Source organism: Mytilus edulis, chromosome 4 (assembly GCF_963676685.1).
Source record: "Mytilus edulis chromosome 4, xbMytEdul2.2, whole genome shotgun sequence".
NCBI classification, from domain to species: Eukaryota; Metazoa; Mollusca; class Bivalvia; order Mytilida; family Mytilidae; genus Mytilus; species Mytilus edulis.
In genome coordinates, this window is record NC_092347.1 from 31,454,086 (window position 1) to 31,735,664 (window position 281,579).

General features: G+C 32.5%; 5 protein-coding genes and 1 long non-coding RNA gene across 13 annotated transcripts in view; all 6 read right to left on the minus strand.

Annotated features, from left to right (window-relative positions):
• The window catches only part of LOC139519433 (uncharacterized), a 3,041-nt gene extending 1,145 nt beyond the window's left edge, over window positions 1-1,896 (minus strand). The window contains exons 1-3 of the mRNA XM_071311530.1: window positions 1,732-1,896; window positions 854-885; window positions 240-337 (exon numbers count right to left, since the gene is read on the minus strand). Coding sequence (XP_071167631.1) covers window positions 240-337; window positions 854-862 — 107 coding nt within the window. The 5' untranslated portion in view covers window positions 863-885; window positions 1,732-1,896. The remainder of the gene's footprint in view (window positions 1-239; window positions 338-853; window positions 886-1,731) is intronic.
• Window positions 1,897-58,892: 56,996 nt separating this feature from the next.
• LOC139519441 (alpha-2-macroglobulin-like) lies at window positions 58,893-157,920 on the minus strand. 8 transcript variants are annotated; one of them, XM_071311541.1, is made up of 49 exons: window positions 157,470-157,920; window positions 157,226-157,377; window positions 136,215-136,372; window positions 133,890-134,096; window positions 131,739-131,791; window positions 130,823-130,895; window positions 129,942-130,055; window positions 129,149-129,233; window positions 128,625-128,754; window positions 127,867-127,981; window positions 126,328-126,443; window positions 125,126-125,299; window positions 124,584-124,802; window positions 124,081-124,246; window positions 122,189-122,242; window positions 121,337-121,362; window positions 119,811-119,841; window positions 116,367-116,457; window positions 115,454-115,557; window positions 110,158-110,248; window positions 104,527-104,630; window positions 103,511-103,595; window positions 102,422-102,543; window positions 101,396-101,656; window positions 100,607-100,776; window positions 99,798-99,947; window positions 98,887-98,992; window positions 98,129-98,196; window positions 96,292-96,373; window positions 91,422-91,566; window positions 85,228-85,456; window positions 84,063-84,212; window positions 83,032-83,130; window positions 81,044-81,095; window positions 80,327-80,413; window positions 79,560-79,736; window positions 78,785-79,104; window positions 77,549-77,708; window positions 76,634-76,851; window positions 75,283-75,510; window positions 72,412-72,536; window positions 71,982-72,072; window positions 70,808-70,894; window positions 69,565-69,667; window positions 68,252-68,401; window positions 65,848-65,885; window positions 65,354-65,429; window positions 61,244-61,390; window positions 58,893-59,879 (listed from the first exon to the last, which is right to left on the minus strand). In XM_071311541.1, exons 2-49 carry the CDS (start codon window positions 157,297-157,299, stop codon window positions 59,734-59,736), a joined length of 6,057 nt encoding a protein of 2,018 aa, XP_071167642.1. In that variant the 5' UTR covers window positions 157,300-157,377; window positions 157,470-157,920; the 3' UTR covers window positions 58,893-59,733. The 8 variants fall into 8 exon arrangements, with proteins under 8 accessions (XP_071167642.1, XP_071167640.1, XP_071167639.1 ...); XM_071311539.1 differs by lacking the exon at window positions 91,422-91,566 and adding an exon at window positions 91,594-91,759; XM_071311538.1 differs by lacking the exons at window positions 91,422-91,566; window positions 157,470-157,920 and adding an exon at window positions 91,207-91,393 and having other exon boundaries at window positions 157,226-157,387.
• Window positions 157,921-174,288: 16,368 nt separating this feature from the next.
• Window positions 174,289-190,635, minus strand: LOC139519443 (axoneme-associated protein mst101(2)-like). Its single transcript, XM_071311546.1, has 2 exons — window positions 190,476-190,635; window positions 174,289-181,387 (listed from the first exon to the last, which is right to left on the minus strand). Exons 1-2 carry the CDS (start codon window positions 190,565-190,567, stop codon window positions 174,373-174,375), a joined length of 7,107 nt encoding a protein of 2,368 aa, XP_071167647.1. The 5' UTR covers window positions 190,568-190,635; the 3' UTR covers window positions 174,289-174,372.
• Window positions 190,636-207,507: 16,872 nt separating this feature from the next.
• LOC139519444 (uncharacterized) lies at window positions 207,508-232,481 on the minus strand. The gene is made up of 9 exons (XM_071311548.1): window positions 232,184-232,481; window positions 225,418-225,562; window positions 224,189-224,353; window positions 223,396-223,631; window positions 221,883-223,068; window positions 210,894-211,062; window positions 209,947-210,224; window positions 208,604-208,774; window positions 207,508-207,862 (listed from the first exon to the last, which is right to left on the minus strand). Exons 2-9 carry the CDS (start codon window positions 225,550-225,552, stop codon window positions 207,812-207,814), a joined length of 2,391 nt encoding a protein of 796 aa, XP_071167649.1. The 5' UTR covers window positions 225,553-225,562; window positions 232,184-232,481; the 3' UTR covers window positions 207,508-207,811.
• Window positions 232,482-240,779: 8,298 nt separating this feature from the next.
• Window positions 240,780-253,282, minus strand: LOC139519445 (hillarin-like). Its single transcript, XM_071311549.1, has 7 exons — window positions 253,018-253,282; window positions 251,233-251,512; window positions 247,226-247,408; window positions 246,057-246,292; window positions 243,901-245,032; window positions 243,320-243,488; window positions 240,780-241,783 (listed from the first exon to the last, which is right to left on the minus strand). Exons 2-7 carry the CDS (start codon window positions 251,491-251,493, stop codon window positions 241,641-241,643), a joined length of 2,124 nt encoding a protein of 707 aa, XP_071167650.1. The 5' UTR covers window positions 251,494-251,512; window positions 253,018-253,282; the 3' UTR covers window positions 240,780-241,640.
• Window positions 253,283-266,449: 13,167 nt separating this feature from the next.
• On the minus strand, window positions 266,450-272,279 carry LOC139519446 (uncharacterized). The gene is made up of 3 exons (XR_011663590.1): window positions 271,829-272,279; window positions 268,040-268,127; window positions 266,450-267,165 (listed from the first exon to the last, which is right to left on the minus strand). It is a non-coding gene; the product is annotated as an uncharacterized lncRNA (long non-coding RNA).
• Between the last annotated feature and the right edge of the window lie 9,300 nt (window positions 272,280-281,579).

Below are 281,579 nucleotides of genomic sequence, written 5' to 3' on the forward strand. Positions count from 1 at the left end.
TATAAGAAACTGTTAAACAATGTTGATATTTCGATAATCTATACAGGTCCATCCATTTATAACGTACTGACCTCGTAAAAAGTCGATAATTGAGAAATATTATGCCATTGAATTTTTACTACAGACAGGCTATCTTAATGTTTTTAGTTTGATTGCCCCTTTTGGCATAATCCGCCTCTTCTAATGAAAAAAGGGGTTTTGTCTTTTAGTCATTGTTTATTATTTATTATTAAACGTACCCGGCACTGTCCGCTAGCGCTTGTCTTACATTGCACTGCACCTCAATGGTTAATTCTCCGCCTATATCTAGGCTTTTACCCCATGCTTTAAGCGTAACCTGTGTAAATAATCGAAAGAAATTTGATGTAGTAGGAAAAATAAAGAAAGTGCAGTGTTATTACATGTGGTCTTTTTTTATTACTAAAGAAGCCAAGATTACCAAAAACAGAGCTCTTTGACGGTGGTCATCGTCTACTGCTTTTCCATAATCTCATTTATCGACTTTCATTAATAATAGATGGCGAAAACGCAAGGGTTGAAATAAATATTAAGTGAAAATGCACAGGTAAATACGCGAAAGCGAAAACCATTTTGTATTTTCGCCTTTCCTCTTAGTTGCTTCGAAAGTAAAATAAAGATATATACCAAAGTCAATATTTGGGAGAAATCACAAGGGTTTCACCAGTAGAAAATTCCATACATAATTCAAATTTTGATTAGAAAACATGAACACAATTTTTAGAAGAGAACACTTAAATCTGAGTAATACGGACATCTCCTCGTGTTCACATAGTTTGTTATTTCAAAAGTCTTCTGGACTATTTGGTAATGACACGGAGACCGAAATACTTACGTAAGTCATGACTATTTTTTTCTTTCTGTCTTCTGAAAAAATAAGCATATTTTTAATGTGTTTCCCAAATTTTACTTCGACTGTTATCATAGACATTTTTGGACTAGAAAGCTTTCCTGTATCATAATTTCTAATGTGTCCCTCGTGTATCAACATTTAACGAAATGAAAAAAATCCAGAAATGCAAAAACTTGTATTTAATTTAAACTAATCATGTGCTATAGCAATCATATTAATTGGTTACAACAGTTATAAGATTCTTTGACAAAGTGTGCCAACAAAAGAAATATTTACTGTGATCAACAACCACTATTCTCGGTATTCCGACTGTTGAGGGAAAGGCACAGAGATGGGTGTGAGGTTACGTGACAACCAAATTGTGTCATATATTTGATAAATACGATTTTTCTCTATCCTTGTATTTAATTCAGATCTTTTATTCACTTTGATAAAAAAAAAACTGGTACTGTTATTGTTATTGGATAAATATATAGTGTTTGCAACACAATCAAATACAGACCTCTGATTTTGTTATCCTTATATGGTTTTTTTTTATTATATTTTGCTTCAAAGACTTAAGAGCCTACTAATATAACCTACTTCCTACGAGTTTACTCTAAAAGGGTAGGCTAAACCTTTCGGACACTGGTGTTTTTAACGCGTTGCTGTTAACCTAATTATAACATTATTTCATTTTATTCATAATCAAACTTAATCAAACCAGGCATCAATGAGTAGTGCGTATATTGAGGTTGTATGTAACCTGATACAATCACACATTCAAGTCATTTCATGTACAAAGTGGAAAAACTATTAAAAAAAAAGTAAAGAAGTGAAAAGCGTATACATAATAACTATTTGAACGGTTAAGTTCTTACCTCTTCTAAACAGCGATGTATTCTACTGATTATACTAAGAAGGGCTACTATTTGTTATATAACAATCGGAAGCAATATTTTTTACGATTGTTTATTTTCCCTGTTAAAACAACGCAAATTAAGATACATAGTACGTGACAAAAAACAACAATAACTATCTTCGTTAAGTATTTAGTTTTTACTAAATTAAACGTCATCTTTACAACTGTCCATTGGTGTTTGTTTTCACGTTTCATGGTCTTGTATGTTTCTTGTTTTGGATGATGTTTTGTTGTTGTTAAACTTGGATAAATTGTTTATTGATCATAGTCCGGTTGTTGCTATACATTGTTTGAAAGTACGCAACCACATGTAATTTTTGTTTCTATTATCTACTTGCATTTATGATTTGACAAAATAACATCTTTTAGTTTATGCCTCATACATTTATTATGTATTTTTCTTTTTTTCTTTTATTGTTTCTTCTTGCGATTTGCTATGTTCATTGTTTTTGTTTTTCGTTAGATTTTGCGTTTGCGTATAGTAATATATTTTAGTATGGTGTTTGCAGTATATGCTTGCGTATTGTGTTATCTGTTTTTGTTGGGTTATTTTTTATAACTGTAAATGAGTTTTAATCTTAAACAGTCATTTTGATCCTAACATTATCTAAAAAGTTAAAACAGAAAATTCATCAGTTATGCTTTGTCTTTTATTCAATTTTCAAAGCTATCCTTTGCAGTTGGTTCAGAACTATATAGACAACCTGCTTGCAGCCAATTAAGCAATTATTAGTAGCAATGGAGACCTATTGGTGACCTTCTGTTGTTGTCTGTTATATGGTCGGGTTGTTGTCTCTTTGACACATTCCCCATTCCCATTCTCAATTTTATTTCAGACAAGTTAGTTTAAGATTCGTGTATACAAGCAAATAACAACTTTTGAAAAGTAAATGTATTTTAGTTGACTACTACTGCAAATGAATTCTGTGAATACTATAGGGAATAAATCTAGAAAACGAGTTAAGACTAAAAATTACTTTTACTCTTAATCTTTTTTTCATTATTATTAAAACAACTGTCATAATCTTACTTATTCTGTATTCATTTCAACACAATTTTGCAAGTTTCAAGTGTATTTATATTTTATACTCGATTGTGAATTAAAAAACAAATTGGGGATTGAATTTGTTTTTACTAAACAATAATAGTGCAATCATTATATTTTTGTTTCCATTATTCAAATAGTAAAATATCATATTAAATGCTTAAGTTAACGACTATAGTGTACCTGTTATACATTAATAAGTTTTCTTACAATATCTTGTATTTTGTTTGTAGATACATTTTGAATTGTATTTATCAAATGCTACCATAGGTTAAAAACACCGACAGACTTTCAACAATTTAGATGTCGTTTATGCGTATGCACACCTGTATACTTTTGAATATTGTACTGTGCTTACAGTTTCTTTCTTTGTATTCTTCGCGATGTTAATAGTTCTTACATTGACGGTATCTTTATATATAGCAGAAACTTTACTTTTTAATTGTTAGAAAAGGGTGAATAAATGACAGTGTCCGAGCTTTTTAAAAATTAAGTGTGTCTAATTGTCCATATCATAGAACCATTATCTGTAATAGAAACAAGTGAGTGTCATTGAGACAACTCATCATACAAATCACAATGTGAAAAAAGTAAACAATAATCGGTCAAAGTACGGCCTTCAACACGATTTGTTTCGTATGATTAATTTGCAAATTTAGATATCAATAACGCACTCAGCTACACGATCTCAGCGGAGACTAAGTTCCCCTTCTCCTAAAACAACAGGATATAGAAATAGTACTTGTTTCCTCAACCTTCACCTTAAACAACATAATGTAAAAAAATAAACAAATATATTTCATTCTATGTTCATTCATGTGTTTATGTGAAGGATTTACAAACTTTATATTATACAATTAAAAGTTAGTGGAAATGATTGATATGAATTAGTCAAAAAGGGTTAACAGTTGTACTAATTGAAAGGTTTATTTCTGATTATACTTTTAACATCTTAGAGTTCTGCTTGTCCCATGTGAAAAGTTCTGATTGCCCACATTATTTTATGATGCTTCTTAAATAAACAAGACAATTGTTGTTTATTGTGTTAAAAAAAAGCATGCAAAAATAAATTAGTGCGTGTTCAAACTATGATTTGATATCTTTTTTATACCTGTATTAAGTATGTTTTCTTTTATCATATTCGGTGGTTGTCGTTGTTATGTCATTGGTTCATGTCTGTCATATTTGGATATATTTCATGAATCGATTTGTTATAAATTTTAGAATTGGTTTTCTTAATTGAAATGTTGCATCTTTTTCATGTCGGGGCCTTTTCAAGCCGGCTATACGGTATTTTTTTTCTTCTCATTGTTGAAGGTTATACGTTTGCAATTAATTGCTCACATCCATTCATTTGATCTTTGTGTGTTAGTTGTCTGATTGGCAATCCTCATCTCTTTATTTATATATGACTGGAAAAGAACATATTGCAAATCTTGTCAATTATCTTGAAAACAAATAAAGATACAGAAATTCTGACAGGGTAAACTTATTTAGAGTGTTCAGAGTGTTAAATACTGTTCATTTACTTCAAAACTGTCAGACGACTTCTTATATTAGTTCTGTTATGCATTTTGTCTGAGTTGACTATGACTTACACTATGTTTTCTTATGCCAAAATTGCAGGGTTTAAAATTTTCGTCAGTCTTATATAATTCACTACTTAAAATACACAAGCTTGGAAATTTTCGTAAACTTGTAGGAAAACTATTCGAATGTCTTATAGTGGAAGAAATGAAAATATTAAAGTAAGACCTAGTTCTAGCAAGAGGAGTGAGAAAAGTATTATTTTCAAGGTATAATGTGTTTGACTAGGAAAATATACTCGTTTAGGAATTAACGGACCGGATTGAATGTGTATTTAAATCATATAGGTTTTTTTCTAAATACACGTGGTTCGTCCTATGAAGAGAATCTATGAACTCAACTTACTCAAAATCGATGCATCTTGCTAACTGAGACCATTTCATATTTTATGAATCATAGTATATTTGTTGTCTTGCTTTAGCGAGAGTCATTTTATATTTTCTTTACTCCAATTACGGGTGGTTAGAGCATGTGTCTTTTTTCCTGGCATTTATAGATTATTTGTTATTTTATTTCTTCTGATTTACACTTCACCAATTTTATTTCTTCTGATATGCACTTTACCAATGTGTTCATGTTTTCATTTATCCAATTTATTTTTAACATAAGACTAGAGAAGAAGTACGTTCAAACAGCTGTAACTGTAAAATTTTATGATTGAAATAGAAGCATATTACACTAATTGAATAATTGATCTAAAAATTATGTAATGTTTATGGAATTTTATTTTGCGAAAATAAAATTATAAAATAAAAATAAATTTAAAAAAAGGGTTCAATGACATAACTATATATGTATTAGTAGAACAGTTGATTTTAAGGTTAAGGATTCATTTAGATCTTTTTTAACTGATTTTTGGTGTTGATCTGTTGTGATTCGTGCCGAAAAATCAATAATGACCATTCACGAATCCTTTACTATAATTTTAACTCTTTAATATCAAATGATAACATAAGTCAAATTCACTTTTCATTGTATGACACCTTGAAGGGTGCAATAAACAGTAAACTCAGTAACAGTGTTTGAAGAAAGGGGTTTACAGGTCATAAAACCAGTTGTATCGTCAATTTTAAAAATTTAGTACTGCTATTTATTGGCTAATGCTTAAAAACACATCATTGAAAAATCCACCTGCATCGAAAAAAGGTATATATTCATTTTGTCAATAAAAAGGCCTCCAAACTTACAAAGTAAGTGCTGAATTTAAAAAGACATTCAAAAATCTGCCTGCAACACTGAGTCCCCTAAATAAAGAAAGGTACGACTAAAGTCAACTACTGAAGAGGTTTCTAACTAGGATAAGCCAAAACAGTATTTATTGTCGCTACTGAAGTCTAGAGTCAATGGTCAAATTTATGGTAACTGTTTTAAACTAACATAACGACTCCATTGTTGAATTAAGACCATTGACTATCAAACCTTGAAAATGTCGTATTAAGACATGACGTCATGATTGCAGATGTTTCTGACAACGCAAATCATAAAAAGTTTTCTTCATTTCCGTATAATTTCATAGTCGTGGGCAGTTGTCATAAATATAAGAGACCATAATTGTATCATTGAAATTGTATTTGGCATTTATTTCAGCTTTTTTCAATTATTCGAATTCTCTTTTCTTTGGTTTTGACATCATCATTATTCTTTTTAATCACATTTTTACCGAACACAGTCACTGTATAAAATCTCGAGAAATGTTGTTAGTACGAATATACATCTTATTTTCTATTTTTTGTTGTTAGCAAACCCTTAGTATAAACAATATACACGATATATATGCAATGTTCAATAGTAATACGAAATGTTGTATGAATTCAATGACGTCATGTATCTTGATTGAGGGCTATTTGGTGTAAATTAAAAATGACGTGAAGTGTGTTGAAAATTTCGAGTTACGATTCAAAAACGCCATTGAAAAGTCATCATAATTTATGATGCAATATGGCTTTACAGCTTCAACTAACGTCGAGTCGTATCATTTGCTGAAATTTTGTGTAAATATTGAACTTTGATTTAAGAACTCTTTTTGTATATTCATTCAATTTTCAGACGTGATTAACTGTCTTGCATATCTAAATATAAATTGGAAAAATCATACAACGATCAGATATACGACAGAGAAATTCTCCCTATCTACACTATTAAACGAGAAGACCTCATTTTATGTGTCGCTTCTCTTCCTTCCACAATAAATGAATCATCATGCCTCTGTGTTCTTTAGGTAACATGCATAGTCGCATTTGTCATCCATTCTTATGATTATTAAGATTGAGTTACTTTGGGAGAAAAACGACAAAATATGTGTCCGGATATTTTTTCCGTTAGCATACTGGATTTTAGTCATAGATAAGACTTCCGGTTTTAAACATGCACAAGAATAACCAATCGTATGATAGATTTCAAAAATGAAAAAATAAATAAGCCAATCAGAGCGTTCTGAATATCATGGTTTTTAGATTGCAAGAACCACAACTATTATATCTCCTTAGAGACAATTATTTTTCGCGTTTAGACTAGAAAACATAATTCCCATAAATTGGGCATAAACATTTATTGTTGAAAGTGAAAGTAGTGGTTTGGCCAAAATGAAAGTAGGGTAGAGATTAGAGGGAGGCAGGACTTATTCGGGACCTCGGGATCGGGTGTTTTTAAGCTCGGGATTTCGGGATCGATCCTTACGGGATGTGGGAATATTTTTTTTTTTTATTTCGGGATGTCGGGATATGAATTTCGTTAAAATACGCACCTCAGGATTTCATGTTTTTAAGCCCTGGATTTCGGGATCAGGACCCCTCAGACCACCCCTCAAATGAGCCTAAGTCATTTATACGAGATTCAAATCCTACCATTGGCATGTTAATAGAGCTCTCAAAAGGAAAAGCACTGATGGTTGTCCTAGAGGCACATTTTATTAGAATAATAATGGTCTCTAAGCAGTTTAATTTATTCCATGTTTGAAGCGGTGCAAATTTTTAATTTAATTTGACTTTTACCAAAAAATGCATTGTAGCAAAGGGGAAGAATAATTGTGGTATAAGGCCAGAAACACGAAAATAATTGAATTGAATAGAAAGGAAACACATAACGCACTTTTGAAAAAAAGGAGAGGGCTTTTGATACATTATATGAAATTCTCCAGTCATAATATCTTTTACAAAAATCCATCCTAACACAGTTTACCAGCTGTATATGCCCGCGATTTCGCGGGTGTCTTCTAGTATAAATTAAGTAAGAAAATGAATAGTTAGATGTAGACTCTTAAATGACAGTTCATTATATGAGACTGGGCGAACTGGAGAATCATATTCACATTCACTCTAGATCTTTACCATACATATTCCTGACATAAACTTTACAATTGACATTTTAAATGGATAACCTAGTGAACGTCATGTGCACTTAGTCACCCCACAACAGAATGATATAGTAGAGTGAGAAAATATTAACAGCCCTCTTTCCCTGTTCTTTAAAACGTAAAATAATAAAAATATAGAACTACAAGGAAATTTCAAATCGAAAAGTCCATTATCAAATGGCAAAATTAGAATTTTAAAAACATCGAACGAATGAAAAAAGATGTGCTTTTTCTGACTTGATACATAAAACATGAGGTAAAAGCCTCGTGTTGCTGAAAGCCCCGTTGCGACATTGCCACAATGAGATGTAGGATCGTGTTAGAACGGCATTTTTTATGTAGAAAATGGTGAATTAAACCTCGTTTTATAGCTAGTTTAACCTCCCACTTTTATAACAGTTATATAGTAAGCTATTTCTTTTCGCACACAAACACATACACCCGTGTTCGATGTACGACATATTGTAATAATCTTTATATACGTTTATGTATGTTATTGTCAGTCAGTATATAACGTAAAATGTATTTGAAAAACGACTTATTGAATTCAATTAATATGCCATGAGGATGACGATTACAATGACCACGAAATAACTTTCCTGAAACTGACAATTAGATTTCCCTGGAGACATTATATATATCTAAGGAAAACCAACATGCACACAGTTCAATATGCATCATAGGTAGAAATCTGATGATTGTTTGGTAAATTATCTCAATGGCATTGTCTCTTACTCTTGTTACATAGTATTTATCTAAATGGTGCTGTGTCCAGGTGACAGATAGTCTGATTTCTTAGGAAATTATTTAATTAAACGAGTAAAATGTTTTGATTTATTTATCGTCTGCAGTAATTTAGAAAAAAATCGTATTACAATTTTTTTTTTTTATAGATTATTAATATATGGTTCTGTTTTACACAGTACTGCATTTGTCAAGGGTAAAGTATGGCGTCACTCCTTCTTGTCTCCAATTATCTTGTTGACCAGTATGACGTTAATAAATACAGACATTGATTAGATGTCAATTTCATTAAAGGTCCCAATTTTATTGCACCAGATGCGCATTTCGACAATTAATGTCTCCTCGGGGATACTTGAAACCAACGTTTTTAAAAGTCCAAAACTAATGCAAGCATTGAAACATAAAACCAAAAGGAGCCATAAATTTAGGCTAACACGGACAATAAATAAGAGATATACACAAAGGAAATAAATTTCTTTATGTAAAAGCTTAAAACGTTCAAATGCATTATTATTGTGTAATTAAGAACATCTAATTCGAATGATTGGGATTAGCAACATTTATTTCTAACTGGGATTAAAAATAATTGTACTGATTTAGAATGACAATTAATACATCATAATACTGTTTGACAATTTACCCATGAGGGATTTGTGAGAAATGGTTTTGCTACCCGTCGTCTAGAAGGTCAAAAAATTACCGCATAATTTAAAGAGCTATTGCTTTGTTTTTGTCATTTACGAAGTTTTTTCTGACGCATTGACAGTTAAGTCAGTTTTATTTCCTAATTGTATGGTGATCCTTCCTCTATTCAGATTTACGAGAAAATAGGGAAGATTTCCAGACGTTTCTGTTTTACTGCGAATGTAACTTGATTTATAAAGTTCTACAACAATTTGTCAAGAAAATTACTGGACATTGGTGTGATATTTCTCAAAGATAACTGTTATGAAAAATAACAGTCAATTATCAACCATAATTTGATTTGGTCATCATTTTCTCAGATGGGATTTAATATCTGATATCTGACCATTACATCTGGAGGTCACAGACGGTGTTCATGTTTACACATTACATTGTCGCTATAATATAATGTTCCTACACATTATTAACGAACAGTAACCTTGCAGACGTAGTCGTCAGAGATTTCTCTTTGTATTAGTACAAAATTTAGGAAAATGTATTGTAAGAATTTATATGTTTTAAAAGGTTTCCTTGAGAAAATATTCTAAGGTCATTATGCAATGACAATTTCAATAAAAGAACTGATTTGTTATTATACGAATAACTGAAAACAAACATGTCTGTACGGAGGTTTCTCAAAGTAGTATAAGAAATCCTCAATCTTATTCTCACCAATCAGTACAAATAAACTCATCGTAGATACCAGGATTGCAATTTTATATTTATTCTGCAACAAAATACTCTTACTGCAATAAATAAATTAGACGGTAATAAAAAAGGAAGACCGGGAAAATGTGAGATAATAAATATAGGACACCTCGGACCAAAGTCATTACATGTCAAATCGGGTCAAGACAATACTTACACTTTTAAAACAACACGGACCAGTTTGAAACTCATGTCAAGGACGACTCTGCTAACTGTTTGACGATATGATACAGATATTTTGGACCACTCTTAATGACGCCTTTTAGATTATTCCTGTAGAAGTTTATTTGTGAGATGGTGACGGATTCAAAGGACAGTGTAAACAGTTAAAAGGATTTTGCTTGTTAGAGAAAGTACTAACCTAACCTATAAATTAAGCATTTTGATTGCCACTGATGAATCTTTTGTAGACATATTGGCGTACAGACTTGTAGGTCTAGTAACGTTGATTAGTTTTTACAACATCATTTAGAAAACAGTCACAAGAGCAAATACATTTATAAAAACATCTGATATAGTCTGAAATATCTGAAGATGTAATGAAACAGGAAAAAAAGATACATTATACACACCCGCTCTCTGGATCCACCACTAATTGATTTTTAATCTAGGAGATAACTTCAGATTTTAATTAATTTAATTTCTAATTTTTAGATAAAACTAAAAGAATATATTTATATTTTATCTAGAGACAGTTGCACGTTAACTGTAAGAATCGCAATAAAGTTTCTATTTACCTTCATGGCGTTGCATGATAACATGAACTTGTCAATTTGGTCATACAATTTGGTGGCAGTTGTAGTTTACTGATATTCATATCTCGATAACATTTAGAAAATATTATTCAAGATTAAAAGAATTACGTGACGTCTAGAGATATGTGGTGTATATCTATGACCAAAAAAAAAAACCAGTCCAAGCACATAAAAAAAAATAGTAAATAAGGGGCCTCGTTGGTCATTGGGGATAAGCTTAATATAGGGAAAGTAAATCATCTATCACTAGACTGGCCATTCTAAGGTGGTGATTTCAAACCTAGTTCATTGTAAGGTGGGTTTCACACCAATCTTAATTGCCTTGGCCTGTCAGTAACCCTGCAAAAATGAGTGGTTCTTGGTCGGTATTCCAGAAAAAAAAGGGCCGCCATGATATAGTTCGGAATACTTTTTAAAATGTGTTGTGAACACATTCAACCATCATCACCCCAATCGGTTAAATCACAGATCAAACAATTATACTGGTATCTGAAGTATGATAAGTATCTAAACAGCACCTAGAATGCTTTCGATTTTCTTTATCTACCAAATATAAAAACTAATATATTTCTTGCAATCTAGATTTCATGTCACGGCACTTATTTCACAATCTGGGGTTCTTTGGGGGGACTCGGTTTTGTGATGTTAACAAGTGTTATGTTTGTGTTAATATTTTCAAAAATATAATCGTAGCAATTTTCGGTTGTTATTAAATAAAACAAAATAATGTCAGAAATAATTGTAAAAAATTATTTCAGAAACACCGTCCTTCCTCTGTTTCTGACATTGACTTAAAATTAACTTTTATCAATAAGAGTTATACGACTTCATGTCCTAGTTGAGCTTCTCTGTTTAATTGTAAGTTGATATTTATTAAGAATGATATACTGGCGTAACAACACAAAATATTTCAAAAAGTGCAATGGCCTTTATGGAGAATATTAACACATATTTGAGACATTTTCATTATTAACAACAGAAAACAATTATTAACTCCAACAGCTATTCTGTGCTCAACCTTGTAATTTCCGAAACGATGACATTGAGCTGTTGGAGTCTGCATCTGCATTTAACACAACAGTACAATTGCTTAACTCTATTATACATATCTACACACTTTTGGCAGCTGGTTCTCACTTGTTGTTACGTAAGCCAATCAATTTTGTTCCGAGTTGTACACATATTTTTTTTATATGACAGAACTATGTACAGCTGTCATTTAAGTGGGAGAGGAAGCTAGATGTAAAATCAGATTCAAACCACCATTTTCGTCTGAAAATTCCTGTAACAACTAAAAAATATGACAGTTATTCTCCATTTGTTTTGTTTTTTGAGGAATAAAAGTCTATAATCTGATTTTGTCAGTTATTGTAGACTTCATCTTTTCAAATTTAAATTGGAGTTTTTCTATTTTTCTAAACAACAACTAAATTCATATAAGATTTCTTAAAGGGAAATACATGTAGATGAATAACAATCAGGTATAGTTCCGGAAATTATATCAAAAGGTTAACCATTATATATTCCTATCTTGAATTTACTAAAATATAATCTAGCTATCAATCCTCACTACATATTGATTTATTATTTGATTGTTGTTGTTTAACGCCACTTTCAGAAACAAGAGCTATATTGATACGGTCAGTTTTTTTGTGGAGGGAGCCTAAGTGTCCGGAGAAAACTGCGAACCTCCGATATAAAGACTGACATTAATAGTAAACTATATTTAGATTAAAGCCGAATGTTTTTCCGTCATGTGGAGTTATATCTCACAACTACAGCGTTAAAAGGATAGCTATGCAGAAATAGAACTATTAAGACAACTCGGTAACCGATTCATTCTTATAACTGTAAGATACGCTGATTTTTTATTTGAATACGAGAGATGTGTGAAATTCAAGTTCTGATAACACTTAACAATCTTAACCAATAGTCACCTAAACAGCATATAATGCATTCAATAAAGATAACTGCTAGTAGAAGAAAAAAGGTCACAAAAAATATTATCACACGATAGGGAGGAGAAAGCAATTGGTATTAAAGGGCCTGTATATCGGGAACTCTTATTCGATATTCTAAATCAAAAGACAAGAAAGGTACATAATATATCCAGTCGTCGAATTTTATATTTTGAGATGAAATCTCGTTCGTGGCAAATTACGGTTGACTGTTATCTTGCCATCTTTCCTATAGAAGTTTGTGGGTTTTATTTTTGGATACTCAGGCTTCCACAACAAATAAAAATGGCCATCATGATAAACAGTGCTGAAATTTCTAAAAAGAGCAACAGTCATCATCATCAAAATTGGTAAAGTTACAGATCAGACGACTGGTATCTGAAAAGTAAATTAATATTTTTTTTGTACAATCAGAGTTGTACGCTTTTTTTTCTATGTCAATCTGCTCTGTTCATTTGTTATTTGATATCTATCAAAACGGATCTATTTTGTAAGACATTAATCATGGCATTTATCAAATTATTATGAAGTATGTGATGTATTGTTTTGTATACCATCGTAGGTTGTGTTCATACAATATTCTTTTAAAGTACAATGTCTTTTGACACATCTTATTTAAAGCATTTTCATTATTAACCACGGAAAAACAATTATGAATTACAACAGCGATTCTGTAATCAAACTTTGTTATATCCCAAACGATGAACTGTTGCAGTTATATATCTGAGTCTGCATTTAACTCAAAAGTGCTTTTGATTATATCTATACCTGTTGGATCCCAACTATAGACACGTCATCTAATTATGTTCTTTTTTTAGTTGTTCACATAATTTTGTCAATATGACGGAATAAATAAACAGCTGTCAAGCAAGTAGTAGCTATAAAATCATCTTTAATCCACTTTCGTCGGAAAATGTCTGTACTAGCTAAGGAATAAGACAGTTGTTCTATTGGTTGATAAAATTTGGCATTCGGTTTGGTCAGTGTTTGAGATCTTCAACTTTTTCCTTGGAGTTCTGTATTATTGTTGTTTCTTTTTTTTAACTACAATTTGTTTTAAAAGAGAAACATAGACTGATTACAATTATGTGTAGTTCCAAAAATACTTGTAAAAATGACAACCATTACATATTCCTATCCTGAGATACTTAACTATAATTCCTTACCACTGATTGATTGATTAGTTTGGTTTTTGTGGTGATCAATGCCATGCACTTTCAGTGCTATTGGCTGTATCGTGGAGGTCAGTTTTTATTAGAGAATATGAGTACCCGGAGAGAACAACCGACGTTCAGCAAAAAACTGGCAATAATAGTCATTTAGATTATAAACTAACCAACAGTAAATGCGTACAATAACGATTACTGAATGTGGTAAAAAAAATATACAGTGTAACCTGTGTAATCCGACACACTGGGAGACCAGAAAAAAATATCGGATTAAGCAGTTTGTCGGAATACTAAGGTTTTTTATGATATGATAGGCATATGTCGGTTAAAGCAGAATGTTGGCATACTCAGGTGTCACATTAGGTTACACTGAAGTAACAAAAACACTATATAGCCAGTATAGCCCAAATAAATACAGGTCTAAGTACAAGAAGTTGAGGGCTAAACTAGTTTACCAAAGTACCTTCTCAGTCCAATAAATACCAAGACCATATATACATCATTAACGTTCAACACATGAAAACTACAAACTGCAGTATCTAACAAGAGACACATATATAATTACAAAATTATGTCATAATGTAAAATTGAGAATGGAAATGGAGAATGTGTCAAAGAGACAACAACCCGACCAAATAAAAAACAACAGCAGAGGGTCACCAACAGGTTTTCAATGTAGCGAGAAATTCCCGCACCCGGAGGCGTCCTTCAGCTGGCCCCTAAACAAATATATACTAGTCCAGTGATAATGAACGCCATACTAATTTCCAAATTGTACACAAGAAACTAAAATTAAAATAATACAAGATTAACAAAGGCCAGAGGCTCCTGACTTGGGACAGGCGCAAAACTGCGGCGGGGTTAAACATGTTTGTGAGATCTCAACCCTCCCCTATACCTCTAACCAATGTAGAAAAGTAAACGCATAACAATACGCACATTAAAATTCAGTTCAAGAGAAGTGCTTGCAACAAAGCATAATGAGAACAGTAGATAAGAAAAGATCTAGGTTTAACAATCTCGCGATGATTTAAATTCGCTTTCTTTTCTACTCGCGAAAGTCAAGAAAAAAAAAATCGCTCGTGAAAATTAGTTGGTTTACAGTATTCAAACGTTTGATTGACACACGTACCTTTGACCCTGTGAATGTAGCGGATTGTTTTTATTGAAACATTACTTGCATTACTATTAGAAATATTAGAACACACGCCAAAAAACCGAGAAGCAGTGAGACTGGGATATTGCTTTCAAAAGAAGGAAAGTAATTGAACAACTGAAATCATCTTCTTTGTAACGAGTTACATCAGAATTGAGAATTGCATTGTATTTTTAGAACAAAAAAACAGAAGAACAAATCCCAAATAGATAAGATAAGTTAACAAATAAGCCTTAACATTTAATTATAATATGGATGTTATTCAAAACTTATTAAATGAAAACAGGAACAGAATTTGTAGTATAGATTTGAAAACAAAAATATCAGATAAGTATGTAAACAAAATTAAATGTCGTTTTTTCAATGTTTGTTTATTAAATCATAAAAACGTATTTAAAGAACATTACATTTTCTGCTAAATCATGATTCTAATAATCATGTTAAGGGTATCAAGTTTACTGCACCTAAAACAAAAGTTTGAAGATCTGATAAAACTAAATGGACCATCTATTTCGAAGAAGGTATTCAAAAATATTGATATTTTCAATCTAAGTTACCAGCAGTTTGCATCAATATCAAAGTTTCGACTTCTACAACTTAATACTTGCATTTCTCTTTGTTATCCCTACGTCGTAAATTTAAATTGATTCTTTAATAAGGAAAAGAAACGCGGATATTATTTTCTTGTCTTGGTCGTTGAACAAAGATATACTGATTCTAATAAACCGATACAGGGAAGTAGAAATACTGTAAATTATGAACTTATTTATTGGTTCTGATGGTTTGACACTCCAATAGTCGATATTTCAATAACAAATCAAAAGATATGTCTTTGTACCCGACTTGTTACTTTACTAATGTGAACTGGGAAACCATATTAATCCAAAACCTACGTCAAAATAGGAGGACAACAGCTTGCGAAACTGGAGAACTTCACTGTTAGATATTTGAGTATATGTTTGTGTTCAATAATCTTTTTTGTGCATACTATCCACTAACAAGTTTTTTATTACATATATTGTGACATATTTAATTATCATAGTCCATCATTCATCTGCGATTGTAGCCGGGTTTGGTACGTACCTAGCCATTGCATTATATAAAAGATATCACTTCGGAGAAGTATGTTTACAGTAGCCTAGAGAAGTATACTCTGGCAGCTGCATCAAGGCTTAAGTTCATAAAACTTTATACAGTAATTGGGAATATGAATAAAGACAACAGTGGTATACTGGTTTTCAAAAGTGATTATTCGATTGAGAGAAAACAAACTTAGGTAACACACTAATAGCCGAGGGAAACATATCAACTATTAGAGGAAAACAAAGGAACAACAGGAACACCGAGTTGCAACCAAAAACAAACGCCAACACACATAGAAACGAATTATTTGATAAGTGTCAAATTCCTGATTTGGTATAGGACATGTTAAGAAAAAATGGTGGGGTAAACCGGTGTGCTTGAAACAAAATCCAGTATTTTCATTGGTTGATTTCTCAGTTTTAGTTTAGTAATCTTCTTTTAAATTGTCACGACTGAAATGGCTGATCTGACTTCTTCGATAGTTCAAACGACTCATTACTTTCATCAAAATATCCGTTTAATTATCACTCCCTATAATAGTGAAAAATAATTGATGTGCAAGTGAACTTATTTGTTTATAAATGGAAACAAAAAAAATATGATCAATCAAATTATTTTCATGAAGAATTTTTTTTTCCAATTTGCAGCGGCATTAAGTACAACCAAAGTAAGACCATATTGATACCTTCTGTAGAAAGCTTTATAACAGCTAAAAGAAAGGCATTCATTTCCGTTTTATTTTAGGAATTATGCCGCAGGTGTTATGTTGCATTAAGTAAGACTTCATATTCTATGTACTTATTTTTTTCCATTCATGATTTAATTACTGACAGGCTCGTACAAATGAACGTAAAAGAAATCCAGGTTAACGATGTTTAAGCACAATCAAAGTAAATAGAAATACTTTTCATTTAACACGAGTAATTAATAATTACGAGGATATTAGCTTAATATTTCGTTATTTATAGAGAAGCCTTACTATATCTGTACCTAAAATAGATCTTACGGTACCATACGGATTTCTCACATGAGGGCACCATGGTAAGGGAAAACAAATACGTGTATACGCATTTGCATAACTTTACAAGTAGATGCTTAACTTAAAGAATGTTTAAATGTATTCACTTGTCTATAGGTAATTACAATAATGATGTTGGATTATTTGGCTTTTATCAAATTAAAATATGTCTTGAAAAATTAAATAAACCATAATGGAATGTGGCAGTTGTTATATCTATTAGTTCGTTTCTATGTATATTGGTGTTTGTTTTTGTTGCCCTATAGTGTTCGTGTTGTTTTCCTCTTATAGTTGATGTATATCCCTCTATTTTAGTTTGTAACCGGATTTGTTTTCTCTCAATTGATTTACGACTTTTAAACAGCGGTATATTACTGTTGTATTTATCAATGGCCAAACTCAGTAATACCTGTCTAAATTTTCGGGCTTTCGCCCTCACCGTTCAACAATTTTCGACACCGTCTAAATAACCATGTTAGTTGGGTCAAAGCATGATAACTAATATTGTGCGGTTATGCAGTTGTAAACTTGAATCTACTGGCTGCCTTGCCATCTGCTAAATAACCATGTTCGCCGTACACAACCCAATCAAATTGTCCTAATAGAAGAAACCTTCTTACAAAACATGTGCATGTAGCCAATCAGAAATCTTGTTGTAATATGTTGACCTTTAACCTATAACTATTGACTTGAAATCATGTGTGCTATAAAAAGAACAGAGTAAGGTACACGCTGTCTTGTGATAACCGTTGTGTATTTATGTGAAATTTCCACTGGTTGACATCTATACATGCATGACGCAATCAATGGCTTTATCAATGTAAAGAAATTCAAATAACATATATTTATTATACATCTCTGTATTGTATTATACAAACTTAACAGTAATAACAGATTTAAAAGAAATGTTTTTCGTCCCGAAAACCGTTAAAAATATAAATAAGAAAAAAATATAAGATGGAATGAAACAAAGTGAAATGCTTCCGATCACATTAAACCAAACGGTAAATAAAAATATGTTCAAAAACTATCAGAACTGTTCTTCTTCTAAAAATGAAGTCATTCTTTTTTATAAACAATAGTTACGGAACAGTTGTTGAAAACTTGTGGACAAAGTGTAGTACGATTTATGTTTACGGCAGTTTCAGTAAAATCGTTAAACAGCTCATTTAGATTAACACCTTGCAATGATTCATTAAATGACTGTGTGCTGTTTCCTTGTTGGGTTGTACTTAAATATTTTGGCTTAAACGTATTGCATGGCAAAAGTCCACTAAATGACAACAGCGGCGCTTTGTGTTCCTTAGCAGATGTATACAGTCTTTTGTCCAACGTTATAGTTACTGGAACTACGTTCTGTGCTCATAAGTGTGGTGCTGGCTGTTGTAATATTCGGTAGAGGAAGAAATGTAGAAGGAGCAATTGCTAAAGTTTTAGGAGGCACTGTACAACTTGAGCTTGGTAAAGCACGAATATTTGATGATGTTTCACCAGCAGTTAAAGCTAATGCTTTAGAAGGTTCAGTGATGCTTTCTGTTAATGTCTGTTCCATACGTATCTTATCATCATTATCAACCCGCTGATAAAAGAAAGGGATGCTACTGACTTATGTCCAGTTGCGGCCATGATCTGTGCATTGCAATTTGAGTTTTTAGCTACAACAGTAGCCCCGGTAGCACGTATTGAATGGTTAGTGTAAATTTCAGACAAGTTGCACTTCTTGCTCAGGTATGACATGAAATTGCCAAGCGTTTTTTCGCCCACAGGAATGTTATAATACCATGAAGGGTCCTCTTCCCAAAACTGATCTTTTGGTCTCTGCCATAGTTTGTCACACTCTGGATTTAATTTATTTACATACTTTTCAAAGGAGGACACGCGGCAATACACAGAACCGGAATTTTCTGACATTGTCCCTGAAGTTTTTTCTTTGTCACTGCTGCGATGGTTATTTGTCAACTCATCTAAAGTTTTAACAACATATTAAAGCCCCGTTTTCGGATCTGTTTTTACAGAAAACGTGGATTTTGTCAGTTGTGGCATATTTTCCATTCACCTTCGACAAAAATACAGGCGAATATCAAACTGAACTTTATTTTGAAGTCCAAATGGAGTATTTGGTGATGAATATATTGAGGTATACATTTTTCTTCTGTCAGCTTCGTCAATACACGAATAATGCTCGACGTCTCCTAATCCCATGCGTTTAAGTTCTGCCATTGCCGCTTTAAAATTTTCTCTGGAAGCGCTAAAACTTTCATCATTCACAATGTCAATTTTTTTTATTGTACGGTGGAGCCTTTAAATATCTATTCAATGAGTATCTCAAGCATTGCCGTGAATTTGTCTTATAACGATTTCCATCAGCTTTACGGACATCCATATAGAAATGACCCAACACTTCATCTAGTTTTAAGGTGTCACACTGTTCAAATCCAGGATCCATTTTTTTTACTTTTAAATACTCCTTGAAAATAGTGGCTGCTGCTATATTCTGCTTTATTGTTTTGTTAGCACTCATTTTCAAACGTTTTTGTTCAATTTCTTCATCACTAGTATCAACAAATCGTCTTTTACCAGACTCCATCTTTAGTTGGCATAAAAACACATGAACTATGCGCTACATGGAAAATCAATAGATCATCAGGTTACACAATACACATTAAGAGTGAGGTCAGTGGGCGGAGTTAACATGTTTTTATTGCGTAGTGAAATCTAGGACACTTGTGTATCAAATGTTTCATTAATTATATACCTAATACGGTTAGCATAACCGCACAAAAATGTTATCATGCTTTGACCCAACTAGCATGATTATTTAGACGGAGTCGAAAATTGTTGAACGGTTCTGGCTTTCGCCCTCACCGTTCAACAATTTTCGACACCGTCTAAATAACCATATTAGTTGGGTCAAAGCATGATAACTAATAGTTAATGAAATAAATTACACGTATCAATGATGACATTTGTCGTTAAATAACCAACAATTGTCAGAAAAACCGCTGAACTTTTTCTCAAATGACCTTACTCCATATAACCAAATATTATTAAACTCAATATCATTAATTTCCTTTTTTACGGTGTTACTGCTTTGATTCCATTTTATTAAGAAAAAAGACAGCAAAATTACGTTAAATCTTTCCTCAATCTTTCATAGATACAAAGATACAAGATATGATTATCGAATTTTGGCTCTACCCGTATACAATTGTTACAACCGGCATGTCACGCCATAGCTTTGAAGGTGATTATGATTATAGAATACGTTTCGATTCTATCGTCTTATTGTCTTTTTATTTTCGTGTGAATTTGATTTGTCTAGGCTTTTTCTCTTTTGAGTTTAAATGGTCTGGATCCGTGTCTATATGCAATAGTAATCATTGTTAGTTGTTGAAATATGTCATGATATCATTGTGTTTCGTTATTGTGATAATTTGATGTCTTTGTATGTTTCTGCTAAATTTATTTACATCATTTATAGACTAGGGACGACTTAAAAAGAGGTCTCACATATTGTTCAGACAACGTCTAATGATAAAGACAATGCTATAATTTAAATGTCTGTAATCAAATTAAAAAAAATGAGTAATATAGCTATTTTCAGTATAAGTAGGTCCTTCTATGAATTGGCACGAATAAAAGCTAAACATCTTCGTCGCATTCACCCAATTCTGTCTTGATGCTGATTATTAATCAAATTAAATTAAAAACAGTCTGTAAAGATGTAATATGCTGGTGGTTTTTAATAAAAAATAACAATTAAGATCGTAGTAACTGACATTTGTACTGGGACGTAGAAAAGTTCCAAACATTTGCTGTCTTTCAGCTTTGTTTACAATAAGAATTTAAAATTATATTTAAATCATTCACCGAAATCCCCATGTCAAAAGCGAGAAGTCGATAAGACTACTATAGCTATACATTGTGCATAATTTAGTAAAGAATTGAAAGTTCTTTTGTAATTTTATTTGGTGTAAAAGTGTTGACCAAAGCACATTTTGACTGTTTAATAATTCTATAAATTTACAAAAATGGAACATTCAATTCTAATAATAACGTTTTCCCTTTTTGCTGCGTGTGAAATTACGGGTTATACAATTTTTGTACAATGCATTTTTTTGGGTTGTTTTCTAGAGAAGCACGTGCCGTCATGATTGTTATTTTATTGGAATTATCATATCGGTAGCCCAAAATTAGTAAAAAGTGGAAATGTATAATAGTTTTTTCGAGAAATAAAATTTTTCAAGCGACTTTTAGCTAATAACACACCGGAAAGAGAATAAATTACCAGACCACAAAAATCAGAACTAATATAAGCAGACACAAAATTACGGAAACAATTTTTTCAGATCAGAAACGTATAAAACCGAACAGGAAGTAAAATCAAGATTATCTCCGATTTCCTAAAATCAATTACCAACTAACACATAGACAAAACTATCTTGCGGTTGTAAGTACAGTGATACGCGTGAATCACATTTAAAGATTAATTTTTGCATGGAAACATTCTAGCAATTATCTTTTTTTGCTTTTTTGACGTAAAATGATTAGATATTAGAATTTTCTGTCGAATTTATCCTCAACATCATTGATATTTAAATGCATTTAAAAATTAAAAATAAAAAGTTTTTACTAAACGAATTATTATGTGTATGAGCTTTAGAAACAGTATGAAAAGCAATTGTCTCTGAGATTACCTGTACTATTGTGGCGAGTAAAAAATGATTTATATATTTTCCAACTATGTATATCTATTGTTTTTTTTTAATTCTGTAATCAAACCCTGCCACTTGAATGTTTCAGTTTCTTGTTCTTAGTTGCTGTCTAATTTTTATGGAACTCGTCATGGCTTTAATCCGCGACGAAGATACTTAAAGTAATATTAACATTACCGTTTGAGTAGGATGGAAACAGGATAACTGGAGACTTTATTTTTACAAATATAAATAAAACAAACAAAAAATTATATACTTGTTGTTAAAAGTAGAACAGCTGAAAAAATGTCTGTATTGCTTTAAATGAACAGAATGGGATGATTGATTCAAAACTATTATTAACAAATACAGACCAATTATGTGATTCCGAAGAGAAAGTGAAAATAATGAAAAGAACTCGTTACAAATGCTATGCGTCCAAATAAAGGCAACAGTAGTATACCGCTGTTAAAAACTCATAAATCCATGAACAAAAAAACAAAATCGGGTTAACAAACTAAAACTGAGGGAAACGCATTAAATATAAGAAGAGAACAACGACACAACATTAAAATGTAACACACACAGAAACGGACTAAGCATTAGACAAAATCCTATGAGAATAACAAATATAACATCAAAACCAAATACATGAATTAGTACCATGACACGTCTTATAGTAATGTGAATTCACACTCAAAAATAAGAGAAAAAACAAACGACACAACGGAAACACAACGTTAAAATGTAACACACACAGTAACGAACTATAATATAACAATGGCCATATTCCTGACTTGGTACAGGACATTTTCAAAGGACAAAATGGTGGATTGAACCTGGTTTTGTGGCACTTTAATGGCAATGTTAAATATAACATTAAAATGACAACATAATATTACAGGACTACAATACAATTAAATAGGAGAACGTATTATGCAAAGAAACACATAAATAATAGATAACAAAAGGCATCAGGTTTAAAATTCAATACGCCAAAAACGCGCCTCGTCCACACAAAACTTTAAACGCAATGTTAAATATAACATTAAAATGACAACATAATATTACAGGACTACAATGCAAATAAATAGGAGAACGTATTATGCAAAGAAACACATAAATAATAGTTAACAAAAGGCATCAGGTTTTAAATTCAATACGCCAAAAACGCGCCTCGTCCACACAAAACTTATCAGTGACGCCCAGATATAAAAGTTCGAAAGTCAAAAAAAGTACAATGTTGTACAGCACTGAGGATCAAAAGTTGAAAAAGGTTGTGCCAAATATCATAACACATGAATATAATAGAAAAGACGTCAACAAATTTGACAAAATCCGATGAGAATTACAAATATAACATTAAACATTTAAACTAAATACATGAATTTGGGATAAATAAGTACCGTAATACGTCTTATAGTAATGCGAATTCGCACTCAGCAAAACAGTCACAATCAGTAATAAGTCACGTTTGGTAATTAACAGATTAGACGACGTAATGACAAACCACAATCTACCATGTGGTAAAAATGTCCTTAGCTAGTTTGGTCAAAGACACATTATAAATCCACCAATTCGTGATGGTGTCCATAAAATTTACGGAGTGTCATTTTTAATCTGTCCTCCTCATAACTTTGTTGGAGCAGTTTCTGCGTAAGGAGCACACTCCTGTATATGAAGTCCGTATAGTGGGAACAAGCATGAGAATAACGTATCAATTGTGATATGTTAACACCATACGAAGGGGCAGAGGGTATGTTACTGCTGAGAAATGGGAAATTGATAATTGGGAAGGTGAAATCGTCCCGTTTATCATAGATTTTCCTGTGAAGTCGTCCATCTGCGTCAATATTGAGGAAAAGATCAAGGTATGAAGCAGTCCTTCAAGTATCAGTAGTATCCTTAATTTCAAGTTCACCGGGATATATGAGATGTAAGTATTGGCTGAAATATGGGTTATTCAATAATAGAACATCATCAATATATCGGAAAGTAAAATTAAAGAATTTCGCAAGGCGCTTTTTCTTTTTGTCTTTTAGAAGGTTCTGTATTCTGCTTCATACGAGTACAAAAACAAATCGGCCATCAGGGGTGCACAATTAGTACCCATTGGAATATCGACTGTCTGTTAAAATATAAATCCTCCAAACTCAACAAATATATTGTCGATCAAAAAGTCCAGCATTTTGATAATATCATCTTCAGTATATTTTCTGGAAGATTCAGTGTGATTCTTCACCAAATATGAATTATTGTAACCCAAAACAAGAAATTTGTATCTACGATACCCATTTTTATAGAAAAAGCTCTGTTTTATGAGATGGTGAAGTCGATCTTTCAACTGAGCATTGCGAATAGTAGTATATAGCGTAGAAAAGAGCTTTTCTGTACTTACCTTAACCAGGAACGCTCACAGCCGAATATTTGAAAGTCAAAAATGTATGAGAACCGAAACAGTTATAAAGCTATATGACTACATAGGACCTGAGGGAGTTTGAAACCTTAGGATCTTTTTATAATTCAAAAATCATAAACAGAGAATTTTAGAAAGGGACATTCTTTTGAGATGTGGGATATTGGGGGTATAAAAAGAAGGATGTGAGTCATTGAGGTTTTAAACTGTGGTGATATAGGATACAGGGGTTTAAATAGTGGCTTTTGAGCAAAAGAATGTTGGAAAAGTGTGAAGAAAAAATAATTCGCAAGCGCTAACAAAAACACTACTTTTTCAATTTTTACTTCATCATATTGTAAACATTGCTTTAGCTAACACAGACATTTAAAAGAGATAGGTCTGTTTGGCTTACATATGGTAGTAATTGACAGTTCCATGCGCGTTGATTGAGAACTTGACACTACGAAAAAGAGATTAATTCAATTTTGTTTCGTGAAATGTTGTATTGCAATGATAACACGTTTAGGTATATTAGACATGTAAATCTTCAAATTGCGTTACATATGATTATTTCATTGTTAGCGGGTTTGCTGTCAACAAATAACCAAGGATTTCTAAGGGAAAAGATTTATCTTTTTCAAAGTTTGGATAACGCCATCTTGTAATTTGCTTTCGTGTTATACGATATATGTTATGGGTGACAAAAGGTATGATTTATTTGCTACCATTTGATTTCTACGGGAGGGACCGGGGGCTAGATTGAAAAATGTTGTCCTGCATTTTGTTTAGGTGTAATCTCTGTGTCTGACTTTTTTATTACTTTATCCTGACTTTGTTTACATAAATTGTTATCCTGCCTTCTCTTTTTGTCAAGTTGCTGATCCTGCCGTTTAGCTCACCTGGACCCGAAGGCGTCAGTTTTCCGGCGTCCGTCTTCCGTTTTCCGTCTTCCGTCGTCGTCGTCGTCCGTCGTCGTTAACTTTTACAAAAATCTTCTCCTCTGAAACTACTGGGCCAAATCAAATCAATCAATTGCAACAATCATCATTGGGGTATTTAGTTTAAAAAATGAGTGGCGTGACCCGTCCAACCAACCAAGATGGCCGCCATGACCAAAAATAGAACATAGGGGTAAAATGTAGATTTGTCTTATAACTCTGAAACCAAATCATTTAGAGCAAATCTGACGTAAAATTGTTTATCAAGTCAAAATCTATCTGCCCTGAAATTTTCAGATGAATCGGACAACCGGTTGTTGGGTTGCTGCCCCTGAATTGGTAATTTTAAAGACATTTTGCTGTTTTTGGTTATTATCTTGAATATTATTATAGATAGAGATAAACTTTAAACAGCAATAATGTTCAGCAAAGTAAGATCTACAAATAGGTCAACATGACCAAAATGGTCAGTTGATGCCTTAAGGAGTTATTGCCCTTTATAGTCTTTTTTTATCAATTTTTAGTAGTTTTGTTATCTTTTACAAAAATTTTCTCCTCTGAAACTACTGGGCGAAATGTAACCAAACTTTGCCACAATCATTATTGGAGTATCTAGTTAACAAAATGTGTGGGGTGATCCGGTCAACCAACAAAGATGGCCGCCATGGCTAAAAATAGAACATAGGGGTAAAATGTAGATTTTGGCTTATAACTCTGAAACCAAAGCATTTAGAAGAAATCTGACTGGATTCAATTGTTAATCAAGTCATGATCTACCTGCTCTATTTTCAGACGAATCAGACAACTGCTTGTTGAATTGCTGCCCATTAATCGGTAATTTTAAGGGAAATGTTACCGTTTTTGGTTATTATCTTGAATATTTCTATAGATAGAGATAAACTGTAAACAGCAATAATGTTCAGCAAAGTAGGATCTACAAATAAGTCAACATGATCAAAATGATCAGTTGACCCCTTAAGGAGTTATTGCCTTGGATCATGTTTATAGTCAATTTTTAACAATTTTCATAAATTTTGTAAATTTTTGTAAATTTTTACAAAACATTTTCCTCTGTTACTAATGGGCCAAGTTCATTAAAGATAGAGATAATTGATAGTAGCAAGAACGTTCAGTAAAGTAACTTCAAACACATCACCATTACCAAAACACAATTTTGCCATGAATCCATCTGTGTCCTTGGTTTAATATGCATAACGACCAAGGTGAGCGACACAGGCTCTTTAGGGCCTCTAGTTTTTTTATTTAAAAAAAAACTTTTCTAATTTCATCCTAGCTGTGATGTTTGGTTTTTTTTAAATTCCATTATTGTATATATTGTGGACTGTACATTGTCTATTCGTATTGTTATTTTCTTTGAGTATGTACAATTGTATGTCTCCATATTGAATTTATGAGTAGACTAACTAAGACGCTGTGCTGGTCAATCCTATGTAGTGAGAGCCGTGGTGTAGTGGTTAGTGCATCGGACTACTAACACAAAGGTTCCTGGTTCGATTCCCGTCTGGGATGAAAATTTCAGGAACTGAATTTTCGGCTCTCCCTTGACACCATTTGCGAGTATGGTCTCGAGGAAACGATGATAGTCCGTCGGAAGGGGACGATAAATGGCTGACCCGTGTTAAGAGAGAGCCATATCTCTTGAACGTTAAAGACACCCTTGTAGATTTCGAAAAAGAGCAGGTTAATGCCGCTACAAGGCAGCACTCGCACCTGCAAAGTGGAAAGGGATTAATATAAGTTGCAAAACTTGTTTCCCAATCCACTATAAATAAATATGTTTAAACTAAATAATATGTAAATAATATGTTGTATGATTAGAATAGATTATTCCTGAATATTTGTTTCAACTTATTATTACATATTTATAGGTAAAACTATTTTAACGATGTGAAACCGGGGTGTGGCATTCAGTACGTAGGAGAAACTGGACGATATTTATCTAAACGCACTCAAGAACATCTGTATCGTTTTAAAAGACCCAATAAATTCAAAAGTATCATTTACCAACACCTTAAGAAGCACAACCATCCTTATAAATATTTAGCAGTTCAACCTTTAGAATTAGTAAATAAGCAGCCTGGTGAATCGCATTCAAAGTTTGTACGATCAAGGAAAATAATTGATTTAAATTGGATTAAAAAATTACAGACAGTTTACCCTCTCGTTCTAAATGATAATATCATGGGAATTGGTAATATATCTAGAACCAATTCCGTTAACATTTTGGATATAGTTTCTAAAACTGTTTGTAAAAAACGTTCTCACGGTCGTAGAACAAATCGCAATCAAAGAAAATTTCGGGCCAATCATACCAATATTTCGGACCTAATTTCTATATTTCAAAAAACAACGGCAGACATTATCTGTTAACAAAACTCTGTTCGTTACCGGTTAATAAGTTAAATAAAATTTTGGAGGATTGCAACACAATTTCATACAGCAGTCCTAAGTATGAAATTGTTCAAATTATTATGGCATATTGTTATTCTAAATTATTTCCCAAAATTGATCGCCCTGAAGATCATAAAAAACATTTTATTAAAATTAAGTATGTCAATAAAGGCTTTGATTTTGTAAATATTGCCGGTATATTTAACGACCACTCTGTTAAAGAACAAATTCCTGGATATTTTGACAATACTGAGCTACCTCTTATTTGTTATATTTACAAGAAATCTCCCCGGAAATTTGTGTTTAATTATAGTCAATTGTGTAATGATGTTAATATCAGTGAAAATACACCTACTTCATGTAATTGCAGCAATTCCGAATATATTTATGGACCCATTTCCCATGTTATAACAGGAGATCTTAACATCGTTCAAGACCGAGAGTTAAAATCATTCCTCAGTAAAGGACCTAAATATCGTCCCCCGTCAATTATTAATTGAAATGAGTGTCGTAATATCATCCACGACTCACTCCATACTTACTGTATGAAATGGATAAAACGGGAAAAAGCTGACAAAAAATCTTTGGACTCTTTTTTTAATTCAGTAATGAATATAGTTAATATACGAATTCAACATTTTAAAGAACATTTTACTATTAACAATAACCACAATAAACCTATTTCTCGTATCAAACATAAACTAAAAGAACTAGCCAAGGAATTTGTTTTTGTCCCGGCCGATAAAGCTGCTAATAATATTATTATTGTTTGACGTAAATTTTACACTGAGGTTCTGAAAAAGGAAATCACCAATTCACCAACATTCCAACTGACTCCATTTTCAGAAAACGAAATCTGTAACAAACATAAACTTTTAGCCACCGCTTTACAAGCAGAGCCAAATACAATGAAAGTCCCAACTATGTATTGGCTTCCGAAGCTATACAAGTGAGAGGTTTAGCTAGCTATAAAACCAGGTTCAATCCACCATTTTCTACATCAGAAAATGCCTGTACCAAGTCAGGAATATGACAGTTGTTATCCATTCGTTTGATGTGTTTGGACTTTTGATTTTGCCTTTTGATTTTTGATTTTCCTTTTTGAATTTTCCTCGGAGTTCAGTATTTTTGTGTTTTTACTTTCTACACAAAACCCCTTACAAATATAGATTTATTTCGTCTTCAAGCCATTGTTCAACTACTAAATTGTCTATTCTTCTTACCAGCACACTTGGTACAATTAAAAACCTGATAATAAATTGTTCAAATAAGGCCTTCGAAAATAGTGGAATAAATTGCTTTTGGAGTGTCAAGAACTCGTTGGAAGTACTTGATAAATTGCATGCTTATATTGTTGATTTTGAATCTGTTCAAAGTTTTGAATTTTCTACCCTGTATACCACATTGCCTCACATTCTCATTAAGAAAAAATTCACACACCTAATCAAATGGGCATTCAAAAAATCAGAATGTGAATATATATGTTCAAATTCTTTTAGGTAATTTTTTAGTAGCAATAAACAAAAAAACTATGTTAATTGGACATGCTTTGATACTATATATGCCCTTGAATTTTTAATAGATAACATTTTTGTTCGCTTTGGGGATTCCGTATATCGTCAGATTATCGGAATTCCAATGGGGACTAACTGTGCACCACTTATTGCAGACCTGTTTTTGTATTGTTATGAGTTACAATTTATGACAAAAATAAGCAAAGACCCATCGAAACAACATCTGCTAAACAAATTTAATAATACTTTTAGATATTTGGATGATATTTTGGCTCTCAATAATGACGACTTCAGTATGCATATTAATGAAATTTATCCTGTTGAACTTACTTTAAATAAAGCTAATACTAACAATGACCACTGCCCTTTTCTCGATCTTGATATCTATATCACTAATGGAAAACTGAATACTAAAATTTATGATAAAAGGGATGATTTTTCATTTCCTATCGTTAATTATCCGTTTTTAGATGGTGACGTTCCCTTGTCACCATCTTACGGTGTTTATATATCTCAACTTGTACGATTCGCTCGTGTATGTAACAATGTTTTAGATTTTAACGAGAGAAATTTATGTATTACTGAAAAATTATTACACCAGGGTTTTCGATATCACAAACTAGTCAAAACATTTACTAAATTTTATCATCGGTATAAAGACATCATTCGTAAATATAGCTCAACATGCAGACTTCTAATACGTTCAGGTATTTCACATCCAATTGTTGATGGAAATATTCTTTATAAAGCACAAAGGTGTCAGTATTCACCTCAGAAACTTACAAAACCTTTGAATAGACTTATTAAGAAGGGATATAATTACGATACTGTTGTCAAGTCATTAAAGATTGCATATTTTGGCGTTAATATTGAGTCACTGATAAGGTCTTTGCATCGGAACTAAACACATTTATTCTAAAAACAGTTGTTGGCAAGACACGGGTTATGTTCTTCTCATATATGTTATGATGGTATGATACTAAACCCCTAACGGGAAGGATTGTGCCTGATGTTCATATGATGAAATCATAATCTTTCAGTCAGTTTAATTGAAGTCTGGAGCTGGCATGTCAGTTAACTGCTAGTAGTCTGTTGTTATTTATGTATAATTGTCATTTTGTTTATTTTCTTTGGTTACATCTTCTGACATCAGACTCGGACTTTTCTTGAACTGAATTTTAATGTGCGTATTGTTATGCGTTTACTTTTCTACATTGGTTAGATGTATAGGGGAGGGTTGAGATCTCACAAACATGTTTAACCCACCGCATTTTTGCGCCTGTCCCGAGTCAGGAGCCTCTGGCCTTTGTTAGTCTTGTATTATTTTAATTTTAGTTTCTTGTGTACAATTTGGAAATTAGTATGGCGTTCATTATCACTGGACTAGTATATATTTGTTCAGGGGCCAGCTGAAGGACGCCTCCGGTGCGGAAATTTCTCGCTACATTGAAGACCTGTTGGTGACCTTCTGCTGTTGTTTTTTTATTTGGTCGGGTTGTTGTCTCTTTGACACATTCCCCATTTCCATTCTCAATTTTATTTTTATGCATAAAATCCACAGGGAACAGGGGGGAGTAATCTACGATGGATTGGGCGATGCATAAATAGTTGGGGCTGCTTTCATTTCCAAACTCTAATAGGAGTTCATGCCATTCCGTTTCTATTCTATCCGTCTTTTTATCTGTTTTATTGTTTTCAAAATAATGAATTATTCAAAATACTAAGGATTTTCTTATCCCAGGCATATATAGATTACCTTAGACGTATTTTGCACAACGTTTTTGAACGTTGGGTCCTCGATGTTCTTCCACTTTATACATGTTTGACTTTTTAGCAATTTTGATCTGAACGTCATTGATAAGTCTTATGTAGACGAAACGCGCGTCTGGCGTTTTAAATTATAAGCCTGATACCTTTGATAATAATTTACACCATTGGGTCGATGCCGCTGCTGGTCGACGTTTCTTTCACTAGGGTATCACCAGCCCAGTAGTCAGCACTTCGGTGTTGACATGAATATCAATTCTATGGTTATTTTGTTTTTAATTTACTGTTTGCAAAAGTATGTATTATTCAAAATACTAATGATTTTCTTATCTCATACATAGATTACCTTATCCGTATTTGGCACAACATTTTGGAATTGTTGGTCTTCAATGCTTTTTAACTTTATACTTGTTTGGTTTTTTAACCATTTTGATATGAGTGTCACTAATGAGTCTAATTATGTAGACGAAACGCGCATCTGGTGTATTAAATAATAAGCCTGGTACCTTCGATTAACCTGGATTACTGGTAGTTATAGACGAAATGTAACTATCAGTTTTGATTTTCTCTTCAGGGTAACTGTCTAGATCAATGTGCGAGTTTTTCTTCAGTGTAATTACAGCTATGTGGTATATACCCCATATCCTTTGTTTTTTTTCTATTATATGTATCCGATCTTCCAAATTCCATTTCTGATAGTACCTGAATATGGATAACATAGAACTGCACATCATTTTTTTTTAAAACACGACACATTCCATGTATAGCGTCGTTCGCTACTGTCACTGGAATCAAGGACGTGTTCTATATCTGTTAACCATGATGTATGCGTTGTAATGATTTATATTTGAGGTGAGACGCAAATGTTCCAAATAGATCAACACTTGAATCAATCTATTTTCAGAACACTTTATGAACTTCAAAGTCAAAGTATAGACTAAATCAAACGATCAAACTAGAAATTTATTACATGTTATTAGTATAATTAATCACTTTTTTCTAATAAGAAAGGAACAGCCTTAAGAACGAATTCATATCTTAAGGTTACAACAGTCTCCGGGACGAGTTTGCAATTCCGCTGAGTGCAAAAGTTGTCACCTTAATTTTTGGAGTTTAGTCAAAATGAAGTTGATAACTTGGTTGGTATTGGTACCCAAGAAATTCAAAACTCAAAATCATTTCAAATATATTTCCTCTTCATGATCTAAAGAGAGTCGTTTTGGTCCGATAATTATAAATCACCAATAAGATATGTATGGTATTATTTAATGTCAAGGAATTTTTTTTTTTTCAATGGAACACTTATTAAGTTATAATAGATATAAATTTATTAATGACCTGACATTTTCAGTTTTATCATCAATATCAGACAGATGTCTAAAAGAGAAAGCATAATAGCTTCAGCACCATAAATCATTCTGATTTGTGTGTTATACTGTCTATCTCAACTAGTCTCAGTTGACTGTATCTTGAAATTCTCTATGGTTTAATGTTTTTTCAAGGCCTGATGTAATGCAGATATATTATATTTGTGTTTTATATCTAATTTTGTTAAAATAATACTGTTTTTGTTACAAACTGTCGTTTGAAGATGACTTCATTAGCATGTGTGAGCGTTTTGATTGATAACATAATTGACATAGATTTTGGAAGTTGTTCTTTTTTTAACTTTTTAACTAAATTATGTGATATATGTTGTTTATTTTTCTAAAGCATGTCTATGCTTTTGGAATAAAGATTCATTCATTCGTTCATTTTCATTCATTCATTCATTCATTCATTCAATAACCCGGTATGGTAAACAATCAGAACCCGTGCAAAGCTTACAGGAAAAGCTATGCAAGACTGATAATGAACTTTCTTCTCTTTTTATACCAGAATAATCCATTAGCATCTGCATATGAAGAAAATATCCCAATTATTCGATATTCCATAGTTTGAATTCTCTATCATAATTTCATTTGATAGGGTATCGCTGCCTATATGTAAACTACTAGTCAAAGGGTTCTTTATATGGGAAGAAACTAAGACAAATATGGCCTTGATGAAACAGATGACATTCGATATGACCCGCCTCCGGTCATGTCCATTCGTCATTGGTTACGACTGAAAAGAAATAACATCTCATGAACCAATCTTTTGATAACTTTCCATTGGAAACACAATATGTTTATCTCATTCAACAAGATTTTTAAAAATTAATGAACGGTGTCGTAAAGGTGTCAATGGCCAGCCGAGTTTCATCCTTTAACAATTTTTTATTGCAGATAATTGAAAAAAGTAAGATTTTTCAAATCATATAGAATCTGACTTTAATTAGGAAACAAACCACCATTTCCAAGGAAATAAAAAACTGAAAAGCTGCATTATAAGTCGGGTAATCACATAAGTCTTATATCGGTTAAAACAACGTGTGATTTAATGCAATACTTTGTTAAATTTGATTGAAATTTGACACTGTAATTTTTTATTTAATGCATAACATTTCAAAGTGTATTTTTAAATATAGTTCGTCCAAACTGTGTCATATTGTGGTCGCTTTTTTTTTACTTCAGTGCTATTAATATGGAATGGAAGGGATATCAAAAAAAGTATTTTGAACAGCTAGAAAACAAACTAAAAAAAATCGCTACCATGTTTACTGATTTTAGAACCCACTGTATTATTATCTAAAGTTTTCATACCAATTATTATACTTTACCTTTGATACTTGATGGAAAATTAACGTCTGCCTGGCAATCGATTATACACAATGTTTTATATTTTACATAACATGCTTTTTTTTCTGCAAAACAAACTTTCGATCAAACATTTTAAAGAACTAGGAGAGGAAAAGCGAATAGCATTTATCTACATGACATAAGAGAAGCCAATATACAAATACATTTTATCCATAACTAATTGATGGTGTTTGTCTTTAGTAATGTACTGAAAGACAAAGTTTAATCCTGTTAAATGATCATTTGCGATCTTGGTACAAAACCTAATCGTCTTTTACCTTAATAATGTGTTTTCGTATTGTGAGCACGATGCTAGGGAATTTCTTATTGAGAATATTACACCCTTGACAGCTGAGGGTGACAGTCATTAAAATTGGTTTGTTTTGCGGTTGTTTTGCTTTATTTAAAGTTTGTTTTTGTTTTATTGTTATCTGTGATATAACGTATCTCAAATGGCGAAGAACTCAACCAGAACTAAAATTTATCATTTTCGCATTTACTTTGAAAAAAACAATTTTACAGATACAGAATTGTTGACATTTAACCAAGCCTCCTGCACATTTTGATTTATTTCTGATAACTCAAGTTTAAAAATTGTCTAGGTTACCTCTGTGAACTGATATCCTTCCACTCTTTTCTGATTAAAACGTAAAAATATCTGTCATTTCTTTTGAAGTTGCGCCACCATATATAAATTGTCTGATTAGCTACCAAACAAAGGAATATCTGTGTTGTCGGCAGTGAAAAATGACATTATCAATCCATTCCGTTTGATCGTTCTATTTAGTGTTTATAGGATTTTATTAAAATTCTTTTATTTGCCTTGAAACTTAATAAAGTTAGCAGTGAAGTATCTAATGTGTTGTGCCATTCACTCATGAGAAATTGTTTTTAACATTTATCACTTTAAAGTACAAACAGCTTTATAGAGTACTTCTGTAGATGCTTCTATGGTATTACTAAAATATAATTTACTCCGTGTTATTTATTTGATACAGCGGTGAACGTGTCGATGTGAGGGAATACATAGTATCAATGAACATCGGAAATGCAAGATCGAGACCTTATCCTTTCTCCATGTAATTCATTTGATACAGCCGTGGTTAAAGTGTTGAGGTGGGGGAAATGTAGTAACAATGCACATCGGAAATGCAAGATCGAGACCTAATCCGAGAACACAGTTTCGATTTTCGTTGTCAATATATATAGTCCCACATTTGGACAGCTGATTGGATTTCATATCAATTTTACTCATATTACATCTTCTCCATTGATCTTTTTGATTGGTGCACACATTATTAACTCATATTACATCTTCTCCATTGATCTTTTTGATTGGTGCACATATTATTAAATAGTAAGGATGTGGAATTAAACTGTGAAGAAACGGCAATGACTTTTAAGATAAGATATGATATGGTTAAAAAGGTTAAACAAAGAAACTGTGTATCACAACTCTAATTTGATTATTTCCTACCATTGAATAAAATAAATTTTGTTTGAAACGATGATTGTATACGGTGTTTTTGCATGAATTATAACAGTTATGGTATTAACATCAAGTTGTTAGGTCAGTGCTTGTGCACTTTTATAATATGCTACATTGTTAAGATCATAAACTCGAAAGCATATTATTGTAGACCATTTTTTCTGTTCCTTTTCTATCCCTTTCCTTGTTTTATAATTTAGCTGGTTCTCCCAATCTTTTCCCCCTATACTCATGCTGTAATTTAATCATTCAAAAACTCTTCGAGAGCAAAAAGAACTGAATTATTGACTTACAAATTCAAAAAGACAAAATACTAGGATCTGTTTACCTTTACAGAACACCTGATGTACAGTTCAGTCTTTAGTTTTCTGTTAAGTGTTTTATGAATTTGTTTGAACTTCTCTGTCTTCTTCCGCGAGGCGTTGTCAATTTCTCTCGATTTCTTATATTTGAATGTCCCCTTCGTATATGCCTCCTCTTTTTTAAGAGCAATTATTTATCAAATTATATTAATTTGAATTTGTAACAAGTAATTAAAGTAAAATGATAAAACGGAGCTCATACAACACTGATACTTATATAGGCCACAGAACTCTCATCCTCAAAGTGACAAATTCATGAATGTATTGCAAGCATGAATAAAAACAAAATATTAGACAAGGACAATGCACTTTTAAAAGTATTTTTCCTTATAACTGTCCTAATATACAACTTCTATAGAAAATATGATTCTAATACTTGAGTTACGGTTGGGAATCTGAAGAACTGAAAAACTTATATATATAAACATGCGTTCTAACGTCAAATTTTCAAACGTATTTTTTGAAAGAATTGTAAAAACTCCTTCGTTGTCAATCTAATCTCTGATTACGTTATACTACATATATGAGGTCAATATTCTAATTAGATTCGTTGTACACTTGAGAACTTCATTAAAAAGAGCATCACACCTGCTTATTTCATTAATTAATGTTTTATTAACTATATAACCATTTGTCAACTTAAGAGATCCCTCATTAAACAATCTTGATATGTCGTGTAACGTCTGTTCATTGCGTGTAGGATCTAAAAGAAATTGGTTCATTACAAAAAATGTCATAGAGTCAGGTTCGTCTGATTATAAGGGGAGTCAAGTTTATCCTAAATAAATATTATCAGACATACTCGAAAACATACGAGTATAGTACATTTTAGAGTCGGTTTTTTTTTTAAATAACTAGTTATTACCTTGTACGAATTACTAATTTATTAGAACTAATGAAACTGCAATTCGTCAAATCTCCAGCCAAATTTGGTTTCGGTTTGTTTAAATGTAAAAAAGGTGTCTTCAATGCATTCATCAAGCATAAACTTTATCTACAAGAAACCCGAAAATTTGAAATTCGCATACGATAACCGTTTAGAAACTTGTGGTTGGTTCCATAAGGATCAGAACAACCCCACTTGTATTTTTGTCCATCTGATGAGTTAAGCCTTTTTCAACTGATTTTTATAGTTCGTTCTTATGTTGTACTGTTATACCACTGTCCCAGGTTAGGGGGAGGGTTGGGATCCCGCTAACATGTTTAACCCCGCCACATTATTTAAGTATGTGCCTGTCCCAAGTCAGGAGCCTGTAATTCAGTGGTTGTCGTTTGTTTATGTGTTACATATTTGCTTTTCGTTCATTTTTATAAATAAGGCCGTTAGTTTTCTCGTTTGAATTGTTTTACATTGTCTTATCGGGGCCTTTTATAGCTGACTATGCGGTATGGGCTTTGCTCATTGTTGAATGCCGTACGCCGGTGACCTATAGTTGTTAATGTCTGTGTCATTTTGGTCTCTTGTGGACAGTTGTCTCATTGGCAATCATACCACATCTTCTTTTTTATGTTGTAATTCAAATGTGATCGCACTGGACGAAATTCAAAGGAAAAAAACCAAAAAAATTGTACATATTTGTCATTAATTTAATCTAAATTTGTGTGATGGTCATCTTCCTGTCTGGCAAAATCAGCTATTTACAGTTCAAAAAATAACATGACAACATATTCATTTCTAAAACACTCCTGACCCTCCTTCCCCAGCCATTAAATTGCTGTCCTCTATCATGAATGCAGCTCGGAAGATATAGAATTTTGGAAGCTCAGATCCACGACAGTACATCTAATAACTTGATCTTGATTCACTGATTAACCATTTTTTTAAATAGTAATGACATAAAATCATAGTTTAGTATTGTTATATTTGCAATGAGGATTACTCATAAAACATGTAATAGATTGTTGGTTGTCAAACCAAACCTACTGGGAATATTTAAAAGCATTTTTATATTCTTTACAAATACATTGTTTTACATTTTTATGCTTGAGTCAAGTTTTTTCACCAACGATGCATATAAGCTGGTGAAAATGACACTTTCTGAGTCCGGATAAGTTTGATATATTTCAAAATGGTGAAAACAGGTTGACGGTTTGTCTGTAACGCGTTTAATTTCACATTTAAATTAATCTGTTTGCAGTATATGTGTTTTATATGCCGTAAATAGTATTAATAAATGATGTCGTTAGCCTTCTATCCATCATGCCATTCCCTTCAGAATACAAAGCAGCATAATCTTTATTTACACCATTGCTTCCAGGTATCAAATAAATATATCTGGTTTAATCGCCCAATTTAATAAATCTTGAACAGTTATCAACATTGTTTGCTCGGATTCACAAAGCTAAAGCACACAATCTCGAACAGGGATACAGTATATTGAATTATTCTTTTAAGTCTCGCGGGACTTCGTGATATTGGCAAGTCAAAGGATTATATCTCCGGGAATATACAATACAATTTACCAGAAGGTCTAAAATTTAATATTGTTTACACAAAGAGGTTTTTAATAATACTAAAAACAACCATTCGTAAAAAAAATGAAGGCCATTTTTTGTTATTGATCGTTTTTGTTTAAGATTATTCCAGATGTGTTCCGTTATCATGAATCTAGATAATGCACATTCGAAAGCGAAAAAGCAGCGTCAAAATACGCTATTTAATTTCAGAAGATTTGCAGGGACATGGTGTACTTGAAAAAGCCTTGATAACATATGCTGCAAGGTCAAATAACAAATACTAGACATCAATCTGTTGGGCCAAAAAAATGTGGTAACATATGGTATTATTTTCCTATTATATCGGAGAATAACTATTGTAGATTTTTTTTTGTCTGTACGTGGGTTTGACATATTGGAAACTGTCAAAATGATTTGTGCGGCTATCTAAATGACAATTCAGAACAAAAGAAAAGATATAAGGACTAATCTTCCTTGTTTTATAGTAATAATTTAAGGGAGACATAATTAAAAGTACATGTATACTTGTGAATTAATTGTTTTATTATCATCAACTGCACAGTAATATAAAATATAGTTACATGTTTATTTAATGCATGAACAGATGTAAATTGTAAATGAGTAAATGAATGGTTTGACCCTGTCTGCTTGTCTTTATTTTTCAAAAATAATTTTTGTAATAAATGAAAAAAATTATGGGTTTTTTTTTGGTATTTGACGACACTTGTAGCTACCTTGTCTTTTTCAGGGTGGTCATGCAGACTGAGTTCTTGTCTGTTACGGAGGTCGAGGAACTTAGCAAGATCTATGAATCTTCGGCAGAAGCACTGGCAAAATTAACAGTGGAGTCAAAAACACATTGTCACGATTTGGTTACAACCGGCGTTCGAACTACAACATCTAATTTGACAGGCTGGTGATCACTTAAGGTGAACTTAATACACTATTATGCCCCACAAACAATAATTAAAAATAATAAGGAAGAAAAAAAAGTAAATTCGATTCCCGTTTTGTTTTAACTAGTATTTCAAAAAGTTAAATTACTTCTTAAGTTTGGTACATCATACTTAAAGCACCCCCGCTTTGTAACCGATTTGTGTCTATATTGTTATAAATCTCATTTTTGTCTGTGGTTGTCTTTAATTCACTGCTTTCGTTCTTCAGTGAAGATAATGTTGTTGTCAGATTATTGATAGTCCCGAAGGAGCGCAATTTAGAGTGAAAACAAATAAAACATCTTGATAATGGATATAATACGCCATTTGAGTTAAATATGCCGCATGTTCTTGTCTAAGCTGAACCATTTAATAAGCAAAGAAATTCAGATAGACTTTTAAAATATTTGAACTTGCGGGTTCTACATTCCGTTTGAAAGAAAAACAAAATACGAATATCAAATATTTGATGCTTAACATTTTCGACTAGCAATCATTTGAAATTAAATATATATCTTAGCAATCATTTTGAATTATATATACTTCCTAAACATAATGATAGAAATTATCCTGTTGAATGCCGATAGAATTTCTACAAAGATTACTTCTTTGTTGAACAAATTGCCTATTTAGCCGAATAATGGACGGTTATTTATCCCACATGTAAAATAATGTCAGCAGACCACAGTCTCGACAGACAAATGTGCTGCAGAATTGTTGTGCAATATCAATGCCTTTTTACAATACATGTTGACTGTATAGAATGCAGAAGGTTGAAACTTATTAATTATTTCAAACTATACAAGAAAAGAAATATAAATAGAGATTTTATATGTGGTAATATCAAGTCTACTAGTCAACTCAAGATTTGAATGCATCATATGCATGCGCTCTATGTGTTTTTTCAAATTTTACATCCAATTTTAAGTACTTCTGCATCAACTCTTTTAGTTATATTAGCCAGTCTAGATTCAATCTAGGGAAAAAGAAAAAACTGAGAATCTATTATATTTTTGAAACTACAGATTTATTGTAAATGTTTCACATCAAATGTTACTCGTTTCATTTGGTTTTTATGAATTGAATCACAATTTTGAAAATAAGATATAGAGGTCAGGGGAGATGAATAGCAACATTGTGTACGAGTTGGATAAATGAAAATTATCCCGTCAAACCATAACCAACCTGTCAATCTCGTTTCATTATACATGTAATGTTGTGTACAAGAAGTTCTCAAAGCTGTTACACAATTCCACATGTCTGTAGGAAGAACTACAATTCAAACACTCAAACTTGCTGAGTATTTCCAGTTATTTGGTTAATACTAGTAAACATATTTTTTTATAAAAAAAAAGTCTTTAAACTGATGATATCATATAGAAAATTATTCTCATATCTGTAGTTGTTTTTGTTCTGTTGTTTTTTGTTTGTGTTTTTTGTTTGTATAATTTTATGCTCCTTCTGCACTATATAATTTAATTGCCTTCTGAATTCTTGGTATCGGGCATAACTTTTGTGATTACATTACCAAAACAAGTTTAGTACATAGCAACTTGTATGTCTAAACTAGTGGATGTGTAATTTCCATATGGTACAGTTCGATCTTAATTGAATTCATTGTTGTTTACCATCAAGTTACTTGCAAGTAATAAATGCAAATTGGCCAAATGAATGTAAATTGAGATAGACGATCAGATGGTTTGTGTTGTTCTTTAGAGTTTCAATAAGACTGTATAGTTTTTTAGTCAATGAATCCATTTCAATAATGACCTGTTTGCTTTAACAGCTTACATTAATGGCCGGAGATAACTCCAAGATTACTTTTGGCGCGTTAACTTTCATCTGATTCAATTACACTAATGCCTGATGCTATAAAGAAGCTGTTTATCTACAATAAAAGCTAGTATGGCTCAGTCCGATTCATTATCTTTATATTTAATGTTGTAACATATGACGGAATCTGATAGCTACAAACACAAATTGCTAAGGTCAGCTCAAGTATATGTTCATTTTTTGCAAACTTCATCAGTCTGCGTATTGTGTACAGATGTATAAAAATTTCTTGTTATCTGTTCTTTATGCAAGCACTTTTTTACTGTTTTCATTACAGTAGAGTTCATTGTTCCACGTGTCAGTTTGGCTTTTTTAACAGCAAAATGAACAATTCAGATAGTATTGTACTTGCCAGTGTCTTGTCTTCATAATGAGATATGGAAATAAACCCAAGCACTACTTAACTAGAAGTTGTTATTTCATTTTGCAAAATTTGATATAAAATATGTCCAATGTATATTTTGAATGTTTCCAAACATGTTTTAAATGTAATCCAAACATTATCTACCTGTTTTATATATTTGTAGTTAAATCTTTGCAATACTCTAGTAAGAAATAAAAAATCAAAGTGATCATGCTTATAGTTTTTATTTTTTTCAACAAATTTAAATTTCTCTGTTTGTCTTTTTCATTTTTAGCCATGGCGTTGTCAGTTTGTTTTAGATTTATGAGTTTGACTGTCCCTTTGGTATCTTTCGTCCCTCTTTTAAAGAAATTACAAATTAAAAAATCTATCTTACTCTTACACAAAGGGTAGATTCAATATATGCCTGTATATAGTTACGGTTTATAAAACCTAATTAAAATTATACAAGTAAGAGGTTTAGCTAGCTATAATACCAGGTTCAATCCACCATTTTTTACATAAGAAAATGTCTGTTCCAAGTCAGGATTATGACAGTTGTTATACATTCGTTTGATATGTTTGAGCTCTTGCCATTTGATTTCCTTTTTGAATTTTCCTCGGAATTCAGTATTTTAGTGACATTTAATTTTTTTCACAGAATCATTTACACAGGAGACATATAGTGGGAGCTATATTTCAGTGTATGCAGATATGGTTGCAAATGTGACCCAGTTTAGTATTTAAGGCCATGGTACCCTATAGTAAAGTATTGAACAAAAATACAGTTATCTTTCAAAACAAATTATCAAATATGAAACAAAAGCAAAATGCTTTATACCCTTAAGTTAACAAGCATTTCAATCAAATTATATCATCTTATATGCACAAAAGGATTGGTTGTTAAAACCCTAATTGACACTAACCTCTAAGTTAAGTTGCGTCAGAAATGATTGGTAATGACAGTAATTTTAGTTTGCCAGATTCAGCAATTCAAAGAACATGGTTATGGTAATGATGTATGTAATGTTTCGACTGTTTAAACACAATACATAAATAAGAAGTCATGTCACTGAAATATAATAGCATTGGCATTCCCTTTGAGTATCCATCGTCATTGCCCTATCTAATCAAATTTATCTCTTCATAGGCTTATCTCATCTAATATTGCACTTTCCGATTGACTTCATTTGTAGAAAGCTTTTGTGGAAAATGCACTTTTTCATTCTGAGAGTAATTTCATTGAACCTGCAAGTGTAGTGATTTGGTTGCATGTAAATGCACATTTAGATGTCATTGTGGCGAACCACATTACGTAACAGTGTATTCACAATTAGATGTGTTTTTCTCTTCAAATTAAGTACTCGGATATCGAAGTAATTGATATCGAATAATTGTTTGCTTTGTTTTACGCAGAAGGCGAAAATTAAATTAATTATACAGACAATGATTGACAAATATAATTGTAAAGTTAAGAATTGAATGCTGTTTTTTAATTTTATTGGGATGTAAAAGCGTTGATAGAAGTACATTTTGTATGAAGCGCTTCATGCTAAAAATGTGCGCACAGTCAATAATACTGTAACAACTTTATAAAGTTATTAAAAGAAGCATTCAATACTTATAATTACTTAATTTTTCAGGATCATAAAAACGAAAAACTTTTAGTTTTTCTTTATCTACCTGTGAACTTTGTTGTGGAAGCTTGTGTCATCATGTGTATTACATTTCATTTGGAAATAATTACATTACATGTATATTTTATTATAATACGTTATTTTGATTGGCTAATAGCAATCTCACGTCATTTTAAAATTAACATTCATTTCAAAATTAAATATAACATAATGTGAACAGGTAAATAAAAGAAGAAATTGATAGAAATCGTGTTTTCATGATCCTAGCAGAATGTAGTAAAAAATTAAAAGTTGCTTTTTTGTAACTTCATTGGGGTGTAAAAAGTTAAATCACAAAAAAACTTAACTCCGAGAAAATTTCAAAATGGAAAGTGCCTGATCAAATGGCAAAACCAAAGCTCAAACACATAAAAATTGTGATAACAACTGTTATATTCCTGACTTGGTACAGGCATTTTCTTATGTAGAATATGGTGGAGTAAACCTGGTTTTAAAGCTAACTAAACCTCTTACTTGTATGACAGTAGCATCAAATTCGCTTATATTAACAATGTGTGAACAAAACAAACAGACATAATAGGTAAAAATGTCAAAAATAGGGGTATATATAGTCAGCATTGTGTTATAATCTTAATCACCACAAAAACAAACAAATTTGTGACAAAGAAGCACAAAATGGCACACAGACCAAGTATACTATAAAAAATAAACCAATTATGACAAGAATACATAAATTTACCATAGTACAATAACACAATGACGGGATGTATAAACACAGAGCCACGTCATATATGTATCAAAGAAACATAAAAAGGCATAGACAAAGCACATAAGCAAAAAAATCATGAAAGACAAGAATACAAAAATGTTTTACAATAGCACAATAACGGGATGTATAAGTATAGAGCCACGCATATGTATCAAAGAAACATCAAAAGGCATAAAGACAAAGCACATTAGCAAAAATAAAAGACAAGAATACAAGAATTATCATATACAATATAAATCAATGTTAATTTCAGAATGATGTGCACGTGAGATTGCTGTTAGGCCAATCAAAATAACGAATTATAATGAAACATGCATGTAATGTAATTATTTTTAAGTATAATTGAATACTTTGATAGTTACAAAAATTAACTTCCAAAGATGGATTTGATGGCTCCATTTGGTTCTGCAAAATTGGCCAAACGAGTTGAAGTGCAGAAAATGTAGTCTGCTAATCAAAAAGAGGGTTTTGTGATGAATGTGCAAACTTTTATCTTCAAAAGGGCAACCTTAAACTTTGAAGAGTGTTGCACGAGACATTCAACGTACAGAAAGTATGACTCCGTGTAAAGTCTTGTAGTGAAAAACAATCGTTTGGAAGCCAAGTACGCATTAATCCTCGATTCGTAATGCAAACTCATGGACGAGTCAATTTATTCGAGCTGTGGTATACTACTGTTGCCTTTATTTATCTCAAAATGGTTTACATGTATTTTTTTCAACAAAATTTAATTTCTGCAAATTTGTTCGATAGTTTAAATAAATAATGAAATAAAATGCACTGGTTTTTTTTCTTTTTTGATAAGGAGGTGCGTATTCTACAAATTCTAAACAGTGGTTAAATAGTGGTATTGACACTTCATATCATCCCGATGTGACTGCGTATATTCATATATCAGACTCATGTACATGTACAACCAAACAAACGGGTTAACAGCCGGAATGAATAAATTTGTATCTGGAACTCAAATATATAATTTATTAACTGAAGTTCGTTAGTAAGTTTCGAAATGAAAGATCCAAAATGATTACTGTATATTGGAAGACATTGCTGACCAGACTGTTCAAGGACGTTGTTTATCGTGTGTTCATAAAATTAAATAAGGACTAAGAAAATTTGGAGATACTGAGCAAACTGTTCTAATATTATATGAAATCGAAAAAACAGAAGTGCTCAATATGATCCAATATGATGAATATAGCTAGCCTTTTGCAGTATGTATCGGTGAATATTACAATGACACACGTAGCCTTGTTGTAAGATGTGTTCTTTGAAGGTCGTTCTATAGTAAATTTTCAAAATTTTCAAAATCAATGAAGATGTTAATTTTTTTTGGTAGATAAATATGTCTAGCAGGCATATTTGATATGAATGATTCTTGTTATATTTATAAAAGTTTGCTACTTTCTGCACTATCTACGTAATAATGAACGCAATGATCGTTACAGTGTAAATTACAAAAACTCGTGCAGTGATGGAATTCATTGAAAGAAAAATCAAAGCATCTCTCTAATTATAATTGTATTGTAAGTGAATACGCATCGGATTACTACTCTGAAAATGATCGCTCTTACGTCTAAATTGAATTAAAATGCACTATTGTAATAGGTTAAGATCAATCAAGCACAGCTATCTATACATGTAAGATATAAAGCTAATGACGTTTTATAGCTGCTCTTCACGACAATCAATTTTGACGAGGTAATATAAATTCCATGCATTTTTTTTCAAATTATTAAATTACATTGAAGTAAAATGTAAGACAAAGTTCGTTGATATGAATATTCTTGATTAAATCCATAATATCATCTTGATTTGTGACATAATTAAACTAGACTGACTCCATTTGGTGAGAATCTCTCCATCTGATAGTATTTCTTAACAATGTTGATGTTATTTGTTTCAGTCGAAGCTTGCAAAACTAAAATAATAGAGAAACATCATTTAGAAAATAATGTCGTTCAGATACATATCATGAGTAATTATGTTGCTTTAAGCAATAAGTCTTTGTTCCCCAGCGGTATTTGTACTTGTTAATTGACAGGAAACATTCGTGTCTTATTTCTTCATTTGAAATAAATAAATAACAAATTTGAGTGCACAATTTGCGAGGGAGGTAGTCGAACTACTGTATCACTAGCTTGCCAAAACTGATGTTGTGATTTCGAATCCAGCAGTTTTCTCTCCGGACACTCAGGCTTCCTCCACATTCAAAACTGAGCACCACGAAATAACACAATTGACAATAGTGCCGAAAGTGGGGTTTAACACCAAATAATCAATCAATCAATGGTAAAAAAAAAGACTTTAAAATGATACACGAAATAACCAACAACTATACTAATCTTCTTTTTTTTTATTAAAGTTAAACCATGTTATTCAAGAATCTGCCATTCATTTTGAAAAATGCACACAATTTTGAAAATAAGTCGATTTGACTCAGAGTATGGTGTTATAATAGTTTTTAATTTAGTAAGTAGATTACTAAAAGAATACTTCTTATTTCAGTTCGTTTGTAATGAATTTTTATCACGAAGGTAATCAGTTACATATTTGATCGAAATCGCTTTCATTTTCAAGGTTCGAGCAATGCGTTCAGTAAATGAAAATCTCTTAAAGATAACGACATTGTGTAAAAAAAAACATTTTGCATCTGCATATGCCAATAAACCTGGAGTTGTAACATTTGGAAAAAGGACACAATTTAGAGTTGAAACTTTATTTAGATACTAGTATTACAAACAACTGAAAATGAAAATTGGTGAATATGGATTTATTTCATAATGTACATGTCAGTCTCGCAGGTTTTATTTGATCGTGACCTTATTTTCAAGGTTAATTGCTCATTTTTAAGTTTTTGTCTTTTTGGACTGTTTTTCTTAAACTATGGAAGGATTGTAAACTGTACATGTCTGTCTGGAATGATGAACTGACCTTGACCTTATTTTTATAGTTCATTGGTCAATGTTTATTTTTCTTTATTAAGTCTCTTTCTTAGAAACTATAAGCTATAGGTCAACTATATTTAGTGTATTGAATGATTGTAAGGTGTACATCTATTTTTTGTCTGGTATTGATGACCTTGACCAAATTTGTTTTTTATCATTTTAAGTGTATGTGATGTGATACTTGTAGTAAAGCTTTGTATTTAGGACGACTATCAACATAATATCAATGGTTAATAATTAAAGAAGGCGAGACATTTCAGCGTGTGCACTTTTGTTCTAATAATTTCTAAAAATGTCAAAGTAGATTTATAAAAAGTTTCTAATATAATTCATATCAGTTTTGAAGCAGTGGCTACTGAACTGATCATACCCACGGGGACAATGAGCATAGACTGGTATAGTCCAACAACAGTTACTGTGGGACGTCGTAAATTTGGGATCACTAACATAATCAAATTTTGCGTATAAGAAAATACTTCTTTTTGTAAAGCTTCCGAGCTTTCTTTCAAAATAAAATTGAGAATGGAAATGGGGAATGTGTCAAAGAGACAACAACCCGACCAAATAAAAAACAACAACTCTTGCCCAACGCTTTTTAATACAACCCTATCAAACTATTAAAAAATTATAAAACAGCCTTGGATAGTATCCTTTACTATAGAAAATGCGTTTCTGACTATGATAGGTTTTTTGATAATTTGTTTACAGTAGTTTGTTTACTATTTTTCTTATTATTTTTATGAGCAATCTTAACCTTTGCACCTATTTCATACATCTCAAAACGTACATCATAGCAGGTAAGCTCGTTTATAGTCGTAAATACTATAAAAGTCATGTTGCTTTTATGATGATCAGATGCAATTAAACTTCACAAACGAAATTGTACAATAATCCGAGAGGCGGTATATTAAAATCACCACTCATCAATATTGCTCCAAAAGGCAAAATTTAAAAAAAGGAGTGTTCTCAAACGATTGATCCTCTGAGAAATCGGTCAAATACTAATTTAACGGAAATATGAAAGCTAGCATGATCTACAAAATTGTTTACACTGAGATCAATGACCTGAGGATAGAAATACGTGATGTTCTTCGTCTAATCTACTTTTATAAATCCTTTTTTTTAAACAATTGTCTGGGAAAAAAAGAAAATTATTCTCTTGGTATGCTTAATTTATGATCATTATCAAATGACAAGTTATTATTTCCAAGGAACATATTTGCAGACACTTGACGAAATAAACATTGTATTCTGGCAAAACATAAAAGGGTCTGACCCTCACTTGGAATTAATTTCTGTGATTTGCAAATGACTTATTGTAATAATCAACGTCGAAATGGAACCATAGTCAATAATTTAATCAAATATCAGTAAGCGATTTCTTAAGGGATCAATTTTGTATTATTATTTCTGACTTTCATAGATGGCTTAGAATGTATAGAGTATTATGTTTCTGAAAATATTTATGGATTTGATTGAAATGTTTGTCAATAATACGATATCGTTAGATACTGTTTACATGTACGTCCAAGCAAGGATCTAAATAACATGCAGTCAGGTAAATACTAACCATGGATAATTTATCCTTGGTACAATATTAAAAAAACAGGTCAATAATTTGTTACTTACAGATATTTTATATTGATGCTTGTTTTTCTCTCTCGATATATTTAGAATATATTAAATAACCTACGTAATATATATCGATGAAACTGAAGACTGTGGTTCATGTTTGAAAAAGAGCTCGTCACTAGTTTTAGTAGTTAAAGTCATATGAAACGAGTGAGTGTTAAAAAATAATGTTTATCCAATTCTTGAACCAATGCATGTATATATCAGAGACTTAGTCCTCTGTGCACAATTTTCTCATTTTTTACGCAAATATATCGTATAATCGTCAATTTTTTTTCTCTCTGTCTGTTATGATTTAACAAATATGGCTGTTCATTAAATGCCGTGTTTTGAAGCCGAAGTTTACCGATTGCCACCTTATAGTAAACAACTAACAAAAAGCACGGGTTTGAGCACGTGTTTAACATGTACAATCAGATAATTGTTTATTTTAATGACAGATCCATGCGTATTGCGATCACCGGATTTTTACGAGGAGGGTTACGCTCAGGTCACTATGCATACGGAAAATATGTCGGTGAATTGCTTCCTGGAAGGGAAGCAATGAAAAATAAGTAAACTTCTTCTAAATGTGGACAAATTAAAGAATTTTCCTCAGAAAAAAGTGTATGTACATAAGTTGTATAATGAAAACTATCCATTTAGTTATAAAAAAACATATGCATAATTTGTTTTAATTTGAGGTTTCTTATGACTTTAAATTGAAAAATAATCAAAGTTCTAACAACAAAACATTTTTATATCATTAATTTATGTTCTAAACATTATATTTTTATCAGTTTTCATTTAAGAGATGTATTTATAACAAACGATAAGGAATGTTAATTCGAACTCGTTAAAGGGGCACTAGCTACGATATAAATAAAAAAATAAAGTATGATTTTTTTTAGATCAATCATTAATCAAATTGGAATAATGAAATAATAATTTGCTTTTAGCAATCAATTTCCTTTAATTTTGTTGAAATAAGCGATTAAACATAATTTTTGACTGATTCACTTGCAAGTGAAAACGTCATCATCATTCTAACCCTCGAGTTCTAACCGGTATTCATGTGAACTTCAAGTTAACCCCTAGCTAGAGATTGACAACGCATGCATTGTACGTGTACAGGTTATTTAAAGAAAAAGAATGTCAACAATGAAAGTGAAACTACGGTAAACCATTTGATTACTAATTCGATGCACATAAAATCATTCTTATATGGTTAAAAAGAATGAGAAACATCTATTTTTAATCTATAAAATAAAATCAAACAGACCTATAAAAATACAATTGCACGTGTTGGTTTAATCTATTCGTATCTTTGTTTTTGTTTACATCGCTTGTATGGTCATCTGAGGTCAAATCGATAGTTAATTAGATGGCGTCTGGACTAAAATACACACGAAACGAACCTATATATAATCTACCCCATGCTCTGTAAACTGTTTATTTTAGACTTTTGATAGTTTGGATAAATGTTTTACATTGTTATAAACCAAATATGAGAATTTGAGTCAAATCGGTTACAATGCATTTGATAGCTAGTGCCCCTTTAATATCCGCGTAGTTATCATGTTTAGAGATCGGTTAAAAACCCAAAACGAATATTATGTAATGGAAATCTAGGCGATAGCAATACATCGTAATGCCCTCACGGTCATCACGATGTAAAAAGTCAATAATTTGTCAATTACCAGTGGCGGATCCAGAACTTTTTCTAAGGGGGGCCCGCTGACTGACCTAAGGGGGGCTCCAGTCCTGCTTCAGTGATTTCCTATATATATATGCCCCCCCCCCCCCCCCTGGATCCGCCTATGATTACAGCAGGGACTTTCTTTACTAAAGACTTAGTATAAAAAGTCCCTGCTTACAGACATTTAATACTGATACTTGTAAGTTGTTTTTTTCTCTCGATATATTACGAGGATATTATATTAAATACCCGACTTATTATATATCCTTGAAACTGAAGACCGTGGTTCATGTTTAAAATGAAGCATTTCACTAGTTTGAGTAGTTCAATTGAAAAAGAAAAAGGCATACCTAAATAAATTATATCAATATTTATGTACGTTATAATCAAGTAATAATTCTTTTAGAGTTTATTGTTCTGAATATTTGTATAAAAAAAATAGAAAAGGTAGAACAAAGAGTAAACAAGAATGTGTCCCCAGTACACGGATGCCCCATCAGCACTACCATTTTCTATGTTCAATGGACCGTGAAAATGGGACAAAACCTCTAATTTGGCATTACAATTAGAAAGATCATATCATTATCATAGGAAACATGTTTACTAAGTTTCAAGTTGATTGGACTTCAACTTCAAAAAAAAAAATACCTCGACAAAAAACGTTAACCTGAAGCGGGACAGACGGACGGACGAACGAACGGACGAATGCACAGACCAGAAAACATAATGCCCATAAACGGGGTATAAAAAGAAGATTCACGGAAAAGAGTAAATGCAACCTTGGTTCCCATTCCCGAGTTATCTCCCGCTCTTTGAATAGGGTTATAACTGTAACAGTAAAACATCAGTTTCTGATTTTTGATTTTTTGATACATTATCAAAAAATGTTTAATTCTGTTATCCAACTCAGGAAAATAGCTAATATTAAATTATCATTTTTACAGCAAATTGCAATTTTAAACACTTAATCAACGATGACAATTGACATTTCGCTATCTATTTAGTCGTTTGTTACATTAAGAGACATAAATCAAACCTTTTAATTAGAAAGTTTTATTTCTTTTTGAGGATAAATAATTATTGTTTTGCTACTACTGACTTCCAGGATTCTTGGTCCAGCAGTTAGCCAATTAATTTATCAATTTGTCAAACTGGTTGAATTTTACCATTGCAAATTTGGAAGGGTTTTTTATTTGATTACAGTTTTAAAAGAGAAAAGTACTAATAATGTTAAAGATAAATTACTAGGATAGATGAATGACCTATATAGTTTGCATTGATTACATGTAATGTCAAATATTCCTGCGACTATGATATCTGCACAATAGCTAGTAAAAAATGATATGTAATGACACCGTAAACTTTCAATTCAAATGTTATTCAATTGCACTTAATCCAATATTACAAGTAAAGCATATCTTATTTGAGATTTGGGGTGTTCGTTACAAACCTTTAGCTGTGAAGTTAATCTTAACCGAGTTATATGTTCATTTCTGACTTCTAACACCTTAATGTTGTTCAATTTAGCTTATTGGAAGTTATTCCACTGAGAAACACTCGCCATGAAATTGATATGACATATTTATACACTTCAAGTCTTTCATACTTACCAAAAGTATAATTCAGTAACACGATATGATATCAGGCTAAGTATGTTTTACTGCCTCATATTTCCAAATGGATTGGTGTTAATAAGTTAGGAAATTACATTAACATAAGGTACATTTAACAAACAAGTTCATCGCGAGGTTAACTTTGCCAAGACCAAAACAACCAAATATAAAACGAATGACATTCTTTCAAACTGGTTAATTAATCGGTTATTTGTTGTTTTTCCTAAATAAATGCAATATTCTTTAACACTCTGTCTCAGTTCAATTGACTATAGTTCGATATATCGAATGATACGACTGTCGAATATATTTAGGATTAAAACATATACCCATATGCATCCTACACACACACACACACACACACACACACACACAAAAATAACAATGAACAGCACGTTATAAAACACAGAAAGAATACACAACAAACAACACAGAAAAGCACTTGCCTGGCTGCAAACAAAGATATTTCTCGCTATCTTCTCAGAAAACTAGAGTTTACAAAAAATCTAAGCTAGAGATTCTGAGAGCCTCAGTCGCACACCTGGATCTATTTTCAAAGAATTGGACCGACAGCAAACAGAGATCTGTCTCGCTGTCTTCTCAGAAACATATAGGTTCCAAGGAGCATAGATCAATTTAATCTAAAGAGCCTCAGTCGCACACCTAGATTTATTTTCATCTTTAGGAATACTAGTATTTGTTGATTTTGTATTCTAATTTATATATTTTTTTTAATTTCTCTCTAGAATAGATTTTGCATACCCTATAAAATTTGGTAAAAGAAACAGCCATTATTAGAGGACGATTTATCTTATAAGGATTCAACTGAAATTCCAGGTAGAGTTTACATAAAGCAAAGATTAATTTAAATCTAAACTAGAGATTCTAAGAGTCTCAGTCGCACACCTGGATCTATTTTTCAAAGAATTGAGTCAAGAATTGGACCGACAGCAAACAGAGATCTCACTGTCTCGCTGTCTTCTCAGAAAAATATAGGTTCCACGGAGCAGAGATCAATTTAAAAACTAAACTAGAGGACCTAAAGAGCCTCAGTCGCACACCTAGATTTATTTTCATCTTTAAGAATACTAGTATTTTGTTGATTTTGTATTTTATAATTTTTTTTTTAAATTTCTGTCTAGAATAGATTGTGCATACCCTATAAAAAAAAAACATTGTTAGAGGACGATATATCTTATAAGGATTCAACGGAAATTCCAGTTATGTTGATAAATTTTCAGGCCTTATACTAATAGTTTGTGTTGTTCAACTTCTTTTTTTTACTGTCCCCCGCGTACATGTACGCTTTTGCGGGAAACATAGAAATACCGGGCGTCCGTCCGTCCATGCGACCAATCTTGTTACCGCTACTCACATGTACATTTCTTGCCAGATTTTTATAAAACTTATACTATGTAAATATCAGCAAAATGGCGGACAAGTTTTGTTATGGTGGCCGTCCGAATTTTTTTTAAAGAGTAAAATATGATCCTTTGGAATATCAAATTTATGAAATGTGGCCTCGTTATCGCTCTCATGGGTACCGTTCTTGTCAAATTATTATAAAACTTGCACTATTATAGGTTAATATCAACAATATGTCAATAATGGTGGCCGATTGACATTTTAATAAGATTTATGCCCCTTTGAAATACAAACTTAAGGAATATGTGCAATGCGTGGACATTGGAACTCTGTTATCTTTTATCCTCTGTAGTTTTAACCAAATGTGTAAAGAAAAATTGGTAAAATATATATGTTTCTGGATAGACTATGTAGCGTTAAAAATCGTCATTTCACAGGTATATATATACTCCTATATATTGGTTAAAAATTATTGTTTGGGGATATAACTGCTATCCAGTCATATCTCTGAGTGTATTAATTTATGTACTCAGTTTCTTCTGTTTTCAAGAAAAAGTGCGAAAATGATCAAAAAGGTGAAAAAAGTAAAAACAAAAAACAAAAACAACCAGATGCTCCGCAGGGCGTAGCTTTATACGACCGCAGAGGTTGAACCCTGAACGGTTGGGGCAAGTATGGACACAACATTCAAGCTGGATTCAGCTCTAAATTTGGATTGTGATTAAATAGTTGACACAGCATAGGTTTCTGACACAGAATGAATGTGTTCTAATGAACTTAAAATTTTTGTTTTCTCTTAGAGCAATTCACTATGCTGTTGAATATTAATCCTCTCAAAACAAGAATGTGTCCTCAGTACACGAATGCCCCACTCGCACTATCATTTTCCATGTTCAGTGGACCGTGAAATTGGGGTAAAAACTCTAATTTGGCATTAAAATTAGAAAGATCATATCATAGGGGACATGTGTACTAAGTTTGAAGTCGATTGGACTTAAACTTCATCAAAAACTACCTTGACCAAAAACTTTAACCTGAAGCGAGACAGACGGACGGACGAACGGACGCACAGACCAGAAAACATAATGCCCCTCTACTATCGTAGGTGGGGTATAAAAATGTTTGAAGAAATTTTCTTTTTTATTTATGAAATTTCATATGAGAAAAATTGAACCCAATTTTTTTAATCACATCCCCCTTTCCCTTATTCCAAAACTAATCTCAATTAAAATTTCTAATGGAGTTTGCAACAATAACTACTCATTTAAATACATTATAAAATATTAAGATGTAAAAAAAACTGCTTGTTATCACTGAATGTTATTTATTATAATTTATCAGTTGGTAGTAAAAAGTGAATATACATTGTATAAACAAAGATTTAAGTTGATTCTGGACAAAGAAAGATAACTCCAATTAAAAAAAAATCTTGCTATTGCACAATATTTTGCAATTAGATATTTCTTGCTTACTATTCTGGACAAAGAAAGATAACTCTAATTAAAAAAAAATTTGCTATTTCACAATATTGTGCAATTAGATATTTCTTGCCATTGCGCAATACTGTGCAATTGAAAAGACTTGCTATTGCACAATACTTAATATAATAATTTTAGATCCTGATTTGGACCAACTTGAAAACTGGGCCCATAATAAAAAATCTAAGTACATTTTTGGATTCAGCATATCAAAGAACCCCAAGATTTCAATTTTTGTTGAAATCAGACTAAGTTTAATTTTGGACCCTTTGGACTTTAGTGTAGACCAATTTGAAAACAGGACCAAAAATAAAGAATCTACATACACAGTTAGATTTGGTATATCAAAGAACCCCATTTATTCAATTTTTGATGAAATCAAACAAAGTTTAATTTTGGACCCCGATTTGGACCAACTTGAAAACTGGGCCAATAATCAAGAATCTAAGTACATTTTTAGATTCAGCATATCAAAGAACCTAACTGATTCATTTTTTGTCAAAATCAAACTAAGTTTAATTTTGGACCCTTTGGACCTTAATGTAGACCAATTTGAAAACGGGACCAAAAGTTAAGAATCTACATACACAGTCATGACAGTTAGATTCGGCATATCAAAGAACCCCAATTATTCAATTTTGATGAAATCAAACAAAGTTTTATTTTGGACCCTTTGGGCCCCTTATTCTGTTGGGACCAAAACTCCCAAAATCAATACCAACCTTCCTTTTATGGTCATAAACCTTGTGTTTAAATTTCATAGATTTCTATTTACTTATACTAACGTTATGGTGCGAAAACCAAGAAAAATGCTTATTTGGGTCCCTTTTTGGCCCCTAATTCCTAAACTGTTGGGACCTAAACTCCCAAAATCAATACCAACCTTCCTTTTGTAGTCATTAACATTGTGTTTAAATTTCATTGATTTCTATTTACTTAAACTAAAGTTATTGTGCGAAAACCAAGAATAATGCTTATTTGGGCCCTTTTTTGGCCCCTAATTACTAAACTGTTGAAACCTAAACTCCCAAAATCAATCCCAACCGTTCTTTTGTGGTCATAAACCTTGTGTCAAAATTTCATAGATTTCTATTAACTTAAACTAAAGTTACAGTGCGAAAACCAAGAAAATGCTTATTTGGGCCCTTTTTGGCCCCTAATTCCTAAAATATTGGGACCAAAACTCCCAAAATCAATACCAACCTTCCTTTTGTGGTCATAAACCTTGTGTTAAAATTTCATAGATTTCCATTCACTTTTACTAAAGTTAGAGTGCGAAAACTAAAAGTATTCGGACGCCAGACGACGACGACGACGACGACGACGACGACGACGCAGACGCCAACGTGATAGCAATATACGACGAAAAATTTTTCAAATTTTGCGGTCGTATAAAAACAAATATCATTAATATGATAATGACCAAAAGGTACATTTTAAAAGCAATAACTCCTATGTGGAGAGTCAATTATTGTGTTCATGTATTTGTCAAATCATATATTGTGTAGATCATACTGCTTAATTTAAGGATAATAACTCCTGTAATAAATAAGGTTTCAGTAATTTTTGACACTATGAAGGACAAACAGAAAATCAGGATTCATCACTGAAACAAACCAAACTCTGAAAAGAATAATGGAGTTGTCTCTCTTTGTCTATATCGAGCTGTATGTTGCAATTGCAGGGGCGAATTTAGGAAGGGCAGGGGCTGTCCAACCTTTTTGTGGAGAAACACATGCTGATTATTCAAGTTAGGGACTGAATCATGACTAGAGCGGGTCCCTCTTATGACAGTCAATGGGCCCCCTTATGAAAGTTGCTGGATCTGCCACTGAATTGTAAGAACTAATAAGCTCTTAATAGTAGTCTCAGTCTGATTGACATTTATATAATCAAGGGGGTGACCATTTTATTTCAGGTGGGATTCAGGAGCAGGATTTTGAAAATATAACCTTTCCTGACATGAAGAAAATAAAATAAACCTGCACAAGCTACTAGGATGAACATGAGTATTCTGCAACATAAACACGATATCTGAACAAATTGACTTTCAATTTAATGTTCAGTATATTGAAGAAACAAAGGAATTAAATATGTATTGATTGATTGGTGTTTAGCACCACATTCAGCACTATTGGCAATCATTTTATTGGTGGAGAATACCAGAATGCTGGAGAGAACTACTCCAGTCATGCTTCATTGCAATTGAATACCTTTATAATCAACCAAATTTGTTTGACAAAAAGGCCCCTAAATCCGCCTCTGAGACATGTACACCTTTAAATCATTCCATACAACAAATACAGTTGACCTATTGCTTTTAGTATCCAAGAAATAAATGGGGAATGTGTTCATGGAATACAGATGATGCCACTGCTTGCCATGTCATATAACGCTACATATCTGAACAGGAACATATATATTAACTTTACTATTCCCAGATCTGAAGAATGATAAAAGTGACATTACCAAAATTTGAACTTGAACTGAGTTTTGTGGAAATTAGTATTGTGCATAAGTTTCATAAAATTTGGTTGAGGCAAACTTAGGTTAAAGAACGGAAACGAAAAATTCAGCACTTTTTCCATTTGGAAAGGGGCATAATTTAGAACTGTTCAAGTGACACCACCAACATTCAATCTTGATCTGTATTTTGTGGTGATATACATTTTGTATAAGTTTTATAGCATTTGGTTGAGGCAAACTAACGTTATAGTACAGAAGTGAAAAATTCAGCAATTTTTCCATTTGTAAAGGGGCATAACTCTAGAACCATTAAAGTGACACCATCAAAAATCATACATAATCTATGACTTGTGGATATAAGCATTGTGTGCAAGTTTCATAACATTTTGGTTGAGGCAAATTAAAGTTGGAGAACAGAAACCACATACGTACAGACAAAGGTAAAACTTGATGCACCCTTTGCTACGGCTTGGGTATAACCAATTTAACCAGGAAAACCAAATATTGACTAATGAACCATGAAAATGGAGAAGATTAGATGATACCTGCCAGAAAGACATATACACCTTACAATCATAACATACACAAAATATAATTAACCTATTGAAGAATAACAGACCAAAACACTAAAACAAAACATTGTGCATGAAACCATGACAATGAGGTCAAGGTCTATAAAAACTTGCCGACAAAACATGCACATCATAAAACATTTCCATTCACTAAATATTACCTACAGTATAAGAAAAACAGACCAAACACAAAAATTTAATATCGAGTTATAAACCGTGAAAATGATGTCAAGGTCAAATAAAACTTGCCAGACAAAAATCTACAATGTCAAATATTTCCACACGCAAAACAGTTGACCTATTGCGTTCTGTATTAAAAAAAAGACCAGTACACCAAAACAAACTTTGTTCATTGAACCATGAAAATGAGGTCAAGGTCAGTTGGACATGTACACCTACAAATTGCTACAATCATTACATACACCAAATATAGTAGACTATTGGTTATAGCTTCTGTGATATTGACTAGACCACAAAAACTTTACCTTGTTCAATGATTAATGAAATGAGGTAGAGGTCAGGAGAAAACTGTCTGACAGGCATGAGGGACCTGCAAAGTATGCAAATACCAAATATAGTTATCCTATTACTTATAATAAGTTTATTGAAGGACCTTTTGTCTGATTTTAAAAATATACTGTAAATTGTAAAAATATTTGAATAAGCTCTCGCCCCGATATTGCCTTTTTGTGCTCATGTGGTGTAAAGCAACACCAATCAATCAATCTAATAAGAGAGAAATTAAGAATAGTAAAAATCTTAACCTTTTTTTTAAGTAGTCACTGAACCATGAAAATGAGGTCAAGAACAATGGACTAATAACAGATAGAAACTTCATAACATAAGGCATCTATATACAAAGTATGGAGGATTCAGGTCTTCATCCTTCAGAAATAATAAGCTACTGAGAAGTTTGTTAAAAACAACGCAAACAGATCACCACAGAAAGCTGGACAATAACCATTTCCTAGTATAAGCTGGTGTTTACCTGTTTATCAGAATTTTGCAAAGAGAATTGAACAAAAACTTGTTGTTCTCTAGAGTTTATTCAATAAAAACTATAAATTTTATCCTTTTTTGTCTTGGATGTCTGTAGTTACAAAATGGCTACACATATCTTTTAGTTTTCAAGAGCACAGAGAATTATTTTCAATATACCATATAACCTAAAACATAATGGAATATGATATTTTAAATATTTTAACCTTATTCTCTACAACTGCATGAACTATTTGAACCAGGCATATTTTTTCCCCCTGGTAATACCAATTTGAAAAATCCTACCTTAAATCTTTTAAAATTATTGATTTAAGAATCAACAAAGATTCCAAATCACATGAATATTTTTTTTTAAAACCTTCCATGAAATTAATTCAGTCATTAGATCCTGACTGGGAGGGGGGTCTCTAAATAGTCATCAAACTGATATAATATTATATTATATAATAGTAATGCTACTGTATAGAGATATAATGGATCTTTCACAAGTAAAAAAACGTAACATTGTGAATTGCTAATTAATTTTAAAGTTCCTGGACTATGACATAGGCAGGGTGAAGAGAGGGGGGTCTCGAAATAGTCATCAAAATGATATTAAATGATTGTAATGCAACTGTATATAAATACATTGATATATCACAAATCACAGTATTTCCTATCAAACTGACATAATAAAAAACTTGACAGTTGTTGACGCTGCAATCACCACAGGAAAAGCAACACCTAAGGCTATGTTTCGCCATCCAATAGGCATTTTGTGAAAGAAAAAAAAAACGTATATTTATCAAATAGGTTTACTTTGGAATAGGCAATAGACACACAATATAAAAAGAAACACTGAAGAGATTCACTTATTTAATGAAAATATCATTTGGTTGTTCAATTGGGTAAAATGATATACATGAGAATTGTACATAAAGACAACATGAAGTTACAATCATACATATTTGATCTTAGTAGTCATATTTATCATATAAAGTATATTTTACCAAACCAAAATTATGTTCATGAATGTACCCATATTGTATATGGAAATGTCTGTCCATTTTATTTTGTGGCTCAACTATATTAAGTATCCACTGGTAATTAATGAAAAGAATTTGCCGTGGTACATAACTTCTCTTGTTAGATGCATAATATCAACAACAAAAAAATATCTGAAAACTTGAGTATTATTTGTGCAGAATGCTAAATCTGACTAGATATTAAAAGACTAGAAAAATGTACTTACAATATTTTTTCATAATAACACATATCAAGTCATTTCCAATATTTTGGTCATAAATCAATAAATTTTCCAATAGAAATATGTAACTGGACTCTTCTTGGATAATTTCTTTCTTAAGTCATATAAAATGGAAATAAAAATCATAAAATATAAATTGGGATTTAAAAAAAGACCTATACAAAATTTTTACAACCCTTTAAAAAATGTTAGATTTTAAAAATGCAGTAATTCAATAATTGATAAAAAAAAAATTAGACTTGTAACTGTTCATATAAGTACTTGTGACAAAAAAAAGACAGATGGAAATAGAACCCTTTTATTTGCTACATGACAAACTTTTTAAAATAGATTTCTAAATGTACAATGATTATAAAAATATACATAAAATACAAAAATATCATTTTCTTCTTAAAAAAGTTATAAAAATAGAGTTCTGACTGGCAGAATCTGATTGTTTATCTACATTTTTTCTTTCTAACAAGACGCCAAACTGCCTTCTCTAAAGCTTTGCTGACTTTGACGATTTTGCTAGAGCCATTTATCATTAATGTTCTTGCATCAATATCCAAGGGATCTCGTTCTGAAAATACCAAAACTTTACCTAAAAAGAGAAAAAAGAATGATTATTACCATATCAAGATCATATGGAAAGCAGTGGGGTAAAGTCTCAAATGGCTGCAGGGTTTCAATATTTGTGACTAATTAAAGAAGAATGTAGAAAACTCAAAAAGTAAAAAATTGAACCCTTCTTCATAAATTTTGATGAAAAAGTTCCAAAACCTGGACAAAATAGGGGAAAAAATCCTTAACAGGGATCTGGGCTGAAAATTGTAGGAGAAGATAACACAAATTAGAGGATACTACTTGTTTGATAGACTTGAAACTGGTTTTTTTTAATATCAAATAAACAGCTGTGCCATGAGTGCATAATACACCCACCATCTTGTGTGTAAAGTTTTATTACAAAAAAAATAAATCATTCGATCAATATAACTAAGACGTCTGTAAAGTTTTAAGCAATAATCATAAATCATTTTTGAGAGACTGAGCCACATGTTTTAGTTATATAAAGTCCCGTAACTCAAAAAGTTAAGTTTCATTTGGTTAAGTGGTTCTCAAGTTACAGTGTGACATGTGGACACTGGTATACCATAATACGTCCTGTCAAAATTTTGAAGGGCGTATAGAAATTTAAACAAAACTTTGTACAGACTTAATTTAGAGAATAATATGTCATACCACATCTTCTTTTTACTACTTAAGCCAGGTCTAATGTGTTAACATATTTTTCAAATAAGCACCCTTAAGTTAATGAAACATAGAAAATATAGTTAGGGTTAACTCAAAATGTCAGACAAAAACATCAGATCATAAGTCCTGTTTTATATAACATGAGACTTTCCTATCTTCTAAAAAAAATGCTTATGCAAACAGAAAACAAGGTTAAACCCTAATTAGCATTCCTATTTCTCTCATTTTTGGATATTCTAAAAAGAGACAATTTTGATTTGACAAATTTGAAGTTGTTTATCAAAATTTACCATGTATATGACTAATAAAGGTAAGGTTATAAATCCAAAATCAACTCCCATGTCTATTTTATGCAAATCAATATTGTAGTAATCTTTTTCTGGGGATTTTTCAACCACTCTTACAATTAATATGACAAAATATTGGCTAAACGGTACTTGGAGATAACATTAGTTAGTTAAGTTCTTATTTTTAATTAGTTAAGTTTTTTTTTAGGTTAGTTAAGTTGTTTTTTTTAGGTTAGTTAGTTAAGTTTGTTTTTTTAGGGTAGTTAAGTTCTTTTTAAATATCTTTCACAACAACTTTAAGCCCTCAATCTGATGGTGTGACATATAAACCTAAAAATGTTCAGGGTTTAATACAAACGGACATATTTGATCAATCCTTTGTCCGGACATTGTGGCCATAGGAAACTGACCGTCTACCAGTACTTACCCTTTTGACCATTCAGTAAGTCACAAGTACAATCTGAGTTATAAGACTTCTTTACAAACTTCTTAACTGCCTCCTTCTTCTTTGTTCTGACATTGGCAAAAACTTTCAATGAATATTTTCCTCTTCGACCTGTTTGCACTTTGTATACTAAAAAAAAGGTTTCGGATAGTTAGTACATTTGTGTAATTTAAATTCAACCCGAGAATACTTGTACTTGAAACTTATATAACAAAAGAAGGTTGCACAACCCGAGAATACTTGTACTTGAAACTTATATAACAAAAGAAGGTTGCACAACCCGAGAATACTTGTACTTGAAACTTATATAACAAAAGAAGGTTACACAACCCGAGAATACTTGTACTTGAAACTTATATAACAAAAGAAGGTTGCACAACCCGAGAATACTTGTACTTGAAACTTATATAACAAAAGAAGGTTACACAACCCGAGAATACTTGTACTTGAAACTTATATAACAAAAGAAGGTTACACAACCCGAGAATACTTGTACTTGAAACTTATATAACAAAAGAAGGTTACACAACCCGAGAATACTTGTACTTGAAACTTATATAACAAAAGAAGGTTCCACAACCCGAGAATACTTGTACTTGAAACTTATATAACAAAAGAAGGTTGCACAACCCGAGAATACTTGTACTTGAAACTTATATAACAAAAGAAGGTTACACAACCCGAGAATACTTGTACTTGAAACTTATATAACAAAAGAAGGTTGCACAACCCGAGAATACTTGTACTTGAAACTTATATAACAAAAGAAGGTTGCACAACCCGAGAATACTTGTACTTGAAACTTATATAACAAAAGAAGGTTGCACAACCCGAGAATACTTGTACTTGAAACTTATATAACAAAAGAAGGTTGCACAACCCGAGAATACTTGTACTTGAAACTTATATAACAAAAGAAGGTTGCACAACCCGAGAATACTTGTACTTGAAACTTATATAACAAAAGAAGGTTGCACAACCCGAGAATACTTGTACTTGAAACTTATATAACAAAAGAAGGTTACACAACCCGAGAATACTTGTACTTGAAACTTATATAACAAAAGAAGGTTGCACAACCCGAGAATACTTGTACTTGAAACTTATATAACAAAAGAAGGTTGCACAACCCGAGAATACTTGTACTTGAAACTTATATAACAAAAGAAGGTTGCACAACCCGAGAATACTTGTACTTGAAACTTATATAACAAAAGAAGGTTGCACAACCCGAGAATACTTGTACTTGAAACTTATATAACAAAAGAAGGTTACACAACCCGAGAATACTTGTACTTGAAACTTATATAACAAAAGAAGGTTACACAACCCGAGAATACTTGTACTTGAAACTTATATAACAAAAGAAGGTTGCACAACCCGAGAATACTTGTACTTGAAACTTATATAACAAAAGAAGGTTGCACAACCCGAGAATACTTGTACTTGAAACCATATAACAAAAGAAGGTTGCACAACCCGAGAATACTTGTACTTGAAACTTATATAACAAAAGAAGGTTGCACAACCCGAGAATACTTGTACTTGAAACTTATATAACAAAAGAAGGTTGCACAACCCGAGAATACTTGTACTTGAAACTTATATAACAAAAGAAGGTTGCACAACCCGAGAATACTTGTACTTGAAACTTATATAACAAAAGAAGGTTACACAACCCGAGAATACTTGTACTTGAAACTTATATAACAAAAGAAGGTTACACAACCCGAGAATACTTGTACTTGAAACTTATATAACAAAAGAAGGTTGCACAACCCGAGAATACTTGTACTTGAAACTTATATAACAAAAGAAGGTTGCACAACCCGAGAATACTTGTACTTGAAACTTATATAACAAAAGAAGGTTGCACAACCCGAGAATACTTGTACTTGAAACTTATATAACAAAAGAAGGTTACACAACCCGAGAATACTTGTACTTGAAACTTATATAACAAAAGAAGGTTGCACAACCCGAGAATACTTGTACTTGAAACTTATATAACAAAAGAAGGTTGCACAACCCGAGAATACTTGTACTTGAAACTTATATAACAAAAGAAGGTTACACAACCCGAGAATACTTGTACTTGAAACTTATATAACAAAAGAAGGTTACACAACCCGAGAATACTTGTACTTGAAACTTATATAACAAAAGAAGGTTACACAACCCGAGAATACTTGTACTTGAAACTTATATAACAAAAGAAGGTTACACAACCCGAGAATACTTGTACTTGAAACTTATATAACAAAAGAAGGTTACACAACCCGAGAATACTTGTACTTGAAACTTATATAACAAAAGAAGGTTGCACAACCCGAGAATACTTGTACTTGAAACTTATATAACAAAAGAAGGTTGCACAACCCGAGAATACTTGTACTTGAAACTTATATAACAAAAGAAGGTTGCACAACCCGAGAATACTTGTACTTGAAACTTATATAACAAAAGAAGGTTGCACAACCCGAGAATACTTGTACTTGAAACTTATATAACAAAAGAAGGTTGCACAACCCGAGAATACTTGTACTTGAAACTTATATAACAAAAGAAGGTTGCACAACCCGAGAATACTTGTACTTGAAACTTATATAACAAAAGAAGGTTGCACAACCCGAGAATACTTGTACTTGAAACTTATATAACAAAAGAAGGTTACACAACCCGAGAATACTTGTACTTGAAACTTATATAACAAAAGAAGGTTACACAACCCGAGAATACTTGTACTTGAAACTTATATAACAAAAGAAGGTTACACAACCCGAGAATACTTGTACTTGAAACTTATATAACAAAAGAAGGTTACACAACCCGAGAATACTTGTACTTGAAACTTATATAACAAAAGAAGGTTACACAACCCGAGAATACTTGTACTTGAAACTTATATAACAAAAGAAGGTTACACACATGTATTGTACTAATACCTGCTGGTGAAAAATCTAGAGACCAAAGAAAGAAAATGTAATCAATTGCTGGAAAAAAAAGATTATTAGAAAATTGTTAATAGATTTTCATTAAACTGTTATAACTGAAGATGAAAATTCAGTCATTTTGAGTTTGACTGCTACAGGGGTTTCAAGTTTTCCGGATTAAGAAAAGGTAATCAAAATAAATTGGTACTGTGTCATGATGCCCCCTCTCTCATATAACGTTATAAAGGGCCACAACTCAAGGACACCATCAAAATTCAAACAATCTGTGTTTTGTGGTCATTAGCATTGTATATGTTTCATAACATTTGGTCAAGGCAAACTAAATTTAGAGAATGAAAAACAATTTTGAGATGTACATACATGCAGACAGACCGACAGACCAACCAACAGATGAAAAACAGTAAAACTTAATGCCCCTCCCCTATGACAGAGGCAGAAAGTAGAAAATAAAGTTTACAAATGGTCTGACTCAAACTAAAAGAAACAGCTTACACTTGTGCTACTGGTGATCTATTAAATGAATCATATGTAAAATAAGCATATCTGCAATTTGTTCTAAACACTAAATCAGTATATAATAATCTCATTAAAACTCTAAATACTGTAAATTCAGAAATTATTGCGAGGTTTTCATTATTGCGAAAAATGCGACAGAGTTGTAAACACAATAATTTAAACTCGCATTTTGAAATAATTTAATTTTGAATGTAACGCATCTTCTGATTGGCTGACATTATTTTGTTATCAGCCCAAAGACATAATTTATTCATGTGACTGTGACGTCATCAATGTTTTTTCATGGTTTTCTACGGTTTAAAATGGAATTCAGTGTCCATATTTTTTATGTTATTTCTTCATAGACAGAAAAAATGTTACAGTCATTCCTTAAATATTTTACATGAATTAAACAGGATTTTTCTAAAAATTGTAAATATTAAAATCGCATTTAAGTTTAAAATGACAAAATCGCAATAATAAATGCACACGATAATTTCTGAATTTACAGTATAACTGAATCAGCATATTTTACTCAAATCAACAAAGTTATCCATACGTAACTTTCATTGTCAATCATGAACACAATTGAATCTACCAATTTACTCATTACTTCAAAAATATTGGTTCCTAAAAAACTTACTTTTCTGTGATCCACAAACCATGGACTTGAAGATTTTAGTTGTAGTGTCCATACTTTTGTAACATATAGGACAGGTCTGTAAAGATACACATATCATTTAACCATATGGTATTGCGAAATATTTTGCATCAATATAAGTTTTATGAATATGCATTCATTTTATAGAATTAACTATTAAAAAACTAAACGTATGTTTACATATATAATAATATCATTGGAATATAAATTTAATATTTACTGTATACTTAAATACATTCAATAGTCTATCTACCCTAAAAAAAAAAAACAGAGCTTATTTAGGATGATATATTGTGGATTCATTATAATTTTTTGGAAACCATTTTTTGTGATTTATATGGTTAAGGACTTTATATATTTCTCCCAAGTGCAAATTTTTCCATGGCCTTTTATCTAGACTTTGAAAAAATCCCCAAAACAAATTATTCATTGGTACATATTTTAATTGTGAATTTTTGTAGGCTGTAGTGACTTACTTGCTGCCGAGGAGCAGGTCTTACTATTCCACTTCCCTCTGAAACATAAAAATAACTTAAGTGTAACAAATGGAGAAGGGTTTTAAATCCTTCATTAGTCTACAGCAATTCAAATCATTTTCCTATAATCTGCCAAGAAGGTTATTGGTCATTAATGAAAGAACCAACGATTTTTAATTATTTTTTGAAGTACTCTGCAGAACACTTGCAGATGTATTTGGAAACTAACAGAAAACAAGAACATGTATGCCTAGGAAACTACTCAAAACCTTTAGCATTTTTTTAAAGTTCAAATCGTAAAATAAACAAGCGTAAAAAAAGTTACATACAAATGTGAATATGATTTCATGGTGAACTACATTAAACCAAAACTTTAATTTAAGAAAATATTGGTTTTAGACTACCACACTCCTCAACATTGACATCTTCGTTAAACCTTAATTTGTGATATAATTTGAAAAGTTCACATCATTAAAGCTAGTATTGGTATTAAGGGCATACCATACAGTTACAGTGGAGGAAACGATGCTGCTAACATAAAATGTTATTTTCACAGCTTCAAACTGTGACTTATTAGGAAAAGATGCATTTTTCGACTGATTTTTATCTTTCAAACTAATTTAACTTTGGCACGAGTTCATGGACCCCTCTTTTTTAAAATGACATTCGGTTAGATAACGTATGAAGATTATTTGTACCAATTTTCATTAAAATGACATTATGCAATTTTTCTAATTTGTTAAATAAACAACAAAAAAATACGCTTTTTTCTACATTGATGAATATTTGACATGTTTTAGTTATTTCTAAACAAAAAATTCATAAATTTATAGGATACTTATAAAAAAGAGAAATTATGAATAATTTAACATAAAATAGCTCGTGTTTATATTTTAAAACAAAAAAGTTATGCATTTCTGTCAGAAGGAAAAATACATCCACAAATCCGAATTTTTAGCAAATATCTGAAATTTCAATCTCAGTTTACTCAAATAGTAGCACATGAAGGTATATTTTTTATTACATGTTTGATTTGAGCAGGACAAAAATAGCCTATTTGCAAATTTTCTTCAAAATTTCATTATGGATTCAAAACTGTATCGTATGCCATTAACAACATACAGATACATAATGAATATGTGTACTGGAAACAAATTTACCTGAATACAGTGGGGAAAATAAATCATCAAAGAATCATTTAAGAGGCTGTCCAAGTAAATATCAGGCAAATCCTATGATATGGGTGGTACAACATAATTTTTTTCCCACTGAATTTTTGGTTCCAATGCAATGTTTATATCATAGAAAGGATATATATGTCAAAGATATTTTTGAATCAACAGTGGATGGCTCAGAAAATGATTTTAAAGTTCACTAACAATGCAACAAAATTTTGTATAAAATGAAGAGTTATCTCCCATTTTCAATGAATTTTCAGTGCTTTCTATGTATTTTTTTTCTCTTTATTTGTTGCAGTTAATAAAAAAAACAAAATGTAACTGTGAGAAAGAATGAATTTGTGATATGAAATAAATGAAAAAAATTTGAAAACAAAATATGTCATGTGCCATCCACTGCCTGGTTTTTCCATGGACACCCTCTTAAAATACTAAATAAACAAATGTAAACATAATTTAAACCCAACATCAGAGAAAATAAAAAATAACAAGAATGTGTCCTAAGTACACGGATGCCCCATCCGCACTATCATTTTCTATGTTCAGTGGACCGTGAAAATGGGATAAAATATCTAATTTGACATTAAAATATGAAAAATCATATCATAAGGAACATGTGGACTAAGTTTCAAGTTGATTGAACTTCAACTTCACCAAAAACTACCTCGACCAAAAACTTTAACCTACCTCAACCAAAACTTTAACCTGAAGTGGGACAGACATATGAACAGACAAATGAACAGACGGAGGCACAGACCAGAAAACATAATGCCCATAAATGGGGCATAAAAATGTTAAAATGCATGCAAGAAAACAAATTTGATAGAATGTACTAACCTTATGCTGTTTCAATAAAAACTTCTTTTTTTTTAAGACAGACTTTTAGTTTATTAACACATCTAGATAGCAATTTTGTTTCTACTGGTAAATCAACGGCCTCTAGTCAAGCTATTCAAATTACTGAATATTTTTGCATGAAATAAATAGGAAAAAGTTTTGAGCATAAGAAAGCTATGCAATTAACCAAATTATGCCATTAATTAGAGTCAACTGTATTGCTTTGGATAAATATTAACCTAGTTTTTCTATGAATTGAAATGTTTTTACATTTGATACATTTATTCATTTAACAGGGGTTTAGTTTTTTTAATAACAGAGGAAAAGAAAAACAAGTCTTGCCCATAAACCAAAGGGTAAACCATATAGAGCAACTTCGATCGACCTACCTTGTCTAAAAGGTACTCTGACTTGAACGATTTCATCCACAGGAAGATCGACAAGTACACCATTATAATACTCTTCAGCACTTATGTATGGCAGTTCTTCTTTGGTTCCACATGTGGTTTTTATGTTGTAACTGACTATGAGGGAAAAATCTAAAACAACAATATATATATTTTAGTAGAATCTTTGAAGTCAGAAAACAGGGCTTGTTTCATAAATCACATTTAAAAAAAAAAAAAAATATCAGGATATTTATTTTCATTTGTTTACCCCCATATATTGCTTAGGTGTGTTTTTCGATTTTTGCCAGAAATTTGATCTTTTGTTATAACAACATGGTATTCAAACAACCTTGTAGTAAAAAAATATTTTTTTTTAAGAAAAAAACTTGTGCAAGGAAAAAAATTGATGTCATGATTACTTCAACACAAGTTGTGATGAAATTAGTTGTAAGATTTATTTTGTGCATTTTGTAGATCATTATATTTGAATAAAATATCACATGTGTTTTTATTTTTAATACAGTACTAATACAGCTGATATTTAAAGACACTTATGATTGTCTGTTATAGGAAAATTGGTTTAATTCTGATGGTTCTAAAGAAATGATTGAATACAACAGAACGTATAAAAGTAATCCTTAGTTTGCATAAGGTCAAAAAATACTTCATTTGACTGCAATACACATTCTGAAGTCATGCAGGTTCATACAACACTCATCAACAGCAATACTCAAACGTAGTCCGGCAGTGGGCAGAGCTTTAAAAGGATGTCTATAAAAAAGATGTGGTATGATTGCCAATGAGACAACTCTCCACAAGAGACCAAAATGACACAGAAATTAACAACTATAGGTCACTGTACGGCCTTCAATAATAAACAAATCTGTATAGTATAGAGATTTAGCATAGCTATATCTGTAGGGCTGTATCTGTATAGTAAGACACCCAATTGTAGGATAAATGATAATCTGTCTTACTAACACTCTGTCAATCTCAAATCAAAACAATTTGAAAGGTGAATTATTAAATGGACAAAGGGTCATCACAAATAATATCTCCAGTAACAAATTGTCTCCCCTTTTTTTGGGTTGATGTTTACAGATGATATAACCTGTTTCATAGTAGTCAATCTAATTGTCGCCCCCCTTTTTTTGGGTTGATGTTTACAGATGATATAACCTGTTTCATAGTAGTCAATCTAATTGTCGCCCCCTTTTTTTGGGTTGATGTTTACAGATGATATAACCTGTTTCATAGTAGTCAATCTAATTGTCGCCCCCCTTTTTTGGGTTGATGTGTACAGATGGACTAACCTGTTTCATAGTAGTCATACACCTTAACTTGTGCTGGTTTAGGACTTGATAATCTTATATTCTGTTCAACATCTAACAAGAAACATTTTCTTGTGCCATCCAACTAAAAAATAAATACACATTGAATCAAATTAATTAAATCAATATAGAGATACAGTTAAAAATATGATCAAGACAGTTTTAATCTCAGTTTGCTTTTAAGTACCTTTGAAAGTATTGAGCAACAACAAAAAAACATTCAAAGTTATGGAAATTTTCTATCTTAAGAGAGCAATGAGAAAAAACATCACCAAATTATTTGTAAATTTTTATTCAACAACTATTTTCCTTCTTTCTACAGTAAAAGAAGAACCTTGGGCAAATTTAGTTATAACAGTTATATATCTTGGTACTCTAGAAACTAAGCTTTTCACCTATTCTCCTCTTTAAGGGAGTTAGCTTCTCAGTTTTAAAATAATATACTTTTCAAAACACTTGTTTATATTGATAGGGGATTAATTATAAAGGAATCAAAAGAGCAAAAAAAAATATATAGGTCAATGTGCTTTTTTTGGAAATATTAGCCATTGAAATTTTTGGGGGGAGGGAAATATTCTCTCTTGACTTTTCATAGCTTTAACATTAACAAGTTTAAGTTCTCAAAAACTATTAAAAAATAATTATAAAATTTTATAAGACTTTTATTTTACAGATGGCTTATTATTATACATGTAAAAGATTTATAAAAAAAAAAATGGGGGTAAATGGGCAAATTGTTTTAAGGCATTCAAATGGATAAAACATGAGGATTCCGAAAAATCTAACAAAAATCCCAGAACATGACAAGCGAACGCAATGCTTGTTTTAAATATGGTTCCTGTCCAAAAATCATATTAAACAAATTTCTGGTGATTATAATGTAAAGGAAAATATTGAACAAATTCTTGCACATATAATTTGGGTATAAACATAAAGTCCTCTTTTTCTTTTTTCTAATGGACTAATAATCTGTAACATATAACAGAAAGTATGTATCAACTTTTTAGGTTTTTTCAGCTGATGATTTTAGATGGTGACCTAGATAAATAATTGATACAGAATCATGGAGCAAGTGAAAAATAAGTGAGATGATAGATTTATGATCATTTGCTTTTCACAATTTACATGTCTATGAATTACAGGGAAAAAAATTTGAAGTGTCATATGACTTAAACAACATAACCCCTATCCTGTCAAAATCCGTTTTTATTTATATATGTATTACCTGATCAAAGTATATGTGAACATAACTTCCGTCTATTTCATATTTCTCTATTCCTATGTAAGTTGGATCACTTTTCTCCACAATAAGCTATACAGCAAAAAATACAAAGAACACTTTATTAATTGTGTCAGTATTTCATAAGATAATAGATAATATATAATGAACAAGAATGTGTCTTAAGTGGACCGTCTTAAGTACATGGATGCCCCATTTGCACTATCATGTTCAGTGGAACACGAAAATGGGGTAAAAACTCTAATTGGGATTATATTAGGAAGATCATATCATAAGAAACATGTAGACTAAGTTTCATGTTGATTGGACTTCATCTTCATCAAAAACTACCTCGAACCAAAAACTTTAACCAGAACTTTAATCTGAAAGTGGACAGACGGATAGGGACAAACGAACAGATGGACAATGGCACAGACCAGAAAACATAATGCCCATAAATGGGGCATAAAAATATATGACTTGTCTTCTATTTTTGGCATGAATAGATATCTCTGTATCACACAACATAGAATATCATACAAATAATTATTATGTGACTTTCTGTTTTCTAATTGGCTAAAAGCATAAGAATCCTACTTGATAAAACATTCTATAACTGAGAAAAATAAAACGAGTTAAATATAAGATTTTGAACAGTTGTACTGTACTGGTACTTAAATATAGAAAGAACAAATATTTATGAGCTTTTTATGGAATGTATTAAGTTCAATATTTTATTGTTGGAAGGCAAAATTAATATCAACCAATCAGAGCTCTTGTCATAAAAAGAGTTTGATCTTGCAGATGTGGCAACAAAGAATGACAGGAACAGCAGAAGCAGCTCCAGAAAGATGTTGCTTATCATGAAATGAAGTGAAAATTCAGAAGATTGTAGTACTCACTAACAGAATAGGACTTGTCAATCAACAGATTCTAGAATGAGGACATTTATATCTTACTTACAAGAGAATTATCTTATAACTGTAAATTCTGAAATTATTGCGTGCATTTATTATTGTGATTTTATCTTTTAAGACTTAAATTTACGATTTTGAGAGGAATTGGACAGTATTTTGATAATCAATATCTTTGTATTAGTGAAATAAATTTTTAAATATATAGATTAAAGGCAATTTTAATATAAACAACATTATGGCTATATCATTACCACAGAACCTACTTTTTTCACAGAATCTTTAACTGGGACCCAACCAGTAACCATTTTCACGTCAACTATAGCCATATTACTGACACCACCAGGGCCTGTAAATCTATAAATACAATGAAACAAGGTTACAAACATCATCATCTTATTACATATAAATACAGACATATCTCCCTGTGTCTGGAAATAGTATAAAAACAATAAAATATGTAAATACAGAAAAAATATGTGTACCAAACCACATTGGCCTGTAAATATGTTCTCCATAGCTTTTAATGCCAAAAATCACAACTGCCAGGCTGGTAGCAAGAGGCATGCAAGAAAAAATCTATTTCACTATGTTTGAATAAATTTTAAAAATGAAAAATCTATTTCACTATGTTTGAATACATTTTTGAAATGATTTTTCAAGTGCACAGTATTCTTTAAGGTTCCATCTACTTACTTGACACAGATACTAAGTGTTCTCCTACTACATTGGTTAGTGTGGTCCTTAGCTCTGTACGCCCTGACCTTCATGTCAAAGGTTGGACTTCTAGAATTCTCATATACATTGTACTTCACGTTAGCCTAAAATAGAGGTCAGTAAAATAAAATATTCAAATCATCTGTATTTAATTCTTTTTCAAAATAAAAGTAACATTTAAAGCAGACAATAAACACTAATGTAACACACCAGTAATTATGTCAGTTGCTGGACAGCTGTTTAAAATTAATGAACTAAAATTAGAAATTTTTAATGTTGCAGCCTTGAAGGGATAAGAAGAATTATATTAAAGCAACTATCACCTATAAAACAGAGGGACTATGCAAAATCAAATTAAACCAGAATAAGACATGCATACCAATAGTTATCTTGAAAATCAGGTTTTGATCCTTGTTTGGGTCTTAGAAGCAGATAAATTTGTTATATTCTTTGCTCATATTTCAAACCCTGGTACAATGCATCTCAAGGACAGTTGAATGTTTGTGTAGAGTAAAGGTTGTGGTAAAAATGTCTACTGCCAATGGCCAACATAGGGAACATTTCTCCATTAAATCTTTTCCATCACAGATGTCAAAATCAGAATTTCAACGAATTATTCCCAGTTGTATGTTACATCATCATATAAATACATTAGATGTATGTTTCATTATAATACGTTTTTCTGATTGGCTAACTGCACATCATGTGTTATTCCCCAAGCAATTGCATTCATACATGTCAAGTGACATGATATTCGCGTGTAATACACGCTTTTTCAATGGTTTACACGCAAGGATTTTGTCACATGGCGTGTACACGCTTTTCACCACTTTACACGCCATTACACGTTTTTCATTCTTTTCATTTTTTGGTCGTTAGTGATATCGCTATTCTCCGTTTTTTTCCTTATTCGGCGATAAATACCGAAAAATTTGAAGTAATTGTTTGGTTGCCATATTGTTTATTTTTCTATATGGACAAACAGTAAAAGGTAAGTAGTTTGTGATTAGTTTTAACGATTTTGTGACTTTCTTTCAAATTCACTTTAATGGGGAAATGTGCACAGAAGGAGGTCACTTTAAGGGCCTGTACCGTCGTCTAAAGTGCCGATTGTTAAGCCAAAACGATGTGTACGGCAAGATAATTTCAAGATTTATAAAATTTATATTTTGGAGTTTGAGATTAAATGATCGAGTGACAAGTAACGCATAATTTGTGCATTCTATGTTTCAATGATTAAAAAAACAATACATGTGAGAGGAGAAATACAATGTAGCTATTTGAATCAGCATTTAACATGTTTATCTAATGAAAATCAAAGGAGTAGGTCCGGTAAGGACCGATTTTGGCCTCAAATTTCAGGTTCATCTGACGAAAGATTTTGACCACTTTTTAAACACTTAAGTGTCTATTTCATTTGAATCAATTAGTTTATGTGAAAGATTTTAACTGATTTAGTCATTAAAAACGATCCGATTCAAGCTTAAATATGAAAAATCTACCAAATATGCAGAAAAATGTCACTTTTCAGATGGTTTTTGTCAAAAATGAAAGTGGCCGCATCCGTGTTCATCCTCAACCTTTATATATGTTATGTATTATCATAAAATACAACTTACATTTCAATATTAAGGATGAACACGAATGCGGCCACTTTCGTTTTACAAGAAAACCGTCTAAAATTTAACTAAAATGCTAGAATTGTGAAGATTTCAGTAATTTAGCATGACTTAATGGTGCTAGTACCCGATATATGTGCATTGTATTGTCAAAAACAGCCCTTATTTATGTAGCAGAAGCATTCTACTGTCCAATAAATAACTAAACATTTACATTTTAACAATTTTGTAAAACTGCTATATTTTGGGGCCAAAAAGGGGTCTTACCGGACCTACTCCTTTATAAAACATTTTTCTTTTTCAATTTCAGTTTCAAATCTAGCCAACACGGCAACAGATTTCTACAGGCCATGGGGATAAAAATATCATAGAACTGTTGGATCAGCTCTCATAGTACCAGCTTTCTTCTGATGAACTACCAAGTTTTAACCAGGCAATGGCAATGGGAGCAATGGCAGAGATAATAGATGACATTTTACATTGCCAAAAAACAACAACATTATGACATTCTTTCAAATCTTGATGAAGCTAATTCAGTTAAATATCAATTCCTCCTGTGGGAGAGCCTTTTGAATTATAAAGAAATTGACACTGAATTCGGATCAGGACTTGACTATGTTACATTCGTATTGTGTGCTGTGATCAAATAAATGTAACTAAACTTGAAACTGGCAGTTGTTTTGAATATGTGCCTAGTGGTGGTGTTTTAAAAGCAACATAACAGACCACTGTTTAATACAATAAAAGTTCACAGTAGAATATATATTGTTTTTTTATATTCACAAATTTGTATGAAATAATGAACATTACCACATTCATATTAACAAGACCGCATCTACGTCACGTGTTTTCACACGCTTTTTGACATATCATGTCATGACATGATTTCCCATTGTCAGAGGTTGACATGTATGATTGCATTACACAATAATACATGTACTTATCATTCATGATAACACGAGGTCCCACAATAAAGTGCACAGGTGAATAAAATAAAAAAATGATAAAATGTGCGCACATTTTTAGAATGAAGCACTTCTGAGCTTCATACAAAATTGACTTTGGTCAATGCTTTTACACCCCAATGAAGTTACAAAAAGAAGCATTCAATACTTATAATTACATTTTTTAGCTAGGATCATGAAAACACAAATTTTATCATTTCTTCAATGAAGAGCAGTATAAAAGTAGTAACATGACCTATCACTTGCACTTTGACCTTTTGACCTACCTGAACCATAGCACATCCAACTCCTGATACTTTTGCCTCTAGAGTACTAGGTAATAGTTTGATTTTTTCTGATTGTAAGACTAGCGTGTTGTCATCATCAATATTAAAGGTTGTCGTCCTGTCAGGATGGTTCTTGTTTTGCTCTGTCATTTCTATGGAAACATTTACACCACCTTGGTACACTAATGTGGCATATCTAGCCAATGCCTGTAATGCTACAATAGTATCCTGAAACATTCAAATTGGATATATTTTAATATCTAATAAATACATATCAATCAAAGAATCAAAGAAATGTGGGATATATATATATCGACAAGGCTGACTGATTGATTGTTGGTTGTTGATGAGACTGCAACCCAATAACAGTACAAAACCCTAAAAATCTTTGAAGGACAACATACAATATTCAACAAGAGACAGGTGTCTATATTTAATGTCAAGCACTAAAGATATTCATTACCTTTTTTTTAAAAAGCATTTTGAATGGCTAATTAGCAGGATTGCGTTCAATATTGTAGCGGCTACGTAGTGCCACATAGATTTATGACTATTTTTAAACAAGTAGCTTGCTGAGCTGCTATTAATATTTATATAGCAGCTAGGCTACCTACACGTTCAATAGTCATAAATCTACGTAGCCCTATGTAGTCGCTACGATCTTGAACTCAATCCAGTACTAACTTTATCTTTACTTTCATTTTTTTTTTTTATACATATCATTTAAAGATTGAAAGGATATATACAAAAACTGACAAATGAAGAAATCTAAGTTCCTGACGTTAATGTTTTGTAAATATGCAGTATTACAAAAAACAGTTATGTTAGTTCTTTAGCTTTAGAAGAAAAAAACAACAAATTTTGATAACCAACACGAGTTTCAAGAATAACCTTATTCAGGATATCATTATTATTATTCCTTGTAATAAACCACTGCTATTGCTTTTTTGTGCATTTTTCCTTTGATCTTTTTTTGTGATCATTTTTCATATCATGCTACTCGCTTAATTATCACTAGAAACTTTTCTAGGCACATGGCTTTGCTAATGAAATCGCCAATGTCGTCATAGGTAAAATAGCAATAAACAGATAACCATTGGTCATCTCAACTCAACTGCTTTTCTCGCTTTCGCTGTATCGGCTCAAGCGAGAAAATCAATCTCTGACATTGAGATGGTCAACGATAATCTATAATTATATACTGAATCATTTTTAAAGTAGAAAGCATACATGTGGATCTGCTGTGAACCATATGAATTCTGGCCTAAGTATCTTCTAGCATCTTTGTTGAGCGAAATCCACCTTGTTGAATAAAAACATAATAATTGATTTAACTTAGTTATTAATGTACCTGTGTTGAGGAAAACCCCCCTCTTGGGTTCCTCTGTTTTGTTAACCACATGACCATAGGTCTAGCATTAGTAGCAGCATCTTGTTGTTCTCCAGTCACATGGGCCAGTAAGGCATAGGCTGTCATTTCAACCTCAGCAGACACAGCTGTATAGTACCATTTCTGTTTCTTTTTAGAATCTTCCTTCTTATCTGTACGGCTCCAGTATTTCATACCATCTGTCAATATTGTCAAACATTAGTTTATCATCTTTAGGTAGGTTCCCCATTTACTAATTTTGTATTAGCTATAATTAGGTTTGCCACTTTTAATAGTGTTTTTTTTAACATTGGTGTAATCATGTTGCTTTTTAAATAATGATAGCACTATTTGCATGCAGTATTTTCTGAAATTGAACTAAATAATATCACATTTTTTGTTCAATGATTGCAATTAGAAATGAACCCAAAATTTAGAAATTACAGGATATCCAAAAGATGAATGATATAAATTATTGACACACACAATATAAATACATAAATATAAGCTTTGACCATGGAGAAAAAAATGATTCTTTTAAAATTGGGTAATAAATAATTTGTATAAATGTCTGTTAAAGATGATGGGTATATGTTCATGAGAAAGCAACTATTTGACAAACATAAAAATTTAAGCATCCAGAGAATTCAACAATAAAAAGCGTGAATACAACATCTGAAAAGTCTTTGAAAAGCCTAATTTAAAAGCTAGAATTGATCAGTTGTATTGTTTTCTGCATCAGCAGAATAATAATAGCTTGGATACAGACATACAGCAATCTCATATGTGCGGACGGACAGAACATTTAGGAACTAATAAAACTCCTATGCTATACAATAGACATATTTCTTATGATAGTCACAGGTTTTTAAAGATTAGAGATATAGTTATATATACCTTTCTCTGTTGCTCTCTCATCCAACATTTTAATGACCTCTTGTCTCCTAAGATGTCTCAAATCATACAATGTATAAGCATAAGCCATTATCGCCATTGTATAGGTGTCTGGGATATCCTGTACATCTAAACACCTTACTGCCTTCATTACAGAGGGATCCTGAAAAATACATGTTCCAAACAGACGACTTAATCAACCTGTGTTTGAATAAACAGCTATGCAAAAATAAGATTAATGAGACCCAGCAGTACAAAAATCTAAGCATTTGCAAGCACCAGAGAGGAATAATTTACTGAAAAAATGCAATAAAAAAAATATTTTCAAATAGAGTTATCTTTCTTAGTCTACAATTATAGAAACACTTCAACATTTTTTTTAGCCAACTTTACCTCCATAAATCATAAGACATTGATAGTTAAACTAACGTTCTTTTATTGTCTTTGCCTATTACCTATTTCTTGCATGAAGACATATTTCTTGAAACACACTTCATGGAGTGTAATACAAAAAGTGTTACAAAAACTGTGTTTATTTTTGATTGGCTTATCCAGCCTAATGAGACGATGTTATGACATTACTATTGGCTTTATGTTAAATAATTGATGATTTTTAAAGATCAATATAAGAAGATGTACATTTCTTTCATTTTGTCATAGTGTTCAAAAAGTTTAAAAATATAAATGTCTGATGTAACAGTTTGAAGCGGGTGTCACATGGAAAATTGAAACTCCAGAGTCTATTTGAACATATTACGTCATACAGGTATTTGCAAAAGACAAGGATTCACAGAATTTTTCATTTAACACATTGAGAGTGTTGATCATAAGAGAAAAATGTTCAATAAATTGTGAGAATTAGATATCTCTTGACATCAACTCTAGTTATTTAATCTAAATAGTAATAATAAACTCATAAGCCAACAAAAATTAATCATAAGTCAAATTAATGATCAACACAAAGCCCATCTTTTTGAAGGATCCAGTCATACACTACTGTGGATTCATTATTTTTTGTTGGACACTTTTTTCATGGGTTTTGTGAATACAGGTGAACCACGAATTCAAATGTCTAGAGAATTAAAAATGTTCTATAGGTTTTGTATGCAGTGAATGACAAAACCATGAAAATATAGAAGTGTTCCTCAATACACAAAAAATTGATAAACATGAAAATAAATTGATCCACTATCAGGAGACAAGATTATCATAAGGAGAGAGTGTTGTAAGACTACTTACTGATGAAGGGATTCCAGCTTCCAGCATAGCTATAAGTACAAAAGCAGTCAAAGATGCTTCATTACTCCTGTCAGAAAATCCTCCCTTCAAGTAATAACTATGTGTGTAACCAATCTTAGGGAAACAGCCATTTTCTAACTGCTGGCGTCTAAACCATGTGATACTCTTATTCAAATCATCGGCATCTATACTAATGTATGGTCGCGACTGTCCAAGACATTTAACAACAAAGGAAGTCAACCATATACTGCCTGATCCTGTTCCACCAAAAGCACTGTAAGAGCCATCAGCATGTCTATATTTCAACTGTCTTTGATATCCTATGTAAAAATGATCATTCTATATCATTAATGGAAATCATAAAACATTTTAATTTTCAAATTCAATATCTTTGCTATATCTAGAAAAATCTGACTAAAAAATCAAAATTGCACTCTCAAGACTAAGATATTCAAAAAGAAATTCGGCTGTCCTAATTTTTTTTTTCAAAGTTAATTTCTCAATTTTTCTGAAGATAAATCAAAACAAGTACTGTACAATTATAAGCAAACCCTCCAAAAACACAAGTCACAATGGTAGGTTTTAATAGTATCTTCTTTTTTTCATGAAACTACGAAAAAGGAATATTTTATTGCAACTGGTTCTCTCTTGCCTTTTTGCCATATCAGAAAATTAACTTATTTTTCTATTTCCAAGTGAATGTATCCCTTGGCATAACCTCTTCTAACTTAAGAAATAATTTAATATGTCAGTCTTCTAGAAAGATTTATATTACCTATTCTCATGTATCCTTTGGCTTCGTCTTCAATTTTTGGTAAAAGCTGGTTGGTATTACCCAGGTATTGTAAAGCAAAGATGTTAGGTGAGAAAGAAGCCATGTTTTGCTCTCCACATCCATACGGCATTTGTAGTAGATCCTTAAGGTTAGATAAAGCTGGTCCCATGATATCACCTGGAACATATGAATATTTATAAGGGCTTTTCCAGAATTAATTGTAATGGGTGGGGGGGGGGGGGGGGGGGTCGGAAGGCACTATTATTAAAATTTGATGGGTGATGGTAATATTGCTTAAATATTTAAAGGGAATGTCAAATTAGAAATTTATTCATGGTGGGGTCAAATAAAAAGTGCCTTTCAACCCCACACCCCTACATTTATTTTTGGAACAGCTCTAATTCCAATTATGAACCAAATGTATGTGCAAGGAATGATAATCTTATGCTACAAGTTTCCATTAAAGCTAAAAATAATTATTTTATCATTCTAAAATTTAGTAATCTGCATAATTTCCTAAACCAGAAATAAATAGCAACCCTGTATTATCTGAATGTTAAACCCTCCAGACAAAGTAGAGAGAAAGATGTTAAGTCCTTTTTATAATTAAGGGGGAACAAAACACCTAAGGGAGTTAACTTTTTAAAAATTAGCTGAAATTAAAAAAAAACACACTATAAGCATCGGTAACGTAAATCAAGCTTCTCAATGACCAAAATTAGTGTGTGTCAAGTGTTGAAGTTTAACACAGAATAAGATTATATTACCAATGATATTAATGTATCCTCTAGCTGAATCATCGACAAGGTCAGTAGATGGCAGTGGTAGTATCATTGACTCGGTCACTTCAGCTCCTGTACAAAATAACATAAGAAAATAAATTATCCACAAGTGTTTATTCTTGTCTTGCAATCAGTATTTTTGGTAAATCATTATATGTGAGTTCAAGAACCTAATCAAATCAAGTTAGATTATCTTCAGATCCAAAGCAGCAATTAACATTACTTAGTTTCATGATCTCCCAGTTTTCACATTTTTGTTCTTCTCCATAGTTTTTTTGGTGACTTTGTATATACTTGTTTTTTCCTTATGATGATAAGACTTTAAAATCACTAAAAACCTTATAATGATACTCACCATTTCAAATTACACCATTTATTTTTTTCCTTTTTATGCCATGAATATTCATATACAGTCAAATCTGTTTTAAGAGACCAAATAAGTGGTCTCTTGAGACAGGTGGTCTTTTAATACAGGTTCAATTAATATGAAATATACTACAGAGGGATAAAAAATTGGTGATCTTTTAACACAGGTTTTTGCTTAATTCAGGTGGTCTCTTAAGCAGGTTTGAATGTTAATCTATTTTCTAGAAGTGTATTTTGTACCTGTATTTTCCCCCGTTTGTATATAGCAACTCTTCTTTTTTTAAACAATACCTTGCCTATTTAATACATCTACCCAAATAAGAATGTTTGTCTTACCTTCAGGACAGATATATGATGTAGCAGTGTACTCTTTCTCTATTCCTTCAGCCTAAAAGTAAATATAAACTTTTTTTAATATGTGAGAGGTCAAAATGGGATCCAGTATCTTTAAAAGAACATTTCTAGTGTTATGTATGGGACTAACCCAAGACCAAATTTCTCGAGTTAAGATAACTTCCTATAAAGAAACATATTTCTGCTTCACGCCAAGTCAAACTCTCTTTCAGTGAAAGCAATCTCACCGTCCACCTTTCAAATAACCAAAATAAGAGTTTTTTGGGCTGCATCTTTAAGTTCTATAAAAATAAGGTATATATCCTAATGTTCACACCACATGTCAGCCAAAACATAATTCAGATGGACTGATTGATATCTTACAATAAAATTGAGAAAGGAAATGGTGAATATGTCAAAGCGACAACCACCCGACCATAGAGCAAACAACAGCCGAAGGCAACCAATGGGTCTTCAATGTAGCGAGAACTCCCGCACCCGTAGGTGTCCTTCAGCTGGCCCCTAAAATATGCATAATAGTACAGTGATAATGGACGTCATACTAAACTCCGAATTATACACAAGAAACTAAAATTTAAAATCATACAAGACTAACAAAGGCCAGAGGCTCCTGACTTGGGACAGGCGCAAAATTGCGGCGGGGTTAAACATGTTTATGAGATCTCAACCCTCCCCCTAGCCCTATACCTCTAGCCAATGTAGAAAAGTAAAAGAATAACAATACGCACATTAAAATTCAGTTCAAGAGAAGTCCGAGTCTGATGTCAAAAGATGTAACAAAAGAAAATAAATAAAATGACAATAATACATAAATAACAACAGACTACTAGCAGTTAACTGACATGCCAGCTCCAGACCTCAATTAAACTGATTGAAAGATTATGTCTTCATCATATGAATATCAGGTACAATCCCTCCCGTTAGGGGTTTAGTATCATACTATCATAAAATATATGAGAAGAACATAACCCGTGTCATGCCAACAACTGTTTTTTTAGAAATAAATGTGTTTAGTTCCGATGCAAAGACCCTATCAGTGAATCAATGTTAAAGCCAAAATATGCAATCTTTAATGACCTGACAACAGTATCGTAACTATATCCCCTTTTAATAAGTCTATTTAAAGGTTTTGTTAGTTTCTGAGGAGAATACTGACATTTTTGTGCTTTATAAAGAATATTTCCATAAAATTTTGGATGTGAAATACCTGAACGTATAAGATGTCTGCATGTTGAGTTATATTTACGAATTATTTCCTTATACCGGTGATAAAATTTAGTAAATGTTTTGACCAGTTTGTGATATCGAAAACCCTGGTGTAATAATTTTTCAGTAATACATAAATTTCTCTCGCTAAAATCTAATACATTGTTACATACACGAGCGAATCGTACAAGTTGAGATATATAAACACCATAAGATGGTGACAAGGGAACGTCACCATCTAAAAATGGATAATTAACAATAGGAAATGAAAAATCATCTCTTTTATCATAAATTTTTGTATTAAGCTTCCCGTTTATGATATAGATATCAAGATCGAGGAAAGGGCAGTGGTCATTGTTATCATTAGCTTTATTTAAAGTAAGTTCTACAGGATAAATTTCTTTAGTATACATACTGAAGTCGTCATTATTTAGAGCCAATATATCATCCAAATATCTAAAAGTATTGTTAAATTTTTGTATCAAATGTTGTTTTGATGGGTCTTTGCTAATTTTAGTCATAAATTGTAACTCATAACAATACAAAAACAGGTCCGCAATAAGTGGTGCACAGTTAGTCCCCATTGGAATTCCAATAACTTGACGATATACGGAATCTCCAAAGCGAACAAAAATGTTATCAAGTAAAAATTCAAGTGCATAAATAGTATCAAAGCATGGATATTCACAATGACTACCAAATAGAACAACTACAAATGTAGGTAAAGGGGGACAACTCTATTATTTTACTTGTTATACACATACATCTATCAATAGTTCTCTTTGTACAGCATCATTAGCTCCAGTACCATCTGCACTGACTGTCTTCTTTCCACATGTACCATCATCTGGGATAGACTCAGCCTAAATATATAATACAAAGCAGGTTCAATATTATAGTATTTTAACCTGCTCGTATCTGTAATGGCCTTGTATAGATATCAGGTTAGCTTTATTGGCCCTCAGACTCTTAAAAGTCCAGTGTCACTACAGATGCAATTGGAAATAACTCTCATTTAATGATTTGAACTTTGCAGGTTCACATAGAAAGTTATCGTTAAATAAATATAGGAAATCATATTGAACTATTTTTTTCTAAATCAAGATGCATTTTTTGGTCAATATTGAAGAAATTTTTTATTTCCCAAATTCAAGTTTAAGCTTAATCTATAATAATACAAATCATTGTTTATTTGGCATATACTGGTATGATGTATCTAGGAAGATATTTAAAAGATATTTAACCTTTCGGAGTCATAATATCAGTGGGTATCAACTGAAACAAACAGTAATGATCACTTGAAAATCTACTCAGATAGGCTGTAAATCTATATATAGCCTATCATTCAAATTAGTAAGTATTTAAACATTAATTCAAACTTTTTCATGGCGTTATTATGATAAATCAAAGAGCTTGTGAGCACTTTGCTGTAGGAACATTTTTTAGAACAGATACTAACTTTATTAAGCATGATTTTTGTAGCTATGTACTAGTAATTAACATACACATAATTTTGAGACTTGAACAGGTTGAATATCTGAGTCTGTATTTCAACAATTAATTCTTAAATGTCCATTGATAGGATGGATGATGTTATCAATGCAGTTATTTTTTCTTTCTTTAAAGTAGTAATAGAGTTTACCAAAAGAAAAAAAAATATAGTCAAAACAGTTAGGTCCAATATTGTCTTCATTTATAGAATATATGTAGAATATAAGTACTGCTAGGACCATATCATTATATCATATTTGATCGTTCTGATTTTGGTTTGTGTGGGGAAATATTCTTTACTTACAGTAGCCAGTATTTTAATCTTGCCGAGGGCGTATGGTGTTACATGGTATTTGATGGTACTGGTCTCTCCAGGACAGACACATTTAGTGTGGACTCTCTTGGCTCCTCCTTCTATTCCAAAGTCTTTTGATGTGGGCAACGCTACTTGCATCTACAATGGAAGCTATGCTATGAAATCTGCTTGGATTTGATAAACATTTACTAATCTTTTAATGGGAAAAGTTAACAATATCAGAATGTTTTGTTATTTGTATAAAGTAATAGCAATAACAGATTTTATTTTTTATATGCCAGATACAAAATTTCATTAAATAACACTTTCTTATTGTGTTTTAAATAATCAATGAAAAAAGGTAGTTTTCATTATGTTTCTTTACATTATAAATCACTTTTTATGTTGAAAAATAATCTCACGGGTATATTTAAATAATGAGACTGCCTTGTTAATTAAGGATGTATTCTTCTGACTTTTCAGTCTCGTTGAAATCTTGTTCTGGAATTATTTCTAAAACATGTGATACAAGTGGAAAATATCAATGAATTTTTAAAATGTTATAATCAAACTTAACTCTGTGAAAAAATTATGTATCTACAATGAGTAGTTTTTGAGTAATTAATTTTTCAAATTTTATTACCAATCAAGTAAGTCTTTTTAGCCAAAATTTTGAGAAAATGGATGAGGGATACAATAAATGATTTTACCAGAAACATGTACATTCCATATTATTGACATGAATTACATGTAATTCAGATTGGTTCACTTCATCTTTATTGAAAGTATGAAAAAAAGTTTAATTGTGGAACTGCGATTTTTTTCACAAAATATTATTTTGCCTAAAAATAGGTAAAAATTGATGAAAAATCATAAAATCATCAAAATTAGGTACTTTTAAAGGGCCGTAGCAAAAAAGGAAGTGCACCACCATATGATTTTTTCTTCACCAATTATTTTTTTACAGTCTTATAAACCCAAAAATTATGTTAAGAAAAAAAGTTTAATTCTAGAAATTTTTGGCTTATCAGAGGTGTACATCCTTAATATGCAAAGATAATTGAACTAATTGTTCTTGCATACTTTGCAAAATTGAACAAAGGACTTTCACACTTTATCTAATTATTCATTACATGAGTACTCACCACTAATTATTCATTACATGAGTACTCACCACTAAACATTCAGACATGTAGTTGAAGATGGAAACCAAAACTGGTACGATCTCTCCTCTAATGGCTGAATAAGGCAGAGTAAAGGACAAAAAGAAAGGTTGAAAAGCTGTTATACCAGTCACTGAAGACACACCCACTCCTACATCCAGGTTTGTACATAGGGAGTTACCAACCCACTCTGTGATTGTGTGGGGAATAGTTGACTTGACATTCACTTCACCTTCATCTCTGAAAAAACAAACATAGTTCATAAGTCATGGATCATTTTTTTAAATGTTTTACACAAATGATCGACTTTTATTAATAATGTCCAAAATTTAACAACCACTACAAGAATTGTAATAACACTTTCAAATCTTATATGGCTTCAACACCAGTTCTCTCTCAGCAAAACTAACAAAAATAAAAGATGGGCATTGCCAATACTTTTATGAAGATTAAAAATAATAGTTATGATCAAGGTTTATCTTATACTGTGGATTCATTCATTTTCGTTGGATACCAATTTTTGTGGAATTCATGGTTTCAGGTTAACCACAGATATAAATGTTAAAAGAATTGCATATTTGTCGTTGGTTTGTATGCAGACTTTGGCAAAACCTTGAAATTAAATATCCAAGAAAGTGAAGGTTTTCAGCATCCACTACAATTGGTACCCATAAGAATAAATGACTCTACAGTAGTTTAAAAGCATTTAAATAAATTTGATCAATCCAATGATTTCAAACTGTGTTTACCAAGTAAAAAAGGCATAATTGTGCCAATCTTGACTCAAGGCAACTTTCAGACATTGGACTAACTTTGAAGACCCTATCAATTTTCTAGACGTCGTTTTGATTTGTGTCGTCAGGTTGCTGTCTCATTTATGTATACCACAAACCTTCTATAATTTCTCATCAGCTGACATACCCAATCACATAAATGTTCCATAACCAAGTCTCAGGGAAGTTCTTTCTCAGTCCAATTTGATTTTGTTGTGATGGTGGTACATTTTCAACCCCTTGGCCCCCTTCTATTGGATTATAACCTTGTGGACCAGGGACTGGAGCATCTAGAACGAGAAATGCTTCCATGGTAACAGATTTGAAAAAATATTTATAACCCAAAGTGACCCAATTTGACCTTGCATTTGTGAAAACCAATGAATTTCTTGTACCTGGAAGTGAAACTGAAATCTTAAATTAATGTCCTCTGTTAGGGAAAAATAAATCATCCGCAAGTTGTTATTAATTCATCAAAAGCTGGATTAAATAAGGGAAGTTCAATTTGCATTTAGAACGGAGAACTGAGAGAGAACTGTGCTCTTATTTCACAATAAAATTTAACACACCAAATTTTAAAACAACTTATTTCCACAGACACCTTTTTTCACATTTAGCTGTTTTTAGTTGACTTCACAGCAGTTTATTTTCTGGAGTGTAGCAACTATGGTTAATGTATTCAAATGAGAAATATCCAATTTTCATTATTTTCAGTATTCAACATTTGCATTATTATGACTATTTTTCCTAAGTGTGAAAAAAAGAAATGTTTGCAGAAAAAGTTCGTTTTCTGTATTGATTTTAAGATACAAATTTGTGTGTTTCAATAAATAACTACATTGTATTATAAGTTTCTGTGTTATTCTAATAAAAATAAGTAAGCAAAGAATCTTTAATCAGAACAAAATTTCTATAAGCATTGTTACACAATATATTTATTACATAACTTTTAAGCTGAAAAATCGATGAAATACAAGCTTAGTTCAAGTGGCTGGCTGCAGTGACATATTTTAACAGTACCAACTCATTGTGTTAAAATCTCTTGGCCAAGCATTGTCCTCAATAAGACCAAACATCTGTTCATCCTCACGGTCATAAAACTTTCGAACATGATTTTTGTACTCAGACTCGAAAATCAACCAATCAAATTGCTGGATTTCATGTTTCGAGCACGATTTTTGTGCTCAGAGCACTGAGCAAAGTTTTATGCCTTCAAGGCCTGGTATGTATTTACAGGTCAACAATTTCCATGGGAAAAAAATGAAAAACCTCAATTTGGATCACAATGAGATGATGTGTCAGCTGGCTCCAGATGATCAGTTGATAAGTTAGCAGACAATCATGTTGGTTCATCATGAATTATCATTTCACATGAGGCAGAAGATACAAAGGACAATAAGTTGAAGAAAAACAGATAACAACAGGACAAAAAAAAAGAGAAAAACTACAAAACGAATAGAAAAGTCTGTAAACAATGATAAAACACTACATCGAGATGATGTATTGCCCTTGAATGAGGTATACAGTGAGAACTTCTGTGAAGGAGTAGAGCTACTAACCCCAACAAACTGCCTTGTAAAGGTTTTTTTTAACTTCTATTATCAGAGGTAATGGAAATTGTATATTTTGCTAATTTTATTTTTCATTAAATACATAAGGTGAACTGCATTTCTGTTTCATATTTATAACCAGATGCTCCGCAGGGCGCAGCTTTATACGACCGCAGAGGTTGAACCCTGAACGGTTGGGGCAAGTATGGACACAACATTCAAGCTGGATTCAGCTCTAAATTTGGATTGTGATTAAATAGTTGACACAGCATAGCTTTCTGACACAGAATGAATGTGGTCTAATGAACTTAAAAAAAAATTTTTTGCTTTTGAGCAATTCACTTCTTTTTATTTATGAAATCTGAAATGAAAAAAATTGACCCCCCAATTTTTTTTTCACATCCCCCTTTCCCTTATTTCAAAACTGATCTCAATTCAAATTTCTAATGAAGTTTGCAACAATAACTACTCATTTAAATACATCATAAAATATTAAAATGTAAAAAAGTGCTTGTTATCACTGAATGGTAAAGATTGTTTTAATCTATCAGTTGGTAGTAAAAGTGAATATACATTGTATATTGTATAAAACAATGATTTAAGTTGATTCAACTACTATTCTGGACAAAGAAAGATAACTCCAATTGAAATCCAATTGGAATTTCTTGCTATTGCACAATATTGTGCAATTAGATATTTCTTGCTATTGTGCAATACTGTGCAATTGAAAATATTTGCTATTGCACAATACTGTGCAATTGAAAATTTCTTGCTATTGCACAATACTGTGCAATTGAAGATTTCTTGCTATTGCTGAATACTGTGCAATTGAAAATTTCTTGCTATTGCACAATACTTAATATAATACTTTTGGATCCTGATTTGGACCAACTTGAAAACTGGGCCCATAATCAAAAATCTAAGTACATGTTTAGATTCAGCATATCAAAGAGGCCCAAGAATTCAATTTTTGTTAAAATCAAACTTAGTTTAATTTTGGACCCTTTGGACTTTAATGTAGACCAATTTTAAAATGTGACCAAAAATTAAGAATCTACATACACAGACAGATTTGGCATATCAAAGAACCTCAATTATTCAATTTTTGATGAAATCAAACAAAGTTTAATTTTGGACCCCGATTTGGACCAACTTGAAAACTGGGCCAATAATAAAAAATCTAAGTACATTTTTAGATTCAGCATATCAAAGAACCCCAAGGATTCAATTTTTGTTAAAATCAAACTAAGTTTAATTTTGGACCCTTTGGACCTTAATGTAGACCAATTTGAAAACGTGACCAAAAATTAAGAATCTACATACACAGTTAGATTCGGCATATCAAAGAACCCCAATTATTCAATTTTTGATGAAATCAAACAAAGTTTTATTTTGGACCCTTTGGGCTCTTTATTCCTAAACTGTTGGGACCAAAACTCCCAAAATCTATACCAACCTTCCTTTTATGGTCATAAACCTTATGTTGAAATTTCATAGATTTCTATTTACTTATACTAAAGTTATGGTGCGAAAACCAAGAAAAATGCTTATTTGGGTCCCTTTTTGGCCCCTAATTCCTAAACTGTTGGGACCTAAACTCCCCAAATCAATACCAACCTTCCTTTTGTGGTCATAAACATTGTGTTTAAATTTTATTGATTTCTATTTACCTAAACTAAAGTTATTGTGCGAAAACCAAGAATAATGCTTATTTGGGCCCTTTTTGGCCCCTAATTCCTAAAATGTTGGGACCAAAACTCCCAAAATCAATCCCAACCTTCCTTTTGTGGTCGTAAACCTTGTGTTAAAATTTCATAGATTTCTATTCACTTTTAATAAAGTTAGAGTGCGAAAACTAAAAGTATTCGGACGACAACGACGCAGATGACGACGCCAACGTGACAGCAATATACGACGAAAAATTTTTCAAATTTTGCGGTCGTATAAAAATATCATCCTGAAGTAGGAATTTATTTCATATGACTTTTTTTCTAAAAATTGATCAATCATTTCATGATTTTAAAAATGGGGCCACCCCTTGTACATTGAAATTCTGGTTGAAAAGTTAAGAATATTGTATATAAAGAATATTTTAGCGTATTTTATAGGGATGAGGGATAGCGCTAATGGGTGGTAAATAAGAATTCAAGTATGTGTAATTAAAATTCAAGTATTAAAATGTGGGTGGTATTTAAAATTCAAGAATATGTAGGTGGTAAATTAAAATTCAAGTAAATGTATGTTGTAAATTGGAACTAAATTCTAAGTAGTTAAAGTTGTAATTAGAATTCAAGAAAATATTTTTACCTGAAAATAACTTTGAATGAAACAATGCAAAAATTTCAAAGTGAAAAAAACTATGAAGACGGTCACTAGCTGGCCCATATAATCTCCTTTGTAATACGACTTGCAAAGGCTAATACAACTGCACACTGAAAATCATTGACCTAACAAGAGTAGTTCATCAGCTTAAACAGAAGTAATCACAAAACTTTAACTTGAAACTTGCACTATCATTTTCTATGTTCAGTGGACCGTGAAGTTAGGGTCAAAACTCTTATTTTGGCATTAAAATTAGAAAGATCATATCATAGAGCACATGTGTACTAAGTTTCAAGTTGATTGGACTTCAACTTCATCAAAAACTTTAACCTGAAGTGGGACAGCAGATGCACAGACAAACGAACAGACGGACGGACGGACAAACAGACGTACAGACCAGAAAACATAATGCCCCTCCACTATGGTAGGTGGGGCATAAAAAAAACTAACACATTTAAACTATGCAAATGTTTTTAAATAAATGAATAGAACATGACTGAGGAACAAATAATTGCCATGGGAATGAGATTTGCCAATAATAACACAACTGTATTGTTCTACCACTAGATATTCTCCATAAACTGATCTAATCACAAACTGATACATTGTTGACACAGTCTTCACAGACAAAGCATGCCTCAGTCCAGCTTTTTTTACTTTGTCAAAGCAAAACTGAACGTTTAAAATACAGATTTAGTAGGCTCAACTTTAAGTTAAATGGTTGTTCTCTTATCAGATGATTCACATTATCAAAATTAAAACCACAAAACTGTCAAATTATATGGACATATTTCAGGTTTATGAAAATTGGCCTCTACCATAAGAAGATTTTTTTTTGGCAATAAAACATAAATTAATAACAGTGCCAAACAGAAATGTTAAATTTTCTGGATTTATTCCAGGTTTCTGAAAATTCACCTCTTTATAACACTATAAGACAGTATTTATTTTAAATTAAACCTAAATTAAGAACAGTGTCAAAGAGAGCATCACTTTGAGTCTGACAAGCATTTCTAAACAATGTTTATCTTATTCAACAATCGAAGAAGGAGGACCAATAGGCAGCTTTAAAGTTTCTTAGAAAGAAGAATGTGTCCATAGTACACAGATGCTCCACTTATACTATCATTTTCTATGTTCAGTGGACCCTGAAATTGGGGTCAAAACTTTCAAGTTGATTGGACTTCATCAAAATCTTTTACCTAAAATGGGACAGAAAAACAAATAGATTGACCGACAAAAGAAAGAACAGACGCACAGACCGAAAAAACATAAGTACTCTTTGTATGTTTAAATCTTAGACCTGTCAGAGAGAGTTAAACAATAGAAGAGAGAACAAAATTACCCAACAAGATGTAGTTCCCAGAGCCAAGTCTCAGGAAACTGGCTTCGGACCTCTGTAGTCTTTGAAGAGTCATCTCTTCCAGATTCTAATGAAGACTCTGTAGTAGTTTTATACATTATTTCGGTGGTTGTCACCTTTTTTATTCCCTTTCTCATCATTGGCCTGCGATCTGTTTGAACTCGTTGATCTGAAGAGAAAAGTGCAGACAAAATTACCCTATCATGTAAATACTCCACAGCCATGTTTCAGGAAAGTGACTCCTTACAGCATCTGATGAATCTATCTGTTCTGTTGTTACACTTTCCTTTCTAGCAATATTAGGTTGTACCAGGACACTTTCCCCATCCTCATATATTTCAGCTGAAGAAAAAAGATATAAATTATTACCCAATCAAATGAAGATCCCAAAGCCAAGTCTCTGGAAAGAGAGTTCTAACTTCTGGGGAGTCTGGTCTTGGACTAGGGTTCACAGATGTTTTCATTTCAACATCAACACTCTCATCAATAGCTACAGAACCTCTAACACCAACTGGCTGTCTAGCACCACCAACAGCTGAAAAAAATACACACTAGTATTTTGATTCTAGAGTAAGTACATTGAAATTTAAATTATTTATTTAACAATTTAAAAATACAAACCTGAAGCAGATAACAAACAAGAATGTGTCCATAGTACACGGATGCCCCATCCGCACTATCATTTTCTATGTTCAGTGGACCGTGAAATTGAGGTATTTAACATCTCTAACTTGGCATTAAAATTAGAAAGATCATATCATAGGGATCATGTGTACTAAGTTTCAAGTTGATTTGACTTCAACTACATCAAAAACTACCTCAACCCAAAACTTTAACCTGAAGCGGGACATACGAACAGACAAACCAACGGACAAACAAACGAACCAACAAACGGACATACGAACAGACAAACCAACGGACAAACAAACGAACCAACAAACAGACCAGAAAACATAATGCCCATAAATTAGGCATAAAATTCATTTTCTAATACTGCATTAATGCAAAAAATGAAATATTTTTCTTCCAACAACAATCAGCATTATTTGTATCTTGCACACATAAACAAGAAAGTGTTCATAGATGACAGGTGTCCTACCTCCCATAATCATTTTCTATGTTAGTGGACCAAGAAATTGGTGTCAAAACTCTAATTTAGCATTAACATTAGAAATATCATATCATTGAAGACATTTGTACTAAATTACAAGTTGTTTGGAATTCAATTTATCAAACACTACCTTGATCGAAATCCAGACAGACAGATGAACAGACACACAAACCAAAATACAAAATGCCCCATGGTTGATACCTGTCAACTGACCTGTATTTCGAGGATTTCTTAAATACCTGCTGGGTGGTTGTATAACCTATGAATTCTGAACAAGGTGCTCCCCAGGGCGCAGCTTTATACGACCACAGAGGTCGATCTCTGAACAGTTGGGGAAGGTATGGACAAAACATTTAAGCGTGATACAGCTCTGAATTTGGATTGTGATCAAATTTTTGACATTATATGGGTTTTTTACACAAAACAAATGTCAAGATTTTACAAATCAATTAAAGATTTCTTCTTCAAACTTATTTAAATCTAAAATTAAATAGTTGACACAGCATAGGTTTCTGACACAGAATGAATGTGGTCTAATGAACTTAAAAATTTTGTTGCCTTTGAGCAATTCACTATGCTGTTGAATATCAATCCTGTCAAAAAAATGTTTGAAGAAATTTTCTTTTTATTTATGAAATCTGAAATGAGAACAAGTATGGACACAACTTTTAAGCTAAAAATATTTTAGATAAGATAAGGAAAAAAAAACTTCATCAGCAACATTTTATATTGGCAAATTTTCAATGAAGTTATTTACATAAAGTTATTGGCAAATAAAAATAGAAAATGACATCATAGTCATGTCTGGCAAATGTCCAACATACATTATCTAAAAACATTTTAGATAAGATAAGGAAAAAAAGCTTCATCAGCAACATTTTATATTGGCAAATTTCCAATGAAGTTATTTACATAAAGTTATTGGCAAATAAAAATAGAAAATAACATCATAGTCATGTCTGGCAAATTTCCAACATATATTATCAACTACTATTCTATACAAAGAAAGATAAATCCAATTGAAAATTAATTGCTATTGCACAATATTGTGCAATTAGATATTTCTTGCTATTGTGCAATACTGTGCAATTGAAAATTTCTTGCTATTGCACAAAACTTGATATGGAATCCTGATTTGGACCAACTTGAAAACTGGGCCCATAATCAAAAATCAAAGTACATGTTTAAATAAAGCATATCAAATAAGCCCAATAATTTAATTTTTGTTAAAATCAAACTTAGTTTAATTTTGGACCCTTTGGACCTTAATGTAGACCAATTTGAAAACTGGACCAAAAATTAAGAATCTACATACACAGCTAGATTTGGCATATAAAGAACCATTTATTCAATTGTTGATGAAATCAAACAAAGTTTAATTTTGGACCCCCATTTGGACCAACTTGAAAACTAGGCCAATAATTAAAAATCTAAGTACATTTTTAAATTCAGCATATCAAAGAACCCTAAGGATTCAATTTTTGTTAAAATCAAACAAAGTTTAATTTTGGACCCTTTGGACCTTAATGTAGACCAATTTGAAAACTGGACCAAAAATTAAGAATCTACATACACAGCTAGATTTGGCATATAAAGAACCATTTATTCAATTGTTGATGAAATCAAACAAAGTTTAATTTTGGACCCCCATTTGGACCAACTTGAAAACTAGGCCAATAATTAAAAATCTAAGTACATTTTTAAATTCAGCATATCAAAGAACCCTAAGGATTCAATTTTTGTTAAAATCAAACAAAGTTTAATTTTGGACCCTTTGGACCTTAATGTAGACCAATTTGAAAACGGGACCAAAAATTAAGAATCTACATACATAGTTAGATTTGGCATATCAAAGAACCCCAATTATTCAATTTTTGATGAAATCACACAAAGTTCAATTTTGGACCCTTTGGGCCCCTTATTCCTAAACTGTTGGGACCAAAACTCCCAAAATCAAACCCAACCTTCCTTTTTGATCATAAACCTTGTGTTTAAATTTCATAGATTTCTATTTACTTATACTAAAGTTATTGTGCGAAAACCAAAAATAATGCTTATTTGGGCCCCTTTTTGGCCCCTAATTCATAAAATGTTGTGACCTCAACTCCAAAAATCAATCCCAACCTTCGTTTTGTGGTCATAAACCTTGTGTTTAAATTTCATTGATTTCTATTTACTTATACTAAAGTTATTGTGCGAAAACCAAGAATAATGCTTATTTGGGCCCTTTTTTGGCCCTTAATTCCTAAACTGTTGGAACCAAAACTCCCAAAATCAATCCCAACCGTCCTTTTGTGGTTATAAACCTTGTGTCAAAATTTCATAGATTTCTATTCACTTAAACTAAAGTTATAGTGCGAAAACCAAGAAAAAGCTTATTTGGGCCCTTTTTGGCCCCTAATTCCTAAAATGTTGGGACCAAAACTCCCAAAATCAATCCCAACCTTCCTTTTGTGGTCATAAACCTTGTGTTAAAATTTCATTGATTTCTATTCACTTTTACTAAAGTTAGAGTGCGAAAACTAAAAGTATTCGGACGACGACGACGACTCAGGACGACGACGCCAACGTGATAGCAATATACGACCAAAAAATTAAAATTTTTGCGGTCGTATAAAAATGACATGTTTTCACATTAACTTTCGGATTCCTGAGACTTTAGACCAATTTCATAAGTGATTTTTCTACAATAAAGCTTACATTATTTATTCTTAAGTTTAAAAATGCCATGAGTAAATTGGGATATACCATTTTCATGCCTGTAATACACCTTATCGCTATTTGTCCGCCATTACTGGATATCACACAGTTTCCCGTAAAATGTTGACGTCATAAAACAAAATATCTGACGCCACAATGGAAAAGTGAGTCAAAAGTTCAAGCGGCCGGGTCAGCCGGGATTTGCGATAAGGTGTATGTAGGTCATTTAGACACACTAAAGTGTAAATAAACTGTGTGTTTATCAACTGATAAAATATTCAATAGTTTTTTGTTGGTTGAAATGTGATGGGATTATGCAGCACATATATCCCTTCACCAGTTAACTGGCTTCAGTTTTGATTATAGACTAGGATAGAGACTAAATGTGTACAAACCTGACAACTAACTATGTTGTAGAAAATGTGATCATCAATTCATCAAAAATATATACACAGAGAACAATATATTTCACATTACAGATGCATTAATCCAAATTTACATCCATTCATTACGGTCTCAATAGAAGAATTTCCCGCGGAAATGTCATGTGATATAAACATGGAATTGTCCACATCGATACAGGTGAAATACGTAGAATAATAATTGTGGACACAGCAATAAGATCAGATATAAGACCCTCATGAGCTCGGTGTTAAGTAAAAACAAGAATGTGTCCTCAGTACACGAATGCCCCACTCGCACATCATTTTCTATGTTCAGTGGACCGTGAAATTAGGGTAAAATCTCTAATTTGGCATTAAAATTAGAAAGATCATATCATAGGGAACATGTGTACCAAGTTTGAAGTCGATTGGACTTCAACTTCATCAAAAACTACCTTGACCAAAAACTTTAACCTGAAGCGGGACAGACGGACGAACGAACGAATGGACGCACAGACCAGAAAACATAATGCCCCTCTACTATCGTAGGTGGGGCATAAAAAAGAAAAAATCAATTATTTAATAAATTTGCTCGAATAACCTTGAAGTTAAAACTAATAAAAATTTGCGTGTATCGAGTGAACCCCCTACATAAAATAATACTGTGTTCTTGACGACTTCCCACCGCGATGAATGATGGAAATAATATTTTACTATATAGTATGTTAATAATGGTTTGAAATGCTTGGAATATTAACACTGACATGTAAAAATATTGGTTCAGAAGGATGTATTTTTTTATTTTTGACTTGAAGCTGTAAATATCAAACAGTTTAATCAGTCATATACTGTTTCAACATAAAAAATACTTACAATAATACACAGGTCTATGTTCCTGCAATTTACAGGGTCTTGTCTGTAATGTCAGGTCTGTAAATACTACTAAATTCATTTTCTGAAATAGATACCATTAAATTTAATGAAGTTGACATGCAAAAATATGTTTGTGTTGATTGAATGCTGTGCATTAGGTTAATAAACAGTTGCGCCATGAGCACATGATACGCCCGTCGTCTTGTGTGTGAATATTATGCAATAATCATAAATAGTTTCTGACATAAGGTGCGACATGTGAAAACCACCTTTTTTTTTTACGAAAAGCTCAATAACTCTAAAATAAAATTTTGAATCATCGTGAAAAATTTTATAGATCTTTAGATTAATATATAAACTAACAAGTGTGTAAAATTTTAAGCAATAATCATAAATCTTTTTTAAGATATGGCACAACATGTGAACCACCCCCCCTGTTTTAGTTACAAAGTCCTGTAACTCAAAAAGATTTAATCTTATTTTCACCAAAACGTATACAGATCGTTTGACCATCATAAGAAACAACTATGCTAAGTTTCATGAAACTTGGATAAGTCGTTCTCAAGTTGCAGGTGTGACATGTTTACGCCGGACAGACAGAGGAACGAACGGACAGAGGGACGCCGGACATTTATATACCATAATACATCCTGTCAAAATTTTGACAGGCGTATAAAAACAATGGTTTTATTGAACAGATCCTTTATACTGAGTGTCTTTAGAATGGGTCGGGACTTAAGATTCTTATGTTTAAACCAGTGATATTGTTAGCTATTTTCAAAACTACCTCTACCCTTTTTTATTGGGAAAATATGCGTAATTTTCATCAAATTGGGAAAATTAGAATAAGCCATGAATTTGACTGAAACTTCAATTTACAGACCCCTTTCAAGAGTCAAACCCTGCTTTGAAATAAGACCCCTTTTTGTCAGTAATGATACATAAATACACCCTCAAATCAGCAGATATAGTAATTTTAGACATGAAAAATGTTTAAATGAGTGTTTTTCAGTTTGTATTAATGAACAATTACTACTGAGACTGCACTGTTTGGGAATAATTTTAAGCCGTTTTTTTTCAAATTGGGATTCTTCCCCAGGGGAAAAAGCCTTTATTGTCCACTATTTTAAGGCAAACAATTTCACTGTAAACAAATAACTCTTTGTAACAATAACTCTTAACAATACTTAAATGACAGTGATTTAGACACTTCTCAGAGATGCTTTAATCTAACAAGAAATGTAGGCCTAAGATTCCCAAATGGGTATATTATCAAGGGGCATAACTCCCATAGACAAAAGTTGTTTTGATTTTGTAATTTTCTGAAACAATGCTGATAGACATTTGCTATAAATTTTTTAACATGATAAGGAATATAGGCCATAGAGCACCAATATGGAAGGATGCAGGCATGATAGACTCACAGACACCAAGTTTTTCTCTCTGTCCCCCAGATCCACATTTCAGTGGGGAAGGAAAAAAATACACGGGAAGATGTACTTGTTTATAACATGTAAGTTTACTACTAAAGTTACTTCAGTGGCGGATCCAGAAATTTTCATAAGTGGGAGCCCACTAACTGCCGAAGAGGGGCCCGCTCCGGCCATACTTCAGTGATTCCCTTTATAATCAACCAAAATTTTCCCAGAAAAGGGGACTAATCAGGGTAAAATTTTAACCAATTTGACGCTAACGTTAGCAAAAAATAACTGTTTGACCCTAGCAATAAAAGTCGTTCCTATCAAACCAAAGAGCCAAAAATTTCATGTACATTTACAACGAAACCTTTCTTGCCTGCCTGTGCATCTTTAGTTTGAATAAAACCAACACGACTTACCCTGAAGGCCTGTATAGCATCAACGCTGTCTGACTCGTAACTTCTGTAGTTGTAATTGAATATATCTCCTATAAAAGAAATTATGGTTTGATTTCTATGTGCATGATGCATGTTTGTGAAATACCTTTTATAAGATACATGTCAGAGGATATCTTTGCCAGAAGGAGTTGCACTGTAACCTGGGTTTAAATGCAAAGATGTAATTATGAAATGGAATAGAGTAGGTCCAGTAAGACCCCTTTTTGGCCCCAAAATATTACAGTTTTACAAAATTGTTCGAATTTCAGGGGTGTGGAAATATTTGTTGTGAGCACTTGTCCCCGGGCAAGTGAAACCTAAAATTTTACTTGTTTACATATCTACATCATAGACTGGTTTGATGAAAACAAGGATGTCCCTTGTCGCCCATTTTGTTCAACTTGTATATTATTGATTCAGTAACATTTCTTAAGTCCTTTGACTGCGCAATAGTAATATGTGATGAAGAACTGTGTACTGTTCATGTGTTATATGCTGATGATGTTGTTATAATAACAAACAATGAAATAGAGCTACATCTTTTGATAAATGCTTTATCTTCATGACAATCAATGCAAACAAGATTCACATTGTACATTTTAGACCACCATCTATACCTAGACTAGTGGTTTATAACACAGATGCACATTGCAATAAATAAATTAAAAAAATCTACAGTACATGCATAAACTAATAAGCATAGTTTACACCACTACAAATCATTAAATAAAAATATATACCAGCTACATATAAATTTTCATCATAATGTGTCTTCTCATCGCAGTAATTTTTATCATCCTGCCAGTAAGATGTGTACATGTAGGGTTCCTTAAATCTACCAAAAATCTGCAAAATCAAAAATTATCATATACTGTTATAAAGAATTGTACACGAAGGGATCTTAAATTTGATGCATATATATAGGTAGATGGCTGAACATTAAGGAACTGATAGCATATGATCAAGCATTAGAAATAGCTGATTGAAATGTATAATGGTTATAAAGTGTGATAATCTCCAAGGTGAGATAAACACCAAAGATCAATCTGTTATTGGTTGATATGTTTCATTAATGGATTTTTTTATGGAGTTATCTGACAGGCGTCACTAGTGCAGCAGTAACTATGTACCTTTCTTCAGCACTTTTCCATCTAGATTTTTGGAGTGGTTCACAGCAATTAATTTTCAGCATTTTGTGAGGTGATTTGTTGACTGAAAAATTTTGGATTAGTCTGTGGTATTATCTTCTTTTCAAATATGTTTTGTTTTTTGTTTTTTTTTGTGTTTTTTTGGGGGGGGGGATGGGGGTGCCTTCAATGTTTTTAACTATTTTTAATGAAATTACTTTTAACTAATTCTTCAACAAAAGATTAAATATACATAAAAATAATCAAATTAAAGGGAATTCATACAAAATACTGTAAATTCAGAAATTTTTGCACGACTTATTGTAAATTTTGAACAATGAATAAAATTCAAAATTACTATTGACATTTTCTCAAAGTTTTAAATCCCAGTTTCTGTTTTTCACAACTATCCAGTCGCAGTTCTCCCAATAATAAAAACATCGTAAACATTTATGAAATTACAGTACTTGAAAAGATCTGCAATTGCAGATTTATACTAATATTAGAAAAAAGTTAAAACAAACCTGATCTGGGGTAATTTGATGGTTTCCTGCTAGTAAATTTATACTTTTGTCCACTACACCAACAGAGCAAAGGGAACCAGGAGCAGCCTTTAAGTTAACATTCACTTCATTTCCAGGGTAAACTGTATCCTGGTCAAATTTCATTTCTACCTAATTGAGAAGATAAACAATGGATGTTATATATTTAACTATCATAGATTGCACATAAAGTGACAGGTCAAGAATATAATCACATCATGACATGCTAATAAAATTATTTGTTTGAATAAAAAAATTAATTGCTTCGCCAAGCGCAGCTGGATATGACTGCACAGGTCCAACCCTGAATGGTTGGGGCAAAAACAGGACACAATATTTGTGTTTAATACAGGTCTGAATTAAGACTGTAATTAAATATTTGACACATAATAGGTTTCTGACACAGATTAACTGTATTCTAAGATCTTAGAATTGGTAGTAGGATTTGAATTTATATTCAATTGTTTTTGCATTTGTGCAAATCAATAGACTATGCTGCAGCGAATTGCCACCCCCTCCTTTTATTTTCAAAATTAAAGGATTTTTCTTTTTAATTTCATAAATCTGAAATCAGAAAAAATTGACCTCTACCCACAATTTCTTTTTTTTGTGGATTAAGGAAAACTTGTATGTTCCTGGATATTTAGTTTTGTGGTTTTGCCAAAGTCTGCAGACAAGCCCATTGAAGATTTAATTTTGTGGTTCACCTGTACACACCAACAAATATTAATACACTCCAACAAATATCAATCTGCAGTATACCAAAACTTCTTATTTTCATATTAACCAACCTTGTTATCAAAACAGTTCTCCACACTGAATTCTAACGTAGCAGCTACTGTCTCATCATCTTCTCTGACATAGTATATCAATAACTCAGCTTTAGGACCCATGTTAGCAGTTATAGGAATACTGATCTTTACTTTAGCAACGTGAGTAGATTGTATAATATCTTTACTGTCTGAAAAATAAAATAACCACATTATATAACATAGTGGGAAGGAGTGAAGTGTAGTTTATTACAAATGAACTCATTTTCCTTTCACCCATCAATGTAGGAAACTTGAGGATTTATTTAAGTTTAGTAGCATACATGGTTTTAATTTTTCAGTTAACATGAAAGAAATAAAACTTCATGTTTATATATTACTAAACAATTCAGACAACTGAGCTATAAAGAAGCCATATTTTTCTTTGAACAGATGTCAATTTATACCAATATTGATGCTGTGTCTAAATTACAGTCTTCAGTCATGTATTGTCCACAGTCTTTTTCACTCCAAAATTTAAACTGTCAAGCAGGGATGTGGATAAAAGAGTACTTTAAGCAAGATATAGGAGTTGTTTTCACAAATTCTATAGGGCACCCTTATTTCATTTCAAAACTATTAATTTACCTAATCCAAATTTTTGTTAAAAATTCAATATTAACTGAAAACTATCAAAATCATATGCTTGTTTACATAATTTATCACTTCTTTTCATAGTGATGCTTAAATTTAACTCAAATCCACTTGTTATCAACAACAAATAAGAAGTGCTACAACTGAATTATAATAACAGTAAATTAACAATTTTACCATCTGGATAACACTGTCTCTCGTAGAAGTCTACTCCTTCTTTCTCAGCAGTGAGGTAATTCTGGTAAAATAGTTCACAGGTTCCACCATTATGATAATTAAATCCCAGACACTTATTTGCTTTATCACATGCCCTGGCACAGCTATCCATATCTCCTGTATTGGATGCAGTCATCATGTCACCAGGTAAAACACTTGCACTGGTATTAAAATTTGGTCTAAACTGTTTGGTACATATTTCATGTATTTCCTCTTCAGTTTCTAAACAAAAATTTCAAAAATAATATTTAGCTATTTAATAAGGCTTAATAGACATTTATAATGAGTTGTGAAGACATTTCTGTAAAACTTAAATGAAAAAGTTTTGGTTATAATGAATTATGAAAATTTATAACACAATACATTAAGTTTGAAGTGTCTATGTTTGTGAGTAAATGTCCAAGTACATGCAAAGTACAGTGTGTATGTCTGAAAAGTTGTAATGTACAGTGTTTATATGTGTGAGTTAATGAATTGTACAGTGAATATGAGAGTGAGTTAATGTATTGTACAGTGTCTATGAGAGTGAGTTAATGAATTGTACAGTGTCTATGAGAGTGAGTTAATGTATTGTACAGTAAATATATGTGTGATGTTTTAATGTACAGTGCATTTAATATATCGTGAGTACATGTAAAGTACAAGGTCTATGTGTGAAAAGTTGTAATGTACAGTGTTTATATGTGTGAGTTAATGAATTGTACAATGAATATACGTGTGAAGTTTTAATGTACAGTGCATTTAATATATCGTGAGTACATGTAAAGTACAGTGTCTATGTGTGAAAAGTTGTAATGTACAGTGTCTATGTGCTAGTACATGTAATGTACAGTGTCTATGTGCTAGTACATGTAATGTAACAATGTCTATGTGTTTGCATCTGTTATTTGTAATCAATACCCAAGTATGTGTAAGGATCTGAAAAAATAGGATACTTCCTTCAAATGTTAAGAATTTATTGAGTCATTTTCTAAAGAATGTACAGACCTTTGTTCTCAGGACATAGAGTGTCATAGGAGTCTAACATCATAGATACACTTTGTATTTCTGTAGATTCTTTACAGTCATTCCAATAGGGCTCAATACAGGTCTTCAGATCAGTAAATTTCCTTAAAAAAAAAAAAAAAAAAAGATTGTTAATATTTTTCTTTTTTAAGTCATATGAAACTTCAGATTAAAAAAAAAAAAAAAAGGAGGCCGAATGTTTTATATACTTGAATGGCTAAGTTTTACTATAAAACAAGTATACATGAATTTTCCTGTAAACAAAAATCCTTAATGTTATCAAAATCTTCATTAATGTATACTTCTATGGAATTAAAATTGCTTTCCATACACTAATCCCCAGATATTTTCCCATATGCATTGCCTTAACTACGTGACTTGTTAAAACTTCAGCCACTGTTTAATACAACAGACAATTATAAAACAACTGTTGAGAAAAATTTTATTTAACTAATGAGAAAGAAATGAAGATATACAAAAAAAATCAAGCTACATTAATTCATTTGTTTGCCACAAACTCTAGTGCTCTGTGTTGATTGTTTATCAATGTCTCAATCCCGTAAATTAAGCAACACACTTGAAAGTTTATTAGCTTACTATCAACAATCATTGAATGAAATATTATTATTCATGCATGCATTGGTTTAATAAATTTGAAAACATTGAAATTATAAGAAACTCATTTTATTATAACCCCAAATTTCCCAAATAAAATCTTGGTATTCTGCTTAATACATTGCTTTAACTGAGGACTCTTCACCAACAATGATAGTTTCATATATATTCTATTACCCTCTAATAGACAACTCATTTAAACAGTATGGGACTTTACTTCAGTGGTCATACACCCTACTCTCCCCCCCCCCCAAACTAAATATTTGCAATTCATGAAAATTTCAATTAATCTATAATTAATATGTATGGGAAGCTCTTATTTTTTTAAAACAGTTACTGGTCTAACATGTAAGTTTAAAAAGCAGCATAGTTCAGAACAAAATTTCAGAATTATCTAGCAAACAAAAAAAGAAAAGTTCATTGGAAAAACAAATGTCCAGTCATAAAGAAACTTACTTGCAAATCTGAAGCATAGAATTCCCTTCTAATTTAATCATTGGTTCCATACATTTTGACAATTCAACCATTTCACATTTACTTTCTGTCAATAAAAAAACATGATTGCTAAAGTAATGGTCAACTTAAAGATTAAAAATACTCAAGATGTGAACAGGAGATGCTGAATTGAATCATATATTTAGATTTAAAAAAAATCTTGCATCTTTTTGGGGATATCAATCCAGGAAAGTGGAAGGATATCATGTTTATTGGACTGGTGCGGCCTAGTAAGAACAGCAAACAGAAAGTAGAAAACAAATGTATAGGCTTCAAGGTTACGTAACTTTTTGTTCTTCGTGGCATGACCCACTTTTTTTTCTCGATTAAATCACAATTTCACATTAGTACATACATGATATAAACATGAAGTTTTTTTTTCTATGTAGCATTTTTTATTTTTTTTATTTTCCAGCATCAGCTGTTTTGCATGTAAGCCTATGGAGCAGTCCATTACAAGACTGCAACCTTAATACTTTTAAGATCATGGGCAGGACTTGATACTCCAAAATATAAGGTAATGATGTCATGTATAAGTGCAGCAACATCACCTGTTCAAGTCCATCTACATCCTTTTATCAATGAAATATATGCGACTTCATTGATACTACCAAAACAACTAACCCAACTTAAATGGCATTTTATTTTTTGGTACAGACTTTATCAGCTCGAATATCTAGGCCTGTCACTACAAATTTTGCACATGTTATACAATTCATTACATTGTTTGGTGGTTAAAAAACCCATTTGATATTTGCTTGAGGGGTTAATAGAAATTGATAATGCAAATAAAAAACTTTATCACACAATTACATAAAAAATGGTGGGTAAAAACCCCAATTTGTGAATTCTTATCTGGAGCCCTCGTGAATAATTTATATTTTACCGTGTGGTTTGTATGACAAAACTGAGTAATAAATATTAAATACATGGACGATATAATAACCTATACACAACCTAAAACAAAATCAACTTACTACACATAGAATTGTACATATCTTCTACGGATGCTAAACTAATGAGCTGTTCCTTACAGCTGGTACGATAAGGCTTGATACATTCGTCAAAGGTTTCATATGTCCTACACAAATAAAAAAGATACATTTTAATCATGTATAACCTACTGTGTGTCTCTTGATTCAGTATAAGCTGCTCCTGGATATTTCAAGCTCAGAAAATAAGGTTGACAGTTATTTGGTAGTTGACAGATTGAATGAAAACCTTCAGGTGGAAGACCTTTACAAGGGCATACCTGTCAACTGACCCGTATTCTTTGGGTGTGACCCGAGATTTTCACAATTCTGAGGGATCACCTGGGACACCCGTCGGGTCATTGAATAACCCGAGAATTCCGAAAATGACCCGTTTCACACATATTTCTTAGCCTTGAGATTGATTCCATAAGTAATATTCCTTTGAAATACCGGCAAATTCGTAATTGTTTAATGAAGAAGTTCATCTAGCTGTGTAAACTGTCAAATGAAGTGACCCATTAAGTGCATGGCTTCACTTAACAGCTTTGGTGTCAAACACACTGTTAATTAACACCAATTACCTTAGCTTTAGGTTGTTAATAAATTGCACTGTTGTTTTACAAACAGATTTCTACTAGAGTTACTTCCCCTTTTTTGTCACCATTCAAAATTATTCCTTACATTTCCATTTTTTTGGGGAAAAGATTAAATCTTAAAAAAAATAAAATTCAAATACATATTGAAATATAACTTTTCATTATTTTTATACCTTTATACAATTTTGAAGAAAAAAAGTTGAAAATTATTTTGTACATCTATACTTCCTTTAACTGTATTACTATATTTTATTATAGTATAATTTCACTGAACAAGTTGATTGATTGAATGATTTGGATGATGCGTTTGAATGCTGAATAGCTGGTCTGAAACAGTTTGAAAAACAATATCCTGATGTTTGAGGGTAAAATTAAGAACACAAGACTGTTACACAAATTTATAAAAAATCTATAAAAATGCAATGAAATAATATAATTAATAAGATTTAAAAATTAAATTTTTAGAATTAAAATTTAGTTTTGTAAATTAAATACTCACCTTCATAAATTTAGATATCAGTCCACTCGCTGCATTATTCAACCGGAAACCAGCCAGAAAAAGAAACCATGACCCCGTGACAACCTCTCCCACCTGACACCTGTGTGTCCTAAACCTTCATCATTTATTCCTTAAAATGCTAGGCACTAAAAGGGGGATGAAGGGGAGGAGGGAGGGACCTCTGATTTATGAAGGTGAGTATTTAATTTACAAAACTAAATTTTAATTCTAAAAATTTAATTTTTAAATCTTATTAATTATATTATTTCATTGCATTTTTGATGGGAACAGGTGCCTCCCACAACTGAGAAATTGGATGCCAAAACTCCATCAGATACCACTGGATTGGACGAATGTGTAGACGTCCTAGTGGAATGACGTCCATGATCGAAATCAAGAAACCCACCAGCTGAAGCAATTGACGAGCTGGGACAGATGAAAACTGAGTCAGAGCATTGACTAACTGACATACCTTGACTACCTTCTCTTCTGGAGGAAGCACTAGACCCAAATCTGTCCGAAAATGTTCTCCCAGGAAATTGAAACTCTGACTGGGAATTATCTCTGATTTTTCCCATGAAATCAAAAAACCCAGTCTCAGGAGTAAAAGGATAGACAAATTGGTGTGTTCCTCCAAAAGAGAACGGCAATGATTCTTGATGAGAGAATCGTCTAGGTAGGAATGAATGAGAACTGAGTATGAAGATACGACACCACCGTCTGAAAAATCCTGGTAAAAACTAGGGGTGCAATAGCCAGGCCAAAAGGCATAGCCTTGAAACTGTAAACCTTGTCTGCCCACACCAGTCTCAGGAAATGACGAAACTTGTGAGAAATAGGGATGTGAAAATAGGCGTCCATCAAATCTAGAGAGGTTGTCCAAGTTCCTAAATGAATTGTCGACCTGATAGACCTGTTGGTCTCCATTTTGAAATGTGGGACCACCAGATACTGATTGAGAACAGAAAGATCTAGAACCGGTCTCATTTTCCCGTTCTTCTTGGGTACCAAGAACAGCCGGGAATAAAACCCTAGATGAAAAGGAGGATTTACCTCCTCCAAAACACCCTTCTGAATCAGAATGTTCACTTCGTTTTGTAACAACTGATTCTTTTGAGAATCCTTTGTCACTGACAGATTGATTGGAACAGGAGAAAGAGGAGGCTGTTCCAGAAACTGAAGTTCCAATCCCCTCCGTAAAATCGAAAGTACCCACTTGTCTGAAGTTATCAGAGCCCATTGATCTAGAAAGTGGGACAGCCTGCCCCCCACTGGAAGATGAGGAAGAGGAGAAGTATAATTTTCCTCTTCCAGTGGGGAACGATTCAACGGAGGGGACAACACATCACTTACCCTGCTTCTTTCCCTTAACCACTTTAGCTTTCTTCCCACTTGAATAGTTGGGACGAGAAAAAGCTGGCCTCTTCGTAGACTGTGAAGAAGAAGAAGAGGTAGAAGCCTTGGGTTGATGAGAAGACGAAGAAGAAGAAGGATTATTCATCTGAGTAGTTTTGACAAATCTTTTCCCATCAGTGACCTTCACATCCACCTTGACTACAGGAGGGGCCTTATTCACCTCCTCCTGTAACTGCTCTAAGGAAACAGAGAACAACTTGTCCTTAGACAAAGGAGAACTGACAAGTCTCTGCTGAAGAGCTTCAGAGACAGTTGATTTTTCAAGAATCTCCTGTCTCTTAGCAAGAGTAAAGTTGGCCACAGTACCAAGAAGAAGGAATTGAGACATTCCAAGACTCTTGTCTACCTGAAGCAGCATAGACCTCAAATCTGAAAATTCCTCCCCTTTGTCCTTTAACAGAGACCCAGCTGCTGACAAAAAGTGCTCAGCTGTCTCAAGAACAAAAGTCAAACACCTCAGATTATTCTCTGACTTGACATAAGAAGCTTGAGAAAGTCTGAGGCCATCCAAAGGTTTCGAACCAAGCAAACTAGAAAAAGCCCGGTCACAAGCAGGAGCCGACATACCCAAGGAAGATCCATGGATCTCAAAGTCCTTAGATCTACATCTCCCTGGGTAAGAGGCAGGTCCGAAACCAGAGAACTTACTACCACCAGTTTTGCTAGTGTTAGCAAGATTCTCAGCCAGAGAAGAGTTTACAAAAGACAAAGCAGTTGTAAAGTGCCCAGACTCTGGAAAAGAATAATACCCCTTAGACTCTGGCTTGACTATACCTGAGCAAGCCATGAAATCTGAAGGAGTAGAAGAAACCCTAGGTGGAGACGACATGGGCATATCCGACATATTCCTACGAATAGAATAGACCAGACTCCTAAGGCATTCTGGGTTGCCTGAAGCAGGATCCTTAGGAACGAAAGCATCTCCCTCTGTGCTTACTACACTATCAACATCAGAAATACCATCTTGGTCCTCCAAAAAGTTACCTTCCTGACTTCTAGGGGCCAAAGAAACTGAGTCGTCTTCCAACAACTGTCTAGGAGGTCTGGGAGGATCCTGTGAAGGATCCTGAGACAGACCCCTAGACTCCATAAGATCAAGCCTGTTACCAAATTCCAAAAACTTAGCATTAACAGTAGCTTGTATCTTGTGAATGGAGGTGGTAAGAGTCCTCATCTCATCCTTAAAGGAGGATGACTCTGAAGAGGATCTACCACCAAACCCCTGACCAGACCAAACTGATTGAGCCGAATAAGGATCAAAAGGCTGGGGATAAGGCGGCAAGTTGGGCATTCCCATAGGCATGGGAGGGTATGCAAAATTCATGGGCCACCTAGTCCGAGAAAAGGGGTCACTCCTGATGCCAGCTGGTAGTGTCTCCTGCCTGCTTGTCGTGCAAGCCACAGGAGACGTTGGTATCTCTGCAGGCCTAGTTACGGTATGTGATACCCTGCTAGGCCTAGATAACCTCAACTGACTAGCACCAGGAGTGAAAGGCAAAGTCCTGACAGGAACAGGTTCCGAGTCCTGTTCCAGACCGACACCAGAAACACCTGGAATAAACTCCAAACTTCTATCCCAAAATTCATCTGAATGGGTGGCCGAACGCCAAGGGGACAACAAATTACCATTGGATGTGTGAATTTGACTGTCACTTACCTCTTGGGTACCTGAAGCTGGAATTTTATCCATAATATTCAGATAAAATTAATATAAAATTATCCAAATATACTATAATTATAAACAAAAATATCAATATAAATTACTAAATATATAAATTATCAACTTGTTAAACTGTTTGTGAAAAAATAAACTTTTTCCTCCTCCACAAAAAAACGTGCAGCATGCGTTGTAGAACCGGAAAAAATGATGAAGGTTTAGGACACACAGGTGTCAGGTGGGAGAGGTTGTCACGGGGTCATGGTTTCTTTTTCTGGCTGGTTTCCGGTTGAATAATGCAGCGAGTGGACTGATATCTAAATTTATGAAGGTGAGGTATTTAATGTAATAAAATTACTTAACCAAGTGAACATGCATTGATGTTTTGGTAACTTTGATTTAAATTATAAGAAAAAAGTACCATAAATACTGAAATTCAGCTCGAAAAAAGTTATGACCTGAGATTTGATTCTTCAATGCAGGTCATGACCTGCATTTTCATCGTCACAGGTTGACAGGTATACAAGGGACAGAACTCTTTAAAACATGTGTATGTTAGTGTCCGATGTATAATCTGAGTTTCTAATTAATAAAAGTTATTTAAATCTGGTATCACATCAAATGCCTTAAAATCATTGATACAAATGGATCACCAATAAATAAGAGTTATCTCACATAGCCCAGGTCTAACATGCAATTACACTTTTAAAAGTTCAATTTTTATTCTTAGTTTCTTAACAATCTACAATCTAGTCCTTTGAAAAGATATTTGGGTTTATAATAGAAGTACAAAAAGAAGGTACAAATCTTGTCCCTTGTGTAGATAGATAGTAAAATTCTTGAAATTTTGTTTTCACTACACCTAATCCAGAGTTATGTCTGATATTAAAGGTGCTTTTGTCTACATCAATTTTTCTAAGGTGGATAGTTTGTATCATTACAATCATACCACATTTTTTTGTTGTTGCTAATAACAATTAACCCCCCAAAATTGAAATCCCTAACCAAAATCTGGGTACAATTATAATCTTATTTCTGCATCTTGCTATGCAGACTGCAGTGCTCATTGCTAGAAGCGATATGGTAACCTAGAGTTGCTAACTAACTTCTCCTTCATTTGGACTCTAGTGGAGAGTTGTATCATTGACAATCAAACCTCTTATTTTTACTTTAAGGTGGTTTCAGACACCTTGACTAAAATCAATTTGGCTCGTTTAATTTTCATAAAATTTGGATTTAATATTTACTTTGACCCTTTGACAAAAATATAAAGATTTCAAAAAACTTGAACCATTCACTTTCTCAGAAAAAATCATTGGATATATAGCATTTCGACAAACACTAATTTTGATCATTGAGAAGCTTAATATTTCTTTAACAATACAATGTGATTAAAACGGATAGCAGATTGTACAGAGTTATCTCCCTGTTGTGTTAGGGACCATCTCAATATATATATCACTTACTGGCACATCTCTTTCACATTTCCTGGATTGATTTGGGAGACTGGCATCATACAAGTCTTTACAGCCATCATATCACATGGACTATCTTGCTCTAGAAAAAAGAGGGGAAAAAAACAGGTGAAATACTTGGAAAAAATTATGTTTAGTAGCCCGGTACATCTATGATTAGACACTGCTAAAAGGAATGAATTAACATTGTAAATTACAAAAGTTCATTTAAACTTTTAAAATTCCATTGGACAAACCAAATTTTTAAGTGGATAAAAGGGAGGAGGGGGTACACTTGATATCAATATCTAAAATTTAAACTTGTCATGTGCTATGTGCAGAGCACATTTCTTGCATGAGCAAATTTGGTTGTCCAGTGCAGATATAACAACAACTATATGTTATCTGAAATCTAAACAAGAATGTGTCCACAGTACACGGATGCCCCACTCGCACTATCATTTTCTATGTTTAGTGGTCCGTGAAATTGGAATAAATTCTCTAATTTGGCATTAAAATTAGAATGATCTTATCAAAGGGAACATGTATACTAAGTTTCAAGTTGATTGGACTTCTACTTTATCAAAAACTACCTTGACCAAAAACTTTAACCTGAAATTTGCTCTATCATTTTCTATGTTCAGTGAACCGTAAAATTGGGGTAAAAACTCTAATTTGGCATTCAAATTAGAAAGATCATATCATAGGGCACATGTATACTAAGTTTCAAGTTGATTGGACTTCAACTTTATCAAAAACTACCTTGACTAAAAATGAATGAACGGACGAACGAACGAACAGACGGACGGACGGACAGACCAGAAAATATAATGCCCCTCTACTATCGTAGGTGGGGCATAAAAATAACTATATTATATTTTAATCAAATTCACTTCAGGAATTTATCTTATTTTCTGTTCCCATGCAAACTAGCTATGCATCTTTCTACATTTAATACATACACAAGATTGCAAATTTTGGATGTAAAGGCTTAAAAGATAAATATTTAACTAACTTTATTGCTGATCTCAATAGGTCACTAAGTGGAGACCTATATTCTGTAAATTCAAGAGACAAGAGCATATGCTACATCATCACTGTGCATACACCATATTGAAATTGTTGACAAGTATCAAATAAAAATATTTCTAAGAAATCTCAACATATGTTCATCAATGCCAACAATCATGTCTAGTTTCCACTGTTTTCAATCAGAGCAAAGTTTTGGTACCATATGTAAAATGCTAAGGGCTATTCCAGAAAAAAATGTAGGGGGGGGGGGGGGGGTTGGAAGGCACATTGTATTAATAATACATGGGTGATGGGTATCAGAGCAACTTTTCACACTACAATGCACTATAATTCTCAATTACAAATGTCTAGGTGGCAGATGCTGACAAAAACTGCCTTCCAACCCCCCCCCCCCCCCCCCCATACATTTTTTTTTTGGAATAGCTCAAAGGCAAGTGCAGCCTGATACTACTGCAGAGGTGAAACCCTGAACAGTTGAGCCAAGTTAAGACACAATTTTCAAGCTTGATACTGTCTGAATTTCGATCAAATTTTTAACATAATGCAGCTTTTCGACACAAAATAAATGTGGTGAAAGATCTTGAAAATTTAAAATGGGTTGGAATATTTGTATCAATTTTCTTGCTATTGCACAATACTGTGATATTGTGCTACTGCCAACACTATGTTATTACCCAATACATGTGCTGTGTACAATGATATTTCTTTCTATTGTGCAACACTATGCAATTGAAGATCTCTCGATATTGTGCAGTATCGTGCTATTGCACAATTCTGTGTAATTGAATATTTCTTGCTATTGCATAATACTATACAATTGAAGATTTCTTGTTATTGCGCAAATTTGTGCAATTGATGTTTTCTTGCTTTTACACATTACTGTGCAATTGAAGAATTTTTGCTATTCTGCAATCCTGTGCAATTGAGAATTTCTTGTTATTGTGCAATTGAAGATTTCATGGTATTGCACAATACTGTGCAATTGAAGATTTCATGGTATTGCACAATACTGTGCAATTGAAGATTTCTTGGAATAGTGTAATACTGTGCAATTGAAGATTTCTTGGTATTGCGCAATACTGTGCAATTGAAGATTTCTTGATTTTGCGCAATACTGTGCTATAGGGCAATACTATGCAATTGAAGACTTCCTGCTATTGCACCCAATAATACATATAGTTTACACAATATGTTTGGTGTGTATCTCCTGCAATATCAGTATTTTTTGCATTATATCTAATTCAGAAATAATCAATGTAAAAACAGAAAATTTTAAGAAAATAAACTAGAGGCTCTAAAGAGCCTGTGTCGCTCACCTTGGTCTATGTGAATACTAAACAAAGGACACAGACGGATTCAAGACAAAATTGTGGTTTGGTGATGGTGATGTGTTTGTAGATATTACTTTACTGAACATTCTTGCTGCTTACAATTATCTCTATCTATAATGAACTTGACCCAGTAGTTACAGTGGAAAATGTTAGTAAAATTTTACAAATTTTGTGAAAATTGTTAAAAAAAAATGACTATATAAAGGGCAATAACTCCTTAGGGGTCAATTGACCATTTTGGTCATGTTGACTTCTTTTTAGGTCTTACTTTGCTGTACATTATTGCTTTTACAGTTTATCTCTATCTATAATAATATTCAAGATAATAACCAAAAACAGCAAAATTTCCTTAAAATTACCATTTCAGGGGCAGCAACCCGACAACGAAATGTCCGATTCATCTGAAAATTTCAGGGCAGATAGATCTTGACGTGATGAACAATATTACCCCTGTTAGATTTGCTCTAAATGCTTTGGTTTTTGAGTTATAAGCCAAAAACTGCATTTTACCCCTATGTTCTAATTTTAGGCGTTGCGGCCATCTTGGTTAGTTGGCCTGGTCACCGGACACATTTTTTAAACTAGAAACCCCAATGATGATTGTGGCCAAGTCTGGATTAATTTGGCCCAGTAGTTTCAGGGGAGAAGATTTTTGTAAAAGATTACTAAGATTTACGAAAAATGGTTAAAAATTGACTATAAAGAGCAATAACTCCTAAATTGGTCAACTGACCATTTTGGTCATGTTGACTTTTTTGTAAATCTTACTTTGCTGAACATTATTGCTGTTTACAGTTTATCTCTATCTATAATAATATTCAAGATAATAACCAAAAACAGTAAAATTTCCTTAAAATTACCAATTCAGGGGCAGCAACCCAACAACAGGTTGTCCGATTCATCTGAAAATTTCAGGGCAGATAGATTTTGACCGGATGAACAATTTTATTCCATGTCAGATTTGCTCTAAATGCTTTGGTTTTTGAGTTATAAGCGAAAAACTGCATTTTACCCCCATGTTCTATTTTTAGCCATGGCAGCCATTTTGGTTGGTTGACCGGGTCACCAGACACATTTTTAAAACTAGATACCCCAATGATGATTGTGGCCATGTTTGGTTTAATTTGGCCCAGTAGTTTCAGAGGAGAAGATTTTTCTAAAAGATGACTAAGATTTACGAAAAATGGTTAAAAATTGACTATAAAGGGCAATAACTCCTAAAGTGGTCAACTGACCATTTTGATCATGTTGACTTATTTGTAGATCTTACTTTGCTGAACATTATTGCTGTTTACAGTTTATCTCTATCTATAATAATATTCAAGATAATAACCAAAAACAGCAAAATTTCCTTAAAATTACCATTTCAGGGGCAGCAACCCAACAACAGGTTGTCCGATTCAACTGAAAATTTCAGGGCAGATAGATCTTGACCTGTTGAACAATATTACCCCATGTCAGATTTGCTCTAAATGCTTTGGTTTTTGAGTTATAAGCCAAAAACTGCATTTTACCCCTATGTTCTAATTTTAGGCGTGGCGGCCATCTTGGTTAGTTGGCCGGGTCACCGGACACATTTTTTAAACTAGAAACCCCAATGATGATTGTGGCCAAGTCTGGATTAATTTGGCCCAGTAGTTTCAGAGGAGAAGATTTTTGTAAAAGATTACTAAGATTTACGAAAAATGGTTAAAAATTGACTATAAAAAGCAATAACTCCTAAATTGGTCAACTGACCATTTTGGTCATGTTGACTTTTTTGTAAATCTTACTTTGCTGAACATTATTGCTGTTTACAGTTTATCTCTATCTATAATAATATTCAAGATAATAACCAAAAACAGTAAAATTTCCTTAAAATTACCAATTCAGGGGCAGCAACCCAACAACAGGTTGTCCGATTCATCTGAAAATTTCAGGGCAGATAGATTTTGACCGGATGAACAATTTTATTCCTGTCAGATTTGCTCTAAATGCTTTGGTTTTTGAGTTATAAGCGAAAAACTGCATTTTACCCCCATGTTCTATTTTTAGCCATGGCAGCCATTTTGGTTGGTTGACCGGGTCACCAGACACATTTTTAAAACTAGATACCCCAATGATGTTTGTGGCCATGTTTGGTTTAATTTGGCCCAGTAGTTTCAGAGGAGAAGATTTTTCTAAAAGATGACTAAGATTTACGAAAAATGGTTAAAAATTGACTATAAAGGGCAATAACTCCTAAAGTGGTCAACTGACCATTTTGATCATGTTGACTTATTTGTAGATCTTACTTTGCTGAACATTATTGCTGTTTACAGTTTATCTCTATCTATAATAATATTCAAGATAATAACCAAAAACAGCAAAATTTCCTTAAAATTACCATTTCAGGGGCAGCAACCCAACAACGAAATGTCCGATTCAACTGAAAATTTCAGGGCAGATAGATCTTGACCTGTTGAACAATATTACCCCATGTCAGATTTGCTCTAAATGCTTTGGTTTTTGAGTTATAAGCCAAAAACTGCATTTTACCCCTATGTTCTATTTTTAGCCATGGCCGCCATCTTGGTTGGTTGGCCGGGTCACCGGACACATTTTTTAAACTAGATACCCCAATGATGATTGTGGCCAAGTTTGGTTAAATTTGGCCCAGTAGTTTCAGAGGAGAAGATTTTTGTAAAAGTTAACGCAGGACGACGACGACGACGACGGACGATGCCGGACGCCAAGTGATGAGAAAAGCTCACTTGGCCCTTTGGGACAGGTGAGCTAAAAATTAAAATTATGAACACCCCAATTCTAGAGTACAGGTTTTATTACATTATTCTTCCAATAAATATAAGAACTTCATAAATAATTAATATTTTCCAGTGTATGCTAGTTTGACAAAACAGAGTAATAAATATTAAATACATGGATGATGCAAAAACATATACACAACCTAAAAAAACTCAACTTACTACACATAGAATTGTACATATCTTCTAAAGATGCCACAGCGATGAGTTGTTCCTTACAGCTGGTATGATAAGGCTTGATACATTCGTCCAAGGTTTCAATTATCCTAAACAAATAAACAGATACATTTAATCATTAATAAAATACTACTATCATCTACTGCTTGTCTCTAGATTATGTATAAGCTGCTCCTAGATATTTCAGCCTCAGCTAACAAAGTTGTAAAAGTTGACAGATTGAAAGGAAAGTTAGGAAACCCTCAAGGTGGTAGACCTTCAAAGGGACAGAACTCTTAAAAAACATTTGTATGTTAGCTCCATTTTTTTTTCTTAGTTTCTTAATAATATAAAATCAATAGAGAAAATAAAGTCCATGTAGGCACTTTTCTTTCTAGTCCTTTCTAGAAGATATTAGCTTTATAAAAGAAGCACAAAAAGGTTGAAAGGTTCATGGTATTGCACATGAATTTGTTTCTTCATCATCTCACTGCCACAAAAGACATCTTATTTGTTCACACATGTATTAGGTATGGTCCTTTGATTTCATTTTATACAAATCTAGTCCCTGGTGTGGATAGTAAAATTCTTGAAATTTTGTTTGCATATACCTTATCCAGAGGTACTTCTGACATTTAAGTTACTTTTGTCTACACCAATTGTTCTCTTGTGGATAGGTTGCAATCATATCACATTTTATTTTATGCTAATAATAATAACCTCCAAAATTGAAATCCCTAACCTAAATCTGGGTACAATTATAATCTGATTTCAGTATGTTGCTATGCTGTGTGGTTTTGGTTCATTGCTAGAAGTGTTATGGTATCCTAGAGTTGCTAACTTCTCCTTCTTTGGTCTCCGTGGAGAGTTGTATCATAATCAATCATACCTCATCTTTTTACTTTAATATTTCACTTACTGGCACATCTCTTTAACATTTCCTGGGTTGATTTGAGAGACTGGCATCATACAAGTCTGTAAAGCCATCATATCACATGGACTATCCAGCGCTTTAAAAAAGAGGGAAAAAAAGCAGGTGAAATACTTAGGAAAAAATTATGTTTATTAGCCTTGTACATCTATGACTGGACACTGCTAAAAAGAATGAATTAAACTTGTAAATTACACAAGTTCTTTTAAACATTAAAAGTTTCATTGGACAAAACAACTTTTTAAGTGGGGGGAGAAGAGGGAAAAAAGGGGAGGGGTCACACTTGATATCAACAATCTAAAATTCAAACTGATTGATCATGTTTTATGTCCATAATGAATCTCTGGAACAAATGTCAGTTTGATTATATGTTACATATTTTTAAAGATTATTTTCCTTCTTTTTATGTTTGCAGCAGAACACATTACTTGCATGAGAAAATTTGGTTGTCCAGTGCAGATATCACATACAATGTTATCTGAAAACTAAAAAGAACTACATTAAATTGCAATCAAATTCAAATCAGTATTTATCTAATTTTCTGTACCCATGCTAAATAGCTATGCATCTTTCTACATTCAATACATACACAAGATTCTATTTTTAAATTTTTGATAAAAAATCTAAATAGATAAACTATTACTAATATTAATTGTTCCATCACTTCATTGCTGATCTCAATAGGTCACTATTAAAGTGACAACCTATATTCTTTAAATTCATTAAAAAAAAGCTGCCCTAAGAACACATGATACACCCTCATTGTGCATATTGAAATTGTTGCAAGTATTAAAATGGGATATTTCAAAGGCATCTTCTCAAGTTTTTACCAATGCCAACAAACATGTCAAGTTTCCACTGAATCAATCAAAGCAAACTGAAGTTATGGTACAATATGTGAAAATTTACTTAAATCTGACAATTAAAGTCCCATAACTCTGGAGTAACAAACCAGATTTTTAATTTTACACCTCACCATACCAGTAACTAATGAGGCATAAACAAAAGTAGGGTGTTTTAGATGATAGTCACATACAACTAGAGGCTCTAAAGAGCCTGTGTTGCTCACCTTGGTCTATGTGAATGTTAAACAAAAGACACAGATGGATTCATGACAAAATTGTGTTTTTGTGATGGTGATGTGTTTGTAGATCTTACTTTACTAAACATTCTTGCTGCTTACAATTATCTCTATCTATAATGAACTTGTCCCAGTAGTTTCAGTGGAAAATGTTAGTGAAAATTTACAAATTTTAAGAAAATTGTTAAAAATTGACTATAAAGGGCAATAACTCCTTAGGGGGTCAATTGACCATTTTGGTCATGTTGACTTATTTTTAGGTCTTACTTTGCTTTACATTATTGCTGTTTACAGGTTATCTCTATCTATAATAATATTCAAGATAATAACAAACAAGAATGTGTCCCCAGTACAAGAATGCCCCACTTGCACTAACATTTTCTATGTTCAGTGGACCGTGAAATTGGGGTAAACCCTCTAATTTGGCATTAAAATTAAAAAGATCATATCATAGGGAACATGTATACTAAGTTTAAAGTCGATTGGACTTCAACTTCATCAAAAACTACCTTGACCAAAAACTTTAACCTGAAGCGGGACAGACGGACGAACGAACAGACGGACGAATGGACGCACAGACCAGAAAACATTATGCCCCTCTACTATCGTAGGTGGGGCATAAAAACGGCAAAATTTCCTTAAAATTACCATTTCAGGGGCAGCAACCTAACAACCGGTTATCCAATTAATCTGAAAATTCCAGGGCAGATAAATCCTGACCTGATAATGTCAGATTTGCTCTACATGCTTTGGTTATTGAGTTATAAGCCAAATACTGCATTTTACCCCTATGTTCTATTTTTAGCCATGGCAGCCATCTTTGTTGGTTGGCCGGGTCACCGCACACATTTTTTTAAACTAGATACCTCAATGATGATTATGACCAAGTATGGTTAAATTTGCACCATTATTGCTCTTTGCAGTTTATCTCTATCTATAAAAATATTCAAGAAAATAGCCAAAAAACGGTATAATTCCTTAAAATTGCCAATTTAGGGGCAGCAACCCAACAACTGGTTGTCAGATTCATCTGAAAATTTTAGAGCACATAGATCTTTACCTGATATACAATTTTACCTCGTGTCAGATTTGCTCTAAATGCTTTGGTTTTTGAGATATGAGCCAAAAACTGCATTTTACCCCTAATTCTATTTTTAGCCATGGTGGCCATTATTATTGCGATTTTTCAAGAATGGACAAAAATGTGAGTTTAATTACCGTGATTTCGAGAGAAAAAAATCAGCATACAGATATATATGTTTCAGTTATCAGAATGAGAGTTCTTATTATTGCGATACCCATCCAGTCGCATTATTCACAACATTAAAAACCTTGCAATAATTTCTGAATTTACAGTAATTGATAGTATTTACCTTCTTCTTATTCCATACTGTGTTCATCATTCTTCAATGATCCTTCATGCATTCATCATTCCTGTTATACTCAAGGGTACAGGTTAGTTCTAATGCACTGTGCATATTCTGATATTTACCATATACTTTTTTGCACATGAATCATCCATCAGTTTGAATTTTAGATAAGTGTGTATACAAATGAGTTGACATAATAGGGTATTCATACGTTCACATAATAATATTGTAATAGATAAGGATGCATGACGATAAAAGGGATATTTTCAATAAAACTGCTGACACTGCAAATTCAGAAATTATTGCAAGGTTTTATTAACCTAAATAATGCCACTGATTCAGTACTGCAATAATAAAACCTCACATCATGATATCTATTGCATATTCTGTATACATGCAGTTTTCCTTATTGCAAAAATATTGAATCATTGTTTATTTTTCAAAAAAAATGCATCAATAAATTCAAGGGAAAATTTCTGAATTTACAGTATTCAATTATAAACCATTTTTTATACCCTCATTTAAGGAGCACAACAATCTTGATAAAATCTTGAAACACATATTTAAAAGAATTTCAAGAACTGTAAGTTAGAAAGACCATGCCTATATTAACTGGAACTACCATAAACGACCCTTAAAACTTAAGGGCTATTATATAAAAAAAAAGTATGTTGGAAGGTATCAAGCTTATTTCATTTTTTGATTAAATATGTAATATGTATTACTATAATTTTTCAAAATTAATTGCAGAACAGTTTTTAATATTTATAGTATGTAACTAACATAATTGTAAATCTATACAGTAAGAATTGAAATGTGTTATTTTTGTTGGGGAGTTCCTGTCAATATAGTACTTTTATGGTAAGACAATACATGATTATCATATCAGTTACAAAGATAAATATACATATAGAAATGAGTTATTAAACATTAAATATACCCTAATTCATAACAATTGAATATGTACATAAAAAAACATACCCATAGTTTTGTCTTCTTTTGGTTCTGGCTCCTGTTAAGAATAACATATTTTTATTTCAAATATAATTTACTGTAATTTCAAGTATATATATATATATATATATGTATGTTCTTTAAAGCACTGGAAAGAACTATTCACTTGCATGGCATTCAATCTATGTAATGTGTTATGGAGTGAAAATTTTGTGGGTATTTACAAAACAGAACCTTTTGAAATCGAGCAAAAAGGAAGGGATTCTTTTTCACTAAAATTAGCGGATCTGACCTCATTTACAATCATCAAAGGGATTAGTTTAAAAAAAAGACCATTTTTGGTAAAGATTGATTTCATTGGAAGGGAAGGATATATATATTAGGGAAATAAAACTATATATATATTTTTAAAACCTGCTACTTTGAATTTGTGTTACCTAAATAGATAAAACAAAATACCTTTATTCTGATGTAAGTGTAAGAAATGCAATTGGGAACAGATGATGCCCCCGCTAGCATATAATGTTGTACAGGGACATAACTCAAGAACTGTAAAAGTGATGCTACCAAAATTTAAAATTAAACAGGAGTTTTGTGGTAAAAAGATTTATATATACATTTCATAAAATTTAGTTGAGACAAACTTAAATTAGAGAAAGGAAATGAAAAATTCAGCAATTTTTCCCATTTGTCGGTTACATTTCTGTAAATATTGACAATGCATTTTCCCATAGGAACTCCCTTTACGGCTAAAACTGTACCCCTTTTACTATGAAGTTTTGAAAAAAATCATATCCTAGAATGGAAAGTTCATATGCACTACTATTTTTTTAAAGGTCAAAATATAGGGCTGTGCGGCACATTTTCAACCTTTATATGCCCCAACTTTTAAGAGTTTAAACTTAAACTAAATTTCTTAACTATCCCTTCCTCGACTGTAGGGTTACCATAGATTTTAATATAAACAATTCTCACATGCATATTTTTCTGGTAACTTTCACAAATTATGTCTCTATGAGATGCAACTTACAGATCAGAACTGGGAACCAGTATGTAAACAAAATTAATCTTCTATGAATATTCTAAATCTCCCCAAAAGAGGCTTGGCTTGAGAAATAGCTGTATTTACAAAGTGCAACCTGTAAAGGGGCATAACTCTAGAATGGTAAGAGTGACATAACCAAAATTTTAATATGACATGTGTTTTGTGATAATAAGCATTGTGTATCAGATTCATAACATTTGGTTGAGGCAAACGTTAGAGAACGGAAATGAATTTGGGATGTACGTACGGACGGACAGACAGACATACTTACGTACAGAAGGACAAGGGTAAAACTTAGTTTAACTTACTGCCCCTTCCACTATAACATTAGCATAAAAATGTAAACTTATTTGAAATACATCTGAAAAGGTTATACACATTGTTGAAGGAAATTGACCTGTAGATGCTGACAACTACATTATTTGGTCACTGGTGGATAGTTGGTCAGATTGGCAATCATACCACATCTCCCCAGTTTATATCTTATTTTGAATGTTTCATTACTTACTGGTTTTACTGTTGTATCATCTCCATCTGAAATAAAATAAGATACTTAAGTTCACAGGTAAAAGCATGTCAAAATGTATACCATCCAATTCTGGGCCCCTGATACTGTTTAATTTCAAACTGATATTTTTTTCATTGAACTGTAAATAATAATTTCTGAATATTATGTTTAATTGATTATTTATTTGAATTTATCATAACATTTGTATTTCTATTTGTTCTGAAATGGACATTTGTTGATATTTGATTTCGTGGTTTTGTTAATCTCTGTATACAAAGCCTATTGAAAATATGTTATTCATTGAACATTTGAATTTGTGGTTCACATGTACCCACGAAACCTACAAAAAATTGGTATCCAACGAATAATAATAAATCCACAGTATCTCTTTTCAATTTATGAAGGTTATCAATGGCTGACAATTTGAATCATCCATAATTTAATATTTGTTATCTTCTTTTTCATTGTTGTTTTTTTGTTGTTGTTTAAGATGATATTTAAGATTGAATTCTTAAACAGTTCAGGAAGGTATGAGGTAAACAAGAATGTGTCCTAAGTACACGGATGCCCCACTCGCACTATCATTTTCATGTTCAATGAAATTGGGTAAAAAGTCTAATTTGGCTTTAAAATTATAAAGATCATATCATAAGCAACAAGTGTACTAATTTTCAAGTTGATTGGACTTCAACTTCATCAAAAACTACCTTGACCAAAACTTTAACCTGAAGACTGGCGAACGGAGGCACAGACTGATGAACGAACAAAGGAACGAAGGCACAGACCAGAAAACATAATGCCCCTCTACTATCGTAGGTGGGGCATAAAAAAACATTTTTATACACGACATACCTAAACTAATAGTGATGTTCTCTGCTTCTGGTTTAAAGCCAAGTTCAGGATCATCTATACAAATATACAAGTTATTTTGTTAGTACAATGTAATGAAATATTACTCTTACCATAAATGAATTCAAAAGGTGCTACTTTCCACAGCTATTTATTCCAGATATAAATCAATTTTTAAACAATGAAATCAGAAAAAGGAACCAGCATTTTTTGTAAGTTAATATTGATAATGATGAAGGGTTGATTAACATCCAGTCATATGCATAATCAGTTGATGAAAATGATAATATGATAGGATTAGAACTAGGGTTTGTACAAAATCAACATACAATGCAAGCAAGAATTTTAAGATGCTAGTACTCAAGCTTACTGTAAATACACTTATGTGCAGCATAGGTGACTTTATGGTACAATGAAAGACTAAATTTTAATTGTATTCTGTCTTGTGTTATCATGTTTTGTAAATTTTAGAAATATGTAGAAAATAGTAACGAATGGTACATATGTGATTATCTAACTTGAAACTCATTGGAATTTTGCAATTGATAAGGGGGCGCTACTTCAAGCACATGTTTTTATAATCCAGCCTCTTTTCCAAATAGCTGCCAAAGGAAGAACACACAGAAATTTGGTGACATTCAATTTTCATAAAATATTTTAATCCCCTCCCCCTCCCCCTTCTTCCACCTTGAAAAGAGGTTTGTTAATTGTTGAATTGAATGAGGGCAAAAAGAGCGGTATCTGCTCCCAAAAGTTGAAATGTTACACTATTATTAACAAATTTATAGTCAAGGGGAGATAACTCTTAAATTGATTGACTGTTCAAAAAATTTAATTTCAATAATTGATGACATTTGTCTTCTTATTTATTACATAATATGCTCATTGGTTCAGACTGTAACGATAGTATTGTATATTTAAATTCATAATTGATACTTATAATTGTAGTGTATGCAAATTTTATACATGTATCTTTTGATATGATTGATTTTGAAACATAAACTGTCACATCTGTGGCCTGCATCATCATAATATGTGTTAGTTGTTATTTTGACTTTAGCGGACCATAAAACAAATTATGATATATGACACCTCCTAATTGATGTGTGTTAACTTGAGAAGCAGCAAATACCAACTTTCAAGTCCATGGACTGGTGATGGACAAATGATATGACCTTTCCCCTTTTAAATTCCTCATCATAATACCACCAAATCATAGTAAGTCACATCAAGTTGCATACAAAAAAGAGTCCAAAAAATAATCCCTTGAATTTGAAAGTTGTAGGAAATTAATCCTATATTGCAGTAAAATAATTTCTGTGTCACCAATATTTATCTTTAGTGTTTCAAAGCACCATTCTTTTTTATTTGGTTTTTCTATATAACATTTTGGAAACTTTATGTTACATGGTTATTATAGCTTGTACACAGGGAAAAAAAGGGGTGAAAGATTAATTGGTTAACTTCCAATGATGTTTTTTTTCTTATATGAGTGAAAAGTTATGTTATGTTAAATTGTGTCTGTAGTACTGGACATGATAAAACTTATGCTAAGTAACTCTTTATTTGGAACAAAGATAAATTCTGCAAATTTTTTTAAAAAGTGCAAATTAACAAAGACTAAAAGTTGAAAATCAATGGTGGTATTACATCATAATGAATATTCATATATAGACAAATCGAGAATGGAATAGGGAATATAACAAAGAACAACAACCCGACCAAAGAGCAGACAACAATAGTATCATTTTGATGTGACAACAGCTTAAAGGTTAACTAAATTAACAAAAGAATTTAACCTGATACAACAGACTCATCGACAGACAGACACAAGCAGACCAGTAAATGGACTGCCTCCTAACTACCGTAACATGTCATTATAATATGCATCTTACCATAATACGGTATAGGCTCAATGGGATATAACCATGTAGGTCTAGGAGGTGGTGTGTATGGATCAAGTAACATGTCGTCTGGTAAACTGTCAAAGTTTACAGCATCATGGCTTTTGAAATGATGTGTAACATGTGTATGATGTACCATATGTGACTTGGATAAAACCTGAAATATAAAGTTATGTTATATATCAATATTGATGATAAATAGGCTATGTCCTCTCCTTAAAATATTCCATCATAATTATTTAAGAATTGTCCTCTTCATTTTAATATTCTGTCAAAATAAGTTAAATAAGACTGAATTATGGTATTAAGAAAGTCAAAACTAAAGGAAATTATTGTGTTCCTCCATTTATAAAGGGCATATAACTCTAGAATGGTGACTTACTGCAAAGTTTGAACTGTGTTTGCAATGAGCAGCAGGGCATACAAATCTGAACTGAAATGTAAAATACCTGTACAAAGAAGACTTTCTACTGAGTATAAGATAAGCAACTTACCTGTACAAAAAACTTGTACCGAGTGTCCAGTGGTGTGGAATATAGGACGTCTAAATCCAAAGTGGATCCACATTTAACTTTGCTTTCCACTGATGGTATGTGGATATAACTATTAGATGGAGAGAACCATTTCTTAGCATTGTGGTAAGAACTTGGCTCGTACATCTTAATAATATGATGATATCTGCCATATGGTTGAAAGTACTTGGGTGCCCTCGCCTACAATAATTACACATGTGAAAAAAGTAGTCATACAAAATTTTATTATTGTATAAAGCAGATTTATGTACCAAACACAACATTTTTCTTTCGCTGAAATATTTCAGAAAATAAAAGAGATAAATACACGATTTTTACAGTTCAAAGAGACAAAGTTGTATGCAAAATTTTACCACAATCTGTGACACATACAGCCCATTTACTGCAAATTGACCTTAAGGAGAGTGTTCCATTGCCTGATAGTCAGTACAGCCGCTGTTTTAAGTTTGATAATAATCTTTGCTAAGCTTTACTGCAGGTGTGAAAATTCGCAAAAAACTTACATTAAAACTTAGTCTATTAACATATTTTGGTAAAGTTTTTATAGCAAACTTCACAAGTCCGTCATCATCACTAGTAAAATTTCTCTTCAGATAAAACTCTGGATCATAATTATCAGCTTTTATCTCAATAAGTTCTCCGGGAGCAGGACTTCCATCAGGCTTAGTTACTTTTATCTAAATAAATAAAACACATAAAACTAAAAAAACTCATTGGTATAAAGATAATAAAGCTAGAAAAGAAAGAGGAATGAGATAGCATTTCATCTACATTAGAAACTAAACTGATAGTGTAAATTCAGAAATTATTGCTTGCATTTATTATTGCGATTTTGAGAAAAATCGTGTTTAATTCATATACAAATTTTAAAATGTGAGTTTAAATTATTGCGTTTACAACTCTGTTGCCTTTTTTAATAATAGAAACCTCACAATAATTTCTGAATTTAATGTAATCAAAGTGCTTGAAAGTACTGAAAAGTAAAATGTATTGGTTGTTAATGTTGATTTAACAGCTATTCTTGACAAAGGAAGATAACTCCAATTTTAAAAGATGAGGTAACAATGACATAATTTATATTTTTAGAACAGATATTTGATTCCTGCACCTAGCAAAAGTTATTTTATTTTCTTGACAAGTAAAACATCATTTTATGCCTTGAATATCTGAGCATATATTACCTCAATAAATTTCTGGAAATGTTCATTGATAGTATGCTTAGAATGTAATGATCAATGCACTATATTTGTGTAACAAAAAAGGTAGTGATCAGCCATGGAACATTTAAATATCAAGTCAGTCCCATAAGGTTTCGATTGCATTACATGAAATCTTTACCTAAAAACTGAGTATCTCACAGAATATTACCTCCCTTTATGGAGGATTTATATTTAGTAGGACCAAAAAATTAATGAGAAATGAGTTCATGGACATGAATGCCTGTCATACGAACCTCAGGAACATAAGAAAGAACACAAAAAAAGAAAACATTAAAGTTTTTTAAACGATGATTTCTGCAAAATGAAAACTAAGTAGAAACGTGCAATATCTATTAAAGGCCTATTATGTTAAAGGAATAGACTGTTCTCATATGTCCATTGGTCTTTGCTGATAAATTGTTTCAGACTCTGTTCAATAGTTATACAGAATTTAAGATGAGCATATACAATTGCTAATGCACCTACCAAATGTACAAATGACTTACTCTAGCATAATAAGGGAATGCATCCTTAAAATATCCATGTGTGTCATCTTCAAATTTCAGTTTGACAGCTTCAAATGTCATTTCTGGTCCCTTCACTGTCCCATTTAAAGATATGGCTATAAATAAAAATAAAGAATACTTTACAGTATCTCATTACAAGAAAGTTAGTTCTATTAATTCATGGTTGTGGATTGTTATCCATTTCCAGCAAGGAAAAGTATTTCTTTTATTCAAAAATTGAATGCTTCTTTTTGTAACTTCATTGGGGTGTAAAAGCATTGACCAAAGTACATTTTGTATGAAGCGTGGAAATGCTGCAGTCTAAAAATGTGCTCATGGTCAAAGCTTTTACAACCCTATGAAGTTACAAAAAGAAGCATTCAATACTTATAATTTAATTTTTTAGCTAGGTTCATGAAAACATGATTTTTATCAAGTTTTTATTTAATTGACTTGTGCACTTTATTGTGGAACCTCGTGTCATCATGAATGATTGTGTAATGAAGTTGATTAAGGAACAACGCGAGATTGCAGTCTAGCCAATCAGAATAAGGTATTATAATGAAACATACATCTAATGTTATTATTACACTACACAGATTGATATGAATAAGTTATATGAAGAATTCTCTAGCTTGCAGATCCAGGTGAAGTAAAATTAAGGGGAAATAGGCATTTTAAATTTCTGGGTTGAAATGATCTTCTCGAGTCTGCCATACACAGATGATAAGTTTCACTCGGATCTGAGCTTTTTTGTGAGTAATGTGTTCACTATATATATATTAAGACTACACTGACATACATCTACCAGAATGCCTTTCTTCTATCAAGTCAATAAGAAGGAAAATAAATGACCAACTTTGAGGCAGTCATATAATATCTGTCTACCTGAAGGTTGTCTGACAGTAACACATAAATAACCTACTATCCTTGTAATGCATACCTGTAGCCTGCTCTGTGACTATGGCATTGATCATACCTAGAGTCCCATCAGAGTTATACATATGTCATAGAGGCATTTTGAGTAATTTTACCTTCAGCATTTTGTATAGATTTGGACTAGTTCTTATTATTTGTGGTGTCATAAATTTAGAGAAATCATCACGTGACAAGTTCAAGTTGAGTTAATTATGTATTATGTAATTAATTGAACATTCTCATTTGCATCAGTATTATTAGTTGACATAATTGTAATTATGAATTTGTACTAATTAGAGTGAATTCGTTTACTCAAAACTTGTCATGATAAAATAGTATATATGTTGTTAATTCAATAAGTAAGAACAGAGTAGGATAGTAACATCAATAGAATTGTATTATTACAGTAGGAGTCATATTATGTAGACATTTACCATTGTATGTGATTTTGGTTTGGAATTAAATTAGAAAATCTTACTGTGAGTTTGGTATTAGTTCAGTGCCACAGCTAAGTTCACGTCTTCAGCATCTCTAGCTGACCTCAACGTTTTTCTAATGACTTTTACGTATAAAATTATGACCCCGTAACAAGGAAGCCAGCAGCCTCTTTGTTACACATACCTGTAGCCTGCTCTGTGACTGTAGCATTGATCATCAAGTTTCCATATCTACTGAAGTTGGAGGAATCTAACATAAGTTCTGAACCATCTACCATATATGTCTCACAGCCATCAATCTGTAAAACAGGACATAGGATAACTTTACAAATTTGCAATTAAGTATTATTTTTGTTTAGGTGTGGAAATTGTGGACAGAAAGAAGGAAGAAGCTCCCAGGTGTCAATATAGTCTATTATGCTCCTCACATTATACTTATTCAATTATTGAAATAATCATGAAAGTTTTTTCTAACAGAACTTTTTGAATCAGTGTTGTCAATAGCTGTTTTTCTTGTGTTTTACACAACTTTTTGTTATCTGTTTGGTCATACAATCAGGCATGGTTACCTTTTCAGGTATCTCATAGTATTTACATTTTTCAAGAAAACTTTCTAAATGGTCTGTAAAACCATTGTCAAAATAGAAAAAAACCTTTTTATTGTCTAAAGTTGTGAAGATACAAAGAAGATAGCATGTTTCTTTTTAATAATTTTTTTTCCACATGTCTCTCATGTTTCATAATAATTTACTAAAATCATGAAACTATAATTTTGTAAAAAATTGCCCTTAAATCAAAATCAGAAATTTTGCTTAAGTACAAATAATCTGCCCACTGGAATGTTTATTACTTCTAACTGGAAAATTTTTAAAGCATGTATGATAAGACATATACTGTATAACTTTGTCAATATTTTATTGTCTTGATTTTAAAGAAGCTCACATCCATTATTCTAGTGGCACATGGTCTTTCTGAATTATCTCTGCTGCGGTAGTAGTAAAAGTATGGACTGGTATCTTGGAAACACACAGATAATTCTACTTTCCCTTTGACTGGTTTGCCATATGTATACCTATTTATAAAGTAACATACAATTTCTTTTAACATGTTTTGGTGCATGGTAAGAAAATGCTTAACACTAAATTACAAACAATTACAAACATTTTTTTCAAGAAAAAACCTTATAAATAATTGTAATAAAAACCCTGAGGGCTGTTCCAAAAAATAAATGTATGAGGGGGACGGGGGGGGGGGGGGGGGGGTGCACTTTTTATTTGACCCCACCATGCATACATTTTAAATTTGTTTCATTTAATTGTTCAAGCAATCTTTCTTAAATATCCACCACCCATCAATTTTAATAAAAGTGCCTTCCTTCCCCCCCCCCCCCCCCCCCATACAATTAATTCTGGAAAACATTGTCATTAAAAAACCTTATAAGGTACCTTAAACAAGTCAATACTCACTTGGCACAAACTGTTCCTTGAATAGTTTCAGTTGTAGGTAATAAAAATGTTGGAGCTGTGATTGTGACTTCATATTTGGGCAACACTAAAATAAATATATACAAAATCAATTGTGATTTAAAAATTTATTCACAAGTTTCTAACTGCCCATTCCAAATTAAAGCATTACTTTAATGCCAATTTTATATCATAAGTATATATAGCAAAGCCACATATACCAAATCCACAACTTGTAACCATCAGAAGCAGATGCAGAAGTTTAACTACCAGTACTGTCACTGAAGCATAAAATGTAATTCCCTGAAATTTGAAAAAAATCTTAGAACAGCATATTATAATCTTCTGCATGTGACCAAATGATTTAAGATAATAAGTCAACTCCCTCAAGTGTGAAATTTGGCAATCTTACCCATTCTTTCATTTTTATATATCATGTCAATTATTTAGGCTTAAAAGTAGCCAAATAGTGTTGTACATGCAAGTGAACTCTAGTTGTGAAAAGTCTTTGATATATATTCTGTAAGTTATGGTAAAAATAGTCAAATGTAGCACTTATCAAAGTCCCCCAAGTGTATAATGTAGGTCATAATGACCCAATTATTGCTAACAACAAGTTTTGACATTTTCCATTCTATGTTTTAAAAGTCAGTCGACAATATTTTTATTTTTTTAATTCTTACCATATTCCTGAACTGAAAATCTTCCTAAAGCCATCAAGTCAGAACAATAAATAATTGAAATATCTCCTTTTTCTGGACACCAGCAATAATATTTTTATTTCTTTAATTCTTACCATATTCTTGAACTGTGAATGGTTGTACATGTTCTTTTCCTTCAACTAACATAGTAATCTTCCATTCTCCTAAAGGTGGGTCTTCTGATAGTGGCATCTCAAAACTTAATAATCCTTCAGAAAAATAAAACATAATGATTTAATACATATGAGACAACTATCTCCTGTGTGATATGTGTTACCAATCCCTATCGATATCTAATACATATATTTTAACAATTATTGTGTAATAAGTGTAACCAATTTCTACTGATGTTCACTGCATATGTGACAACTATCTCTTGTATAATATGTGTAACTAATCACTAATGAGATAGTGTGATATGTTGATTTTTTTGTTTGTTTCATACATGTATACATGTGCGACACATTTTATTTTGTTATAGTTAAAATATATATGTAATATCATTAAATGTGGTGCCATCTTTGCATTAGATGTTGGATATTAAGTTTAATACATGTATTTTCAAAGTTTACAGCATTGATAACTACCAACTCTTGTACATGTTGTAGTTGAAATTTTATTTCCTGATTTTATCAACCAGTGTATATGGGAACAATAAACATTAAAAGAGAATCTACATGTATCTCAAATATATGCTGAAATTAATATAACTAAAAGAAAATAATTATACTTAATCAAACTGTCTTTATTTTCCCTACAAGTGTAACTTCATATATACACTAGGCTGTATATCTTAATATACTGCTTAAAGAAAACAAGATATTTATATTCTATATCAGTTTTTCGTGTTTTCAAAATTAAAAGTATTTGTACATGTACCCTATATACAAGGTTTAAGCATGTGACTTATCACAAAATTGAATAATATTAACTTTTTTCTCCTCAAATAAATGCCTTCTTTCAAAATATTTCATACCTTTATTATTTTCTACATTCAACCACTGCATTACACGGACATCACCAGGATTCTTCACTGTAACTAGAGGCAGCTAAATCATATGTCAAAAGAAATAATTTGTACAATAGCTTTCAACGTGTAATCTTCTAAAAACATTAAAATAGACAAGGCAATCTAGATTTTCACTCCTGGATAGTGTAAAATTTGATATAAAAAAAAGAAGACATTTGAACTTTTAACGATCAATATCTAAATATATTTCTTTAAACTGCAATATAATTTGCCATAAAAAGTGTAGACAACCCCCCTATCTTTAAATTTATCACATGAAAAGAATGGAAAAAAAGATGGATGAACTGTATGAAAAATACCAAGAAGAATGCAATAACATTAATTTCATAAGAATATTGGAGTATTGCATTCATTTACTATGAAAAAAATATAAAACTACTGTTGTATGTTCTATTTTACCAACAAACAATTACTATAAAGCACCCCCACCACATTCTGTATGTAAGTGTCAGTGTCCAAAGTCAGGAGCCTGTTATTCAGTTGTTGTTGTTTGTTGCTATGTTACAAATTTATTTTTCATTTATTATTTTGTACATAAATTAGACCTTTAGTTTTCTCGTTTGAATTGTTTTACATAAATTTGTATTTTCAGGACATTTAAAAGATGACTATGCGGTATGGTCATTGCTCATTGATGAAGGCTTTAGGGTGACCTAAAGTTGTAAATTTCTGTATCATTAGGTCTCTTGTGAAGAGTTTATACCACATCTTCTTTTTTATATTTACATGTATGCTATATCCTCATCACCTAACTGTACCCGCTAAGCAAATACATAGCTTAGATTTTTCCAGCCGTCATCAGTGACCAAAGCACTAGATCCTTTTCAAATGTACTAGATCAATATGCAGTAAAACAACTTACCATGCCTGTCCATGGCTTCAAGTCTTTGTTTATTGTCATTCCTCGGAACTTTACTGTAAACAGAAAATAAGTTGCTCATGCTATTAAGGATAAGTACAAAGCTTTGTTGATACCTCTTCGGGAAACTTGAGGGATTTTGTCTGAAAAGAGGTTTTGATAAATCATAACCTCATTGTAATTTTTTTTTTGTTGAAGAAAATGTAGAAAAGCAGGCTTTCTTGGTGATCTTTGGGAGATAAGTTAGTTGAAGTAATGATCAGGAGGAGGGCTTTTGAACTAAGTAATTTGTCTTTATTGTAACCTTCTTTGTGTGATAAATTAATGAAAATAGTCGCTAGTCACTGGAAATACATTGGATTGCAGGAGGCTGGAGAATTTTTTCTTAAACAAGTGCCGATTTAGGTTTGTCCAACGTACATGTACATAAACCCTACACTCTCCCTCAAAAAAAGAAACAAATATATAATTATTTTTAATTTACAGCCAATGTTGCCAAACAAAATGTAAGGTACCCTTAAACCATTTCAGTACCCCCAAACTCCTCCCCCCTTTTCCATCAAATCCTGGATTCCCACCTGTTATAGTTATTTAAAGAAATTTATATTTAAACTGTTCCTCTGCATTTCGTACATGTGCAAAAAACATTTTTTTTTTAGAAGACATTACTAAGTTGTAAAACTTGTGTTTCATCTTTTGTTTAGTTTCTGAACCATAAAATATGGTTGAACTATATATCATAAACTCTTCAATTTATTGTTGATTTTGCAAATTTATCATGTACTTTGTAACAGTTTCCTTTTATTACATCTAGTACTTTGTTTTAAAAGCTTCAATACACTTGAAAGTTAACATGGTTAATTGCTCACTTAAGTCAAGTCTCCAATCTGGATAAATCTTGGTTTTACTACTATCACTTTGTTTTGTAAATTAACTAAATGACCTAGCTGTCATTGACAATTTGATATTTAATATTCACATGATAAAACTAGAAACAGTTTTTACCATATTTTTGTCTTATTTTGCCCTCCAATACACTTTGCTGTCAAATGTCAAATTAATTTGCTATCCTTTTCCAAGTTTACTGTTTTTTTTTAAAAGTGACCAATAGATTATCTAATCAAAATACTGTGTATTCATTATTATTAGGGGTTTCCTGAGAATAGGGGAAACTCAAACTTAAGGAATATTCCATACCTGCCAACTTTTCAAAATGCCCATGGGGTTTTTACGTGCAAGATGTTACAACCCTCTTACTTTCCTACAAAACCTCCAAGGGGGCTCCAAATACATTTTAATGTTGGTTTTTTTTGGCTTCTTCAGACTTTAACAAGACAATAGCCATTGTAAAATGAATTGTTTTATTTAAAATTATGGACAAAATTGCTCTTTCAAAATTTTAATTTGGGAGCCTCCATGGAGGAAATCCCCAGCAAATAGTGACAGTTGGCAGGTATTATTCAAGGAAGTACACATCTTTCTAAAGGTTTGTACACAGTAGACTTTGACAAAACCATGATTAGCCATGAAAATAGAATGTTTCATGAATCCATCAAAATTGAACAAGAAAATGAATGAATCCACAGTAATTTGTTTTATTGAGGTTCTAACTCGTTGATATTTATCCCAAATCTACTTTTATTTATAAGTTTTTACTATGGAAAGCTACAATCAAGTCCATGTTTGAAAAGATCTTCAAATTATGATATTTCTTGAGCCACATACATGTATGATTATGACTCAGAAGACAGATTTTTGCAAATTTATATAAAAACATAGCAAAACTTTCTGAACTTACAATTATTGTGATTTCAGGAAAATCTGCATACAGACATATATAATATGTCAAATATCAAAATGGGAGATCTTATTATTGCAATGTTCACCATGTTGCATAATTTGCATTCATAAAAACTTTGAAATAATTTATGAATTTGCAATAGTTCATTAAATGATTTAAAAAGTTCATTAGTTTGCATAGAGAGTTATATTGACAATTCTTGAGTAGTTAAATTAAGATGGAGTGGAGTACTAGTGTACATGTAGGTTGTACTTATAAAGTAAAAATCCTCCATTGGTCTGTAAATAGGATAAGAATTTCAATGATGTGACAGAAATGGAAGAATGTGTTGTGTATATGTTATGTTAACTTACCTGTCTCCCCTGGTTTATAAATAGGTTTATCAGTTTGTATAAAAGTCTCTAGAGCTGATTCGTGAATCTCCACTTCGGTAGTATCTACTCTGGTGACAGTAGTTGAGACACCTGTCTCTAGAACTCTGGTTGTTTCTGTCTGTAGAGTAAGCTTATGTTTCCCACTTAAGTCAGGAACTGTAAAATGGTGACATACTCTGCCATCCTCTATAAACAGAAAATTGTTCCTTGAAATTATAGTAAATAATACAGGACAAGAAAAAATGTTTGTTTTGCTGCATTTACACTATTTCATACAAGGAATTATTTGAATCTGGAATAATTAGAGTTTTAAAAAAATACTTCAAAATTTATTAAAAACAAGAATGTGTCCATAGTACACAGATGCCCCACTTGCACTATCATTTTCCATGTTCAGTGGACTGTGAAGTTGGGGTCAAAACTTTAATTTGGCATTTAAATTAGAAAGATCATATCATAGGGAACATGTGAACTAAGTATCAAGTTAATTGGACTTCAACTTCATCAAAAACTTCCTTGACCAAAAACTTTAACCTGAACTTTGCACTATCATTTTCTATGTTCCATGGACCGTGAAATTGGGGTCAAAACTTTAATTTGGCTTTAAAATGAAAAGATATCATAGGGACATGAGTACTAAGTTTAAAGTTGATTGGACTTCAACTTCATCAAAAATTACCTTGACCAAAAACTTTAACCTGAAGTGGGACGAACGGATAAACGATTGAACAGATAGATGGACAAACGAACAGATGTACAGACCAGAAATCATAATGCTCCTCTACTAACGTAGACATGGTAGATGGGGCATAGAAAACTAACCCAAATAAATAGGGTTACCAGTAGCAATGCCCACATGGTTATGGTTCATTTTACTTTCAATAATATTTCGGTATGAATAAACTAGCCCCCTTTAGTCAAGCATTTATGTCTAACCCTCCTCAACACTTTCTTTACTGGATTCACATGATTCATGAAGCATTTCTTATCAATTTTCTAGAATTGAAAGTCTTTACATGAATTTCAGATCAAATTGCTACCTTCAAATTTCAAGCTCAATATATATATATACACAGAATTTTTTTTTAGTTCCGATCTTATCATTGTGAATCTTTGACAACAGATGACTGTACTGCCTTCATTAATGAAGGATTACCATACCACAATAAGTAAGCTAGGAATAACTTTTGAGCAGAGACCAAAATTGGCAACAAAAGGTCATTGTACAGCCTTTAAAACAAACAGCTGCGCCATGAGCGCATGATATGCCCAACGTCTTGTGTGGAAGTTTTATGCAATAATCATAAATAGTATCTGAGAAAGTTTTAAGCAATAACCATATATTGTTTTTGAGACATGGAGGGACATGTGAAACCCCCAACCCTGTTTTTTTTTTACAAAAAACTAAATATCACTAAAATAAAATTTTTAATCAAAACCAAAAAGTATACAGATCTTTAGATTAATATAACAAAGAAGTGTGTAAAGTTTTAAGCAATAATCATAAATTATTTTTGAGATACGGCGCGACATGTAAAAAAATCCTCCCCTGTTTAACAAAATACTCAATAACTCCAAAATAGAGTTTTGAATCATCACCAAAAAGTATACAGATGTTTAGATTAATAAAACAAAGAAATGTGTAGTTTTAAGCAATAATCATAAATTGTTTTTGAGATACGGCACAACATGTTAAAAAAACCTCCCCCTTTTTTACAAAATACTCAATAACTCAAAAATGAAATTTTGAATCATCACCAAAAAGTATACAGATCTTTAGATTATTATAACAAAGACATGTGTAAAGTTTTAAGCAATAATCATAAATCGTTTTTGAGATATGGTGCGACATGTAAAAAAAAACCCTCCCCCTTTTTTACAAAATACTCAATAACTCAAAAATAAAATTTTGAATCATCACCAAAAAGTATACAGATATTAAGATTAATATAACGAAGAAGTGTTTAAAGTTTTAAGCCATAATCAAGAATTGTTTTTGAGATACGGTGCGACATGTGAAAAAAACACACCCCTGTTTTAGTTACAAAGTGCCGTAACTCAAAAAGTTTTAATCTTATTTTCACCATCATAAGAAACAACTATGTTAAGTTTCATGAAATTTGGACAAGTCGTTCTCAAGTTACGGTGCGACATGTTTACGCAGGACAGACAGACAGACGGACGGACGGACACAGGACATTTGTATACCATAATACGTCCCGTCAAAATTTTGACAGGCGTATAAAAAAAAGCAAATAAAATTTAGCAAAATGTTCAGTAATATCTTGTGTAATAATAAGTTACCATTAGTAGTTCCATTTCCCAAGAGAACATCACTTTCGTCAGCCAAAGACAGTGTTACTAAGTAATTAGCTTGTATGTCTTTATCATCATGGAAGGATATACAAAATTCTTCTCTTGATCCCTGCCATAAATTACGAGGTGCTGTGAACAAGTACTTACTGAAAAATAAAGATAATAAAATATATATAATAAATGTTAACATAGAAAGTTGTTATAAAGATTACCAAGCCAGATATTTTCATCTTTAAAATAATGATGGAATCTGAATGCATAACATTCAGTCTGGGGTACTACTTGTACAGATACAGATCTTTAGATTATTATAACAAAGACATGTGTAAAGTTTTAAGCAATAATCATAAATCGTTTTTGAGATATGGTGCGACATGTAAAAAAAAACCTCCCCCTTTTTTACAAAATACTCAATAACTCAAAAATAAAATTTTGAATCATCACCAAAAAGTATACAGATATTAAGATTAATATAACGAAGAAGTGTTTAAAGTTTTAAGCCATAATCAAGAATTGTTTTTGAGATACGGTGCGACATGTGAAAACCAGGTGCTCCGCAGGGCGCAGCTTTATACGACCGCAGAGGTCGAACCCTGAACAGTTGGGGCAAGTATGGACAAAACATTCAAGCGTGATACAGCTCTGAATTTGGATTGTGATCAAATTTTTGACATTACATGGTTTTTTTTACACAAAACAAATGTCAAGATTTTACAAATCAATTAAAGATTTCTTCTTATTTAAATCTAAAATTAAATAGTTGACACAGCATAGGTTTCTGACACAGAATGAATGTGGTCTAATGAACTTAAAAGTTTTTTTTTGCCTTTGAGCAATTCACTATGCTGTTGAATATTAATCCTCTCAAAAAAATGTTTGAAGAAATTTTCTTTTTATTTATGAAATCTGAAATGAGAAAAATTTAACCCCCCCCCCCCCCCTTTTTTTCACATCCCCGTTTCCCTTTTTCCAAAACTGAAATCAATTCAAATTTCTAATGGAGTTTGCAACAATAACTACTCTTTTAAATACATCATAAAATATTAAAATGTAAAATAAAGTGCTTGTTATCACTGAATGGTAAAGATTGGTTGGTAGTAAAAGTGAATATACATTGTTTATTGTATAAAACAATAAAAAAAACTTCATCAGCAACATTTTATATTGGCAAATTTCCAATGAAGTTATTTACATAAAGTTATTGGCAAATAAAAATAGAAAATGACATCATAGTCATGTCTGGCAAATTTCCAACATACATTATCTAAAACATTTTAGATAAGATAAGGAAAAAAAGCTTCATCAGCAACATTTTATATTGGCAAATTTCCAATGAAGTTATTTACATAAAGTTATTGGCAAATAAAAATAGAAAATGACATCATAGTCATGTCTGGCAAATTTCCAACATATATTATCAACTACTATTCTATACAAAGAAAGATAACTCCAATTGAAAATTAATTGCTATTGCACAATATTGTGCAATTAGATATTTCTTGCTATTGTGCAATACTGTGCAATTGAAAATTTCTTGCTATTGCACAATACTTGATATGGAATCCTGATTTGGACCAACTTGAAAACTGGGCCCATAATCAAAAATCAAAGTACATATTTAGATAAAGCATATCAAATAAGCCCAAGAATTTAATTTTTGTTAAAATCAAACTTAGTTTAATTTGGACCCTTTGGACCTTAATGTAGACCAATTTGAAAACTGGACCAAAAATTAAGAATCTACATACACAGTTAGATTTGGCATATCAAAGAACCCATTTATTCAATTTTTGAAGAAATCAAACAAAGTTAATTTTGGACCCCCATTTGGACCAACTTGAAAACTAGGCCAATAATTAAAAATCTAAGTACATTTTTAAATTCAGCATATCAAAGAACCCAAAGGATTCAATTTTTGTTAAAATCAAACTAAGTTTAATTTTGGACCCTTTGGACCTTAATGTAGACCAATTTGAAAACGGGACCAAAAATTAAGAATCTACATACATAGTTAGATTCGGCATATCAAAGAACCCCAATTATTCAATTTTTGATGAAATCACACAAAGTTCAATTTTGGACCCTTTGGGCCCCTTATTCCTAAACTGTTAGGACCAAAACTCCCAAAATCAAACCCAACCTTCCTTTTATGGTCATAAACCTTGTGTTTAAATTTCATAGATTTCTATTTACTTATACTAAAGTTATGGTGCAAAAACCAAAAATAATGCTTAATAGGGCCCCTTTTTGGCCCCTAATTCATAAACTGTTGTGACCTCAACTCCAAAAATCAATCCCAACCTTCCTTTTGTGGTCATAAACCTTGTGCTAAAATTTCATTGATTTCTATTTACTTATACTAAAGTTATTGTGCGAAAACCAAGAATAATGCTTATTTGGGCCCTTTTTTGGCCCTTAATTCCTAAACTGTTGGAACCAAAACCCCCAAAATCAATCCCAACCTTCCTTTTGTGGTCATAAACCTTGTGTCAAAATTTCATAGATTTCTATTCACTTAAACTAAAGTTATAGTGCGAAAACCAAGAAAATGCTTATTTGGGCCCTTTTTGGCCCCTAATTCCTAAAATGTTGGGACCAAAACTCCCAAAATCAATACCAACCTTCCTTTTGTGGTCATAAACCTTGTGTTAAAATTTCATAGATTTCCATTCACTTTTACTAAAGTTAGAGTGCGAAAACTAAAAGTATTCGGACGCCGGACGACGACGACGACGACGACGCCGACGCCAACGTGATAGCAATATACGACGAAAAATTTTTCAAATTTTGCGGTCGTATAAAAACAAAATGGTTTGATGGAGATTTGTGCCATCTCCAAAACAAATTAATAAGTTACGGTAAAATATATTCCAAATTTCCTTATGACCCAATAGTGAGAGGTCACTATTATAAGCTGAATAAGCAATATTCTAAACTAAGAAAATTTAAGGAGGCTCGCGGGTATAAGATTTTCAGAAAAAAATTAAACATTAATTTTTCATTGCAAATTTTATTGATTACCTTAAGTAGCTGTTACTTTATCATATGGTACAAAAATCATTCCAAAAAATCAATTCGTGTTGGCCCCAGCGGACTTTTAAACTGTAGATGCCATTGAAAAAGCTTCAAATTATCTCCCTTTGGTGCAAAAATGCCATTTTTTGGCATAAAAATTGAAATATCTTTTTTAACTCATCGGTGACTGAAAGATCTGAGCAAGACTTGATGGTTCAGATAGTAATTTAATAATGTCTGACAAATATACAATTGGTATCGCTGTAGCGACGTTACGTAACAAGTAATTGTCCCGAAGGTTTGTGCGTGACGTTCCCGGAATAATCACAGATATTACATTCCTCCTTAACTTTGAATTAGAAAATGACTTTATAAATGTAAATTAAAATGTGTAAAATAAAGTTTGTTTACATTAATTAAATTATCACAGTCACTGTATTGTTCACTAATGTTTTTGTAATAAATAAAATATAGATGTTCACTTTCTCAATTTGTATAAATTATAATAGTCTCTTTAATGTTCACTAAATTGTATCAGTCTCCTGGTTCTTCTGCTTTATGTTTCAGTCCTGGTTTCCTGACTTTTCCAAAGTTCTCTTTATCCGCCCCCTCCCGCGCCTGTCTTGCGGGGGGCCCATAATTTTGTATGTCCACTGCCCCCTCCCGCGCATGTCTTGCGGGGGGCCCATTTTCTCCATCTTCCTGTTTCTGTTTTCAGCATACCCTTTGATTTTCTCCTTGCATTGTCTGTCTCTTTCATTTATCTCCTCATATAATTTGAGTGATATCTTCTATTAATCTCCTGCTTAGCTGTTTTAGTGTTTTTCTTTTTTAACTTTGTTATTTGCTGTGTTTTGTTCATGGGTTTTCTAAATAAGTTCACTTCTGTATTTGCTATTTGGCGTCCTGGTGTGACTTGGTAGTGTTTAAATCCCTTATCAATAGCAAGTTTCTTAGAGTTGAAAGGTGGTCTATTGTCTGGTATTCTCAACTGGTTTTTCTTTACAAAAGAACCATCAGTTCTAATCTGTACCATCCCTAGCTCAATCAGAGTGGATTTGCTTAGTAAGGGTGGAGAATTGATTTTTCCTTTTACCACAATGAATTTTGTCTCTGTGTCACATGTTTTGTTTCTTATGATAGTTTTAAATTCTCCCTTGATTGGTAATGAATTTTGCAGTGTGCTCAACTTGATTTTACTCTTTTCTAATACTGGATTGCCGTATGTTTTGCTCTGAAATTTTACAAATTGATTTTCATCCATTGCGTTTACATCAGCGCCACTATCAGGTTCCACCTTCACATCTACGTCGTCTATTCTTATTGTCACTGTTTTGTCCATGTCTCTACTGCCTTGTATGGTCTTTACCTTTCGTATTTTCATTATATGTTTGGTCGTTCCTCCAAAATAATCTTCATCTTCATCATAATCTGATATATCTGTATTCGAATCTGTATCAATCGTGTCCTCCGTTGTTTTCTTTACACTTCTTCCTTCTCCTCTAAAATTGCCAGCTCTGTACTGTTGTTTTTTCTTTTCCGTTCTGCATACTGATGCAAAATGATTATATTTCTCACAGTTTCTACATTGTTTACCATATGCAGGACATTTGTTTCCCTCACAATGTTCAAATCCACAATAACCACAATTAGACTTGGTTATATAATCCTGTGACCTATTATAGCTTGACCTGTTGCTTTGTATTTTATTTATGGAACTTGTACCTATGTCTCTGTGATCTCCTTTCATATCCTTCATCTGTAAACATGTGTCTTCCATCTGTCCTGCTTCTTCTACAAATTTATCTAAATTCCATCCTTTGCTTATAGCCCTCTTTATCAAATCCTGATTGGTTATGGTTTGAATACAATGTTCCAATATTCTTTCGTCGCATGTAGCTTCAAACTCACACGCATGTGCCTTTTCTCTCAGTCTCATTACATATGTTACTGTGTATTCATCTCTAAATGGCTTCATTTTTAAAAACAAATACCTGGCATGATGTTTGTTCTTCTTTGGCAAGTAATATTTATTCAATTTGTTCTTTAAGACTTTATACTCATCTTCTCCTTCTTCATCTCTTAGGCTTCTTTCCAATCTTGATATATCTTTTCCTCCATAAATGATTAATGCATCCTTTTTATCTGCAGGTTCTGTTATCCTGAAATATCTAAATTCCCTCTCTATACTTTCCATCCATTCTTCCCAATGTTTTCCTGTAGATATCTGATCATCCGACTGTATAAACGGTTGTGATCGTAAATTTCTAGTTTCCGTAATTACCGTTATCTGCTGGGGCTCTCCTCGGTCCATAATCTCTATTTTATCAGTATCTTCTTTTAATTCCTTGTTTTAGCACTATCTTCTTTCAATTCTGTGTTCTGGTAAATTTTCTCTTTATTTACGCTGCTTTTTAATCCTCGTCGCCATTGAAAGATCTGAGCAAGACTTGATGGTTCAGATAGTAATTTAATAATGTCTGACAAATATACAATTGGTATCGCTGTAGCGACGTTACGTAACAAGTAATTGTCCCGAAGGTTTGTGCGTGACGTTCCTGGAATAATCACAGATATTACAGTGACCTATATTTTTTATTGTTGTTTTTGAATAAGCTGTACATAGACTAAATAATTGTAAAATATTAGCGATTTCTGTAATTTAGTTATTTTTTGATTTCGATATTGCCGCTATTTCTCCTATTAGTTCAACAGAAAAAAAGGACATTAACAAAAATGTATGCTCCTTTCGAAGGCAGATTGTGAGCGTAAATGAACGGTGACCCCATTTTTTTATTTCATTTTTCTATTAAGTATAAGATAAAGTTCATTTATAGAAAAATATAGAGAAATCCTATATTAAATAAAAAATTTCATTTAGACCCGCGAGCCCCCTTAAGTATAAAGAATATAAAAAATCACTTGTTGAGCAGTTACAGAATCTACATGATGACAATCCTAAATCTTATTGGAGGTTAATTAATGATTTAAAAAACAATGATAATAAGGATCATAGTTCTGCTGTGGCACCATCTGCGTGGGTTTCACATTTCAATGGATTATATCAATTACATGATTCATTCAAAGACAGAGTGGCTAAGTTGGAAAAAAAGCTAGATAATCTTGAAAAAAATGTTTGTTTTAATAATCTTGATAAAATTATAACAGAGAAAGAAATTTCTTTTGCCATTTCTAAACTACGTTGTAACAAATCACCAGGCTTGGATAACATTTCAAACAATATGATTAAACACAGTCAAAATGTTTTACTATCGTCTCTTTCGAAATTATTTAATTCTTGTCTGTCTCATGGTTTATACCCAAGAAATTGGACCGAAGGTTATATCACAGTATTACATAAGTCAGGTGAAGTCACTGACCCAAATAATTATAGAGGACTAACCATCACTAATGCAATTGGTAAGCTTTTTAACAGTATACTCAATATAAGGTTGGATAGTTTTTTAGAAGAAAATAATGTAATTAATGATTGTCAAATAGGTTTCACAAGAAAGGCAAGAACATCTGACCATATGTTTGTTTTAAAATGTATTTTTGATAAATACTGTAATACTAAGGATGGGAGAGTGTTTGCTTGCTTTGTTGATTTTCATAAAGCTTTTGATAAAGTAATACATACAGGAATTAGAATTAAGCTGTTAGAGATTGGGGTTAGTTCAAGGTTTTATAGCGTTATAAAGAATATGTATCTTGAAACTATATCTTGTATAAAAATACATGATAGAATAACTGAATTCTTTCAAACAAAGCTTGGTGTTAAACAAGGAGACAACTTGAGTCCTAACTTGTTTAAAATATTTATAAATAGCCTTCCAGATTATTTTACACAAACCAGAGATCCAATTATGCTGGATGGCAAACTCATTCATTGCCTTCTGTATGCTGATGACATTGTAATTTTATCTAACTCAACAGAAGGACTACAAGAGAAATTAAATAAACTTCATGATTTTTGCAACGATTGGTGCTTAAATATAAATACTAACAAAACTAAAGTGTTGATATTCAACAAGGCAGGCAGACATATCTCTCAAAAATTTATTTTCAACAAATATGAGCTGGAGTGTGTATCTAATTATAAATATTTGGGTATCCAATTTAATGCATCATGTTCTTTTTCATATGCTCAGAATGATTTATACCAAAGAGCCTTAAAAGCATACTTTAAACTATGTAATGATTTTTTAGTGCATAATCCAACTGTTAAAAATGCAATTCATGTTTTTGACCATACAATAAAGCCTATACTTTTATACGGGTGTGAAATTTGGGGATATTTCAATCCCTTTACTGCACGTTTAAAAAAAGAAAACATATCGGTGGATACAATTTACTCAAGGATACTTTGTGAAAAACTTCATATTAAATTCTGCAAATATATTTTAGGTGTTAATAGAAAAAGTACAAACTTTGCAGTTTTGTCTGAATTAGTTCCACTTCACTATGATATAGTCAAACATGTTTTAGGATATTGGCATCGTTTAGAAAATATTGGCTCATCATTTCCCTTGTTAAAAGCTGCATATAATTGTTCTAAAAAGCTATTTGAAACAAAAAAAACCTCTTGGTATGGATCAATTAATATTTTAAGGGAAAAAATGTCAGGCATAGAAAAGCATATTCCTGAAAAATATTCAACATTTAAACTACACTGTGGTCAGATTGTTAAGGGATACTATACTGCATTGTGGAAAAAACAGCTAGATATACATAAAGATGGTAAACTACGAACTTATGTAACATTCAAATGCAACTTCGGTTTTGAAAATTATTTGTCAATAATTCAACATTTTGAGCAAAGGAAATGTATTACTAGATTAAGAATATCTGCTCACAAATTGCAAATTGAATCTGGTAGATACCAGGGTACTCTTCGACAAAACCGAATTTGTCTCAGGTGCACCTCAGGCCAGGATTTTTTAATTTATTGGTTTACGGATCCGCCGACCCGATTTTGCTGATTTCCAGAATAAAAATAAAATTCACTTTTCACGCTTTTTTATTCCCGCCGACCTTAACAAATGCATTATCCCTGAAAAATAATTAAAATATTTTTTTTCCTGAAATGAAATGCATTAATCACTAACAAAATTGACAACACTTTCTGGTGTGAAAAAAAACCCTTCCAGTTTACGTTTCTAAATATAGACAAATCAATTATAACTGACCTTGAAATGTCGTTTGCGCAAATAATTTTGCGGAACGAAACTTGTGTTTAAAACCAATTACACAATAAGTTCGTTTACCTTATTTGTCATCAGTCCGTAAGATGCATCATCTCATAGAAATAGACTTGTCCAAATGTGGACAGGGTGAAGGCATCAAATTAAAGAACTGAATATTAACAAATCATTAGGAATTTTCTTGTTTTTATAGGTAATAAAAAAAATGTCGTTCATTTGGATAAAAAAACGGGAATGCAAGACAACAGATTAACCCGATATCGTTTTTCCAGTGGACGATTCTATTAGGTTTTTGACACGTGTGTTGAAACTTATTTTCGTACGACGTTTATGCATTTTTTCTTTATCAGTTTTCGTGCTTGAAGATCATTATTTACCAAGTTTTCTGGAATTGATTAAGAGCTACGCGAATCTATTTTTCTTGTTTCTGAAATGATGATTTACATACCTGTCAACCTCTGAAAATGAAAAGTCAGGTCATGACCTGCATTGAGAAAAAAAATCTCAGGTCATAACGCGTACGACATTTTGCGGGCTCAATTGAAGAACAAAAATATGTTTATATATAATTTATATAGTCAATATGTATATGAAACAGTTAGAACATGTATACAAGTTTATTTCAGACTATTGTTATATTCCATAGTAGCAGACTTGGCATTCTTTAAAAGAACTGCACTTGGTTTCAGTTCATAGCAATGCAAATGTGTATTCATTTTACAAGAAAGAAGAGCACACAGTGTATCCTTATTAAGATCAGCCCTAAACTCTGTAGCTATTTTCTTTACTAAAGAAAATGCCCTATCACTGTCTGTATTGCTGTTTGGCAAAACCAGTAATGTTTTAGCAAGTTTTGACAAAACAAAAAATCTTGGCTTGTTTTCAACTACCACTTTGTTATTTTCAACTGAAAGGGCCCTCTTTACTATTTGGGTGGTTTTAGTTTTTCCACAGGAATAACCTGAAGCTATTTCACTGTCAGAGAACATTAATTTACACGGTACGTAGCTCAGGTAAACAGTCCTACATTTTGACTTTTGGTTACATTGAAAAAGACCGATAAAACCGAAGGTCGTATTACTTCTAAATACCGGAAACAATTCCGGTCAGAAATCCGGGTGAAACGGGTAATGTTAGAAATTCCCGGGACCCGGCCACAGACCACAATTAATTCCTCTATCAGTTCTTTATAACCTTTTGCATCATTAAAAAAATTGCACCATGCACTTTTGTCCAATTTTTTGTGTGTGTAATGTATTGTCCTAGTCCAAATATATATCCAAAATTCAGAAAGATTGAAGCAATCACTTTTACAAATTTAGCCAATACACATCCATACCCCTATTGACAAGTCAAGAGATGTTCCGAAAACTGTAAATATCACCTTTTTGCACTTGACCTAATCACTCATTCCATATCAAAATCAGTTAAAATACAACCTCCAAAAATTTATTTGACCTCTCTTCTTTCATTTCCACCCAAAAAGATTTAAGGAATGAGTGAGGAAAGGAAAGAAAAAAAATTAAGGAAAAATACACTCTAATTAAAAGGAACTATATTCGTGGACAACGAAAAGCGGGGTCATTAATTGTGGTCTTGGGCCTATTAGGGGCCTAAAACTTGACCAATTCTAATAAAACTTGGCATGATTCAAGCTTAGTATATTATAAAACAGGTTACAAAGTTTCAAAGCCATATGATACCAAATAAAAAAAATGTGGCATTTTTTATATCTGAATTTTGGGTGCTGAATTGTGGCGTTGAATTAGAACAATTAAAACTATCAAATTTGAGCTTCTAAAAACCAAAAGATACCAAAACTAACACTTTTTAATGTCTCTATGTATAAGTTAACATCTATTTAAAGCAACAGAAAGCATATTTCATGTATCAGACTTATGCAAAATGGCCAGAAGTTAATTTTATATGAGCCTGTGCCAAAAAATAGAGGTTTTCAATTAGGGTGAGGCCTTATATCAAATGTAATATTTTTCACTTACCATAATTTTCTGAAGTTGTTAAGTTATCAAACAAACTTTAACAGGTTATAAATGTACTTTTGATGGAAATATAAGTTTCAAATAGCATAACGCATGTGGATAAAATGGTCTTTAGCAATGTTATGCTTAAAAAAACAGATTGCCAGTTTAGGCCGTTCCCCACATTTGCATATTTAAAAGCATATAAATGATATGGGAGATGGAGATATACTTCTTTTTGCTAAAATCTGTGCTCAGATATGATAAAACATGGAGCCTGGATGTAACAAGACTGTCACTTTCAACTATATATGCAGACAGTATGGTCTGATGCAAAGTTTATTAACTTTACTGTTTAAAAACTGAATGAAATGTCAGCCTCAAAAGGCCAATATTTAAACCACTAGCTATCCAACAGAAGAAAGTAAAGGTAGTCTGTGAAACAGAAATGGTTAAGCAACCAGTAATAAGTGTTTTTGATGTAGGTTCAGTGCAATCTGTTTTGGAATACAACTTTTAAGTGCATAGAACTTCACATTTCACCTGCTGTGTATACTGACCGTTAGACTTAGACTATTAAAACAGCACATTTTGCACTCTTTTTATGTTTTTATCTACTTTTTTTTGTGTTCAGAGTTCACAAATAAGTTAAACAACTGAAATAAATACCACAAACACAAATAGATATCAGAAAAATACTGTCAGAGAGAAATTAAGCATGCTGTTTTTGAAAAAATAGTGAAAAAAGTGAAAAAGCTACATTTTAGGCATTTAACCTGAAAAGTGACTTTTTCACAAAATTTCTATCAAATGAAAGTGAAAATCATTTCTTCTCATATAGTTTGACAAATCAATACCAATAGATCATTCAGAAAAGATGCCAAAGTAAAAATTCTAAATTTGCTGAAATGCACCTCTTAGGCCACAGACCACAATTAATTCCTCTATCAGTTCTTTATAACCTTTTGCATCATTAAAAAAATTGCACCATGCACTTTTGTCCAATTTTTTGTGTGTGTAATGTATTGTCCTAGTCCAAATATATATCCAAAATTCAGAAAGATTGAAGCAATCACTTTTACAAATTTAGCCAATACACATCCATACCCCTATTGACAAGTCAAGAGATGTTCCGAAAACTGTAAATATCACCTTTTTGCACTTGACCTAATCACTCATTCCATATCAAAATCAGTTAAAATACAACCTCCAAAAATTTATTTGACCTCTCTTCTTTCATTTCCACCCAAAAAGATTTAAGGAATGAGTGAGGAAAGGAAAGAAAAAAAATTAAGGAAAAATACACTCTAATTAAAAGGAACTATATTCGTGGACAACGAAAAGCGGGGTCATTAATTGTGGTCTTGGGCCACCCGCCGGGTAAAGAAAAACTCCCGGGTGAGAGGTGAAAATAACGGGTGTCACCCGCAAAAAACGGGTGAGTTGACAGGTATGGATTTAATTTCGTCTTTGTCCGTGCATCCCCTTTTTTTTACTGTAAATTACTAGACAATGTCATGCGTAGTTTATAACAGCTGAGCAATAATATTTCATCGAACTAAAATTTTAGAAATGATGATAAAATAGCATAACAAACATATTGCTAGAAAGGTGAAATATATATTGATTTTGCATATTTTTTTGTCTTCAAAGATGATTTTTTTTCTTTTTTTTTCCCGACCGACCGACCCGACTTTTTCATGGGGAAAATCCGTAAACCAACAAATTAAAAAACCGTGGCCTCAGGTGAGGTTGAGGATGAAGTTCATTTTTTATTTCAATGTGACACGCATTTATTAAAAAGAGAGGAATTGATGCAAAATATATTAAAATCATGTCCAAACTTTCAAAATTTAAATATTGTTAACAAATTAATTTGGATAATGAATAATGAGGATCCCAATGTACTATTTGCATTTTATAAATATATAAAAGATACTAAGAATTGAAGGACAACTTAATCTGCAATAACTAATTCATTATAACTCTTTAATATGAATTTGGATACCCTGTTAAGCCTGCACAGATCATAAGAAGAATTTCAAATTCTCTGGCACCGCCCCTTGATGATCCTTGCTGGCTGGACACAGAATCTATAATCTTAAAATATGTTTTTAAAATATATTTTAATAATTTAGGAGTTTGACTCATCTGCATTAAGTACAAGTAGGGACTTCCCTTTAAGCACCGACTCTTGGTGCTTTCTGCAGATAAGTCATATTAAATATCCTTTATTAAATATACTTGTTATTTGCAGTATACCACATAGTCAAATGTACAAGTGCTTAAGGGGGTTCGCGGGTCTAAATCATTTATATAGGATTTCTCTATATTTTTCTATGAATGAACTTTATCTTATAGTTGATAGAAAAATAAAATAAAAAAGTGGGGTCACCGTTCATTTGCGCTCACAATCTGCCTTCAAAAGAAGCATACATTTTTGTAAAGATGGTTTTTTTCTGTTGAAGTAATAGGAGAAATAAAGGTAATATCGAAATAAAAAAAAGAAATTTATTACAGAAATCGTTAAAATTTTACAATAATTTAGTTTAAGTACAGCTTATATGGAAATTATATTAAACAAGAGGCTCTCAAGAGCCTGAATCGCTCACCTTAATTTTTTTGGTTAAATCTCTCATCAATGATTATTTTGGCTTTTCAATTTATTTAAATGTTCTTTGAATCGTCCTATTTTCTTCAAAAGCAAAAAAAAATTCATTTTCTCCTATGTTCTATTTTAGCCATAGGAGCTTTGTTTCTGACATACAAGGAAATGAAATATAAAATTTATACTAGATACTCTGAAACTCATTTAGCCTAAGTTTGGCTGAAATTGATACAGCAGTTTCAAAGGAGAAGATTTTTTAAAGTAAGTCAACATGATGAACAAATTGTGAAAAAAAGTCTTTAAAGGGCAATAACTTCTTAAGGGGTCAATTGACAATTTTGGTCAAATTGACTTATTTGTTGATCTTACTTTGCTTAACATTTTTGCTATTAACAGTTTATCTGTATCTATAATAATATTCAAGATAATAACCAAAAACTGCAAAATTTCTTTAAAATCGTCAATTCAGGGGCATTATACCTGAAAAACCAGTTACCCAATTTGGCTGAAAATTTCAGGACAGGTAGACCTTGACCTATTAAATACTTTAACTTCTTGTCTTATTTGCTCTAAATGCTGGAGTTTTTGAGATATAAGCCAAAATCTGCATTTTACCCTGTGTTCTATTTTTAGCCATGACGGCCATGTTTTTTGACGAAATAAAAAATAAAGCACAAATTTTATTTTATACACCCTACTGATCATTCAGTTGAAGTTTGGTTGAATTTGGTTAATTAGTTTTAGAGGAGAAGATTTTTTAAAGTTAGCAAATATAATGAACAAATTGTGAAAAATTGTCATTAAAGGACAATAACCCCTTAAGGGGTCAATTGACAATTTTGGTCATATTAACTTATTTGTAGATCTTACTTTGCTGATCATTTTTGCTGTTTACAGTTTATCTTTATATATAATAATATTCAAGATAATGACCAAAAACTGCAAAATTTCCTTAAAATTACCAATTAAGTGGCAGCAACCCAACAATGGTTTGTTTGATTCATCTGAAAATTTCAGGGCTGATAGATCTTGACCTAATGAACATTTTTACACCATGTCAGATTTGCTCTAAATGCTTTCGATTTTGAGATATAAGCCAAAAAACTGCATTTGACCCCTATGTTCTATTTTAAGTAACGGCGGCCATATTTTTTGACGGATCAAAAATCGAAGCACACACTTTGTGCATGATAATCTAAGGAACAATCATGCTAAGTTTCATCCAAATCCATTCAGTAGTTTCAGAGGAGAAGATTTTTTAAAGTTAGCAAATATGATGAACAAATTGTGAAAAATTGTCATTAAAGGACAATAACCCCTTAAGGGGCCAATTGACAATTTTGGTCATATTAACTTATTTGTAGATCTTACTTTGCTGATCATTTTTGCTGTTACAGTTTATCTTTATTTATAATAATATTCAAGATAATGACCAAAAACTGCAAAATTTCCTTAAAATTACCAATTAAGTGGCAGCAACCTAACAATGGTTTGTTTGATTCATCTGAAAATTTCAGGGCTGATAGATCTTGACCTAATGAACATTTTTACCCCATGTCAGATTTGCTCTAAATGCTTTCGTTTTTGAGATATAAGCCAAAAACTGCATTTGACCCCTATGTTCTATTTTAAGTAACGGCGGCCATGTTTTTTGACGGATCAAAAATCGAAGCACACACTTTGTGCAGGATAATCTAAGGAACAATCAAGCTAAGTTTCATTCAAATCCATTCAGTAGTTTCAGAGGAGAAGATTTTTTAAAGTTAGCAAATGTGATGAACAAATTGTGAAAAATTGTCATTAAAGGACAATAACCCCTTAAGGAGTCAATTGACAATTTTGGTCATATTAACTTATTTGTAGATCTTACTTTGCTGATCATTTTTGCTGTTTACAGTTTATCTTTATCTATAATAATATTCAAGATAATGACCAAAAACTGCAAAATTTCCTTAAAATTACCAATTAAGTGGCAGCAACCCAACAATGGTTTGTTTGATTCATCTGAAAATTTCAGGGCTGATAGATCTTGATCTAATGAACATTTTTACCCCATGTCAGATTTGCTCTAAATGCTTTCGTTTTTGAGATATAAGCCAAAAACTGCATTTGACCCCTATGTTCTATTTTAAGTAATGGCGGCCATGTTTTTTGACGGATCAAAAATCGAAGCACACACTTAGTGCAGGATAATCTAAGGAACAATCATGCTAAGTTTCATTCAAATCCATTCAGTAGTTTCAGAGGAGAAGATGTTTGAAAAATTGTTAACGACGACGACGACGACGGACGCCAAGTGATGAGAAAAGCTCACATGGCCTTTTAGGCCAGGTGAGCTAAAAAGATAGGTCACCGATGAGTTGAAAAAGATATTTCAATTTTAGAGCCAAACAAGAGGCTCTCAAGAGCCTGAATCGCTCACCTGAATTTTTTTGGTTTAATCTCTCATCAATGATTATTTTGGCTTTTCAATTTATTTAAATGTTCTTTGAATCGTCCTATTTTCTTCAAAAGCAAAAAAAAATCATTTTCTCCTATGTTCTATTTTAGCCATAGGAGCTATGTTTCTTGACATACAAGGAAATGAAATATAAAATTTATACTAGATACTCTGAAACTCTGAAACTCATTTAGCCTAAGTTTGGCTGAAATTGATACAGCAGTTTCATAAGAGAAGATTTTTTAAAGTAAGTCAACATGATGAACAAATTGTGAAAAAAGTCTTTAAAGGGCAATAACTCCTAAAGAGGTCAATTGACAATTTTGGTCAAATTGACTTATTTGTAGATCTTACTTTGCTGATCATATTTGCTGTTTACAGTTTATCTTTATCTATAATAATATTCAAGATAATGACCAAAAACTGCAAAATTTCCTTAAAATTACCAATTAAGTGGCAGCAACCCAACAATTGGATGTTTGATTCATCTGAAAATTTCAGGGCTGATAGATATTGACCTAATGAACATTTTTACTCCATGTCAGATTTGCTCTTAATGCTTTCGTTTTTGAGATATAAGCCAAAAACTGCATTTGACCCCTATGTTCTATTTTAAGTAACGGCGGCCATGTTTTTTGACGGATCAAAAATCAAAGCACACACTTTGTGCAGGATAATCTAAGGAACAACCATGCTAAGTTTTAACCAAATCCATTCAGTAGTTTCAGAGGAGAAGATTTTTTAAAGTTAGCAAATATGATGAACAAATTGTGAAAAATTGTCATTAAAGGACAATAACCCCTTAAGGGGTCAATTGACAATTTTGGTCATATTAACTTATTTGTAGATCTTACTTTGCTGATCTTTTTTGCTGTTTACAGTTTATCTTTATCTATAATAGTATTCAAGATAATGACCAAAAACTGCAAAATTTCCTTAAAATTACCAATTAAGTGGCAGCAACCCAACAATTGGATGTTTGATTCATCTGAAAATTTCAGGGCTGATAGATATTGACCTAATGAACATTTTTACTCCTGTCAGATTTGCTCTTAATGCTTTCGTTTTTGAGATATAAGCCAAAAACTGCATTTGACCCCTATGTTCTATTTTAAGTAACGGCGGCCATGTTTTTTGACGGATCAAAAGTCAAAGCACACACTTTGTGCAGGATAATCTAAGGAACAACCATGCTAAGTTTTAACCAAATCCATTCAGTAGTTTCGGAGGAGAAGATTTTTTAAAGTTAGCAAATATGATGAACAAATTGTGAAAAATTGTCATTAAAGGACAATAACCCCTTAAGGGGTCAATTGACAATTTTGGTCATATTAACTTATTTGTAGATCTTACTTTGCTGATCTTTTTTGCTGTTTACAGTTTATCTTTATCTATAATAATATTCAAGATAATGACCAAAAACTGCAAAATTTCCTTAAAATTACCAATTAAGTGGCAGCAACCCAACAATGGTTTGTTTGATTCATCTGAAAATTTCAGGGCTGATAGATCTTGACCTAATGAACATTTTTACCCCATGTCAGATTTGCTCTAAATGCTTTCGTTTTTGAGATATAAGCAAAAAACTGCATTTGACCCCTATGTTCTATTTTAAGTAACGGCGGCCATGTTTTTTGACGGATCAAAAATCGAAGCGCACATTTTGTGCAGGATATACTAAGGAACAATCATGTTAAGTTTCATTCAAATCCATTCAGTAGTTTCAGAGGAGAAGATGTTTGAAAAATTGTTAACGACGACGACGACGACGACGACGACGACGGACGCCAAGTGATGAGAAAAGCTCACATGGCCTTTTAGGCCAGGTGAGCTAAAAATGGCATTTTTCCACCAAAGGGAGATAATTTGGAACTTTTTCAATGATGTATACATTTTGAAAGTCATCTGGGGGCAACACGAATTGATTGTTTTGAATGATTTTTGTACCATATGATAAAGTAACAACTACAAAAGGAAATAAATAAAACTTGTAATGAAAAACAAATGTTTGATTTTTTTCTGAAATTTTTATACCCTCGAGCCTCCTTAATTGTTGTTTTTTTGTTGTTGTTGTGTTTTTTTTATATTGAGATTTCTCCGCACAAACTACTAATGCCTCATGTTTGTCTTTTCAAAGTGAAAATACACTTACCGGGTGCACTTGAGTCAAGGTCAACATAGTATTCATTGAATAATAATACATTGCTACTATTTTGTTGAGTGTATTTTCTGTGGTATATTATATTATTTTATTTTATTATTTTTATAACACTTGTTACATATCTTTTATTGTTTGTGTATTGCATATGTTATTGTTTATAATAATATTGTCTGTATGCTATATGCCCTCCTGGGGCCCTAATTTGGTAAATAAAAATATTCTATTCTATTCTATTCTGTACAAGTAATGTTTGAATAATCTCCCCTTAATTTTCTATAAAACTTACTTGTACAAGTATTTTTATTTTACAATACTTCAAAAAGTTTTGAGATGTAAAATCATTGCTTTAACAATTTTTCTCAGGTAAGCTCATAAGTTTAAATAATAATAAAAAAAAGACAAATTTTCAGAGTTTTTAAGATTTTCATATCAGTTTTTAAGTGCAAATACATGTAATACTGATCTGGATACCCAAGGGACCGTGAAATACTAAAGAAAATCTGTTTATCAATACTGATAGTGGGTTAATTGTCTTCAAGATAAAATCCAAGTCAATTTCTGGCTCTCTCGATTACTCATTAACATTATTTTCTAATCCAAAGGAGATAAGAGACTAGCTTTGTCAAGCATGTCAAGAGGTCCTCAACATTTCTTATTAAATATTGTAATATTTTTATACATGTACTTCAACCTGTTGTCATTATTTTATCGTCAATATGTCAGAGAGGCAAACGATACAAAAGGGATATATGGTCCTCAACAATCCTATTCAAATATAGTAATATTTATATATATCAGAAATCATGGAAATATTCCTAAACAAGAGGCTGTCACAACGACAGGACACCGGATTTATTAACATTTATTTGTGTCCTGGCAATATCAGAAAAACCATAACTGATTAACGGTGAAAGTGAAAATCGTCAATATCAAATTTGACCTGCATATTGTCATCAGTATCAACATATTAAAATTTGAAAGAGCTTAGGTTGAATGGTTCATAAATAAATGCAACAACATGAATGGAAATGACATTTTTTTTATCTTTCAAGAACCATAACTCCTGAATGGTAAAAGTCAAACTCTTCATTCTTGAACTTGACCTTCATTTTGTTAGTAACAACATATTAAAATTTTAAAAGCTTTGGATGAACGGTTCATGAGTAATTGCACAGACAACATTTGTTTGCCGCCCTCCCGACCGCCCAACTGCACGCTGTACATCCGCAAATCAATAACCGACATTTTTGTCACAAATATCCGGTTAAAAAGAGAGTGAAAGATATCAAAGAAATATTCAAACTGGAAAGTTGAGAACAAACAATTGCCATACCAAATAACAATATACAAAACACTTTAATTTTCACATTACTTCTTAAATGTGTTAGATGCAAGTCTCTCTCATATAGGAAGGGTGTCCTTGAATGTTGGAAGTCTTGCATTATACATGTAGTCATGATAGTTGTATCAATTGGCAGATAGACCATGCCCTCAATTATAATGATACCACCTGAGAATCACCTGAGAATCAAACTCATTTGTGTGTTCTTTCAACTTCATTAATACATGTACAAAATAAATGTACATTAAATTGAAAATTTTCATTTTTCTCGAGACTAATATCAAAATGAAAAGAAACTTACATGTAACAAAACACAACAATTGGTAAAAACACATCATTTATGGTCATTAGGACTTTTTGTCACTATTTTTAAAATTACTTCTACACGCGTATGTAAATAATTTGAGGTCAAGTTTTATCTAAGAATTTTTGTCTGATATAGATGTATGTAAAAAAGATATATGTTCTTCATTTCTTGAATTTCTCTTGCACTACATTGTTGAAATATTAAAGGGCAACCCAACACTTTGACTAAAAACAGTTTGACTTGTTTCATTTTCATAAAATTCTGACAAAATATTTGCTTAGATCTATATAAATTTCATGAAATTTGGACACTAAAATTTACTGCAATAATTTCTTTAGTTATTAAGCATGTTGAGCAATTAAACAAACACTAGTTCGTTCTTATGTTGTACTGTTATACCACTGTCCCAGGTTAGGGGAGGTTTGGGATCCCGCTAACATGTTTAAACCCGCCACATTATTTATGTATGTGCCTGTCCCAAGTCAGGAGCCTGTAATTCAGTGGTTGTCGTTTGTTTATGTGTGGCGTATTTGTTTTTTCGTTCATTCTTTTATATAAATAAGGCCGTTAGTTTTCTCGTTTGAATTGTTTTACATTGTCATATTATATTTTATAGCTGACTATGCGGTATGGGCTTTGCTCATTGTTGAAGGCTGTGTGGTGACCTACATGTATAGTTGTTAATGTCTGTGTCATTTTGGTCTCTTGTGGACAGTTGTCTCATTGGCAATCATACCACATCTTCTTTTTATACTAATTTTATTCATTGATAAGCCTCTTTTAGTTTTGGTGTCAAACCACAGATTTCTGACTCCATTATTGCTTTCTATTTTTAAGTTTCTCATTTTCACCAAGTTTTTATAGACATATTTATGTTGTCTACTGCTCTTAAATTTTAATAAAGTGACATGCAGTTCCTGATTGTTAAAAAGTACCCTAGTGGCCTTTTTCATATTTTCTGAAAAATTCAACATACATGTACATGTTTCTTAATTTCAATAATGCATAAAAGAGTGAAAAGTTTGGTGAAAGTCAGGAACTACATTATAAGACAGGTACTTCCAGCTCTGAGACACATGCCCAAGATGATTCCATTTCACATATATATCAATTTCATACAAATTGTTATTCATTTTTTTTTAAAGTAACATTTACAAGAGATACCAAAAAATACTGTGTAAAATAAGAGCACCTTATCCATATTCCTGCGTGACCCAAGAATCTGTCCCACTTGAACTTTTGACTTTATACAACATATCAAAGAAGGTATACCCCACCCCACCCTAAAATTCATACATAAATAATATTAGGGAGCTAACTTCAAGGGGGTAATTGGTTTTTTTTAAAGTCAGAAATCAAATTATGGTCAAACAATTTATATCAATTTCTTCAAAGCTTTCAATATCAATCAAATCGTTTGACCATAATTTAACAGTATGAGGTATGGGGAAAATCTGGATTCAGAATATTTTTGTTCCACCTCTGCTTGAACAGAATATTTCTTTTTCATCAACATGATCAACATTTTGATTTTAGAATCAGGATAGAAGAAAAAATACACCCCACCCCCCTTTTTGAAGTTAAATATTCATTTCTTTAGTTTACTTTAGGCCACATATTTGAAAGTGAATTTAAATGTTTTTTAAGAGTGTTTTGGTTGTTTTAACATGCCTCTTTGAAGTTTAATACACAATATGATATAGTTTTTAACTTTTACCAGGGTCCAACGGCAATCCCAAGATAGCCCAAATTTCTTACGTCATGAAAAAGTTGTGTAATTCCAGAACTTATCCGGATTGGAAAATACGAGTATTAGATAAGGTGATGCTCCTCAGGGGTAGTCAAAGTAATCGCAAACCGCTGAGAAGGCTCTAAGGTGTATTTTATAGTTTATCATTTGCCTTCAATTGCACTATAATTAATTAAACTACTTTCTAACTTACGTAGGAGCACCTGTTACTCCACATGTCATCCACAACGTCAGAAAAGTTATCCACAGCATCAGCGCACCGTTCATCTTTGCCGCTGAAGTCAACAATCAATATTAATTCGCACTCCTTCGTATATATATATTTCACATTCAGCCTATTCACTACTTTGAAGAAAAAAAAGTTCACAAAAACAAAACAAATCTTTATACAAACACAAAATTTAAGCTGTGTGAAGTACTTATTGTTATAATCCAACTTATGAAAAATATTTTGAAATACTACTCTCAATATATCAACAACATGATATCATTAGTCACGTGTGTCGCGGATTTTAGATAAAGTCATTACTTGAAGAAAGATAAACAAATATGTTTACAACTTGAAGATGTTAATTGTTTTCAGCTGTTATCGAGTTATCAGAAAACTCCTAAATCTTTCCAGTCATGCCAGTTTCAAAAAGAAAATAAACACTTAACGTTTGCGTGATTTGAATTTGGATTACAAAGTAATAGCTAAGTTATGAAAAACACATAGTCTAACCCGTGAAAAAAATGATAAGAAATCTTTAACCATGGGAGGGTGGGATTGGGGGTTACGATATTTTTGTTAGGGGTGTGCTTCTTTTGCCAAAAAAACATACCTATTTTAGCATCACATTCATTGAAATTCAATACTTATAGTTATACAAGTATTTAAGAAAGAATGACACACTTATAGGATCTTATAGGAAACGTATATTGTAACGAACTTGAAGTACTATAATATTATATTATAGAGGGGGGCAAGGGGGGTCCCAATAACAGCAAAACAGCAAATTGATTTGGCCCATAACAGATAACAAGGAATTAAAATGGACAAAAACAGATAACAGTAAATGAAATATTAAAATAATTCGGTCTTTGACAAATCAGTATTTCTTATTACGGATATAATCCTTTGTAATGCATTCCATTTTTTATGACTATGTTTTTAGTATTAATTTATGTATCTAGAATGTGTTTAAATTACTACTCAATATATAATAATATTTTTTATACGCTCGTTTACGGAACATATTATGGTATACTGTTGTCCGTCTGTTGGACATTAACTCAAAAACTCTTTAACCATTTGCATTAAACTTTGGGAAATTGTTATATCTGTTGACGTGAGCTCCCATTTTTTAAATTTTTTTTTTTTATAAATTTTAGATTTTAAGTTTCTGGGTAATGGGTTTTTATTCAATAAAATTGGTGTTTTTTTTTCTTCATTTTTTCTGATAATATCTCAAAAATGCTTTCACAAAGCAAGGAATTTTGGTGAATTGTTTATATCTATTAACATGAGGTAACTTTCAATTTTTATAAATTTTAAATTTTACATTTCCGAGTTAACGGGTTTTATTAATTAAAAATTTGTAAGGGTTCCGCGGAACCCAGTGTCTCGCCTACTCTTTCTGTTTATCGCAAGCTCAACAAAAATGAGGAAACAAATCAATAAAATATACCTGTTGATACTATCTTTTGATTGTAAGAAGCTTCTGTCCAAGTTTGGTAAAAATCCAGGATAGTTTATGTAATAAATGTTTAAAACACTTAACTGCACCACACTGAATGTAATGTTAACTAGAAGAAAACAAAATTTCCTTCTAGATACTAGCTTTTGATCATAAATAAGCTTCTTTCCAAGTTTGGTACAAATCCAAAATAGTATAAGAAAGTTATTAAAATTTTAAAACGTTAAACCACAGAGTGAATGTGTTGTTTCGCAGCAAATCTAAGTCACTTTAAAAGTAAAATACAAAAAAATAGATTTATTTTTTACAAGATTTCCTTCTAGATACTAGCTTTTGATCATAAACAAGCTTCTGTCGAAGTTTGGTAGAAATCCAAAATTGTATAAGAAAGTTATTAAAATTTAAAAAGTTTAACAACAGAGTGAATGTATTGTTTCCTGGCAGAAAATCTAAGTCCATGTAAAAGTAAAATACAGAAAAATGGATTTTTTTTTACAAAATCTACTTCTGGATACTATCTTATGATCATAAACAATCTTCTGTCCAAGTTTGGTACCAACCCAGGATAGTTTAAGAAAGTTATTAAAATTTTAAAAACTTTAACCACAGAGTGAATGTAATATTTCCCAGCAGAAAAACTAAGTCCATTTATAAGTAAAATACGGAAAAAATGGAATTTAATTTTACAAAATTTACTTCTGGATACTATCTTTTGATCATAAACAAGCTTCTGTCCAAGTTTGGTAGAAATCCAGGATCGTTTGAGAAAGTTATTCAAATTTCAAAAACATTAACCACAGAGTGAATATTTGTGGACGCCGTCAACGACGACGACGGAATGTAGGATCGCTTAGTCTCGCTTTTTCGACTAAAGTCAAAGGCTCGACAAAAAGGGTCGATTTTCCAGTTTTCAGACATTAACACAAAAATGTTTTCAGCAGTTCTCATGAAACGTTGGTGTATTGTTTATATATATTGACTGAAGCTCCATTTGTTGCTAATCAAAAAAGTGACCTAAAAGAGTTTGAATATTCTGACTTTTTCTAAATGACCATTTAATGAGGTGTGTGAATTTTTTTTAATAAAACTATGAGGCAAAGGGTATATAGGGTAGAAAAATCAAAAGCACCAATTATAAGCATGCAATTTATCAGTACTTCGAACGAATTTTGACACTCTAAAAGCAATTTATTCCACTATTTTCAAAGGCCTTATTTGGACAATTTTTTATCAGCTGAGGTTTTTGATTGTACCAAGTGTACTAGTAAGTAGAATACATAGTTTAGTAGGGAAACAATGGCTTGAAACGAAATAAATCTTTCTTTGTAATGAGTTATGTGCAGCTTCGGACCCAAGTACATGGTTGGAACTTTCATTGTACAATGCATTTGGTTCTGCTTTGAAAAGGATTACAGAGCTGAGTCTATGAACCATATTATATAAAAGGTTAAGTGGTTGTTAGGACCTAGTCCTTAATTGAGATCGATGTAAGATATTCCTGGCCATATGTTTTCCTTTTTGTCATATTAAGAATTGTTTTAATTTAATATGTTCGTACGGAAAACAAGGAACATTATTCTCATACAAAAAATTAAGATAATTCTAAATACACATTCATAAAAAAAAATGGAATTTATTACAAAGGATAATCATAAGATATATCTGAATTGTCCTGGACCTCACTTCTGTGATGGGTATATGTTAATGGAATCCTTCTCTGAATACGGGACAAACATATTAGTAGTGGTAGACCCCAATGGCCAATGATCTTCAATTTATACCGAGTATTGACTGTCAAAAAAAAATGCTAACATTCCAATTTTCAATAACAGTTAACAGCAAATACATTATCACAATAACAGATAACAAAAAAACTAAAAGCCCAATAACAGCTAACAAAGAATAAGACAATAACAGCTAACAGCAAATATATTTTCAAAATAACAGATAACAAAGAATCAAATTGCCCCATAACAGCGTAACAGTTAAACCTCGTCAAAACTTTGGTGCATATATATATATTTAATCGTTATATTTACGGATGGATTGTTGTAAGATTCTTATAGTCCGGCCGATTGGTGCAGATATAGAGCAGAATTGCTCACTTGATGAGGAAAGCATGAAACTTTGCATAGTAGTTCTTGGTTATATATCCTTTGATTTCAGCTATGGACCCACTCTGATAAATCCAATATGGCTGCCATTTTCAAGATGGCGGAAAAACGGTATAAAATTCAAGATTGTCCTAAAAGTATTTTATATAATTTCGGAAATTAAAGTAATGATTCTTAAAAAATGGACTTCATGTTCTTGAATTTGTTATCAATTAATTCAAAAGTATAAAACAAATAATTTGGGTATTTCTATAACACATAAGTTGCAAATATAGCTGCATATACAAAAACAAATAGTGAAATTCAAAATGTTAATCAATATCATAATGTTACATGTTATTGTAATTGTTCTGTAAACGCTTTCAGTTTTAATGGTTGGAATGAAATAGGTTGAAACGAGTCGATTGACGTTAATATAGGTCGGATAAACTCATCTGAACTTTGAGGCAGTACCGAGGGCACCTTGTCTCGTGTCTCTTAAATGCCACGTCTTACGTCACTTATCGCGTTTGCATCTGCCGTACCCACTACATCGTCAAATTATTCTATGTAATCAATAGGTGTACCTTTCTTCAGGCGGATTAGACGATTGCCATCATTTGAAATGGTTAAGGGGCAACTATTTCCTTTTCCAACTACGTACGTAACCAATTTGCAACATTTCAGCGAGCATGGTCCTAAAATGCACTCCTGGTCAGCACTTTTATTAGTCTTAATGGTAACAGTCATGTTTTAATTTGGTGGAACTGTGATGGTTCGTTTTATGCAAACTAGCTGAGTTAAAATCTCGTTTCCACTGTTAACAAATGACGCATTTATCTCTTTATTGTTAATGGTAATTGTGGGACTACTCAGGTTTATCACTGCGATCAGTGTGTCCAAAATAACTAGCCTAAGTATAACATCGTCTGTTAATGGCTCTTTGCACACATCCCATTGTATGTTTACTCTATTAATGTCGAGAGTCGTTCCTTATAATCTTCTCAATAACAAGCTGTTAACCTCACCACATAGCGTTACGTTCTCCAAATCTCAATTTTCTACCGGAATTAATTTCTCATTTACTAATGTTATCATTGCAGCAGTGTCCACAATCATGCTCCCATTCTTGTCATGTGTAGTACCTCGTACTACTAAGCTATTTCAAATGGTTCGTCTGATGACAATATTGGACGAGGCACTGGGCCTCTGTTCGATTGTGTGATAAGATGATGTTTCATTGCCAATAGACTTTGGAATCTGAGTTGTCCTACTGACCCGACCCTTTGCTCCATTGTTGGGGTTAAACTTTGATTTGCTCCGTATCCTGGTGAAGGTGACCGTTGTCTGAAATATTCGGGATTTCTGGAGTTTGTCCGTGGAGATGCTAACCGTTGTCTTTAGGGACTATATGATCTCTAGCTTAGTGGGGGTGTTACTGATCGATAGGCATTAAGCTTGGATGTACTTCTATCTGCCGATTTACCGCGATTGTATTGCTCAATAGATCTTCCACGTTTATATTGATCAGGTGATCTTCCATTAAACTGGTGATCTTCCATGATTTTTTTATCAGAAGAACCGAGATTATATTGATCGGCCAATCCAGTGTGAGGTTATGCAACTCATAATCCAAAGGACTGCTCATATTTTCTTTAACGGTGGTCGATGGTCATAATTGGCACTTTTTTATCCATATATCGCCATCTGGTTTGCTTTTGAGGTTTTCACGTGTTTTAACGACTTGTTGAATGTTTCTAGGTTCCTCTCTATTACATGCCTTGAAGATTCTTTGTCTTTACATCCTCGACGGAATGTTTTGGTTGCAATCTGGTTTGATCGTCTTCCTTGCTGAAGCGCTGCTCCAAATGAATGCTTTTTAAGGCCTTGGAATCATCATCTGTGTTTAGCATGCGAGCGTACTCAAAGCCAACATCGGCCTGGCAATCTGGGGCCTACACACATTTTTCCTGATTTCCCATTGTCATCTACCAGCAGTTCGTTCAAATTGGTAAATGAGCGCCTCCCAAGAGATGGATCCTCTTCAATTGAGTTTTTAAATTTGTGGCAGCTGTGGGCTTCGGCTCCGGTCCCTTGCTCAAAGATGTTCTCGCCACATGGTATATTCTCTCTCCAGTGAAGAGTCTGAAGAAGAGGTGTTGTCACACTCTTTTTCTTTCCTCTGCCCTTTCCTGGATCGGTCAATGGAGCCAACTTGATGTTATGGGAAGCGAGGTTGTCATAATTGGAGTGATAAATGTGGGATTTGCCATTGACTCGACTGGGATGATACCGTAAGTAGGCACTGCATTCAACATTGGAGAAACTTGATAGAATTCATTTGCGGCTAATTGTTTCTGTAATGGTGTGCTGATCTAAACCAAATATTATTGACTCATAGTAGATGGTTAGTGTGCGTAAGAAGACACATAAGCCTTTTGCTGGTATCCTTAATTAGTACTAGAGGTTTATAGTATGTTCTTAAGTGGAGATTGTTGTTGAATAATTTGAACTGTCTCATGCAGGGCCAAGGGCACTGGCATAGGACTTTTCACTTAAGGCGAAGACACCTTCAACAGAGTTGGCACGGTTTATGGTTCATGCGAACTACAATTGTGGAAAGACCCACTGCATGGATTTTGTTGTGTACTTTTGGTAAACTTGCGTTGTACTGGCTAAGGTCAAATTTTGGCTTAGATGATGTGTCCATTGCAGTAAATATTAACTTCTTTATTTCGATTGTCCACTGATTCATTCACAACAGATGCCAGTTGTTGGAAGGTACCATGCTGTTCAAATGCACTTTGAAATAGAACTGGGTCTCCTTCCTCAGTTGTTGTCAGCTTGTCCATTCGTCTCACCACAACATTAAATATCTTATTGGTCTGACCATCAATTCCGCCAAGCAATTATTACTAGCCTTGTGGTCTATCCTGTCTTCAGACTGCTGAAGTTGCTGAGATATTGCTTTCACCTGTTTGTTATTGATATTCATTGCCACTTTCTGTTCAGCTTGAAACGTAATGAGACCAACACATATTTTATATATTCGCGCTTCGCTCTGTTTTATATTGCGGTAAATATCAACTGTTCTTTTAGCATTTGATTTTCTATCTGTTAAATATTCTTGGTACAATTGTTTAATAGTCATTTCTGAGCTGTCCTCTGTTAAAGCGTCTTCAGCTGTGGGTTTCTCAATATCACCAAGTGATTTAGTTTCTGCCATTTCAATGTTCTTGTCCTTGTTGTCCTCAATTCCTGCCATTTCACTGATATGTGTTTAACTGATTCTCAATTCAGTTTAATGTCTCAAATTGCAAAATATTGCGACCAAGAGATAAGATAGGCACTGAATAATATCTTAAGGCAGATAAATCCCAAATTACAGCTTTTATGTGTGACCCAAGACAACAAATAGTGCAGCTTTTAATGAAAGCTACTACTGCAGCTTTTTATGAAAGCTACTACTTTGTGTATGAAATGACAAGCAAGGCAAAATCAGAAAGGACAGAACTGGGACAGATATCAAATGACACTATATATACATCAATAAAATGCTTATATTCAGGTCAATTCTCAATAATGAATATTTGCTTATTTTTCAAGGCGGCCATTTTGAAAATAGCCGCCATTTTGTATTTCAAAAATAGAACAAAACAAAATCTTGCTTAGTACACCAAGTCATTCAAATATGTTGATTTTTGTGCACCCAGCACCAAATCCACTGTGGTTTGTGCAATACTGGAAAATATTTTAGAACGTACGGCAGCCATCTTGAAATAGGCCGCCATATTGAATTTTGAGGATGGGTCCATAGCTAATATTGCTCAGTACACAAAAATGTACCATCATGCAAAAATTGGTGCTTTCCTCATTATTTGAGCAATTTTTTCACCGATCGGCCGGACTATTAATACCATATTGATATATACGTATGATTTTTATTTTTTATTTTTTTTATTTTTGAAATAAAAATTAAAGATACAAATAAGTGTTGTTTTGGGTGCGGAGGGGTCGCAACAATATATAGAACATATATTCTGGACTTCGGTCCGTATATATATATATACCAAAATTGTGGGAAGACCTTATAACTCCTGGGATATTTGAGAAGATAGAAATATATTTTCTGTTTATATTTTATAATTATTGCACATAAAAAGTGTATAACCTACGTTTATGCTATCAAACATAAATGCATTTTAATGTATATATGATGTCATTTGATGAGTTTGGTAGATTGTATTATATGTCTCTGGTTTAACAGTATAATTTTGTCGATGTTAAAATGTCACAGTGTCTGTGATAGACTGGAAGCAGGTTTGAAAGACGGATTATTGGTCATTGTTAATATATCATGCATTTATATGTTGTTAACAATTACATATGTCTAATGTTAAAACATGATACTCTACTGAGTATAGATTATATCCAGAAAAGGATTAAATTATCTAATTTTTACAAAACTCTATGCAAGAATATTTAAAATAAACTATGAAAGTTATCTAACTTCTCAACTGAAATAAACCAAACAATTAACTCTTTTCTATAAAGATTTTTTAAAAGAAACATATTTAGAACTACAGGATTTAAAAAAGACAATTAAATTGTAAATTAAGTCTTTAAAAATTGAAACGAACAGATATTAAAAACACGTTTAGATCCAATAGTCTTTGTATGAGCTTCATTTTCTATTTGAATGTTTAACTGATATCAAAAGACAAGGATTTGTCAATACGTTTCTAACATTTGTTGAATTAATCTTTGAAATTTGTATGGCTCTTGACACAATAAAACGTATCTCTTGTGGAAAAAAAGGCTGTCATATAGTGACGAGAGTTCAGTTTGCATTAAGGAGATCAACATTGATGGTGATGTTGTATTTAGAACCCGTGAACTTAAGTTTTAACATTTAAATTCGCATTCTGCTATTTATTTACAGGTGCCATATGTACGTATGATCTATCTACCCTTCCGGAACACATGAAATCCCCCCGGTTGTTAATGGTATTCGTGTTGCTAAGTCATTGTTTGCACCTCGTGTCCTATTGACAGGACCATTCCCGATTTTTCAACAGTTTGATCAAGATCCTGTGAATCATGACTATAAATTGAAACTTTAGTAAATTTTAAATCACGACAACAATTAGATATTGTTCAGAAAACGTCCAAATTCAGACGTTTCCAGTCGAATTTGTCTCGATTATACAGTTCTCAATCCGATAATCCAATTTGTGTCTCACACGATAAAAAAGCGACCAAATCTGTCCCGGCAGCGTCCGATTGTATACCGACAGTAAACTGACGATGAGGTTAGATGTCTGTTAGAAAACTGCCGCCATATTTTGGATGATCAGGTGCTGTTAGAACGCAATCATATTACAGTCTGCTCTACTGCATTACAAACAACTTGGTCTGGACTCCGTTGTATTGTGTTCTGTAATTGTTAATAATATAGGGTTATTGCATGAATATTGGGGAATATTTTCCCGAGTAGAATTTTATATTGCACGAGCTTGCGAGTGCAATATAATTATGTTCATATTTTTATTTAATTATGTTCAACGAATGTGCCGCAAATCACTATAAGTATATATAATATAACAAGAAATCTCTGACCTTTTAATAAACTCGAATAGGCCTACATGTTTAAATATATTGATGTTTTGTTTATACGATAGGTTCAAATACGCAGCTACGTAGTGCTACGTAGATTTTGACTATTGAACGTGTAGCTATAGACTATAGTTGTTACATATTATATATATATATTGATAGCAGCAACGTAGCCGCTACGTAGTTGCTACGATATTGAACTCAACCCTGATGTTAATAACTTAACATTCAGTATAAGGTCATCTGGGAGCCATCTTGAATTGTTCATCAGAATTTCTCTCTGTATATGTTGTTAACGGGAAGAGGCTCTTTTTTTTAGTATATTCGAAGGGAATCGGTTTATCAAGCAAATGGAGACCACCATTGTTAAATATGTTGTCGTCCTAAATGTTGCTGTAATATTTGGCACCGGAAATTTAAAAAAACTGCAACCTACTTCTATAGCAGTTAAAAGAAAGATTGAAGTTTGTATGATTTATTCGTCAGTCATCTGACATGTTTGAATTTAAATTATTTCTATTAAAATTAATTGTTGTTAAGTTGTACACTTTTTTCATGGTTAACATGCAAGTATAAAAACAGACTTTAATAATTAGCAACACCAATGGATTTATATTTTAGAGCAAAATTTAATAGTATATATAACCCTTAATAAAAAAAAAATGATGTGGTAGGAATCGTTCAAGTATTTGTTGTTAAACAATACTGTATTATATTATGACCATACCCAGTGGCACACTAATGGTTTCTCAATATGGACACTTATTGTACCAGAATGTGGTCGAACACTAGCTAATATCTATAAATGACATCCATCTTCATAAAGTCTTGAATGTACTTAGGTTTTCCGATCAGTTGTTCATCCACTTAAAATAACAAGGTATGTGTTAAACTAGAACGGACGTTTTGTATTTATAATACGTAGTTACATTTTAATATTATGAAATTAGGAGATGCGGTACGATGGCTTATTCCCCAAAATTCAAATGACATTGGTTTCTATTGCTATGATGGGCAAACATTTTTGTGAGCTCGCAACCTCAACCTAACATAAAGCAGCCAATTGTAGGCACAACCTATAAAAATCTGACGCAAATAGCTTCAAACTCAATAAATCGATACGAATCACTTTAAAACGACCAACACGAATAAAATAGACAAAATGAATTTTACATGAGAACTAGCAGATACGGATAGCCGCAGTAGTTCAAAGCCCATTTAACTAATAAATAAATTATGTTTTACCAAACAAAAGTACCAATCAGTACCTGTAGAAACGCACGATCTCAGTGTGCAATACCAAAATATAAATAAAAAGTATCGACGAAACGGAGAGTCATATGTTCTCATGTTACAATGTATACGGTAACTGCATGTACACAGTTGTAGTATATATTTAATTACTTTCTAATTTTAGAATAGAAAATCAATTTTAGTATCTATAAAAACAACACTTTGTTGAATCAGTAAACTTTAAAAATAAGTTTATTCAAATAATTAATGAGTTTACTGTAGTGTATCTAAATTTACGGGCTCTATAAACAATATCATCGTAAAAATTAAGATGTGATATCACATTTATCTACAGGTACAGCCAAAATCTATGAAGGAACTGTGTAAAAGGTTTTAATTAGTCAATTTATGTGATACCTGACTAACTTATTTACCAGTTATATACATAAAGAACGTTTATTGAAATCTGAATCACGACTAAAGACGCGACAGAGTGTTTTAATTTTATATTCTTTTTGAGAGAGGGAGACAAGAGGATTTTGGAAAGACACACTTAGGCTTGGTACTAACTTGGGAAAATATGTTTGCCCACAACAGGATGTAAATAAATATTCGATCCAACGAAATGCAGGACAATACAGGAAATAGTTGCGTACAAGAACATATCCAACTAAGTTAGACATCACGTGACTTTTGTGACGTATAATAGCCGCCATTTTGTATTATATTTCCCCATATAAATAACCCGAATAATTCAGTCGTTATATTCCGCTGATCTACGAAGGCTACATTAACGCCTGAACGTCTTCCTCGGTCAAGACCGTCAACCGGAAAATTAACACCGCTTTGCAATATGGGAATTTTGATTTAAATTGGCAGCTAAAGAAGGAGGAGTTCTGGATGTTAATTGATGATAAATGATGTAAACTGATGTTCATTGATGTTAATTAATTATTATCGGATTTGTGTTAATTGAACACACGTGTTTGGTAAGACAATTTCAAGAGAGTTGCGCAGACTCATATCCTGATCGCCGCTGATTGGCTCTCTCTCACAGAGAGCAGGCGACGCGGCCAATGATCATAAAGAGTTCAAGCCCTCGTGGGAGAAAATCGGACACGGAAAGGGCTTGAATTATTCGAGTTACCATATAAAATGCATATATGCTTCAATAAAGTTTAATTTTCTCATAAACCTGATCCCTTTTCTTAATTTTGCAAATCAATCCTTGATATTCAAACATATTTCTATCAAACAATGTTGGTCCTAACAGTTTAATTTTTGATTAAATTCGGTCAAATCGGAATAGTAAAATATGCACTTTTTCTCGTCATTTCTCCGTTGACTCAATGCTAAATTACCGATACCCATGTCTACTTTTATAACAAATAAAGAAATTCTGTAAATAAAACACAAACTTTGCAAATCGATTAAGTATATTCAAACATATAGCTGGCGAAGAATACTACTTAAAACAGTTTAATTTCAGGGAAAATTCGGTCAAACATCGATTTAAAAAAGGGAATTTTCCGAGATTTTTCAAGATGGCGGCTGATGTATCATATAGAAATGTTGCATCAAATCAATGATTTCTATAGTTAGACTTAAACAGTTTCCTAGATTATATTTATTTTTTTATGAAGAATCTCTGATGTTTCTGTTATTTTCCTTTAGTGATATTTCGATATCATTGATTTCAAAATTTCTTAATAAAAAAAAAAATATTTTAAATGTGACACCAGAGACATATAATACTTAAAAATTCCTACAAATGGAGTACCTGATAAATAGGTCGCAAGGATACCTTAAACAATTACTGCTATTTAAAAAGGATAAAATCCTTATTTTTCTCCACATTCTACTGACTCCTCCCAGTATTTTTATATCATTTGGTCTCTTATTGCTAATTCCACACATCTTATTATTTCCATGTATTACTTGTTCATGGCAGATCTTTGACTCAATGTAGTGTAACTGCTTGACCAATAGTTTTAAAAGACGTCATCAGTCTATTTTTAGCTCTTCTCATCATTTTGCGTCCGTCGTTCGTCGTCGTCGTCCGGCGTCGTCTGTTAACTTTTACAACAATTTTCTCCTCTGAAACTACTGGGTCAAATTTAACCAAACTTGGCCACAATCATCATTGGGGTATCTAGACACAGGCACTTGTCTCAGAAAAAAATATTCCTATAGTTATGTTATGTTCTTGATCATGAGTTTAAAAAAACAGCAGCCACAGACTTAACTATGTAAATTCCATTTTTGCTTTATCATGCACATTGGTATTTTGATGTTGTCCCTAGAAACTTAAGTCTTATACTGAATTTATACATTTTGCTTTGAGACCAAAATATTGCCAAAAAATTATTAAAACAAAACTTGCATTTTCAGATTATTAAAGGGTCTTCGGAACACCCAGAAAGCATGATTTTGCATCATTTGTTCTATAGCTTCTTGGGCCTTCAGTGGCTCCAAAACCCTTCAAAAAAAATGTTTACCAATACTTTTAAAAGAGGCTAGTTACATGTACAACCAAACTTTAATACTATGTGTATATGCACTTGGGTATATTAAGAAATTCATTTCTGCAGAGGATGATGATTAATTCTGATTAAATGGTATACGTACATAATGACTTGACTATACATGTATTATTTATAATAAACAAATCATTTAAAAATTGTATGTTTTCGAATATCCTAAATACAGTTGTGAAAATGAAAAATCAGTCCCTTGCTTTAATGAAAATGAAAAATCTTGCTTCAATAGTGCAGAAAATGAATAATCTTTCCTCTTAGCTTTAAAAAATTAATAACCGATCAAAAACAAATCCTCATGCCCCCCCCCCCCCCCCCAGAATATTAAATGGTCGTCCCCTAACTCAAAAACCAAAGCATTTAGAGCAAATCTGACATGGGATAAAATTGTTTATCATATACTTAGACTAAATAACATATAAATTTTACCGTATGATAATAGCATTAAATTGACGTAAATTCCATATTTTTCGAATTGGTGCTTAGCGGGCTGATATGAAAAGTTTATCACATGCTTCGATTGTTATCACATGCCTTTCCGTAACGTTATCACATGGCATTCCGGTAATACTCGGCCAATTCCGGAAAATTCACCTCAATGCTACGTTTTTAGTGAAAAACATTACAAAATAGTGTACAAAACAATTATTTGAATACTGGAAAGTATATTGTTTAAAATAATAAAAAAAATAAAAATAAAAAAAAACCAAACAAATTATTTAATAAATGCATTTTTTAAGTTTTTCTTTAACATAATTTAGAAAGTTTCCTTAAACGGTTGACTTTTCCAAACAATGATCATTAGGTATATTGTTGAATTATTTTTTGCCGATTCGTCCATATTAAAAATGTTTGTTTTCTCTCTCTCTGTTGAGTCATATGATAGAAAGATTTCATATTGAATGTATCAAATTTTGGGCCCGACGGCCGTGAACTTTTTTACTCTTTAAACTTCGGGAACCACATACAAGAATCAATATGTGAATCTGTTATTTTTCTCTACCGTTGAAGCATATGATAAAAAGATCATAACATGTCATTATTCATATCGCATGTATTATCAGCCCTCGGTCAATATCAGCCCTCGAGCCGTGCGGCTCTTGGGCTGATATTGAACCTAGGGCTGATAATACATGCAATATGAAAAATGCCATGTAATAATCTGATATTATCGTCCTTCCCTACGCCTATATCACCCTGCTCTGTCGCTCAGTAATTCTCGTATCAAGACTTCAAAACGAGACCAGGCATTATCAGCGACGTCACAATGTGAGAGAAGTTATCAGCGACGTCACAATGCGAGAGGAGACGTTATCAAGCTTGCTTTCGTCAAGCGTAAAACTGCTTTAGGGAGAGGAAAAAGACCATTCATAGAACGATAAACAGATAATCGGGTTTTCTACGTATAGATATCGTAAAATATCAGCCGCTCGACACAATGTGAAACTTTTTAGCTCGTTCCTACGCTCACTCGCCAAAAAGGTTCACATTGTGGCTCGCGGCTGATATTTTACGATATCAATGTGTAGAAAACCTTATCAGGTCAAAATCTATCTGCCATGAAATTTTCAGATGAATCGGACAACCCGTTGTTGGGTTACTGCCCCTGAATTGGTAATTTTAAGGACATTTTTACTGTTTTTGGTTATTATCTTGAATATTATTATAGATAGAGATAAACTGTAATCAGCAATAATGTTCAGCAAAGTAAGATTTACAAATAAGTAAACATGACCGAAATCGTCAGTTGACCCCTTTAGGAGTTATTGCCCTTTATAGTCAATTTTTAACCATTTTTCGTAAATCTTTGTAATCTTTTATAGAAATCTTCTCCTCTGAAACTACTGGCCCAAATGAATCTAAACTTGGCCACAATCATCTTTGGGGTATGTAGTTTAAAAATATGTCCAGTGACCCGGCCATCCGACCAAGATGGCCGCCATGGCTAAAAATAAAACATAGGGGTAAAATGCAGTTTTTTGCTTATAACTCAAAAAACCAAAGCATTTAGAGCAAATCTGACGGGGTAAAATTGTTAATCAGGTCAAGATCTATCTGCCCTGAAATTTTCAGATGAATTTGACAACCCGTTGTTAGGTTGCTGCCCCTGAATTGGTAATTTTAAGGACATTTTTACTGTTTTTGGTTATTATCTTGAAAATTATTATAGATAGATAGATACAATAATGTACAATAAAGTAAGACCATAAAATACGTCAACATGACCAAAATGGTCAATTGACCCCCTAAGGAGTTATTGTCCTTTATAGTCAATTTTGAACTATTTTCATAAAATTTGTAAATATTTACTATCATTTTCCACTGAAACTACTGGGCCAAGTTCATTATAGATAGAGATAATTGTAAGCAGCAAGAATTTTCAGTAAAGTAAGATGTTCAAACACATCACCATCACCAAAACACAATTTTGTCATAAATCCATCTGTTCCTTTGTTTAACATTCACCTAGACCATTAGGTGAGCGACACAGGCTCTTTAGAGCCTCTAGTTATTTGATCTTATGAGTTTATTAGGCGTCATTCGTTTGCTGTCTCAAGATTTTTATTGTTTTTAATTCATTCATTTGCCGTCTCAAAGTGTCTTTTTTAATGTCTTTTGTAAGCTACATTGAGATGGATATTGGTTGGTCTTTTTGCGTCGTTTGTTTTCTGTCTCAAGATGTGCATTTTTTGGTTTTCATTTGGCATCATCCGTTTGTCGTCTCAAGATGTGTATTGTTTTGGTGCCGTTCGTTTGCTCTCAAGATGTTGATTGTGGTTTTTTTTTCGTTTATTTTCAGTCTCTCGATATGTGCGATGTTGTTTTTTTTTATTGCGTCTTTCGTATGTTGTCTCGTTACTTTTTTGTTTTGCGTCATTCAATTGCTGTCTCAAGATGTCTATTGTTGTTTTTTTTGTGTCGTTTGTTTGCTGTCTCAAGATTTCGATTATTCTATTTTTAGGCGTTGTTCATTTGCGGTCTCAAGGTGTTTTTTGTTTTGGGTTGGCCTTTTTTTTTTTGCGTCGCTCGTTGCTGTCTAAATATATCTTTTTTATTTTTATTTTTGCGTCATTCGTTCGCTTTCTCAAGATGCTTATTGTTTAGGGTTTTTTGTTGGTGTCATTCGTGTGTACCTCATATATTATTCATTTCTAAATAACCATCGATCAGGGTACTAAACAAACATGAATTGCCCAACCTGTTTTGCACATCTTTGTTTAAAGGAAGTTTGTGTAGCTAAATTAAGGGCCCACACACATGTATAATCTCGCCACATTCTGCGTGTCTCTGTCCAAATTCAGTTGTTGTCGTTTGTTTCTGTATATCATAGTTGTTTTTCGTTTATATTGTTTTACCTTTTTCAAGTAATTCGGGACAATTTATATCTTGCTTTGTGTTATAGGATTTGCTCATTGTTGAAGACCGTACGGTGACCTGTAAATGGTAACATCTACGTCATTTGGGCTGTGGTTGGCAACCATACCGCATCTTGTGTGTATATCATAGCGGGAACAATATACAATAAAAAAACTAAAATTAAAATCAGACAAAATAGTGAACACAGAAGTAAGAATTATCAAACTGTTTTTTTCGTTGACTAAAACTACCAGTAATGTATCGTCTCGTTGAAAAAAAGAATAATGTATCGCATTGTGGACTAAAAATAATGTATTGCCTTGTGGACTAAAACTAATGTATTGCCTTTTGGACTAAAACTAATATATCACCTTGTCAACTAAAACTAATGTTTTGCCTCGTGGACTAAAACTCGTGTATCGCCTTGTGGACTAAAACTAACATAGTGCCTAGTGAATTAAAACTCATGAAACGCCTTGTGGACTTAAACTAATGGATTGCCTTATGGAATAAAACTCATGAATCACCTTGTAGACTAAAATTTTTAGACACAAAAATACTATAAAAAAATGTTGCACTCCGTAAAAGGGAAGCCATAATTAAATCCAGTATACAATTTAAAGCTGATATATCTTAAAATTGAGAATGGAAATGGGGAATAGTTTCCCTCATAATATACATATCAAAAATAGTTATTTGCAGTTTGTTTACGCCAAATTCATTTTTAAAATAAAAGGAAAAGAGTAAATAAATAAATGTTTATCCTACTAAAACAAAAGTAAATGAAACCATATATATCTGACTTATATTACCAAAAAGATTAGTTTATTATCCAATAATGTTTTTGTGTTCCTCCTTTATCTTTTTATCAATTCCTTGCATCTTTTTCATCACTGTGCCAAGTTGTTTATTGAACACGTTCACATCGTTCGAAGTTGCACTTTTCAATTCTTTTTTCAATTCTTTTGTCTGAAACGTGTCGCCCATTTTCACTTGTGAATGCTCCATGTAATCTAAAAGTTTTAGGAGATCAACTTCCAGATGCATCAGATTTGAGTACATAGGAGAGTCAGCACCATATAGACCGTCCATCGATACACTGTTCTCCTTATTTTTTTCTGTTACTATTTCGTCTACCTGATTCTTTATTGTATCAGCCATTCTTTCTATTTTTAACGCTAATTTTGGTGAAGCACCTTTCTTCATCGTATTTGCGCGATATAGCATCTTTTCAATTTTAGATTTGATTAAATTGGCTTCTTTCTTGACTTGAATTCCTTTTTCCAGTATAGTTCCCGTCGCTTTGTTTATAATTGCATTTGCCGTTGTGTTTGCAGTATTGTTGGCTGTTATTTCGGCTGGTTTCTTTGAAAGAAGTTTTTTAAGAACACTAAGTGTGTCGTTTTTTTTCACGCTTTTTACTCCTGGTTTTGTCCCATTTGTCTTCAGTGCTTTTTGCTTAACCATTTTTTTCACATCCTTCATAATTACTTTATGTAAAGGTTTCTTCTTTTTAGAGTCAAACATTCCAGTAAGTTTATTTTTTTTAAGTGCTTTTCCTTTCACCATTTTTTTCACATCCTTCACAATTGCTTTATGTATAGGTGTCTTCTTTTTCAAGCCAAGTATTCCTGCAATTTTATTTTGTTTCAGTGCTTTTCCCTTCACAAATTTTTTCACATCCTTCAAAATTGCTTCCTTTAAAGGTGTTTTCTTTTTCGAGCCAAGTATTCCTGCAAGTTTATTTTGTTTCAGTGCTTTTCCCTTCACAAATTTTTTCACATCCTTCAAAATTGCTTCCTTTAAAGGTGTTTTCTTTTTTGAGCCAAGTATTCCTGCAAGTTTATTTTGTTTTAGGGCTGACCCCTTAACAAATTTTTTCACATCTTTCAAAATTGCTTTATTTAAAGTTGTCTTCTTTTTCGAACCAGGTATTCCTGCAAGTTTATTTTGTTTCAGTGCTTTTCCCTTCACAAATTTTTTCACATCCTTCAAAATTGCTTTATGCAAAGGTGTCTTCTTTTTCACAGGTATTCCTGCAACTTTATTTTGTTTCAGTGCGTTTCCTTTTACAATCTTTTTCACATCCTTCAAAATTGCTTTATGTAAAGGTGTCTTATTTTTTATAGACTTAAGTATTTCTGTAGTTGTTTTTTTCTTCAGTGCTTTCCCTTTAACAATCTTTTTTACATCCTTAATTATTGCTTTCATAAGTTGTTTTTTCTCACTAGGCTTTGTCTTTTTTCCAAACACCTTCTCCTTCTTGACTTCTGCTATTACGAGTTTCTTCAACAATTTTTCCGCTGCTTTCTGTTTAGGTTTTTTCTTGTCAGAATTTGATTTTACCCCAAACATATTTTGAAGTGTCGTCTTTTTCGAGACAGGTTTTCCTACAAGTATATTTTGTTTCAATGCGTTTCCTTTAACAATTTTTTTTACATCCTTCATAATTTTTTTATGTAAAGGTGTGTTCTTTTTTATCGACTTAAGTATTTCTGTAGTTGTTTTTTTCTTTATTGCTTTCCCTTTAACAATCTTTGTCACGTCCTTAAGTATTGCTTTCATAAGTTGTTTTTTCTCACTAGGCTTTGTCTTTTGAAACACCTTCTCCTTCTTGACTTCTGCTATGACGAGTTTCTTCACCAATTTTTCCGCTGCTTTCTGTTTAGGTTTTTTCTTGTCCGAACTTGATTTTCCCCCAAACAAATTTTGAAGTGTCGTCTTTTTCGAGACGGGTTTTCCTGCAAGTATATTTTGTTTCAGTGCGTTTCCTTTGACAATTTTTTTTACATCCTTCATAATTTTTTTATGTAAAGGTGTGTTCTTTTTTATAGACTTAAGTATTTCTGTAGTTGTTTTTTGCTTCAGTTCTTTCCCTTTTACAATCTTTGTCACGTCCTTAAGTATTGCTTTCATAAGTTGTTTTTTCTCACTAGGCTTTGTCTTTTGAAACACCTTCTCCTTCTTGACTTCTGCTATGACGAGTTTCTTCACCAATTTTTCCGCTGCTTTCTGTTTAGGTTTTTTCTTGTCCGAACTTGATTTTCCCCCAAACAAATTTTGAAGTGTCGTCTTTTTCGAGACAGGTTTTCCTGCAAGTATATTTTGTTTCAGTGCGTTTCCTTTGACAATTTTTTTTACATCCTTCATAATTTTTTTATGTAAAGGTGTGTTCTTTGTTATAGACTTAAGTATTTCTGTAGTTGTTTTTTGTTTCAGTTCTTTCCCTTTTACAATCTTTGTCACGTCCTTAAGTATTGCTTTCATAAGTTGTTTTTTCTCACTAGGCTTTGTCTTTTTAAACACTTTCTCCTTCTTGACTTCTGCTATTACGAGTTTCTTCACCAACTTTTCCGCTGCTTTCTGTTTAGGTTTTTTCCTGTCAGAATTTGATTCCTCTCCAAACAAATTTTTAAGTTTCTCCTTTTTCAAGACAGGTTTTCCTGCAGATTTATTTTGTTTCAGTGCGTTTCCTTTAACAATCTTTTTTACATCCTTCATAATTTCTTTTTGTAAAGGTGTCTTATTTTTTATAGAATTAAGTATTTCTGTAGTTGTTTTTTTCTTCAGTGCTTTCCCTTTAACAATCTTTTTCACGTCCTTAATTATTGCTTTCATAAGTTGTTTTTTCGCACTAGCCTTGGTCTTTTTTCCAAACACCTTCTCCTTCTTGACTTCTGCTATAACGAGTTTCTTCAACAATTTTTCCGCTGCTTTCTGTTTAGGTTTTTTCTTGTCAGAATTTGATTTCCCCCCAAACATATTTAGAAGTGTCTTCTTTTTCGAGACAGTTTTTCCTGCAATTTTGATTTGTTTCAGTTCGTTTCCTTTAACAATCTTTTTTACATTCTTCATAATTTCCTTTTGTAAAGGTGTCTTATTTTTTATAGACTTAAGTATTTCTGTTGTTGTTTTTTTCTCCAGTGCTTTCCCTTTTACAATCTTTTTTACGTCCTTAATTATTGCTTTCAAAAGTTGTTTTTTCGCACTAGGCTTTATCTTTTTTCCAAGCACATTCTCCTTCTTGACTTCTGCTATTACGAGTTTCTTCAACAATTTTTCCGCTGCTTTCTGTTTAGGTTTTTTCTTGTCAGAATTTGCTGTTCCTCCAAACATATTTTTAAGTATTGCCTTATTAACACCTTTAACTGTCTTTGTATTTGATTTTGATTCCAATATTTCTCCTATTATAGCATCTTTTCTCAATGCTTTACCTTTAACAATTTTCGTTACAATTTTAACCACTCCTTTCTTCGTAGGTTTCTTTTTTTCTTTGATGATTGTCTTCGTAATATTAGCTTGTTTTCCTTTAATGTCAGATATTACTTTTGAGCCATTTACTGGATTTGCGTCAATTTTCTTTTGCTCACTTTTCAATGTTTTAATCATTTTCATCATCTTATTTAATGCACTCTTTTCCTGAATGTCGGTCTTTTTCTTTATTTGTTCAGTAGCTTGTTTTCTCTTTAGTTCTGCTTTGAGTGTCTTTTCGTTAGCTTTTTTTATTTTCTTCGCCGCAGCTTTGAGTTTCTTTTCGGTAGCCTTCTCTAATTTCTTCACCGCAACTTTGAGTTTCTTCATTTTATCCTTTTCCAACTTCTTAAGCTTTGTTTTCAGTTTCTTTGTTTTTTTCTTTTCCATCTTCTCAATCTTAGCTTTGAGTTTCATTGTTTTTGCCTGTCCCAATTCCTTAATCTTATCTTTGAGTAACTTTGTTTCAGCCTGTTTCATCTTCTTAAGTTCAGTCTTGAGTTTTTTTGTTTTAACCTGTTTCATCTTCTCAAGTTTGGTCTCGATTTTTTTGCTTTTAACTTCTTGTATTCGATCTAGCTTAGCTTTGAGTTCCTTTGTTTTAACTTCTTGTTTCAATTTACTTAGCTCTTTTTTGAGAATTTCTGATTTTGGATGTTTAATTTTCCCAATTTCTGTTGACAGATTCATTGCTTTATTGAGTTTTGAGGTCGTTGGTTTAATGATGTCCGATGTCTTTCCTTTAATTATTGACTGGATGTCTGATTTTAGATCCTTTGCTTTCGAATTAAGTTGCACTGGTTTAATTGGTTGAGTCGTCAAGGACTTTATCTTTTCTCCTGTAATAGCTTTACTAATAACGATAGGGGATTTTTTCATTTCCTTCACCATTTTCTTGATTTTCTTTGTTTCAACCTTTTTTATTTTATCTAGATTAGCTTTGATTTTCTTTGTTTCAACTTTCTTGATCTCATTAACCTTTTCTTTCACTTTCTTTGTTTCAACTTTCTTTAATTCCTTTAGTTTAGCCTTGAGTTCAATTTTTTTGACTGCTTGCACTTTCTTTGGTTTTGAACTGATTTTTTTAATTCCAACCTGTTTTACCTTGTTAAGTTTTTCCTTGACTTTTTCCATTTTATCCTGTTTTATATTTTTAAGCTTAGCAGTAAGGTTCTTTGTTTCAACCTGCTTTTCTTTCTTGAGCTCAGTTTTGAGATTCTTTTTAGCCTGTTTTATTTTCTTAATGATATTGACTTTCTGAACTCCCTTAACGGTGGGGGTGCCAATAACAATTGGTTTACTTTCCATTTTCTTCAGTTTCTTCTCGATTTTCTTTGTTCCAACCTCTTTTATCTTCTCTAGCTTAGCTTTGATTTTCTTTGTTTCAGCTTTCTTGATCTTTACAATCTTATCTTTGACTTTCTTTGTTTCTGCTTTTTTCAATTTCTTAACTTTAGCCTTGAGTTCTTTTCTTTTAACTGCCTGTACTTTCTTGGGTTCTGATTTAATTTTTATTTTCGCAACCTGTACTACCTTCTTAAGTTTTTCCTTGACGTCTTTCATTTTTTCCTGTTTTATGTGTTTAATCTTAGCAGTTAGTTTCTTTGTTTCAACCTGTTTTGTTTTCTTGAGCTTAGTGTCGAGTTTCTTTGCAGCCTTCTTTATTTCCTTAAGTTCTACCTTGATTTCACTTTTTTTGGCCTGTTTTATTTTATTAAGTTTAGCAACAATTTTCTTTTTTTCCACCTTTTTTATTTGTTTAAGCTTAGTATTGAGTTTGTTTATTTTAGTTTGTTGTGTGTTTTTTGGCTTCGTCTTGATACTGCTTGTTTCCTTCTGTTTTATGTTATTTAGCTTTGCATTGAGAGCCTTTGTTTTGACTTGTTTAATTTGCTTCAGTTTGTTATCGAGTTTCTTTGTTTCTTCCTGTTTCATTTCCTGTAGCTTAGCTTTGATAATCTTTGCTTGAGTCTTCTCTATCTTCTTAGGTAAAGCTTCGATTTTCTCTATTTTAGCCTGTTTTATTTTCTCAACCTTTGCAACGATTTCATTTTTCTTCGCCTGCTTGATTTGTTTGACTTCTGCATTTATTTTCTTTTTCCCAACCTCTTTCATTTTTTCCAACTTAGTGTTAAGTTTATTTATTTTAGCCTGTTGCTTTTTCTTAGGTTTAGTTTTGATAACTGATATTTTAGCCTCTTTTATCTTCTCAAGTTTTGCCTTAAGATTATCTGTTTTAGCCTGTTTTATGCTTTCAAGCTTGGAATCGAGTTTCTTTATTTCAGCTTTTTTCACTTTCTTCAGCTCAGTTTTGATATTCTTTGCTTCAATCTTTTGGACCTTCTGACTATCAGCTTTGAGTTCCTTTGTTTTAAGTTGTTTTATTTTCTCGAGCTTAACATTCAGTTTCTTTGTTTCATCATGTTTTATTTTCTGAAGCTTGTCGGTTAGTTTTACTTTTTCCACTTTTTTCATTTTATCAAGCAGATTATTTAGTTTCTTAGTTTCAACCTTCTGTATCTTCTTCGGCTCATCTTTTATTTTTTTAGATTGAGTTTCTTTTATTTTCCCAAGCTTCGAATCAAGTTTACTGGTTTCAGCTACTTTCACTTTCTGAAGCTTTTTAAGAAGTTTTTTGGTTTCGATCTTTTTAACTTTTTTTAACTTAGCAATAACATTCTTTATTGCTGGTTGTTTTAATTTTATACTGATTGGTTTAACTTTGAGTTTCGTAGCTGCAGTTTTAAGGTTTATCTTTATATTCACTTTCTTTTTCTTTGGATCATTTTTAAGTTCTTTTTTTGTAACCTTAGTTTTATTCTTATTTTTGCCAGACTTATTACTAAGTACGTTTGTTATAGTCTTAGTTTTAATCTTCTCTTTCCCATTCTTATATTTAGTGTCTTCCTTTATCTTCTTTGTATTAGTTACTTTACCGTTCTTTTTTGACTTAGATTTAGTCACCTTCTTTTTGCCTGAATTCTTTTTACTTCCTTTCTTGGTCTTCTTTGACTTAGCTTTAGTCACTTTCTTTGTGCCTGACTTAGATTTTCCTTTGGTGGGTTTGGTTATAATTTTCTTCGAATTCTTCACTTCTTTCTTTTTTATCTTGGTTGAAGTTGCTTTTGACTTCGGATTCTTTGATTTTTCTACCTTAGTTAAGGTTTTCTTTTGAGAAACAGTGGTTGATTTGGGTTTCGGGGTTATTTTCTTTTGTAGCTTTTTAATCTCATTTTGGAGAGATGTCAGTGTTTTATTTTTCTTGCCTTTGACTGTCTGACCATTCTTAGTAATTATCACCTTACTCTTCTTCCCAGTAGAACGTGCTTTTGTTGGGTTTCCTTTCGTGGTTACAGGTGGTCCTTTTTTAAACTCTATAGGTTCGATCGCTTTTATCTCAGATTTTCCATCCGCCTTAGAGTTGAGAAGCTGTAAAACTTGCGATTTGATATTTTCAGGTGTACCAGTCGCTGGCTTCTTTGGACCTGCCGAAGATTTACCAGTCGTTGGCTTCTTTGGACCTGCCGAAGATATAACATTGGCTGTGCGTGCATGTCGTAGAAGATTTTCCTGTAGTCCGTATCCTGGCCATCTGAAAGAAAGAACATATAATTGATAAACTGGTATGATGAAGGCCCTAGATAAAAATTAGATGTTTTTAGGTTACTATGTCCAAAAAGATGTTATTCTATGCAAAATGAAAGAGTTCAAAAAAGGATTGATATGAGTCGGTTGAATTATAATTATGTATGGACTGAACTTGTGATTCAGATGAATTTAAACTTGATTCTAAAATAGCATCCTTATTTTTACAAAGCCGTGTTCAAATTAGCACACAATATGTTTGACACATGCGCACACGTTTGTTGTTTTTATTCAGTGTCGTCATTGCTATTCTAATAAAATATATACATTTTAGCAGCTAACATATAATATATTTTTATTATAAAAATGTTTGTCAAACAACATATATTTACCCTGCTTTTAGTTTTTAAACTTATCAAATAAGAAAATGTAAAACAGACTCCACTAAGAGGAAACGAGAATAGCCGAACATTTTTAGGTATTTTCGTATTTTTGAAATAATTCAAATTCCTCTTACAATGAATATCAGAAAATCAAGCTGGTTTTTTGAAAAGGATATGCAACAGCAGTGTTACATGCACTTGTATAATTAATTATAGATTTCATTTGGAAAACACACTTTTTGGTACGTTTATTGAGTTTAGAAACGCGTTTGACACTGTTCTACGAATTGATTACGGCAAAAACTACATTGGACAAAAGTGAGTTCCCACTCAAAAAATGATCTATCATTTCATCTAAAATCAATATTTTTCAAAAACATATTACAAAGTGACTTTTTGAGTAATTTTTATATTTTTTTTTGAAAATACCCCTCCATAATGATATATCTGTTAAATTATTCTTTAGTTTTCTATGTTGTGTCGTGTGTGCTATTGTTTTTCTGTTTGTCTTTTTCATTTTTAGCCATGGCGTTGTCAGTTTGTTTTAGATTTATGAGTTTGACTGTCCCTTTGGTAACTTTCGTCCCTCTTTTACACCAAATAGATTAGGATTGAAATTCTCTGTACAGGTACAGATAAAAAAATTACTTGTAAGCTGTAATTCATAAACATGTTTATGCATAATTTTGAGACTAAGTGGATATTATTATAGAACCGCGGGAATTATACATGTACTCATACGCGTTAGCTAGCTGATAGTCAGAAGTTTTATTGTTTATTTGGTCATAACTTTTGTGAGGGATGTTTTCATTATCTGATGGGTTAACCCTCTTGATGCCAGATTTTAAAAAATCAACGTTTCGACGTCGCAAATAGGCAATAACAATTTGACGTCGCCAGTGCCAAATTCTTTTGACGTCGTCTTTTTTGACGTTTTTTTTTTCATATTGAATTATATTTAGTTGTTTTCTACGCGATCGGCATTCATACAGCCGGTGTCCAGGAGAACATTTTGATATTGCTTTTTTGACTGATTAAAATCTTTCTATACAATGTTGCATCTTGATTTCAGCACTGCAAGGAGATTCATGAAACTTAAGTTAACTGATAAATTTTTGAAAATTCTGTGCAATTTGTAAAGTAAGTATGCAATACGTATTTTCCACCTACAATTTTTGGCTACACATTTTCATATCATAACAGTTTTTAAAAATATATTTTACGGTATTTATGGGTGGATTTTACCAAACCATGTGTTGAAAGACACGGAATTGTCGGAAGTATATTTGTTTATTTGGTCATAACTTTATATTTGATTGTGGGTTTTTTCTCTACAGATTTGAACACTTATAATGTATTGCAAACCAATTTGTGTAAAAAATATATATGGCAAATTTCAGAACAAAACACATTGTGTTTATATCACAATAAGTGTTTATAAGATAATTGTTCAAGGAGGAATTTAACCTGATAAACAGATAGATATGTGATAAAAAAACATCTATTTGACTGTCCCTCTGGTGTCTTTCGTCCCTCTTTTATGATTGTTTTTTCCCCATGTTCAAGAACTTTTATTTTTTATTTTTATTCTAAGTAATATTTTGATATAATTTAATTTAGAATGTAACGCGTCTTCTGATTGGCTGACGTTGTTTTGTTATCATCCCATAGACATAATTTAGTCATCAACGTTTTTTCATGGTTTTCTACGGTTTTAAATGGAATTTAGAATTAAATTATAAGAAATGACTGTAATATTTTTTCTGTCTATTCGAAATAACATAAAAAATGTGGTGCACACTGTTAAATAACCCGCTACGCGCGTTATTCAGTGTGCACCATTTTTTTTATGTTATTTCTTTATAGACAGAAAAAATATTGCAGTCATTCCTTAAATAACAATTACCGATACAAAAGGAGGCGAGTAATGATGGGATATTTAACCTCGCATCATTGTCCTGTGCTTTTTCATGAACCATGTTAGCAGTAGTCTTTTTTTTATATATAAATATTACATGTAAGAACATTTTATTCTTGTTTCTAATGTTTGGGGATAAACTCAGAAGACTGGCTTAATATTATATTAAGGATGTACTTAGGTGAGCTAAGGTAAATTTTAAGAAATTAAGAAATTAAAATTGATACTTATATGAAGTAATATAGATGTGATTGTAAATCGAATGCATATATGTTTGTAGACCTCTAATAGGATTTTTTTTTTTTAAATTTATTGTGTCTTTTAATGTAAGCCTATACCTCTTCTTTCTTAATTAACTTGGAGATGGGTCACGAGATTCCTTATGTATAAATTTCTGTAGAACAACCTCAATTTCAAAAACATAGCAAATACAAATAAAGGGCTGCGCTTTAGCGCATGATACGCCCGTTGCTCTTTTAACTTGTCTTTTATGCTTTAAATGAATTTATATGATCAACTAGAAATATATATACAAATCAAAAGGGATGTTACATTAATATATTCACCAAAGTTTCATAAAATCCCCCTTTTTTAAGTATAAAAATTCATTACTTAAGAAAACGTAAAATCTAAAATTTATAAAAATGGAAAGGGAGCTTATGTCAATAGATATAAACAATTTATCAAAGTTGCATAAAATTTTGTGAAAGTGTTAGTTATTGTCCCAAAATTGGAAAATCCCCTATTTTTTAAGCATAAAAATTCATAACACGGAAATGTAAAATCTGAATTTTATAAAAATTGAAAGGGAGCTTACATCAATAGATATAAACAATTCACCAAAGTTTCATGGACATTGGTGAAAGCCTTTTTGAGTTATTGTCCGAAGTGTTGAAAATCCCCCTTTTTTTTTATGAATAAAGCCCCATAAATCCAAAACTTAAAATCTAAAATTTATAAAAATTGAAAGGGAGCTTACATCAATAGATATAAACAATTCAACAAAGTTTCATGGACAGTGGTGAAAGCCTTTTTGAGTTATTGTCCGAAGTGTTAAAAATCCCCCTTTTTTTATGAATAAAGCCCCATAAATCCAAAACTTAAAATCTGAAATTAAAAAAAAAACGAAAGGGAGCTTACGTCAATAGATATAAACAATTCACTTTAGTTTCATGGACAGTGGTGAAAGCCTTTTTGAGTTATTGTCCGAAGTGTTGAAAATCCCCCTTTTTTTATGAATAAAGCCCCATAAATCCAAAACTTAAAATCTGAAATTTATAAAAAATTGAAAGGGAGCTTACATCAATAGATATAAACAATTCACCAAAGTTTCATGGACATTGGTGAAAGCCTTTTTGAGTTATTGTCCGAAGTGTTGAAAATCCCCCTTTTTTATGAATAAAGCCCCATAAATCCAAAACTTAAAATCTGAAATAAAAAAAAAAAAACGAAAGGGAGCTTACGTCAATAGCTATAAACAATTTACTTAAGTTTCAAGGACATTCATTGGTGAAAGCCTTTTTGAGTTATTGTCCGAAGTGTTGAAAATCCCCCCCCCCCCTTTTTATGAATAAAGCACCATAAATCCAAAACTTAAAATCTGAAATTAAAAAAAAAAACGAAAGGGAGCTTACGTCAATAGATATAAACAATTTACTTAAGGTGGTACCTAACACTACAGGGAGATAACTCTGTAAAATCAGCTAAACGTTTTAACTACGTTGCGTTGTTAAAAGAATATTAAGCTTCTCAATGATCAAAATAAGTGTTCGTCAAACTGCTATATAACCAGTGTAATTTTTCTGATAAAACGGTTGGTTCAAATTTTTTGAAATTTTTATATTTTTGTCAAAGGGTCAAAGTAAATACCTTGTCAAAATTTTATGAAAATTAAACGAGCCAAATTAATTCGAGTTAAAGTGTTGGGTACCACCTTAAGTTTCATGGAAATTGGTGAAAGTGTTTTTGAGTTATTTTCCGAAGTGTGGACGACGGACGGACAGACGGACGGACGGACGGACAACGGTATACCATAATACGTCCCGTCTAAAAGACGACGGGCGTATAAAAACAGTATGAAAGAAAGTATTTCCCGTATCTTGTAATGAAAATAACTTTAGTACCTGTACTCCTTGTATTCTTCACCTGCAAATTGTGTGTTCATTTTGTATTTTTTAATGTAAATCATCGCACAGAGAATTAGAAAATGCTATTATCGACAATATCATTTTAAGTTAAATTACAAAAATTAATGTCGAACACTCGGAGAACATATTGTTTCGTCTGTTTATTTTTTTTTAATTTGGTTATGGATATTTCATGACTTGATCTGTGGTATCCGTTTAAGGTAGATTAATGGTATACCGCCATCTTGGATTGTACAATTACAGTACAAAATCGGTCTAGTTATTTGCCAAAATCAACAAATTTGGAAACAGATTTGCAATTTAATGGTTAGACTAGACTGTTTATCTTACTTGTAAATTTATTGTCTTATTCAAAATATTTTAACAAATATCAAGCTTTTTGGTTTTTAAAATCATTTTTCCCCCCAAATGAGTCATTTAAAGGGAGATAACTCTTTTAGTACAAAATTTATACTGGACTAATAGGGAATTTTTTTATTTTTACTTATGGCAAGAAAACAAGTTCGGTGACACCATGTTTTCTTTTTATTTTCTTAAAATATATTATGAAACCTATCTTCTCGCAATTTATTTCAAAATTCTATCTCATAGAATTTTTTTTATGCACTCTTATGTGTGTTTTTCATGAACAAACTAACTAAATTTAGGCAGTTTTCAACGACTCATAGATCGAAAAATAGAACAGCGACCCATACTTTTTGTTATATTTTTGAAAAAAAGAGTAGGAAGATCTTCATTTTGACAAATTATAATGTCAAGACTTCAAACACAAAACGCTGATCACTTCAATCTCATTAAAATCCGATGTTCTGATACGCTACCCTCCACTAACAACTTGATTGATTTCCATATAGACCCTTTGCAAATTAATTTTTTTAACTTTCCGATTCATGACGTTAGTGGATGGTAGCGTATCAGAACATCTGATTTTAATGAGATTGTGATCCCTTTAAAATTTCAAGCTGGATACATATGGTGCATGCATGGATAAAAATACCAAATAATGTCATGAATTGGAAAGTTAAAAAAAAAATTGTAAAGGGTCTATATGGAAATCAATCAAGTTGATACTAAATATTGATAAAATAATCCGGGCCATTATCCCTGTTCATATTCAAGCAATCCCATCTCTTATTTGAACTTATTTGTTATATATGTACACGAGTATGAATAAGCAAAATATAGTATTATGAATTTTCTCAATTGAATTGTTTCACATTTTTCATTTGTGGCCTTCTATAAGCCACTAGTGGTATTGTTTTTTAACATTGTTGAAGACCGTGTGGTTGCCTACAATATTGATAACATCCACTTCATTTCAACTTTGATTGGCAGTTATACCAAATATTTGTCGCTGAGCTAAATGACATGCAATTGATTAATCGTAAATTCAGTTTTTAAAGTAGCTATAGTTAAACACTTTAATATTTCGTCTATCAAATACATGCAGCCGACTAAAAGTGTCCCTCAATAATGCACTATGTAATGTTTAATGACACGATTTCATCCTTTATCGGTCTTTTATGGGTGTGGGTAAATATACCCCGAACGATGCAATTCAAGGGGATATGGGTTGGAGACCTCCAAGCGTTAAGCAGTGGACTTGTGTTTTTTGACACTGGGCTAGATGTAACATAATGTGCGCAGATAGATTAAATTATAGAATATTTAAATGGTGTTATAGAAATGCTCTTAATAAGAGAAGAAATTGGTGTTTTAGGATTATGTCTAAGTTTAAAGAATGTGATTTAGATTTGTACACTGATTTAAATAATGTATTGTGTAAACAAAATATTACGCAGATAGAAGAATTTTTACTTGATAAGTATATAGGAAACTGGCAAAATAGAATATTGACACAAGATGTTGGTAAAAAATTGCGGACTTATAAATTGTTTAAAGACAGTTATGGAAGTGAATTATATTTATCTAAAAATTTATCTTATTGATATAGAAGTGCTTTTGCTAAATTTAGATGCGGAGTAGCTCCGTTGAAAATTGAAACAGGGCAGTATGAAAATAAAAATGTAGACGAAAGAGTGTGTTTTATGTGTAATGATAACATAGAAGACGAAAAACATGTAATATTATCATGCCTTTTATATGCAGATTTGTGCTTTTGTCTATATAGCGAAGCTATGAAATATAATGTATATTTTAATGATTTGTCTGATGATGATAAATTTGTTTATTTATTTAAAAACATTAATTGTTATGATATGGTTGCCAAAACCTTTTTATATTCTTAAAATGAAATTATTTAAATAATCGTATATATTTTAATTAGTTTAATATAGAAATTGTTTAACAGTCTCTCATAATTCTTAATAGAATGGTACTTGTATTTTATGTTTGTGAATTGTCTGTTTTATATTGTGTATATATATACTCTGTATGTACTGTATATTTATGCATTGCAAGTAATGAGACTCTAATAAAATATTGAATCTGAATCTGAATCTGAATCTGTTAGAGGACCAGTTCAGCTATTAAGGAGTATTTTTTAATTGCCAATTAGACAACTATCCACCGGAGTCCAAATAACGTGGATGTATAGGCTTTTAACAATCAATGAATTGAAACCACACCGTAAAGTGAGCTATTAACGAGCCCCGAAATAACAAAATGTAAACAATTTAAACAAGAAAGTCAATGGCTTTATCTATGACAGGGCAAAACAAGAATGTACCCTATGTACAGGGATGCCCCATCCACACTATCATTTTATATGTTCAGTGGACCATAAAGATGGGTTCAAATCTCTAATTAGGCATTAAAATTAGTATAGAAAGATCATATCATAAGGAACATCTGTACTAAATTTCAAGTTGATTGAACTTCAACTTCATCAAAAACTACCTCAACCAAAAACTTTAACATGAAGCGGGATGAACGGACGGACAAACGGACGCATATACCAGAAAACATAATCCCTATAAATGGGACAAAAAAACAAAAGAATACTATTATGATAGACATCAACCAACATAACGACTGAATTACTGGCTCTTATGACCTTACTTGTGACAGGCATTTAAAGAAACGGTGGGATTAAATATGGTTGTGATCGTTCAAGTTGACAACCTTCACCTAATTTAACTCTTCATCTTTTATATAAGCTTTGCATGATTTTAAATATTTTGGCCACGAGCATCACTGAAGAGACATGTAGAGTCAATCAATGGCCACAGCTACACTGTTTTGAATTTCATTCAATTGTCGAAATGCGCATCTAGTGCAAGAAAATTGGTACCGTTAATTTTATTAAAACAATGGTGTAACAGTATAACATTAGGACAAATTTAAAAATTTTAAAATTGCTTGACTCGTTTGATTACAGTAAACGTCCTTTAACAGCATTTCCTGAAGTAAGGTCCATACCTCAGCGTCCTGCCAACTGTGACTATTTGCGGGGGATTTCCCCCATGGAGGCTCCAAATTGAAATTTTGAAAGAGCAATTTTGTCCACAATTTTAAACAAAACAATTAATTTTACTATGACTTCAGGCTTATAAAAGTATGAAGAAGCCAAAAAACAACCTCGAAATTTATTTGAAGGCCCCATTGAAGGTTTTTTATGACTATGACAGCCATCTTGCACGCAAAACCCTCATGGGCATTTTGATAAGTTGGCAGGTATGAAGGTCCCTATACTTACTGTAAGAGATAGGATTTATTCATGGTTATGGTTAGGTAATAGAATGTTCTAGGTTAGGGTTAGGTTTCAGCCTTCAGGGTTTGAGCTAGTGTTAGATTTTGGTGTTGGTTAGGTTAAGTTTTTGGGTTTAAGGACAATTTAGTGTAGCTCCTATGGGTTGGGACCCCTAAACATGACGTTCTATGATTTTAAATACCATTTGTTGGAATATAGAAAGAGTCTCACTCTGAAAATAATAAAAAAAATGTTTCAAGATGTCAATTTAAGCCTGTTGTAAAATTTACCCTTTTTTGTTTGCAAATGATAATTAATCTGTAAACAGGTCTGGAGATAAAGTGCTGACCGCTTATGTAAAGGCCCTTAGGCTATTATTCATGTTTTTGAGCTAAAATAATGGTAAATATATTATATTATTTTTAATCATACTCTTCTCATAAACTTATACACCAGTTTTTTTTCAAATATTTTTTGTTCAAATGAACTGAAAGGTGACATATTTCCCTTTTTATATAATAAAGATCAATTTGAAAGTGTTTTTTTTTTATAAAAGTGTTGAACTTTGGTTTCATTGGCATTGTGTATGACCCAGTGTTTTTCCTGTCACACTAGTAAATAGTTAATATTACTAAAAAAAATAGCCAGTATGGCTACTGTTTTTTCGACATCGGTTTACCAAGGACAAGGTCAAGGAACCATAGGCTTCTGGTTCTTGTTCCGGAATTCTCTTTGTGCAATAATGAATACAACGTTCACTGATTATTTCGTTTACCAAATAAAGTAATTTGTGTAACCAAAAGTTACCGGACTAAAACATATAATGCGGGCGGTAGCCTTTAAGTTTGTTAATTCATGTATGGAGAATCGGAATACTTTTGTGTACTCATAGAGTCATAGTCTAACGCAGCAGAAGGTTTTTTTTTTCAAATGTAACAAACTATTACATTATCTCAAATATCTACATATACATCATTTTCTACATTTTATCTTACTCATTATATAAGTCTTCTCTTGAATTGCGCCTTGCAAAGATGTTAGGCAGTCCATAAACCAGGAAAATAACAAAGAAAATCAGTTTTGCCATACTGTTTCTTTTTCCGGTGTCATGACGTCATGACGTCACAATGTTCTTCCAGTGCTCAACCGTTGCAGGAATGAAAATATTCCGGAACACAGGTCCAGAAATAACGCAGTAATGCACGAGGGTCTTGGTGGAGTTTACAGAAAACTTTAGAGAAAATAAGAGCAACAAAATATATATATATTACCCGGTGACGATTGGGATATTACCACAGCGCTCAAATACGAAAAAATAAACAAGTTACATATAAAAATTTGTACACTATTATATTAAAACTCGTCTTAACATATCTCTATAGGACGAAATCGCTGCCGTCGTAGCCTACCTTCTTTTGTTTAGCTGAGCTTTACTGATTATATTTTTTCCTTCAGGGACAGAAATCAAACCAATAAAAACATTTCAACATATCATGGTTCTTTTTGTCGATTTTTTTGTGTTCGTGAAATGTTCTTTATTGTCATCAATACTATTCAATGTTTATAATTCAGTCAGATTGTTTGCTTTCCTTCGGTGTAACAATAAAAAAAATAAACAATACGTCATAAAATCGAAATAATTTAATTTACAAAATATGCATATATATGTTCCAGACCATGTATTTGGACCGTACGCGTACAGTCCGGACCGTATACGTATACTCGTCAGTATGATCCGACCATACGCGTACAGTCGGACCGTATAACTATACGCGTATGGTCCAGTATGAGATGATTATACATGTTATTGGATTATATGGGTTAAATTTATACAATCATTTATCACAATCTTTATTTTAAGTTTTACAAATTGTTATTATTACAATAAGATGCAGATAAAATGAACAAACGAAAAATTCAGTGAAATTAAATATTTGTTTAATTGTATATCTGAATCCTATTTTTGTACTCTCGCCTAAGGTGACACAAGTTACGTAATATATTTTACATATCATGTTTGCAGTTCATGCATGTTCCTTTGCATTTTCATTTTTTTGTGAAGTTGCTAAATATTCTAAAACATTTGTCTTCCCACATTATGTTTACGTTGATATCTTCAATTTCGGTGATCATAATTCAATTTTAATGTATTACAGATCGACATGCTAATACAAGATATTAACAGATTTTAAATTACAATTAGCGTTAATTTAAAAAGTTAAAGTATAAAGTTTTTATTTCAATTAAAGTTGAACTATTTTATATTTATTTGAGAGTTAAGTTATGTTGATCTGTTATATGCATTTGTTATAATAAACTTGACCAACTTCTCAATATAAGTCAGACCGTACGCGTACGGTCCGACCGTTACGTATGAGTATTTTGAAAAAGTACGCATACGGTCCAGGCCTCACGGTCATAAAACTTTCGAGCATGATTTTTATACTCAGACTCGAAAATCAACCAATCAAATTGCTGGATTTCATGTTTCTAGCATGATTTTTGTGCTCCGAGCACTAAGCAAAGTTTTATGCCTTTCAAGGCCAGACCGTACGCGTACGGTCCAAATACTCATACGATCTGGAACATATAAACACGCTTCCATCTATTTATTTTTAAGACAATCTTTCAATGTTTGTTAACATGGATCCAAATGAATTTTACATGATTTCATAGTCAATTTCTGAACTGATTTATAAGTACACCCCACCCGGCTCAACATGAAATTAAATAGATCTTCTTTTTGAAATAAGAAAAAAATTACATAATATAATAATCTTTTATTCGTAAGCAATACAACTTATAGAATATAAATATTATAAATTTTAAATTGGACCCTCTTCCGCCAGTGTACTACACAGTTCGATTCCAAAACATACCGGTATCGTCTTTTATAAAGGTGATCAGAGGCGGATTTAGGGGGGGGGGGGGGTTGCAGGCCCCCCTTTTTGCGAAAAAAATTGGTTGGAATCACTGAAGCGTGACGGGCCCCCTCTTAGGCAGCAAGTGGGCCCCCACTTGTGAAAATTTCTAGATCCGCCAGTGGTGATAAAACATTCACACCTTGCGGTTTCGTTCAAAAGCTTTTTGAATGTGAATTTATTTTTACTGATGACAAAATGGAAGTCAAGTTCAATACTGGCGATTTTCACGTTCTCTCTTTTTTTGACAGCTCTTGTTAATATTTCAACTAAAATTCCGGCCGAATAGTCTTTTTCTACTGAAGCAGCAAAGGATTGGTCTTAAATTGGTTTTTTTTTCACTTTTATATCCCATGTTTACTTCAACGAGAATCATATTCATTGTTTGTACAAATGTATTACATTCCTGCCTCACTCGGGAAAATTAAATCATTGTCTTGTCTCACAATTTAAAACTTACAGCTTTAGACTTTATATAATATATACACAAGAAACTGATATCCTCAAATTTTGAAAGTATACAAAAACGTTATCAATTTATTAATACTTGATAAATGTTCAGTGGCAAATATTTCATTCTGTGACAACTGATACAGAAATATCGGAAGCTGTTGGGGGATTGTTTCAGTGTATCTGAAGGATGAGTTTGATTAGATATGTTAATAAGTCAGACACATGGTATATATAATTTGTAATAAAGATATAATGATTGACAGCTTGAACTCCTATTAGATATTGATTACGTTACCTCTTTTATCCAATGAGTTGAAAGCTCGCGCAAGTCAGATTTGCGCCCCAAGTATGATCGTTATAATTATGCTTGAATGTTATTACAAAAAAAATGTGAACGTGCACTGTTAGTTTTAACAACTGGATTTTTTCCCCTGAAATATTTCTTTATTTACTTTAAACATATTTTATTTCAAAAAATCATGTACATGACATACACATATAAATACAGTGATACAATATTACAAAGGGATTCGGAAACAAGGTTTCCCTTATATTAATCCGTCTCCCTGTAGAAAAAAGATAAAGGGAAATAACTGCAAATAAAAAAGTTGATTTTTTTTTCGTCAGATCTTTCCTATATATATATGTACCGGCGGCGGAGTGTGTTTACAGGACTTTGTCAAGACTGTCTCACCCGATTACGATCCGAATCATTCACGAAGGAAGCTATAAGCCAAAACGCTTCGAATCTACCAAAAATTGTTGCACTTGTTTAAACACGAGTAGATTTTCCTCTTGATTGAGGTTATTGCAGCCAAATAGAAGTGTTTCTATATTGTATGGGAACGGAATTTTTCCTATCGTACGTTTTCGGACAAGGGAGTAATTATTACACTCGAGAAGAAAATGCTTACTGCTCTCGATTCTACCACAGGTACAGTTTTTACTTTCTACAAGATTTCTCTTAAATAAATGTTCGTTCAGATTACTACAATCCAACCGAAGTCTGGCATGAAGTATTTGTCCTTTCCTGTCTCCATAAAAATAATAATTTGGTATTTTACTTACATTTTGATTAAGGTAACGTTTAAGTGTAAACTTAGATGGACTTAGTCTGATATCGTCCGGAACAGCATTCCAGGATTGAATAACTGAGGGAAGAAAAGATTTCTGGTAAAATGCAGTTCTACACTTTATATGTTGCGTGTCATTCGTTCGTCTTGTGTCATAATTATGAATATAATTAAACAATTGTTGAGGGATAATATCGCTTAAATAATCAGGGGTTTTGTTATGAAACATTTCATCATTTCATGAAATTTTATAATTTTGTGTTTTTTACGTCTTTCTGATAGTAACTCCCATCCTGTTTCGTCGTATAATTTATTTATGGACGATAACTTAGTACCACCAGTTACTATCCTAGCCGCTTCAAGTTGCATGTTTTCTAGTTTATCACTTAAATAGTCTGGAATGTTGTCCCAAATGATATCTGTATATTCAAATAGAATCATATTCAAAACAGTGTAGCTGTGGCCATTGATTGACAACCTGAAATTATCCCATTGACTGGGGCAGATTATGTGAACGTTTGTCTGTAACAACCGCTGCTCACTATGTACTTGTTAAAGGCACTTAAACTGTGGGGTCACAAAAGGTTCCCAACACCTAAATAAAGAAATTAGAAAAACTTACCAGGAATAACACGATGTTTTGATTTATATCAATAGTATAAATCAAAACATAAAGTTATTCCTGATTAATTTTTCGAACTATTTTAATATTAAAGGCGTTAAGAACCTTTGGTGACCCCACAGTTTAAATTCTATAATAAGTAAGTAGTGAGCAGTTGTCGTTACAGACACACGTTCGCCTAATCTGCCCTAGTCAATGGGATCATTTAAGGTTGTCAATCAATGGCCACAGCTACACTGTTTTGAATATGATTCTAAAGGTCGGATAAAACTTAAATATATAGTTTGTAAATACTTTCTTTTCAATTTGAATTTCAAGGCACGAAATAAATTTAATCTAGGTGTTATCTTTTCAATTATTTTTATTGACATGAGAATGCCATGAACCATCCTCATGAAAAATTAAACCAAGGTGTTTATGGCTTTCTACTTCTGAAATCATATCATCATTCATATAAAGAGGTGGATGATGAGGTTTTACTGATTTCTTGGAAATTGTCATAGCTTCAGTCTTTTTTGCATTAAAATTTACTAGCCATTGGACTGACCAATTGTTGATAGTCTCTATATCAGAATTAGGTTTACTCGCTGCTGCATATTCATCTTCAACTACTATGAAAAGGGAAGTATCGTCAGCAAATAGTTTTATATTACAGTCTATGTCGTTTACAATGTCATTTATATATACTAAAAAAAGTAAGGGGCCTAATATTAATCCTTGAGGGACGCCAGCATTTGCACCAAAAGTATCCTAGGATTGACCTGAAATAACAACTTTTTGTTTTCGATTTGATAAATAGCTCATAAACCACTTTAATAGGTTTCCTCTTATACCAATATTTTTAAGTTTATAAATTAGACCTTCATGCCAGACTCGATCGAAAGCACGACTTATATCAAAAAAGACAACACGAATCTCCTTTCCTGCGTCAAGAGCTTTGCCAAATAAATCTGTTATGTGTAAGAGTTGGTTAATTGTAGAATCTCCAGGCATGGAACCTGACTGGGCACTTGTTATTATATTATGTTTTCTTAAAAAGTTAAAGAAATGTTTAAAAACACAACGTTCCATACTCTTACCAATGATCGACAAAAGTGATATCGGTCTATAGTTTGACACCAGTTCTCTATCACCACTTTTGAAAACTGGTATAACGCTTGCTAATTTCCAGGTTTCTGGATACACAGCTTCACGTATAGATTTATTGAAAAGCTGAGCCAGGGGCTTACTTAACTCTGGAGCAGCATACTTCAGAAGCCTACCGCTAATTTCATCAGGGCCCGTCGCTTTAGTGACATCTAACAAAGACAAGTGATCAAACACTTCCTCTTCGGTTATTATAATATTGTTTATAATTGGTATATCATCGGACATGGGGGTATTAGGAAAAGACGCTGTAAAATCATCCACGTTAGATTGCTTACAAAAAAAGAGATTAAATGCGTTTGATTTTTCATTATCGTCTTCTATATATTCATTATTTACTAACAAAGGGGGATAATTTGACGCTTTCGAAGGCTGTCCAGATAAATTTCTTAAAAGCTTCCACCAATTCTTAACATTGGTTTCTGGATTCTCTAATATATTTATTTGTTTGTTGAAAAAGTCAAGTTTAGCTGTTTTTATAAAATTTATGCATTGATTCCTAACATACCGAAATTGTCGCCAAGAATCAGCAGTATTTTTCTTTTTTGCCATTTTATGAAGTCTTTTTCGGCGCCGAATTAGTTTTTTATGACCAGTTAGCCATGGCGGGTCTTGAGATCTAAACTTGACAAATTTACAAGGTATATGTTTTGCAGCTATTTTTAATATAGTTTCTGTAATTTTTGTCGCGGCAACATTTACGTCATTATTATTAATAATATTATCCCAATTTACTTCACTTAGATCAAATTTATAATTAGTAAGGTCTGCGTGATCATATAGGTCCCAAATCTTCCTACTAAAAACTTTATTTGGTGTTTTTTGAATGTTTATTATGCCACTCACAGGACAGTGATATCGTACATTAGCTTCCAAAATATTATCACCGACTTCAGTATATAAAAGTATGTCAGGGTCGCTTACTAAAATTAAATCCAGTAAAGATGAACTGGTCTCGCAAAAAAATGTCGGCTGATCAATTGCTTGATTCAGGCCGTTTTGCAAAATAATATTTGTAAGTTTTGTGTTTCGATAATTCAACAAATTTTCGTTGAAATCGCCCGTTACTACTATTTTATCAATACCCGAATTGAAAGCATTTTCTATGGACAAATTCATATGATCCCAGTATTGCGCATTAGAATCAGGGGGTCTGTAAAATACTCCAAACAGACATTTACATTTTTGTGCGTTAATTTCTATCCAAAGACACTCAAGATTTTGTATTTCAAGATCATGACGTCGTTTACTTGGTATATTATCTTTTACATAAACTAAGACCCCACCACCGATTCTGTCTCCATTCCGATCCTTTCAATATGGAGTTTTAAAATTATCTAATTTTAATTGGCTATCAGCTATATCGGACTTAAGCCATGTTTCGGTAAGTAAGATTATGTCCCTGTCCCCCAGCTCAGCTTCAACTATTGATTTTTTAGGGAGCAGACTTTGTATATTTAGGCATGAAAAAGTCAAAAGATCTTTATAACGATAAAAATCTAACATATGGGCGTTTTTCAATAAAAGCGTATCTTTCAGACCTAAAAATAATGGAAAATCAACTAGACTAAGTCTAAAATTTTATTTCAAGAGTTATTTTGAATACCTCTATTATAGACCTGTTTGTAAACAAAAAGTGCAACCTTAAATATTCTTTAAAATGATATTATTTTCATAATTTGTGTACTGTTTCGTAGGAGACAAAAACGAAACTTCTTTTAAACACACATTTTTTTGCAATTTTTTAATGTTTCCTATAGACATTCCAGTTTGTTTACTTTAAATACTAGAAAAATCTCATTTTTTTCTGAATTGGAAAACCATTTTTATCGATTAAGATTAGACAGTACTTCACATATAAAGGTACAACTCATGTTATGTAGTGGACATTTTGATGCGTTTCGTAGTGGACAAAACCGTTTCGTAGTGGACAAAAAGTTTCGTAGTTGACATCAACCCTATTATATGTTAATAAAAACATAATAAAAATTACATGAAACTAACCCTTGTTATTTGTTTTGCACGAATATAATTGAAAAAAGATTTTAAAAAGACTGCATGGTAGTGGTAGTGTCCACTACGAAACGGTTTTCTCCCAAACTTGCTTCGTAGGGGACCGTTTCGTAGGGGACGTATTCGCATGTTTTATTTTTTTCCCCACAATCCCTTTATTGCAATAGTAACAAGACTGATTGTATTCATCAAAGCATTTATTAAGCTGTACACTGATATTTTTTTCATCATTTTAAAACCAGATACTGATGGAGATTTGACCCGTTTCGTAGTGGACATTAACAAAAATACGGTATCACTCTGGTCCATTTGATGTGCTTAATTTTTCTTACCAGCAATTTAATTGCCGTTATAAAAGCATCACTTCTTTTGTAAGACCCTAATGTTTATATCTCTTGCAAACAAAAATTACATTGATTTTATAAAACTGTTTATTGGCAAATTTTAATGACTTCGTTTCGAAGTGGACATTTGGTGAGGGACATACCTTCTGAAATTAAAAATGCTATATTGAAAGCTGTTTATTAAAATATGTTGGCTCTGAACATACTTTTGAATTATTAAAGAACTTATGTAAAGTAAAAATAACATTTATTTCTTCATTTTTTTACGATATTTTAGAGTATGAATGTTGAACAGACGGTCTAGGGACATGCCATTTTGGTTGTTTTGGACCATTCAGGAGTCAATATCTTATCAATCCCTCTAAAAATAAACTGTTTCTTTGCTTAAACATGTTAAATCTAATTCAATGTACTGACTGCACAAAAAATTACTTGCAAAGATCAAACATATTTTTTTTAAAGTGGCTGGGACAAGAAAATACGTTTTTATTGAAAAACGCCCATATCAGTTGAACTGTCATTATGCAGGCAGTTATCTGGTGAGTCGGACGTTGGCCCCGGATTTAGTTCGATATCCCCTGCCGTATAAATTATAAGAAAAATATATAAAAATAACTGACAAATCGATAAACAAATGTCAATTGTATTTTCATATCTACCCATCAAAGGAGTTGCTCTTTTTGTTTCTAAAACCCATCTTGTACTTTTTAAATACGAATTCAAACTTGATAGCAAACATGTAGAACAACTTTGAGTTTTTAAATTTGTTTTTAATTCGAAGTATAAATATATTGTGAGAGCCTTTGTGCCAATTTGAGCAAGCAGATTAACTCATTTAACGGTATGTAAATCGATCGAGTGAGACAGTCGAGTAGACCTGACATAGTGTAGCCCAACACGTGCCCTATATGTATTTAGGTCACTTCCCATTGTTTACATTCAGTGTAGACGAATATATTACAAAACAGAACACATGTTGGGAGCACTACAATAATAATAATATTAGTGGTAAGAAAATGATAGGTATAACACTGATTCACACATCCGACGCCGGGACAACAAAAAGGAAGCAAATAAACAGTAAGTAACAAAAATGTAATTATATAAACAAGTTTTAGCATTTTCTTTGGGAGTTTTACCCATGACAGGAAAATAAATTGTACACAAATCACAATGCACGATAGAGAAATATTAATGCACATTTTAATTTCAATTGGAAGTATCCAAAGGAAGAGTAACCCTTTGTTCATTTATATCTGAATTCATAAAGTGATTATCGTTTAGAAAAGACAGTCTCAATTAGTCACACACCTTCAAAAAAAGAAGAGGGGGGAGGGGGGTTTACAAAAGGAAAAAAAAATAATAATACCAGTTCACCTCTACATGCACGCTCAACTCGTTCTCAAAGAATCACTGCATCACTTAATATTATAAAGTGGGGAAATCATTGGTTTGATTTGAAATTTTTTTGTATGCATCTCCGTTCGCCAGTCTACATATTACTGCCAAAAATAAAATAAGCTCACCCACACATCGACACACATTGTATAAACACATTCATTTCCAATTCAATATGTAAAGGTAAATATAGAATGATTAATACAAAAATATGATGTAGCAAATAACATAATAAAAAAACCCAACAAAACAACAAAAATACAAAGTAAATTAAGACAAAGTCAATCTGAACATGGTTAATTTTATTAGCGTCCACCGTTTCCAACATCTCCGTTAAGGACAGACATTGCACCATCATCATGTGTTAATAATCGTTCTCTAGTAGCACCTGTGGTTTCATCTGGTTGTTCGGACCATTCGGTTGGGGGTTCAATTTCAAGCTCATTTAACATTGCAATGAAATCATCATTATTTCGTACTATGTGTTTGTCTTCTTTGTTGTCTACACTATATATTTTGCCGTCGACCACCCATGTTGATTTGAGCTTCTTGTTTCGTACCAGAAATCTTGCATAATATGCAAGTTTACTTCTTAGTCTTGTTAATTCTTGGTTGATTGAGATATTAGCAAGTTGAGGGTTTTTTTTTGTTAAATTTGCTCAAACGCAGTAGAGATTCCTTAACTGCATGACTGGCTAAACGTATAATGATTGGGCGAGGACGATCAGAATGTTGCTTCCCAGTGCGGTGACTTATTACTATGTCACTCTGCGACATTTGGACATGCATTTGGCTTGCGATTTTGAGTATTTTGTTGTCAGTGTTTTCACCATAAGAGAAAGGAACCCCTGTAAAACGGACCATATACTTCCTACTATGCTGCTCTAGGTCATCGCATTTATTTTTAAGATATTTTATTTCTGCCTTTAAATTGTTGCTGACTTCAGAACTTTCATGAACAGTAATAATATCCTGAAAACTTTCCATTTTTTTGTCAAGATCATCATATTTGATTTTTAACTCTTTTAACTCGCGTAGAACAGGCTTTTGTTTTCATCAATAAGGTTATGTAAGTCACCAATAAGAAATTCTTTCACGGTTTGTGCTATTCTTACAATGTCTTCCTGACTAATGCTTACTACAGGTGCCGCTGTGGAATTACTCATGCTAGTTTCAAATAAATGTTCATCAGATGAAGAGTGTGATATATCCACAGAGTCTGTATCAAACATTTTTTGCTTTTTATCTGTTTCTAGATTTTGGGGGGATGGTTGAGAAGATGGGCGACGTAGCTTTGCTTTTTAAATTCACTGTTTGTGGTATTAGATTTCTGCATCAAGGATTAAGGATCCGTTTTGCATAGTTAAATACACAGACGATCGAATAAGTTGCTGGCATTAATAAAATAATAGTTCTTGTAGAACAATGGTCACGTTGGCATTCGGTCCACTCGACTGAGTATCAGGTGTGCATTATGTTTTAACAAATTATATGTCTTTTGAAAGTCTCAAATTATATAGTTTATACAGTTTGTTTGTGCATGACTTACTAATTCTTTCCTGTCATTGGATAATTCAAAACAAAATTGCTTATTCACATTACTTTACTGAAGATTCGACCTGATATATAAACACGTCTTTCCCATCCAAGCATGCGCAGAAAAATGAAACTGAAAGAAGAAACTTTAAGTATTTTTTCCAAACTATTCCTATTTAAGGTAAACAAAAAAAAAGTTTTCTTGAGATGTGGTACAAATGATTTATTGCTTTTTTTCATAAAATGAAAACAAATAAATGTTCATGACCTTTTACGTTTTTCAATTTTATCAATATCTGACAAGCAAACATCTTTCAAAAAAATGGGGTGGAGCTTAATCAATGAAATAAAATGAAAATGAATATGTTGTACCATAGCTATAAACTTCGCCTCCTTGCAATGCCTTTTGATTCTAGTTGAGTTGCATATCTTATTATCAATGTATCATTGTACAACACCAAATTGCAGACAATAAATTTACAATGGTTTTCCAAATAATTTCATTAATACATCAAAAGAAAAATGCAATTTATAAGGCACAAAACAAATATTCCGCCTGAATTTATGACAAATGTCAATTTCAAAGTATTGTCACTTGCTAAACTAAATTGATTTTCCAGTGAACTCTTGAAAGTTGTCCATTTTAATCATTTCGTTTTTCAATGATCCGCATGATCTTAATCGATTAAATGGAAATTAAGTGTTTATGCGACACAATAATTGACAAACGTGGATTGACCAATAGCCACGTTTTAATGTTAGAAAGTACTATAAAAATGATGAAGCAAAACTCCTACCTATTTAACTAAAAGACAAACAATTTTCAGTACTTCTTGAAGTTTCTTTCCTTTTTGATTTTACTCAATGTATTTAAATAGATCTTTTTGAAAGTTAATCTTATAGCCAGATGACCAGAATATGCTAGTCAGCGACGTTTTCGGTGGAAAGCTATCCAATGTGCACTGTTTTGTGACGACGTTTTCGGTGGAAAGCTATCCCATGTGCACTGTTTTGTGACGACGTTTTCGGTGGAAAGCTATCCCATGTGCACTGTTTTGGTCACAAAACACTACATAGAAAACTGAAGAATTTCAAGCATCACGAATACCACAAAATAAGGAAGTATTTCTTACGGATCTCATGTCAGTATTGGTTGTTCCAATGAAATCTGGCAACCAAAAATGAAATTAATATCCATACGATTGAGACAGAGGGCAGACAATATTGAACAATAAGTATATTTAAACAAAACGCCTTTGACTAACAGGTCGAACAACTGATGATCTTTAACCCTGCTGACTGCCATTGGCGATTGCCAAATAAAATTGATCACATTCAAGATGTAACAAGCTTAATACTAAACAGAAAACAATTAACTTATGGCCACGATGTTATGCCACAAACATAAGGTGTTAATACTTTTTTGTACACCAGATCCGGATTTCGACAATAAATGTCTCTTCAGTGATGTTAGGGATCGAAATGGTATTTGGAAGGCCATACAAAAATGTACCCTCATTTTTAGATAGACTCTGGAGGGAAAATATGATACAAGCCCAAACGAAAAAATATAAACGAGTCTAAATTGAAAACTACGTTCAAATCTATGATTGCGTTGGATAAAAACCGCAATTTTTATACGTGTGCATGTAAAACAAATTCCGTTGTAGAAGGGTCTAAATACAGCACAAACAACATTTTCCAAAAGACCAAAAAGTGAAGAAGTATATTTAAACAAAACGCATTTGACTAACAGGTCGAACAACTGATGTTCTTTAACCCTGTTGACTGCCATTGGCGATTGCCAATTAAAATTGATCACAAGATGTAACAAAATGGATCTTAATATAAATTTAATACTAAACAGAAAACAATTAACTTATGGCCACGATGTTATGCCACAAACATAAGGTGTTAAATTTTTTTGTACACCAGATCCGGATTTCGACAATAAATGTCTCTTCAGTGATGTTAGGGATCGCAACGGTATTTGGAAGGCCATGTAAAATGTACCCTCATTTTTAGATAGACTCTTGAATTTTAAGAGTCAATATAGGATGAACGGATCATATAAACCCGTTGATATTTCAAGTCAATGCACTATTATTGTCTTTATACTGCAATCTAAAAAAAAAACATTTTCAATTGTTGTTTAAGGTGTAAATTTCACCATTGATTTAAATATTGGGAAACTTCCCCATTTTATAAAAAGGCCTCATATCATGCAGGCGGAGAAATATACAACACGATGAAATGTACAATTTTACCTGGTGAAATTCGCAATCGATGTGAACGAATTTGTTTAAGAATGAACTAAAATATCAACAATAAGCATAAATATAATGATTTATAGTATGCAGACCAAACATATTAAAAGGTGAAATATGTTTTTTTATTATAAAAATTGCAAAAGAAATAAGTTTGAGTCGTTGTATTATACATTGAAAACAAGAACAGGTTGAATAGGTCGTATGAATAATTAATTATAATCTCGGCAATTTCTATTTAAATATTCATGAGGAAAAGGGATATCATGTCAGTGACTCTATATGACATAGACAATGTTTAGTGTCTTTAAATATCAGCTGTATTTGTACGAGGCTAGGAAACAAGGTGTATGCGAGCTTTTAGCGAACTATTACACCTGTTTCGAGCCGAGTACAAATACAGCTGATATTTTTAAAAGACACTAAACAGTTATTGTCTTTATCCTGCAATTAATTCTGTATATTATTTATGTTTTGAAAGACACAAAAACACATTGGTGTGATTCTCATTTTCAAGCTTTTGAAGTTTTATCATTTCATAATCACTATTTTGATTTTGGTCAAACAGTGTTTCCATTTAATAACTGTAATAACTTGAAATCTTTTACTCGATTATCTCATCGAAAATTCTTCTACATTTTTCAATCGATTTTGTTTTACAAGATTTTTGAAACATGAAACCATGTTAACATATTTTATATATTAAATGTGGTTGTCATTTTCAGAATAAAAACATTTCGAAATAAGATGGTCACTTGACAATACATTCTTCATATATGGAGTCATACCAATATACTATAAATAAACTCATCATAGATACCAGGATTAAATTTTGTATTTACGCCAGTAGTCCGGCGGCTACAAGCATATTTCAGACGAATTGTGCACATATCCTGCTACAAGCATGAAATTTGGCATAGACCTTCCTCAACTATTACTTTTTTGTTTCAGATAGGGAGGCATTTGAAAAAAATGTCCCACTTCCGGTTAAATCCAAAATGGCGGACGTCATACTTGAATCAGCCTAATATCGAAGGCTGGTATTTGAAAAGGTGTTATTATCATGCTATTAGCATAATATTTGGTACAAACCTTTGTTATGTACTATTTTTGGATATATTTAACAAATTAGATGTCGTCAAAAATTTACTTCCGGTTAAAATCCAACATGGCGGTATTGTACTTAAATAAGCTTATTTTTTAGGAAGGGTAATTGAAATGTGTTTTAACGTATTGCTACTATCATTACATTGTGCAGGAACCTTTCTTTGGTGCTTCTGATGGATACAATGTATAAGATATATGTCTTAAAACCCCTTACTTCCGGTAATATCCAAAATGGCGGACATAGAAATATCAATTTATTATTCAAATATTCACCTTTTTTTAAAATGTAAAGAAAATGATTTTTTTTTGTGTTGGTCATTAAACTTTTGGCTTTAAGTTATCCTCAAAACCACTTATTCTATCATATTGTAAATGTTTAAATATAAAGTTGACACTTCCGGTAAAAATATGACGTAAATTTCAAAGATGAGTCCTCACTCCATTTCTTCGAAGTAGAGTTTTTGATAGATTGATCTAAACAAAATAAAATCACTATAGTACTAAAACATATTTAAATTACTACAATTTTCGGCCAAAAATAACGATCACCACGACATGCACACATCGCAGTGCACGGGATAACCGATTTCCACATTAAAAATGACCGCGGCTTCCTTTCTTACATCTACAATGTACAAGCTTTTGACAAAATGATGAGGCCTCAAAAAGAGTTTTTTTTTAATTTATCCTCTTTGTCCACGCCTGGAGTGGGTAGCATAAGAGCCAATCCCAAGCTCGTCTCCCTAAACACCTTCCTTAGTATATTGCATGATTTACATGCTGGAAAAAACTAGACCAAGTTGAGGGAATAGCCTCAAAAAGCCTTCCCTTTTGCGCAAATAGTTATTTCTTGCTTCGTTAACCATGTTATACCCATTTGTTAAGTTTGTGCGATCTTACAGTAAAACCCCGGTGATTTAGTCTGATCAATCATCATTCTTTATGTTAAAGTCACATCTTCGAATGCAATCAATGTCTCCCACATAGTCTTTTTACCCTTTCAAGCAAAGAGAGAACCATATCACAACAGGTAAAGGCATGGATAACAATAAGTGTGTCAGATCACTCATTGTCTAGTGCATTTGAAAGGCCATTGATATATATTAATCCAAAGTCTTTTGCCTTCCCAAACACAATCCATAGTTCGTCTACCTCTATGTCACGGAATAGCGAAACATTAGTGACAGCATTATCATTAACGACTGTTTGAATCATGACTCGTTTAAGTTCTTGTTTTACTGCATCAGACACATGCACCAGGATTCTAGTGTCTGCCTCTAAATGTGAACTTGGTGATGAACTTGAAATACATCACGTGGTGGATAAGATAGAATATCCTGACCATGTGTTGCTATAACTACCATACGCATCAAAGACTTCATTCACTCGTATTACAGTTTCAAGGTATTTTATTATGGTAGTTGTAGCAGCAAAAGCTCTGGATATTCTATCTTATCCACCACGTGATGTATTTCAAGTGAAGCACCAAGTTCACATAAAGAGACAGACACTAAAATCATGGTGCATGTGTCTGATGCAGTGAAACACGAACTTAAACGAGTCATGATTAACAGTCACTGATGATGCTGTCAATATTATTTCGCTATTCCGTGACATAGGGCAGACAAACTATAAATTGTGTTTGGGGAAACAAAAATCTTTGGATTAATATCTATGAATGACCTTTCAAATGCACTAGACAATGAGTGATCATACACACTTATTTCTGACCCATACCTTTACCGGTTGTGATACGGTTCTCTCTTTACTTGAAAAGGAAAAAAAGACTACGTGGGAGACATTGATGGTATTTGAAGATGTGACTTTAACACAAAGAATGATGATAGATCAGCCTAAATCATCGGGGTTTTACTTTAAGATCAGATGGAGCTAACATGATTAATGAAGCAAGAAAATCATTTTTTGCACAAAAGGGAAGGCTAATTATGATCATCATTTTTTCAGAAGCTTGTACATTTTGGATGTAAGAAAGGATGCCGCAGTCATTTTTAATGTGGAAAATCGGGTCTCCCGTGCACTGCCTTGTGTGCATGTGGTGGTGACTGTGAACAAACATGTATTTTTGACCAAATAGTAGTAATTTTAAATATGTTTTAGAACTATAGTGATTTTATTTTGTTTTAATCAATCTATCCAAAACTCTACGTCGAAGAAATGGATTGAGGACTCATCTTTGAAATTTACGTCATATTTTTACAGGAAGTGTCAATTTTATATTAAACATTTACAACATGATAGAATAAGTGGTTTTGGGGATAACTTAAAGCCAAAAGTTTAATGACCAGCATAAAAAAAAATCATTTTCTTTACATTTTAAAAAAAGTTGAATATTTGAATAATAAATTGATATTTCTATGTCCGCCAATTTGGATATTACCGGAAGTAAGGATTTTTAAGACATATGTCTTATACATTGTATCCATTAGAAGCACCAAGGAAAGGTTCCTGCACAATCTACTGATAGTAGCAATACGTTAAAACACATTTCAATTACCCTTCCTAAAAATAAGCTTATTTAAGTACAATGTCCGCCATGTTGGATTTTAACAGGAAGTAGGGTTTTTGACGACATCTAATCTATTTAATTCATCCAAAAGTAGTAAAAAACAAAGGTTTGTACCAAATATTATGATAGTAGCATGAAAACAACACATTTTGACACACTAGCCTTCGATATTGGGCTGATTTAGGTATGACGTCCGCCATTTTAGATTTTACCGGAAGTGAGACATTTTTTTCAAATGCCTCCCTATCTGAAATAAAAGAGTAATAGTTGAGGTAGGTCTATGCCCAATTTCATGTTTGTAACAGGATGTGCACAATTTTTCACAAAGCCGCCGTACTACAGTGACACTCGAGTCCAAAATAATTAAAAAGGCCAAATAAAGTACAAAGTTGAAAAGCATTATGGACCAAAATTCCTAAAAGGTTTGCCAAATACAGCTTAGGTTATCTTTTCCTCAGGTAGAAAAGCATTTAAAAATTCAAAAGTTTAATAAGCTGTTAATTTATAAATATGATCATATAAATGATCATAAAACATGGCAGTCCAGAAGTGTTGACTACTGGGAAACTAACTACAAAGCATTCCATTACAACTATAATTGTTTTTTTAAACAAACAAACTAATGTTTTTGATAAACCATTTTTTTTTTATTATTCCGACTACTGAAGATTGCAAGAACAGTTATGTTATTACCTATTTCTTGAGTTGATATATACATGTATGCCTGCAGGATTGCTTTATAGAACGAAAACTGCCCTTAACCAACATAGTTCTATATAATAACACGTATATTCTACAGGACTAAATGCCACCTCGTTTTTAATATTTTGTGTACAATGCTAAACTAAATATTCGTCAATAAATGATATGGAATTATAGTCTATCTATCCACCGGGTTATGGAAGTAGCATCGTATAGTGTCTCTTAGCTGTCATCTTTAAAGTCATTCAATACTTTTTTGGAAACGTCCTTTATCTGAAACAATGAAGAACATAAAAAATGTTTATCAAAAGGATGAAAAAGTATATTGTCGATAGAAACTTACTTTGCGTCTTATTTCAGGTTTGTTTCTAAATAGGAGGAGTCTCAAAACTTTACACCAAGAACTACTTTATGGAATCTACACTTAAGTTCAGAGATATTTCAGATTTTTATTTGTTTAAATGCATTAAGAACTGGACAAATTGTTGAAATGCCTTTGAATATCAAAAAACAAAACCTTATATTTATACTTCCAAGTATACAGTTGAATATTTGTTTAAATGCATTCAGAACTGGACAAATTGTTGAAACGCCTTTGAATATCAAAAAACAAAACCTTATATTTATACTTCCAAGTATACAGTTGAATATTTTTTTAAAGGACATATATAAATATATAATACACTGGATTAAAAAAAATGACAAAAGATACCTTTTTTTGCACTTATTTGCGCCACTTGATAATGCGTATGACAGATCATATCAGTAAATTGGTGTTCAATCATATAAAATATAGTGTAACCATATTCCTACACCAACCACGTTTTGTAATTTTAAGAGTAATAAAAATATTCACAAATGAACTATGTTTTTTTTATAATCTTAATTGTTTTATCTGTGACATTGAAGTTTATCAAATTGTCTGAGAATATCACCTTTCCATAAATAGCCATGAACATGCATGACATATTTGCCAATGGACGCTACGTAACCAACAACCTATCAATCACCTACCCATAGATGTAATTTAGCTGCTGCCATAGTACTGCATTGTTTTTCTTCATATGTATATTTCTCCATGATTTCTTGAGCTCTCCTGGCATCAGCTTCTTTGAAACTTGAATCTTTTTGTGTACTTAGCCTTCCCGCTAACGCTTTACAGTGTAACTGTATATCTTCAAAGTCCTGTAATATAATGTATATTAAAATGACTTTTTTCATATTTTCTTTAATTCAGAATGTAACAAGATGGCAATTCTTTATTACATGTTGATAGTCTCAGATCGATTTATTCTACTGAAGTACATTTAAATGTGTTGTTTGAAATTTTGGCTATCTTGAAGAGCGTTGTTTTGTTAATATGTTTATTGTTTCTGAGCATGGGACACAGGGATTTGTATTAGTACCAGGAAGAGACTCTCTATATAATATATAGCAGTGATCGCCATAGAGAAGAATCTTAGAATTAATAGTTAATACAACTTGAATACACTTTAATATTTATAATCTAGATACGTATGTTCAGAGTACAGGTCGCGAAAATATGAAATATATTCTTTCTTAAATTCTCAAGAAATAAGATTTTTTACCTAAATGCATTCTAAAATAGTTAACTAAGCTTCCGGTTTTAAACTTGCACATACATTTCACAAGAGTACTCGGGAACAGGACAATACATATCGCGTTAATAGAGACTCCATGTATACTATAGCAGTGGTCGCCGAGGAGAAATTGATAGTTAAAAGAAAATACACTTTATTCATAGTATACAAATGTTCATAGTATATAAACAGGAACGCGAAAATAATGGAATTTAACAGAAAAAAATAACGGACTTTGGAAACTGGCAAGGGAGAAGGGCTTAAACTGTTTCCAAGTACCTAAAATAGATGCATTTTGATACCTTTTTGTGAAATTCTTCAGACATGAAATCTTTTACTGAAATTCTCCAGACACAAAATATTTTACCAAAATTCTCCCTACAACAGTTTGCATACTTCAACCAAGCTCTAAATGCCCTCGATTTCGCGGGTGTGTTCTATATATATCGTTATAAGCTAAAAAGCCTTGCGGTTTCTGTATTGATTAGAGATTAGCTATATTGTACTCGAGACTTGAAGATGCGATAGTCAATACAACTAATCGAGAATCTCCAACAAGGCCAATGCAGAAACAGCCACTTCATAATAATTTTATAAAACGAATATTATTCTTTGATTAGAATAAGAATCTTACCATGAAGAAAATACATAAATTCGTATTTGAACTTGTTTTTTTAGTCACAATGAATTTGTTGTCAAAATTTATTTAATTCATGATTTCCGTCATCCAAGTATTATTGAGAGTAACATACAAACCTCATTTTCATCAACATCACATCCAAACAATACCAGAAGTGCTGCCAAAGTGTTCTTAACAACATCATTCGGAACATTTCGGTTCCGTAATTCTAGTAAGGCGTCTAGGAGCCTGGGAAGATCACACGTAAAACCTTTCAATTGACGGAGAGACTCGGCAAACTTCTCCAATACTTGTATATCGTGTAAGAAAATATTCATAAATTTCGAACTTTTTATCATTTTGATTGTCGATTCTACATTCCCTAAATTTTTCCTCAATCTTGCATCATGAATTGCTGAAATTAAACATTGATGAAATTGAAATAACCTGGATGTTTTTTGTCACATGCATAAACGTGAAATCTCATCTTATAACTATTGTCGTACTATCCCTGTTGATTTCTTTTGGAATTATAAACATTTAGTATTATCACCTTAGCTTGTCTTGGAGTTCGTGTTATTCGGTCTTCAGTTTTGCATGTTTTGATTTGTGCACTTTTGTGTTTGTCTTTTGCATTTTTAACCATGGTGTTATCAGTTTATTTTCGGCTTATGAGTTTGATTTTACCCCAGGACCTTTCGCCTCTCTTTTATAGTCATGCCCTCCACCATACCCTAAAATAATTAAGATCAAACTTCGATCAATTTAAATTTAGGGGCTTGCTTACGCAACTTTTTCTTAATAAAGTGAATAAGAACGTCAAATTTCTGTCGCGTATGCATATTCCATATCGGCAACTATAGTCATGCATCCTCCAAAATTAAAAAAAAACAGTGTTTTGATAACACAACAAATTAACTGTACCTTTCCTGATCCTCACAACTTTAATCTTCTGACGGGCATATTCGATATCGGCATATTTTGGCATGCTATCTGCCCCTCAGGGCCACCGACCCACCCCTCCCCCGACCCATCCCAAAAAATTAACTAAGTGTTTTGCGTACTAATTCTTGATTAAGTGTACCTTTCCTAAGAGTTAGAACCTCAATTTTCTGTCGGGCATATTCCATGTCAGCATCGTCCTCACCGATCTGTGTCCTCTCACATTGTAACAAACATTTTTTGATCTGCTCCATGTCTTCTCCTTCCATAGCAGTCAGTAGATTACGTCGGGCAAATCGCTTACTTCCAGTCTGATAATTATACAATATTTGATATATTGTTGAGGCACTTAATACTGCGTTAAAACTAGCGATTTTCAACCCCATGTATAGATTAGTAACTACATTAGCTGAATTTGGTGAAAATCTCTTGGAACTTATGTGTCCTCAAAGAACCTCAACTTCGTACTTTTTTTCTGGCTTTATACATATATAATTTTTTTTAATTTGTGTTCATTGAAAAGTCTTTTTTAGATAAACGGCGGGTTTGTCGTACAAAAGTTTTAAGTCTGGTATCAAAACTTAATTTAAACACTGTAAAACATAAAATCGATATGGGCGTCAAGTTGGTTACCTATTCCCTATTCCCTATTCGTTACCTATTCCCTATTCCCTATTCGTTGCCTATTCGTTACCTATTCCCTATTCCCTATTCGTTACCTATTCGTTACCTATTCCCTATTCCCTATTCGTTGCCTATTCGTTACCTATTCCCTATTCCCTATTCGTTACCTATTCGTTACCTATTCGTTACCTATTCCCTATTCCCTATTCGTTACCTATTCGTTACCTATTCCCTATTCCCTATTCGTTACCTATTCGCTACTTATTTGATTTTTAATATCCTTCCCCCTTTTTAATTATGGCATGGAATAGTTTAATATGGCTGCCGTTACCATGGAAACGGCACAATTGTGAAAAAAATGAGTTTTTGGTTTTTGGTGAACTGTTTGGATATGCTTCAACTTAGAATCATCATATTTTAAAACAATGTAGGTGCCCACTATATACAGGTGTTGGATGATTTTGGCGATCATTGGAACTACTATGTTGCCATGGAAACTACACCAAAATTTTCAAAATTCTAAAACTGCTCAAAACTTCATGAAACTTCACAGTAATGATGAGCAACATTGGAGTTGGAATTTCCAAAATAGGTCTTGTTACCATGGAAACAATGCAAAAAGGTCAAAAAATTCAAAAATAAGAATTTTCCGCAAACTGGATGAAACTTTACAGGAATGGTAACTGGCATAGGCAGAGTTGGATTTTGAAGTTAGAATTTTCAAAATGGCCGCCGTAACCATGGAAACAGCAAAAATATCAAAAATTCAAAATGTTCAAACTTAATGAAACTTTGCAAAAATGTTACTAGACATCTGTAGATGCTCTCTTTGACTTTGGAATTGTCAAAATGGCTGCCGCTCACCTGGTAATAGGGGGAAGGGGTGCCTTCCGTTATTGCTAGCAATTACAAACCTAGTTGTTAATAGTCTTACATATGGTAATAGTTCTGAATTGGTTGAGGTAAAATGATCTTTTTATGACCTATTTATATGTGTTTGTGCTCAACCGATCCTTTTACTTCATGTTCGATACGCATTTGTTCCTTACTTGTTTTTTATACGTTCTACCTTTTAACTGCTTTATGTCCGTATGTTTGAAGATGGATCTTGGTTCGACGGGATGAAATCACCGTGTTAGCGCTTGCGTAAAAACGAAGATGTGGTATGATTGCCAATGAGACAACACTCCACATTAGACCAAAATGACACAGAAATTATCAACTATAGTTCACTGTACGGCCTTCAACAATGAGCATAGCCCAAACCGTGTAGTCACCTATAAAAGGCCCAGACATGACAACCTCATACAATTCAAACAACAAAACTGACGGCCGTATTTCATATACAAAAAAATAAACGGAAATATGTAACACAAAAACAAACGATTACTACTTAATTTCAGGCTCTTGTCTAGGGACAGGCACATACTTACATAATGTGGTAGAGTTAAACATGTAAGCAGGGTGTACATCGTTTCGGAGCATGCTATTACCTTGTTTAATTCGTTCCATCACTCGCTTATAATTCCCTTATAATACGTGTATCTTACGTTGCACCTTTTAAAACATGATTTTCAATTGTTTTGTTGTCTCTGGTGGAAGATTTGGGCTCTTAGAGGTGATATAACTCTATAAGTGCATTTGTATCCGTTCCAGCAGTCGGATAATACCCTGTTAAATATTCGTTACTAATTCGCTTTTAAAAAGTTTGTTGTACGTTGCACCTTTTAGAAAAGGATTTCCAATTGTGTTCATATCTCTGGTGGTAATAATGTGTTCTTATAGATGAAATACCCCTTGAAGCGCATATGTACTCGTTCCAGCGATCGGTTAATACCCTGTTACCTATTCGTTACCTATTCGTTACCTATTCACTTATAGTACGTTTGTTGTACGTTGCACCTTTTAGAAAAGGATTTTCAATTAAATTCATATCTCTGGTGGTAACAATGTGTTCTTAGAGATGAAATGACCCCATTAGAGCACATGTACCCGTTCCAGCGCTCGGTAAATAACCTGTTACCTATTCGTTACTTATTCGCTTTTAATGCGCGGGGTATACGGTGCACCTTGAAATAAATCGTTTTTTAATTGTGTTCAGGTCTCTGGTGGTAAGAATGTGTTCTTAGAGATGAAATTACCCTATTAGCGCGCATGTACCCGTTCCAGCGCTCGGTTAATACCCTGTTACCTATTCGTTACCTATTCGCTTTTAATGCGCGGGGTATACGGTGCACCTTGAAATAAATCGTTTTTTAATTGTGTTCAGGTCTCTGGTGGTAGGAATGTGTTCTTAGAGATGAAATTACCCTATTAGCGCGCATGTACCCGTTCCAGCGCTCGGTTAATACCCTGTTACCTATTCGTTACCTATTCGTTACCTATTCGCTTATAATACATTTTTTTATACGTTGCACCTGTTAGAAAAGGATTTTCAATTATGTCCAGGTCTCAGACGGTAACAATATGTTCTAAAAGATGAAATGACCCCATTAGAGCGCATGTACCCGTTCCAGCGCTCGGTAAATAACCTGTTACCTATTCGTTACCTATTCGCTTTTAATGCGGGGGGTATACGCTGCACCTTGAAATAAATCGTTTTTTAATTGTGTTCAGGTCTCTGGTGCTAAGAATGTGTTCTTAGAGATGAAATTACCCTATTAGCGCGCATGTACCCGTTCCAGCGCTCGGTTAATACCCTGTTACCTATTCGCTTATAATACATTTTTTTATACGTTGCACCTGTTAGAAAAGGATTTTCAATTATGTCCAGGTCTCAGACGGTAACAATATGTTCTTAAAGATGAAATGACCCCATTAGAGTGCATGTACCCGTTCCAGCGCTCGGTAAATAACCTGTTACCTATTCGTTACCTATTCGCTTTTAATGCGCGGGGTATACGGTGTACCTTGAAATAAATCGTTTTTTAATTGTGTTCAGGTCTCTGGTGGTAAGAATGTGTTCTTAGAGATGAAATGACCCTATTAGCGCGCATGTACCCGTTCCAGCGCTCGGTTAATACCCTGTTACCTATTCGTTACCTATTCGTTACCTATTCGCTTATAATACATTTTTTTATACGTTGCACCTGTTAGAAAAGGATTTTCAATTATGTCCAGGTCTCAGACGGTAACAATATGTTCTTAAAGATGAAATGACCCCATTAGAGCGCATGTACCCGTTCCAGCGCTCGGTAAATAACCTGTTACCTATTCGTTACTTATTCGCTTTTAATGCGCGGGGTATACGGTGCACCTTGAAATAAATCGTTTTTTAATTGTGTTCAGGTCTCTGGTGGTAGGAATGTGTTCTTAGAGATGAAATGACCCTATTAGCGCGCATGTACCCGTTCCAGCGCTCGGTTAATACCCTGTTACCTATTCGTTACCTATTCGTTACCTATTCGCTTATAATACATTTTTTTATACGTTGCACCTGTTAGAAATGGATTTTCAATTATGTTCAGGTCTCAGTGGTAACAATGTGTTCTTAGAGATGAAATGACCCCATTAGAGCGCATGTACCCGTTCCAGCGCTCGGTAAATAACCTGTTACCTATTCGTTACCTATTCGCTTTTAATGCGCGGGGTATACGGTGCACCTTGAAATAAATCGTTTTTTAATTGTGTTCAGGTCTCTGGTGGTAAGAATGTGTTCTTAGAGATGAAATGACCCTATTAGCGCGCATGTACCCGTTCCAGCGCTCGGTTAATACCCTGTTACCTATTCGTTACCTATTCGTTACCTATTCGCTTATACATTTTTTTTATACGTTTCACCTGTTAGAAAAGGATTTTCAATTATGTCCATGTCTCAGGTGGTAACAATGTGTTCTTAGAGATGAAATCACCCTATTAGCGCTCATGTACCCGTTCCAGTGCTCGGTAAATAATCTTGTTACCTATTCGTTACCTATTCGCTTTTAATGCGCGGGGTATACGCTGCAACTTGAAATAAATCGTGTTTTAATTGTGTTCATGTCTGGTGGTAACAATATGTTCTTAGAGAGATGAAATGACCCCACTAGAGCGCATGTACCCGTTCCAGCGCTCGGTAAATAACCTGTTACCTATTCGTTACTTATTCGCTTTTAATGCGCGGGGTATACGGTGCACCTAGAAATAAATCGTTTTTTAATTGTGTTCAGGTCTCTGGTGGTAGGAATGTGTTCTTAGAGATGAAATGACCCTATTAGCGCGCATGTACCCGTTCCAGCGCTCGGTTAATACCCTGTTACCTATTCGTTACCTATTCGCTTTTAATGCGCGGGGTATACGGTGCACCTTGTAATAAATCGTTTTTTAATTGTGTTCAGGTCTCTGGTTGTAGGAATGTGTTCTTAGAGATGAAATTGCCCTATTAGCGCGCATGTACCCGTTCCAGCGCTCGGTTAATACCCTGTTACCTATTCGTTACCTATTCGTTACCTATTCGCTTATAATACATTTTTTTATACGTTTCACCTGTTAGAAAAGGATTTTCAATCATGTCCATGTCTCAGGTGGTAACAATGTGTTCTTAGAGATGAAATTACCCTATTAGCGCTCATGTACCCGTTCCAGTGCTCGGTAAATAATCTTGTTACCTATTCGTTACCTATTCGCTTTTAATGCGCGGGGTAAACGCTGCAACTTGAAATAAATCGTGTTTTAATTGTGTTCATGTCTGGTGGTAACAATCTGTTCTTAGAGATGAATGACCCCATTAGAGCGCATGTACCCGTTCCAGCGCTCGGTAAATAACCTGTTACCTATTCGTTACTTATTCGCTTTTAATGCGCGGGGTATACGGTGCACCTTGAAATAAATCGTTTTTTTATTGTGTTCAGGTCTCTGGTGGTAAGAATGTGTTCTTAGAGATGAAATGACCCTATTAGCGCGCATGTACCCGTTCCAGCGCTCGGTTAATACCCTGTTACCTATTCGTTACCTATTCGTTACCTATTCGCTTATAATACATTGTTTTATACGTTGCACCTGTCAGAAAAGGATTTTCAATTATGTCCAGGTCTCAGACGGTAACAATGTGTTCTTAGAGATGAAATGACCCCATTAGAGCGCATGTACCCGTTCCAGCGCTCGGTAAATAACCTGTTACCTATTCGTTACCTATTCGCTTTTAATGCGCGGGGTATACGGTGCACCTTGTAATAAATCGTTTTTTAATTGTGTTCAGGTCTCTGGTGGTAGGAATGTGTTCTTAGAGATGAAATTGCCCTATTAGCGCGCATGTACCCGTTCCAGCGCTCGGTTAATACCCTGTTACCTATTCGTTACCTATTCGTTACCTATTCGCTTTTAATGCGCGGGGTATACGGTGCACCTTGTAATAAATCGTTTTTTAATTGTGTTCAGGTCTCTGGTGGTAGGAATGTGTTCTTAGAGATGAAATTGCCCTATTAGCGCGCATGTACCCGTTCCAGCGCTCGGTTAATACCCTGTTACCTATTCGTTACCTATTCGTTACCTATTCGCTTATAATACATTTTTTATACGTTTCACCTGTTAGAAAAGGATTTTCAATCATGTCCATGTCTCAGGTGGTAACAATGTGTTCTTAGAGATGAAATTACCCTATTAGCGCTCATGTACCCGTTCCAGTGCTCGGTAAATAATCTTGTAACCTATTCGTTACCTATTCGCTTTTAATGCGCGGGGTAAACGCTGCAACTTGAAATAAATCGTGTTTTAATTGTGTTCATGTCTGGTGGTAACAATCTGTTCTTAGAGATGAATGACCCCATTAGAGCGCATGTACCCGTTCCAGCGCTCGGTAAATAACCTGTTACCTATTCGTTACTTATTCGCTTTTAATGCGCGGGGTATACGGTGCACCTTGAAATAAATCGTTTTTCAATTGTGTCCATGTCTCTGGTGGTAACAATGTGTTCTTAGAGATGAAATGACCTTATTAGCGCGCATGTACCCGTTCCACCGCTCGGTTAATACCCTGTTACCTATTCGTAATCTTTTTCTAAAAGGTGCAACGTACAACAAACGTATTATAAGCAAATAAGTAACGAATAGGTAACGAATAGGTAACAGGGTATTAACCGAGCGCTGGAACGGGTACATGCGCGCTAATAGTGTCATTTCATCTCTAAGAACACATTGTTACCACCAGAGACATGGACACAATTGAAAATCCTTTTCTAAAAGGTGCAACGTACAACAAACGTATTATAAGTGAATAGGTAACGAAGAGGTAACAGGGTATTAACCGAGCGCTGGAATGGGTACATGTGCGCTAATAGTGTCATTTCATCTCTAAGAACACATTGTTACCACCAGAGACATGGACACAATTGAAAATCCTTTTCTAAAAGGTGCAACGTACAACAAACGTATTATAAGTGAATAGGTAACGAATAGGTAACAGGGTAATAACCGAGCGCTGGAACGGGTACATGCACGCAAATAGGGTCATTTCATCTCTTATTACACATTGTTACCACCAGAGACATGAACACAAGTGAAAATCCGTTTCTAAAAGGTGCAACGTACAACAAACGTATTTAAAGCGAATAAGTAACGAATAGGTAACGAATAGGTAACAGGGTATTTATCGAGCGCTGGAACGGGTACATGCGCGCTAATAGGGTCATTTCATCTCTTAGAACACATTGTTACCACCAGAGACATGGACACAATTGAAAAGCCTTTTCTAAAAGGTGCAACGTAAAACAAACGTATTATAAGTGAATAGGTAACGAATAGGTAACAGGGTAATAACCGAGCGCTGGAACGGGTACATGCGCGCTAATAGCGTCATTTAATCTCTAAGAACACATTGTTACCATCAGAGACATGGACACAATTGAAAATCCTTTTCTAAAAGGTGCAACGTACAACAAACGTATTATAAGTGAATAGGTAACGAATAGGTAACAGGGTATTTATCGAGCGCTGGAACGGGTACATGTGCGCTAATAGGGTCATTTCATCTCTAAGAACACATTGTTACCACCAGAGACACGGACACCATTGAAAATCCTTTTCTGAAAGGTGCAACGTACAACAAACGTATTATAAGTGAATAGGTAACGAATAGGTAACAGGGTATTAAGCGAGCGCTGGAACGGGTTCATGCGCTCTAATAGGGTCATTTTATCTCTAAGAACACATTGTACTACCAGAGACCTGAACACAATTAAAAAAACGATTTATTTCAAGGTGCAACGTATACCTCGTGCATTAAAAGCAAATAAGGAACGAATAAGTAGCAGGGTATTAACTGAGCGCTGGAACGAGTACATACGCGCTAATAGGGGTATTTCATCTAAAAGAACACATTATTACCACCAGAGATATGAACTGAATTAAAAATCCTTTTCTAAAAGGTGCAACGTACAACAAACGTATTATAAGTGAATAGGTAACGAATAGGTAACAGGGTATTTATCGAGCGCTGGAACGGGTACATGCGCGCTAATAGGGTCATTTCATCTCTAAGAACACATTGTTACCACCAGAGACACGGACACCATTGAAAATCCTTTTCTGAAAGGTGCAACGTACAATAAACGTATTATAAGTGAATAGGTAACGAATAGGTAACGAATAGGTAACAGGGTATTAACCGAGCGCTGGAACGGGTACATGCGCGCTAATAGGGTAATTTCATCTCTAAGAACACATTGTTACCACCAGACATGAACACAATTAAAAAACGATTTATTTCAAGGTGCACCGTATACCCCGCGCATTAAAAGCGAATAGGTAACGAATAGGTAACAGGTTATTTACCGAGCGCTGGAACGGGTACATGCGCTCTAATGGGGTCATTTCATCTCTAAGAACACATTGTTACCACCTGAGACATGGACATAATTGAAAATCCTTTTCTAACAGGTGAAACGTATAAAAAAATGTATTATAAGCGAATAGGTAACGAATAGGTAACGAAAAGGTAACAGGGTATTAACCGAGCGCTGGAACGGGTACATGCGCGCTAATAGGGTCATTTCATCTCTAAGAACACATTCTTACCACCAGAGACCTAAACACAATTAAAAAACGATTTATTTCAAGGTGCACCGTATACCCCGCGCATTAAAAGCGAATAAGTAACGAATAGGTAACAGGTTATTTACCGAGCGCTGGAACGGGTACATGCGCTCTAATGGGGTCATTTCATCTCTAAGAACACATTGTTACCACCAGAGATATGAATTTAATTGAAAATCCTTTTCTAACAGGTGCAACGTACAACAAACGTACTATAAGTGAATAGGTAACGAATAGGTAACAGGGTATTAACCGATCGCTGGAACGAGTACATATGCGCTTATAGTGGTATTTCATCTATAAGAACACATTATTACCACCAGAGATATGAACACAATTGGAAATCCTTTTCTAAAAGGTGCAACGTACAACAAACTTTTTAAAAGCGAATTAGTAACGAATATTTAACATCTTTGAAATTTACGTCATATTTTTACAGTAAGATACACGTATTATAAGGGAATTATAAGCGAGTGATGGAACGAATTAAACAAGGTAATAGCATGCTCCGAAACGATGTACACCCTGCTTACATGTTTAACTCTACCACATTATGTAAGTATGTGCCTGTCCCTAGACAAGAGCCTGAAATTAAGTAGTTATCGTTTGTTTTTGTGTTACATATTTCCGTTTATTTTTTTGTATATGAAATACGGCCGTCAGTTTTGTTGTTTGAATTGTATGAGGTTGTCATGTCTGGGCCTTTTATAGGTGACTACACGGTTTGGGCTATGCTCATTGTTGAAGGCCGTACAGTGAACTATAGTTGATAATTTCTGTGTCATTTTGGTCTAATGTGGAGTGTTGTCTCATTGGCAATCATACCACATCTTCGTTTTTACGCAAGCGCTAACACGGTGATTTCATCCCGTCGAACCAAGATCCATCTTCAAACATACGGACATAAAGCAGTTAAAAGGTAGAACGTATAAAAAACAAGTAAGGAACAAATGCGTATCGAACATGAAGTAAAAGGATCGGTTGAGCACAAACACATATAAATAGGTCATAAAAAGATCATTTTACCTCAACCAATTCAGAACTATTACCATATGTAAGACTATTAACAACTAGATTTGTAATTGCTAGCAATAACGGAAGGCACCCCTTCCCCCTATAACCAGGTGAGCGGCAGCCATTTTGACAATTCCAAAGTCAAAGAGAGCATCTACAGATGTCTAGTAACATTTTTGCAAAGTTTCATTAAGTTTGAACATTTTGAATTTTTGATATTTTTGCTGTTTCCATGGTTACGGCGGCCATTTTGAAAATTCTAACTTCTAAATCCAACTCTGCCTATGCCAGTTATCATTTCTGTAAAGTTTCATCCAGTTTGCGGAAAATTCTTATTTTTGAAATTTTTGACCTTTTTGCATTGTTTCCATGGTAACAAGACCTATTTTGGAAATTCCAACTCCAATGTTGCTCATCATTACTGTGAAGTTTCATGAAGTTATGAGCATTTTTAGAATTTTGAAAATTTTGGTGTAGTTTCCATGGCAACATAGTAGTTCCAATAATCGCCAAAATCATCCAACACCTGTATATAGTGGGCACCTACATTGTTTTAAAATATGATGATTCTGAGTTGAAGCATATCCAAACAGTTCACCAAAAACCAAAACCTCATTTTTTTCACAATTGTGCCGTTTCCATGGTAACGGCAGCCATATTAAACTATTCCATGCCATAATTAAAAAGGGGGAAGGATATTAAAAATAAAATAAGTAATGAATAGGTAACGAATAGGGAATAGGGAATAGGTAACGAATAGGGAATAGGGAATAGGTAACGAAAAGGCAACGAATAGGGAATAGGGAATAGGTAACGAATAGGTAACGAATAGGGAATAGGGAATAGGTAACGAATAGGTAACGAATAGGGAATAGGGAATAGGTAACGAATAGGCAACGAATAGGGAATAGGGAATAGGTAACGAATAGGGAATAGGGAATAGGTAACCAAATTGACGCCCATAAAATCGATTTATAAACGAGCTTTAGAAACAGAAAAAAAACAGTTCGCAGAATCTTTTCCTGTATATTAAGCTAGTTCAAAGAAATTTAAAAAAAAAATCCTTATAAACTAATAAATAAATAAATAAATAAATGGAGGAACCCTTACTAGAAAATTTAAATAAAAAAAAAACAGTCGTAAATATCTCTTTCGGTTTGAAAAGGATAAAAACTTCAATTTGGGTTTTAGCATGAAACATGCAAATTTCAAATTGAAATATCTCGAAAAATAAGTCATGGTAGTATATTTTCCGTTGCATATTTCAATAGCGTATGTTAAAATTATCTTTGAGTAAAATTTTTAAAGAAAATTCACTTTTTCATTCAGAACTCACTCCGTTAATATTGTGGAAACCAATTTTAATGTAAGTGTGAAAAAAAGAGGGGGTACGAAAATCGACAAAATAGTCAGGTGCACGCCATGTGAAACCTTTTTACACTATTAATGTGAAAACAAACGTAACTGCCTCTTTGATTGTATTTACCTCATATGTTGGTAACTTTGAAGTGGTCAGGAAATAGTTACATACAACAGACATTTCCGGTTCGATTGAATCATCTTGATGTTTAGATCTATGTCCAGTATAAATTCGGAGATAGCAATTTTCTTTTGTCTGTGGATTTGCGACTATTTTAAGTTCTCTTGCAGATGTTTGCATATTATTTTCCTTTCCACTTGACTCAATCTTACATGTTACCTTTTCATTTAATGATTTCTGTAAATTTTCGTCTTTTATGGAAGAATTGGTTAATAATTCTGTTTTTACAATCAGAGTCCTTGCTACAATGCTGTCTATGAAAAATCTGATATTTGTAGGTTTTGTTTTGTCTACGTGAATCAGGCCATTTCTGGTAGATGGCAAAAGCAATCCTGCTTTTTCTGTAATAGGTCCATAACCTATGCCGGGACGTCCAGGAATAAAAGGTAATGGATTACAGTCTTGTATTTTCTCATTACAAACTAATTGAAATGCACCCAATCTTGCTAGACCTTGTTTGTGTTTACCACCATAAAATACTATTTTATATAATCCTGTTGCTGGAAATTGAATCGTGCAGTTCCATTCTGGAGTGTTTCGTATCATGCTCACAAGTTTAGGAATATTTTCTGGATTGAGTAAATCTGTTTCAGCACCTGACGTGTTTTCTTTTAGGAGCAACTCATACCATACATCAAGTTCATTTCCAGTTTTCAAAGGCGCTTTAAATGAAATTTTCGCTTTGCCATGTTTTGAGGTAATAGAGCACCTGTTTTCACTAATCATTTCCATACCAAATCCCCAGAATGGCGGGAGAAGATATGCTCTGTCATAGAATTCATTTCTGTCTATTGGGGGTTTCACAAGCTGCCATTTATTATCATCAGGATGGCAGGCATACAGAAATTCTTTAGGTTTTGGTAGGATGTAATACTCTTTAAATGAATTCTGTTGTGTGCCAGCAGATTCTTCTGTCCGTTTAGCAATAGTTTGCCCACCTGCTTCCAACTTTATCCAGCCCCCAGAGACCTTTCCAAATACTGAGCGACACGCCCAAAACGGATGTACTATGTGCCAGTTGTCATGGAGATAAACAGCATTCCACATGCAACCATTTTCATATCTATCACCAGGTTGATAATTGCCAGCTTTACAAGTTCCATGTAATTGAGCACATAAAACTCCACCTTTTCTAAACAAAATATCACACAGTTTGGTTACAAAAGCAAATTAATACAAGTGCTACGATTTCTTCATGACACCAAATATTATATTGTTTTATTCTTTTATTTTTGTCTTTGTCTTTTTTACATTTCAAAGAATATTTGGAAAGACCTCTTCTGTTAAGTAATAAGATTTTATGTCATAATTTGCCGGATATACATTTAAGCACAATTAAACAAGAGAATGAGTGATTCTAAGAAATAGAAGTTGTCTTTACCTGCCACTACACTTTGCAATGTTGAAGAACTGTATTTCTAAAAACAGTCCAAGACGCTTAACAAAGTAAATACTTTACCTACAGAGAGCTGTAAAAAATGTAGAATAAGTTGTTTTCTTTTTTCCCAACAGTGCTAAGTATCCTGTCGGTGATGTAGAATTGCCTGGTGAATTAGCCATTGGATCAATATTCTGGTTGCTTAACCAAACTAGAATTGCTCTAACCAGGAACGCATCTCTTTCTGGGTGATTCTTGAAAGGTTTCTCCAAATATTCTATAAGATCTTCGAAGGTGGAGGTCACATCAGCTGGTGCCTTTTTATGTGGTGGAATTGAAAAGTAGAAATTATAGACAGCATTCAAATTTACATTTAAGAACCGAAGGTATGAAGTTAGCAGCAGTTATAAAATGATAAATTTTAAATATTATTGACATATGGAACTATTTCAGTTTAAAACACTTACATGATGAAAACTTTTTTTTATTCAATTATGGAAATGGTGGGTTGATGGTTTAAACATTTGGAATCCCGACAGATTTTCAATAGATACATCAAACTTGTTGCTTTGGTGTTTACAAACATTATCAAGAGAAGACAAAAGTGTGATAAGAAAATTATTAATTTCCATTTGTTAACCCTTTTTAAAGAGGAAAACCGTGTTAAGTGGTAAAAATAAAAAAAAAGCGATGTTCTAGACAAAATATGTTTTTTTTTATAGTGGAATTACAAAGGAATAATTTCTTCGGAATAAGAGAAACAGACACAGACTCCTACTTCGGTTATATCTGGGTTATAATTAATTTATCCAATTACACCCCAAACAAAAACGTATCGTCCCTTTCGGATGATCATACAATTAAAGTTTCTTACATTTCTTGCATGATTGTCTATCTGTTCCTGGTTAATAATTTCATTGCCGTTTTCGTCTGTTTCATGATTTGAACCTTTCCTTGCAAACAACATTTGAAATATTTCATGGCTTTCATCATTGGCTTTTGGTTCTGGATAACCGTCCTCTATTGGTTCAAGTTGTATCTGACGGAAGCAAAAATCATCTAGTTTTTCTTTGTATAAGTTATGATACGAGATTTTTTTATATAGAATTTAGTGGAAGATACATCGATTAATTTTGAAATTCATCGATGCTCATCATTTTAAGCTTGACCTCTTACGCTTTTGAAATAATTAAATGTGAACAGCTGATAGTTATCTTACATTTCTATATTTCGGTACTTTGTTACTTTGTTACTCAATGTCGGGCCATTTTGGTACGTTTCGACCTAGTTTTGACCATTTTGATAAAAAAGACTTCCCGTAAGATTAATGATACATTGTGTCTTTTTGTGATTTGTTTGCGTGCTTAGTGCCAATAATATGAATCCTTTTAAAGTGATTTTTTACAGTTTGTTCTTATGTTTTATTGGTACACTACTGTCACAGTACTAGGTTCGGGGAGTATTACATGTAATCGCTCACAAAAATGTTATCCCTGCCCCCAGTAGTCTGTCATTCAGTATATTTTTTTTGGTTGTATGCCAAGTTTGTGTTGCTAAATATATTGACCCGATGACAGATTTTGTGGTTTCTGTATACATGCTGTCGGTTTCTGTATACATGTTGTCGGTTTCTGTATACATGTTGTCGGTTTCTGTATACATGCTGTCGGTTTCTGTATACATGTTGTCGGTTTCTGTATACATGTTGTCGGTTTCTGTATACAAGCTGTCAGTTTCTGTATACATGTTGTCGGTTTCTGTATACATGCTGTCGGTTTCTGTATACATGTTGTCGGTTTCTGTATACATGTTGTCGGTTTCTGTTTACATGTTGTCGGTTTCTGTATACATGTTGTCGGTTTCTGTATAACATGGTGTCGGTTTCTGTTTACATGTTGTCGGTTTCTGTTCACATGTTGTCGGTTTCTGTTCACATGTTGTCGGTTTCTGTATACATGTTGTCAGTTTCTGTTTACATGTTGTCGGTTTCTGTTCACATGTTGTCGGTTTTTGTTCACATGTTGTCGGTTTCTGTTTACATGTTGTCGGTTTCTGTTTACATGTTGTCGGTTTCTGTATACATGTTGTCGGTTTTTAACTTACCTCATCTGAATCATTTTCATACTCGTATAAAAAGTCACTTCCGTCTTCCTCTTCTTCTGGAGGTGCTTTTGGTTTTTGTTGGATACTATCAAACTCTTTCTGCTTTTTCTGCTCAGAACTACCACTACAACCCATCTCAACTTTCCTTTAATGCAAAAGATAAGTGGGCTACATGTTAGAAGGAAGCTTCATTGATATTACATAAATATTAGCTGTATTATTATGTAACATAGTTCTTATTCCGGGATTTTAGTAAGGACTATCATATAGTATCCTCCATAATGGATTATTGTCGTTACGTACATGTATATGAGACAATAGTATATTTACGTTATTTATGAAATAATTGAATTTGAATAGTTCAAATTGAATAGTTGGACGAATCAGATTGTCGTTCAGAGTACATGACAGAATAGCCGCCTTTGTTATAGTTTTAAACATTTTATCCAATTTTTGAAAAATAAGTAGCCGCTTATTTATAGCAGTAAATGCACATTGGTACAAATTCGTTTCAAAGGCACTTTGGGATGTGGACCAGTTTAAACAATTCATTCGAAACCGATGTTTAAATGGATTTTCCTCCTTATTTCATCTAATTTCCTTTAATTCAAAATGTTCTCAATGTACCAAGGTATTTAAAACATGAATGAAAGGTTGACAATATATAAATAACACGTAGCTGAGAGGATGATAGCGCAGATCGGTACCCCGACAATGTATTTTCAAGGGGAACCAATCTGCTCTATCACTATCTTAATTAGCTATGTGTTATTCGATTTATTATACTGAATATTTTACCATTATGGTCTTTTATGTACATACCAACGTAATAGTTATTATAAGAAAAACATATTTGGAGCAAGAGTTTTAGATGTTTCTTACTATCTGATTTTTTTCCGGTTTGGTGTCCCTGGTAAGTGCTGCCGAAATCGGTTAATGTAGGTGCATGTTTGCCACTTATCCCTTAGGTTTCAACAGAAAGTGTTTAGCTATTATTATAGCATGTCTGTCGGTAATAATAAGAATCGTTTGACATTTTATCGCATCTTCATTATTATAATAACAGAGTAATTACTATGATTAATTGACAAAGATAAATGGTTACCGTAGTCTTATTTGTTTGTCAACATTAAACAGAAACTTTCTTTCAAACCATTTGTCCCGAGTTTATACAGAGATTTATTGAAGCAAACATTTATTAAATCATTTTTGAAAATAGAAAATGTGGACAATTTCCCCATTATCAGAACGACTACGTATGGTGGTTTCGTTGTAGCGCAAGTGTAAGTGGTTGCGAGTTCAATAACCAACCAGGGCAACTAAAATAACTTGGACATTTGTATTTTCTGTTCTCAGCATTCATAGTTCTCCTTTACCCCTGCATTTCCCTACACAATAAACAATTATCACAACCTACTAGTATTGAAGGTTAAATTTGTACGTGTTTTAAAACATTTTAAAAGCTATCATAGATTTAAGAAGAAGTAGCATGAGTGCCCATGAGACATGAGTCACAATTTATAAAAGTAAACCATTAAAGGTCGAAGTACGGTCTTCAACATGTCTATTTAAATTATCATTCTATTTTTATCAGAAAACTTATTTTCGAACAATTCTCAAGTCGTTTTTCTCTTTTTAAACATTTTTAATTGATTTATAAAAAAACATCAACTTGTCAAACACCTTGGCCTATAAAATGATACTGTAATCTGTTCAAGAATTTAAAACAACATTTATGTTATAATTAATACAAAAGAAATGTAAGCAAAACAGTTTTAGATAGCGACATTATCTAATTTATAATGGTTTGATCTGATATCAAAGCACAGACCATTGCAAAAAACGAATCATCTATAGGCACATCAGAAAATATATAGGCAATGAAGAAATTATCGAAAACTTGGATATAAAATTATTTAAAAAAAAATTATATCTCATAAACATGTTTAACCCCGCCGCAGTTTTGTGCCTGTCCCAAGTCGGGAGCCTCTGGCCTTTGTTAGTATTGTATGATTTTTAATTTTAGTTTCTTGTGTATAATTCGGAGTTTAGTATGACATCCATTATCACTGATATGTATACTAGTACAGACTATACTAGTATACATATGTGTTAGGGGCCAACTAAAGGACACATACGGGTACGGGAATTCTCGCTACATTGAAGACCCATTGGTGGCCTTCTGCTGTTGTCTGCTCTATGGTCGGGTTGTTGTCGCCTTGACACATTCCCAATTTCCTTTCTCAATTTTATGCCAGTTTCGACAATGAACATTTAAAAAATATATGGTATTTTCTGTCTATATACCTTAATTTATGATGGCTCAGATAGGATAACTACATATGTCTTTAATCTTAGTAGTCTTAATATTCTTATGTATCAAGACAAAATAAGGAATTTTCTCACAGGATGATAATTCTGTAATTCCCCAAAACGAGTTGTTATGGTATGTCCCCAAACAACAACATATTTATATCAGTAAGATTGTCCTAAAACAAGTATATATAGCAGATTGTGTTTTCTTCTTTTCATGATTTAGCTCTGATAATCTTGGGAAAATTTGTAAAAGAAAATTCCTTGAATGGACGTCCATCTAATGCAAATATATAAATCCTTAATTTGTTTTGCTTGTACACGTATAATAATTGCGGTTTTTATCCAACGCCTTCATAGGTTTGAACGTTGTTTTAAATTTGAATTTGTTAAAATCTTGATTTACATGAGTGTGTGTATATACATTATAACATGATTTTCAATGATAGTTGTGGAACCGTAACTTTTATGGTCCTCATTATATATTTGTTTATTTATTTTTTAAATATTTGTGCAAACAATAGACCACAAAATGTCCAAAATACAAACCCACAAGGACCTGCGAGCTACAGTCCCGCAACTTACGCAATGGTGTTTAATAAATCATCTGAGAAACGGAATCAAATGCGTGACGGGTGCCACATGTGGAGCAGGATCTGCTTACCCTTCCGGAGCACCTGAATCACCCGCGATTTTTGGTAAGTTCGTGTTGCTTAGTCTTTCGTTGTCTATGTCCTTTCATCTACACTATTATAATTATGTCTGTTTGTCTGTTTCATTTTTAGCCATGGCGTTGTCCGTTTATTTTCGATTTACGAGTTTGACTGTTCCTCTGGTATCTTTCGCCCCTCTTCTATTGCGTTTACCTCTATTTCCAATATTGCGCCAACCGGAACCACACCAGATAGAAGTCATGAATACATGGTCTTTGTTGTTATAAAAATAATTAAAAGGAAACTTGAACACAGCTACAATTATTGGATGTAGACACAGTTATTGAAATTTAAATGTAAAATAAGACTTATTATAAATGCTCAAGGTTTTTCTAAACTTATATACCCTTTGAACCTAAAAAGGCAAACGTTAGATATTTATCTTTATTACCCGATATGTTTATTGTAGTGACAGTGGGTACCTTCCTATGCTAGTACATTTAATTATTTTTTTTAGTTTCGTCGTTTGAAACTTTAAAAACAGTAAAAATACGTATGTAATTATATACATTTTTTAAATTTCCATACATACAATGTATCGAAATTTAAAAATCCTTGTAACACTATCTGTTTTTAGCTGACTTTATTAGATAAATGTATTGTTTGAATAAGTTCAATTTAGGTTATCACCTTGACAATATTTTGATAAACATACATAAAAATGTCGTTGTTGTAAACGCATCATAATATTTACAGAGCTGTCTGAAGTATTTACATTTGAGGTAGCACATCATAATATGTCAAGTAATTATATCAAATATCATTGAATGACAATGATATTCTTATCTGATTTGACATTAAAAAAAAATGGTATTTAAACGGTAAAAAAATATGAAAAGAATGAAGTATACGCCAATGCCGGAGACAGCAAACCAACAACACAAAAATCTCAGAAACGAGTCAGGAAGATATAGTCTCCGGATTTTTTTATGGATGATACTGTATAGAAGAACATCTTTTAATGTGATGTTTTTGAGAGATTACTTAAATAAAAATTCGCTCGGTTTGGTTTTAGAGTTGTATTTCCATAAAAGTGTTACAAGTACGTTGCAATCATGATTTGTTTTTTTCAAAGCCCTTTTCACTAGTTATTCTTTGGTTAGGTCATCGATTAAAATTAATTTCATCGATTAATATTAATTTCATCGATTAATATTAATTTCATCACATCAAACGTCAATCTGTTTGGTCTGTTTATCCCGTGAGCAAATAAACAAATTTGCACCTGTCCTAAGTCAGGAATCTGATGTACAGTAGTTGTCGTTTGTTTATGTAATATATACGTGTTTCTCGTTTCTCGTTTTGTTTATATAGATTAGACCGTTGGTTTTCCGGTTTGAATGGTTTTACACTAGTTATTTTGGGGCCCTTTATAGCTTGTTGTTCGGTGTGAGCCAAGGCTCCGTGTTGAAGGCCGTACTTTAACCTATAATGGTTTAATTTTTGAATTGTTGTTTGGATGGAGAGTTGTCTCATTGGCACTCACACCACATCTTCCTATATCTAAATAAAATATTTGTTATTGATCTGTATGCATTTAATGCATGCCGTAATTAAAAAGACCGTAATATTTATATCCTGTTTGACATAATTGTTAAATATCAATAATTAAGAATCTTGCCATAACCATGATACACAAACGTTTAATTTGATATTTGATATTTTAATTTTGGCAGCGCATCGGAAGACTATGTCTGGCTGTAATGTAATATTGTACTAATATGTACTTGTTGTTTAATATATATAGGTTGTACCAAAATAAACCATGTAACTATTCATTCCAATAGTAAAATTTAACTCAATCCCAGTCCCAGTGATTTATTTATATTGTAACGCCATTATCCGTACATTGTCTAATAAAATTGAGAATGGAAATTGGGAATGTGTCAAAGAGACAACAACCCGACCACAGAAAAAAACAACAGCAGAAGGTCACCAACAGGTCTACAATGTAGCGAGATATTCCCGCACCCGGAGGCGTCCTTCAGCTGGCCCCTAAACAAATATATACTAAGACTGCTTACTATTTACAATTGTGAGTTTGGTCACAGCGGACAGTACTCAATAAAATAAAAACTACTATTCAATGTGTTTGTAACAGTGGATTTAATACCAATGCTTATAAATGTGTAGTTTCTGAAAACTGGAAGTACTGTCATGTACATGCATTTTATCATTATGTGTTTTTGCCGTGTTGAAAACCTCTGTCGTGTGATTTGTATATTTCTGAAAACAAAACATAAATCAAATATCTTTAAATTTGGATTGTGAATTTTGGATTAACACCACTGTTTCATAACCTAAGTGAACGATTTCGTAAATATTGGTTTTGTTTGGTAGACAATGCAAACGATGCTTCCGTTGGTAAATCATCGTAATTTAGTATGGTACTGGGAAACTATACTGTAATCTTATAGGAGGAGGAGAGAGAATCGTGCTGATGGACCCTTCCATGCTAGCAAATATTGACCCTTTTCTGCCAGTGAACATGGACTCTTCCGTCAATAATCTGAAGTAGATATCGAACTTTTGTAAAATTCGCCCACTATTTAAAAGGAAAAAAGTAATTTCAAATTGAACATTTAAAAAAAAAAAAAGATTTTTTGTAACGGAATGTAATAATTATATATTTAAAATGAATTTTATTTGAAAAGTTGAGTTCGTATTAATTACATTCTAACATTGAGATAACATTATTGTCGGAATTTTAAACAAACTTAAGGTTACACGAAGTAGATTTAAATTACATTTAAATAAATACTTACTGCATAGAGTTGGGCACTAACAAAACTTAAAGAAAATGTTTCTTTACAGTAATTGTTGCGTTTTTTTTTATGCATGTATGTGTTTGGAGGATGTACAAGTACATTTATATACTTGATTATTTCTGTTGAAGCTAAAAATATGTCTAGAATAATTATGAACGAATATTATCAAATACATTTGCACTATAACTAAACCGTTGTACATGTGTAGAATAAATACGTAGTTATATAAATTATTTAATTTTTGTATTAGAGAAAGACTTTTTCGATTGAATAGCTTCACCTTCACTGATTCAGTCGACTTTCTACGGAAGCCAGTTAGTGCCAGGTTGTCGTTAAACAGCTTAGCTTACTCGTTTAAACAACTTAGCTAACTCCTTTAACGACTTAGCTAACTTGTTCAAACGAGTTACATAAAATGTTATAACGAGATAGATATACTAAGTCGTTATAATAGTGAGCAAAATCGTTATAACGACTTAAAAATAAAACTCCAACCTGACACTAACTGGCTTCCGTAACTTTCCCATATGTTTAAAAATTATATTCGTAAAGGTACACACACGTATTTCTTGTTTTATAATGACATGCACGCAAATATTGTTCATAATATAGTACTATGAGTCACCGTAGTTTGAAAACGTTGTCCAGTTTTGTTATTTTTGTTACAAATCCGAAATGTTATAATCAGCTCCCCCCCTCCCCCCCCCCCCAAAAAAAAGAGAAGATTTTTCCTATCTTTATTTTTTTTTCGTTATTGGAAAATTAGCACATTGAAAGAAAGTTAAAGACATATTAACCTTTTTTCAAAGACTCACTTCTATTGGAAAAATATCAGTTCCTATTGTTAAATTCCAATATAAATTACATATCCCGTTGTACAATATGCATCCCAGGTAACTGAGTATAAAATGCAAAACAAAATGTACAGTATTTTCATAAAAAGCCACTGACATGAAGAAATATCAAACATACCTTGCTGTTTTAATCCTTAAAACCAAAGAAGTTCATTTCATTCCTTAAAATGAAAGTAGATTCTGTGAATTCCAGATGGAGGCGACCACAGTTGAATCGATTAACTAACCGTACAATTTATCCTGATTTAAATACTTCATGTTACCTGTCTAGGAGCGCTGTAGCAATTGAGTTTAAACAAAAATTTTAAATTACACTCGAGTTATTCTTATCAAAAAGTAAGTTTTGACATTTAATGAGACATTTCTGACAGAAGAGATCAAATACTATGATATAAAAACTGAGATTGTAATAACGTTGGGCTGAAATTAGAACGGTACATGTATAGTAATTGAGTTTAACGAAAATAGTTGATTATTACTGTTATAAACCATGTAAACATTCTAAATACTTATTTTCATAATTACTGCACCAAAACAATTTCTCATTTTAAACGTGTTACCGACTGCATGTTATAACATTTTTATGTCCCATCTCCGATAGTAGAGGGTCATTATGTTTTCTGGTTTGCGGGTCCGTTGGTCAGGCTGTTCGTTTCTTCCGTCTGCCCGTCTGTCCTGCTTCAGGTTAAAGTTTTTGGTCAAGGTAGTTTTTGAAGAAGTTGAAGTCCAATGAACTTAACACTTAGTACACATGTCCCCTATGATATGATCTTTCTAATATTAATGCCAAATTACAGTTTTGATCCCATTTCACGGTCCACTGAACAGAGAAAATGATAGTGCGAGTGGGGCATTCGTGTACTATGCACATATTCTTGATCTTATCAATATGAGCACAGTCTTCAGGAACATCCAGACCCCTGTGTTCTCCCCAGAAATTGTAGCGCGTAACCCTTTTTCGGAATGAACTATTGTGACGCAAAACAATCCTTCAGTAATACAATATGATATTTCTATTTATTTGCTTATTTTAGGAAGTTTGTTCATAGTATTCATGGACGAGAAGAAGAGATTCCAGGGGTTCAAATTTGGTGTGAGTTCTTTTCCGCTAAATTAGCATCTTCTACAAACAGAGTTTCAGGCTAACCATCATGCAATTGGTGAAATATCTTGAATATACTTAGATCTTCAATTATTAACGATAGTGAAAACAAACTATATTTTCCCGGTTTTTCCAATCAATGTAAAACATTAAGATATTTATCACGTATATTTACAAACTATTAAATATGTAGTAATGAAAAACGAAATGTATTTTAAATCAATTTTAAATATCGTATGATTTACAATTTACTATGCGCATTAAGATGCATTGAAGTATGTACATATAGATAATAAAAATAAATCAAATGGTAATGTATGTTTAAAAGGCACAACAGAAATCCTCACCTGACTACAGATCAAAGCAATGTTTTAATTACTTTAAATTGGTAAGTTAACGGGGGTATGCAATCGAAGCATTTTAAAACCTAGTATTGAAAATCTTGATTTTCAGAAAAATGAAATAAAATCCCAGCCTTTGTTGTTTATTTAGAATTCTTTGTTAAGGTTTACACATACCAGTGTTGTCAATTAAAAATTATTAACAGGGTTTAAAATTTAAAAACATTAAATGTAGCACATTGAATAGTTTTGAAAGGTAAATTAGATATACATTGCGTAGGATTTTACATCGTTTATTACTTATATTTTCTTTGAACATAGATCTACACTTTTGATAAATTCGTGTAAAATTTATAGGATGTTTAAATTTTTTAAAACTTATTTTTGCTTCATTGCTTAAATAGTGTTTATTAGTATGCAAATCATATTTGACTTTAATTTTTAGAAGAAGCTTTTGACTGAACAAACAATACATGTTTTTACGTTTTTGTTACTTCGACCGGGCCAATAATTTAACTCACGACTTTCACATTGAGGAGAACACGCACACACGATACTGGTATTAAACTGTGGTGGTTTCAGCATTTTCGAACTCTATTGTAAACACACAAAACTTAAGTAAAATGTACTATATTTTGGTTTAAATTGTTAACTGGATATAGAATAAATTACGGTAAACTATGTATGACATTAACATAGAGAATTGAAACAGAGACAGCAACCTGACCATATATAGAGCAGAAAAAGCCCAAGGCCACTACATGATATGCACTCAAAAGCCAGTGCCAAAGATTTTTCTCGGAAACAAACCCTATAGTACTGTGACCAGACACAGTATTTTTTAGATTTAATCGTCAAACATACTTTGTGTCTATATTGTATATCATTGGATTCGGAAAAATGAGTACTTTTGAAATGTCGATGTCGTCAAAAAGGAATGTGGTAACATTTTTGCATAAAATAAGGTCAAAGATCAAACAAATTCTGTAGTTATTTTTTTTCTTTCATATTTCCAAAATTTGTAGATATTTACAACAATTTAAGGTTAAATTTCATATCAGACATTTTTTTCAAGTTATTTAGCAATGGATTATCTCGAAAATGTAAAAAAATGACATCGTTTTATTCTAAAAATTGACGTTTTTCAAACATATGCTCTATTATACAAGATCAAGACATATTCTGTTAAATTGACAGTAGTTACCTTGCCGGCTGACATTCAACCTCAGCAATAAATGATAAATTTATTTTTACCTAAAGCCTACTATCACGAAAGCGTATTTTGCATAAGCTCATTCATGTTATTCATTAAAACTACAAAATACCACGAAAACAGTTACTATCTTAAAAATCCAATCAAAGAGATCCACACAACAGAATTTAGCCAGCAGTATCTTCTGGTTCATCTGTCAAGGAACATGATAGGACATTTCTACATAATTCTTACCCTTTACAGGAGCAAAGCTCCGAACATGTAAGGTTTTGTTGTGAACAAGCACATGACTTTTTACATGGAAATTTTCCCTTACATGAAAACACAAGATACTGCAAGAATTCTGCTAACATATGCCCTTTACAAAACACAGGGTTTAATGAATCATTTAACTCTCGACAACCGTATTGTTAAGTTTACAGAATAGGCAAGTTAACAATGTGTAATGCGGTCCAAATTTTAGTTTGTAACGAAGTACACACATTGTTCGTAAAACGTGCTGTTTTAGTACCGCTTCATATGGAGGTAACCTGACTAAACTTGCATCTTTACTGAAGGCAAGCTTGATGGGCATTGAATGAATATCATGATGTAAGGATTTAAAGAGATTTTTGTGATCATAAAACTTTAAATTAACTTTCATACCCAAACAAGGGCTTCGTCTTTGTTAATATTACCACAGCACTGCAAACCACCGAAATAGTCGTGCGTGTCTTTCGAAGTCTTGTAGGCAGATTGTTTACCTACTCCAAACGGAGACGAAGTTGTGTCGCATCCGGTAATTGCGTGTAGAGCAGGCAATATTTTAATTGTTGGGGAAAGACAGACACACAGTTAGTGAATGGGTAACAATCTTCACACATCCTTTATACTGCTAATGTTCTCCATCTGCACCCACAACTCGCTTGTATGTGTCATATGTTTATAGTAGTGAACACACAGAACAATCAAATTAGTATTAGAGGTTCGTATGATTGTTCTTCCGCTTTCCTATTTCTTTTAAACTTCGTGTCAAAGTTTAAGGCATTGAGTATTATACGAGTATCGATCTCCTCTTGAGTGCTTACATGTAACAAGTTACGACAGTCATTAATAGTTTTGGTATAAATAGCTTTGACAATTTCGGGATTTACAAATGTCCCGGCTAAGTTCAGCTCACTTCAGGTGAAATCATAGGGGATTTGTCAATGTATTGAAGAAGAAAACTACCAAAGAAATAAGGAGAGCCTGTTTGATTTCTATAAAAGAAAAGAAAATCTTCCAGTCAGTTATACTTCTCCCATCAATAATCTGATATACATTTTGGTGGAAGTTAAAGTCTTTGTGCGGTGTTTTCATCAGTCAAAAACATCTGATACTGTGTGCGCTATAAAAAAATCATTGGGACATATTATAGTCAGCTGCAAGGTCACCGAATATTTAACTTTTCTTAACATCAATACATTGAACCAATGCCATACATCTCTGGTGTTAGTTGTGAGTGATGGTACACAGAAAGGTAAGGAAAATGCACAAGAGACTTCAGATTCTAATTGCTTCACCTGCAAATCAGACTTGGAAGAGATTGGAATGAGACCTACAGGGCTCGACAGCACATGTTTTATTGTAACAGCATCTCTACATTTTGCCAAAATCAGTGCGCGTCTGTCTAAATACAAATAATGGATTTATGTAACCTGGATTTATTTCTCCCGATTTACATTTAAGTTTTTTTTGTTGTTGTCATGTTTTCAAACGTTTTTAGTTTTGACTTTAATGTTTAACTATAGAAACTTGAACATTTTGTAGCATGCATTCCAGAAGAGATATAAATAAGACATGGATGATGGGATTCCACAGCAAAGAGAGCAGTCATGTCGCATTTAGATGGTTCACAATGGCAATAACATATTCTGCATCTCTTTTCATTGTAGTTGTTTTTTTCCTCGTGTAAATTTGCATTATTTGAAGCATTATTTGAAGCATTATTTGAAGCATTATTTGAAGCAAATGTCAGACCTTTCCAGAATAACACGACTAAGGGTTCTAGGAAACGTCTAGTAAGGGTCCATCTAACAAGCACAGACTTTTGATTTGTTATGCCTACAGTAACCCCTGATCATCTTAAGGCTTTTATTAACGGTCATTTCTGTTGCAATGTCAGTCCATATACCGTTTAAATATTTAATAGCAAAGTCGCCATCTGCAAAAAGTGATCGAATATTCTCAGAAAATTGAAGCATATCGAGTATGTAAACTGGAATCCACCTTCAGTAATAGGTACAGTTGGTTACAAAAATGATAAGGTTACACTTGAGATGACGATTTCAACTTGAAAAGTGACAATTACCCTTTCGTTCTGCTCTAACATTTGACATCAAAATTTCTAATGCTTCAAAAAATATCCCAATATTTGAAAGTGATACAGCACATCCCCATTGCTTGAATGTATCTATAAGAGGCTGTATATGAGCTTCGAATAGCTCGGTCTTAGGAGCGTTAGGACTTGTGTCTGGCTTGAATCGCTGTATTATTGCTTCTGAGATAAATGAGTTTGATATTACTGATTAATAAATGTATTAAATATCATATAAATGTCGATTTGACTAAAAAAAATGATGAAATTGAATTAAAACGTACTCTATTACATGCAAAATATTCGTAGTGTTAATCTTTAACAAAATCTCTTTAATAACGGAATAATTTTGCTTAACTTTATTTGAAATGGTTAAGACCTCAAAACTGATGAAAGTCGACTTTTCTTTAAAGTTATATAACGGACTTCAAAGCTCATTTTTCAAAAAAATTGTGTTTAGTTTAACATTTGAACTACCAATGCTGTGATATATAGCCGTATAGTCCGAATGACAATTAAACTCCTTAAATAAGCGACTGTCCTTACTAGGTCACCGAACTACTATTACTCATCGTCTTTGAATATTTAGAATAATGCAGTTGTGTCATCGAATCTGAATGTTTTTTTTTTATATAACATAATGGCCTTGGGATATATAATCATATGAAACAATGTTTCTCACATAAAAAGAATACTTATTATGTTAATTTTACTTTTAAGAACGTCAAACAACTGTTTCAAGCAAAAACATATACATGTTTGATGTTAAGTTACGACAAATTTCATGCAGGAACAAAGATTTCTTTAAGAGTAGGGCGAAAGATACCAAGAAGACATGCGAAACTTGTAAGATCAAGAACAACTGTAATTTCCATGGCAAAACATATACCAAAATAAACAAAAACACAATAAAACCCGACAGCAAGATAAAGAAGTTAAAAAATACTGCTTAGAAAACATATTTAACAGAATTCAGTAATACGAATCCGACCATGTGATGATCTCAGATGGTGCCTAGGAAAGATTAGTAGATCCTAAGGCATCCGTCATGTTGTTCATGGTTAGTTTAAACTCGATAATAGGTCTCGTTCTACGATGTCAAAATGAAGGATTACGAGGCTGTGGGTACGGCAGTTGAAACATATATGTGGTCATCTTAGACATATGTTATAACAGTAAACCGAGTAGAAGTTACGTCCTTCTTGTACTTTGAGATAGGTGTAAAACCATATTTCACCATCCAAATTCTTCGGAAAATGACTATTTCAAATCAGAAATCGAACCGTTGTTTTTCAGTCTTTTCATTCGTTTGTCGAGCGTAGTTTGATTTTGTCAATTGTTATGGACTTTTTATGTTGAATTTACTTTGGAGTACAATACTTTTGTTATTACATTTGTCTTTAGAAACAATTTTGTATCAAGATGAAGGTAAACTTATCTACCTCACATGCAAACGCTGCTGGAATATTGCTATATATGCTGTAAATTTATATATAATATAGACCGTTTATTTTATTTTTAAAACCCTTTCGACTTTGTATCATAGTGTTATTATGCATATCAATCTTTCAAAATATTTGGCCTTGTACTGTCATTGATATCGTGCAGTCAGTAACTAAGTACACAGTATAAAAATCTGTGTTATATTGAATCATAATACTTTTTTTAAATTTTGTTCGTGAATCGTACGTCAATCCGGGCAGTTCTGGTTCCTGAAAAAAAAATGGAAATAAACGTAGAAGTTGAACTTTTTTACACTCGGTATATTTTGTTCCAACCCTTTTCTGTACGACACGGTTATCAGATAATAAGTTCTAAAACAGCATTATATTAAAGATTAATTATAAAAGGCCAGCTCTTAAAAAAAATACCTTTTTATTTTTAAAATAGACCTTTTCAACAAATTGTCGGCCTTCCTATGGGACAAAACTGTGCGCCTCTCCTTGCTGACAATTTCTATTTCAATATGAGTCGGAGTTCCTTCAAACACTAGTCAAAACAAGAAGATCAAAGAGGTCAGGTATCAAATTTCACATTTAGACATAATGATGATATTCTTTCCATTATAAACAATCCAAACTTTTTCGATTTTGATTTTGAAATTATAAATTTCCCCCATCTAAGAAGCAATATACAAACTTCACCTGTATATGCGATATATATATTTTCCAGCTTATTGATGACCCAGGGGTATGTCAAAGAACGCCTCGTACTTTTTTTTCATAAAAAAAGTTCATCGAAGAACCTGTTGGTAAATATTCCGTATTTGAACAATTATTTACTTTGGCTGTTTTGTCTGTTTATTTTATATCTATTTGACATTGCTCTGCACTTTTACCTCACCTCATTGTGTTATTGTGCAACGGTACATTTTGTATTCTTTCCCTTCATTTTTACTAATGTGCTTGTCCATATGCCTTCGTGATCCTTTGTTACAATTTTGTTTGTGTTTAGAGTGATTGAGATTATAACACAATGCATGTTGACTGCTGTATCCCAGTATTACTTCTTTCGATTTGTAGCTCAGTGTTTTTATGCTCTTGCAAAACATTTGGCTCTGTATCATCAATGCCATTAATGATACTGTACTTATTACGTTACATTGTATGTTTGTAATTAGTGTTTACGTATATAGTTCGTCACTCAAGGCAATCCAGATTCCTTAAAAAAAGTCGTAAATTAATGAAAGAGGCAGTTAAAATTTCTTACACGATGAAGACATAGTCATGTTACCCTTCCAAACCGTTTGCTATACGATACGGATATCAGATAATAAGCATATCAATTTTAAACAATATATCTATTAGGAAGAAATGCTCGTCTGTGATTTTTCTTGATATCTCTATATATTATATAATCTTGGTATTATGTGTATCCCGATACTATCAATTATATTATTAATATAACCAAGTTATAGTTATCACTCAGTATGGATTTGTACACTCCAATACAAACATGACGATTGTCAATGTTTAGTGATTACCTCTCAGGGTCCAGAGCATGTATTTGACTCCATCCCTTGTTTTTTAAGATATATCCTATTTTCTGCACGCACAAGATACATATTTTGATAATTAATTCTTGAAGCCAAAATATTTGAAGATCCACAGCTCCTTAAAAGATGCAGAGCTATAATTAAGCAAAAAGTATATAACCAACGGCGGACAAGCTTTACATTTCTTAATTTTAAATAATTTCTAAAATCTTGTAACATCAAATTTAGATACCACACAATACGTTTTTCCATGCCTTATAAACTATTCTTTGTCTGTTTGTCTTTTTTTTTTGTCTTTTTGTCGTGTTGATTTTAAGCTCCTAATTTGATAGTTATCTTTATTACGCATTGGTTTCCTGTCAGTATTTTAAGTCTATTTTACCAATTTGCATACAATAATATTTCAGAGAATAAAAGATTTAACAAAAAGGATATTTTCACCATTATTGAATTTTGAAATGCAATAATACTTTGAAAAATATCTTTTCACAATTTATTTGCGACCACACCCACTTTTAAAACTTGATATGAAGTAATTAACAAGTCATAATGATGACTGAATAAATTTTCTTTGTAAAAATGTAAAATAGCCCTTCATAGAATATTAGGAGTTAAACATAATTACATGAACGTATACTAGATAAGTGCACTTTTACTTTGTCACAAAATGGATTTTTTTTTAAACATAATTCCGATTAAAAACACGATAAAGATTAAGAAAAAAAGGCAAGATTGAAGCTGTCATTTATAAAACCCACATACAATACAATTGATAGAAATACAGATCTATTTTCTCATTTACTAAATTTCATAGTTGCAGAGATGACAATATTCATACATCATAATATAACATATTTTGCATGTGTGAACATTAATTTACATAAATAGCTGTTGAACCGGACAGACTTCTACACTGATATAAGATGTTTCTCTAATTCTTCGTCAATTTATTCCTTTCTGCACGCATTGTATAAAACAATTTAATCAACGTGTGGATGATGATGATGATGATCATCTGTCGATCGTTTGATCTCAGTACTTCATTGGTTAAAATCCGATTATGACGTCGATTTTTTTTTTGCTCTCCTCTGAAATTCCTATTGTAACGGCATGAAAATAGGCGACCGTGCCTGATGACGTCACATAGAAAGAACACATCTTTTTGTAGATCATTTGAAAAGAAGGAATAATTTTGCCTGCATAATGTTAGAAAATCATTAGAAAAACAGATTCCACCACCAAATCTCGTGTAATACGATAATTATTCACTCTCGATAGTTAAATTTTAAATATTTAAAACGATCGGACAAGCCTTGCGTTTTAAATGTGAAAATTTAACTGTCTCGAGTGGATAAATATCGTCTTACATTCGATGCAGTGGTAGAATCTATATATATAATTAATAAATTTACACAAATTTTCTTTTCAAACAATAATATCATTATATTTAACAATATCAGCAATTGTACAACAAATGTGTGGTAGATATTTATATCGTTTTATTTGAAAAAATTAACTGTTCGTATGAGGCCATGTTGATTAGTATTGACTGAACATATCGATACTTCTGTCTGGAGAGCAAAACACAATTATGATGACCTCAAATCATTAGCACGATTGTCTAACTCCTGGATAGCTTTCCGAAATATCCTCTCGTACAGTGATGATTTTAGACTAATGATGGTCTTTTCTATGGTGCCTAAATGGTTTCTCAAAACGGCATCATGAAATGCTGTAATCCGATACAAAAAAATAATTATTTAATCGAATTCTGTTGACGCTTAAAATACTGAGTAGTAATTTCATCATCCTACTTCATAATTATATCAATATTAATTATCATTGGAAAGTATATTTTCATTTCCTTTCATATGCATGAACTTTATACAAGAAAGAGGTATAGCTAGCTTTAAAACAAGGTTTAATGTACCATTTTTACAAAAGAAAATTCTGTACCAAAGCAGGAATATGACAGTTGTTTTCCTTTCGTTTCATGTGTTTCAGCTTTTGATTTTGCCATTTGCTAAGGGACTTTCCGAAATGAATTTTTCCTGGAGTTCTGTCCTTTTTTTTATTTACCTTTTAATTGTCTGCATGATAAGTTTCAAACTGACATTGAGATTATATATAATGTCAAATGACAAAGTAACATATGATTTATTATAAAGGGACGTATTCGTTAGAATAATGTCTTTAACAGACATTTTCTAAATTTATACATTTTGGCTTACTACAAAGCCTATCATATGAAATGAAGAAAAAAAAAATCATTTAATAAAATGACTAAAATTGTGAAACAAAATTCAATAAATTCGCTGTAATTGAAGCAAAATGGTCTCATACAAAACTTTATATTTTGCAGAGGTAAAACGTAACGGTTCAATTAAATAGTTATCAAAGGTACCAGGATTATAATTTAGTACGCCAGACGCGCGTTTCGTCTACATAAGACTCATCAGTGACGCTCATATCAAAATATTTATAAAGCCAAATAAGTACAAAGTTGAAGAGTAATCAGTTATTTTTTAAAAATACCAACAGGGAACCTTTTTTTTTTAACTTGACTGTCTTTTCAAATACAATTTACTAGCTTTGAATATTGGTGAATTATTGTTACCTGAATAAACCATGAATTTTAGTTACATCCTGTTTTCAATCAAGTTCAAAGAACACATTTTAAATATTCATCAGTTGCTTATTTCAGTATTAAAGAGGGATCAAATTTTAAATACAATCGATCGGAATCAACTTCATGTCATCAATGATATCAAGTCAATACCGAAAGAAAATGTATACGTCATTAATATACATTTTTATATACTATAGGTGCATGACAAGTTGCATGTTCCTTTAAACTAGTCAATAATGATAACTTGTAGATTGTATTTGCTTTTTGTTTCAATTCACAGACTCTACGGCGATAATTACGACGCTGAAACTCAAGAAATTTCATAATAATTGTACTATACGCACCCGTTCATTTTAATGTCTGCATATATGGACCCCCCCTAATTAGTATATAATACAGTTACTGAGGAGTTGTTATGACTGAATAAGTGACTCGTCGAAATTTATGTCGGAACTTGGGTTTGACAATATGAAGAGCATTGTATATTCCTCATACCAGATATGGGTAAACCGCACATAAAAAAATCTTCATATATTGCAAGTTCTATTTATGACCAGGAGAAATGACAAATATGAAAATGGGTATGGTTGCTGTAAGGCAGTAAGAAAGAAACTAAATTGATATTAAAAGAAAAAGAACCTTTTCTAAACTGTAATACATCAAGTTTACGTTGTGCGTTTTCAATATCCAAATCGCTCTCCGATATTTTCTCCTTTATACATCTATTGATACTTTCCGTTATTTCTATGTTGTCACCATTTTCAATTGAAGAAAGCAATTTTCGTCTAGCTACTCGCTGATTTGCTTTCTACAACAGAAAAAAAAAATCGAAGTTTATGTTAGTTGATGCTTCAGTTGGAAAATACATTTGAAATATTAGATCTACATGTAAGTGTCATCTGAGTGAATATAAAAACTTGCATATTATAGCTATTGCGTGTTTTGAGCCAGATATATAGTACAGACATTTGTGTAGATAATACCAGAAAGTTTTTCTGTTGAATTGTATTTGTAGTTGGGTTGTATTTTTATCATGATAACTATTTGAGCTCTCATCACACACTATACAGCTTTATATTTAAGCTGTAACTTATGCAATATGTTGTACAGTTGTCTTTACAAAATACCGATTTCTAGGTTGAGTCTAGATAATTTGTTAAATCAATCATAAGAGACAGTCAAAGTTCTTCCATCAAACACCAGCTTAAACAAATGCTTACCTCTCTTGATAGTTTAGTGGAAGTTGTAATGAGATAATTGCAAACCACAGTCAATCTTTCGAGATCATCACCAGTACTAGTAGATATTCTCAGACCGTAATCTCCATTCTGAACAATGTTTGTTATTATTTTAAGTTCTTTCGTATCTTTTTCAATAACGCTCTTGACAGAGGATTTTTTATCTTTTAAATCAAAATCGACTAGTTCAGTTTTAACATTTAAGGATTTATAGGTATCGCTGGCAAGAAGAAATCTGAGATTTGTAGGGCTGTTTCGGTCTATTGTTATTATCCCATTTCTATGAGAGGGGAGAAGTAAACCTGCCCTATCAGACTCGGGTCCTGGACCAAATCCTAATTTTCCCGGATTGAATGGTATTAATCGACAACCCTCTGTCCTCTTGGTGCATATAATCTTAAACTCACATAGTCTCAATAATGGGTGTGTATCTGGTCCACCATATATTACGATTTTATATATCCCCTCAATCGGAAATTGAATATCAAAGTTCCACTCTGATGCATTTCGGATTTTAGCGACTAACCTTGGCATATTTTCTGGTTTTAACATTTCGTTTTCATCTTCCCTCAGTGCACTTCCTTCTTTCAACAAAAATTCATAATCCAAGTTTATTGCATTAGCTGTTGCTTTTGAAGTTTCAAACGTAAGTGTAAGAGTTTTACCGGATGCAAATAAACAACATGCATTTTTGCTCACCAATTTCATTTCCATAGCCCAAAATGGCGGCAGAAGATAAGCTTGATTGAGGAATGTTTCTCTCGAAATCGGAGAAGACAAGAGTTGCCATTCTTTGCTCTCGGGATGACAACGATATATAAACTGACTGGGGTCAGGCATTATGTAATATTCCTTAAATGCATTTTTAACCACCCCATCTGCGGCTATTGTTCTTTGTCCGATTGCCTTTCCATCCTCCTCTAGTTTTATCCACCCACTAGATCTCTTCCCAAATACTGACCGACAAACCCAGTACGGATGAATGATGCGCCATGATTCCTGAATGTAAACAGCATTCCACAGACATGTTAGATTATCTACATTATTATCACCTGGCTGGTAATCTCCTGCTTTACAAACTCCGTGGATCTGAGCACATTTAACATCGGCTGCCCTAAATATTTGAATAACAATTAAGATTTGAATGCTTCTTTTTGTAACTTCGTTATGGTGTTAAAGCGTTGACCGAAGTACATTTTGTCCGCGCTTCATTCATAAAATGTGCACACGGCCAACGCTTTTACAACCCTATGAAATTACAAAAAGTAGCATTCAATACTTATAATTGCATTTTTTAAGCTAGGATCATGAAAATACGATTTTTATCAAGTTTTTATTTAATTCAACTGTGTACTTTATTGTGGGACCTTGTGTCATCATGAATGATACGTTTTGTAGTGTAATGAAGTTGCTTAAAGAATAACGCGATATTGCAGTGTAGCCAATCAAAATAACATATTATAATGAAGTATACATTTAATATGATTATAATGTTGTGAAATACAAGACACATTATTTAAGTATATTAACGGAATTTGGAATTTTTATTGTTTTTCTTATTACACAATAAATACAATTTATAAAGTACAAAATAAAAAGTTAAAACACTACGACACATATAGTCTCAACAAGATTTGGCAAAACTGTCAGAAAATTATGTTCAATTTTCTAATATGTTCTTTTTTTAACATTTGGCTGACGTACCATGTTGATTCGAGTTATTTTGCCTGCCGTTTCGATTCGAGCGCGGTTACCTCCGATTTTGAAGCGAGTGGTCCAACCTGGTGTTTTAATTTGAGTTATTGTCCAAGTGTTTTGATTACAGTGATTTTACCTGAAGTTTTGATTCAAGTCTTTTACCTGATGTTTTGATTCGCGCATTTTTACCTGCTGCTTTGAATTAAGAATTTTACCTGCAGTTATACAAACATTTTACCTGCTGTTTGACTCTAACGCCACTTGTCAATCTTATGTGAACAGAATGCGCGTTTGGTATACTAAATCATGATTTTGTTATATCTGATGAATTCAAACTCACAGTTTAAAATGTTTTTGTATCCAAAAGAAAGTATCTTAACAAGCAACACGTTCGACCTATGAAAAATTATTTATCTTTTCCGGAATAAGAACAACTTTACCTGCATAGAACAGTAAAAAATGTAGAATATGTTGATCTTCTCTGTCCAAGTAAACTCAGGAACCCCAAAGGTGTTTTGTCGGTACATTCCTCGGATACAAAATGTTCCACTACTTGATTACTCAGCCAGACTAGTATAATCCTGACCATCATTTCATCTCGTGTTGGCCTTCCTTTAATTGGTGTGTCTAGATATTTAATAAGCTTGTCAAAACTATTCAGGTCTGATCTTTGCACCTGTTATATAGAATTGAAAATTACACTTTATAAATCGTTTACGTCTGAACAACTCTTATAGATTCCCTTTGATACTGACACAGACAAAACGCCATGACATTACCAAACTTTACCCCAAATCTAATAAAATATAACGATAACGTATTATATTTAACGTGTAATATCCTATACCCTTGGTATTATTGTCCTGTTTTGAAAAACTAGCACGCCTGGTATGATATATATATAAATATATATATACAACTCGTCTAAACATCAACCCAACAATGTTAGATCTGTAAATTTGCTTTCGCAAATTTTTGGTTCTTCCCTCGCCGGGATTCGAACCCATGCTACTGTGATACCATGACACCAAATCGCCTGCACTGCAGCCTTCCCGCTAGACCACACAACCACCTGGGCTCTATATATATATTTATTTAGAAACTACCCCTTTACAACGGGGGCACTTGCAGACAGGGTATTCACAAATGCGTCTAACAACATATGCAATGAATATACATTGTATACAGACAAGTAAAAATATAAATTATACGCCTTGAAAAGTTATTATTTATCGTTACTGTATTGAAAATTTACCTGTACTTGTGTATATTGATAAGTTGACATTTCGGCAAATGATACATTAGAGGATGGTAAATGTTTAGTACAACAATGAAACGAATGTATATCGCCATGCAATACATCTTAAGGTGTATGGGAGTACGAAGTATATTCGATTCGATATATAAGCATGTGATATCACAGTCCTGTAAATTAAATACCTACTCCACTTTGGTAGGTACGGCTCTACTAAATGTTGAGAAAAAACAGTACATTTAAATCTATTAATGAAATAATCTGATAACTGAAACAATGCCTGTTTAAAGTTGTCTATTTTTAATTGATTGATATTATAATTAGATTGAAATATCTAAATTCAAACAATTCTACCGTTCTAGCATGGTGATCTATTTCTGCCTTGGTTATTTCCCTTTCTTCTACGTCATTGTCAGCATCATCACTCCCTGTATTTGGATCAAAGTCTTCAAACCATTGTATTTTCTTTGTTAAATAACGCTCTGTCGTATTAGGCACTGGTACAGGGTAATCATTTTCTGTTGGCCGTAGCTTTATCTACAAAAAAAGTGGTTTAGAAAATTCCCAAAGACAAAAAGCATTAAAGTAACCATCAATATATTTAAAAAAAAATTGACGTCCAATAAACTGCCAGATTTTTTTTAATTTTCTGGTGTATTTACCAAATTTATAATTTGATCTAAAAATAGAATAACTTAACACAGTTCGCAGGTGTGTGGCCACAAGACATAAACGGGCTTTGCAAAATACAAAAAAGTCAAACATATTCTTAAATGGTGACAGAAACTAGAAGCATTCAATTTCCATTTTTTCAATATCCAGGGGGCAAACTCGTGTTTGATTTCCAGTATATACTATATACTGAGTCATTTTAACGGTATATTTAACATTGCCATAAAGCGCTAGGTTTGGCTTGCCACGTAAGAAGGTTTTTACCCACCATTTTGTTCTTAAAATGTCCTGTACAAAGTCGGGAATATGACAGTTCGTTTCTCTTTATGTTGCACTGTCGTTTGTTTTTGTTGCTCTTTAGTGTTTCTGTTATTTCGTTGTTTATCTCTTATAGTTGATGATAAATAAACTCATCATAGATATCATTGATGTGTTTCTCTCGGTTTTAGATTGTAACCCAAATTTGTTTGATCTCAATTGATTTATGACTTTTGAACATATATACGTAAACTACTGTTGTATCTATTCATCATGACCATGACTGATGTTAACCAATCTCTTATATATTTCAATTCTCCGGTTTTTTTTTTTTATTGTTTATATGTTCTTGGCTATGCGTGACCCGCCTTGACAAATCCAGGCCTATAGGGGGTATAACACTATTAACTATGAATGAGTTTGTTTCTATAAGTCTTGATGCGTTTTAGTATTAAAGTGGAATATGATTTCAAGATTTTTAGTCTTAGAAACATGATTTTTTTTCAAAGGGCAACCTTATTTGAAGAAGTTCAAACATACGTTTCTAATATTTTATAAATTTTTGAATAACATATTTTAGAAAGGTTTGTGGCATCTAGTAGTCAGCACTTAGGTGTTGAAATGAATATTAAATACGTGGTTATTTATATTAATTTTCTGTTTACAGAACTTTGAAATTTTTTAAAAACTAAGGCTTTTTTTTCGCAGGCATAGATAATCTTAGTCGTATTTGGCACAACTTATTGGAATTGTTTATCCTCAATGCTCTTCAACTTTGTATTTGTTTGGATTTATAACTTTTTCATATGAGTGTCTCTGATGAGTCTTATTTTGAGACTAGCGAAGCTCGAATTCCCATATGAAATTTACTGACCCCATTTATAACGTATACGTCACTAGCAAACTTTGTAACGAATTTATCTTACCGACTATCTTAACGTGTGAAATTTAGACTAGTGACCTATCAAAATGAGCATGTCTCCAAAACTGTTAGCATTAAGAAACTACTGTCATTGATTCTACAAAAACAGATGCAAACAAATAACAACTTAAATGTGTTTTATGAACTTATTTCGATTTTAATCATCAATTTCTTCGTCTTTTGAAACCTTTTTTTTCTCAGTACCGTTTTGTTTTGTAAAAGGGACACAACATCACTACTAACCGTGAATGAAATAAACCCCGCCTCCCTTTTAACCTAATATGGAATATAAAGAGACTTAACTCCACTACTAACCGTGTATGAAATATGTTTCGCCTTCATACTAACTTAGTATGAAATATACACGGCCTCCACTTGAACGCTTATTACCAATCATATTCCTAGAAATGAATAGGAGGTATTAAGATAATGTTAAATTTTTATCTTTGCTAATATGCTTTTTCGATACATGTAAATCACGTGGCGCTGTACTTATACATCACGTCATTGTGTTATTGTGCAATGTTTGTGTACATATTTGTTTGTTTTAATAGGAATAATTTTTTGACATTTTTGTCTATTCTGTCTGTTTCTTTTGTTCCCACATCGTTGTTCACATAATGGATTGTTATACAACTGTTATGCAAGTGAGAGGTTTAAATAGCTATACAACCAGATTCAATCCACCATTTTCTACTTTAAAAAATTCTAGTACCAAGTCAGGAATATGACAGTTGTTATTCATTCGTTTGATGTGTTTGAGATTTTGTTTACCCATTTGATTACAGAATTTTTTGAATTTTCCACAGAGTTCAGTTTTTTTGTGATTTTACTTTTTACATGTGAGTATTGGGATCCTACGCACATGGTCGCATAGGCATATTTGGCAGAGACACATATAATCTGTATATGGCCAGAACATTTGAGTATTTATCTAACCTCCTAAACGTTTCTAGACATATCATTGGTTTAAAGCGACTGCGTGCAGATCTTATACATTTCATATGGGGTTAGTAGGTGTGGTTTATTTTAATAGAATGTTTGTAATTGTGCTACACGCCTTTGTAAAAACAACACGACTTTAATGGAAAAATTGAAACGTTTCACCCGGACAACAGATGACGAAATTGATGATAGACGATTGATTTTTTTTTTTTTTTAAATATATCATTAAAGGCTAACCAGTTGTTAATGTTGGCCTTTTTGGTACAGACCAATGGAAGCAGGTTCTTAATTCTAAGTATTGAAGACTTAACTTATCACTATCATAGGCCTTAGTCTGATTATCACATGTTAAAATGGTTAGTAAGATAAATTCGTTACACTACATGTACTGGTGACCTGATATATATATGAAGTCAGTATATTCCATATGGTCTATTTTCTGACCTCATATACTAGTAAATCTTTAATAGGTCACTATCACACTATGTAACTAATAGTACTCGTTTGGTTATTACCGGGACGGACCGTATGAGTATTTCGACCATAAAAGTATTTTTCGAATAAATTGTAACTTCCTTCGCAGGTAGACAAAAAGTTCGTTCTCCTAATCAAAATTGACTCAAGTAATTAAATGAAATATGTACGCTTTTGCAACTCGAAACCAAAACCAATATTCTTTTAGAAATAAAAAGTATGAAGATATGGTATTAATGCCAATAAAACCACAATCAACCCAAGTTCAAACGAAGTAGATGCATATATGTAAGCAATGATTATATGCAACCATACGGATTTCGACAAAAAAACCTATACCGTATAGTCGGATATATAAAAGGCTTCGACACGTTGTTCAATGAACTTTAATGTAGACTAGTAAGTATGTCTTCTTGCCATTAAGTATCTTAAAATTGAGAATGGAAATGGGGAACGTGTCAAAGAGACAACAACCTGACCAAAGAAAAAAAACGACAGCAGAAGGTCACCAACAGGTCTTCAATGTAGCGAGAAATTCCCGCACCTGGAGGTTTTCTTCAGCTAGCCCCTAAACAAATATAGGCTAGTTCAGTGAAAGATCTTTGTAAAGATACTTGCATCAACATTAATCATTGTTATTGTAATTTAAGAATGGAATAAAAGACGTTCACTTAAATATAAAGCTGAAACAGCTATGTAAATATTTGAACGTTTTTGACATATATATTTCGAGATCATTTTTTCAATTCTATTCTTTAATTATTTTTTTTTTATCTACATCGATGAAATTAAATTTAACTTTTGGTACATTGTAAACTAACTAAATATAAGGTGTTAACTATGATCAATAAATCACATGTAAAGAATTGACGTAAATCAATTTACTTAACAGATAAAAAAAGTATCTAAACAATCTTTTGCACATGACATTTGATTGGCAATATCATTACGAGTACTTTAAAGATTTAATCCGATAGATATGATATGACTAACACAATTTGGTGTTTAAAAAAAATAAATTTAAAGATTTAATATTTGGTACTTCCAGGTTGTTTACCAATGAAAAGAGAAATAATGTTAACGATGGTACCTCATCAGAATCGCTTTCAAATGTAATAAACAATTCTTCAAAATCTGAAGCTTTATTGAGGTCATCGGAAGATGCAATTGATGGTTCTGTATGTATTGATGGCTGTGGAGTATTTTCTACAGGCTCTGGGCTCTCTTCCCTCTCCTCCTCGACAGGTTCCGGGCTCTCTTCCCTCACCACCTCGACAGGTTCAGGCTCAACAACGATAGGTTCAGGCTCAACAATCTCAGGAACATCTGATTTTGAACATTCAGCTCCCATTGATGCAATGGGAATAAAGCTGCAAATTCCAAATAATACAAATTGAATTGTGTATTCAACTGAAATACTACCAAACTAGAAGAATTACGCCATGATTTTATAAATGAAAGTTGGAGAAAGAAATTCTATTTTGACATATGGTTTTAAGGGGAACAGTTTGTGAAAAAAATAGCAATCTTGTACTTGTTTAAGATTCCCTTTAAATTCATTTATAAGGGACGTAAATTGTGCTGCTGTCAAATTGTTTCACTCCTTAGGGCTAAACTACCAGGTTTTGTTAAAGTATGAAACACTATATATCAATCCTCAACCAATATACCCAATTGAACAGAGCTCTCGTAAGTATGTATAAATGATGTCCCGCGTTGATATGAACTTAAAATAATAAAAAAAACACCATACGCATCAATATTTTCTTTATAAATACGGCTTGTAATTTACGCGAATAAAAGTTTGTTCATTCAAATATGAGCCAAAATATATTCAGTTATGATTGATCAAACACTGAGGTACTACATTAATATTCGTGAATTAATCATCTACTTCTTACGTTCTTATCTATATGTATTTATTCATGATGGGTCGGGTGGTACTTAAAACGATGAAATATAGACGCAGTTTCAATTCTTTAACTTATAAGCATGTAATGATCGCTTAAATGCCTGTTTTTTCCCGCTATTTAGTCATAGCACATGTCCAGTTTCTTTGTGCGTTTTACTTAAATCATAAATATGACCATTAGAAGTTGTATGAATGTATATAAAATGAATGGAAAAATAAAGATAATTAATACCAAGTCTTATTTCAGTTCCAGCAAATCATACCATTCTTACTTGCAATGAGTGGGGCAGGAAATGATAACCCTTCTGGAGAACTTGTATTCACCCCTGGATTATATTGCACAATCTTTTTTTAATTAATGTTGACTTCTTTATATTGGATTTGAAATTTTTATTGGCATCTCAATATCTTCTCGTTCCTTTTCTCTCTTTATATATATTCATAAATCACTCAGAGCCAAAAACTGGAACCAAACAATTTTAGACGACTTACTCTTAAAGACAATACTCAAATATCATTAATTCTATATTCTAAGTCACATAGGATTACTACATACAGTATCCAGACGCTCCATATGCATATGTATGGCTGTAAGAACGATAACTCTGGTGCATCGAGACTACATACAGTTTAGTTGTGATTGGTTATACATTTTTACACATATCTAATATATTTAGCTATGTAATATCATATTCAAATTAAGTAAAGCTGGTATTATTTCACAATATAACTTTCAGTTTCGGAATCAAGTATTTCTTCTTTAAACACTGCATTTGAATAAAAAAAAAATCGTTTATTTGATCCATAAAAAAAATTTGTTACCGCTGAACTTCATTTAAAAAGAAAATATAAAGTTTACTCTTAATTGTAATGTTTAAATAGACATCTTTGTTGACTGGTAATACTATATCATTTTCATTTTCATTGTGCTATATCTTTATAATACACACCCTGTGAACATACCTGAAGATTTTCTCCTTCTTTCTCGTTGGTAAATAACTAAAAACTCACTTTTTTTATATATATATACACACACTGTTTATCTTGTTTTCTCTGGATATGTTACAGTTTCTCTGAATGAATTAAGGAAGTCACATGTATAATCTGTAAAGTTACTTTTTCGTGCTCTAACACATTCAAATTTATGCATTGTCAACACAAACGGGATTTAAATATATTTCTGTTCGATAATGCATTTAAATATTTTTTGACCGCAAATTAAAGCATTGATTTCATCAAATTTATAAATTGCTATCTTTTGTTCCTTTTTTTAATTGATTTACATTTAAAAATAACTTGAAATTACCCAGAGACTATGGCACTTATCTAATCAATACCGGTTGAAGCGTTTAACAATTATAAATACATTAGTATTCTAGTTTCGATATCCTCAGATTATAAAAATCGGGTTTGATTCAAATTCGTAATTGAAACACGAGTTTGATATAATATCCTATTTGATACCTCAAAAATCGAGAAGTTAATATTTTCTTTGAACTCTTAATTTCATGATACAATTTTGAAAAAAATATTATAATATCAAAAGAAGGAATCCGAAAAGACACTAGAAACTAAGGATAATTTTGACTGAAGAATTTGGAACAGTAGATTCTTACAAATTCCGTAATCAAAATGAGGAATTTCTTCAAAATATGTTATGATTAAATTAAATTAGATAACCGAATCACTGACTACTGTTCTGATGATATCATCATATTCTATAGTCGCCGTCACGTAAAATTGGCACCATGATTTTTGTCAAAATTTTCTTAAATATCAACAGCGTTTACTCGAGATCATGTTTTTTGTGTGGCGGAATAAAAATCCAATCCTAATATATACTACTGACCTACCTTTTATTGTGTTTGCACTGTATAATCCTGACCTTCACATTTTTCAAGATTGTTTTCATTGTAAAACCGCCATCTTGGTTTCTATGAGGATCCATTAAGCCTCGGTCACACTTTACCGGATAAGACGAACGGACGCCCAACGGATGAAAATAAAAGTTGTCCGTTGACAAAATTGTTATCCGTTGGGAGTCCGTTGATGTAAAACGGACGCCTAACGAATGCATAACGGACATGCAACGGATATGCAACGGACGAGAAACGGAGACGTACCGAACAGAACGGATGTCCACTGTGCTTAAACGGCTGTGGGTAACTTAAGTTACCCACAGCCCAAGATGGCGGACTCTAAACTCGTTGATATTTAATTTATACAAAATGTACCTTTTGCGACGTTTTTCATGCAAAATGTAAATATTTATAGGATTATTGATTAAAGAAATGACTAACAATTACCATAAATTTGTTAATATAGAGTTCACTAAAGCGCAAGGTCAACTTTAAAAAATGCATAAGATGTCCGTAACTTTTTGATCGAAACTCAGCAGACTGTCCGTAACTTTATTTTTAGATTTGGGTAACTTTTGATTTAAAATTTTAAGAATTATAATTTCAACAATTAGAAGACAATTAACATCATATTTGTAACCTTCGCGGCCGTTTATATACTCATTCACCACCAAATGTGATTTTATTAACGCATCATACTTACACCACAGAAGTTTTATGTGGGGTTTGTGGTACTCCATCCTGGTTATGGTTTGCACTTTTATTTACTGATGTCCGTCTTATCGACGTTTTTTCGCTTGTCAGACCAAGGCTTTTCCATACTCTTTAATGTTTTGAGTTTAATTATATGTTTGCGGTTTACCTTCACCTCTGTTTCTTTCTATGTGTATTTTGATGAATACTCTTTGACGCGGCTCGGTATTTATACATCCCACCAGTTAGTTATAGTGTTATGATTTTTTGAAAATGTTACTAGTATGTTTTTTTTTCTCTCTTTGTATGTTATCAGGGGTTGTTAGACTATTAAATTACCCTGTTGTCCTACGTAGTTATTTATATTTTTATATACTATGTCAAATTGTTACACTATGTTGACTGCTCTTTTCCTTTTATTGTCACTGACTTTTACCTATTGTGTCTTTTAGTTTTATTCAGTTTAATGAGATTTAATGCAACTTGCATACAAATGAAATATGCAGCTAGCTGTAAAACTAGGTTTATTCACTTATACAAAATGTCCTTTTTTTAGGTTTTCTCATTCGGCGTTTTGCATTTGCGCCGATCTGCATTTCATTTGCGCCGATTTTTTCTTTCATTTGCGCCGATTTTTGTTTTCATTTGCGCCGATTTTTTACAGGTAAATTACAGGTTAATTACAGGTGAATAGATATAAGAAGATGTGGTTTGAGTGCAAATGAGACAATTCTCCATCCAAGTCATGTTATTTTTCATTTATCATTATAGACCTCTTCCGTCTTCAAGTTGTACACTATATTCACATACTTTAAAATCGAGAAGTAAAAACCTTAGATAAAAGCACTCTGGTTTATTTACAGCATTTAAATCCATAAAAACGGAATACATTAAAATCATAAATCTGTTATTGCTGAGTATTTATAGGCAACATATCTAATATATTCCCCTCTTGTGATTTCGTCTCTTCTATATTTGTTGTAATTGTCAATAACGAAATCCATCTTTTCTTTGTCTTGCTATTAACGTACTTATGTGTATGGCCGTCGATGGTTATAAAAATTGACTCCTAGGATAGTTGCAGTGTGCAATATGTCCATCAATTACAGCAAAGTTCATAACAATATGAATCAAAATTAACTAAAACCTTTGTTTCTAAACAGATTTTACCAATATACCTGCACGGTATAGTATATGTACAAGTATTAACTTACCTGTAAATCCAATTAGGAGCAAATATAAAATCGGCGCAAATGAAAAAATGAAATCGGCGCAAATGAAAGAATCATTTTTTTTTAAATCGGCGCAAATGTCATACGCCCTTCCCATTTACTGTAAATCTTGGCCAGGGTGCCGCAATATCACCGTGCGCAACGTCCCAGTGTGTCCAGATTGACACCCCTTATATTTTACTGTTAATGCTGATGGGATTTGTTTTTGTGGGGATGAGAGAAAAGTGTTTTTTGATTTTTCAAAAAGACGGGAAAAGTTTGTGCACTTAAGTCTCGTATAGTCTATCCACTGCATGCCTGGGCAATTTGGGTTCCCCTCCAAAATCCCAGATTCACGCTACTCTTGTCGTTGCTGGCAGAAAATCAGTAAGTGTATACATGCTACATGTATGTGTAAAAAATACTTGTGTAGTCTACTTGTTCAAAAATAAAAACGAACAATGATGTTTCAACAGTTTATCTGCTATGATCGGAAACAACCCTCCGAACTAGGCGATTCGAGTACCCCGACGTTATACAAAATTAGACCCGAGTTTTGCGGATTTATCGTGATTTTTTTCATATTTTCCCCAATTTTGTCTTCCATCGATACAATGAATTATATTATACTAGACATCTACTTCATTTTGTGAATATATATTCGATGCAATCTCTATCATCAGTTTAAACATTACATCCGCGTATGTCGATTCTTTGAAAGTTACGGACATCTCTATTGGTATGATGAAAAAAGTTACGGACAAGTTGTTTTGAAGTTACGGACAGCCTAAGTGTTTTTTAAAATCGTGCTGTGATCGTTTATTTTGTAGAATTTAATCACCTTTCCAGTTTAGGGGTTTCCCTAAACGATTAATACAACTTTTAAATTTAGTTGTTTAATTGATGCATTCGTGGTATTGTTATTCTATAGAAGAAAAGTATCTAACCGACGCAAGGCGGCTCCATCTTGGGCTGTGGGTAACTTAAGTTACCCACAGCCGTTTAAGCACAGTGATGTCGCACGTACATCCAACGGACGAGTACCGCATAAAACGGACACCTAACGGAAGCGTACCGGATAAAACGGATAAACAAGATATACGAAAAAATTAAAGGCGACAATAATAATACATGTAAATCGCATTAGTATTGAAAATGTTATGTGTAACTGGTTTTGGTTTGTTCTTCAAAATGTAACAAAAGAGCAGTGTCTGACCTGAATAACAGCTGCTTGATTGTGAAAATGTGCCCTGTCTCTAAGATCGATTATGAATAATAAGAATTGATAAACCTTAAGAAATCTAACATATCAATAATCGGCTTTTTTTACTAGAAATCTTAAATTGTCATTATTTTTGTCCATCTGATGAGTTAAGCCTTTTTCAGCTGATTTTTATAGTTTGTTCTAATTATGAGGGAGGATAGGACCTTTATCGGTAATCCGGGATCGGCTGTTTTTAAGCTGGGGATTTCAGGATTTACCCTTTTGGGATCCGGGAATTCTTTTTTTCGGATTTCGGGACCCCGGGATTTCGTATTTTTAATTCTGGATTTCGGGATTTCGTGTTTTTAAGCCCGGGATTTCGGGATCAGGACCCCTCATATCCCCTTCAATGATGTACTGTTATGATACCACTGTCCCAGGTTAGGGGAGGGTTGGGATCCCGTTAACATGTTTAACCCCGTCACATTAGGTATGTATGTGCCTGTATCAAGTCAAGAGCCTGTAATTCAGTGGTTGCCGTTTTCTTATGTGTAACATATTTGTTTTTCGTGTATTTTCTTTATATAAATAAGTCCGTTAGTTTTCTCGTTTGAACTGTTCTACATTGTTATTTCAGATTTTTATGGCTGACTATGCGCTATGGGCTTTCGTCATTGTTGAATGCCGTACAGTTACCTAAAATTGTTATTTTCTGTGTCATTTTTGTCTCTTGTGGAGATTTGTCTCCTTGGCAATAATACCACATCTTCTTTTTTATATTTATCCGTTTCAGATCTGTTCATCATCCGTTTTGTCCGTTATACGTCCGGTAGAAGTCCGTTTCACATTCGTTCAACATCCGTTTTATCCGTTAGACGTCCGTTAGAAGTCCGTTGGTGAATTTATCTGCCAGACCTCCAACGGATGTATAAAGGGCACGTAACGGATACAAAACGGAAACGAAACGGACGAGTACCGTACAAAACGGACGCCTAACGGACATTTTATCCGTTGGACGTCCGTTCAAAGTTTTGAACATGCTCAAAATTTTTCACCGGACAGAACGGACGTCAACGGATAAGGTAGCAATACACAGTTAGGAAAAAAACTTAAAATTGACACTCATAATTTTTAAACACCCTCTTTCCCCTCCTGTCTAACAAAGAAGGCTTTATATGTGTGTTATGCATGTATATACTTGTGGAAAGAGAATCTTCCATAGATTTGATTTCTAATGGTCATAAGGGTGAAATATAATCCCTTTTGGGTGTAACCATGGCAACAATCTGCATTTCTTAGATACAAAATATAGCAAAAAAGGGGGGTGAACATGTCACAAAAGTCTCCAAAATTTAGTCTAAAGGAAAATTTCAATGAATTACAGTGATACCTTTCCTGAATCCATAGGTTTATATCTATCAAGCGGTCCAAAAAAAAATCATATGTCTTCCTGCTCGTTTTTCTATAAAATTGAATTGAAAAGATCGAGCGCAAAATCTTTGTTGATAAACACTACAATAATTTATGGACCTATGTACGGTACGGATAGGAAAAAACGGACTGTCAATCATTGAAATGGCCTATAAAACATGTTCAAATCAATCTAAATGTTCATATAAACCCACTAAGAAGGCTATATTATTCTTCAATTATCTAAAAATCAATTTTATTGTACAAAAACTTTCATATTTAAAAAATTCACAGGGGCCATAATGCGAAACTAAACTTCTAACTGTGTATTGCTACCTAAAACGGACATGCAACGGATATGAACGGACGTCTAACGGATACGAACGGACGTCTAACGGACATGAACGGATTGAAAAAAAGTTATCCGTTAGGCGTCCGTTCGAGCTATCCGGTAAGGTGTGACCGAGGCTTTACTACATAACATTCGTTACTCTCCGGTAATATCATTGTCATTGATGATATGATTTCCCGCGCTTTTTATATAAAGATGACGAACAGCTCCGAGAGACACAAGAACATTGAGAGCACGTGGACTCCACAGAAACACTTCCGGTAATAACAATTTCGGATTCCACCATACAAAATAATCTTGGATTTTGTGAAGGTCAGGGTTATATTGTGCAAACACAATAAAAGGTAGGACAGTAGTATATATTTGGATTGGATTTTTATTCCGCCACTCAAAAACATGATCTCGAGTAAACGCGGTTGATATTTCAGAAAATTTTGACAAATCATGGTGCCAATTTGAAGTGACGGCGACTATAACAGTTTATCAACAATGGTATCGACACAGTGCACATGCACTTGTCTCTGAAAAAAATACCTGCTGTGTATACTTTAATATAACATAAGGTGCCTAACTCGTATTCTAGTATTTGAAAATTTCTACCGGTCGCGAACTTCCGTTACATTCGATTATACTTTCCTCTATCTAACTGAAACTTGTTTATCGCTATTTTACGCTTTTTTTTTTATTTTACTGACTGAAAAAAAAATTACCAATGTCTTTATAATAGGTAAAACAGCGTTAAACAGATTATAATTGGTCAGCTCAACTCAATTGATTTTCTCACTTTCGCCGTATATGCATCACTGTGTCTAAACCACACCGGCAAAATTTGCTCGGACTCGATGGTATCTAACATCTGGCACAATGACGGAACACCAATAGACAAAAGAAAGGTAGGTTTCTCCTTATTTTTTTATTTTTTTTTATGATATCGAAGAATATATATACATATACAACTATTTTCTATTGTGAGATGCAATATTTTCTACAACCGTTCTATATTAACGGAGAAATAAGTCAAAATGCATGTCAAAATGACGAATTGAGTGAACCTTGCCTCGAAATTGTTTAATTTCTCGTTAAATTGATCACATTGTACGAGAAGAAAGGTACGGGAAGATAGATATTGACACGGAGATTGCAAATTTAGTTATTATGAGCATCTCCATAATTGTACCTCTGTGTATAGAACGAAAGAAATAGGTCATGTCAAAATGGAACTGGCCGGTTTCGTCAATGTATACAACCCGGTTTCGTCATAGATTTCAAAATGCATAACCCGGTTTGGTCAAATAAAAAAAATCATAATTGCATTACATTATAATTGATTATTTAACTTCAGCGTTCAAAAGGAGTTTTGTGGGTCGTTGGAAAACAAGTTCGTTCACCGGACAACGGCTTATTATTTATATGAGTCTCAGATTCAAATAAATGATAAGCAAAAACTTGAATTCCTACTCTTATAGAACACAAATATTTTAATTTACTTTGCATTCCGAAATTTTTTTAACAGCATATTGAGATTAAAGCTCTCTAAATATGCGTTTTCTATATGAGTTATGGGAAAATATGTTGAACATGTTTATACTTGAAATTAAAGTTAACGGTCTTAAAAATCGAAACACACAATTGGTATGTGATTTTCTCGCACAAAAGGATGGACATGCACCTTTATAAGTAATCTAATCATTATATGTATGTAATTTTTTCCACAATCGTTAAAATAAATCTTCTTAAGGATAAACGTTGATAATAAGACAACTGTATATGCATGCATAATCGACATAGAACATGAATGTAGGATTACAACTACCATGCATTAAAATTTTTTTTTTTATCCCTTATTGTAACTATACTGCTATGTACAAATTAGTATAATAGTCTCAGGTCATCGACAAAATTCAATAATAATTATTTTGTTAACATTACTAAAAAAAAAACGAGTCTGTACTGTCGCCGTTGTGTTATGATGATCGTACACTGACGTTGTTCAATATATTTTGACAATATATACGGACAGACGGATTTAGTTTATTTCAAATTGGACGTAATTCGAACAACTTTTACATACCGCCGAGCGTATGTCTATCAACATGAAAAGTTCATACAAATTCCAAGCGACAACAACCCGACCATAGAGCAGAAAACAGCCGATGGCCACAATGGGTCTTCAATGAAGCGAGAAACTCCCGCTTCTGGTGGCGTCCTTTACCTGGCCCCTTAATAAATATTTATACAAGTTCAGTGATAGTGGACTTCATAGTAAACTGCGAATACATGTATATTTATTATATTTAAGGGATAATTTTAACTATGATACAAGTTTTGGCACACATCGCGCGCATTTACTATACAGGCTCTGTCATCGGACGAGTTAAGGTTTTTTCATCATTTTTTATTATTTGTACTTTTGTTGTACTGTTTGTGTCAGCGACAACACTTTGACTCAGTCCATTCCCGAATCACACGCTTGTAATTCCATGGTTGTTATAGCTTGCTTTCATGCAGTTTGTGTGTTTTTCTCATTGTTTAAGGCATACGCTGACCTAAACTTAATTAATTCAACATAATTTTTGTGTCTAAAAGAAAGTTGTCTCATTGTCAATGTTTATGGGATAAGTGGTTACCGTCACTTCTTCTTTATAAGACCTAGATATAAATGACGGTCATGTTTTGCAAACCAACTTTTATTCACATTGAAAATACAAAACTGTCAGATATTGTTTTCGAAAGTTATCTTGAAGTTTCAATTGAATTTGAACTGTACAAAAAATGAATTTGAACTGTAAAAATAATGTGAAAAACATGCCTATGAAAATAAATGTGCCTACCAGAAACGGGGAGAAAGTTACAAATCTCACTGCTATGTTATGGATGCTTAAGTGTGAAAACTCGCTTTAGTGCGCAAGTAACATAGTATGTATAGTACCAAAAAATCTGGCAGGACTGCATGCATGATTAATTTGTGCAGAACAGTATAGACTATAGTCGGTTTGGGACTGTTCGTCAATGATTGAATGCATAAATGTATTAACAATTGATAGTAAATATTGTAAAGTAAGTGTATATAATATAGTATAGTAAATTAAAATTATGGCACAATCAAAACACATCCTTTTATTTTTTATCTTTACATACTACTATTATAAACAAAGAAAATATAATAATGTTACAAAATAATTAGATACCAGTGTTTGCTATTCAGTATTTATATTCCATTTAAAATTAGTTTGAAGTTAAGTGAAATAAGGGATACGCCTTTCATTAGGAAAATGTGTATTATCATAATTAACTATGTCCAAAAGTGCCCGTTTAAAATAGATTTTAACACGCCAAGTTTACTTTACAATAAATATATATTTAAATTCTCGAAAGACAATGTTCAGATCCGTGCCAAAGTTTCTTTTCATAAATTGTTTGTTAAAAAAACCAAAAAAAAACCCGGGTGATATATATAGACGAAACCGGGTGATTGTGTAGTAACAACATTGACGAAACCGGTTTATTTTAATTTGACATGACCCTTTTCTTTCGTTCCATACACAGAAATACAATTATTGAGATGCTCATAATAACTAAATTTGCAATCGCCGTGTCAATATCTATCTTCCCGTACCTTTCTTTCCGTACAATGTGAACAATTTAACGAGAAATTAAACAATTTCGAGGCAAGGTTCACTCAATTCGTCATTTTGACATGCATTTTGACTTATTTCTCCGTTAATATAGAACGGTTGTAGAAAATATTGCATCTCACAATAGAAAATAGTTGTATATGTATATATATTCTTCGATATCATAAAAAAAATAAAAAAATAAGGAGAAACCTACCTTTCTTTTGTCTATTGGTGTTCCGTCATTGTGCCGGATGTTAGATACCATCGAGTCCGAGCAAATTTTGCCGGTGTGGTTTAGACACAGTGTGCATGCTCAATCAAGAAAATCAATCTCATTGGGAGGATAAACGATCTATTAATATAAGAACTATGCATGAAAGTTTCTACAAAATGGTGTAAAACAAGTCTATGTCTATTGTCGGAATCACGTAACAGGCCTACCGAGTATGCCAATCGTATTTATTTCGTCTTATCATAGCCGAATAGAAATGTTAAAGTACCTAAAACACTTTTGAAAAATATTCAAAGCCATTACAGGAAATTTTGAATCATCTTTAGTATTTGAAGCTAACTTATGTTTGGGCCAAATGGAATAACGAGTACACGAACTCTTATTGTAGAATCAGATGTTCTTACATCAACAGTAAACAACTTATTATGTCTATGATTGGTGCTGTTTTCTCGATGCTTAGTTTTGTGACATATATTTTCTGCATTTAAAGTACGAGAACCGTTTAACAATTAATGGAACGGGAATGTTCTACATCGTGTCCGATTCAGCTATTAAATCTGATGTCCATAACGTTTATTTATTTATTTGCTCGGTGATTAACTGTTGTGACAACTTGGATTAAAACGAATATCTTATGATAAATTCTGGTTAAAAGACAATCGCCACAATCAGAAAAATAGATACTGGAACCATGGTACTATCAAAAGTGTAACTAAAATAACAATAGAATAAATAAAATGCCATATATACAAAATGAAAAACCAACGTCCTGATTGATAAAATATCAATAAACGAATACTAAGTATATCAAACAAATAGTTTTAATTTCTTTACTTGGTACAGCCCGGTAGATAATGTAACGGGAATTAACGTATTCGTTAGCGAATGAGCTATACTCCCATAATACAATAGCAAACTTTATCTTACCTCTTATATATTTGTAGGAATATGATTGATTAAAACAACCTCATGGAGACCGTGTATATTCCAAATTGGGTTCAGAGGTGGGGTTTACTGGAATATAGGGTTAATAGAGGTGTTATGTCCCTTTATAAAAACTACACGGTTTTTAGAAAAATCTTAAAAGGTTTTAACTCGAAAAACCTAATGATAAAAAATTGAAAAAAATCATAAAACACATTTAAAGCTAACAAGTTTTTATTGTTGGCGTTTGTTTTCTAAAGGAAATTGAAGACTTGATCACTTTGGTATGCCAATAGTCTAAATACACATGTTTAGATAGTCGGTATGATAAATTCGTTACACAATATGCTGTATATATATAAAACCATGTTTGTGGTTTACCATCTTTGCCGCAAGTTTATTGTTTTCTATTTGGTATTGAATTAATAAATAGAGTCACTGATCAATTCATTTGACAATCGTCAATGAAATTCAGCAGGGTTTAAAAAAACCAGTTGTTCGACCTGTTAGTCATATGCGGTTTGTTAAAATATACTTTTCATTTTTTTGGTCTTTTTGGAAAATGTTGTTTGTGCTGTATTTAGACCCCTCTATAACGAAATTTGTTTTCCATACACACGTATAAAAATTACGTCTTTCATCCAAGGCAGGTTGTTTTCAGCTTAGACTGGCATATACATATGGGTCAATTTTAAATTGGGATTCGAGCTTCGCTCTCACTCAATATGGAACTTACTAACCCAATATAAATGGTATAAGGTCACTAGTACACTATGAAGTTAATAACATACATGTGTTTTATTAGAATAGGATTGACAGAAAAATTATAATTCGTCATCTGAGTCACTGTGGTGGTTGCATTTACTTTAGTTCATCAATGCAGCCAATACTTTGAATTGCATATTATGAAAAATATGATGTCTATACAAATTTTGTCTAATGAAAATACAAAACAGCTTTGCATCTTAGGTTAAAATATACATTTTTAGTTTTTAACAGTGAACAATTTAATGTACAATACATGTTTATTGTAGAACCATGTTGACATATACAATAAGACTTTTTACATGTAAGCTATATAAAAAGTAAAATAACTACAACAAATAAAAAAAACTTAACTCCAAGGAAAATTCAAAACGGAATGTCCGTTAACAAATGGCCAAATCAAAAGCTCAATACACACCAAACGAATTGAAACAACTGTCATATTCCTTGGTAGAATAATTTCTTTATGTAGAAAACGGTAGATTTAACCAAGTCTTATTGCTAGTTAAACCGATTACTTGTATGGCAATCGTATAAAATTCCATTATATTGACAATGTTTGAGCAAAAAAAGACATAATACGTATTACTTTTGTTCATCTATTCGTTCATACCCTATTGAAAGCTATCGGTATGGCAGATGAAAAAAGTACAAATTTATTTTCGATCAAAACCTGCTGTATTCACTATTCCCAAATTTGCTATATTCACTTTTCAAAAATTCTGCAGTACACGATATGAAACACTGTATTGTTCAAATGGCACTCGGAAACACATATTCTATTTTACATGCCGTTGTAAAGGCGAATATGCGAGTCTGTGTGTAAATCAGCTCCATTTGATACGAAGGATGACAACATTTCACTTGTTCACTATGTAATCACTTTGTTTTGATTAACTTATTCTTGAATAGTTTTTTGAAACATTCGCATATCATCTTTCTCATATTTTGACTCATTATTAAGTACACTTCGAAATTTAAGGAAAACCCAAATGTCATTAAGAGATAACTATAAGGTGCAGCAGTCGCTTGAAAGAAACGAGAAATTAAAAATGTGAATGTACGTTGTAACCACATAAGATAAAAGATCGATTCTGAACAAATAAATATAATACATATGATAACTACAAGAAGTGCAGATCGCTTATTTCTTGTGCGAGTATAGACTGTGTTGCCTTCAAAAGTTTTCCTCAGAATAGTAAGTTTGCAAGATATATAGAGAGTTCCTGTTACCATGATAAATATGGCACATGCGTACACAAATGTTACACCCCAAGATGATATTTTTATCCAAAAATCAAATCGAGTTGAAAATTTAGCACAGCACAATCCGGCTTGATTAGGATATAAGTACAACGAAGCTTTCAATATTCGAGGAAAATATAGGAACATCGAAATGATAGATGTCACTCCGATACTTATGTATGAGAATGAAATGTGTATAATTAACACTGGACACTTTTAATTTGCAAAACACTCATTTGCAAATCCGCCGCCGCCTCAAACAAGAGCTACAATATCATGTATATAACCAAAATGTGCGGAATTACATGGGATTCAATAATTTCATTGGTTTTATACTGTTACTTTCATATTTATTTTGCAATTTCAATTATAAAAACATGGGATTTTCAATATCCCATGGGACAGGGCAAAATCCCATGGGATTTACCATTATCCCATGGGATTTTGGTTAAATCCCATGGGATTTTTTTTGGTCCCATGGGATTATTGTAGTCCCATGGGATATTTGTTGTCCCATGGGACAAAAAAAATCCCATGGGACTATAATTATCCCATGGGATTTTTAATATCCCATGGGACAAAATAAAATCCTATGGGATTAAAATTATAAATATATATATATAAATATAAAGTTATGTGTATGTTACAATGAATGCTGTTTGGTAGTAAAATGTTTTAAATGTATACGAGTTTTTTTTATATTTTTTATATATACATATATATAATTATTTTTAAATTTTGTCACAAACATGTTTTTTATTTGTTTATATGACAATAAATATTATTCTTATTTTGGAATGTATAATAATAATATTTTACAGTCAAAGAATAAAGTCCTTTCACTGAAACAAAATGATGAAATTTCTAAATAAATGAAAAAATATTGTTTTGAAATCTTTGTCTTGTTTATTCTATTATGAAAAATAGAACTGAAAAAATATTTCATATTCTGACTGAATAGTTCACTCTTTTCATGAGGTAAGATTTTCTTTGTTATAGGTTCATTGCAATACTTGTATAGGCAAACAATTTGAATTATATATAACTTTGTGGTGTACATAATAGTATGCTTATAATTGCAAATTTATAATATAAACACTTTTTGTTAAAGTTTTTGCTTTCTTTATTCACAGCTTGCTATGTACAATTATTCAGTCCACTATATAAGAGTGAAGTCAATAAATAATTTCATTCATTAGAATATTCCTGCAATTCTTAGACAAAACATTTTTTCAATCTGTTCTTCAAAGATCTTCCTCTGTACACCTTTATTGAATGGAGAGATTCAAATGAGAAGACAAAGCAAGTTTATTTGGACAACAACATTCTAATATCTTGTTCATTCGTTCCATCTTTCAATTGATAATTACATTGTTGTATTTATATGATCAAGTTCTTGTGCATCAATGATCGTGATGATATGACTCCTTTTTGTTTATAGTCATCATGTTGAAATTTCCTCTTTCAAATAAATGTAGGAAAAAACATGTTCCATTTCAAATTAATAAAAAAGTCGCACTATGGAGAAAAATATCAGCTTTAAGTTTTCCGTTCAGTATTGATCTGTGAATGATGACCATGAAAATCCAGATTTCTGACCTACAAATACACAAACTCAAAAATTATCAGTGAAGAGATCAATAAAATGGCTATTTTATCATGTTTATGATTAATATGATAAACTTTCATTTAAATATTCAAGTACTAAATTACAGAAATCGCTTAAATTTTATAATAGTTTAGTTCAAGTACAGCTTATTTAAAATTATAATAAAAAATATAGGCCACCGATGAGTTAAATAAGATATTACATTTTTAATGCCAAAAAATGGCTTTTTTGCACCAAAGGGAGATAATTTGGAGCTTTTTCAATGATATATGCATTTTAAAAGTCATCTGGGGCCAAACCGAATTGATTGTTTTGAATGATTTGGTGTACCATATGATAAAGATATAAATTAATTGAGTTATGAAAAAAAAATATTAAAACATTTTTCTGAAATTGTTATACCCTAGAGCCTCCTTAAATGTCATTTGATCTCTATTGGAGAAATGTCTCATTGGAAATCAGACTGCTAAGTGTTTCTTATTTTTATATCAACCCAGCCATATTATACCTGTCTAATATCAGGAGCTTGTACATAGTTCAGTGGTTGATGTTGGTTCATACCCGTCATTTTTATTTTTCATAATTTTTTGTTTTTATAAATTAGTCTGGTATATTTGACGTTTGAATTGATGCTCTGTTTCAAATTTGGTTAGTGTTGACTTTTATAGATTACTATAACATGTATAGGGTATGGGTTTTCTCATTACTTACAGGTCATCAATGGCCTCTAATAAGTAATTACAATGCTTACATCCACTAAATTGAACTCTGATGGATAGTTTTCTCTTTCATCATACCACATCTTATTTTAATAAATATTTAATTATTATTCAAGGACAAAATTTTTTATAACAGTGGACTTACCATTTAGGCTTTGTTGACCTCTGTAAATCTTATTTTGTTGATAATTTCTTCTGTTTATAGTTTCCCCTTTATCTTTCATGTTCTTGCCCTACACATAAAAGGGTAAACATCATTTAATGACAAAAATAACTACTACATGTATTACATAATTAGTAGGCAACTGAAAATTTTGTCTTATTTGTATATAACATCAACTTACTCATCATTCTTGCTGTTCAATATCATGAATATTATCATTATTCTATGAATATGAGGTCACAGTAAAATTAACCTTGGCAGGCAGACATCTTTTTTTATATGATACCTTGTAGTCATTCCATACAACAAGTAGACCTATGCTTAAAAAATCTAAGGCCAAAATTAAAAATATGTTTGTTTCCCCTCCCCCCACACGGGTCAAAAATAAGCGCCCGGGTCAAAAAATTATTTTCCACAAAAAAATCGAAATTATTTTTTTCCTGAAAATAATTTGTTTCCATTTTTGGAAAGTGCTTGAAAGCAGAAGGATTGATAATCTAAATAAATACACTCAAATTGAGCACAAACAACTGATAAGTGGCCTGGACTGGACAAGTCAAACCATTCATGTGACCATGCTATGACAATCACATCCAGTTAAAAAAAACTAGAGGCTCTCAAGAGCCTGTGTCGCTCACCTGTTAATGTGTTTACTGATGTCAGCCATCTTCGTTGGTAGGCGGGGTCATTAGACACTTTTTTTTTTAAATAGATACCCTAGTATTATGATTGTGGCCAAGTTTGGTTAAATTTGGCCAAGTAGTTTTAGAAATGATTTTTATACAAGTTACAAAAATGACGAAAAGTTGTTCAATATTGACTATAAAGGGCAATAACTCCTTAAGGGGTCCTCTAACAATTTTGATCATGCTGACTTATTTGTAGATCTTACTTTGCTGAACATTATTGCTGTCTACAGTTTATCTCTATCTATAATAGTATTCAAGATAATAACCAAAAACTGCAAAATTACCTTAAAATCACCAACTTTAGGGCAGCAACCCAACAACAGGTTGTCCAATTCAACTGAAAATTTGTGAGGGGATATATCTTATTCTGATGGACATTTAAATCTTGAAAGATTTGCCCTAAATGTCTTAGTTTCAAAGATATAAAGCAAAACCTGCATTTTACCACTATGTTCTAATTTTAGCCATGTCGGCCATTTTGTTTGGTAGGCTGAGTCATCGGACACATTTTTTAAACTACAAACCACAATGATAATTGTGGCCAAGTTTGGTTAAATTTGGCAAAGTAGTTTCAGAGAAGAAGATTTTTAAAAAAGTTACAAAAAATTATGAAAAGTTGTTAAAAATTGACTATAAAGGGCAATAACTCCTTAAGGGGTCGACTGACAATTTTGATCATGTTGACTTTTATTTGTAGGTCTTACTTTGCTGAACATTATTGCTTTTACAGTTTATCTCTATCTATAATAGTATTCAAGATAATAACCAAAAACTGCAAAATTTCCTTAAAATAACCATTTCACAGGCAGCAACCCATCAACAGGTTGTCCGATTCGTCTGAAAATTTCAGGGCAGATAGATCTTGACCTGATCAACAATTTTACCCCATGTCAGATTTGCTCTAAATGCTTTGGTTTTTGAGTTATAAGCCAAAAACTGCATTTTACCCCTATGTTCTATTTTTAGCCATGGCGGCCATCTTGGTTGGTTTGACAGGTCACGCCACACCTTTTTTAAACTAGATACCCCAAGGATGATTGTGGCCAAGTTTGGTAGAATTTGGCCAAGTAGTTTCAGAGGAGAATATTTTTGTAAAAGTTTACAGACGACGGACGCAGGACGACAGACGACGAACGCCAAGTGATGAGAAAAGCTCACTTGACCTTTCAGGTCAGGTGAGCTAAAAAAAAACTGCCTTCCTGGTCTGTTTACAAAGGGTAGACCCGGGGAGGGGAAACAGACATTCTTTTAAATGTGGCCTGATAAAATGACAAAACCAAGAAAACTTATCATTGACCAAAGAACAATAAAATGCGGTCATGGTTTATATATGAATCTGCCATTCAGACATGCACACCTTACAATTGTTTCATATCTACCAAATATAATCTACCTGTAACTTTAAACATATGATAAACTGACAAAACAATGCAGTGTTTCATTGACCAATGAACCATGCATGAAAATGAGGTCAAGTTCATATAAAATATGACAGACAGCTAAGTGCATCTTACAATTATTTCATTCACTAAATAAAGGGGCCTTATTGCTTACAGTATCCGGAAAATTGACCAAACCACAAAAACTAAATATTTTTAAAGTTCCTTATACCCTGCCAATTTGTTATGGTTGTGCCTGTTCCAAGTCAGGATCCAATAATTCAGTGATTGTCGTTTGTTTATGTGTAACATATCTGTTTTTCAATTTTTTTGTACATAAATTAGGTTGTTAGTTTTCAACTTTCAACTTGGCTATCATGTGTAAAATCATACAAGTGTTGGGAAAACAGGAAGTTGTCGAGTGATGAATCTGAAAATGCATCACACGGTATAGCTGACTTATTTAACCCTGAAACCAAATTTCAGAAATCCTTCTATTGTAGTTCCTAAGGAAAATGGGACGAAAAATATTCATCTGACGGACTGACTGACGCAAGGATGGATGGACAGACAGGGGTAAAACAGTATACCCCCCCTTTTTTAAAGTGGGGGCATAATTTTAATACGGGGCTATAAAAACCCATGCAAGATGTCAAAACAAAAAGAAGTAACCTAATTCTTACTTGTTAGGGGCTATTTATTTATTGTCGGTTATACATATAACAATACAACATATTAAAGGTCTGTAGAGCTTTTATCCGACATACATATATATGACAAGCACAATACATTTGTACATGAAACATAAAGCTCATCACTGAGATAGTAGTCTCAGATAGAGGGAGGCGGGGTCAACCAAACTCCCCTATTCAATCTGAATGCAGGACAGAAAGTCACAGTCAAAAAGTCACACACTGTCACAGGACAAAAAGTCACAATTTAGTTTTGAGATTATTTTTCTTTGAACAAGAAAACACTCTTTTTGTATTTTTCTTGAAGTTTTATACATGAACATGATGTAGCAACTTTAAATTAAAATTTATTAAAAACAAATAAATCAGTGCATTAGGTTTGCGCACATTACCATTACATTTGCGCACAAAAATCATTACGTTTGTGTGCAGCTTTTGATTACATTTGCACGCATTTTTTAACATGTAAATATAAAAAAAAAGATATAGTATAATTGCCTTTTACAGCTGACTATGCGGTATGGGCTTTACCTCGGGCTTTGCTCATTGTTGAAGGCTGTTTGGTGACCTATGGTTGTTAATATCTGTGTCATTTTGGTCTCTTGTGGACAGTTGTCTCATTGGCAATCATACCATACCTTCTTTATATTGGCTTATGGTTGAAGGCCGTAAAGACCTCTAGTTGTTAATGTCTGTGTCATTTTGGTCTCTTGTGGACAGTTGTCTCATTGGCAATCATACCACATCTTCTTTTTTATATTATGAACAATTTCCTAAAATTAAAAATGAATATATGTAATAAAAAGAAGATATTTCAAAATCTTTTTTCATTGATATTCAATCAATTGTCAACAAATTGTTTGTGACTTTTTGTCCTATTAACTTTGTTACTTTATGCCTGAGTTTGACATGTGTTTGACTTTTTGTCGGAATGTCCTGTGACTTTCTGTTTTTGCAGAAGTCCAGGGAGTGTTAAAAAATCACATGCGCAAGTTGAGAGTCAACACTTACACAGGGACTAGTCTACACAATACTTTTTCAGAATGTCAGCAAAAAAGAATCACTGGTGACAGGGGAGTGTAACCGATGAATTGATCCTGAATCAGATAAGATTTTCCCGGTACGGCTAAACACCGCTCAGGAGGACCTCCTGGGTGCACACATGCAGGGCATACAAAGTGCACTCATGGCAGACCCTATATAGTCGCCGTCGTATCTGCACACATGATGGATGTATATATTCGTTATAGATCGTCATACACTTCTCATTTTAGAGTTAAATTTGCAAGCAACCTCTTAAGATTCTAAAATAATAATGCTACTAAAAATATATTATTTCCCCCAATTTTCGCAATTTTTTCGCCATATAAAATATTTAGGCGACTGTGCTTTTAGTGAATATAAACGATGACGAGGCCTCACGAATAAATATAAATATGAAATATACTGGAACATCGATTAGCATAGATCAAGCAGCAAAGTAAACTTCCACATAAATCTCGAAGTTATTTACGCCGGATAATATAGACTGTGCTCCTGAATAAAGTTGTCAAATACATTAATTTGTGTTTTTTACTTCTACAAGAAATTTGATTCAAATGCTAATTACGCACCATTTGCTGAGCAGAGAATCATTCTAAGCCAGGAACCGTCTATACTAACTGATAACAGTAAGAATAGAAAGTCTCTGTAAAAAGGCAGTAAATACTAACAGAACTGTATTAACTTAATGATACATGTACATCAAGTTCCAGCACCTCACCAAGCACCCTTGCCTTGCATACTGAGATGGCAAACTGGTGTGTGTCAGTATTTTAATATAAAACTGCGTAGGTTCATATCGTTTGATTCGACGTTTGTTTGGTTATTTTTTAAGGATCGTTGTAAAATTATATCTAAATCTTTGTTAAAATACGATTTTAAATTGTTCAATTCTTTCTATTTCATAATTTTGTCAAAGTCTACTTTTTAAAGTTTTAAATTTTACAGAAAAAATGAATATTCCAATTTGATTTGAAGAAAATCTTTTTGAACTGTCATGACATGGTGTTGCAAAGCTGATTACAGGTAACTATAACATACAGTAATTTTCCATTACGACAGTGCGTGTATTCTCGGGTGTGTATAACGTATAGTTTTCTAGAGAACATCCTGTCTACGTGTAATACAGATTGATGACATTATACAACATTTCTTTGGTCAAATGTGATAAGGTATCTGTATCCATTCCCTATTTCAACACCACTAATTTTTCGAAGAAAAAAAATCAAAAAAAAAAATTATATGAAATTAAGAAGAAAAGTAGCAAATATAAACTTCAGTAATTGCGCATTGAGTAAACATAATTCCAATATTGCATGAACAAATCCGTGAGAAAACGTATATATACATGTATGAATAAAGATGTGTTTTAAAAGACCTATTGGCATTATTTCACACTAGGACCTAAGATAACTAGAACTAAGCAATGGTTGATCCAGAAATTTTCATATGTGGGGACTCATTGACTGCCTTAGAGGGGTCACGTCCAGTCATGCTTCCGTGATTCCCTATATAATCTACCATTTGTTTCCCAAGATTTAGGAGGGGGGCTGGTACACACATATATATATAAATATACCTCTGCGGCGGAGCCAGCCATTTGAAAAGAAGGGGGTCTCAACCCAGGACAAAAGGGGGAGGGGGTGGTTCCAACCATATGTCCCCATTCAAATACATTGATCGTTCAAAAAAAGGGGTGGTTCCAACCCCCGAAACCCTCCCCCTGGATCCGCCACTGATACCTAGTATGCATATAATTAAGAACAGCTTTGAATATATGCATATAAAATAATGATACGTTTAAAAACCGTTCAGGATCTCCTGGTTGCACACAGGACATTAAGTAACTTAGGACATGTATATATAATAGTAAGAGTTCAGGGTATACATTCGATAACTAACATATTTTATAATTTTGTAATTTTTGTTTTGATAAAATCAGAGACATATAATACGTGTTAAAAGTAGTATTTTAATATTCAGCCCCATTCATCTATTTAGTCAGACGTCAGTCGCTACCTTGATATACCCTATCTTTTGTTAAATTTGTCGGGTAACTTATGACAATAAGCATTTGACGTCTTGAGCCGAACAGTTTTATCATTTTTACACAATTTAATCTACTGTGTGATGGTTCATATTCTGGACGCCAGTCTTTGCTCCTTTGTAATAAATCTACATACCAAAAAACAAATATGAAGCTTAGAAATGGAAAAATATTAAATACTAAACTCGTTCAAAGGGTATCTACACGTCTCAATCTTCAGAATCGCTTATCTAAAAATACGACCATAGCTAACGTTTTTAACAATAAAAATCGTGGTTACCCTTCTATCGATAAGTGTCATGCCAAAAAATGACTTACGTGTCCCCGTCTTTCCACCAACAATACAGTAAGGTCCACATTTAATGGTCGCACATTTTCTCTAAATTTTGAAACTGATATTACTTGAAAAACAAACAGTATTATTTATTTACTCACATGAAACAAACCGGGATGCGGTATTCAGTACGTAGGTGAAACTGGGCGATATTTATCTAAACGCACGCAAGAACACCTGTATCGTTTTAAAAGACCCAATAAATTCAAAAGTATCATTTATCAACATCTTAAGAAGCACAGTCATCCTATTAAATATTTAACAGTTCAACCTTTAGAAGTAGTAAATAAGCAGCCTGGTGAATCTCATTCCAAGTTTGTACGATCACGAAAAATAAATGAATTAAATTGGATTAAAAAATTACAGACAGTCTACCCTCTCGGTCTTAATGATAATATCATGGGCATTGGCAATATATCAAGAACCGATTCTGTTAACATTTTGGATATAGTTTCTAAAACTGTTCGTAAAAATCGTTCTCATGGACGCAGAAAAAATCGCAATCAAAGAAAATTTCGGACCAACCATACAGATATTTCGGACCTAATTTCCATTTCAAAAAACAACGGCAGACATTATCTGTTAACCAAGCTTTGTTCTTTACCTATAAATAAATTAAATAAAATTTTAGAGGATTGCAACACAATTTCATATTACAGTCCTAAGTATGAAATTGTCCAAATTATAATGGCATATTGTTATTCTAAACTGTTTCCAAAAATTGATCGCCCTGAAGATCATAAAAAACATTTTATTAAAATAAAGTATGTCAATAAAGGTTTTGATTTTGTAAATATTGCCGGTATTTTTAACGACCATTCTGTTAAAGACCAAATTCCTGGATATTTTGATAATACTGAACTCCCTCTCATTTGTTATATTTACAAGAAATCTACCCGAAAATATGTGTTTAATTATAGCCAATTGTGTAAAGATGTAAATATCACTGAAAATACACCTATGTCGTGTAATTGCAGTAATTCAGAATACACCTATGGACCAATTTCCCATGTTATAACAGGAGACCTTAACATCGTTCACGACCGAGAGTTAAAATCATTCCTCAGTAAAGGACCTAAATATCGTCCCCCGTCAACTGTTAACTGGAATGAGTGTCGTAATATCATCAACGACTCACTCCGCGCCTACTGTTTGAAATGGGTAAAACGGGAAAAAGCTGACAAAAAATCTTTGGACTCTTTTTTTAATTCAGTAATGAAGATAGTTGATATTCGAATACAACATTTTAAAGAACATTTTACCCTCAACAAAAACTATAAAAACCCTATTTCGCGTATCAAAAATAAACTAACAGAACTAGCCAAGGAATTTGTTTTTGTCCCGGCTGATAAAGCTGCTAATAATATCATTATTGTTTGACGTAAATTTTATATAGAGGTTCTGCAAAAGGAAATCACGAATTCACCAACATTCCAACTGACTTCATTTTCAGAAAACGACATCTGTAACAAACATAAACTTTTAGCTACTTCTTTACAAGCAGAACCAAACACAATGAAAGTCCCAACTATGTACTGGCTTCCGAAGCTGCACAAAAAACCTTACAAATATAGATTTATTTCATCTTCCAGCCATTGTTCAACTACTAAATTGTCTGTTTTACTTACTAGTACACTTGGTACAATAAAAAACCTGATAATAAATTGTTCAAATAAGGCCTTTGAAAATAGTGGAATTAATTACTTTTGGAGTGTCAAAAACTCGTTGGAAGTACTTGATAAATTGCATGCATATATTGGTGATTTTGAATCTGTTCAAAGTTTTGATTTTTCTACCCTATATACCACTTTGCCTCATATTCTTATTAAGAAAAAATTCACATCCCTAATTAACTGGGCATTTAAAAAGTCGGAATGCGAGTACATATGTTCAAACTCTTTTAGATCATTTTTTAGTAGCAATAAACAAAAGAACTATGTCAATTGGACATGCTTTGATACTATTTATGCACTTGAATTTTTACTTGATAACATTTTTGTTCGCTTTGGAGATTCCGTATATCGTCAAGTTATTGGAATTCCAATGGGGACTAACTGTGCACCACTTATTGCGGACCTGTTTTTGTATTGTTATGAGTTACAATTTATGACTAAAATTAGCAAAGACCCATCAAAACAACATTTGATACAAAAATTTAACAATACTTTTAGATATTTGGATGATATATTGGCTCTAAATAATGACGACTTCAGTATGTATACTAAAGAAATTTATCCTGTAGAACTTACTTTAAATAAAGCTAATGATAACAATGACCACTGCCCTTTCCTCGATCTTGATATCTATATCATAAACGGGAAGCTTAATACAAAAATTTATGATAAAAGAGATGATTTTTCATTTCCTATTGTTAATTATCCATTTTTAGATGGTGACGTTCCCTTGTCACCATCTTATGGTGTTTATATATCTCAACTTGTACGATTCGCTCGTGTATGTAACAATGTATTAGATTTTAGCGAGAGAAATTTATGTATTACTGAAAAATTATTACACCAGGGTTTTCGATATCACAAACTGGTCAAAACATTTACTAAATTTTATCACCGGTATAAGGAAATAATTCGTAAATATAACTCAACATGCAGACATCTTATACGTTCAGGTATTTCACATCCAAAATTTTATGGAAATATTCTTTATAAAGCACAAAAATGTCAGTATTCTCCTCAGAAACTAACAAAACCTTTAAATAGACTTATTAAAAGGGGATATAGTTACGATACTGTTGTCAGGTCATTAAAGATTGCATATTTTGGCTTTAACATTGATTCACTGATAGGGTCTTTGCATCGGAACTAAACACATTTATTTCTAAAAAAACAGTTGTTGGCATGACACGGGTTATGTTCTTCTCATATATTTTATGATAGTATGATACTAAACCCCTAACGGGAGGGATTGTACCTGATATTCATATGATGAAGACATAATCTTTCAATCAGTTTAATTGAGGTCTGGAGCTGGCATGTCAGTTAACTGCTAGTAGTCTGTTGTTATTTATGTATTATTGTCATTTTATTTATTTTCTTTTGTTACATCTTTTGACATCAGACTCGGACTTCTCTTGAACTGAATTTTAATGTGCGTATTGTTATTGTTTTACTTTTCTACATTGGCTAGAGGTATAGGGGGAGGGTTGAGATCTCATAAACATGTTTAACCCCGCCGCAATTTTGCGCCTGTCCCAAGTCAGGAGCCTCTGGCCTTTGTTAGTCTTGTATTATTTTAAATTTTAGTTTCTTGTGTATAATTCGGAGTTTAGTATGACGTCCATTATCACTGTACTATTATGCATATTTTAGGGGCCAGCTGAAGGACACCTACGGGTGCGGGAATTCTCGCTACATTGAAGACCCATTGGTTGCCTTCGGCTGTTGTTTGCTCTATGGTCGGGTGGTTGTCGCTTTGACATATTCACCATTTCCTTTCTCAATTTTATGTATTGAGACATATATAATACATGGACATATAATACATGTGTCTCTGAAAAAAATCAAACCATCTTTAAAGAAGTTATTTCAGTTTGAATCGACTGTCTTTTGCATTAGAATTCCAAAACGTTAATGTTATTTACAAATGCCAAAACCTGCAAGAAAGAAACATTTATATTCGGTGATTTTTACACTAAACGTTTTCGTACTTTGTTTTAAAAATATTAAAAAGTACATGTACATCGTTTTTTCAAGATTTGTATAGTAACTGGTTTAATTAAGTCCCCTTGATGAAATTTAAATTGCGAGACGCTAATTAATAAACTATGATCTATCTATCGGCATGTGTCATTATTTGGGATACGTCACGGATGACCGATGGTCATATTCAATACGATATACCAATCATCATTTGAATTTGGGCAATTGATCTTTAATAATTAGGACTAATTGGTGATGGCAGAGAATAAGTCGCTGGTGATGGTTAAAAACATATAGAAGTAAACTTTGCAAAAAAAAGGTTTCCTCGGAAAAAATTATGAAAATATATGAATATGCTAAATAATTTTTTTTTACGAAATAATAATTAAAGACGTTTAGAAATAACAAATTTTCACAGTTGGGAAATTTTCAATTCAAGTTATTTCATTTTGACAACGTTGAAAAATATAGATCTTATTATATGTTAAATGTGGGCCGCTTGGAGATCAACTTGTGAAACCCTGCATAATTAGGGTTTGTCTACTTTCGTCTTTTTATATTACCAAACATTCTATAATCAAGGATTTGTACAAGGCCTTGTTATAATGAATATTATCGCCAATATCACCATAATTAAATAAAGAACAGATACAATATTCGCCTAAAGAGTTTGCCATCTAACAATTCAAAATGAAATGTTGAGTCGAAACTGAGGTACCAAATCTATAAAAAGAATCACTATTTTAGTCGAAATTAAACTGTATATAATATTCTTTTTTTCAAAACTCCTGAAATAATTTAACATTCACTATAGAGAGCTTACATATGCAAATCTGTTTAAAAGTATGTGAGCGTAAATAAAATTTGTTTATTACCCCCCCCCTTTTTTCCTTCTATAAAATTTAATTGTAAACGATTTTCGTTCTTAATTTGTGTTTGCTCATTAACTGGGGTTCATGCTGTCAAAAAAAAAAATGTCTCCTTGTGTAAAAGTTTTTGATAAGAAAAAATTGAAGCTTCCAGAAGAATAACGGTACGTCTAAACACCGCTTGAAGGACCTCCTGATTGCACTCATGACATACGAAGTGCACTCAGGACCCTTTATAGTCATCGCACACAGGATGGATGCATATATTCTTTATACGCTGCTTATTTTAGAGTTAAATTTGGTAGAATTTGTAATTCTTAGAAAATAATAAGGGCACGTGTCACTGATTACACAACTACTGAGCCATGAATTATCCAATCAACAAAATTAATTGGATTATCTTTATTGTTGTTTTATACATTGTGTTGTTAGTACAGTGTGACCATGCGGGAAGTAATATTGTGACGTCTAGAATGAATATCACGATGTTTTAAGATTTTCGTCTTTTATTAAAATTTCGTTCCATCAATTTTTAAGTTTTATTCTTAATTTTATTATCATGTCCTGGACCAGTTATTTATTCTTTGCACGAGTTTGAAAAGGGAAATAATTATAAATGTTCATACTTTAAAAGAATTTATATTAATTAAAGTTTTGTATATGGAATCCGTTCTAAACGGTAAAAGCCGTACTTTTCAAACAATCAAACTCATATACATGTAGTTAGATGTTATTTCTCATTTTTATCGAACTTGTCCAGGAATTTTATTTTTGAGTTATACGAATATTTTAAGAAATCCGTTTTTATTAAGTTTTTTTTCTCTAATTAAAGTCGTTTTGTCCAGTTTCACAAGCCTGAAACGAATTTCAATGCGAAAATAAATTCTGAAAATGAACTTGTCTCCGTTTTCGTCTCCGTTTTTTGATTGTAGTAGCGAGAAATTTAAAAAAAGAAGATGTGGTATGATTGCTAATGAGACAACTATCCACAAAAGACCAAAATGACACAAACATTAACAAAGAAAGACTATTTCGAAGACAGTTTATTGACACGAAATCCGTTCAAACCACGACTAAGTCTTCGTGCACAGATTTCCGTTAAGGTTAAACCAAGGAGGTTATATTATTATAATATAACCTCCTTGGTTAAACTGAATATTGTACATAATTGTCTTCTCTTGTATAATGGTTTGTTGAGAATAAAGATATACAAATGTAATAAAATTTGATATTCAGTCAACATTGTGTTTGTTTAAAAACTAGATTTAGAGAGAGAGATAGAGAAAAGAATCACACTGAAAAACAAAAATCGAACTTGTTACAGAAAAAAAAACGCAACTATAAAATAATTTTCTTTATTCGTGAACTGCAAAACACAACAAATTAATTTACCCGTCATCATGAAAAATAAACTGAAAAAGCACATCGAATGAGATATATGTTTTATTTTTTCTATATGCAATTCATGTTAAAGGTAAAACTGAACTAAACAATACAATTCCTAAAAAACAATAAAGATAATCCAATCAATTTTGTTGATTGGATAATTCATGGCTCAGTAGTTGTGTAATCAGTGACACGTGCCCTCATTATTTTATAAGAATTAACATATCTATCTAAGTTCGATTCAGGCGCGGATCCAGAGGTGGGAGGGGGGTTCCGGGGGGGGGGGAACCCCCCCTTTTTTTTGGCCGATCAATGCATTTGAATGGGGACATGTAGTTGAACCCCCCCTTTTTTTGCCCTGGGTTAGGACCCCCCCCCCCCTTTTTAAAATGGCTGGATCCGCCCTTGCGATTTCAACTTCTACCAAAATTTAACTCTAAAATAAGAAGCGTATAACGAATATAAACATCCATCATGTGTGCAGATATGATTACGGTAATGGGTCATGAGTGCACTTTGTATGTCCTGAGTGCACTCAGGACGTACCCGAAGAATAAATCATTTCCTGAACCTAAAATACATTTATCTGTAATTAAAGAAAATTCGCCTAAAACATTCTCTCATATATTTAAACAATTAATTGTAAAATAATTAATTCAACGTCGGACTTTCTGTCTGTTTACTAATACTTTTCTTGTTCAGTTTAGTTTATACCCATAATAGATGAACGGAAATAAGTACTTTTTTTTAGGAAAATTTACAATTAGATGAACGGAATTAAGTACTTTTTAGGAAAATTTACAACTCAAATTTTCAAAAACAAAATTCTACACTTTTTACCTGGATGTTTTTCTCTGTCTCGAAGCCGCAACCTTTGACCCCGTATCAAACGTAGCGACCAACACCTCACATGACGTATTCTCGATGTTGAGGTATTGACAATATACAATCACATTTATCAATATACAGCAAGTAAGTAATTTGGTGTTGAATGCCAGTAGATCAGAATTTGTTAATTGAACTTTACCTGTTTAAGGGGCACTAGCTGCCAAATTCATGTTCTTCATCGATTTTAATAAAATTCACATAACGTGTATATAGTGTTGAATTGTTTATTAAAATGTTGCGCACAATCTTGGCTGATATGCATAAAACCATTATATTTCATGACACTGCATGAAAAAGAAATTGACTTATCGCATAATACCAGAACCAGAGACATATATATTGTATCTAATATCTCTGCCAGAACTAAAAAATAAACTACAGTAAGTCCACATACACATAAGAGGGTATGGATGTGAATTAACAGAATAGAGAACAAAGGACAAAGAAAAAAAAAGGAATAAAGAATAGAGAAAGAAAGAGAATAATGGAAAAAAGTGTAAGTTATTAAAAATATAACTAAAACAAGAATGTGTCCCCAGTA

Coding starts and splice junctions, on each gene's coding strand:
- LOC139519441 (XM_071311538.1), bottom strand. CDS start 157,299: ATGAACGGTGCGCTGATGCTGTGGATAACTTTTCTGACGTTGTGGATG. Junction 130,896..131,738: donor TGAAGCCATGGACAGGCATG/GTAAGTTGTTTT, acceptor CATATGATTTAG/CTGCCTCTAGTTACAGTGAA. Junction 98,993..99,797: donor ATCAAATTACCCCAGATCAG/GTTTGTTTTAAC, acceptor TTGATTTTGCAG/ATTTTTGGTAGATTTAAGGA.
- LOC139519443 (XM_071311546.1), bottom strand. CDS start 190,567: ATGGCAAAACTGATTTTCTTTGTTATTTTCCTGGTTTATGGACTGCCT. Junction 181,388..190,475: donor AGAGAAGACTTATATAATGA/GTAAGATAAAAT, acceptor TCTTTCTTTCAG/ATGGCCAGGATACGGACTAC.
- LOC139519444 (XM_071311548.1), bottom strand. CDS start 225,552: ATGGGTTGTAGTGGTAGTTCTGAGCAGAAAAAGCAGAAAGAGTTTGAT. Junction 223,632..224,188: donor TAGACAATCATGCAAGAAAT/GTAAGAAACTTT, acceptor CCACATAAAAAG/GCACCAGCTGATGTGACCTC. Junction 223,069..223,395: donor TTTTTTACAGCTCTCTGTAG/GTAAAGTATTTA, acceptor TATTTTGTTTAG/AAAAGGTGGAGTTTTATGTG.
- LOC139519445 (XM_071311549.1), bottom strand. CDS start 251,493: ATGGGAGCTGAATGTTCAAAATCAGATGTTCCTGAGATTGTTGAGCCT. Junction 247,409..251,232: donor TTGAAAGCGATTCTGATGAG/GTACCATCGTTA, acceptor CTTTTTTTGTAG/ATAAAGCTACGGCCAACAGA. Junction 245,033..246,056: donor TTTTTTACTGTTCTATGCAG/GTAAAGTTGTTC, acceptor TCAAATATTTAG/GGCAGCCGATGTTAAATGTG.